This window comes from Platalea leucorodia (genome assembly GCF_965183815.1).
Source record: "Platalea leucorodia genome assembly, chromosome: 8".
Taxonomy (NCBI): domain Eukaryota; kingdom Metazoa; phylum Chordata; class Aves; order Pelecaniformes; family Threskiornithidae; genus Platalea; species Platalea leucorodia.
In genome coordinates, this window is record NC_138830.1 from 48,950,016 (window position 1) to 49,238,373 (window position 288,358).

General features: G+C 36.7%; 1 protein-coding gene across 1 annotated transcript; it reads left to right on the forward strand.

Moving 5' to 3' along the window:
* Positions 1-37,087: 37,087 nt before the first annotated feature.
* Positions 37,088-172,352, forward strand: CDH8 (cadherin 8; the record flags this gene model as incomplete). Its single annotated transcript, XM_082319601.1, has 12 exons — positions 37,088-37,169; positions 37,263-37,525; positions 75,817-76,111; positions 93,016-93,135; positions 106,749-106,916; positions 110,707-110,894; positions 113,632-113,885; positions 121,071-121,207; positions 138,819-138,940; positions 145,704-145,821; positions 170,466-170,717; positions 171,859-172,352. 12 exons carry the CDS (start codon positions 37,088-37,090, stop codon positions 172,350-172,352), a joined length of 2,493 nt encoding a protein of 830 aa, XP_082175727.1.
* Between the last annotated feature and the right edge of the window lie 116,006 nt (positions 172,353-288,358).

Here is a 288,358-nt window from a genome sequence, read left to right on the forward strand (position 1 = left end):
AAACATACTGAGTAGGGACCTATGACAGACTGCAATCTGCTTGTATGAAGCATCGACAAAGAGATTATTTACTGTGTTTCTGAATGAAACTGCAGGTTGACCCAACTGTGCCAGGTACAGATTTTTAGGAGGTCTGTGGAGTCCCCATAATTATTCAACGTAATGGCACAGAATTCTGCATGAAGCAGCTACCTGGCTCTTCCCTTCTGGTTGCTATTGTCCTTGAAAGTGGTGTTAAACCCCCCATTGATCTGTATGGGAACTCAGCTGGACTAGCTCCAAATGCTTTTGAAAGTCCTACTGGACTATTATTCTAGTCCTACTATTCTAAAGGGCAATTTCAGTCTCTAATAGAGGCCATTGGAATTTTCAAATGAGGCACCTTTTAAAATGTGGAAATAGCTTTGAGAATAATTCCTGGTAAAGTAAACACTGAGTGTTAGCTTTTTGTTGTTGCTGTGCAGAAAAATACAGTTTTGCTTGGGGTCGATAAGAGATTGAAAAGTGTGGTTAATAATAAAAACTGAAGTGGGAGTTACTTTAATAATGGGATGTCATGTGTAAGCCTATAAAATAAATAGTAATTATCACATTTGAGAAACTACTCTGTTAGAATTTGTATTGCTCTTGACAGCTTCATGTGTACATCAAGCCTTTCTGGATTATGCACTTTCTTGTTCTTAATGAGGAAAAAAAATGAAACAGAAATTCTTACCCTGATAGAAGGTGTTGATTTCAACAAAACCTAAACAAAAATAGATAAAAGACAGACAGTATAGCAGACTGCAGGATTATATCTTGCTAATGCATTTTGCTGTTACAAAACAAGAGGAAAAACATAGCTATAGTTTTATTATTTATGTTTTTCCTCCACCTTCTATATGGTACATGTTGAAGGAGGTGGATTTTACATATTACGTAGCCCAAATCAGAGAAGTTTTATGAGCAGTAGTGAATCCAGAATAAAACTCCACAGTTTTTGCAAATAAATGGTAATGTCTCATGTTTGTGAATCCATAAACTTTGGTGTATTGAATTTGGAAGAGATGGTGAGCATTCATGGTGGTTTTATTCTATTTCTCTCTCTATACCCCCCCACCTACTACTTAAGGAAAATTCCAGCAATATTTGTCCTTGGAGGAAAGGTTTTTTTAAATGTGATTTAGTATATTATTAAAACTATAGATTTTTTTTTTTTAATACTCACAGCAAATATATCTAAGAAAATAATCTACAGCTGTTTGCCATAGCTTTTTTATAATTTTTATTTAAATATTTGTATTTTTTTGTCAGCATTTATAATGGGATTTACATGTTCTTTGCATTCTTTAGGAAGATTGAAAGTGTAACACTCCTGCCAACAATGTAAAACACTCTCTGTCTCATCAAAAAGAAATTCATCAGTGCCTAACTCATAAGAACACACTCCAAAGTGTATTTACTTTGGTACTAAATAACATCCTTGGTTATAAAGATAAAACTAACTTCAATAGCTATTTAAAGATATGTAACTCATCTTCTACACATCAGTTCTGAATTTAGTCTTCTGAGCCTTAGAGAGTCAGAGTTGGAGTTGATGTGTGTCAAGAAGTAGGAAAATAAAAGTTAAATCAAGGGAAGTTAGGAGCAGAAAATAAGTTGCTAGAGTCTTGTTACTCTGTCCCTTGAAAGAGTTTTGTCATGTTTTTTCTTTTGTTCTCTTATATGGGGCAATAAGTTCCTCTAATCAGAACTAGTCTGTGAAATTGAGGTGTTATGTGTTAAAGAGGATGTGGGACACACACTATATGCGTGGATTAGCAAATCTGAATCACTACGTCAGGTGCGATTGAGGAAACATTTTCAGTAGAAGTTATTTCAGTGTGCTGACTTCATTCACAGTGATGTTAACGGCAAAGCTATTGATTTTGACATTAGCAGGATTACAGACTTCTTTACAGTTTTATCTGAATTTAGCCTTGTGTTCGTAGGCAAGCTCTAATGCCAAGGAAAAAAGGGAGACATACCTGTCGGACACAGCAAATAAAGTGCTCATTTTTAAAAAAGCCCTTGAGGGAGTAGCACCAAACAGCAGAAGCACTACTGATTGAGCTGTTCTGACTTTGTACAACGCTTCGGTCAGAGGGAGCCCCCTTTGCTCAGCAATAAACCAGGGACTCCTGGGTGGCAAACAGGGGTTCGGCGAGGCACATCCCTGGCTTGCACAGTTTTTGCAGACTCCCACCCACGAGAGGGCAGGACGATCTCAATTTCCTGCAGTCAGAATAACTGGTAAAGCGGAAGCAGCACAGTTTCATTCCAAAATCTGTTTGTCATCCTGCTTCAGCACAAATTTAAGTTAAATTAATCACAGCAACACCCTAGCAATTGTGAGGTTGGTACTGCCTGCAACTGTTGCTAAAATGCTGCATGTCACCTTCTAGTTGCAAGTGTGGTTGTGAGCCTCTGCCAAGGCCTGGAGTCACTTTGGCAGCACTTAGGTAATAGCAGTATTGCAAAAGACTGTTTGCAATTCCCTGACAATCTCATTACAGCCCGAGGCTTTGCTGCAGCAGAGATCCTTTTTGGATAAGGATAATGTTTGAGCTAAACTTCTAATGCAAACCTGGAAAGTGAGAGGCATTTTAAGTAGCCAGGGCATAAGTGCTGGTAGGCTGGGCTGTGGCACCATTGAGCTGTAGTCCAAGTGCAGCACCTCAGCTATTCGTTTTTCATCATGGCGCTGGCTGACGGCCCCCAGTTTGAGAGTGTGTGAGGTACAGTCAGATGTTCATACGCCTGGGAATATGGCACTGCATGTTGATCATGCTGAGCAGGGAGGGCATCAGGGCCAAGCAGTGCAGATGGCACAAGGGTCTGTAAAACCCCAGTTACATATTGCTCGTGCAGTATTTGAGCAATAGCTCTCTATAGAGAAGAGTCATATCTGAAATCTACAATCCACTAGATAGAAGCTAGGGAATTTATGTTCAGGTGCGCTTTGCTATTCAGCGAGCAATCAGGGAATTGTCTGTCTGTGGTGCCTGAGGACTACGGCAGGTGACTTGTTTGGTTTTCCTGCTGGCCCTGCTACAGCTGTCCTCTGCTGGAATGTGGTCTGCAACTTCCTAGGTGCGTTTCACGCAGTGAAGAGTTTTAGCCTATTCAATGGTGCCTTTATAAAGCATTCTTTTTGTTGTTATGGAGGTCCCCTTTGTGATGATGATGTAAAAGAAAAGCACAGTAAAGCTAGTGCAGGTTACACACAGGGAATAAATAGCTGTAGGAGACTGATGCACTGTGGAACTCTGGAAGGAGCAATAATGCAGGACAAACAACCCCCTTCCTAAATGTACCGAGTTAATGGATTTTTTGTGTGTGTTTTGTGTCATCCCCCCGCTCCTATTCCAAGCTTTTTAATGTTAGAGAGCTAAATACAAAGGCAGAAATGGGAAGAAAATAAAGGGGACAACTTGGCTGTGTTTTTGAAAGGATAAAATGAGACAACAGAATGAATGCTAGGCTACTGTTCCCAGTATGATGTCTGCTGTGCTGTCTTGCGTCCAAGTTCAACCCTATTAGCTTTAGAAAATCCTCATAAATGCAGAATTCTCACCTAATTGTCAGGTGGGAGGAGCCATACTTTGTGTTCATTTTGTGCTGGTTCATTGTTGCGCATGTCTTTGCATTTTAGTCATGGAACAAAATGGAACAAAATCACTGCAAAAGGTTCTACAAAAATAGTTCTGATAAATCAGTGGTGGCAGAAGACAGCATAGCACTAAACCCTAATAATGAGGAATATCTTGGCTAGTCTACACCATCATGTTATGCAGTCAAGCCTGGGCTCTAATGATGCATTCTTTTTCTATGTCGGCTTCTGTTCTGGCTTCAGTCTAGAGCCAACTGGATCACAAAACAGGGAAACTCTGATATTAGCAATAGCAAATATTACACTAAAGGTTAGGGTAGGCTTACACTTGAGCTATGCAACTACAGGTAGCATGGATGCATCTGAATTTGAATGCAAAAGATATACAGGTGCTATAAAAAGCAAACGCACACCCCTCCCCTTGCCTGAAAGTATGGATTTGTTCTAACAGAGAGAAACTGTTGTCCTTAACGTACTGGATGCTCAATGGTAATCTTCCTCCAAAACTCAAAACAACAAAAAAGAACAATTTTTTGTTCTCCCATGTTACAGTGCTGTTCAGTGTCTCCGAACAGCTGCCTTCTCTGCAGAGATCCACCTTCTGAGAGAGGCACAGTGGTAGCCCTAATTACAGTGAGAGACACTTGCTTTCCAAATGTCTTGTCTTTTTTTTTTTTTTTATTTCAACTGTTATCAGATAATGAAAACAACTTTCTACAGTGTTTGCATTTATTTTCAGTTAATGTAGTGACTACTCTTTGCTTCGCTCTTTATAAAAGCGAGGATCATCCCTTACATGGTGGTGCTATAATTCTGCACTAAATTTTACCAGAACTCAGAAACACATAGGAGTTAGTTTGCATTTGAAGTAGAGGAGCTAGTTTTTGCTTTTAAAAACTAACATTCATGGATGTAAGTCTTATTTACCAATATCCTGCTGTGATGAGAATAACATTAATATACTACATAGCTTCAACTAAGCTAGATTTCCATTTTGTAATTATATTTTTTCCACCTGAATTTTTCTGTCCCTCACTGAGAAAATGCTTTGTATTATACAATGGAGTTTAAAAAGCCACAAACTGATCTGGATTTGCGGTGCATAATTTCTAGTAATTTTTATGTATATTAATGTTAAATCATGTTCTTGATTTCCATAAATGACCCACATAACATGCCAAACTTCTTCCACATTTTAAACAGCCCTAGGTTTTGATGAACAAAATTGATAGGTATGAGATGAACAAAAGAATACCGATGACACATAATATAAGCCTTGATCAAAAGTTGTGAACTTGTCAGATGGTCTGCCAAAAATGGATTATTTTCTAAAAGTTTGAAATATGGCTGAGATGCATGCTGGCCATTATTCAAAACCTTTAATTTATAATATTGATGCTGTTAGGCAACTGATAATCATAGGTTTTAATTTCCTACAGAATTGTACATAAGTGTAAAATGCTTTCTATAATTTAATATGCAAAAAACCCCTCAGATCAGAGAATAGAATTTATATCCCCATCAGTATAGGTTGTCTAATCTGACATAGATTGATATCAATACATTACATAAAATTGAATTTTTCCTAGACCTGTGGTATTTTGTTGAATCCTTGATGTTCACGCTTTCAAAAGTGTCGAGATGCAATTTTATGTCCATCTTTAGTAATATACAATCTGTAGTATTTTGTTTAGTTAAACATTATCCTATAATTTTCTTTTGACTTCATAGTACTCTTGCTCTTTATTCACTTTGGATTGGTGAGATCTCTGTTGGGCTCTGCACAAATCATAGACTTGCTGATGCTGTTGTCTTTTTCTGCCAGTTAATAGTAAAACAGCACATATTACAAATGGGACAGTCATCTAATACAGATAGTTTCTTAGCTAAGCATGTTTTTGGTATAGCTTTTTAGGTTCTGTTTGTGTACTGTTTGTTTTCTTTTGCAAGGGATAGTAATAAAGTAGAAGTTGGTAAAAACACTCCTGCAAAAAAATTTTAGATGTCTTCCAATTGTATTCTCGTCCCAACAAAGCTGATTTCATCAGGAAAAAGCTTCCCAGCAACAAGACAATCTTGCAAAACCATACAGGGACTCATTGAACCACAGCAAGCATCCGATTTCCTAGCTGTCGGCTGAGTAACCTCCCCTTGATCTGTTGTGTTCTGCAGACAGCTAGCCATGAGGCAGCTTGGATCTGAGGTCAGGGGTCTTGCTCCGTGTTAGATTATTGCAGAGATGAAATCCTGATGAAATCATGAAGTCGCTGGCACAGGACCAGTTAGACATCATAAAAAGCCAACTGGCAAAGGGTCGTTCCTGGCCAAAGGAAGACTGAGGTCCCCAGGGCATGCCTCCACAGGCTCTTAGGAGTGCCTGAGCAGCTGAATGAAACTGATATTCTTCGGGATTTAACAATATGTTAATTTTACTCAGCTACATATAGGGTTCCAGAAACAATGAGTTTCTAAAGATTTTTTTTTGAGGTTTTTGCGAAAAATATTTTCTGCAAAATATTTTAAGCTTGACTCTGCCTTACCTCAAAGCAGCTTGTTCTCTCTGCAGGTTTACAGAACACTTTCTGTTTCCTTCCTGACGTGTTGGGGTTTTTTTGGTTTTTTTTTTTTTTTTTTTTTTTTTATATTAACCACTTTTAACAACATGGAAAACACGCTAAGTATACTCAACAAAAAGTGTCAATGATAATAGTTCCATGACCATTTATATTACTTGAGAATCTGACCCCGTATTCTAGCACGTAAAACTTTTTTCTATTTAATATGTTTTTTGGTTGTACTAACAGTATACAAGGATCTGACTAACTTCATGGTGTAGAAAAGAACAGGTTATGTCTATTTGTAAGTAAAAGCTAACATTTTGCATTTTAACAGGGAAGGAAATGAGCAGTGGCAGTAAAAACACATCTGCCAGAGCAGAGCCTAGTGGCAAAAGTTACCTCTTGTTAGTGTGATGACAGTAGCCAGATGTCACACAGTTAGGGGCATTTGCTAAAATCTTTTTGAAGTAGGAACACCTGTGACCGTCAAAAGTGATAAATATTAGATAATAAAATGCATTCCTGTTAGATGTACTGTGTAACCACCATAGTCACTGATAGAGCAATCAAATTCCTTACACTTTCCTTCAAAACACTTGCTTCTCTCTGTTTATTCCTATTTATATAGTGCTTCTCCCTTGGCTGAATCTTTGAGGGCCTCTTAATTTACTTGTTTTTTTGCAGCTGTTTTCATATGTAATGTGCACTATTGCATGGTTTCCCATTTACTTTCCTGTTTTTCTTATTTTTTAGGCTGATATTCTGCAGGTCTGAAGTTTAAATGTCTGGAACTGTAGATTTGGTTAACCACTGGGAATTGAGGGTGCATCTTTCTGTATAGTTGCACATTTGCTTGGTGTCAGCTGGGTGTTGCCCCATTGTAAGTAAGGAAATCATATGCACTGAACACATTGCCATGAGCTGTGTTTAAGCATGAACATTTGAAATATCATTCTGTGGTCTTTGCTTTCCTCAGTTTCAGTGAATCTGAGGAAGAGTTTTAGGCTTTTGAGAGAACAGAACATACAGCATGCTTGAGTTCTTTAGTCATTTGAACTTAGAATATTGCCTCACCTAAAGCAAAAAAAACCACCCCAGAATCCAAACTCATTTGTTTTGCAATGAATATGTTTTGCTTGAATATTGTTTTGCTTGAATATGGCTTGCTTCCTTTGTACAGCTTTGAAGCTGCTGGCAACTCCTTCTGTTCCCCAAAACAACAAGAGAGTAGCAAAACACTATCCTATTGCCATGGAGTAAGAATGTTGTCTTCCATAACTACACTGCTTTCAGACATGTCTTTGCACATTTTCAATTCCAAAAGGATATTAAGATACCCTCTGAGTATCTGTGTTTAAATGGAGACAGATGCAATTCTGCATTTCGGGGGAAAAAAATATGATTACGCTTTTAGTTTTTGAATAAAAATGAAATTACTAAATCCTTGCTATATGAAAATCCACTGTTTCCATTTGATGCATCAATAGTGACCTCTGGGGTTGCTGTTCTGCTTCTCAAGGGGATTCTGTCTCTACTATTTTGGCTGGACTCCAGGTTTGGATGACAATTTCAAGGTTACAGTTTGTTTATTTTCTTTATCCAGAAACAGGGGAGATCAATCCTAATCTATAGAGAGACTGAATCCCAAATGTCAGAGTGCCAAAGGCTTGACCCTTAGAAGCGCTGAGCACTCTGTGCTTATAGGCTACCATGTGGCATCCCATACCTTACAGGCTCAGACTTACCATTACTACCCTCTACTTTGCCTTGAGAACTGAATTAATCTCTTAGTTTGCTTTCATACCAGAGGATTTTCTTCCAATTTATATTGATGCCATTGAACTCTCTTTCCCAGTAAAGTGGATAGCAGCATTCACTAATTTCTCTTCATTCTCCAAGGTAATGTTTGAGACTTACTGGTTGTTTTTCTTTTTTCCTTAGATACTTTTCCACTAGCCTTTTCTGCTCTTGCAATCTGTGATCCTTTGTTTTCCATGTTAGCTCAGAAATATAAGAAACCAGGCTACCTGAATAACGGGTTCAGTCAGCAGCATCCTTTTTTAAGAACTAACCTTTGGTCTTTGATAGACTTGAGACAACGCTGAATAACGGAAGGCACTACTTGTTTTAGTGTTGTAAACAACAGCAAAGAGAAACATAAAAAAACTGTTTCAATTCTTTCTATTTTCTATCCTGAAGACATTTTCTTATGGCCATTTAAGTGGAGGTATCCCTCCACCTCTCTGATGCTCTGTGACCTTTAGCAGTACCAAAAGGAAGCTCAGTACTGGTGACAGTAGGGAGATGTCAGCAGACTGCAGAACCTGAGTGAAAATATCCAAGCACAGCACTTCTCTGGGATGACTGAAATCCTATTTTTGGAGAAGATAACATCATAACCTTTTAATTTTCCTTTCTATTTTTTTCTTGGTGACAGACTGAAAAGCCTAGAGAATGAAGTTGTCTATTCATAGAACAGGTTCAGCATGGGCAACAGCACCGATTGTTTCCCATGTTGCCCTGCTGGCGTTTCTCAAACCTGACCTCAAGAGGCTGCTCTGAGATGGAGGAGTTCAGCCACCAGTCCAGCGTCCTTTTCCTCTCTGAGACTGCCGAGATGACTGATGCTCAATGCTAGTGCAAAAATGGTTCTGCAGAGCAAACAGCTCTCTGCTAATTGCACTGATCACTAACCAGCTGAGTCGTTCATACCTTTCAGTTCCTAACAACCATCTGATTTCCTACCCCAGCCAAATTTTTTCTTCTGTCTCCAACCTTTTGTGCTCTTAACCACTGCTCACACTTTGGCATAATTAAAATCTTGTAGCAGAACATGAGTCTTCTCTTATGCAAAATTATTTTAAGTATTACTAGTATGGTAAAGGAAATAAACAGGAAAACGTGGAATCAGATTGCAAGCTGTTGTTTATTTAATGTATGTTTACTATAGACAGCAGGTTATAACACAGGTTAAGAAAAAGACGTGCCACAAATCAATCCTTTTCCCTTTGATAAATAATTCCCCTTTCCTAAATCTTTTTCAGTGTTGATGTTAGTATCACCTCCATTTGTTGTATGTAAAAGATACCGCTTTCTGATAATGAAGATATTAGTCATACAATTACCAGAACTGCTGCTTCTGAGCATTTATAACTGAATTTGGGGGCCCTTGCAGCAAGTATGCAAGAGAATGTGCACAAAGAGGATGATCTTGCTGTCCCTGCTCTTGCTTGTGTGGATTCTCGCCCACCGACTCTGAGAATGAATAGCAATAAAGACTATCCAGAACCAAGATAGGATAATATCTAATAATTTCCTGAATGGACAAAGAAAGTTTAGGGTGACTTTAGAGGGTATTACTATCTCAACTTTAATGATATGATACTATATATTAATTTAAAATCCTCAACTTGAAAATATTCTTGTGGCCTCCACTCTCAGTCCACACAAACCTGCTAAGACAAAGTACCTTTCTAGGCTAGAAAGAGCCATCAGTCAGCAGCGCACAATACATATCAAAGACATCACAGTTCCAAAGGTATCATTAATACCAATACAGAATAGAGTGCACTGCAGCTTTTAATACCTCATCTGGAAGAAAACCACATAGTAAATCGCACTTTGCCTAGCTGAGGAGGAAGGGAAGCATGCACTCTAAGATTTCTCAAGGATGAGCACAATTTATATCTGTTCAGACAGTATTACTTGAGTTTATATTTGCCTATGGATCACGCCAGTTATTCCTTTAGGAAATAAAGCACTATACTGTCAGTCTTCAAAAATATGTATTGTTAACATTAGCTTTACTTTGCATTAAACATTTAAATTATATATGAGACAACTCAGGGTAAGGGTGTGCAGTGAACTGTGGTGTGGAGACTAAAAGTCTGTCTGAAGGCACTTTAACAGAGAGCTTTGTGTGAAGACCATACACCCGTCCAAACATGTCTGGGCTGAACTATCAAGCAAATGATAAATCCTGTCTTGCTCTCAATGACAGCAGTCATTGACTTTTCAGAAGAGATCTTACAATGTGCTAAGCATTTGCACACCTCTATGGTATAAGGAGTCTATATAAGCATTTACCCCTTTATGTGCGTACATGTGTATTGGTTATGAGGCTAGCACCTGGGAGGAAAGAACGCTTGGGGTATGCTGCTGAGAATTGTCCACTTACACTGAAGTGCAAGGGAAAGGCAAAGTTACCGTGGGAAAGCATCTTCGGCTTGGTGGTTCCAGCATTCCTGTCTCTGCTGGCAGTATCTTCACGTTTTCTTTGTCAGCCTAACCAACATAGAAGGAAGATGTGGCAGTGGACCCTTTTAGACGACACAGGCTACTGTGTATCACTGAAACATGCACCCAGGTGAAATTTTAGTGGCCACACAGCGGATAAGCAGTTGCCAGGGAATTTTCAGCAATCATTTAACTGTGCTGGTTTGTACACGTGCCTAGGAAGACTCCTTTACCTTATGTTTCAATGGTGATCCATTTGACCCATAGTGTATATATTGTTCCTTACTTGTTCTGCAGATTAAGCTTTTTATCTGTAAGCGTAGTGCCACTTCTCACTGTTCTGAACCTTGTCAGTTAGAAACAGATGCTTTATTTGTGGAAACTTCAAGGCAAAGTAAAACATAACACTAGTGGAAGCTCACTTGTTATTTCTGCTGCCTTTTGAGCCTTAGTTAAATGAAGTGGCAGGATATGACACTGCGGAGAAACTTGCCTTTTTTTTTTTTTTTTTGTTTTTTGGTAACTATTCCAAATAATGTCATAACTTATTTCCAGGAGATTGTTCATTAGGCAGGTACCAAAGTGAAAGCTCAGTGCTTGTTTGCTTTGTAACGTTCTTTTACTTGTGCACTGAAAAGAAAAGAATACTGTAACAATGTGACTGACAGCTACACATAATGGAATATATGTTTATCCCTGTTTATATTTGCAGCATCATGCATGTTAATTAGAAGACTGTATCTCCAGTGCACTCTTAGCTGCCAAATGTAAATGTTACCTAGTTTTAGATGAGTTGTCCAATGTGTAAACAAGCAAACTAGACTTAGTTCAATCTTTTTGATAACTCTCAAGAAGACTCTTTCACTAAGATTTGATTCATATGATTCTTTAATATTCTGCACAGTATTTGCACTGCATAATGGTAGTACTCCTGCCAGCAACCCTATGCATCTGTCTACCAGGAAATAACATATCTGTAATTATAGCATGGGTGATGACGGATAGATGAGTGGGAAATGGTGAGGGATAGTGGGAAGACAATCATAGCAACAAACCACACAATCTGCAGAAGGCAAGTCAAAAGAATATTAGAAAGCTAAACAAGAATTTGTGGGGATTAAATCAGAAAAAGTATTACTGTGGTAAACAGAAAGAAGGGCTTAACTGGAACAAGCACAATAGCTAAACGGATAGGGCCTCATATTTGTGTGCTTGTAAATGAAGAGAATTTCCACTAAAGCATCATTAAATTGTAGCCTCTGATAAATCTGAAATGCTGATGAGTTAGATTTGATTTGTTGGTGTTTGCCATTTGATTTTAATCAGTGTTTCTGCAAGTGCGTGTAACGTATAGTTTTTCAGTGGAAAGCTGAGACGTACAAGCTACCTGGGTGTGTGGTTCATGTGTACAGCCAAGGCAGGAAGAACAACTGGAGTATACTGAAGAGGCAGAAATGTTACTTTGCAATGCCATAATTATAGGGAGACATTAAAAGCGTTGGAGGTGTGCTGGAGAAAGAAATTTCTATCTGGTAGGACTATAACGTTGTTGTAGGTCGAACTGTTGCCTGGCATTTGGTTTGATCCAGGAGCTTTTTGTTGTAACTCTTCCTTGGATTTCTCTTTGTAGAATAATAGTAAAAGTCTAGAGAGAATAAGCTGAGATAAATTAATGTAAGGAAAAGAATTTGTGATATTGACACAGGGATGATGGGTGGGTTGTATTCCTTGCAAAACTTATACCCTCCAATCCTTTGCAAGCAAACTGACCCTTTCTCTCGCTTGCAAGGTGCTGACCTTCCCTGAAGATTTCCTGATAGTTTCCAACTGTTGCTTTTACACCTGTGTTCTGTCAGCGATAGCAAGGGAGGACTCATCAGTGTGGGCTAGAAGCTGATCTTTGAACACACTGTCCTCTATACCCTTTTTAATAGGGTTAGATGTTAAATGGAATGCTAGAAACATGGATGGCGATAGGCTTTATTTGTGCTAGCTTAACCTAGTTCATTAGCACCGATAGAGCCAAGCTAGTCCTAGAAAAAGAAAAGAATAACTGAAGAAAAATGATTAGTGAAGATGCAACCCTCACCAGCCCATCCAGGCAGGGAGTTGAGGCATGTGGAAGTACAGATTGTTCTGTCCTGAAAGCTGACCTTGAATTGAAGAGGTAACATGTGGCTCCCTTCTCACTTTTTCTGTAATTGCATGGCTATCAAAAAAAAAAAAAAAAACTCTGCTGAGTTTTTGTTCATATCTTAAAGGCATTTTACTAAAGTAATAGATAAAAAAGAAATATGTTAAATAAAAACATTTATTAGAGGACATAATTTTAAATATTTAATGATATAATTAAGTCTTATTAATGTAATGGTCTATTCTTCAGCTTAAAAATTCACAAGGTTAATTTCCCTTTCATCTTTATTATGCAATGTTTGCCACAATTATTTGTTATATATTCTTATAAATATTTGATGAATATTAGAGATTTTAATTTAAATAAAAATATGCGTTGTCTTTTACCACGGTGTTACTCCAGTGTTAAGCTGGAATTAGTGAAATTAGCACAGTAGTGAATCAGGCCCTCCTATTCCTTCAGTTATGCTACAATTGGCTTATTTGACTTGAGTAATTCACGGAGAACGCTGCCTTTTGCTACTGTCTCTTTACTTCAAAGGGCTTGAAAAGAAGCTGAGGATCAACAAAGAACAGAACTATTAGCCACACCATTTTGATGTTGTTTCCCGTGGGGGACGTTATTTCCAGCACCTCAGTCTCAGATACTTGTTGACTTGATTTTACTACTATTTAACAACAAACACAACCTATGAAAGTTCTTAAATGAATGTGGAATACATATTTCTGGAGGTATTTACTTGATTCACTAAATTACTGGCATTAAAACTAGTTGTTTTCAGTAAAATGACTCTTCCTCTGTCTACTCTGCTTTTTTAACTACTTTCTGAAAAAGAAAAGTACTTCAGCATTAAGTCCTGGGGATTTAAATGATTTATATTCTCCTTCATTAGCAATATTCGTTACATATGCACCAGAAAATATTTTTTAGGGGAAATAGATGTCTTATTCTGCCACAGCATTACCTCTTTTGTTGTTGTTGTTTTTTGTTTTCCTTCAGATCAGTCTGCCAAACTATGTCAGCAGTTGCTGAAAAAAATCACTTTATGGGCAATCTGTTGACTTACCTTTGTAATTAAATAAGGAAACAAAACAGAAATCTCTGGAGAAAGTACTTTGAAATAAGCATATACTCCTAATATGTCACTGTGTTCAGAATGGAAAAACAAATATGATTTGGGCTAGCAGACAAATTTTCAGCTTGTGTTGCTATTAGATTTGGGTTATAGGCTATGCAGAACTACCTTTCTGGGAGTTTCTTCAGGTGGTATAAGCTGAAACCTGAGGCTCATGCTCCTTTTCCTTTTGCTTCTATTAGTAACCGCAGCTACCTTTAGTTTGTTTACCTGCTATCATTGTCACCATCACATGGACATCAGATATGCTGTTTCTACTCTAGTTAAGGAAGGCACCTTCAGGAAGAGCTGGTCTAAACTTAAAGACATTTCTTGTTCAGAACAGAGGTAACAGAATGCTGTCAATTTTAAGTTACCCATTCTATGGCAAGGAGATACCCTTGCCACTGAATGGCTTTTTCCTTTCATTATGTGTTATACTAGCAGGTACATTTTGCTACTGTTGTAATATCAGTTCACCCATATCACTGCACTGTGGTGAGCGCTGAACACAGTCTGGATAAGTTTACTCAAATATGATGGTAATAAATGCAGTTTATTTTCCCAAATCACCACCAAGACCCATCTAGCCCGCACTAACATGTACGTTAGGTCTGTACTTGCTTTAAAGTATGAGAGTCTCTTTTCTGGTATTGTTTCTGGAATAAATCTAGTTGTTGCATTACTGCCATCATGTTGCCTGGGTGCAGCATGGATATTAAGATACATTAAAATAGGCTGTTAAGTGTTAGAAAACTGTGTATTGGCGTACTGTGATATTTAGTTTTCTATTCCGTTAGCCTCACATGTATGCCAAAACTGTGTTAGAAAACTGTTCTCTACGGAATGCATGAGGAATAGTTAAGTTACAAAGAATAACATTCAAAAGAGCCAATGGGCTAAGCAGGGAAGAGTCTAAGCTAGCAAACAGGAAACAATCCTGTTGGCTTCTCTCAGCATCTCACTTGGAAAACACAGCCCTAGCTCAGATACAGGGACGATGACTCTTTCCACTTATAGGAAGTCCTACTGATTTTACAACTTACAGAAGATTCAGTTCTCTCACCTTGTGGCATATCCCAAGCATTTCATCTCTCCTGGGATCCACCCATCCCTCTTATATCAGCTCTCAATTAGAAGCCATTAAAAATCTGTTTTTAGAGTGTTCTTAAGCTTGCTATTATGGAATTTTACGGTAAATCCTACTTGAAAGTGAATACTTGGCTCTGAAGTCAGACCACAATGAAATGAGAAATGGGAAAAAGTCTTCAATGGTTCCCCCCCCAAATTAACTCATTTGTGCAGTGGAGAAAGTCAGGTGGGTACCTCAAGTGTTAAGCATGCTTTTTAAATGCAGGGGAGCCTCTTAGGAATATGATTAAATAAGTTAAACAAGTACCTCTTGCAGGTACATTTACTGATATTTTTCATTCTTTGTTCTCAGAGCTGCACGTACTTCTCCAAACTATTACCTCCCAACATACTTTTTCTTCCCGTCCTCCCTTTCTTCTTTACCTGTTGTCAGGCAGGCTCCTTCTGCCCTGCTGATGTAGCAGATAAACAGCTAAAACTGCTTGGCTGCATGCATTGCCTCCTGCAGCCAAAAAGCAGCATTGTACAGAACTTCCTATCACTGACAGACGTGCACAACTTGTCCAGCCAAGGAATGTCAGAATTTTGACCAAGCACATCAGTGTAACGGAAGGACAGATTAATCCTGCTGTTAAGGACAGATGAGAACACATAGAACTTGTTACATGTGTAATTTCTTAATTTATAGTCATTATATATTATATTAATTTATATTTATGTAGAAATACTTATTTTCTAAACTGGTGACAAAAAGTACTTTCATTACAGCCTTATTCAATCACTTGCTGATAAAGAATGGGATATATGTGTCTGTATAAGAGTACTTCAATTTTTCACAAATTAGTGTGCATTTTTAGAGGGTATTTGTGTTTGCCTGGAAGAGCTAAAAATAACTTTCAAAGCTAGGATTATCAGTGGTGTCCAGCACTTTAAAAAATATATTAAAAAAAAAAAAAACAAAACCAAAAACAACCACAAAAAAACCACAGGACCAAACAACAAAATTCTACAAGCATAATTAGGAGTTTTGTTGTTAAATCTTGTTCTAGGGTCATGTTTTGCTAAAGAATATGTTAATTTCCTTTAGCAGATAGAGAAGACTGTTGTTTTGATTCTGGTAACACTGAAAACCATTTGTATCTCAACAACATTTGCACAATGTCCGGAAGAATTATTTGGCTTTATATAACTAATACCTCTGAGAATAAAAACTTGACAGCAAAGGGGGTGATTTGATTTTACATAGAGGAAATAATTCATTTGTATCCACACAATTAATGCAGTGAACATTGAATTTCTCTTTCCTCTGGGAAGAAAAGCAGTGTTATACATTACCTTGGGATTTAGAAGAGTGGCTGTTAGGAAAAAGAAAAAAAAAATAAAAATTATTTTAACCTGCTTAGTTACTGCACACTAGAGGGCACTTGAGGTAGAGCAAAAAATATTTGCACAGCTACTGAAACCGATTCAGTTACCTATATTCACAAGGCATATTGAAAACTAAAAGCGAAAGATTAACTTTCCAAATTGTATTCAGAACATAATGTACAAAAAAACCTGTTCATTGCCTTGCTTGATATCATTTTCTTTTATCTTAGTGTTTGATGTACACAAGAAATACTTGTTTTTCTAATAGTCAACCTGACAGCAACTAATCAAAATTGCAAACGGTACCCAAGGAGTAATAAAACTTGATAATGTGGTTTTATTTTTATGCATTCCATAATATCATTGGTGCATATGGTACAGAAATTAGTAGTTGGTTTTGTTTTTTTTTTTTCTATTTTAATATCTCCGCAGTGAAGGGGGCTCAGAACTAGTTACGTTTTATTTTACTAAATGGAGTCATTTTGGGATGGGAAAAGGATTTGCTAAGGGCCCAAAAGCCCCAGTGCTGCTGTTGGGTTAAACCTTTGTTTCTGTTTGACAGTCCAGGGCTGGAAAAGGAATTTGCATGGTTATAAGAATGTGTGTGTCCAATCAAGGCAAAAGTAACTTAGTCAAAATCAATGCATTTATTTCTTCCCATGTATCGAGTAACAAGGGAATGGATTTTGATTAGATGCCTTTGACAGAAGGCCAGACTGGAAAGCAAGTATTTTTGGGTGCTTGAGAATCGGTTCTGTCACTTATGGATGCTGCTGCTTTATGGTCTGTTCTTTCTTCAGTGGGGCTTTTCAAGCTTTCTGTTCCAGTGTTGGATATTGAATTTTAACCATTTTTGATCTCTGTAAAGACCTAGCATTCCTTTACAAATTCCTCACATAAGTTTCTCATTGTTTCTAGTTTTCCCTGTTAAAATGAAACCATGAATTTCTGTCAGTACAAGAAAAAAAACCCAACACCAAAACAAACCAAACAAACAAACAAAACCCCACAAAACAAAACAAAAAAACCAACCTACTCCAAATCATATACCTTCATCTCATGGGCTATTTCTATAATTTCCTTTGTTTTAATCTATAGTTTCAGTTGTAAGCATTATATAATGGAACCTTTTCAAGTCGCAGATGTCTTCAGTGACTTCCCAAACACAGGGGATCATTATGTTTCATGATAACCAACTTGTGATAACTGTATACAAGCAGGTTTTAAAGGTTGCAAGACGGTGATAAGAACCTATGTTCTAAAGGTAATTATGTCTCTGTACTGTCATGGTGAACTGATAAAAGCGCATATTTTATTCAGAAACATTCTGGACTTATCTTGTTTCTTCTTACTTTATGGAATGTGAATTCTAGCCTTTCAAAGCGAATTAAATTTAGGAATAATCCCTCACATAACTTGAGCAAAAGGTACAAACTAGGTAGAGCATTTGGGTACTGCCTGAGAAAACAGCATTGAATTTATTTAAAGCTTTAATAGAATAATGGTAGGATACACCACTATTCTGTAAGCCTGCTTTAATAACTTTCAGATCAGTTATTAATTTTATATTATTAATATTACTTTTAGGTGGCATGCTAGTGGTAATCCCTGTAAGCAAAAATTGCTTGCATTAAAGTAATTTATCTTAATCAAGTAATTCACACTGGACTCATTAACCTCAGGTAATTTTGGATCAGGCCCTATAATGTGCATTAAAAACTGAAATGAGCTACTGATACTTTGAGGAAAATATCTCATTACTAGGTGATCTGATGGAATAAAATCTGAATATGAGGAATTAACACAGTTGTTTCTTTTTCAGGCATGCTTCCCTTCACTCTCCTCCCTACCCCTTTCAAGTTCCTGACTTCTGCATTGTTATTTAAATGAGATGATGCTGAACATTTACATCAGCAGCAGCCCTTGTAAGGCTGTGTTGTGATTGAGTTGTCCCCTAAGAGCTCATTTCAAGTCACTTCTCTTGAATATTTTTAAGCAGTAAGGTCTAAATTCTCTGTCTTCAGAAAACAGTTTATTGCACTGCTTTGCAATGCTGAGGAACAAAGAATTATATGATAATCAACAACTATTTTCACAAAAATATGAAAGGGTGAAAAGATGCTTGCATTCCGTTATGCCACACATTTTTAGATGACAGACAGATACTTCTTGTCTGTATATGAATGAAAAGTCACATTGGGGTTTTACTCCTCCTTACTCATAAAAGCAAAGTAATATGGAAGAAAATCTCCAAGTTCTCTTCCAAGCAGAGGTTCATTTCCCCCCCCATCAGTCACAATCAGTCAAACACACCCCACGCCCCCCAAAACAAACCACAAAAAAATCCCAACAAAAAAACCACAACAAAATGACACAAAAAAGGGACACCCCCCCTCCCAAACCACCCCACCCCCCAAACTAGAAACCAATGCATTTTTGTGAAGCTTCTGTATATTTCTTTTTTTTCTGGTACAAAGATTTAATATTAAAAATTGAATTCCAGTTTGATCTAGGATGCAGTCACATACATTTTGCAGATTTTTTTTTCTTCAATACAGTTATTAAACTAAAAATCTTGATCCCATTTCAATCAGTCAGAGCTGCTTTTTGCTTAAAAAATGAAATGACTATTTAGAAGATAGAGGAAGTATCTTCCTTGTAATATATATTTAAGAGGAAACAATTTTTAGCCAGCATACTCATCAGTGCTATGTGATACTCTGTGTGTATGTATATATATATATATATAAAACTATGATAAATATCATTAAATCATTTAATTTGGATAGGATGCAGAAAGTTGTAAATGTTCCTTTGCTATTCCAAGATTATTTTAAAATTACATATGAATCCATACACTTTTTCCTGTCAAGACTTACTCCATCGTCTGAAAGGCTTTCCAGCAGGGGAATCCATGGATGACATAATCCATTTTAACAAGACACTTACAACCCTCTCCTAGAACAACTTGAGGATGAAAGAGCATAGCATTTGCCCCAGTAATTTCCAACTGCAAGAAAGGTCACATAGAACAAATGGCAAAAGTCAAAGGTTGAAATCAAAACAAAAACTAAACTTTTAAGCTGTACTTGGAGGTATAACCTCTACCATTAGCTTTCTTCCCACACACAACTGTACTACCTGTTTAAAGCACAGACACAAGGGATCTAACCCATTCTTATTAGTGAGAATTTTTATTCTTGGTTGCTTCCATTAGGTATTTTTAATAGAAATGAAAACAAGGTATGCAACTACTCTTACTGAAACCTCAAAAAGTTTGAAAACTGTCATTAATTACCAGGAGTAAAGGCAGGTTAAACATCCTCATGTTTCCTTGTGCCAGCATCTATATTTTCCCTGTATTGTTCAGCTGGTGGAGGGATGGGGGAGAAAAATACTGTTTACCTCACTGGAACCCCAGATAAAGGGAAGCCACATTTCTGATGTTATCTATTGCACTGCAAAGTGTTTTGTATTTCCCTCAAGGCTCTCTGCCTGCTTCAAGTAAGTATCGTGTATTTTATATCCATCCTTCTCCAAGGAATCATCCCAGGTTCACAGCTTGGAAAGTAAACGTTTGGGCTGCGGGAAGCAAAGAAATAGTTAGATGTTTCTTCATTGCCCTTGAAAAACGTCATTCTGGGTACATTTTGCTACATTCTGATGAGTTTGAGACTTTTCAGAATGAGCATTTGTGCAAGAAGAAATGCACCTGTTACCTGCAGTAACTTGCATTTAGTTAAAATAAAGTGAAGCACATAAGAGCTCCAAATGCAGGTCTCTCCCTTTCTCTCGTTCACTATCTTGCATGCATGCACACATAGTATCAGCATGAAAAATAAGATTAACTGTCATGAAACTAAATTATATGGTATTCTTACTATATAGAGGAATATTAGGGTCCACTCTCTGTAATCCTTGATAGATCTTCAACAATATAGTCATCTTATTTTTTGCTTAAGCTTAAAAGGTTTTCAGATTTTGAGTGAGTTTAAGATGACCAGCCATTTAAAAATAAAGTTGAGCAACAAACCAGCTTTAATAATAGAGAACCACACTGAATGCTTATCTTAAACACAACACAATACTGCTCAAGGAAAGTTAGAGAAAGAGGATGAAACTGAATGCACTTAAGCTTTCACAACAGTACTAGTTAAGTGCTGAATCAGTCCTCCATTTTAAGAGTAGTCGTCTGCACCTGACCATGTCTATACCTTCTGCTCCTAGCACAATACTGACCCCTTCTCTATTGGTAAATGGTAAACTTGGGAAAAAATACAGGTTGTGGTAACATTTAGAGCTATGATGTATGTAATTATTAAATAGAATACATTTAATCTGCTAAGAGATAATACATGCAGCATACAAAGAAAGAAAGCTCAAACTCAACTGATAAAGAAGGTGGGGAAAGGGGTCACTTTGACCTCTCACATGGCGGTGGCCGTGGTGTTCCTTAGCCCTCGGCAGGGACACTGTGCTGTTGGCCCTGCCTGGACCCGTGCTGAGCCCTCAGAAGGGATGAGTGACCTTCAGCTCTTTAAAGTCAAAGGTAATGCTAAGGGTCCTCTAGCCTCTTTCCATCACTTCACAAGCTGGGGCTGTGCAGGTTACCAGCACTGTCAGTCACAAAGAGGACTTGGAAACTGGGTGATGGTCAACAACTTACTGTACTGCGGTTGCCCTTCAGCCATCTCTTGCTGTGTGGAGGTCTTGGCTCTGTTCTGCGTTTTAGGCTGGTTCAGGCTCCTGCTTATAATTTGATTGCCACCCTTGGCTTTAAAACAGTACAGGAGAAGATTTAAATGCCTGCAGTTCTTTAGGGTTTGTTTGGAAAAGGGTATTTAAGGGATGCCCTCCCTGTCCCCGGAGCGTCTGTCACGGAGATGAACACCTGCCTCCTGCCCCTACCGCCCGCTCCTTGCCCCTCCGCAGCCCTCTCCGGGGTCCTGCCTCCTCCCGCGGCCCGCCGCCCTCCCCGCGCCGCACCCCCGATCCCGACCCGCTGTGCCCGCGGCCCGGCCGCTGCCCGTCTCCCGGCGGCCCCGGCCTCCCCTTCGTGGCGGGCATCGCCTCAGAGGACGGGGGGCTCCTTCCCGCCCGCCGCCTCCCGCGCCCTCTGCCCCCGCGGCGCTTCGCCGCCGCTCTTCCTCCCTCCCGTCTCCCGGCGCTCCGGGCACGTCCCAGCCGCGCCGCGCTGCTCCGCCGCCCCGGCGGGCGCCTCCCCGGTGGCCCCGCGGCTCAGAGCCCAGCCTCTCCCCTCCCTCGGCGGCTGCCGCCTCGGCGCCCGCCCCCGCGCCCTTCCCGCCCGGCCTGAGGGAAATGCCCCGGCTGCGGAGTTGGCGGTGCGGGCGCCTGCCGCGGCTCCGGGGAACGAGGGGCTCCACGGTGTGTGGAAAAGTTGTGTGCTTACCGGGTTAAAGGCGGGGTGGGGGGGTGCGAAGGAGAGGGAGGGGGAAAAACCACCACCCAAAACTGCTTACATGAATTTCCAAGCGCTAGACCTGCCTCCGAGATCAGCCCAATAAGAGCTGTCAGGGGAGGCTCCCAGCTCACTTTTCCACATCACTTCACAGTTACATTTGGCAGGCAGGCACGTTGGAGCGCTCAGACCCGGAATTAGTGGATTTATTTGGAATATCCCTGCCTTCCTGGAGACGTGCTGCTGCTGCTGGCTTGTGCAAAGGGAGAAATTAGTAACTGCACTTTAGCATGCAGGCACAGAAACCCGAGAAGCTAAGTAACCAGCGTCTCCTCCAGCACCAGCAGCCTCAAAAAGCATGAAAAGAAAATCTGGAGAATCCTGCCTGTTCACAGGGACTGGCTAATGTTTTTTACCTCACCCTTTCAATCCGTGCGTGAAGTGGCTGTCAGCGAGCGGTTTCCTTGGTCCTTGAAAGAGTGAGTATTCATTTTATTAATATTATTTATGTCTTGCTGGCAGAGGGCTGTCTCTCCGTAGATTTCTTTTTGACTTAGTGTCTGTCTGTGTTCTTGTAAGGTGCACTGTGCGAGTGCCTTCATTGATAATAGGTATGGTATTAGGCTAAACTGTAGTGGCTCGTTAAGTCGGATGTTTTGAAATTCCTGATAATGAAAATGTCATGGGATGGTAGTCAGGATTTTTTTTTTATTCCCTTGGGAGGAGGAGTGGTGGTGGTGTGGCTATTTGTCCTCCTGATTTGTTTTTTAGGGTGGGTTTTTTTTTTTCTTCTTCTTCTCTTCCTCCCCCCCAGCCTTTAAAGGATCAGGAGGACTTTGGATCACAGAGGGTTGCGTCCAATGCTGGAGAACCCGTTTCTTCTCCTTGTTTTCTTATTTAGTACAATAAATGTCTGGGCTATTTCACTGCGTTGAATAGATGGAGGGCTGCATTCATGCATTGAAATAGATTGCAGTTTTCGTGCTGAGAATAAAAATCACCCACTAGCCAGATATGTAAATGAGGGAGGAGGAGGCTGGAAGAATGATGGGGGGGGAAATCCCCCTGAATTATCACCACCTTCCCTCCCCCCAAAGCTTTGCACCCCCTAGATAAATAAATAAATAGGAATGGTATGATAGCTTCCTTTCCTACTTTCAGAGAGGAAGGCATCCCAGAAATACTGCTCTTCCTCTTAAAAGCTGAGATGGGAATGAATCTTTAGCCGTAACTAGCCAGGAGTCATCCCTGTCCCACAAGTTGTTTTCCTTCCCTTTCTTTGGTTGACTAAACAGATAATGCACCCAGCTGAAACTTCGGAGAGGGAGAAAGCCCCTTAGCTCCTGTCACTCGTTAGTTGTATCACTGCCAAGGCTCCCAGAGAAGAAATGCAGGAGCCTGTCGACCCCTGAAGCTGGCTGTTCCACTAAACGCTTCATCTTCTCTTTGAGGAAGACGGAGGAGTAACACATCCTTACGTTCTGCTTGGCTACAGTATCTGCTGGGTAGCAGCATTCCAGTCGGGAGCCCCGAGCTGTCAGACAGCATCCCTGCTAGACAGTATCAGACCTGTATACGGTGCTTGGCTGGGGAGCCTGGGAGGCACTGCAAAGCTTCAGCACAGGAAGCCTATGGCAGTTTCTATGTGGATATTATAGAAGAGATTAATTCAAATCCTTAGTTAGACACTGCCTACCGCCATGAAGGTGACACCACTTAACATAGGCAGGAATTCCTTTGTGGTTTATTGCTGTTCAGTCATGTCTTGAATCTGTCTCAATGCAAACAGTTTGCATTTAGTACCACACTAAATAGAGTGGAATCAATCCAACCTGGCACATAACGGCGTTACACAAACCTGCTCGTGTTGCCAACAGGTATCAAACTCTATACCCTCACTTCTCCCTCCCTCTTCCTCTCTTTTAGACAGGCACAAACACACACGCTCAGTTTCATGTAAATGAATCTTTCTTCCCTCTGAAAGTAGGAATACATACAACTTTCATAAAGACTGACACTTCTAAACAGCCAACTTGATCACATAAACGGCTTGCCATTTGTGTCTCTGGGTATTACAGGCAGAGGTTTTTTGGGGGGGTGCTGATTGTAAGAAACCAAATAACACTAACTGTTTATTGTTTCAAATCTACCACGTTAGTGCTTAATAGAAGGGAAGCTAACAGCTGCTCACTTCAGCTTCAATAAAAGAATAGAGCTGATAACTACCAAAGCTATAGATAAAGAATCCTCTTAACTTCACTCATCCTCTTTTGGAAATTCTTCAAGAGTTTCTCTGCAATAAGGATAAAGCGAAATACGCTTTTGTATGAATTATATTCCTCCTCTACATTCAATACCAGACTGTTAAGAACAAGAAGAGACTTCATAATAGGCTTCTCAGTAAATATATGTAAATAACAAATACATTCAGAAGACTGAAAAATTACCTTAGCGTACATTTTACCTGTCTTAAATAAAATGATAAAGCAGCTAGAAGAAGTTAGTATTTTGCATACCTGTGAAATTACCAAATTTCACACCCATAAAATGTGATAACATCAAAAACCAAAAGCTCTCTGTAGTGTCACCTCCCAGCCTAACTGTATGAATGTTTGCGACAGAAAAACCCTAGGAAGGGAAGTGATTATTATGTGATATTCTAGTCTAAGGTTTTCATCTATTCAGCCTTATTGTTTTACCTTACTGAATACAGAATGAGCACAGCTTTCTGCTAGCTTCCTCCTAGGCTTGCTATTTATTAACTCTCCCTTCTTTTTTTTTTTTTTTAAACTTGGATCCTGGCTATAAAGAACTTTGATTTCTGTGCCTAGTTGTAAGCTGAGGGCCTTCAGTGTCCTCGGAGATTGAAGTAATTCATGAAAGTTGGTTCTGAAGTTATACAGGTGGGCAATTTGTTAACTGAGCAGGCTGCTAGCCAAGAAACTAACTTTGGACATTTTCTTCAATATTAAAAAAATCAATAAGAAGTACATGTGCCTACTTAACAAATGCAGCTGCTTTTAATAAGAAGTATCCCTGTATAGGACATCTACTCCTTTTACACTTTTCATTTAAAAAAAAAAAAAAAAAAAAAAAGTAGTTTTCATCTCTGTGAGATGTGGTAGAATCCTCCTTAGATGAAGTTGCTCAGTGCTTTTTCAATATACTTTAGTCATTCCCATCAGCTTCTGCTACTGAAGTCCAAAATAGAGTTGTAAAGGGGGAAGTAGTCTCACAATCAGATTTAAATTCACTTTCTTTGTCATTTGTAATATTTAGAATTTTTCCAATAATATTGTACATTTATCTAATAAATTAATTGATCCCTGGACACTCTATTTGTATCACTGTTAACATATGCTGCATCGTCTTCTCTAGAAAAAATATATTTGTACTCCCTTCTTCAAGATATAGAACTGTTACAAGTAAGAACACACCATCGGCCATGGATATAGATTTAGGTCTATTACCCCTTGAAGTACTTCCTGAATTTTCTTTCTATTTCTTCTCATGCGGTTGCAGATTTAATCTTTTAAAATCTTCATTTCAGAAGACCTAAGTGCCCTACAGACTTAGGGACTGCTGGGACTTTTTCAGCCACTTATTGAAATCAGGGGCCTGGAACCCACCTACTTGATCCTTGATACATACAGATAATTTAATTTCCAAAACTTGAGAGACTTTCAAGGGGAAAAAATACTGACCATTAAGTTTATGAACAAGAAGGAAATCTGAACACGTACTTTAAGCTCTTGGTGCTGCGTATCTCTAAGTCATGATTATGCATTCTCTAACAAAAAACAGCTGCTCATGCTACATAGTATAAACAGGTATTTTTATAGCATATTCAATAACCATAAGCTACTGTATATCTTAGCAGTATTCCTTTTCTATTCTGTTTTCCATTTTTATTTTATTAGAGCCTGACCTTTTGGATATACTGTTAATACTGACAATTCTATGCTTACAGTATACACTATAGTTGTATCATAAGAGTCTTTCAACTATGAGTTTAAAATTATACAAACTAAATTCTTTCAGTGGGAGGGAAATGCTAAGGCATTTTGAGCTTGGAACATTTTAAGCATCATCGCTACCATAAGATCGCATCAATAGAATTAAATTAGATGATGGAAACCTAACATTTTTCTTACTGTTGTTGCCATAGAAAAGGTGGCTCACTTCATAGCTTTCTGAACATAACTATTTGAGCAGTAGATAGGCATAGAGCAAAATAAAGTCCAATTTGAGATTTCAAGTGTGCGTGTGTGTATATATATATATGTATTTTATTTTTTTTCCCCTCAGATAGACCCCTTTGTTCTGGAATCTGTTCAGCACATTTCTTATTTTGTCAACCAAGTAAATAACATCAGCACAGTGACATTTCAACTATATTAGTAAAATTATGTTCCCAAAAAACATTGGGTACTGATGGTATCTGAAGTGGTAAGCGCAAGCTGAAAAGGAAAGATGATTTCTGAACTAGTTCAGTTACCAACAGATAGAGTTTAAAGCATCTGACTCCAGGAAAGAGACTGATTTCTACCTGCCTTAGTCGTGAGAGTAGCCTTTATCCATGAGTTGCAATGATAATACTCATAGAATTGATTTTCCAAGGAGTTGAGCATGATGTGTCTTGTGAAAATCATTTGAGATTGAGAATGATCAGCACCTTGTCTTGGATTTGAAATTAGTAATGTCAGCCAGTCCTAGATCTGAATAAGTGAAACCTTCGATGAGAAGTGTCTACTGTACCCTGCGGTGCCTAAGTCATAGACAAGCTTAGAAAGGTGTTTCTCAGTGTGTCTTGCTCAGGTCTTTGCAACTGGATGTGGGAGTTTAAAACATTATGAAAACAGTCAGTCTTGGCAGTCATTATTTCACAGTTTCAACTTTGTAATTTGGTATATATTCGGTCGAAGTAGCTTACTCCTGGGAAGCAATGCTCAGCCTAATTTGAGGAACTTGGATAACCATCTAAATCCATTTCCTTTGCAGTCACTGATTTTATATTTCTACGGGGTTTTAATATATATATAAAAATCACTATATCAAAGCCCCTAAATTCTAATGCAAATGGACTGTATGCATTCAGAGGTAGTGCAATTCATTAGTTGAGTTTTGCAGTTGAGCAACACTTTAGATGTGAACCTCTCTTATGGATTAAATGTAACAGCTATGATTGCCTTCTAACAGAGCATCAGAACTTAATTCTTAATGTCACTGAAGTTTAGATTGAATCCTGTATTCTAGTCTGTGGGCTTTATTTTTTGAGCATTTGTAAAAGTTAGGTTAAAACAAACAAACAAACAAATGAAAAAAAACACCAAAACAAAACCCTCAACCTGGCAACTGCAAAAGAAATAAATTTCGTGTTGGAGGACCCTAATTCTTTCCAAACAACTCATAGCAGTTGATGGTAAAACTGCCGTCAAATTCAATGATGAAAAATTAAAGACCTTCACTTCTAATTTCATGTTTCAGCAAAAAAGATTTGAGTAGGTTTACTGCAGCAGTACTGTATGTAGTTAGAAAAGTCCAGTTATGTTCACATTTTTCCTTTTTAAAGATTTTGTTTTTAATGTACACACACATTTATGCATATGGCTGGAAAGTTTGTATAGCTTTCACTAAATCATGATGACAAGTCATAATTTTATATTCTTAGTTTAATCAGAATACATGTCAGGAAAACTTGTGAGTTTTTCCTTAATTATTATGTTTTGTTTAATTATGTAGAGAATACCTAGTATTCTTTAATGAAAATGAAAGCTCTGTTGTATATCAAAAAAAAGACTGAAAAAGAAGCCCAGCAAGCAAGATGTTTAAGTCCTCCATTAATATTTAAACATTTTTCAGCAAGTACAGGATAAGCACATCCCAGCTGCTGAAACTCTCATGATAAACGATGCCCTAGGCAGAGCATGGTTAACACCTAATTCTCAGTCGCAGGCCAATCTGTTTGCCTTTTTATGAGCTCTCTTCATGTTGTGCACAATTTGCCTTTTTTCCCCTCTCTCCTTTAAAAGTGATATAGGTCTTCGAATTATGTAATACATCCTCGTAAAAATGAGTATCGGTTTGAGAGATGAGGTTGGCATGAGCTGAAGCTATTAAATCTGTCTGTAATGCAGTTCTATTTAGTCAAAGGAAAATCGCTTTAATCAGTGGACTGTAGAGAATAAAAATTACTTCAGTTCATTTCTTCCTCTTACTGTAGAACGAAAACAATGCAGATACAACTATTTTTGTCATGTTTAAGTTTCTGGACCACCTCAGTTGTTCAAACAGATTTTGACTTTCTTCCCTCTCCATTTTGAGCCTGCATCATGAGCTTCTCAGCACAACAGCATGAGGTGAAGTGATGTTTTGACACACATCAGTGGAGTATCTGACTCCCGTAAACCCAAAACCAATTTTTTTTTCCTTTTCTATGTATAAGAGGCTGAAAGGGAAGTTTGCAAATACCTTTTGTTCTACAGTAGATCTAAAATAGCTATATTGTCATTTTAATGCCTATTCTTTTGGTATCAGTGGTCGTGAAAAAGAAAAAAAAAACACCAAAAAAATCCACAATTGAAAAAAAAACAACAACCCAACCCTAGAATGTGGTAGATACTCATTTCATTGGAGAGGAAATCCAATCAAACAAGTCAAATTACTTCAATTGCAAACTGTGGAGCACATACTGATTCTTTGTCCTGTATCTGTACAACGTCTAGCGCAGTTGGATTCATGACTGGAATTCCTGAGCACTACATAATGCAAGTAATAAAAAAGTAGAAGAAATAGTTTGGAAGTGCTAATAACACACTTGGTGGTTTTTGTAAATGCATTCTGGTTCTGTAAGGTAGTGAAGACTTCTGGAAAGACTGACAGCTTTATATACAAAGTATCAGAGCCTTGGCAGCATTAAAGTTGGCCCATGTTGATTTTACTATCAAAGAGTAACAACAATATAAGCAATAAGAAATTCTATTGATTCCAGTAGAAGTTAAACAGTAAGCATGACATCACAGGGCCAGGAGAGTCTCTTTTTTTTTTTTTTTTCTTTTTTCTTTTTTTTCTTTTATTTTAAAAAAGAGGATTTCCTAAAAGTAAATATTTGCCAAAAAGTATAAAAAAGAGTTAGGTAGTCACTAACATAAAATAGACATAGATATGATAAAGTATCATGTTAAGCAATCACAGAATAATGGACAATTTGTTACAATATCGTACTTTGATTAAAGAAGATGTATTTCAATGTGACGTACATATCATTTTCTCTTTATCCCAAAGCATTAATCAAGTTGTGTAATGACCTATATCCTGTAGCAGTCTCATCTGTACTTCAGAACACCCGTCGTGGTTTTTCCTAGTTAAAGCAAAAAGAGTAAGGAAACTAAGGAAGAGGAATTTATCTTAGAAAAGCTTTTCTAACCCTTCCTTCCTTCTGCCTCTGAAACAGACCCCTAAAACTGAAGTAACCTGCTTTTGCTAATAGTAATCTTATAGATAGATGAATAAATCCCCCAATAAATATTAAAGGCCTAAATATGGAAGAAACTGTTGCATTTCTGTACCTGCATGTGTATTTCTTCATGTCCATATTTCCTCAGTGCGAGTGTATGGATTCCATCAGCTCTATGTCCGATGCAAAGACTGACGAACACTGTGCTTAGAACAGTCCCTTAGCATTTTGACACAAGCTTAAGAACTCAATAACCTGAAGAACTGTTCAGATGTCCTTACCTATAAAGAGTAGCAATGCATGACTAAGCTTAAAAAATAAAGTGGCATATCTTTGCACACTGAATTACTCTGTGTGTGTGTGTGTGTGTTGTGTGTGTAGGACACAACATCCAAGACCAAAAGAGAGAGGTAGTGTCTGTTACCATTATTGCTGAAATAAGTAATTTTTTAGGTAACTGTCTTTTATTCTCCAAGAAACCATAAGCAAATTGCCACATGTAATATATCAAAATAAACTTGGACGGTTGATTTGTACTTGTATTGGCAGGATCGTCTCCTGCACATCTCTGACAGCACAAAGTATACTTGAAGTGTATGTCACCCTGCTGCTATAGCAGAGTTAGCATAACATTTCCCATCTTATTTTCCTTCCTTTGAAATTTCAGGTGCTTGGCCAAAGGAAAGGACATGTGGATAATGCTTTTCTATGTTACAGTTAACTCCAGGTGACATAACAGTCCCTTAAAATCACTGTTAGTCAGTGAAATTTAGAGCAGCTATAAAGTATAATTATGATTTGGGGCAATGCCTAGAACGTGCATGGCCCAGAATCTGGCTGCTTGCTCGCTGCGGTTTTCAGCCCCTCTCCACTGTGCGGTGGTGTGTGCTGCTTGTGGTCAGGATCACTGGGAGTTCCCCGCCTGACAGAGACTGTTCTCAGAACAGCACATCTGACTGCTGCCTGGCTGCAGCTGAGACAGTGGGAGAGGTTTCCATTCCTAGAATCTGCCAGCATCAATGAACAGAGCTGCATCTGATTGCCATGGTTATATACTGGCAGTCCATCAGAGGGTTTTTTTTTAAGTAGTTTCACTGTCCCCAATTGCTTATTCTCTCCTCTTTTCCAGAAGTTATCCTCCACTCAGTTTTGTTGATTCAACTAGTTGTCTGACTGCTCTCTAAAAGCAGACAGTCAAACTTCATATGCTCTTTGGCAGCACAGCTGTTTTCAAAACTTTCTGTTGTTGTCCTCTATTTTACGGGCTCTTTAGTTGTGCTGATGCAACTGCTTGTGCAGCCATGCTGTAAACTAGATCAGTGCAATGATCTGGGTTATAAACTTGAAGGGAAAGACTTCTTGAAACAGGGTTTTGTTGCAGGTTTGTTTTTTTTTTTAAACCCACATTTCACTGATCTGGCTTACAGTGTTGCCTTGCAAGTAGCACAACTGCAGGGATGGTAAACTGCAGTGAAGAAAGGAATGGGAATGGAGAAGAATTATTGGAAACATGCAGCTGGCATGTTGCGGGGGTGAGGAGGGGCAAGAACCTCTTAAACTAAAATTGCTCTTGGGGGAAGAATAGCATGAGCAATGGCCTAATCCAGCTCTGTCAAAATGAATTGGTTTAAAAAACACCTTACTATTAAAAGCGTTTAAGTTAACAAGATCATTTTGACAGATCTGGGTTAGGGAGTGACTACACATACAGTTATGCTGGCAGATAAGAGAGGCAGTAAAGTCTAACCAGGGCATACAAGTGGCTCTTTGCAGTGGGCGCTGTAAGCATGAGCTACTGCCACACTAGCATGTCTGATTACAGCCTCAGTCCCTCTTCATCTCGAAGTAAGGTGGAGAATTGCTTTTTAATTTTAATTTTTTTGGGGTAATCTTTACACAAATGAGTAATCCACTGAAGAATAATAGTTATTATTTATGGCAAGAAGTACTCATTCCTTTGCAGAGGAAACATGAAAATGCTCCTTATCCAAGGTAATGTAAAATCAAGTTCAGGTACAATATAATGGATATGTTCTGGAAACAGAATGAATATATAGCAAAGTTATGCGGGCAAGGATGACGTGATTATTTGTTAGTTATAGTGTCTTGATAGTTCTATTCTGATGGACTTTGTTTTTGTTCTGCTTTAATGGCAAATTAAAATCCTTACCACAGTTCTTTTATAAGTACAAATTATTCCTACAAGTGAGACTGGAGTGCTAAGGACTGCTAAGGCCTTATATTTTTACTATTGAAAACTTAAGGCTCTATTGTACTGCCAAAAGAGGATCAATGAAGGAAAGATAATTGTGCTTCCCATGGTGGGAAGGCTTTGCATCATGTTGCTGCTATTGACCCTGTCTGAATCCTTGAGAAATGGGGCTAGGAAGCATAAATGGTAATGTAGCCGGTACCTGCAGTAGTAAAAGGAAACCTAAAGAGCTTTAGGAACAGGAAGAACAGTGTGAAGCCAAAAAATCCCCAAGAAGATACTCCAGCTACTGTGGGGACAAAAAAGCAGAAAGGAGAGAAATGGCCAGAGGTTAAAAAAATAGTAATTTGAACAATAACAAGGAATTTGCTTGGAGGTTAAGAAAGGAAACACTGAAAGGTGCGAAATACCTATACCTGTGTACAGGCTGTCAAAATGGATCCCACGTTTGCAGACCTATTGACAGGGGAAATACAATACCGGATCATGAGCTGCAGGAAACCTGTGATAGTGTAAAGAGAAACTCATTGTTGCTTAATGAAATTCAGATAAAGGAAGTCACAAAATGTAAATTTTTGTCAAGGACACCTGGTTAACCTTCCTATTTTATTCTCCTAACCTATCTTAAAACTATTACCCACAGCTCTGTTCTGCAGGAATAAGGATCCTTATTTCTGGCAGAAATTAAATTAAAATCATTCTTCTGGACATGAAAGCCCACATGGGTCAGATGGAATTTTGAGGCTCCAAAGAAGGCATGCAAAATGCACAGGCTATCTGCCTGCTGTCGCACAGTGCTAGTTGGAACTCTCTAGGTGATCAGTAAATGAACACCTCTCATCAATTATTTGAGGCTGCTTGTATTGTAATGCAGATTTGCTTATATTGAATTAGCATCAAAGGTAGAGATTATGCATAAAGATATCTAAAACATTTTTACTAGAACTCCATTGCCTTTACGTATCGTTTACTTCCTCGTGTTGTGGCAGTTTGATATCAGTCTTCTGAATGCATGCTGAAGAGGTCATTTAATGTATAAAATATAAAAGATCCTGAAAATTCTACCAAAAAAACCCTGCTTTAAGCAAAGATCGCCAACTTTTGTCTGGCATCTCTAGTGTAACTTATTTAAATAAACTAGTACTTCAAGGGTTTTTTTTACCTTAGTAACAGTTTAGGAATTAATAAAGTCCACCCTAATGAAACAGTGAGGTCAAAGGGCTTAGCTGTTGCATATCATCACTACGAATGATAAGGTAAATGCAGAATGAAATAAAGAAAAAAACTTTTTTGCAATTCTTAACCCTCCCTGTCTGTTACGTGAAGAAACAATGGAGTGGCTCTAAAATCTTTTAAACTAAGATCATGGTGTAAATCAATGCACTAGCATTGTAATACAGTGGTTTACTTGAGCAGATAGATATTCCGTCGTTTGAAACCTAAAAATAAATTGATTTTTTTTAAAAGCTTTTTATGATCTTTGCCTCTTTTTCAATTAGAAGTTTATATATTAAACTGTTTTTATTAACTTTATTAATCTTTTTAACAAATCTACTGCATTCCAGTGTTCACCTTTTAAAGCTACAAGATGATGCTAAAATAATTGTAGCGAAGTTAGTTACATCAGAGATGCTAGTCATCATAAAGCTTTCCACCACTCATATACAAAATGTGAACTGTCATCAGTTAGTATATCTACTATAACTACCTACTGTCATACCTGGCTCTAACTTTATGCAGGCAATTAACTCATACAAGTAACCTAAATAGATTTTAGTTCCAAAAGAGGTTGCAATGTATATTACATTAATTTCTGAAGTTGGTAAGCTAGTTCTGTTCTAGTGTTAGGTTATAAACTTCTACTTCATTGTAATCACTTTTTGTGTTGTATAAAAGATACGCACTCTGTGGCGTAGAGTTGTACAAGTAGTGCTTCAAGATGCATGTTCCTGTTAATAGAATAATATTTTTCTAAAACTATATCAGCATGTATAGTACATGGAAAATAAACCACTCAACTTTATCTGTATTTCTCTATAGATTTTGCATGGACAACCAAATTTATGAATACAGTCTTATGTTTTTGAAGCATAAGACAGTTATCTGAATCTTTGCTACCTGACATACTGTCGCATTTTCTTTCCTCTATTTGCTACATTAAAGAAATTCTTTATATTTTAAATATCACTTCCCCTCTCAGGGGTGAATAAAGAACCAAAGCTGTTTTGTAAACAGCTTTGCTGGATTAGAGTTGTGTCCCTAGTTGTATATATCATACACTATACAGAGAAACCACTTTAGAAGAACAGTGAAGTTTTGTTAAAGAAAACAGCCCAGGGCCATTTGAATACGTGGAAATTCAAAGCAAAAATTATGCTTTTATCAACACCAACAAAATCTTTATGGGGGTGGAAATACACTCTTTAAGGGCTATGTGCTTGTCCTCTCTTCTGGTTGCTTAGCAAAAGGTAGTTCTGGCTTCACTGGAATAATTTTGCTGTCATTCCATACTCACTACTTCCTTAGACCCTGGCATAACATAAGAAAGGAAAATGCTCCTGTGCCTCACCTGCTAGTCTTCCCTGATTGCCAGATCTCCCAGATGTGGCTTTTTAATACTGTTATAGTAGTCTGATTCAGTAGCCGTATCAGTTTCTCTCACATATCTGATCTAGAGGATTATAATTTAACTACCAGGCATTTCCTGATTTTCATATTAGCCAATATGAAAATTGCAGGGCCAAGTATTTAATAATGACTTCCATCAGCTCCTAACCACATACATGGTGTTCTTCTCCCAGGAATGGAGAAGAAAATTCATTTCCAAATTTGGTAAAGAAATTCAGGGACAGTGCAATCTCCATGCATTGCACAAAGTAAATGCCACAATTCACTGATAGAGCAGTGAATCCCAAATGAGAGTCTGTTTCTCAAATAAATCTCAGAAGGCTCCAGCAGTCTAGGTTGAACTGTAGAGAAATTTATCCAGCTCTACTGTTATACACATATCATGTTGCCCTGCAATACACCGATAAGTGCAAAAGCCCCATCAGATTTTTTTTCTTTACCCTGCACTGCCGAACACTTGCCTAACTTTCCTGTCGGTACTTGAGAATCTCTCAGTTTTGTGTTCATCAGGCTTGTGTAACTGTACTCTTCACGGGGTTATTTCATTGAGTTAGGTTTAATGACATGGTATGTGCATTACTAATATTTTTTGGTGTGCTTTTGACTCTTGTTTGCCTTAAGGTATTGCTGAATAGGGAGCTACTGTGAGGACAGTCCAGTCACAGTGAATCTTATGCATTACTGCTAGTGGATAGGACCTAAATTTGATTGGGGTAAGTGAAGAGTAACAGGCAGGAAGTCTGGGGGAGGATCTGAGGCGGGATGCACTGAAATGAACTTAATGCTTGCCAAGGATTCAGAGTGGTAGTCTGAAAAACAAATATCCTGTTCTTTCTTCAAACAAGAATGTTTCTGTGAGCATCGTATTGTTTTATCTCATTTATTTAATCTCTTTCAGGAGGCAGCCTGTGTAGATTAATTAGGAATTGTTTTCAAAAAGCTTCTTGAATATGAAAACAAGTGCTTTACTTTATTATTATTTGGTCCTGTGAGTAAAAAGAACTATACCAATTTGTATTGGACGAGTAAGAAAGCCAATCATGGCCCAGTTGGGTTCTTTTTTAAGGCTTTCGTGGACAAAGGTATAATGTGCTATTCCGTTTGTGGTGGGCTTCTATTTCTGGGTCAAAAATCACTTTGTATATAAAAATGGAAAACTCAGCTACAGAAAAGGACTCTCAAGTTGGGTTTTCAGTTAATGCCCCCAGTTTTGAATTTAATCCTGGATATTGTTTGAAGATATTACTATTACTCTGTTGTACAGTGGTTCTATTTGTCCTATGTTTCAATTCTTGCTTCACTGAAGAAATTGGAAAAATCTGTCCCCTGGCAGACACGTGCACCCACAAGTCCACTCACATATGCGCAAGGATCCCGTACAAACAAACTTAACGTCTTTCATTGAAAGTTTGGCTGTTTCTCTCTTTTGATACCTTCCATTACCAAACATGCCCCAGGAAATCTCTCTTTTTAACATACGCCAGAAAGCAGCACCAGTAACCTCCATTTAATTCCCTAGACCGAAGAGGGTTTTCAGAGGGTGACTTGACAGACCCTTCCCATCAAGCAGTTAGGCTGTTTGCTCCTCATTCTTTTCCCTTCTCTCGGATTGAGAGAATGCCAAGAGATTGAAGGCCTCTCTTGCTTCCCTCACATTTTTCCTCAAATTTCATTGCAAGAGCGTACTGTATTCTCTAATTTCTTTCTTTCCATCTCAGTCAGCAATGAGGCCTAAATGATGTTTCTAACCCACACAGTTACTTCTGTAATGGATATTCACCTCATTCTTGATGCATGATCAAAGCACTGTGCTATTAGCTTACCATTCTTCCATGCTACTTGAGATATTGAGTTTTAGTTTGATAACAGCTCTTCTCCCCTTTTAACAAGACAAGTTTCTCACAGTTTCAGATTTTCATGCAACAGATTTCACAGTTGCTTTGGCAGTTACTGAAGTTTAAAAAAAATTACTTTTTACATTGTTTGCTTTTAAGATAACAGCTGACTTTTACTGGTATTGTTCATGTTTTCAGATATTTTCTTCCATGAGTGTGTGTGAACCTAAGGAAAAACAAAAAAAAAACCAGCCCCCCCCCCCCCCCAACAACAAACCAAAACCCAACCCCCCAGGATTTTCATAGACATGCAACACTAGGAACTCATTTTAAAGTGGCAAAAAAACAGTCTAAGACACAGCGTAAGCTTAAGAGTAGACATTTCTACCTATCTTGTATATAGTGGATTCTCATGAGATGTTTGGATATGAATCAGTCAAAGAAAATGTATCAGGAATCTCTTTACATAACTCCAGCCTCAGTAGAATAGCTGTAATGCAGCCCCTCTCCCTGAGCCATGTCCCATCAATCTTTCCATGGCTGCATTTCAGGTTTCGCCAATTACTGTGGCATTAGCAAGCCCTACTATGTTAACTTGCTTGTCCATTTCAAGGAATATTTACACTGAGATGAAACCTGATGTGGCCTTCTAATACATGAAAGGGTGGGTGGGGAAAGAAAGACAAAATGCTCCCAAGTGTCCATCAAAGAAAATATCTCTGAAATAAAACCTGACTGTGTGTTTTCTCTGAAAGTGAGAGGAAGACACTGAGAGTCCTGTAGTGCAGATGTGCACAAATGAGCTGCTTAGGTTCGGGTAGTGGTCTGGTTTGGGGATCGTGGATTTCACAGGGGACTTACCAGTCCTGTTCCTCTGCTGGGCTGTGAAGGTTTTGCTGAGCTGTGTGCTGCTGCAGCTAGATGATTACTAAAATGAGAATGTACTGGTGGAGCCTTGTACACCTATGAGAAGTATTGAAGTATTGGGTTTTTTTTTCTTGTGAAGGAAAGGAGAGTAATTCTGTATGCAAGAACATTATTTTGTTTGACTTCTATTATTTGACATGCTAAGTGTTCATAGTTGACTACATAAAATGTACAGGCTAGCAAGAAGACCAGGAGCTTCTTCAGACCCTAAGACAAACTTCAAGTAAAATGTTTTCCTGAGTGTGTGTAATCATTCATCTGGGTCTTCTCTCACTATTTCAGGCAATGAACGAATTCACAGAATCACGTTATTTATTTTTTTAACCCATTTAATATGCACTAGTATTATGTACTACAAATTTAAAACCTAATATGGCTCGTTTATGATGTAAAAGTAAATATGATCTTTCAGAATGCTTTCCTAAGCTCTTTAGTCACTGATTTGACCTTTTTTTTTCCCCCCACCAGGAATCTTTAATGACTGGAAAACTCAATGGATCGTGTTTTTATAATCTAAGCTATTTTTACATTGACTGTGCTGTAAACACATGGAGGAGCTGTAAGTAAATGTTCTGTACTGCATGATGAATTGGATTGCTACAGTCTGGAGGAAAGCAAAATAATAATTTCATTTCTGTGGTGATTTGCGTAGCTTGTGGTACAATGCCAGAAAGACTAACGGAAATGCTTATGGATACGTGGACTCCATTAATAATATTATGGATTACTGTCCTTCCTTCCATTTATATGACTCCAATGAATCAACCTCAAGTACTACCAAGTGGATCCAGTACAGGACTAAAAAGGCTAACTGAAGAACAAAGAGTTTTGAATCGTTCCAAGAGAGGCTGGGTTTGGAATCAAATGTTTGTATTAGAAGAATTTTCTGGACCTGAACCAATACTAGTTGGCCGGGTAAGGCAAGATTTGTTTTTTTTTCCCTCTGAGTATGTAAATGTATAGCATGTGAAGGTCTTCAGTCATGTGGACTCTTGAAGAAATTCAAAGTTGAGGTGCTCTGTTATTCTGAAATTCTTCTCTCATATCCATACATTTGTGCTTTAAATGTACCTCATTCTAAGGATACGGTTTTCTGGTTAGCTAACCTGCTATTTACAACAAAATTATACATATTCCATTTGACAAAAATACACAGGCATGTACACATCCTTTCTTTAATATCATTAGTCACCACTCTTCACCTCTGTCAGCTGAAGATTTTCACTAAAGCAGCTTTTTGTAATATGTTCCTATTCATTCCAAATATGTTGCTATTCATGCATTCAAAAAGGTTGTTACACCTATAGGTCATTTTCTATGTCCAGCCTGATTACACAGAAGTTATTTATGCTCTGAGAATTTTTAAAAACAAAAAGGCAAGTGTGGTATATACAGCCAATTAAAAGGTACTAGTTTATAGGGAGGTCCTGGTATGCACATATATGAAATAACATTATTGCCACAGATTTTATAATTTACTTTCAAAGTTAGAAAGATAACACAAGGAAAATGATCATGTTTTTCCATGTGTCCTAGCTTGCCTGTTGCCTTAAACCTTTGATTGTTGCCATGTATTAGCTTATTCTGTAGCTCAGTGTATTACCCCCAGTCAGTGAATCAGCCTTGCACTTTTTCTAAAAAGAGGTCATGGGCCATCTGCATTCATCAGGAATGAATTCTCTTTAGAATTATTCTTAGCAAAGAATTATCTGTTCCTAAATGCTTGTTTGGCCTATAGTGAGCAGTTATAAATTTTTTTATTGTTTATTACTAAAGTTCAGTTGCCTTTGAATAACCAGGTATATTATTGTCATATTACCTGGCTACTGAAATTGGGTAAAAAAATCTAGAAAACAGAAATTACGGATATCAATTAATTTCATAATAATTTTGGAAATTCTCTGGGTAAATGAATAGCATATAGTATAATACAGGGGCTGTCAATAGCTATATCTATTATTGAAGAGAACACAGATCACACGTATTCCTAAATTTTCTCTAGTGTAGCTACTTTCTGGTCGAAACTTAGGGTCAGAAGGTGTAATGAGCTTTATATCCAGTGACTTTTGAGTGCTATGTTACTTTACATTTATATCAGGTATTATATATCTGTTCTCATTTGTTTTTCTGTGGTTAGTAACATAACTCAATTTCAGAGAGACAGCGGTATGCTTAATTTCGGATCTTAAAATATTTTATCCGACCCATTCTTTTTAGAATATTTTTGTCAAGCTTTTAAAATGATTTTGAGTTGCTTTTGAGTAGCGGGGGAGAATCCCAAGTTTGTACTTCATAGTACTTTGATTTTCAGGGTGTATCCAAGTCTTAATATTTCTACAATATTAGGTTTTTTTGGTGGATATAATATCCTGAATTGTTCGAGTCATTAGTGAATAGAAGTGGGTGAGTTAAACTAAGCCAAGCCAATAAAGGCATTATCCCATCTTCTGCTGGCATTTTGAATAGAATTAGCTACTCTAAAATGCTGTGACAATCTATTTGTTGAGACTGCTGCATAATTAAAACACTGCATGATATAGATGGAAATGAGCAAAAAGTGAAATTTGCTCCTATAGGGAGAAATCCTTGGTTTACTCATGAAAATGGCTTAAAATATTCTTGTAATTCTTGTCTGTATTTTTTCACTCTCTCCAGAAAAATCATCTGTATTTCTGACCTATTTTTCTTTCCTAAGGTTTACGAGTAATATGGGTGCTTTCAAACTCTGCTGTAGTCAGTGGGAACAGAGGTACTCCACACCTTTCAGAGTTGCTCTTAATCCTTCCGGACTATAAAGTAGCAACTCCCTCAATTATAGTTCTTGGCAATCCTTGTTCCCAAAACTTAAAGGTATACAGAATGTCACAAGCAAAATGCTCTCGTTCTCCATGAAGTTGGGCTATCATTTGTCCTCTGTCACCCTCACTGGTTTCTTATCCACTGCAATTTAAAAACAACCTCCTTTTCAGAACTCACGGTAGATTTGCACTTAGCTAGTTCCTCCTCATCTCTTTTCTACTTACACTCTTCCTCCAACCTTTCAATTTTGCCGCCTGCCAAAGGATTTGCCCACTTGGGGTATCTCCTTCATTCTGTGACTTTCTTTATCAACTATTTTTCTGCCCTATGACTTACCTTGATTTTCTTTTCTTTTTTTTTTTTTTTTTTTTCCTTTTGCACCAGACTTTGAATGAAGGGCACTCTGTAACATATGATATAGTGAATTAATGCAGAGAGGCTTAATACTGTGGAGAGAATGATACCAAACATGTATGCCGCTTATTTGCTGCATTTTCTGGACATAAATATGCTTTTGTGCCATTATAGAGGCAGTGTTGCTTGCATATGCTTTTTACATGTTCAAAGTATTAGTGTAATCTCCAAACAAATATATTATTTGATAGTTAATTGCTTCAAAGGGAACATTCTTGAAGCAAATCTAATTACGTAGGTTTTGGTTGCAGTTTTCGTCTCTTTCTACTGTATTGTCGAGTGTACATGGTACTTTTCATAGTCATGTATGATTTGTACAAACATGTAATTACGTGCTCTAGATAGTAAATACAAAAATAAGGTTTTGCACAAACAGGAATAATATACACACAAGCAGAATTTGGTGTATGTTCTCATATATACCTTTAAAGCCTACTGAAAATTCAGCTCCTAAGAACTGCTCAGAATAATATAGATACTTAAATAATGGTTTTCATGTTAGTGGGTGGAAAGGCACTGAGTAGCAGCATTTGATTATAATGGAATTGAAATATATATCAGCAAAATAAAACTGAAAATTGGATTAATTATAATAAACATAAACAGAATACCAATCACTTTCTAAATAAAAGCCTGAATATAGAGTCTATGCATTCATTCAGTTAGTTTAAAACATCTCATACCAAAGATTCTTGAAGTACAGAGAAAGTTTAGCAAGACAGATTTACAGATGCGTAACATCTTTTATTAGGCTGCTCAGTTTTTCCAGGAGAAACGACTTCTTGGCATAAAGAGCCTTTTTCAGAATTCTAAGTGTTGCAATACAACTGCACACTCTTCAAAGGTACTTATTCATTGCTGTTCTGCATGAATATATATTAATAAATGCATTCCCAATGTATTTGCTCTAATAAATGAAAGAATCTGGGTTGAGACTAATAGGAGGATTTCATGTGACTACCACTAAAGTGTGGTAGTTTTCTTCAATGACTCGAGTAAAAGACAGAAGAAAATCTTTTGCTTTCATTCTTAAACTTCTTACAATGAGTTTGAACAATATGCACTTTTAATGTCATGTTCAGTAAGATCGAGCTCAAACAAAATAAGCAGCTCTACTTGAGTTCACGCATCTGTAAAACGTATGAATACTTATCTCTTAGGGTGATTTCTGAATTTAGGAGATTATTCTATAAAATGCTGCAAACATCCTAGTTTTTCTTTTTTGTCTGTATTACCATTGCATTTATTTTGAAACATAGTATTGTAATAAATTCCATATTGTTTTGATCTGTACATGTAGAAATGTATATATGCATTTTGAGAAACCTACAAAGTAACCTTTTTCATGTTTGTGTGACATACTTCAATGCAGAAAGATAGATTTACAAATGCCCTTTCATACTTCATTTCTTTTTTTTTTTTTTCCCCTTCTTCATCCATAGAAAGAGGTACATACTTTACAAGCTACTGTGTCTACTTTAGAAGACTCCGTATACTGCATATTGCTGTCAGCAGTTTGCAGGCCTCCCAGTGGCTGACAACCTCATTCAAGTGTAGAGTGATATGTCTTGTGACACTGCATGCTGTCCCTGTGGACTTGATTAGTTAGATAGAACTTTTACTTGATATACACTGCTGCATTTTCTCGGTCTCCTCTGCATGCATTTACAGCACCATGGCAGATGTGCTGTGAAATCTGTGGTGTAGCAAATGCCACTGTTCTTTCACAGGAGACAGCCACTGAATTCACAATGAAATAGATAATAAAGTTAAAAAGCATTAGGAAAGTAGGTTTGGGGTATATAATTATAGCTCCTGTTTTATGGAACGTGTTATTTGTGATGTTTTAAATGGGATAGGACCCGGTTTAATAGATGTTTTTAAGCAAAACCCTGGGATAGTTAATGGGTTAACTTGTTGTTAAGTTGTCGTTTATAAGTACAATGCATAGAGAGAACAAAAGAGGGAATAAAGGTGACAAAAGTTGGGATTTTGAGGGGTTTTTTGTTCATTTGCTTGTTTCCACTAAATGAATCAGCAGTTAGGTCCAGACACAAAAACCCAGTAATGGTCAGTCAGATCACTGCTGTTTCTGTGGTATCACTCCTCTGACAGTACTCCCTGGTTTCTCCCAGAACCTTCCTCAGAATTTTTTTAATTTACCTGTTTCCAGTCCCAAGGTAATGATATACTGCATATTTTGCACACAGTATCTGTGATGAGAGATTTGTAAAATGAGCTGGGCAGGGCAGACCAGCACCTGTGTGACGTGCACGGCTGCTGTGCCATGCCTGTGGCACGTGGCCGGTAGAAGAGCTGTGCTGGCTCTTGAGAAGTTGCTCTGAAAAGCCTGGACAGGGAAGGAGACAAACCAGGCTGAGTTACAGAGGCTCAGAAAGAACATGGCCAGGTCAGTGGAGTCTCAGGTAGACATTTTTTATCTGTGACCGTGGCGTTTTTCTTCCTTGCTTCTGACTTACCTGGTATGTGTTTTTGCACTCTCTTAAATGCAGATTTTTTAAATTTTTTTTTTTTTTATAGCTTATAGAATGAGGGAGCTAGGCAACTTTTGCTTTTTAGAGCAATGGAGATTTTTCCCTTGATGTATGAGGCTTAGGTTCAGGCCTTTAGAGGAGAAATAATTTTCCTGTAGGAGGAGCAGTAGCGAGGCATCATGTTTTCACAGTTAAGTGCTTCAGGCCGTGCTACTGTAAAAACCGAACCTGGAAATGCAGAGAGCACTTATAAATAGCTTCAAGCTGTATGTTCTACATTATACATGCTTTATGCAATCTTTGATTTCATTGCCAACATACATTTTATCTCTTAACAAGGAAATGGTAAAATCGTACTTGTTTAAAATTATAAATAGTTCTGTTGAAGTACAAGTGATACATATATGCAAAGTAAACAAGGTTTTAATTAAACAAGTTCTTTCCATATGTTTTCCTTTTTATTCCTGCATTGAGCTTGTGATTATAATGGCTGAATATATAATACCAGAAATGTATATAACCAAGGCTCCCATTACTTTAGGGATGAATTACATGCTGTTTCCCTGAATGGAAGAAGTCATTGTGAAATGTAGGTGTAGTATAGCCCTAGCACAGGTTTCATAGGGTATGACATGGTCCTATATTAATGCATTGTTAAAGTTTTCACAGTTAGAACAGAAATCAGAACACCATATTATATAGATTGTCCTCTTTTCCTTCTAATATACACTTGTATGTTTTGCTATCTAAGATTTAAATGCATGCCATAAAATATTCAATATCTGAAATGTTGCAAATTCAACATCGCTTTCTGAGCCCTAGAATTTTGTTGTTGTTTTGCAACAATAATTATACACTAATTTTCCTACTTATGTTTAATAAACTCCCAGAAGCTGAAATGTATCATTTATTTTTCTGCTGTACTCTTTATAGAAAATAGTAATTCCCCCCTGCCTTTTGTGTGCTTCTGAAGGAGAAGAGATGACTCTCTACTTCAGAGAATGCTCCAGTTTACGTGGTCTAAATCAACTTAGTAAGCAGGAGTATAAGTAGCTCTGAGAAAAACTCTTCTTAATTAAATATTGCTTCAAAGACAATATATATAGTATGTAACATTTTATAGATGCCTGATAAAAGTAGTGGGTTTTAAACAAGTATTCCTAAGTCTGCACAGATTTTTTTTTTCCTTTTATCTAAGTACAAGGTCCAAGAAATTTCTTCTTGGAACATATAAATTTAAACAAAGATGGTTTGACTGAAGTGAGCCAACAGTGTCTACATTTTATAAGACAGTGTAAAAATCATTTTACTGATTTCTAAGTTAAGAAACAAGATATATCTTCAGACTCTAGCATCTCATTTCTGTATATTTCTGGGAGTATCACTGAGTAAGGCTGAACACTTTCATGTTCCCTCATCTCCAGTCTGGGGGCATAATATAAGCACAATTTAAGTAGAGTCACAACTTAAAACACTTGTGTGTCATTACAAATGGACTGGTAATAACTTCAAAGAGGCATTTCATCTATTTCTGCCTCACACTATTAAAGCAACAGAGTAAAAAAAGTGACGCATACCAGTATGGGCCACTAAAGTGGAAAGCACTTAAAGAAATGCATTATAGTGTCAAGAATCCTGCATAGCAAAGGGTCAGCCTGCAAAAGACGAGGCACCTTCTGAGCCATCTGTGTTTTCTTTAATAAAGTGGGAACACCTCTGTGATGTGATTTGCATCTTAAATTTTAGATTTCATAGACAATAAGTGTAGATAGCTTCAAAGAGTTGGGTTGGGGTTTTTGTTTGGGTTTTTTGGGGTTGTTTTGTTTTGTTTTTCCCCTTAAAGAATGGTATATATGGTGGGTACAATTACACTGTGTGTGCTTAGGCATTTGGATCCTCTGGTGTTACTTCAACATTATTCACTTAAATTTCCTTTTTGTAAAGCCACAAAGATTTATAATCTCCTGAAAAAAGTAGCTAACATTGAGAATTTTTTTTGTTTGTGAAGAATTAGAAGCTTGTGTACTTTGTTCAATATATTGATCTGAACACTTTATCTTTCTCTCAATGAATTGAAATGTTTTCCAAGTATGCATGCAAAATGCCAAAGTGACAGTATGAAAAATTAAGTAGAGCCTTCCACATGATATTCTGCAGATGCCCTATGATCGTTTAGTCTTTCCAACATTGCTTTAGTAAATGGTTTTCAGTTTCTACCTGTAGGGCCCACCTCTGGTGCTGTCAGGATGCTTCAGTTCCAGTTGTCAATTTAACCACCAATTAGTGCCAATTGTGATGGTGGTTTTTGCTAAAAGTTTGTCCTTCCTGAACTTGACAAACATATTTCCATAGGCCAATGAAAAGCTATCAGATAGTAGTGACTTCCCAAAAGTGACAGGAACATGTTGCCTTTCAACCAGTGAAAGGGTGTGTGTATTGTTTACAGGTCCTGATGTGATGTTCCTCAATTTGCCAAGGATTCATGTAATGAAAGCCTTAAAAATAATTTTGCATTAAAATGAGAACTGCTTTGGGACTAACTCCTTTAGTGTCTGCAGGCTTCCAGTAAGAGTTTTGGAGCTGAAATAGGTGATACCTCATGAACTGAATTACATCTGAGAAGGGTTGGGTTTTTAGCTGGTGGACAGCTCTGTAGTTTTAGGATGTAATAAATACACATTCACAGTAATTCCAAGCAAAAGTAGTTTGCATATGAAAATGATGGGAAAGAGTTTGCATAAATTTTGTTTCTGGAAAGTTCTGTTTTAAAAGTTGTTTTTTTTCATATTCTAGTAAAGTGAAAGAAGAAAAAGGAAGGCATAATATTGTGTTGTGTAACAGACCAAGGACTTCATTGAGGGTCTTTTGCTTGTTTTTTGGTGGGGTTTTTTTGACAAATCCAGGGATGTTGATGCTGTGCTTTTTAATCTGGATGTGAATCAGTCAGCTTCATTACAGAAATCATTTGCTGCAATAAGTATTTTAGGTAGTGTTTAAAAGTAACTATTATTTGAAAGCAATGTGTGGGGCATGTGGGATTGAAAATAAATGTAGATAATTTTCCTAAAGATATTTAAACAAATATTTATGTGTCTGAGTAGCCTCTTGGTGATCCCTGAGGAACACCTGTAGTAATATAGAGTAATATATAACTTTCCTGAGGACTCTCTATTAGTGTAAAGATTCCCCTTCCATAATTTCTTTCAAAGCCTTTATTTTACAGCAGTCATGCCAGCAGCTAAGAAAAAGTAAGTGTAGCTCTCCCTGGAGAGTATCAATGCCATTGCTGAATTAACCAGAGGAATCATTAGGAGCAACATAAGAAATCCCTTTTCTTGTTTCAGGGTCTGAGCTCAATAACTCTTATGCACCCAGCCCCTGGTGAATAAAAGTAAAGCTGAGGGTTTGTATTTCAACCTGATGTGCTGCGCGTTGCTGTTAGATTGCCTCAATGAGGGGGAACATAGTGAGATAAAAGACTGACTCACAGAGGATCACTGGAGGCAAGGAGCCCAGTTGTAGGCAGAACCAGCAAAAGATATTTCTTAGCAGTTCAGAGTGCCCTAGTCATCTGCTGGTTTAAATCCAGAAACCATATTATCCAATTTTCTTTTCCCTTGCTGAGAGAGAACTGCTTACATACAATAGGGGTATTGTTACCAAGTGAGAAAAGGTGAATTTTAGTATATGTAGAACTGGTGGTGGGCATCCAGACGTGAAGTACACAGAGGACAGAGGAATTGAACCAAACCATAGCTCTTCTATCACATTATTTTCTGAGGTCATCAAGCTGCAAGCATCATTAAGAGCTACTACATGTTATACACCCAAGCTAAGAAATCAGGATATTAAAGTGAATGGAAAAAAACACCTTATTTTTTAATTAATTTGGGATAATTTGCGACATAATTGATGCAACATGATCCTGTATGTTAAAGCATGATGCAAAAGGCTCAGAATCTGATATTACTCAACTCAAATAGCTTAGTGAAAATCTACCATAGTTTTACAGAATAAGTTTTCTAAATACTATTACTGACATACTTGCTATTCCCTTTTCACTTTTTTTTTTTTTTTGAATTGTCTGTTTTGCAGGCGACCTGTTCTCTAATTATTATGCAATCTAAAGCATTTAATGTAGACCACTGGCACACTTTGCAATTCCTGTTGTTGTCTTGTCATACAGACAAGAAAATACAATGTCCAGAGGCAACATGTTTGTGTTTCTTCCTGCATGCAAAATCATCTGAAACAAGACTTAATGCCAACACAATATTTCAAATTTGTTAGTTTATTTCTGCTAATGAATGGGACTTAATTGTTTTGTTGGATATCCCACATACTTGTTAGAATATTTGATTAACTGAGAACAGGTACTGATCTATATGTACAAGGATTTTTACTTTTTATTGAGTTTTCATATGAATAAACAGAAGTTACTTAAATCATTTAAAGCATATACCAGGACTTTCCTTGGCACGAAAAGATTTACAGACCAAATGAGATTTAAGCCATGGTTTCTCTAAGGGAATCTCAGTGTGGACGTCTGTCTTGTGCAAATTTTTGAAGCATTGTACATAACCTCAAAGCATACATGGAGAGCGTTTTTATAAACTGAACTACAGCAATGAGGAATGGTACACCAAGTAACAGTAAATGTGAAAGCTGTTAACGCTGCCATTTGTATTAAGAAACCTTTGCTAAAATTTTGATCTGTTTTGTTGAGTAGGAGACAATTCCTGCCTCAAAGCTATTACTGTCTAAATAGGATATGCAGACTGTAACTGAGGAAAAAAATACAAACACAGAAAGATGGTGTGGGCAGAGAGGTAGTTTTTAATGTCCACAATTATGTCTCAAGTCCATGGCATTGCCAGGGAACAAGCTTTCTGATCCTCTGCTAATTTCCGTAGACAGTGCAGTCTCCCACTAGCCAGTAGTGGTATTGCAAGGTGTAAAGACCGAATATTATCGGGAAGTGTAAGAAAGCAAGTGATTACTTTTCAAGTGCGTGGGACATTCTGTAAGAGATGTGTCCTATGCAATTTATTAATAACTTAAATGTGATATAATAACGAATATATGTATACTTAAATATATTGAACATAAGGCTTACTGACACGGTGGAGTTATCGTACCTCAAAAATAAGGAAAGAAAATGCCGAACACTCTAACTTGTTAGGCAGAATTAGGCTTCTTGTTCTATGTAGAAGGCAACTGCGCTGATCATCCCATTAAGTAATCATTTTGTAATGATCTAAATCTGTCCCTTCAGAAGACCACCTGCTAGTTACTGTAAATTACTGATAAGCAAAGGAATGCTAGGAATCGAGCAGTATATTTGCGTAAATAAATATTTGGATTTTAAGGGAACTTTTTGTGAGTAAATGTTTCTATCTAAATCAAATGTATTCTGCACAAATACTGTAATAGACAATCCTCTATGGGACAAAGTCTGATGGATAGTAGAGCAAAATTTTGCTCTACTAGTCAGGCTGGAGGCCCACTCTGAGACAATAGGTTCATTGCAGTGCTTTGAATGTGTTATGAAATGTACATGCTTCATACTTGTAAAGTGAAAAAACCCATAGTATTTCTGAGTCAGTATCTATTCCAACTGACATCTCCTACGCAGAATCAGGAATACATTTATGAATTCTGCAAATTGTAGAAAGACTGGAAAACATAACAGATACTTTCCTCACTTTAAAACAGGCAAACATGGCTCTGTTTTGTCTTAAGGCTCAGTTTCCAAGGGCAGTTTCTTTGTGAGGGGAAAGGTCTGATGTCACTTTAGGAAGGCAGGTTGTCGGCCTGGAAGAATACAAATACTGACTCATCTGATAGTCCACTTTGTATTTAGCTTTGAGAACCTCCATAGCACAGGAGGATCTAGGCTGGTGTAGGACAAAGTAGCCAACCCTCAGGAGTCTTTTCTTGGTGACCTTCCTGCTGTAATAACCATGATATAGTCTTCAGGCACTCATGTGTTTCATTGTCCCCATGAGACACTGTCAAAAGAAATCTCTCAGGATCATTTGTTTGAGAATTCTCAGGGAGACCAATAAGCCAGTAATAGTTAATCCTTAATTTATTATTTTCTCAGCCACTTGATTTATAAGTCGCTTGTCCTTATTATGCCCCATGATATGTTCTGTTACAGAGCCTGAATTTCTGCTTTGTGAAGCTCTATGCTTTGCAGTACTGCTTTTAGTTGATAAAAATAATTTTGAAGGGTCCAGCCTTCTAGATACTTTGAATTGCTTCAGATCCAATAGGTCAAATTCATTCTAAATTTGGTTAGTGAAGTCACTAGGCATTAAGTCTGTCTTAATGTACTTAACATAAAGCCTTATATACAGTTTACGCAGTGTCTTGTGGAGGCAGGGAGATGAAAGAAAAAGCAATGACTACACTGAGATGAAAACTGGTGTGAGTGTGTTGCGTATAAGCACAGGTTGGTATGTGTATCTAAGAGTATGTTAAAAGGATTCCTGTTAAGAAGAGGGGACCCCAATAATCGGTAGGGCATGCCTTTCATTAGCGAAACTGTTGCTCTTTCTGGAATGAAGTAAGCGTGGGAGCATAAGAAAGCCACAGCACTCACACAGCTTCCTCTCCATGTAGATTGACCCTTGTAATGTTCATGTCCTTTGTCATTCTTTTAGAAATACTGTTAACCTTTTCTGTACTGAGTGTACCTTCACAGTTAATGCAGCAGTATTGTGAGCCAAAATTGAAAAAAAGAATGCACCAAAGGTAATTTTGCATGGCGTACCAAGTTCTGCTCTGCAGCAGGAAAAGAGCTGCAGCTACTTTAAATCCTTTTTTTATAATCTTCCCTATTGATCACACCTGTATTGAAATACTGTGTATGGAAGCTCAAATATTCTTTGCTAGGGCTTCTCAGAAATAATTGAGTTATTTATTTAATTTGAGAATCAAAAAGTGATAATGAGACATACCTTAATTTCTAAAAGTCAGAGTCCTTTGTCACTCTGTGTCTTACCAACCTAACGTTAGTCTGGATTCTTTTGGAAGTGCAGCTTGCTCATTAGGAATGTGTGAAATTAAATCATTTATCCTATGTATTTCTAAATCTCTATTATTTTCAATTGACTCTTAATGTGAAAAATTTCTTATTAAGCTTGTTTTGAGAGGCATTAAGTGTTTTGGGTGTTAAATAAAAGCTGATATGGTTTCATTTATAGGAATTAATGATAGGCCATGTAAGTAGGAAAGGTATTCTTGTATATAATGTATTACAGCAAAACTGTGGAAAGGTTTGTCCTTGGTACTGTTCTGGCCTTTTATTACAAAGAGCAGGAAGAACAGTCAATAACCACTTATTAATGTTTTTCTCTCTCCTTTATTGTAGCTTTAGGTACATTAGGCTCTCAGTAATTATCTCATTCATAATCCTCTATCACAAGTAATATTTTCTGCATCTTGTGAAGCATAATTGGAAAATATTTTCTTTGGATGTACACTATTTCTATTCCCTCTTTAATATAACTTTACCCAAGAGTATCTTGCCTAGGAAAAATGAGCAAGCATAATTTTATACAGGTAATCAAATCTCTCAAATGTTGGCACATTTTTCTTTATCTCCATGGGACCAAAAGCTAACCTTCAAATAGACCTCAGCATTAAAAGAGAGAATTTCAGCACACAATTAGAACTCAAATAAGCTTGTACAGGCAACTTGAACAGAAGTGCTATTTTGAGTTATTAGTACTGTATTTCCACTTCAGAGTATTCCATTTGATTAATACAGAACTGCAGGGGAATATATATATTAGTCTAAGTGTATGCATATGTGTCTTGGTGTTTGTATATATAGATAGCCTAACATATTATTTAAACAATGGCTTATAGCAGGAGTTTTACTGCCTTTCTAAATAATTCTTTTTTTTTTTCACCACTCAGGACTCAAAACATCATCTTGATACAGGTTTTGTTATTCGGTTGAGCGAAATAAATGTAGGGGTGGGGGGGAAGAAATCAGCATGTCTTTAGAATCATCATGGTTGCAGTACACTGTAGAACAGTTAATTTATTCCAAACCTTCTGACATAAATCATGCTGAAGTGAGAGACAACGAAAGCCATATAGAATCACAGATACAAAGCTAAGGACTGCTAAGCAGAGCAGACACTTTCAAGGCTAGTGTATGGTAGACCTACAATGAAACCTTTCAGTCTCTATTTTTGTTGTGGAATTGAACATTCTCATTTCTATTTTCACTCATCTCAGTATCAAGGGCTCTCGTGAATGCAGAACCCAGAGAAAGATGATACTGAAAGATGATATGACTCTCCAGCTGTAAACAATTTACCAGGATTCTGGTAGTGTGTAACCCAGAAAGATAGCTGCCATTTTCACAATGCTTATTTTAAAGGAGATGCTAGATCACTCAGTGAAGATACTTTTTTTCCCCTGTTCTAGTCTAAAAGTTTGGCTTGACATTAGTTGTGTATTTAAATGCAATAGTAGGCTTATGTTGGTAATTAAGAATTTTGTGGTGTGAACGTGCTCATTCTCCAAGACCAAATTTTAGATTATTTTAAATTCCATTTCCAGTTGGTCAGATTATTCCATGGCTATCACATGTAAAGCCTGGTAATTGAGGTCTGAATTTGTTTTTTTATGTTCTTGGGCCAATATTTTTCTATTTTGCATTATCATTGAAATATCCACTGAGTTCTTCCAATTATAACACTTGAGTTCTAAGATAATTTGCTTAGTTAGATATTTGTTAATCATTGTCTTAATTTACTGTGAAAACGTTGTTAAAAATGGGATATTCAGTAATTGGCTTTTTAAATCAATTTAAAAAGGTGCAAGTATGATTTAAAAAAAAAAAAAAAAGAAAGAACAAAAGCTCTCAATAAAAAAGTTACATTTTAACCTGAGTTAAAACAGCAATGGAGACGAGGTAACTTGGCTAATAGTTTTGATAATCTATTGAGTTTATTTGCTGATAGAACGAACTTGGATCACCCGTCTCTGCTTGGAATTTTAGCCCAGGCAGAAAGTACCTCTAACATAGAGTCAATATGGATCCTTTCCTGTGTTAGGCTCATAGCTCAGGCCAGTATTCCTCCTCCAGAACAGAGAGGGCCTTCATTCAAGGGGTCCTGATAGTCTGAGGGGGGTCTGTTCTTAAAGTTCTTCCCTCTGCACAAAAAATTAAACATCAATAGGCAAAATAAAGAACAGGGATAAAGAGAAATGGTATAACCTAGGGGAAGGGAATAAAGAGAGGTGAAAGCCACCGTTCAGTGTTCTGGTCTTGAGGGAGAGGATTTTCAAATACCTGCTTAATTAGATGAATAAAATGTGGGATGGGAAATTGTCAACATGTTTCCTGTGTTGTCTGAAAGTTAGCTGCGTGATTCTATAAATCAAGCCCTCTGTGAGAAGGTGTGTCTATTTTTGAATTCAAGTGACGTGGAAGGCTAAAATATATGCAAACTGACAGCTGTCAGCTTTTGCGCAAACCTGGAAAAAGGCATTTAGTTGTTACAGGGCTAGAGAGAGAGAGTTTAGATATAGTTGCCTAAAGCTGTTGGTAGATTTCTGTCTCTTTATGAATCTAAGAAGCCATCTGCTAATGTCCATATTAATGCTAGATAATTGACCTGAAATGGGCCTGGTAGCTAATTGACCTGAGAGTTGCTTAGGAAGGAAAATTTTGTAATCCTGTGATGACACTTCTTCTTTGTAGGTGAGATGGCCTCTAACATTCCTTACTTTCCTCTCAATGTTCTTTGAACTATATTTCAGTCTATTTTGTATATAGTTGCTTTTAATATTATTCAGTGTTTCAGTTGCTCTTGTGAAGCTTACATATACTTTGAGCATGTCTGTAAATCAGGCCTTGCAGGTAAAGAAATGCATATTTGTACATTTTGTCAAGTCTTAGGGCTGGATAATGTATTCAGTTTTAAAAATACAATTTAAAAATAATGAAAAATCAGCCTTAGAGTACAGACGCTCTAAAGGCCACAGCAGTAAAGTCAGAGGTGTGGCACGCTCACTTACATGTGTCAGAACATATGCCATGCCATCTTTCTAAAGAGCTTCTACATGAACTTGTACAAGCATATTGTATTATTTGCTGATATAGAAATGGTACTATACATCTTTTCCAGTTGTATTGTGCTTCACTCCTACTAAAATGAACTTCCTCAAACTTCACTTCAATATATTTGACATTTTTATTGTGTTTGGATCTTTTTGTCCTGTAAACCAGTGTCCTTTGCGCATTTTGTTCATTATTCATGGGGTCATCTTCAAAAGGTTCAACAACTTACTGGCAGTACTTCTACTATAAGAATATGCAACCTTCTTTCCTCGTACTTATTTTTCTCCCTCTCTGAATTCCTTTATGTTGATAAGGAAACTGAAATTTGAGAGATGTAAAAAAAATAAAAAAAAATCCTTTACTATTTATTTTCAGTTTGCCCAAGTACAGCCTATCTGTGCTGACCCCATGTTCAATATTATTATCATTAGAACCTATTAGGGAGTGGGAAGAAAGGCTTGTGGGGTTAACAAAAAGGAAGATTTCAAAGAAATTAATTTTTATTTTTACTGAAATATATTTTCACAAAATTACCCAGCTGTTCATTGTTGTTTAAGATATTAGTCAATGTCACAAATTTATGAGACTTCTACTGTTGGAAATAGGAATTTCTGGAAAATTAGTTTCTTTCTAAACTTAAGAGAATAATATTTGAGATGAATAGAGGGTATGTGCTGTTTTATTTATTTTGCTTGAAAAAGTCCATTGTTCTTGAAATGCTATTTGAGTTCAGTGAAGCATTTGCATTACAAGACACATTTTATTACAAAGCACTTTTACATAGTCATGCAGGTTTGTAGCAGGGAACTTGCTGCTTCTCTGTTTCTCTTAGTATTCATCTTAATTCATTACATTGAGCTCATGTGGCATAAAAATGTGATGCACTTCACTGAAAAACTGTGAATATATACTCAGAAATACGCAGTTGTATGTAGCCTGAGATGAGAGAGTTGCTCTTAGGTTCTATATTGGCTTTTCAAGCAGCAATAAAGGACACTCTGTAATAATAACTGAACACTTGTGACTGGCAAACACCCTCCTACAGTTCAGAACTGGAATATGAATGGACACCATGGGAGGCTGGCCCATTTCTGATGAAAACAGTTTTTAACAGCATGAATTTATGAATCTACTCAGCTCAAATGAGAGTTTATTATGCTGAGAGTCTAAAAATGATGCTTCATTTATTAAATTAATACAAAAATTGTATTCAGATACTGCTGGAGAGTTTTGTTAGACCTTCCTGAATGTCAGAGCTGAGGCTGAAACCGTTGACTTAGGTTATGGGAGGTGATAGTGAAAACAGGACAAGCTGCCAAAAACTTCCCATTCTTTGCTTGATTAAAATGAATGTGTATTTGGAACAGCACCTGTCACAGTTTCCCAGTCTGTGCACTAGAGAAAATGATACTTGCCCATTTTGAAAATACTGAGATTGTTTAATAAAAGCTTTTCGTAATTATTTTTCCTTAGAAAAAAGCTTTTGCCCTTTTAAGACCATTCCTCCACAACATGGGTCAGCTACATCTAATTGCTGCAAGATTGGAAGCAATGGCATCTATTGTAGTAGAATCTGAAGTAACTTCAAAATTACGCTGATATGGTAGAAATAATAACATAAAATTCAGGCAAATTTGATACCTAGTCATACATAACTCTAAGGCTTATTGCCAGATTTTGATATCTAGTCTGCCAGCTGTACTGTGCACTGCCCAGCTCATTCAAACCATATGCCTTGAGCAAACAATCAGCAAAGTGTGTTAAAAGCTCTGAAAAGTACCACATTAGCCGTAAGTCAACCAGCTGCATGAGCTGCCCTATTAATTTGGATAAAAGCTTACCCCTTCAAAACTGATTTTTTTTTTTTTTTACTACTTTGTTCTAAAAATATAGTTTAAATATAATCTGTGCATCTGCAGTTAGGTTTATAGCAATAATTTCATACTACTTGCAAAATATTTTTGAAATTCTGTTTAGGGTTTAAAAGTTTCCCTAGAGACAGAAGAGTCCATTACAATCTTTTATGTAGCTCAAAAGGAAACAGTCATTCATGGAGCACCCTAAAGCCTTTGTAGCACATATTCTTCATAGTCCTGAAAGTGTCTTGGTCAGAGTACAGTGTTCATTCTTGTGCCATAAACAAAATGAAAAATGTGTGTGTTGTTTTTCCTCCTTTGGTTGGATTTGGCTGATGCTTACCCTGGTTGAGTCACTATCCTACAGCTATTTGCAAGAGCAATTCAAGAATTCACTGGCAATAATAAACATGTAAACTGTATATGTGTATGACTTCTTACTTCTGTGAAGTACTGCTTTGTCTCTACACTTCCATACTTGGTTTTTTTTCATGTGTCCTGATTAAAATGGATTCTCTGGTATTTACATTTATGTAGCTATGGATTGTTATTATCTGCATATTAAAATAATGGGTAAATATGAAAATAAGGAGATAGCATTGCCATTGTGACTGGTAGAAAATCATACTTTCTCACCTATAATCATATCTCAGAATCCAGAATGGTATTATTTTAGATTCAATTTTGTAAGATTTAAAAAGGAAGAACAATGCATATTAATAAAAATTTTAGCAGTATCTCTGAGCTAGAATGAAATATTTTACTCCAAGCAGTCTTAGCTAAATAAAAAAAGGGTAGCAAGCATATTGCGAATGAAACATTTTCATTGCTGCTTCTTACCTACATAGTCTTCTGCATTCAACCTCTGATATATATTATCAAGATAAACCAATGTTGCAACTGATAACCCAGAACAGCAGGGCAGTCTACTGGGTTAGTTGCCTGTTCTTCATAGTGCTTATGGTTAGGCCAAAGTGAGGCATAATTAGGCAAGTAAATTTGATCTACTTTCTATCAGTCAAACTGATATTGTACCGTTATTAATATCACTCTGCAATGTTAGGAAAAAAAAAAAATCTTTATATATTAGGGTAGTAGAAAACCTGACAGACTTCTACTGTTTTATTTATCTGTTGACTTGTGCAAGTTCTCACAGCAAATACAAACAAATTACAAGAACACAGTTCCACTCAGCAGTGCTTAGAGTGTATGCAACGGATGTAACATACCATTGTTTATCCTTTTTTGCTGTTCATCTCATCACATCACAGACCTGTAATGACTTTATTGTATAGTTTATTGACTCAACTTCAAATTTCCTTTTACCTTCTATTCTATGTCATTGCAGATGGAATATATCTTGAATTAGTGCAAGATATCTCACTGTTCTACATAGCTAAAAAGTACTAAAGTTCCTTCTCGTTCATGCATCGGTCTTGGGTAGTTGCTGTCCTCCAAATTATGGTCCCCAGTAGTAACAATGTCAGACGTGTCATTTAAGACAGTGGCGTAGTCTTAGAGCTTTACACTTTCCACTTCTGGTAGAGGTGGCTGAAAGTCGAAAGGTGTTTTCCCAGGTCCTGACTGTGGCTATGAAATTTTAGGACTTTGGCGTTGCAGAGACATCACTGATATGAATACGTGTTTACAAAGTTCACTTCAAAGTTGGGGATGTAGCTCCCTGCGGAAGTATTCCTCCAGTGTTAAACTGATACTACACTGGATGAGAGCCAACAGGCTCTTAACTTGCTTTTAAAAACCTGAATCTGGAAAGCTTTTCAGGGAATACATCTGTATTTCTAATTTGCACCTTGAAGGATGAAATTGACTGGAGAGTTGGTGAGAATGAATAAATTGATTCACAGTGGGTTGACAGCTCCCCGTGTCTCACTTTGTGAAACATCTGTGGGTGATGCCACCACAAAATTTGACTGCTGGCTTGCAAGCTGGTCTACTAGCAATACATGATTAAAAACCTGTTACTCAGATACATGCAACTGAATTCATGGCACTGTTTTCCAGATTACTTTGTGTAACTTTGAATGGGTGATAAGGGAACTGGAGCAGAGCAAGGAAAGACCTGTTTGTTCAAGAAATGTCATCTCTGCTCTGCTGACTCTCATAGATGTGCAAGTGGAATAATGCAGCGGAAAATCAAGACCAGAACTGAAAGTAATGATTTATTAAGAAAATATTTTTCTTTTTAAAAAGTAATTTTCTTATGAAATTTTTTTATGGCTTTAGAGAGAAAAATAATGAAGATGACTAAGTTTTAGCAAAACTACAGGATGAAATTTCTAGCAGCCAAATCATTAGATGCATTCATTTGTAAGTATTAGTGATGGAGATGACAAGTTATATACATCACAATTCTTCTCTTCTTGTCATGAGGAGTAGTAATTTATTATTTGAGTAATCACGCAGCACAGCACAGAATTTAGATTCCCCAAGAAAAAGATTCACAATGTTTATGAATGTGCTAGCATTTTATCATTATAAAATTATAAACTCAGAAGAAATCATTAATTTCTAAAATGCAATGCATGTACACTGAATACAGCTGTTGTATAAAACAGGCAGGTAGACCTGTGACTCAAATGCTCTTGCACATCATATGTTAACTAAAGATTTTCCTAATTTGTTTCTATGATAGACAAAGTATACTTACCTTCCTGCCACTTTAGCCTATGATGAAGGTGCAGAATCTACTCAGAAAGCATCCTTATGTTGAGCACACTTAATATGTAGAACTGTGCTATTTGGCTTTCTTTCATCCCGAGAATTGTCCAATTTCATGCAAAGATGAAATGAAACAAGAGACTCAGATGTCCTGGCAGTCTTGGTGCTGAAGAATTAATTAATTAAATATATGAAATTTTTTGCCACTATCTTTTTACAAAGGGAAACATAAAATTATGTAATTATCTGATATTGGCATTTAAATTTACTCAGCCCTTGTAGAATCTGCCTGTGGCTTTTTTTTTTTTTCCCCCCAAACAGACATTATTGTAGCTTTATTATAAGGAGCAATTTGCTGTATCACAGCTGGCCATCAGTGAGGCATTGTAGACTTAATTCCATAGATGGCCTTCAGTGAGGCATCGTCTGATTCATTCTTAGCTGAACAGTGCCAGGACACATACTTGCTTACTAAAACAAGGAGAATCGTTTTATGTGTATTTGTATTTGTGTGTGAGCGCATGCTGTAAGTTTATTTTTTCAGGCTAAAGGGAAGGACTATTAACCACAAACTCTAGAGCCTCTGATTTTATAATTAGAAATCAATTGGGCAAAGCTTAGTTTTGCATATGTGACCTCTTCCCATAACTGTGTCCCAGAACGGTTTTCTCCTGAAATCATTTGCTTAACAATTTTACGTTAACAGCTGATCTATTTGCAAAATCAGTTTGAAATACTAAATTACCTGTGTGCTTTTGGTGGCCACATAGAAAAAAGTTTAACCAACACGGAATTACCAGGATGGTGCTTTTGTAATTTACATTTTAATCTCATTGTTTATTTGTTTTAATTAAAAGCTGTCACAAAACTTGTTGGCACTGCAGAGTTGCATTGACTTTGGTAAGGGCATGGCAGGGCCAATTACATCTGGAGTTTATGTTGTTCATTTGTGTCCACAAGGAGGGTAAAATGTAGCTGGACTATGTTATGCCAGACAGATTGCTAAAAGACATTTACTCAACTGATTTGGCCACCATGGGCCAGTATGGTGGTGTGGATTCATTTCGGTCCTGATTGCCCTGGTATTTGGGAATCCTCAGGTGGCACAGATGTAGCATTTCCTATTTCACTTACTTTCTGATATTGCGCACAGAGAGCTTTTTAGCTCTCTAAAAGAAGGTATCTGACCAGTGTATTTCATTCCAATGATCTTCAAATTCAGGGGTGGGGGAACAGGACCCAACAATCTGGGTTTTTTTTCCTGGAAAGTAAACCATAATTTGTAGTAGCCCACATTCTGTATTTCATCTGAGTTCCTAGTATAGGGAGGATTGAATGCAGGGTAATGCTGCTGTTGCTCTTTCCTGTATGTACAGTGTGAGTCAGCCAAATTTCTTGATCTTAGCCAAATGTAAATGCAACAACAAGGTAATTTATAAATGTTATAAATGTATAAATGTTGCTCTTCTGTTCCGGTTAATTTTGTGTTAGGATGGAAAGCTCTTTCCGTGCTAAAGGGGAAATTTCTAATTAATAGCGCAGTAAAATTGTTTGGGATTTTTAATTCACAATAATGATTTATTGTGGTGGTAACAACTTATGTTCTGGGGGAGCAGGAACCGAGAAATAATCTTTTGGTTTTTTTCTCCTTTTCTCTGAGATCTCATTATCTGTGCAAGCTTATTATTTACTACCCCACAGTAATACTGTTTTAAAATGTGCAAGAATATCTGAGATTCATGGTACGATAGAGCTGAATTGAATTGCATATAAGTAACTGCAGATGTGGCTGGTTTCATCTTTATCAGCTTACCTAAGCTTTTGCACTTAAAGGCTTCTGTCAGTTCAAAGCCCAGACACTGCTTGGTTGAACAGAGCTAACCTATGGTTGCACTTCTTAGCCTTTCAAAAATAATGCTAACTTAATTCAAACTCACGTATTGCAGAACTTGAAGGAGTTTAGATATGCATCAAGTAAAAGTTCCTTTCAATTTTTATAATACAAGGAGGCGCCAAAAAAAAGAAATATATCAAAGCTCTTGAAGTTTAATTTTATTTTTCTCAAAAATGAGTTTTCTTTCCATGTGAACAAATACAATTTGAGTTCTTCCCCCATTCCTTTGCTTAAAATAAAGAAATCGCTAAAATATAAATCAAAATTTAGCATCAAAGAGCAACTTTGTCAATACAGGCATTTGGGGAGATTCTTAGAATGCTGAGATAATTATAACATTGGATTTCCGTTCAGCATAGGGATAGACAAAAATTCGCTACTACATAGCATAATGAGATACCTAGGTACATTTCTGTATTTGAAATGATGGGAGAGCCTACTAGTGCAGCATAGATAAAAATGGCGCTTTTTTACCTTGGGTTTTGTTTTGTTTGTATCTCCATTTTTGATAGTTTGTGCTTCAGCTAGACGTCATGGCACATTCAGAGGAGAGTTGGTATCCTTTCTTTTGATTGCCCTTTTTGAAAGGGCAAAATTATGGACAGCATCACAAATGTATAATTTCAAAAAGAGCCTCAAAAATTAGGACTGGAGATTTCCAAAAGCCAGACCAAACTCAGCCTAATTCATTTGCTAGTAAACAATAATCAAAGCAAGAACAGAAAGGGCTGCGCACAGGAATGATTGGGTTTGTGCATCAAAACTTGTATTCCAGAATCCTTTGGAGGCAGAATCCGTGAAAGATAAACTGGAAGAAATGATTAGGAAGAGACTGTTGAAGAACGAAGATGATAAGGGCTAATCATGTCTTTCCGAAAACTCAGTCTATCAGCTTTCAGGCATGCTTATGCATTGACCTTTCGCCTTAGGTTAAGTTTATCAGGCTTCTATATGATATTTGCTATTTATGAAAACTTGACTTTCCTCATAATGATATCCTATAGAAGATGAGAATATGTTTTGAAAATATAATTTTCTGATCCCTGGAAAAAATAAGCAGTTGGAACCCCTGCAGGACTCAGCCTGGGCTGATGAGAGCAGAGGAAAGAGACTAAGTCCAGGGGACTGCCTGTAGTGCCTTGTAGATCAATCAGATGGCACCAGGGGTGACCCTATCTAAGGGATCATTCATCTAGAATGGCCCCTGTCATCTTTTCCTTTGGTGCAGATGGTTTGCACACCCCAGTCAGCAGAGTACTCGACAAAAATTTTAGATGGGTATTAGATAAAGCAGCAGGATATTCCTTTATGCACAGTACCCCAAATAATGTAAAGAAAAGGCACACTAGGTAAAAAAAGGGGGGAAAGCAAAAATTGAGAGATTGGTTTGACTGAACATCTGAGGCTTTGACCCTGTGGGATGACCCTGCCACTTTCCAGTCTCCGAATACTGTCAGTTGTGCTAGTGGCAGGAGTCGATTGTGCCCATCCCTTTCAGAGGTAGACTTCTGCAGTGTCTTGTGCCTCCATGTTCTTTTGGACCATGACAACACGTGTATGTGATTAATAGAGATTGTTTACTGGGGGGAAACGACTGTCTTCAGGCGAGATTTCTCTGTGTTGATTGTGGATTTCTGAGTAACTGTAAGAGAATTCTGTCACTGGGAATGAGAGGAAACTAATTTAGGAGAACATAGTATGTGGATGTTTATCATCCTGTGATGTAGCTCAATGACTTTCATTGCAAACTACAAAAAAGTTTAAATAATTTAAAGGTCTTTCTAAATCCTACACAAGTTAAGAAGTGCTCTCAGCAGGTACAATAAATGTGGATTTTACTCCAGTCTTAACTTATCCCGCTGTGATTACTTATTCAAATTGTGCAGGCAGCTGCCAAGTCATAGATGTGATGTCCTTTATCGCAGAAGCACAATACTTAATTTTGTTTGTTAAGGTATGCTAATCAGAGATATCTTGATCTATGTAATTCTAGACCACAATCCAAGATCTGATTTTAGAGATATTAATATGTGCTAGATGAATGATTACAATGGTTGTTGAGCTTCTGTTAATTTGAAGTCTTTAAAGCATTCAATAAAATGAGTGCTGTCCACCCCTGAGTGGAATGCCAATTCTTGTTTATAACATTATAAAGTTAAAAAGAAAGTCCAGTAATTATCTCCAGCAGGCTCATTTGCATTATTTCTTCATAGTAATTACATGAACAATAGGGATTCCATACCTAAGAGCAAAATATATGTTGATCTGTATATGCTGAAGTATAATCACAGCAAATATGTTTTAATTATGTTTGTGATGCTGTGGAAGTAAAGACGTGGCAGAAAGCTGTTCTGGTATCTACAGAATGAGTCATAGCATAAAATACTAAAACATTAAAATAAAGCTGGTTCTAATAAAGAAAATAATTAAATTATGATAAACAAAGGGAATGCAATTGCTTTATTTTTGTTGGAAGTAAAGGTTTAATTGGAAGATTTGTGTAGGTAGCAGGAATGGTTTTGCTTTTAAAGCAAAGAAGAATTTAATTCTCCTAGAACTCGAGTGCTTCTTCTGAGATGAGTAATAGATTTTAATTTCATGAGCAGTTTTGAAAAGTTGGGAAGAAAAGATACTTTTGTGTCACTCTAAATGCAAGTTTTTGGAATATCAAAAGATATTTTGGGCTAGTCATAGTATTTTTATTATATGAAAAAGAAACTCCTAATATGATAACAAATAAAATTAATTTAAAAGGAAGCATTTTGTTTACATTTTGAACATATTAAAAAGTTAGATACTTTAAAAGAATGAAATTAATGCATATACAGGCATAAAAAGCTTTTGAATGTAAAATAACATTGAAGCATTCTGGTCAGGAAACGTTCAGAAAAAATACTGCATTGGTCTTTTCCCAAACCTGTATTTGTTTCCTAAATCAACTTTTCAGTAATATGCAGGTGAATGGTTGAAGTGAGTGTCACTGAATCATTATTCTTGTCCAAAAAAATACAAGTGAAAAAATATATGCAGCTACAAGGGTAAGGCTGCTCTTTTGGGTGTAGCTTCTTAGTGGTCTCAAGCAGCTGTCCTTAGGACCTTCAACTATTCAATTTGTTCTGAATATTGGGTCTCTTTATTTCTGTGACTCTGTTTCCCCATCAGCAGAATGGCAAGAAAAAATAATTTTTGCTTTGCAATGGTGTGGTGATGCTCATTCAATTGCTGTGGTGATACATTCAGATTGTGCAGTAATGTACATGATGTCCATGTACTAATATTTAGATGATGATAATGTTACCTTGATTGCAGGAAGGCAAATAAAAAGTTATTTCTGGTTTCTGCAAAGCTCTGAGTGAGTTGCTGGTATTCACGATGTGCGATCACTCTTGGCATTGCACCCTGGGGCTGAATGACACGGCCAGTTTGATGATGACTCTCTTTGCTTGGGCTATCAATATAAAATGTCACTTCTAGAAGAGAATCAGGCCGGAAGAGAGCTTTAGCCACAGGGAGTGAGAAGAAATGAGCTTGGCAGTAAGATTCCAGGCAGAATAAATAAGGTTTGGGAGTATTCTTAGCAAAGAAATGCACTCACTATTGAATATAATGAGATCCAAATCAGGTATTACTTCTGGAAAAAAAAGAAAAAAAACAAAAAACTCAGAGGCTTTCTGTTGATCTCATATTCTGTATCCATTCGTTTAGCTATCATCTGCAGTCAAAGAAGCTATTGAAATCTATGTTATCTTTGCAAACAACTTGTGGCCCACCTTTCAGGAATGTAATTCCTTGTATTGTCCTTGATTTCAACTAGCTGCTATTCTAATTTTTTCTCATGCAGATTTCTTGGAAGAGCTTCTTCCCATCGAGCAACTCCCCCACCCCTTTGATAGTGAGGGTCTGCTTCTCCAGTGTTTCTCCACACAGGCTTAAAAATTCAGTTATTGTCAAATCTCTTGTAGACAAGAGCAGGAAAAGGAAAGAAAACGTATTTATCAAATGTAAAACTCTCCAGGTAGCCCTTAAAGTGAATATTATCACAAACATACATAGATTGTTGGGGGCTTTTTCCTCTTTGCTTTTGGGTATTTGTAAGGCTGTGGTTTGTTTGTCTTTTGTAACAAACAAACAAACAAAAAAAATCCAACCATCTTGTAATCAATAAACTGGCATCTGGAAGTGAAATATTCTCAGCTTCATTTTCTGTGGCAAGATTTAAATTGCCTAACATTCATGTAACTTTTTTCTATGTGCTTTTTAGGAGCCATATGCTTGGTATTTACTTCCTTTTGTTTCTTCCTGCTTTCCCTTTTGTTTACTCTAGATAGTTCTATTTCTTGGTTGTTTTCATCATCCAAACTGGCTGCTGTTTGTTTTTTGACTTACACTACCGCCATCCCTTTGGAACTATATCTCAGCAGATAGAAGAAAGCTGAAATATGAGGATTTTTTTGTTGTTGTTGTGACAATATAGTATACTTTAGATGGAGGCTTTTTACGGTCTTTTCACATTTTCTCTATTATCCATCACCTAGTCTGCATAACCTCATTCCTTTTTATTGGTAAAGGACAGGTGCCAGACTTTTAACTATTTAAGTCTTACATTGAAGTTCTTTTTTAAGGTATAAAGAGTCAAACATTGTATATGATACAACTTCACTACTATCTTTCATTCTGTCTTATAAATATACATTCTGTTCAGGTTGGAATGTTTGGAACTAATGTAATATTCATTTAAACTGTTCAAACAGGACTGAGTAGAGACTGACCATACTGGCAAGCAGCACACAAAGGTTTAACGTTACAGGTCAGCTCTAAGAAATCCATGGTATTTGCAGATCAAGAAGTGGAATGAAATCTTTAAATGATGATTTCTAGCAATGCTTATGCATACTACAATCTCCATGAATGTCATTTTTAAGGGACTGTTCATGACCTATTTGTAACGATTGACAAACATAAGAATTTTTCAGTCTTTCTGGATTCTTTCACAGGCTTGGAACCGTTTGTTAAACCTACATATTAATAATATAGGAAACAAAAGCAGAATATATAGCTCGCTCAGGGACTCTGCTTTTCTTATGAATTTCTATCCTATTATAGGAAATGTAAGTGTTGCAGTCCCCCAAAATTGCTCTGTGTTTTCTCTTTGTCAGGTTGAGATTGCTTGGGTTTTGTGCTGATTAGAAGGGCAGGGTTATATTCAGGCTAATTATTTTTTCTTGAAAATAATGTTTGAGCCTGTTCTACCACTATGTCATACTTTCTCATACAACATATGGAAAAAGAAAGGAGACTGGAGAAGCCATGGGGTTTCCCTGTTTAGCCACCTTGCTGACATTGATGCTGTAAAATCAGAAGTAGTTATGCACCAGACTGGAGAAAGTTATGGCTCCAAGCATTCTTATCCTGTGGGTTTCTGTCTTTTTCTGAGATAAGCTACCTATTAGTGAAGTTGGCGTAGCTGAGACAGGGAACTATGGTCCAGCTGATAAACATATACAAACTCAGAAACCAATTGTGGTCAGTAGTGAGATATTTCATATGGCTTTGAATTTTCAGTATGGGTGGAAAAAAAGTTTGGTTTAATCATGCTATGACTATGATTTTTGACTGGCCAGGATCCCAATTTGTGTCAAAAAAGAGTTAACATTTGATAAGCCAAGATATGTTTGTTAACTCTATCAGTTTTTGTGTCAGAATACCCATAACAGAACTGAGCAACAGTGCATTTGTACTGCTAATATTTTGTTGAAGAACATACAGCAGATTATCTTTTCAGTTAACTTTGCCATCAATATCCATTTACATACCCAATGATCCCATCTCCATAGACAAACAAAATATTCCATCTCCTATACCCTGAGTAAATGTAAAAAGGCAGCTTTACTGACTTGATAAATAATCTCAAATATTCTAATTTACTTCAAGGTCTTGCTATTTTCAGCACTTTATTATCTCACAGTCAGATAATTGTTAATCTCATTATTTATCTAGTTTGTATGAAAGTCGGTTACACCTGATCTATTAGTTATCAGAAAAGTATAAAAAAAAAACCTTGTAGGCTAATGGTAAATTCTGAATTTAACTGGACTATAAATTATGGAGTCATAATATGAATTAATAACTAGATGTCAGTTGTGATTTTTTTTTTTTGTCTTTTTGGGGAAGTGTCTTTGGTTCTGTATTTTTCTTTATAACTCTATATATGTTTCAGATAAAGAGTTTTGTCTGGTGTCCCTTGAAATTTGAGACAGAGACTCCTACTGAGTTCCTGGGTCTTATATCAGACCCTAAACCCATTCACATTAAAAAAAAAATTAAAAAATAATCATCTTAGAACTAGAAATTTATGCAAGAATTCAGCCCCATTTTTTCCATAAGTTTGAGCCATACTGAAGCCATAGGTGGTAATTGTAGAAATTAACCAATGTCTTAGAAACTCATTTCTAAAATTATGTATTCTGGGTTCATTCTTCCTTGTCCCTTTTTCAGAAAAAGGGAAGGGGAAAAAAAGCCATTTGATATTTCACCATAAGCAGAGGACAGTGAAGTAAGCTCAGTGAAGGTTGCAGCACACAGTATAACAGAGCCCTTGTGTCAACAAGGACCTCTATGTGTTATTGTAATACAAGTAATTAATAATCATTATTTATAGATGAGTACTGACTCTGCAGTTGTCAGCTGCCCAGCTAACCAGCTGTCATTTGGTTCTCTCAGTAGAGTTCTTTCAGATAAATAGCAGGAATGTACATAAGATATTTGGATTTTGTGTCATTCTTGTATCTAGGGTATCATTTGGATCATTTAAAAACTTCAGTTCTCAACATTGTACCTCTTTCTCACCTTTTTAAAGGTTTTTTTTCTTCTCTTTTTTTCTGAGCCCCTCGAGTAGGTACCTGAACTCATTTTATTAGAGAAACCTCAGCAGAGTCCTTGGAGATCTTTAAGGATCTCCCTTATGCTGCTGTTTCTCTCCTTTGCTGTTCCTTTTACGGCCATTACGTGCTCTAGTGGGCCACCTGATAATCGGTTCTTTGAAGGAGGGGGAATACACGTATCATTTGCAAAGAGGTCCTGAGAAATCATGATAGGTTTCTTTGCCTCTTAACTTAAGTCTAGCGTGTATTGTGTATCTTGTCTGCTACTCACAACACCAAAAGATATTAGTGCAGGATAGCTGGTCACCTCTCCTTTCTAAGAAGGATGTCCCAGTAGAGAAATGCAAAGAACAGCTGAATGGGGAGAGGACCATATGGGGTTTTGGCTGTTCTGTGCTCGCAGAGTGATATGAGTGCTACCAAGCTTGTGTGGGTAGAGAAGACCAACAGTGATTCAACCATCATTAAATTAGTACAGATGTCTCCCGCAGTCTCCCACAGTAGTCTTCACCATGAGCTCAGACAATTTGGATAAAGGTCTAGACTAAATCATTGCTAACTCTGTATGCATTCTGGCTGTTTTGAGATTGACATATGTTACACACTTACAGCTTTTGTGATACTGATTTGTATACAATTTGTCCGTATTCATGCTGAGCCAGAGTTTCTTTTTTGATGGGACATTGACCCCAAATTTTGGATGTTTTGAATCACAGGTAGGTTAGGTGTTTACAGCAAATGACATAAATACTCCAAACAGTGCCCACACTTATAATCATAGCACTGCTATTTTTTCCTCCTTGGAAACAGGTCAGGTTATCTGATGTGCGAAAAAAAGTGGTAATTGTCACTGAGACTTTAGCCTCCGTATGTACTGAGAAGGGGACTGCAGGACTCACTACAAGTTGCTAGAGAATTGGAAGTAATATATTACTAAATATCAAACCCTGCTGGAGTGGGCACAGTAGTTTATTTCTGCATATTTAATATTGTCTGTGTGTAATGGTTTGTGTTCTCCTCTCCTCTGTCAGTTCTTCCAGAAAAGCATTAACAAAGGCAGAAGCTATGATCTCTTTCTAGTGGTTTAAAAAAAATATTTCAAATTTAATGGTATTGCAAATTAATCACATTATGAGAGACATAACCTTTGCAAGTCAGTTTGTAAGAAACTCACAAGAATGCATGACTTAGTGGAAATGTATGGGAAATTACATTAGGAAGCTTTGAAAGCCACACAAGTGATGTGGCAAATAATTTCTTGTGAAACTGCATGAAATCATAATAACTAGTTTCAACCAGGTTCTTCTGAATAACTTACAATTCTGCATGAGTTATCCCTCATAAACATCTAACTGCAAGAAAATGGGGAAAAATAATCAAATTATCCTCTTGTAATATCTATTTATTCTGATGTATGACACTGTGATGTTACTATGTAACTGCAAACATAGTAACTCTGAAGAACTGATGTTTTGTTTGACATCTCATAAGGAATTTGCTTTGTAGCATTTCCTAGCTGTGTTTATTTGCACATTCCAAGTAACTTGAAAAATATTTTTAGTAAGAAAAAATGTATACTGTACCTATGTGTACAGTTCCCAGGTTAGTGTAAGTACACTAAAAAGAAGTTATATTATCACACGTAAGCAGATAGTTTATAAGATAACCAATATGTAAGTACTCACAATTTAATTTTTCAGTTCTCTTTATTTCACTCAGTTACCTTCTCAACAGTTTTCAATTTTAGCTCAAAGCTGGCTGCATAGCTGATGTTTATATTTCTGCACTGTAGATGTGTTTGACAGCCAGTTGCTAGAAAAGAGCTTTCTATTTGCACTGCCAGCTTTACACATTATGTGGATTTAGACAGTACTTACTTCCTTATGTTCAGACACTGAAGTATGCTAAGCATTCATCTTAAGTTTGAAAAATTACCTTCAAAAAAAGGTATTTTAATGCTTTCAGGTTTGTTCCATTAAATATTATTAAATAACAGAACACATTAAGTAACAGAATGCATTCTGCATGGATTTGAAATTCTTTTATTAAGAAGGAAGACAGGTTAAATATATTATCACTGGGATCCTCCTAATCATTGTGAGCAAAGCATGATCAGAAGCCAGGGTGGTGAAAGCAGCTGAAAGCAGAGCCTTGAAGGATTGTAAAATCATGACAACTTAAATATGCTTAAATAAATAGAAATATCCTATCACCTTTGACCGCGCTGGCCTATTGTACTGTTTTCTGCCTTTGCTGATCTAGGCTATAGCTTGTCTAGTTTGGCAGATTTTGTAAGCAGCCTTCAAATTACTGCTGTGGGTATGTAGCGATTAACTTTTTTATTCCTCTTCTGCAATCCTAAGAGTATGTATTATAAGATATTGCTCTGACATTCACTTGAGAAAATAATTTGAAAAACACAAAGAGGTCTTAATGCTCACGTGCAATGTACTCTATGCCTGAGAATGAAGCCTAGCAAGTTATAATATGCTTCTAAAAAGGAAAGAAAAGATATGGCTCAAACAACATGGAAGAAAAGCTCAGAACAGTGTAAATAAGATGATGATGATTAAAGGAACAGAAGAGAAGGATGTGGTATATAGGAACTGCCGAACTTCTGGCTAGCACATTGATTGGGAAATTCTCATGGCTTATGGTTTTTTCCAGCCTTCCCCACCTTTTGTCTCTATTGAGGAAGGAGCGGCAAGACGGTATAGTTTGTGTCCAAGACTCACAAGATGGAGGAGGGAGTAAATGGCTTTACTGCCGTTTCACTGAGTTGGGAAAAGAGTGACAAGTGCACGAGGCACTGTTAATTATAATGCCTGAAGCACTGGAATTGTTAATTTAAGTGCTTGACCCCAACCAGTAGGGGATGACAGATACTTCCCCCCTCCTCCCCAAAGACACAGAAGAGGAATATGTTTTACAAGACTAAAAATGCGTGTGATTTTTGAGGCTCTCTATACCCAGCTTTCAGATCTCCTGTGGTGAACCACAGTACACTATGGATGAAATAATAGAGAAGTAAATGAGATGGGAAAGGATTCCTCTTTGGCAATATGACACAATTTCATTGCATGTTTCCAAGTATCAGAAACAGTTGGGTTAAAAAATCAAGACCTTTTTTCAGGAGCAGTGTCTGCTGGAACACGAGAAAGGAACAGCAGTCTGGTTTCAGAAATAGTTACATGAACTCCAAGCTAGGCAGAAAGCCAACTACAAAAAGGTGCCAGCCATCTGAGGCCACTTGACACAGGACACTTGGGCGTTAAATAGCTGCAGAAAGCAGTGACTAAAGGCGGCAGTCCAAGCTGCGGTGGGACACAGGTCATACGTGGTGGCGGTGTTCTCAGGACAGAAGGGAAGACAGATGGTATTCCCAAATGGAAATGGCCAAGGCCAGAACTAGGAAAACAGAAAGCTTTAGCTATCATCTGGTTTAACATAAGGATTCAGAAGAAGCAAGGTATATAAGAAATATATACAGAAAAATCAACCTGCTTTGGAATGAAGATAGCAAAGAGTAGAAACAAATTGCCTTGTCTTTGTTGCCATCACAACCACTGAAGATGAACATGTGATTTGAACATGGATTTGAGGAAGACTTTGCATCTGAAGGCATAGTTTCCTCCCTCTTAGGGAGTTCCCCTGGCAGGGGGAACAACTTCTGTGAAACAACACCGGCAACACATAACAATTTTAATTAAAAATTAATACTGTGATTAACTGGAGATAAATGCGTAGAGCTGTTTAGGAATGGCTTGGGTAGTCCTACGGTCTGGATGTTTTTTCCTAATACGGATCTTTGTGAGACCAAAAGTGAGTTTATCTCTTTCTCTGTTCCTCCCATGTGTAATAACAAGTATAGTTATCTTTGTTCTCCCAAGACACTGAGTGAAAATATATGTTAAAAATTATTAATTCAGCCTGGTGGGGAGGGTGACACATGACATACAGAAAGGACCAATGGTGCTCTAACCAGGAAGGCCTTAGATCAAGACTCAGTCACGTTCCTGAGCTCTTTTCTTGCATCAGTTGGTCATAATCAGTGAATTGGAACAAACAGATTGTTAGATCCCAATCTTGTCTCCAGTTTTTAAACAACAGTTCACTCTAGTGTATTATAAGATGATACCAAAAGGTAAGCAATGAAAAGCAGTTTGTGCACAGTTGCAGTATGACTATAAACAGAGACAAAATTAGCAAATCAAATAGAATAAAAAAGCAGTAGCAAAGAATAAACAGAAACATAAAAGAAGCCATCTGGAATCAAAGATACTCAAATGACATGGTAGGAAACTGAGGCAGATAAAAGCAGAGATTATACTCTTAAATGAAAGTGTTAGGGATATTATTGCTTTAATTCTCTTTGAATATGGTTATGAAACTGCAGCTGAGAAGTGTGAGCAGTAACGTCTTTTGACAGTTACTCTAGAGGCTTCAAGTTACATGATTCTCATATCTTAAATGAAACCTTTGTCATCCACGGACATGTCTGTTCTCTTTCAGAAAAGTGTTCCAAGTACTGACATTATGTCAGATACATCAAATCTGTGCCCCAGTTTGTCATTACCCTGAATAATAATGCAGAATATTTGGTTTTCCTCTTCCCCATTGTGCAGCTATAGTTCCCATTACTAGAGATGGAATGAGCCTATCCATGGAGAAAATGAGATATTCTACTAAATTGAAATTACATTCACTTTATTAATTCTCTGTTGTGTGCAAATGAATTGAATCTATCTATAATAGTTTAATTATGAATGATTTTTAATCTATGGGTCATCAATAAATGTGCTCATTGTCCATTATGTGTCAGAACACATCAACAACACACACAAAAGCCTTCGGTAACACCTAATGATGTTCATACTTTTAGGGAAAAAAACCCTGCAAAAGTCACACACAGAAAGAAAGACATGATGAGTAAAGTGCATTACAGTTTTTGAAAGCATTAATATATATATAAATGATTGGAAAAGTCACTAAAATCCTTCCATACTTCCACAGAAAAAGCTAGAGCTTCTTAGAACCCAGCAGTTTTGGAAAATAGTCATAAAAGCTGAACATTCTGTCTCTTAGTTCACTAAATGGGGTCTGCCTCATAAATGAGGAATGTTATTGCAAGGCATAGGTAAAAAATAGAAGAACCTGAAGCACTAGGATAGTGTTGGTGTGCTGTGTGTGTATCTATCTGTGTAACATCAGGTGAAAATCAGTGATGCACTAGTTAATCTCTTAAAAAAGATTCCAGAGTTAGGAAGGAGAAGAATGATGCAAATTTTAAAATGAAGTTTTAAGGGCAGATTATGCCTTTTCCCTTGAAACAAGTAAGGGGTAATTCCCTTGTAATTACACGAGGATGAATTAATTACTTTTTAACAAACTCAAATAAAAACTTGACTACATAATGCCTTCTTCTCTTTTCTTAATTAAAAATGTCCAGGAGCATTTTCATAATATGTAGATTTCCCCCCTCTTGTGAATTATTGACATATTTATGCTTTTTACTAATATGAGGAAACTGGGGTTACAAATCCGCCCTTTGATGATGCATCTCATTATGGGCCAGTCTGTATCAAGTTGTGCATCAACAGCACACCTGGAGAGGACTTGAAGTGCCCAGTCCTACTACAAAGGCCAGTCAACAGCTTTCTGCTAATTCTGGGTATGGACCAGACCCAAGTGCATTATGTACTTTCCTGATGGTGAACACATGGCTTGAACATGAAATTCATTGTGCTGATCAAGCTGCTGTTTTGACTACCATTGATTTGCCAGGTAGCTGACTGAGAGCAAGTGAGACAGTTGTCATCTGCAGAAGAGACTCATAAATCTCTCTGTGTACTCAGAATTGCAAAAGAACTTCACAAACCTAGCTCGGAGCTTCTGCAGCCTTCATCCATACATTAAGTCCTTGGCTGCATACATAGTTTTGAACCAAGTATTTGCTAAGAAAATGTGGTTAAAAATATGATGAACAAATATCTATGGAATAGGAGAATGTAATATCGGTAACATGCGCATGTATTTGTTTTTTACTGCAGAGTAGTACATTTACATCTACAGAATATAGAGGCTCTTTGAATAAGTTTCATCTCTGCAGTTTCTCTTGCATTGATTGTAATTATGCATGTTTGTAATGTATGTACGTGGGAGACTATAAATATATGTTATATATTTGAATAGTGTGTTGGCAATATTTTTAGATATGCATTCATTATTAGTGAAAATAACGTTAGTTTTGTGGAAGTACACTGTGTGTGCTGTTACCGTCAATACTGGCTGCATTGATTATCATCTGTATTATAATATAGAATAGTAAAGGAATTAATTAGAAACTGTGGTGTTCAGAGGGTTCATTTTGAATGAAGTTCATTATTTAGGAATGGATCTGTGCTGAGGCTACATGGGAGCCATTAGTAGGGTATTAATACAGGGCATCTGCATCACCATTAAAACTAAGAGAGGATCCAAAACCTCTCCTGTTGCCATAAATCCAGGCATGAATTGGGTAGTGGGGTTGCATCTGCTACTTTAAGGGAGAGAGGTATTTGGATTTATAGTCCCACAGGCAGGGCAGTGATGGAGGAAGAAGATTTCACTTCCTTTGAAGTCTAATTAACTGAATCTCCCATAAAAGAAGTGAGTTTGACTCACTCTGAACGTGATTTAAGTTTTCCAGTAAAAATGCTTTTCTGGTTTGGGATGCTGTCTAGTAGTGGAACATAGGGGCTAGCTATAGATATCTCCTGTTTTAAATAGAAATTCTTGTTACATTTCTCGATATTGCTCTGAAAAATAAGAGGTCAGCTTTCAAGCACAGGCGCAACAAATAAAGCTACAGGTGTGGAAAGCAGTTTCACATTTACAACATTTGTGAGGCTTTTTCAGCAGAAATCATTATTCATTTATCATATTCATTATGCCTCTCTATCATTCACCTAGACCCTATATAATTATGTGTTTAATGATCTTTAACCTTCACATGAATACAGCTTGCTGAAGCTTGATGATTGCTGTAAATTATCATTCACATCTCGTAGAAGAGAGGAAATATTACTTGAAAAAATACTATGCTTTCTGGCTTAGGATTTCGCTTCATTTCTATGATTTAACATTCTAAGTAGATGATGTTTTAATCCTAAATCCAAACAATGAAATGATTTTGGAAAAATGGCTCTTCCATAGGTCATTTATTATAATATTTTGATATTAGAGTGTAAGAATTTCAAAACCTAGAAAAGATATTTTAATCTGTCAGCCTGGATGCTCACCGTAAAAAGTACATGATTTCAGTATATAAACAGCCATATTTATGGCTTGTTTTTTATTAAAGAACTAAAAAAAAAAAACCAACCTACTGTCATTTTTGCCACTTTTAATATTTAGGTAAAAAACTGATTTTCTGCTAATCAGACTCAGTTTCAAATTTAAGATTATAAAATGCTTCTAGCTCTTGCACTTTTTGTTTAATGTTTAGCCCTTCATTTTATAGTGTTTCAAATAGCAGTATCTGTTTCTTTCTTTTGATACAAAGGACTTTAACCTATTAGAAGAAACAACTAATAGTGACCATAGACTTTTTTTCATTTCAACTGTTGGTATCTTACTAGCACTGTAAAGTGTTACCAGAACTGATTTGTGAACCATAACTTCTGTTGGATAATGTGGGTAAAAGTTACACCAGAGATTATACTGACAGCCTTTCCTACTTATTAGCAAATAGCAAACTGGAGAATCTTTGAGCATTCTCAAATATCTGTGTGGCATATCTAGTTTATCCAGCCAGTGCCGCCTTAGAAATTCAGATTATAGTTTTTCACTGTAAGGCTCTGTGTAGTTGGGTGAACTGAGATGTTCCCAATTGCTTGCTGAGTTGTGTGTGTCCAGACAATGTTGTGATGTGACAACACTGTAATTCAGCTATGAATATTCTGCCAAATCCTTCATATGCAATGTTAATAACATATAGATTTTATTTAGCGACCAAACAGATGCTTAAAGTGTAAACAATCTGTTTAAAACACAGACAGATTCTGGATTGATCTTGACAGGCTCTGGGACCCTGAAAATAATTCTTTGTGTTTCTGACACCTAAAGTGAGTATAATCCTGCTCATAAGGACAATAACATTTAAGACAAAAAAAAGTTGTATTAACATGTCTTACTGAGCAGACAAAACTGCAGTACCAAGCAACAGGAGAGTGCTGTTAACTAATTAACATAACGTAAATTATACTGATTGTTCTCAAGTAAAAGCTGATGGCAGCTACAAAAAGAAAAACAGATTGAGTTTTTGGAAAAAGGACTCAGCTGTCACTTGATGTCTATGTGTACGTTCACGTGGGTAGGGTAAGAAGAGTGAACTCGATTGAGTCATTCATATTCACAGACAGTTAAAGTGCTTTTAAAAAGTTGTTAAAACAATAGTGTGGTAATAGCTGGTGTGGTAATAATGTGTTGCCCAGTAAAACACAGAGGATGAAGTTATACCTCTTGTAGTCAGTGGGAGTTCTGCTATTATTGCAGAGCAGAGAATACACTGGTGGCCCAGGATTTTGTACGTATAATAAACCAGATCAACTGGAAAATCAGACCTGACTGCCGTTGTCTGCTGTGCTCATTGCAACAATTCAAGATTCCTTTTTTGTAAGGTGCTGTTAACGAGTTTTCTGAGCTCTTATTCCCAAACAGCTAATTTGCAGATGTAACTGTATGTGACCAATTATCTGCTGAAGAACCTGCAGAGCCTACTTGTGGTATGACATAAAAATCTACTTGTGGCTTGGCTGTAGCCAGTGTTACAAGGCTTTTTTCCCCACACCTATTTTAATATCCTAATACAGCTTCTTATATCAAATGATAATGCTGCTCGGCCCTAGCAACCACTGCTATCAATTGAAGAGCAAAATGCATAACCAGCAACAATTTCTGTTGAGCTGTCTGCACAAAAATGAGAAAACACGAACAAGTCTAGTAGTAGTTGTTGTAAGTCATGTTGCAGCTATCCTAAACAGGTTGTATGTATTTCCTTCAGACTATCTTTTGTGAGGGAGAGATAAATAATAAATGCAAGTTACATTTTTAATGACGTTATTCACTTCTTATTGTTCATATTGAGTGTGTTAGATTTAATAGTAAATAGAATTCAAAGCACTATTACTGTATATTTAAGTTATTATCCTGTATTTTTGAATGTGTTGACATTAATACATATGGTCCACCAATTGGGGCGGTCGCCCTCGCAAATTAAAAATTATTGGAGATAATCTGATATTTAGTACTTGGCTCTGAGCCTACAAAAAATCAATGGAAGTCCTTTGTTTGTCTCCAGTGTTCTTCAGTTCAGGCTTTTAATTAATTAAAAAAAAAAGTAAAGAAGAAAACATATTTTTCCCATGATGTTTCAGATTATCATAATCCTATCTTGTTTTTTGAAAAGCAAAGTACAACCTAGATATTATTTTTTATAATGGGGCATTGAGGAGAATGGGAAGATGTGTGTAAGGGTTCTTATATTTCTGGAAACTTGCTTTAACAAAGCTTTCTTTCAGGGGAAATACTTTTAGAATAAAGATCTTAGAACCTTTTAAGTTCTGCTAACAGCTGAGTTGTGATATGGTTCTAAATTTCTGTGAATGCTGTCCATTACATCATTTACATAGATGCCAGTGTTCAGCCATTTTCAGTCACCTGAAAATAAGCTGAAAGTAGTAACTAAAAATAAGAAACTACATTATATATTATTGTTAATCCTTCATTCGCCCTTTGATCGAATAGGTTAAGGACATTTTGTGCTTGTTCATTTTGGCTGATAATAGTTCTGCAGACATTTACATTTTAGAACAGGGATTTAAAATATATATAACAGCTGCTTTTTAAATAGAAAGTCTAATTATGCCTATGATTACATTCACTTTTGATTAGTATGCATACAAATCCCTACTCTCCTTGTGTATTCAATCTGAGATATGGATCATTGGTGCTAAGATTAAAGTACAAAGAATAGCTTGACAAAATATATGGTTAGACCAATGCAAAAAAAATTCTGGGTGTAATTTTTGTCTCTAAAATGCTTCTTTTTCCTTTTAGTTACACACAGACCTGGATCCTGGCAGCAGCAAAATCAAGTATATTCTGTCAGGAGATGGAGCTGGAACAATCTTTGTGATCAATGACAAGACTGGAGACATTCATGCAATGAAAAGGCTTGACCGTGAGGAAAAAGCTGAATACACTCTAACAGCTCAAGCAGTCGACAGGGACACAAACAAACCTCTGGAGCCTCCTTCAGAATTCATTATTAAGGTTCAAGACATCAATGACAATGCCCCAGAGTTTGTTGATGGTCCGTATCATGCCACAGTTCCAGAAATGTCTGTTGTAGGTATGTATGTCTAAACGTTGGCGAACTTTGATTACTCACGGTTTAAACTATGCTAGTATGCCATTGAGTTGTTGATGAATAATAAGATATTTATTATGTTGTTAGCATTAATTTGCATATTTTCACATCTCTTCTTGGCCAAAGGTTTCATCTGCAGCACAATACTAGAGTCCCTTAGTAGTAAGAAAATGACTAACAGATGTATTAATGTGTCTTTCTTTGTCCAACAACACTTTAATGGGCTAAATTTATATTCCCCTTATGACACAGTAGTTAGAGTATTGTTATTGAGAAGGATTTATCAAGATTTGTTCCAACATGACACTCTAATCCTATTGATATTTTGTTGATGTTTAATTATCTGTTTGTGTATTTTCATACACAGATGTAGCACTTGCTGTATGTTGATACATACTTACTTGTTTTCCTTTAAGTGCAACCCTAATCAGCCAAAAACATTGAAATGAAAGATGCTGTGTCTGGGAATTGATGGTTAGACTCTGGAGTGGACTTAACCAATTCGCCATAGGATTTACGTGGAAGATGGAAGGGGAAAACAAGAGAAAGCTGTGGAAAAAGATGGTGAAATGGGAAATTAACTGTGTGAAAGGGGGAAAAAAAGAAAGAAGTAGGAAATAATCTTCTTAATACCTTTTACTTATATTTATTCATTTTCTTAGATTAGTGTGCATCTATTTCCTCATGGATTAATATATTAGAGGTTTTTTGGCATAATTTGTCCCTTGTTCTGTGTTTGCGAATGTATACATATGCACTTACAGAGGTACATATTTACATACTCAGGTCCTCAGTCCCCACTGATACATACATATCGAGTGCAGGTGATCTTTAGCTGTCAGTAAAGCAAAAGGGAAGTAAACCCATCAAACCAAAAGAGTCAATTTCAGGGTAATATAAAAATTCACTATAAGCAAAGACATCAAAATCAGGTCACGAAATGCAGAGTAAATTCTAATGTTTTCTAGTATTAGGTTGAGGATAATGTGCTTTTCAGCAATTTGTCTACATCTGTCAAAGCAAGATAATTGAGGGAGTGCCAAGGCAATTTGTAAAATAAAGCAGCACCCTATCAAAAAGTTTCAAAACCACCATTCTGTCTTAGTTAAAAAGAGGAGGAATGTGAGGAGCCAGAACCATTCTCTGACTCGCATTCAGTAGAATGAGTTGTACCAGGTCATTTTCAAACGTAAGCTGACTAGACGATGATACCCGAGGCTTCATTTTTTTAATCAACACTTCTACAACAGATTTTCGTATCTTGGTTGTATTGAATTGCTTGTGCCAAAACTGATAAGTGAATTTTCAGGCCTACATGTTCGTTCTTTTGCCAAAACATAGGTTTAATTTGTTAAGTTACTTTTAATTTTACAGCAGCACAAACATAACATGGACCTGCTTTCAGAAGATATTTGTGCCAAGCTCTAGGCAAGAAAATGGCTTAATAAAATAAAATAAATTAAAAAAAAAAAAAGGAGGAGGAAGAAGGGAAATTGAAGGCAGTTAATCCTTATATGAATGGGACTTGTTTGGTATTGCAGGAAAAAAGAAAATGAAAATATATGCAGACAAGAAAAGATGGTTTCTGATCATAAAGGCTGCTATAAAAATAATTCATATCTGTGCATATAAGTACTATTTATAATCCTTGGTACAGACATGGCCTCTATCCAAGGAGTATTCACTGTAAAGAAGATGAGGAAAAAAAAAACAAAAACTTTGACAGGAACCTAGTCAGAAGATCAAATGAATAAAAATCTAGTGATTTGGTTAACGTGAGGTTTAAAAGATGGTAAAAGTGCAATGAGATTAAGAGAATAAAAGGTAAAATATTAACGAAAGAGAGGGAAAGTGAAACAATTGAGAAAAGTGTTAGGGTGAAAGAGGAGGGGAAAAAGGTAAAGGAAGGTCACGACAGATTAATTAAAAGATAAAAACTTTATCTGGGAAAACTTTATAGTGGAAGATTGTAGAAGAAATGACCAATGCCTGGACATAGATGTCAGTTTAGGGAATAGTGAAAGGGGCTGGCTTTTCGAGGGTATTATTTCACCTGTTTCCCCCTAGCGTGGTGGAGGAAAGAGAAACAGTTCTTCACTGAACTGCCTCTGAAATCATGTAGTTCCACATTTTTACGTATTCTGGCTGCATGGGAGAGTTTGGTCCAAAACAAGTTTATTCTAACATTACAAATATAGGTAGAAATTTTTTACAGGTTATCTTAGAGGTCTGCTATTTATTACCTTTAATTACCGAAACTATGCAAGTTTTGCACTTTTATCGCTTATGATCCCTGATCCTTGTGTGTCTTTTGTGACGTTCCTAGGAGTGCATGTTTACAAGATATGTCTGTAAAGAAGCACAAACATACACTCCTGCTCTTTTGTTGATAAACAAAACCTAATTCTCAGCTGCCACTTCAAAACTCAGGGTATGTTTGCCATTGCATTACATGGGTCATGAATGACTGTAAAATCCATGCAACAGACACAGTCAAGTCTGCGTCTTAATCTCTGATGGGACCAAATTTCAAGGCTGGAAAGTCGAAGATGAGAATGTTACCGCTTCACCAATGTTGCTGTTACTGTTTCCTTCTGCGTTCCTCTTTTAACCCACAAGTAGCAACATCAAGAGCTGTACTAAATGATGATCCGTAAATTGTTTTAACTTTCTTTAGGTTTTGTTAGTCCTCTTAAAATTACTTCAACTCCTCTATAATATTAATAAGAAAACTGTCTCCTTTCAGAGTTCAAGGATTTTTTTTTTTGCCATGCTAAGAGTATTTCACTTCCATTATCCACTTACTTAATTCCCCTTAAAGAGATCTCCACCCACTGCTAATTTCAGCCTTGACATTTCTACAACACAGTCATTACGAGGCAGTGTTCTTATTCAGGATAAAACAAAGTTCTACTAAACCTCTTCTTTCCTCAAAATACTTGTACCAATTCTGACTGCTCTGAAACAGAAGAGGAATTCATAAGCTATACGTATAGTACTTACGTAATGAGGATGCAGTACGAGGCATTTTATTTTTGGACCTCTGTGGAAAGCAATGAATAAATACAGATGAACACATTAACCTTTCATTATTCTGTAACATAACATTGAGGTGCTAACACAATGCAGTTTTTCTAATAGGTCCATTAGATACTGGTCTTATGTTCCTTGCTAGAAGAGAGGTATTATATGAATGTCAGTGGTATTTTTGCATGACTATCTAGAACATAAATGATACACTATGGGGATGTGAAAACTGTAACGTATGTGGAAATTCTCTGTATGTGATATATATGAATATGTGTGTATGCCAATATACAACATTATCACACATATATGGCCACAATCCAGCCTGTTTGATTTTTATGTTATGTATCAGTGATATCTGGAAAATCCTGCTTCCCTACTAAAACAAAAGAAAAGGATTTGCATGGCTTTCCTCCCACTACTTGGTGCAAAGACGATTAGTATTACACTGTGTTATCTCCACTAGGAATGATGCTCACTTTTCAGCTGTCTTCCCAGAACGCACACCCACACACGTACTGAGTGGTGTATATCGGCACTGTGTTCAGAGTTATTTTGAAATAATTTATTTCTCTCTTTGAGGAAAGAGAGGAGCATATTCCAGAAAAAGTTTTGAGAACTAAATTGAATTTTCCCTTATTCCATCCTTGTGTTCCTTTCTTTTTTTTATGTAATTCCTATACAATCTACCATAGTAAGCCCGGTTCCCCAACTCCAAAATGATGAATTTGCTTGTGAAAGCTAATAGTGTATATGGAGAAGATGTTCTTTGCTGAAACTGAGCACTTTAATCTTTTAATTCTTATATTAATTTTCCTAAGGAATTAAAGATCAAAAAGTGAAATCTGTGGAATCACTTCATTGTAACAGTATTGCATTTCACAAATAGGAAATAATTTAATTTGTCTGTAAATCTTGTTTAATCACTTTTAGATGTAAAGGGACACACTGGGAATGAAACCCAGTTAAAACCTTTTTAAAAGAGATTCAGCTAAGCTTCTGGGAGGAAGAACCCCATGACTTTTTTTTTTTTTTTTCCCCCATTTGTCTGTGAGCTCTGTATATATGCCTGCAGTGAAGATTGCTCATTCATTTACATAATATGCTATCTTAGAAGATCCACAAGGGTAATTGGAACTGGTCCTGTAGCTTATTTAAAGAAAAGAAAAGGAAGAAAAAAAAAAAACCACCCCCACCCGCCCCGAGTATGTTCTGTTTCTGTGTTGCCTTCTCAACTATGCACAGATTCATGAATTCCCGAAAGCACGCTGCAGAGGTTATAACGGGAGCAAAAGTGTATATTGTCTCCCAACAGTATAGTTTCAGGATCTTTTTTTCAGGAGAGGAATGAGGAGTGAAATTTCTTGATTTCGTTCTTAGTGAAGCCAAGAGTGTTTAGACAGCTAGTGTCATGTTGAAAGACAGAAGACAACAGAAGTAGAGTGACAAATGTGTTGGTGAAATAAAAAAGGATACAGATGGAAAAAGAACAAAAGCCATAAGGGAAGAGAATTCTCTCATAGTTTGCCTGAATTAAGGTAAACAGACAAACTTTAATAATCTCCAAATATTAAGAATTTCCCTGACAGTCATAAAAACCCCCATCTTAAAAAACATACAGTGGAATTCAGTCTGCCATTGCTCTAGAAGTGTTTTTGCCTTTAACACTTGAAAATATTAACAATGTGAAAAAGCTTAGAATAATATTTTTTTCCTTAAATGCTTCCATGAAAACTATTTACTGGGGGGAAAAAGGTCTTTATTGGAAAGGGTTTAGGCTTCCAGATGAGTCAGAATATCAGTTTCCAATTTTGGCACAAGCACATCTACTTCGCAATGTTTTCCTTTGGATCAAAGTTTGCCCTTGATTATACCACTGTAAACAAGAAATCATTCAATCTTTTTTTTTTTTTTTTTCCAAAAGCAGAACAGAGTTATTTAATATACCCATGTATAGTAGAAGCGTACTGTACACAGTGTAACTTTTCTTTCCAGTTCTCACAAAGATATTAGTTCTCTTCCAGTTACAAGTTATGTGCAAAAGGACAAAATCTGCTGAATATGAAATCAACATGCAATGTCTGATATGAATAGTGATAAAATAACTTGATAAATTAGAAAATTGTGATAAAAACCTGAACTGAAACGTTATCAAGATCAACCACACTTACTGTTTTTTCTCCTATGTATTCATTGATTTTTTAAGGCACTGAGCATGACTGTTAAATCAATGATAGTTTGTCACAAAATTGTAGAGTAAAAGGACTATATTACTGGGGTCAACTACAAATTAGCCCAAAGGGTAAATGCAAAGGGAGTGCAAAAGCTAAGGAAAAAAACAGCAGATGTTGTAAAATATGGCCATAATGTAACAGCTGTTAGAAAACGTATATCTTCATGTTGTCTTGTTCCTCTACTAGTTCACATTGTGCATTATCAAATTCACTTGCTGTGGTACTGAAAAGCATTTTACGTGAGAGATTTATTTAGTGAGTGTGCATGTGTTTAAAATCTTCTGTACATTCTGTGTGACCGAAACACAGTTCCGAAAGCAAAGTCATAAGTAATCTTAAGTAATTGGTTAGGATATATTCAAAACCAAGGCAGTCTTCTCCTTAATTTGACTTGTTATTGAGCCTTGAAAAAACATATTTCTGAGTGTGTGCTATTATTTTTATACTTCCCATTTCTCATGAGGCCTGATTGAAAATGTCATTATCTTTTCATATTGTTCTTAAATGACCATTATGAGCTCGAGGACCAGAGATGAAGTTACAATATTGCTCTTTAGGGGTCTATAATCTGACCCTTTTGTTGCACTGACTTATATTGTCCTGAGTGTACTAAGCTAGTTCATTGACTTTATACAAAATTGCTAAAATCAGTGGGATTGCTCAAAATACTTCGTGCCAATGGCAGCAAGTACTTGAATGTTCAGGTTCTGAAGACACTGTCTGGTTCTTAGAAATAATCCCTAAATTACCTGTGCAAAGTATGGAGCTATTAATGTGCAGTGGATTCTTAGACAAAAGCTGCCTTTTTTCCTCTCCAATAACTATCAGCAATTGGTCACAAATTTTCCATTTTTTGCACACACGCATTCCCTTTGCACGAAGGAACGTTGTGCAGGTGACACATAGTGAAGATAAACTCCTCAGGAAAAAGCCGTTTGGATCAGAACTGAAGTCATAGTTCCTTATGGAGTTCCATGTAGAGGAATATATCTTCCTTTGATGGTCCTGTTTCACAGGGTGAGGACAGACAGACAGAGATAGCTGTATGTTGATCATATGATCATCATCATTTTGGCAGTCTTAGGTGCATGCTTCTCTAGTCCTATGTAATCTACAAGAATCTTTCCTTCTGTTGTTTTTCCAGATGATTCTTGTCTCATAGTCACAAACATCTTGTTCTTGTTGCAGATACTCTGCTTCTGAAATTCTTTGTGGTCGCTTTCATTTGTACATATCAAACACATCATCATATTTCTGTTCTGTGACTATATGAAAATAAGTCTTTGACTCGGGTTTCTGGTGCATTCTCTTTTGGTTACAAGTTTAAATTGACTCTTAGCAAGGATTTTTCACAGTTTTCTCAAATTTCAGCTTTTGGGGAAACAAATGTTTAAAGCAGTGGTAGGGTTTTTGTTTTGTTGGCTTTGAGAGCATGGCACTTCATTTTTCCAAACAGCTATGCTTGTGACATGAGCCCATTTGCTGGCTGGTGGATGATGCCTAAGTGGAAAACAGACAGATGAGAGGAAGTAGACCAGTACAGATTTCTGCCAGACTGAGGCTCTGTGAAATGCCACAGAACTGGACTGGAACATATTCTCTCTTTTTTCAATTGTGGGAAATGTAGACAAGTTCTAACCATGAGGTAGACAGTTCTAGGTCAGAAAATCAAATTCAGTGTGGTATTATTTTCACAGAAACTTTTATTAATATCACTTATATCACTCTGCTAACACAAAAGATTTAGCTTTAGAATGCTGGGGGACTAATGCTCCTCAAACTCTGTTAATTCAGATGGCTTGCGTTAGACGTCTCTTTGATGGACACACTTGACATTTGGGAAAATGAGATTCAGATGCAATTCAGAATCCATTTTTTTTCTGGCACTGGTCATTCCCCACCCTGCCCTGAATTGGTACCTCTGTTTAGTTGCTGAATCTGCAGCACTTAATGTTTCTTCATGAATACAGATAAGCAATTGCCTGTGGAGCTGATGTCAATACAGCTTTCTCATGAATCAGCCGGTAGAGTACTGCTGGGCAGCTGATTCAACTGTACCCTTTCCCTGGGGCCCAAATGGTCTCTGCTGCCATATGCTTGCTCCGCAGTGGCCTGAGGGGGCAATATTTCAGAGTCTGCTTTTGCAACCTGGAATACAGTTGCTGGCATTATAGGCTTCACTCTACCAAACAAAGCAAGCAGAGCATCAAAGCTGCAAGATTATACCAGCCGTTTTCTGTTTTCACAACAGAAAGTTATAAATGAAAGAATTTCTGCAGTAAACAGCCAGGGCTACTTTATTATTTATATTTTTATACAATACACCTGAGCATAACCTGAAACTTCCACCGAAATCAACAAGCCTTACGGTACTTTTTTTTCCTGCTTGGAAATATAGTGTACAGTGATCATCCAATTTTACTGTCTTTGCCTGGGGACCTCGCAGAGTGAATGCTGATGAAATAGTCAATTGATTAGAGACAAGCAGTCTTTCAAAAAGTCCTGAACAAAAGAATAGCTATTTCCCACATGCCTCACAAATATCAATTAATATTCCATAGTGAGGGTGATATCTAAAGGGAGAATAAAAAAAATAACATGAAAAGAAAACATAATTCTTTAAGCCAAACATAAAATATATTTTACCTTTCCACTGTTGCCTGTGATGTTACAGACTGTATTCTAATTCTAACAAACAGCCACCCAGGGGAATTTACAAAGGAGTACCTGCAGGCTCTCTAATGGCACCATCTTATAAGTTGTAGCAAGAAAGAACTGCCAACCTTAAAACTGAAAAGGCAGTGTCTTTTCGTATTAGATTCACACAAGCCAAATCCAAGCAGTAGGTAGCATAAGTAAGGATAATTGCCAAAGAGTTATCTATATCACTAGATCTAAATATCTATTTCTGATGTAAAACATTTTGTTTCCAAAAGATCACGTTAAAAAGGCAGCATAAGAGTTTTAAAACAATTAGTTTATGCACAAAAAATTGTAAAATATGCAGCTTATCATATTTCACAGCCATGCTTTCTACAGTCCTCATTACACAGCTGTGAAATGCTGAAGGCTGCCAGCTTGCTCCATTGTCTGTGGGCTGTACAGAACGCATTTTTCTCCTATGCATAGCAAGCACCTTTCATACTTCTGCAGTTACACATTTGCATACAATATATTTTTCCCATTTCCCTTACATTGTAAAAAGTCCTTAAAATGACACATGAGCAATCTAAAAACATTGTTATGTTACATGTGGTAGGATATTCAGTTGTTCAGAGATTTTGACTCATACACATACTGCATGGTATTAACATTTTTTAGTTTTCATTAACTTTCTAAACTATCTACTCTAAAAATTGCATTGAGAAATATGTAATGTGGAAGAAACAACCAGATTCCCCTTCTGCTTATGGAGCTAAACCTGACTTAGTATCCCAGAGGTATATGAAAAGATTATTTTCCTAGTGGAAACAGGAAACAGTTTCTTGCATTTTCCTGCATGGTATTTCATAATTTATTGTAGTGGGTATTTCCTACTGTTGACTGAGCTGCTCCTGTTTGATTCTTTCACATCCCTTTATTAAGCCAGATTTTTCAGGTGTTAAAACTTTTAGTTTAGACTGTCAATTCTTTGGGGCAGCATCTGCCATTTCCTGTAGGTCTGTAGAGTACTGGGTTCTCAAATCTTTTTCTTTGCATTTCAGTGACATTACATATGGCTGCTTATATAAAGCAAACTAGCAAAACAAACAAGTAATGCTTTGTTACTCTATTCTTTTAGATTAGATATAAAAAAAGAATATAAAGTATATCAGTTGCAGTTTATTTCGGAAAGTGTATACAATGTCTATATGAGTTTATAAGTGCACATAGCTGTGTATATATATGGAAAATAATGTAAATGAAAACAAAAGTCTTGTAAGATTTGTACTTGTCCTATACGTTGGTGTGTCAGCTTACACGCTTGAAGTTCCTGGAGGGTTCGTATTGTAGACTGATATGGCCTATTTTGAGTAGACACACATAAGAGAGTAGTCATATGATTGAAATTTAGGCATTCGCATTAGCTGGCTAATTTAATTTGGATTCCTCTCTGGTCAACCAAGAAAGGAGGATCCCATGAGAGGGCAAGTCTGTTTTCCTCTCTTGGATAGAGTAGAAAGCTAGTGCAACTAGGTATCTAATTTAGCCAGTTGAGCCTAAAACTGAGTTGTATGAATAACCCTCTTCTCCCTCTTCCTTACCTTAATCATCATAAACAAGATCATGACAGCATCACAGTATTTCACTACTTAGAGTCAAATAAATTACAGCTGGGAAAGACAAATTACCCGATTAGTTAATCTTCCTGTCTTTCTAGGGTTTTCCCTTAGAATACATTATCTAGCAACCTGTGCAACAGAGCGAACTCTTCAGTGAGGAGGATTCTGTTATTTCCCTTGGGGAACTATTCCTCCTTGTACAATTTCTCACTGTAAGGAAGCTTTTGTTGTTGTTTTTTCTCTTTGCAGAAGATTAAGTGAAGTCTTGTATCTATCTATGTGTTTATATGGGTCTCATCACCCACATATCAGTATTACATCTGTAAAGTACACAAATTTCTTTCTCATTTCTCCCTCTAGGAGTGGCTGTATACAGGATTCTACTATAGATACAGTAGAATACATTCTGGCCTTCCTGTCTCTCTAGTATGTCAAGCATAAGTTGCCCAGTTTTCCTTTAGTGGACCGTTCTGGCCCATATCTCTACCCCTTACCCTGCTTAGGATGTCATCTTCTGCCTCCATTAATTTTTCAGCACTGAAAGGGGTCCACTGGACACTTAAAAAGCAAACACCTTTCTATTTTTGACATGCTTTCCTTTAAGTGTGGGAAGATCTCCCAAAAAACCCACACAAGACCTCTGTCGTCTGTTCTCAAAGCAGTCCTTAAAACTCTTCCATGATGCCTACGTTCTGTAGGCACTGTGGGGTAGTTGTGCTAACCTGACAGCAGGTAGGTCAGGCAGCAGCACTGCTGTGTGCTGACAGCATTGCTTCCCAGGATGATTTACATCCTCTTGTCATCTCCTTGTCTCTCTTCAGTTGTCTGTCTGCATTTGTCTTTCCTGGTACTTGGCTCTTGGAGTCTTTGGGGAGAGGACTTTCTCGCATTGTGAGACCTGATCCACATATTGGGCTTTTAGAGCTTTGGCACTAAAGTAACTATTAATAATAGTACATTCAAGTACTGATGTAGAAGGTAGGAGTGAAATAATGTACAATCTGCAAAAGAACCCTAAAACACTCATACAACATACCCACATACATATGTGTGTATATCTGCATACACACCAAACTATGCAATTTAAAATACCAATGATAACATTTTATGTGTGTATTTTGCATGTGTTAACAAATTTTGAAGTGCATTTCACAAATTTCTGTTTCAGATATGTTTTCTTTATTTGGCTAGTGAAATCTGTAATCCATAGATTTTGTGTTTAGAAATGGTCTCATATAGAATAATACAGGATGATAAGGCTTAAATCTATGTTTTAGTATTTAAAAAAATGAGCAACAATGACAAACAAATAAGAATAAGTTTCTTCAGCTTTGAGGCAGTAATAATTTACATGTCAAGAAGTTATACAGGTTTTTATGAGATTATTGCAGTTTTATTCAATAAAAAATAGTTACCATGACAACAACTGTCATGCTACCTGTGAGATTATAGCAAAGAAGGACAGTGAAGAAAAGGCTTCATTTTGGAATGAATGCTTATCTGACCTGCTGAATACAGACAATGCTTTGCTTTGACCACTACTGACTGCACGGCTACTATCAGCCAAACTCAAAATCTAGCTAGAGATTTTGAAGCACAGTGATCCTCTTGGAAAAACAAAACAGTTGGTAAATAATGGTAGGTCTTTTTCATGCAAATATACTCTTAATGCCCTGTCAGATTGGTAATCAGATCTTCTGAATGAAATGGAGATTTCAGCCTGTCAAGATTTGGGAAGAGCAGGAGAGAAAGAGTGAGGGAGACCAAAACGGGTATCGGAAAAGGAAAAAAACAGAAGTCCCTGCGAAAATTAGAAAACACGGTCCCACTAGGTCGCATTTTTTATTTTTACCAGCCATTGCAATCTTTCAACAAAATGGTTGCTTCATTGAATATGGATTCATGTAAATTTGTGGCACTGACTGTGTGTTACTTCCTTTAGAACATACAAGTTTGATTTTTTTTTTCCAGTACGCACATTTCACTGCCACACCAAAAAATTTGCTTTCCTACTCCCCGTGGCAGCATATGCATTTTTCTTTCTGACTAATGTGCAGAATCTGTACCCTGACTTGCACATAAAAACACAGCCAAAACAAGTGAAGAGCACTAGCTGAGCACGCACATCGTATTTTTATGATGGCTTTTAATCTTAGTTTGCCAGCAAACACAGGCTTTCTTACCGAGCCATATAAAAATACTTTTATTGTTAATTGTGTCTCTGATTGCTAGCCTGTTGCAAAGAGAAACTATGAAACCTGACACTAATAGAGTAAAACAATCAGCAATGGTTAATGGCTAAATCACATTAGAAGTGTTCATTAATTAAAATCTGTTGAATCTCTTTGCAGTCCATATTTAATCACAGGGCCATTAGCATTGCGAAAGTGTACCTCAGAAAAAAATGAAGAAAGTTTTTAAACTGAATATCTTAAAATTTGCCTCATCTATCGAAAAAATGGTTTTGTTTTTACATAAGGCAATATTAGGTACATAAAGAAAAACAGAAACAGTGATTATGTTGTTGGGCCAGATTATATAAAACTGCTATATTATTGTAATTAGGACAACAGTGACTTGGACTATAATAGTGGCTTTCTTGTAAAAATCGCACCATTTCAAATTTATAGTCTCCAGCTAAATGAGTTTGTTGTAGCATTGACAAAGAAACAAACACAAGACAAATGCAGTCAAAATTAAACACAAACAGAAACCGTAGCTGTTTATTTCCTGGGTAGAACCCAGAATGTTGTTTTTCAAAGAGCATTTACTTAATAAATGCTCTTCCCTGCATTCTTACTGCTTTTTCAATGCAAAATTTTTATCTTTAAAACTTTAAGCACATTATGCATGTAAAAAATATTTATGTACATGTAGTTTATAACTGCAGTGTCTGTAGTGGAGTAAAATCCTACTTAAATATTGATAATCAGGCTCTAGACGAAAGAACGGAGAGTTCTGCTGTGTTCGGGAGATTGCCTAAATAACAGCCATGGTGGCGTGGGTTCCTTTTTTCTGCATTACTTTTCACCCTCAGGAATCTCTCAGTTCTCCAAATCTTTTGTTCATGCTTAGTTGAAAAGGGTTCTGTCACTTACGGGAGTGGGATAGGTTGCTACTTTTTCGGGACCCTTAGCATCTTGCAGTGGAACCAGAGCTGCACTGATGTAGCAACATTCTCTGCAGCTGCGGAGGGGACAGAGTTTGCTCCTTTATGTACTTATTGCCAGTGTGAACATATTAATGTGGCATGTTTCACACCTGCATAAGATTTGATTCGAGGCATAAAACGAAAAAATTCAAATTAAAGGTGATAAAATTTAAACTATGTAAAAGCTTAACTAATTTCAGTAGTGGAAGTAATTTCTTTAATTTCTGTTTCATGATTGCTTACATCTTTCATAAACAATTTTCATCAATAAGATGTTGGGAGCAAATTACTGAATTTGAGAGACCTTCTCAGAACTGTGTATGACAGTCGGAAATGAAGTGCTGAGTGGCAGAGACTGGCAGTATAAGAAATTGATTTCTAGGAGCTGGGAGAGTATTTTATTTTTCCGTTCCCTTCATTAGTTTTATTAGGTGAGATTATAGTCACACTTCAAGTGACCTGTAAGGGAAAGAAAAAGAAGGGTATGCCATTTTTTCCCACCTTTGTATGTATAAACAGTGAACAAGAATACTGACTATTATGTATGTATTTTTAATGTATGTATAAATTTCAGATAAACATGGGGCCTCAATAAGTGATTAAATTATTTTATATCACAAGAATAAAATCTTGAGAGCTGAGCATCAGAATTGGAAGCAATGTTAGACACTGATTGCCTCTTTTTATTAAGGCGTATTCAACTTTAATGTCTAATGAACACTTGGGATAAAGGATGTGTTTATCAAAGAATCAGCATACCCATTTAAGACGAAATCTTGAAATAAATATCTATAAAAGTCTTCAGGAATTCTCAAGTGAAATAAGAAAAGAATAGACATTATATATCAAACCTTTCTAAACAAGCAATGTAATTATTTCTGAAGTCCTTTGAAATAAAAGCCAGCTAGGCAAATCAAACACAATCTCAAAGAAGTCAACAGTTTCACTTTATTTTCCTTTGTGTATAAAGTATATCATGGAAACAAAATGGAACAGCCTAGATAAAAAACTCTTACAAAAATTTTCACTGTTCTGTGATGAGCCTTATCTTATTCCAGCTCTGTCCCATGTATGATGTTATGCACAAACCTCTTCTGTCTTAGAAGGTTACAAAACAAAAGTTTTATGATAGCAGCCACAGAAACCTAGTACATCACCTGCTATTTCAGTTTCAATCCAGTTGAAGAAAGCACTGACGTCTACATTTGTATTTGGTATCACACATGGAACAGCAGCTGTGAACTGCAGGGAATGTCCTGCTGGGATGGTGGGACTATAGCCTGAATTCTGCGAGAGGGGAGGTGCAGCTTGGCTCAGAGATTACTTTCTATAGGACCAACAAAATAGAGAACTTGTAACTCGTGTATGATTTACAGAAGGTGAGCCAACAAAACTTAAATATGTGAGACAATTCTAATAGCTACATCTTTTCACGCTTTGTAACTACTGTGGGCAAGCCACAAAGGGTCCTTTTGTTCCTCTGTTCCTGCAACATCCAAACTCAAGCTTCCTGCATGCTTCCTTGTCATTGTTCCCAATTTCATTTATTTTCTGTAGCCTATGCCATGGCCTCTGAGTGTGCCCCATGGTTGCTTCCCTGTTACTGTTTTTATTCTCCTGTACGTGAAGGAGGTCATTCAAGATATAATCTATACGCTGAGGCTGCTGTACTTGCTACAAGGCTGTGGACCGCATTTGTGTCATCTGTTCCCTTTATCATTTTCACTCAAAGCTACCAGGCATTGTCTGTTAGCATCTGGGTATACAGCAAAATTTGTAATTGGTCGAGCAACATATTTCTGATGTTAATTCCTTATAAACCAACCATCAAGTTAAGGATAAAGCCCATTTCTCATGCCCAGTGGCAGGTTAAAGATTATTATATTAAAGGTTAGGTATAAGATCACCTTTCAACATCAGAAACAGTTATGCTTCAACACATAAACAGTTTACATGTTTATAAGAACAGGTTCAGCTAGCATCTGTTAAAGACAGATACAACGTAATATTCATCAGCATTATGTTCCTCTTCCGCATGGTGCGCATCAGCTGCAGGCCACGTGGGTTCCTCTGGACTCTGCTGAGCAGCAGGAGAGATGCTGGTGGAGCACTTTCCTGCCAGATGGGGCCATGACAACCAGCTGATCTGCTTCCCTTCATTGATGTTCTCCCCCCGTAAGAATGGATAAATTTACACCAGCGGCCGAAATAAATGACCAGTATAAGCCGTAGGGATTTTTTTTCTCTATTGAGATGTATTTCTGCAACCCGCATTCCTGTCCCTGGGAATTATCCCATTATTCCCATGCAGTAAACCTGCCACAACTTCAGGCACTGCAGAACTTCCACTCCATAAGTGAGGTGTTATCCATCCCTCTAGGCACTCCCAAATCCTGCTAGCCCCATATCTTGCCCTGATGTTTGAAGTGGCCAGGTGGGAAAGCACGAAATGGAAGCTATTGGGTGATATGCAAATTCTCTCTAAATATGCAAACATTCCTCTAAATAATTTGCATGTACTCTAACGCACAAAACTGCCCAAAGCCGTAGCGGTGATGTGCCATACAGAGAAAGAAAAAAGAGCACAATGCAAGGACATGCCAAAGGGATCTCCTCCCCTTTTAGTTTGCTGTTCCTGTCCTGCAGTGACATGTAATTTGGATTCAGCAGCGCACAAAGCGTGAGAAGCAAGAGGAGGCTATTTTTATTGGCATATACAGAAAGGGGGGTATTTTGGTGGATGCTATAATTCTTTTCCTTTCTGAACATAAGAAACGTAATTCAGCCCTGTTGTGGTTTAACCCCAGCCAGCAACTCAGCACCGCACAGCCGCTCACTCATTCCCCCTCAGTGGGATGGGGGAAGAGAATTGGATGAGTAAAAGTGAGAAAAACTCGTGGGCTGAGGTAAAGACAGCTTAATAGGTAAAGAAAAAGCCACGCACGCAAGCAAAGTGAAACAAGGAATTCATTCACTACTTCCCATCGGCAAGCAGGTGTTCAGCCATCTCCAGGAAAGCAGGGCTCCATCACGCCTAATGGTTACTTGGGAAGACAAACGTCATCACTCCAAATGTCCCCCCCTTCCTTCTTCTTCTTCCCCCAGCTTTCTATGCTGAGCATGACATCATATGGTCTGGGATATCCCTTTGGTCAGTTGGGGTCAGCTGTCCAGGCTGTGTCCCCTCCCAGCTTCTTGTGCACCCCCAGCCTCCTCGCTGGTGGGGTGGGGTGAGAAGGAGAAAAGGCCCTGACCCTGTGTAAGCACTGCTCAGCAGTAAGGAAAACATCCCTGTATTATCAACACTGTTTCCAGCACAAATCCAAAACACAGCTCCATACTAGGTACTGTGAAGAAAATTAACTTTATTCCAGCCAAAACCAGGACAAGCCCTTAGCCTTTCTCGTACTCTTGCTTTCTCTCCCTCTGTAGATATTGTCTTATTGTTAGCCTAATTAGCATCATCATTATATTTTTAAGTAATCCAAAAAAAAGTCTCTGCAGCAAGCTTAATGTAACCGACTGAAATTTCTTATGGAAATGGTAAGTGCTATGTTGCCTAAAAAATAAAAAGGGAAATTTCCTTAATTTTTTTCTTCTATTTTTTTTTGGTCAGAGTATGGAATTTATAACTCTGGCCAGACAATGCCCCCCTCAGTGGCAGAGACTCATTTCAGAGACAATAGGTGTTGTCCTAACTCTGTCACTGTGGCCACATCAAACCATTATTATGGCTGCAAGCCAAGAGAAGAAAAAAGAATCCTTTTTATTATTGCTTTTCTATGCGGTCTCTGTAACTTGGCAAGGTTCTTTCAAACGTGATTTTGCAAATCTGTAATGCAACATATTGTATTGTATTATTAACCTTGTATTTCATATCCCTTTGATATGGTTCCTTTGCAAATGCTTGAAGTCTACACAGATCTATCAGGTAGCTTTAAATGCATTCTACAAAGAAACCTTAAATAACACAGCTACTAAAAAGGTTTTTCTTTTACCCAGAAATTCAGTCTGCTGGAGTATATCATCTTGAACGAAAATGTTTTGTTTGTGTTCCACAAGTAATGTTTTGTTACTGATGTTTTTTCTCCTTTTCTTATTGTCATACAACTCACAAAGAAATTAATTTTTGTTTCAAATTATTTTTTGAATAAGTTACGCAAATTTCTAGTAAGAGTGTAAACATTAATTGTGTATATTCTTTTTATTTAGGCACCTTTGTTACTAAAGTAACAGCTACAGATGCAGATGATCCAGTTTATGGAAATAGTGCCAAGCTGGTTTATAGCATTCTGGAAGGACAGCCTTACTTTTCTATTGAGCCACATACAGGTAGGTGACTCTGAATATGAATCCCTGGGTTGTATTTACACAAGTGACTGTGCCTCTTACGTATTTTGTATAATATACTCAAACAGGGAGCATAAGTAGATGTCTGTCAGTATTACCGAGTTGTAACATGTGTCTCACTCGTATTCCATCAGAGCCTGATTGTGTGAAAAGACAAAGAAAAATCTGTATAAATGATGGTGTAAGTAATGATGATGCTAACATTACAGAAGTTACTGAAGCAAAACCAAAGGTAGCGCAAGTGCCGTGTGACTTATAACTGATTAGGGGTTGAAAGACTTGGCCTGAGGAATTTAATGAGCATAATGTAATTTTCAGTGTGAGACTATAGTATTTCCAGTTAAAGAAAGTACAGTTTAGCTTGGGAATTTTAGTGAATATGTTGTGTGTTTTCATTAAATTTTTTTTTTTTTTCTTGATTGGATGAATCGGGGGAAAGAAAGAACCTGGTACTGAGTGTTGGTATGAAGTTTTATTAGCGTGCATTTAGGACGGCTTTATTTCTCTGTGGTTTTAAAGTCTTGAAAGTCATCTGAAAGAAGTGCCAATAAATCCATTCCCTCTTGTTCTCTGTACATATGTCGTACTTACAGCAAATTCATTTAGTTATGTCTGAGAAGTGTTTTTTGAAGTGATTTGATATTATTTCTTATATTGTTTTACCTGTTAACTAGAAGCCGGTTTTAATCACTGTGAGTCAAGCAGCTGTGGTCTCCTAAGGAGAAGAAAACTATAATTCATTTTAAAATATACAAAAAGCTATCTGAATTTATATGGCCATAAAGGAGTAAAGCAGGAGTAAAAATTCTCGTCTTCATGCAGATTAACAAAATTATGAAGTAAATGCTAGGAGAAATTATTAAAAGATACTTTTGATAGCTCAAGCGTGCTAAGTTTTCTCACCTACATTAAACAGAGTACTCTTCCACTCTTTAAAATCTGGAAGTTCTTTAACTCTTTGTGGTGAGATTGCATGGGAAAGAATATTTCCCTTTCCTAAAAATGCCCTGACTTGCAGACACTTTAGGTAAATAGTATAGGTCAATAATTATTAATAGATTAATGGATTAATCCACTAAAGTATTTTCTTCTGGTTGAAGGACAGGTATCCTAGATGTGAAAACAATCTCTGGAATGTGATTCAATATTTTATTTTCAGCTGCATGTAAAAGAGAGTTTTACAAAGAGTAACTCTAGCACAGCACAATGGAAAAACAGTAACTTGTTTCAAAAATAAGTGTGTCAAGAGACTGTTATTAGTGAAGCCCCTTAGTTCATGCTGGCTGATTTGTGACAAGTCATGTGGAAATACAACTCTGAACAGGCCCCTGACCATCAAGTATCAAAATATATGATTTGGGTTTTTTTTAATATTACAGATTATTGCATGCAGTAATGACTTGAGTGAGCTGTCTTAATTAGAGGGGGATTAGCTGTAGGCTCTTTGTGAGTTTCTACTAGGGAAAGTTAGTGCTTTAGCATGGGAACACATCAGCTTTCACAGAGGAGCTGAAAAGTGTATTCTCCACCTACACAGGAGGTTTTTCACTTCTTTCATATAAAACAGCCTGAAAGAAAATATTCTAAATGTAAAAAATTGTTTAATTTTACTCAGGTTTATTATTTGTGTTGCATTAAAACCTTATGCTTAATCCAATGAAGTAAGTATTCATCACCTAGGAAAGTGATTTCCACTATCATGAAAGTCAGAGAAAACTCCAAAGCTTTTTGGTGAACCTGAAATCATGATTTTTCTCCTGTTTCACTAGCATTAACTTCCCCTTCCTACCTTCATTTCCAGTTATAAATATTTCTTTGAGTAGCAGTTCAGTTACCATGAAAATGACATGTTAGTTTCTGAAGGGAATTTAATCCTAAAGAATTCAGCTGTAGCTTTGCCACAGCCCCTGAGTAAGTGGCTTCGTATTATGGAGCTGCTTCTGAATGAATAAGTGCTTTCAGATTCCTCATTTTTCTAGATCTATGGAGGATATCAATTATGTTCTTCTCTAAACCATTACAACTGAATGAGTTTATGTACTGAGGCCGTCCTCTGTTTCTTTGCCATCTTTGTGTAATGGCCTTCATCTGTAGCGTAACTACCATACTACTCTTACAGCTACCCACCAAATCATCTGTTAAATCCGGAAAGTATGCAGTTGTTTCTATGATGTTAGATGGACCTTCCCATTGCTTGTAATGTTTTAAAATGTGCAGAATTTGTTCTTCTGTCCAAGATGTGTCTTCATTCACTTAGAGAAATCTTAGCCATACTAAATGTCAAATTGTGTAGAGCCCTCCAGCAGACATTTCTTCAGAATATGTAGACAATAAATATACATAAAAGCCTAGTCGGACTAGATGCAGGTAGTCATGTAAAAACTGCAGCCACATATTATACAAGGTGAAAAAGATTGCTCTAAAACCCAGCAGCCTTATAGTTGTGGTTCTTCTGAAAAGAAGCATTGATTTCAGAAAACATAAGGAACTATGCAGCAGATTTTCTTGGTAATACCAGAATTTTGGAGCAAGGGTATGATAATATGTATTCCATACCAGAGAGAGTTTTATGGGTTGTTACTTGCAGTCTCAAAATGCCAATAGTATTATGGTAAGATAGCTACAATTTTGCAGTAGCTTGTGGCACTGTATATTTCACCTTTTAGAGGCAGTGGTGAATAAAACATGCACACTAGTTTAGCAGCTATATAATTTGGACAGTAGTGCTGTTTCCATGGACAGATAGAGCAGAAGGTGCATTTTAACAAAAAGAAAATGTCCAAAGCAAATAGAAAGTATGTAGATGTTTGATTGTTTCTTTATATTTTATATATATATATATATATATATCTATATATATATCTCTTAGCAATGTGAACCATCACAACTAATATTTGTTTCTTCTTAGTAACTAGGCCAGGAAGACACATTTATGTTACACATTTGTATGTAGTACTCAGGAACCTCAGTGAAAGTTTTCATGTGGGAAGAGGTTTGGATACTGTTGTGACAGTCTACAAATTAAAGCAGAACAGCCCGGTATAGTAGCGCCTTATCCAAAACAAATCAAACCTAAAGGTGATCCTCCAAGCGTGGTGGATATTTTAGGGCTTGGGGTTTGTTTGTTTGTTTTTGGCGGGGATGGGGGGTATGAAGATGTGTGTATAGCTACATTTTCTCTGTGGTTACATTTCATTAGCGCCCCTGCTAAGTTGAAAGCCTTTCTAATTCATTTGAAACAGAATTTTGTCTGAACGCAGATATCGCATCTAGAATTGTGTCTTTCCCAAAATGGAGTTGCTGTTTTAAGAAATTGACTGTGTTGAAGTGATCTACATCAGAATGTAAATATTTTCTGTCATTTATGGGAGTGTATCAAAACTTATCGAAAGTATAGCTGCTTAGAGCTGATATACTTACCATTTTTCTATATGACTGGCCTTTTTATTAGCTTTGTTTGTTAGAAATTAAGACTAGATTTAGATCTGCGCAGCTACCAGCACCAGGGCAGCCATAGATGGGCTGTACTGCCTATAATTTTTTTCATTTCCTGGCTCAGACTAAAGATTGTCTGACCTTGTTGCTTTATTTTAATGGTACGCTGAGAGCTGACCATCAGGAATAATCCCAATCCTGCCTCCTAATTCCTCTCTCTTCTGTAGTACTCTCAATAAAAAGAGGGAGCAAAGGTGTGGGATATGGCTGCATGCCTACATTAGAAAGGGTTGCTGCACCTGAGGGTAAACCTGAAGAAAGTAGTTGCTTACTCTTCTGCTTTTTTGTTCTTACCAACTTGACATTAACTAGGTGTGGTCCTTGTTTGAATCACACTCTTGGTTGAAACTCTGACAGTACACTCAACCTTCTTGCTGAAACAATTCTTTAATGCTGGGTGCACAGAAATAAGTACTGGTAAGTGACCTATAAAACAATAATTTTCCATTACCTTAGATGAAAAATGCATATACCTCTGCTGTTCTAGTTTGCAAATTCTTCTATGAGTTATAGACACATGACAGAAGGTAATTCAGAAGTTATTTTTCATTCAGTGTTCTGAATATGGCTTAGGGTAAATGCTTTTTTGATGGCTTATTCTGAATATTTTTCATTTTTCATAGGTGAATTTTAATAGGACCATTGGTTTATTGGATAGAGAGTAAACATAAATAATACATTACAAACATACAGATTCAGATTTTCTACGAGAGGCTAAACCTACAATGTGATGACATCAGATGAGTAACGAAACTCACGGTGGACTAAAATATATTCCATAAATCATTATCACTGCATCTGACTAACTGATGTCAGGTTTCCTGACTAATGTGTATTATTTATAAAGGTTTACAAATTGTATGTATTCTCTCATAATGCAAATAATGACAATCAAAATGCTGGGGAAGGCGGTTCCTTAAGACTGCTAAAAGTAGCTAAAGTACACTTCTCACTTTTAAGCCTTTTCAAGGATATTAAATCGTGACTGTCAGCTTTAAAATAAGATTATCATAATGGAATATAATATGAAGTGGCACTGTGTTCTACAATATAGGAATGGCAGAGAAAATACATTTTCATGTCATCTGTGTCTGACTTATTTACATTTCACATGAACTTAAATAATGTCACTCCTACACATACCTGAAATACAGTTACATGAACAAGGCAAATTACACCAAACGCCCTACTGCACTGGAAAACACACGCTATTATTCAAGCGTAAACTCTTACTATATATGAAAAAGAATAGATTTTAAACACTGCCATCATGGATATGGTCATTTGGTGCAAAGCCAAAGTTCAAGTTAGTAAAACGGGGATGAATAGAAGAGTCAGGAGACCTAGAAAACTAAAGACTCTCCTAATAGAATGTGGATATTTTTTTGGAGAGTGAATAATTGATTTTTTTCTATACCTACCTTTAGATTCCAGGTGAAATTGCACATGCTTCAATCAACAGAGCTTTTAATGATTTAGTATATGGCCCTCTCTGGACCACAGTGTTGAACCCTGTGGTTCTGAAATCAGAACATAAATGAGTAGGCCTAGGAGGAATGAAAATGGCATTCAGCAGAAGTCAGTTTTGAATCTTTTGTTTTAATTTGCAGTCTTTATTATCTTCCTTCATCTAGACCTTGAAATACAGTCCAGCAGAATAAAAACAAGTAAGGTAGCGAGAGGATAAATGACAGCAACTTTTGAGTTACAGACATTTTTGTGATGTTACAGACTATTTCTTCTATCTGGTTGTTAATGTCCAGTTTATTAGTAATGGTGCATATCAGCGATAGTACAAGCTGCCCTCAGAATATTGCATGTGGTGCTGATAAGACCCATCATCATAAAAAAGACTACTGAAATACTGAAGAAAGTTCAAAGCAGGGTAGCTAAGGTGAGAAGAATATTACTTATAATGAAAGACTGATTGAACTTAGTTTGTATAAACTGGATAAGAGGTGATTAAAGGAGGATATGAAATCACTACACAAATATTTGAGAGGTGTTAATAAGAGAGAGGCACGGGGACTGTTTCTGTAATTACTCATGATAAAATGACAAGGTAGTATTTTCAAACTCGAGAGAGATGGGGAAACAGCTTTAATACAGGAAGTGGTCTGCAACTGTAAGGGGAAAGTAATGAGCTGCTAGGAACAGAACTAACTCGTGTTCAACAGAGCCTTTCTAAATAGTTCAGTTTCTAAATAGTTTAGTTTTAAACCCACATAGGATTAGTGTAGAGAAAGAACTTGTTCGACCTTAGTCAGAGCCTGGATTGAACTGCTGCTTTCTAGCTCATTTTGTTAACTAGTGCTGCTGTGATATCCTTGCAAATTATTATAATTTAGTAAAATTTAACTAATTTTTTAACTGAAATAATTTTAAGAGGCATGAACTGGGATGTGTTGATGTTGTTCTGTTTTAGCAAGTGAGGTGTAGGATCTCATTTCCTAAAGGAGAAGGCAGGTGTGTGCAGCAGCATACAGAAAGTAGGTCCGTGCAGCCCAGATAGCAACATTCCCAGGGTAGCAGAATCCGCTTCAGGACATGCAAGGATTTCTGGAGTTGATACTTGGTCGCTTCCGTTACAGCACCTTCAGCTCTGTCTTGACAACAGTTGATGCACTTAGGCGCAATGCTGAAAATAGAGTATATTTTCAAACTGGTATAAGTCTTTTCTTGTCATTGTGTACTAAGTATACTGTGCAACCTTAGGAGTTGCGTTAAAGTGTTTGTACAGAGATTCTTTGGTGATTCTGAGAGTTGTCCTGGTGACAGCCCATTAGAAAAGAGAGTTGTACTGACAAACCACTAGTGCAGCAGACCCGAGGGTCAGTCCTACAGTTCTTGCTTTTTACTTAGAAGTATAAAGTGCAACTATTATGGTTAAGGTATGTAGGATTGGGTCCTTCAGTAGCAGCAAGAGCTGTCTTTTCTGATTAATAACGGAAGTATAAAATCGCTGCAGAGATGTTTGAAAACAGTTATGATGGTCTGTAGTTGGTAAAGATGTGCAGCTTAAGACCAAGAGAGATTGGTATTTGAAAAAAGGAGGTTTCTGCTTCTAGAGTTTATCCAATAACAGTAGTAACAAAAAAGCTGATACGACACATATTTCTTGCATTTCAGAACAATACCCCTATCATTTTAGAAAGCTAGTGAGGTAGTTAGCACTTAACCATTTTCCTCATGCTGAGTAGGAAAATGGGGGCTACATATCTAAATAATGTTGTTCTTCAAGAAACTGAATTAGAAAGAGGAATTTGAATTACACAGCTAGCTTTGGAAAGCATCTGAAAAAGAATCCAAAGCTACTTTCTGTAAAGTGTCTAGTATAATTACAGGTATTAGAGGATCATTACAAATAAAATCCTAAGGAAGCAAGGTCATAAATGCAGTGCAGAATATTTATTGCATTCACTCTCAGTTGGCGAGAGGGTGATCACTATGCCAGTGAAACTTGGTCCCAGGGAAAAGGGAATGGCTGGCAAGTAGAGCTGAACGCTTTTTACCCATACTATAAAACCCAGATACAAGTTAATCTGAATTAAAAAGGTAGTATTATACTAGGTGTTATCCAGTCGTATCCTATATGATATTCTTGAAGCAGAATACATGTAGTGAAAGGTAGGTAGTGTTAATTTACACACAATAGCAAACTTGCAAGGTCGACTTCAGTATGAAAGTAATATCAGAAAACACAAAAATGGTAATAATATGGGCTGAAAAAGAAAATACAATAGATTGTAGGTTACACAAGCAACAAGAGAGTTAATGAAATGATGTTCAACCTTCATCTCACTGTTTAATAGAAAGGCAGGCAGTGCCATCTTCCCCATACAATTTTAAAAAATAAACATTGTAATAAGATATGTACAATGTTAACCTTTCCCTTAAAAATACAAAAATGGCACAGAATCACTCCACATAAAATGGCATAACATAGTATTCAATTCCTCACCTAGTGATTATTTTTACTGTGGCTAACGTCTTTGATTTGAAATATGTCTACAGCTGAATGTAGTTCAGACAACTCCTGTAATTGATAATTTTTCTAGAAAGTTAGCCAATTTTGCTAGAGGCTACAGAAATTTTTCTTGTCTTGCTAAAATAAAAATCCTAAGGCATTAGAACTAAGTAAGAAATGAGAATATTTGATGGTAATTTTTATTAAAACTATTATGATTTTTATGAAGGATAAATTAAATTAAAAATAGTGGATTGGTATGCCTGTATCACATCATCAAAGCACTAGAATTTTTTTAATTTTCAAGAAAGTTAGTTGTGATCTGTTCATTTTTTAGGAATTATGGTACGGGTTTTCCACAGATCTCCAAGTGAACCTTTTTTATGGACTGCTAAAACATCACTGAAGTCAGTGTGCTTCATGGGAATACAAAGAATGCATCTCATGGCTCTCTGAAGAAATTACAAGATTGATTTTTTAGGAGTTTGGGTCCTAAATGACTGTTATATTTAATAAGAATCTCCACCAAGAATTTAGCACGGAAGGAAGATCAAAGCAATTACTTAGCTCTTCCAAAATGAAGAAAGGGAAGTTCCAAAATATGCAAGATGAAATAGCAGGAAGTCTTCATCAAAATGTGTGAGATGAATGCGATGCTTAAGGCTTTTCATGGCCAGATTCCAATTTTGCATAGTGCTTGCTTGGTTTTGTTCCATGTTCTCAATTATTATTATGTGTAGTTTTGTAGCGTTACCATAAAGAGATCCTTAAAAAAAATTGAGAGGAAAATGAAAAGTGAACAACAGATCCTTATTTCTATTGTTCCTTTTGCGTCTCTTCTTTCTATCAGCTATAGCCTCTGACACATTGCTTCTTTTCCCTGGTCTTTTTCAGTCTGAGACAGTGTATATTCTTCCAAATAGGTTTTTGAAAGTAGTCCACAGGGGTGCATTTTAACTGATTCAAGTTGTGAGGCAAATTGTGCAAATTGCTCAGTGTGTGCATTTAGGACCACTGTAAAAGTAAATCCCATTCTGCAGCTGTTTTATTTGCTATTGAGCAGTGTGACACCAATAGCTGTTTAGGAAAAGCAACTCAGCCAAAAAAAAAAAGATACTTCCAATATTGGGGGTGTTTTCATTCTTTGAAGAAAGAGATTACTTCTTGATTTGTTTACCTTCCAACCCACTTCCTGATGTTTCCAGCTTTAGTCAGAGGATCCATAGCCAAATTATGATGCAGGTGTCTGTTCCATGGTTGTACTATATGTCCATTGAATGTTTTCACAGGACTACGGTTTGTGAAATATTTTAGAGTACACAGAGCTAAAGCTTTATCTTAGACAATATGGAGGGAAGGGACCTCAAGCGAGAATGCAACGAGCACCTTTGCCCCAAAAAAGGACCAGGTTTATCCCTTCTCCTTCTTAATAGACATTTGTCTGATAGGTTCTTAAAAACTTTCGGTAATGAAAACACTAAAAATTCTACAGGCGGCCTTCTCTGTACTCTACCTTCTCCATTAGAAAGTGTTCCCCTGATGTTTAACTGAAATCTCTCTTGCTGCAATTTAAACCCATTTTGTGGTTTATGTTTTAGGCCCATCGTTTCTTCTGTTATCCCCAGTGGAAAAGGAGAGTAGCTCCCAGTAATTTTTACATATTTGGCTGTAAAGTCTTCCCTCATACTTTCCTAACTATATCAATCAATTTTTTTCAAGACTGGACACACCATTCCAGCTGCAGTCTTGCCAGTATGAGTGAACTGGAAGGATAATTCCACAGTTCTTCCATATAACATACTAGCTAATATACCAGGAAATGTTTGAGCGTTTTTATCAGCAAAACGCTGCTGACTCATATTCAGCTCGTTTTGACTCCACATTCTTTTCTGTCTTGTGAGTCATCTGCTCTATTGTAATTGTGAAGTTAATTGTTTCATCCACACAAAATACTTTTTACTTGCCAAATTGAGTTGCATCCTGCTTTTTTAGACTATCCGATTTCTCAAAATTGTTTTGAACTCTAATCCTGTTCTTCCAGTACTTCCAGTGGCTCCCAACTTTGTGTCATCTGAAAGGCTTCATAAGTTCTTCCTGTTTTCCATCATTCAGGAAATATTGAATGATGCTATAAGCAGAACAAACCCTATGAACCACTTCATCCATCTATCCACTTTGACAGTAAGCCATTGATAACTGTTCTGAATACAGTCTTCCAACAAGCGTCTACCGGCCTTACATTAGTTTACAGTAATTGTTGTCCCTCGCTTTTAAACTACTCTCCTGTTTGGCATATATCATTTTCATCCATCATAGCATGCTGAAAGTGATTATGTTTTTATTTTCGATTTGTTTCTGGGTTGAATTGAAGTAGAGCAGGTTGAATGCTCAATGAGTTAATGTTCTGTGTGCTGTATGCGTATTAGTATTTTGTGAGACTGAATTATTTTCTAAAAATAGATTGAAAGTTTCAGTACTTCCTGTGAGCCCAGCCTGAGAACTGGTGAATAAAGCAAAAGAACAAATAAATATCCTTGAAATTCTCTATGCATAACTCTCCTAGTCTGTCTTTGTCTCGATCACATCCTCGCTAGGTGAGAATGGAGCCTTTTTGTGTTTATTAATTTGTCTCATAAGATACTGACACTTCTCTTTTGCTGACCTCCATTCTATAGATTCTGAATATAGAAATACTGGTGGTAACAATCAGCCTGTGTAATTTGGATATATTTGATGTTTAAAAACCTTCAGCTCCTCTTGTAGTAATTAGAACAGTAAATTTCTTTTTAGCTTTTTATTGTGTTTGAAATTGAAACTTGACTTTGACTCTCAGCTTCTGGCAAATGGTTTATGGGCTGAGACAGCAGATAGAAATATGTATAAAACTATTGAAATAACAGGTTTTGCTAGTATGTTTATACAGAATAAAACCCCAATTTTTATGTCTTAAAAGTCAGAAACTGTAGTTCTGATTTAGGCACTTTTTAAGGTATTTAATCTTTCTGATATCTTTCAAACCATAGGCAAGGACTAGACTGTTCCATACACTAAGAGACAAATCAAAATGCATGTCTAGGAAAAATCACTTTATTGAACTAATTAACTTGTCTCAAAGGAAACTGCAGAATACAAAATGTGGCATCTTATACAAGTCATCTGTAGGCTAGACTTAACTATGTAACTTAGGATAAAAAAAACCCAAACAAACAAGGGAAACACTGCCTAAAAAATAACAATACAGGAAAAGTTATAGTAGGCTTAATAGAAAACCTATTGAAGTAAGGTTTCACTGATTAGTGAAAAAAATTAATATGGACCAAATTCTGATACCCTAAGTTTGCCTTAGCATCCTTTTTATGAGTCATCTCATAACAGTAGAATTTTTCACAGAATACATCATTATTATTCCTAAATAGTAGGCCAATCAGTCCAAACCAGTCGCAACTGTCAAATGCTTTTAGAAATTAATATCATTTACTCTCCTTACCCAGGCTACTATGGAGGAAATGGCCCTACTCTTTTACTGGATGTATTTTGCACCTATCACATCTGATAAATGTTTATTATTGTCTTCTGGGTTTTACTGTTCCCCGTTTTCATTCAAAAAATTTAACAGAAGCATGTTCTTCAATGTTTTGCAGAACAACTTATGTCCCCTCCTATAGATGGTATAGAATAGTTAAATTACACAAATGTTGTACTTCAGGGCTGCTTCATTGGCTTTACAAGCCCTGGATTACATTGTATTTGTCAGGGGCCTGAGCATAACCTCCTTCAAGGAGTTAGTTGGTTAAGTTTAGAAGCGTAACTGGCTGCATCCAAGGTCAGCTCCTTTGCTGATACGAGCTGTTGTGAAGAAAGCTGCATGCAGGGGCTGCCCCTCCTTTTCCTTGGGAGCTGCTTTTAGGCTGAGGCTCTACTGCTGGCCCCCAGCTGTGCTACATCTGCGCCTGGGCTCCTATTTTCTGCTTCTGACCCAGATCCAGACCCTCCAGCTGGGTTTCCTGGCCTGGCCTCAGACCAGCCTTGTTCCTGTGGACTCGCTGGGTGATCATCAGACTCTGGCTCAGCCTGGCCACTGTCTCTGGATCTGAGTGGGACCCTGACTTGCCACCCTGCAGGCTGGCTCCTTGTTGGTGAGGTCACTGCTCCTGCCTGCCATGTTTCCACACTCGGCTCCCAACTCACCTGTAACTGCAATGCAGCTGGCCTTGCTACTCCTAACCCCACTTACCACATGTTGGAATGAAAAATCACTGATTACATATTGAGTTCCTTGGGAACAAGAGATTACTCTGGCTTGGCAGTTGCAGATATAAGATAAAGGTTTCATTTTCATCCAGAATTATATTTATAAAATATGTAGGACAACCACCCAAAATATTTTATGGAAAACATTTATAAAAGTGTAGGTTACAAGACTGATACTATGTTATGTTTTATGTAGCAAGCATATTGCTTTATTCTAAATGCCTTACACCCCCTTGCTCTTAGCTTGGTCCTGTACTCAGCCAAGAAAAGAAGGTCTGATCAGATTCTTAGTATTAAAACATTAAAGATAAATGGATTCTAAAATTTACTAAAATGCATCTCAATTAATGATAAAGACTAGGAACATTTATTTAGTCACCATAAATGCACAAATAGATAATCTCAGCATTTCAGCCAGAGTATAATTTCTAAGAAGCTTATTTAATTGAAACTCTCTCATGTGAAAGAAAAAGAGCTATTTGAAGTCTCCACAGCTATGCTAGTCCCAATAGAGAAATCAAGACTAATAGATTCATATTAAGTATTGATTGACATCTAAAAAATTCTGACAATACTTAACAAAGAACAGGTAAAAAAAAATTCAGCGTGAGCTAATGAAATATATGATCAGGCCCAGCAACAGGTATGTATGATCCAGGGTGTGAACTTGGCCACTCTATTCAACATGCAAATCTTAACAAATATACAGCACAATATAGAATTCTTACCTTCTTTTTTTTAATTATTTCTGAAGACTTGGTGAGTTACTGTCAATGTCTGCCTATAAACTGCGTCCTTCAGCTCTGAGTACAGGCCCATGAAAAGAGACACTCTTTATGCCTCATAAGAACCCTCAAGCACCATGGTTTAAAGGAACCACTGCAATGGTGGATTCAATTCCCCTCGGCACTCTTACACTCCACTTAACCACTAAGAAAATTCAGTAACTTGAACTTTGTGCTCTCTTTCCATGGATAATTTTTTTTTTTTTTTTTTAAATAGAATTCAAAAACAGGATTAAAAGAAAAAAATGCCATATTTCAATTTAACAGAAGTTTTGGAAAGAGAAAAAGATTTTATTATTTCTTCTGTTAGATGTCCATGAAATCTATAGGAGTTTGCAGTGGATCTGGCCCCATATTTAATTTGACTGTCCCTTGCAGGTGTCTTCCTGCTAGCCCACTGACATTTTATATTTCGATATACTACAGATCATTTTAGTTCTCTTATCTTTAAAAACTTCTAATAAAGTAGATGATAGCAGCTTACTGAGATCATTGTCCAACCAGTGGCCCTCCTAGAGTAGGGACAACGGAGTGACTTTATGATTTTGCAGTACTGGTGACTATGCTGAAAGACATGCTGTCATTCTCCAGTAGAAGTTTGGGCACTCGATTTAGGACTTAAGGGTACAACTGTAGCCTGCGTTATATACAAGAGCAGATTAAGTAATGGTTTTGGTTTTAAAATATTTGAAACAATCTGACAGATATGGTTAACAGTGTTTACAGATTAAGTTTACCATGTGGTTGTCTTCCGTTTGTGAATTCTGTGGGGAAACGATGGATTTCTGTGGAAGGTAGGACAGAAATCAAAAAGTTTAACAGGAAAAAAATGTAATAAGTAATATGTATCGCAGGTATGATTAATTCTTGGGTTTTGGACCACAATGTCATTGCACTTTCAATTCATTCAAGGTAGGTGACCTGTAATATATTTTTTTGAAAATCTCAAATTCTTCTTTATCCTTGGTACTAATAGGCAACTTAACTGGACCTTTAGCAGTTCAATTTTTATACCAATATTTACATATATCCATGAAAGTAGCTGCAAAACTGAGTTTGGGTCTGTACCTGACTTTTTTTCCCCCCGATTATTGTAGCTATAATTAAAACAGCTCTTCCCAACATGGACAGAGAAGCCAAAGAAGAATACTTTGTGGTCATCCAAGCAAAGGACATGGGAGGACATATGGGTGGACTCTCTGGAACTACAACAGTGACAATTACACTCACTGATGTTAATGACAATCCTCCTAAGTTTGCACAGAGTAAGTGCCTTTATGTGTATGTGTTCTCCTATATAAAAGAGTAATATAGTGCTGCTTTTTTTTTTTTTTTATCGAGCTCTTTTTTTTATCATCATATTGCCTGGGTTTGTAATGTAATTTAAAAATATGTAGCTGCTACTAGAGAAAGATTAATAGTCCTCTGCCTGATTAAGAGCTTAGGAAAGAGGGAGTTACATCCATACCAGTGTACACAGCTGTCTGTCTTCCTTGTTACCCCTCTTATATCCACACAAAAGGGCTTGGGGACTTTTTTTCATATACTTATTTGCTTCCAGTGCAATTGTTTCTAAGTGCTAGTTAAGTTGCTGTTACATGTGCTTCCATCTCATGCAGACAAGTGACACCACCAGTAAAAGACATATATAACTGATAAAAGAAATAAAGGTTTGACTAATTGGGTAATAGTGAAGAAAACAAAGAAAATAAGTCTGAGTCTAGATGATTGTTGATCTTTAATTCAAAATCCATATTTACTACTGTGGTTCCAATGGATATCTTGCTGGGCTAGGTTAAAATGATTTGGCATCCTGCTGAGATTCTCTACAAGCTTTGTAGTCTATTTCAAAGATGAAGGCGAAAAAAAGAAGAGGGAAGAGCATAATGACTGGATCAATTTTGTTTGGAACAGGTGCAATCTAATGCACTATTAGAAACTTATCTTTCTATCCAGCTTGTTCTGAAAAACTAAAGTTGTAAGGTATTAAGAGTCTGCTTTGAGGTTGGAGAATGTTCACATCTAGACTTTGGATCATTTTTACTTTATTAGAAGCATGTTTTTCTAACAAGCTACTTATGCACCCAATGTAAAATTAATTCTTTTCCACATATGTATGACTTGAAGTCCACTTTTGCCCTGTTCTGAAGATGCAAAGAGTGAAATGGGTTTGTCCTAGTAATCAGCATGCGATAAATACTCTCCTATAGTCTAGAAAATGCACATACAGATATAGAGAGAGAAAAAATATAAAATAAATAAGCAGAGGTAAAAGCTTATTTGCAAAATATGTATTTTATTTCCTCATCTTAGTGATTTTTAACCGATAAACACTCTGTGCACAGTAAAATGTTTTCTCTCATTATAAAATAAGAAATGCATAAATTTTTTACTTCATATCACATTGCATTGCTTGCACTTGTGTAGTAGTGCTTTCCAACATAAGATGACAGTTTCCCTAATAATGTAAACATCTGTAGATGAGACTCCTGGCTGAACTGTATCACCAGAATGCAGAGGGACATTTCTTTTAGACCTGCAATGTGCTGTAGCTCTAACTCTGTGACTACAGATCTACTTTTGCCAGCTTACCTGGCTTTTATATTTGTATCAGCACTTTCTGTCTCAAAAAGCCTTTGGCTGCCAGTATGAAAAAAGCAGATCAGAAAATCAGCAACACAACTGGTGCTAATTGGTACATTTGCTGGAGGTCTCAGCAGGAAGCACAGGAGTGAATGCACACAGAGATGAAGCTGTACTTTCCCCGTGCAGTTTACTCATATCTGTTCTCCTGTAGTTTGGATACAGTGATGCATCGACTGGGTAGCATGAGGAAGACTGCACCACAGATCCCTGAAATATATTTTCTATATGGAAAATGTAGATTAGTTTTCCTTCAACAAAGAGTGAGTTGCTGTCTTTGAAGCTGTTATGGCTGGTGCATTCCAGTGCAGAATTCAAGCTACCATCCAGGAATCACCACCCTGTTATAACACTGATGATTACACAACGTCATTAGAAGAAAACTGCGTGTACTGTAACTTCGTATTATGTATATATTGCATTTAATGAGGATGAGCCATAGTAAATATTGTAACTGGATGTTATTACAAATTCTGCCTTTCAGAACTAAGTATTCATAGCATGCTGCCTAGCATTACAGATTAGTCATGACTCTGGCCTTGTACAAGAGCTGCTCAAGTCTTTAACATTTCTTTACACTGTTGAAGCACAGTTTGCATTTGCCTGGAAAGGAAAATAAGAAAGAATCAAACTTACAATAGAGCCTAACCAGAATGAAATAGAAATTCATAAGATGTAATACATGCTGCTTTCACAATAAATTGTAATGAACTCAGAAAGCAGGGTGTTTTATCGGTTTATTGTTTCCAGGCAGGACAGAAATGTATATTTATGGTTTGATTTCAAAGAGTGTTAGCCTCCTGGGTTTTAGAAATGAAAAAGATGAACTTTCACTATTTCTGTGATCTCTTTGAGATAATTTTAGAGGCATTTTATGAGTCACAGAAGTTTTTAACCTGGCAGTTTACCATAGGATTGTACTGAGAACTGTGCACTGCTGTTGAAAACCAAGGCTTTTCAAAGATGCATAATGTGGATTTTTGGTCAGCTCTGCACTATGACATCTTGACAGGACAATTTATAATTCTTGAGAGAATTTGTGTAAAAGAGTTGGCTGCATCCCAATAATTTTTTTTTGCAATATTTTATAAACTATCTTAATAAATCTGAGAGAAAAATACCAATTTAAAAATGCAATCAACTGTGTCTGGAGAGTCAAACCACAAGGTATGGACAGCAGTATAAATTATGAACACATAATTTAGTCTCCTGAGGCGCTTGATTGCTTTGGCTGCTCATTGTTTGTGAGCCGTTATGAATATTCTTGAGGAATCTTCATGATCTCCAAATTATCTCTAATAATTGAGCCTAGAAACATTAAAGGGAAAAAATATGTCACTTTGGGATAGACTATATGTATAGCTATGTCCTGATTTCAGGAAAAGAACAAGTCCAGAACCCTTTGTCAAAAACTATTTGAATGGTCTCATCTGCTAACCTTGAATTCCTTTTGGCTATTTTAACTACTAAGTAACACTGCAGTTGATTAGATCAGATATTAACCGTAGCTTCAGTAAGTGTAAATTACCAAGAGGTAAAAAAAAAAAGGCACTCCATAAAGAATTTTTGATGTAAAGCATGCATGTGTCTTCTGTTTTTCAGAGCACTGTTAAAAAGTGGGATATATAATAGTAAAATGGGTATTTTGAGTTTTCTCTTAATAAAATGCTTACCTAAAATAATATATTAAAAGTCCTAAATAGATTTTTGACACTTCTTAGGTCAGAAGGTTTGAAGAAAGTATTATAAAAAATAAAAATGCTGACAATTTGAATAGCACTTTCTAGTGGATTTTAGTCTAACCCTGCAACCAAATAGTGAATACGGTAATGATTGCTATGAAAAGCAGTTGTTTCCTTTAAAACATAAATTTTGGGAGTTTTCTTAAATGTTTCTTAATTAGTTTCTTACCACAAAAGGGAGGTGGAAGGGGTTAAACAAACAAAACCAAATCAAATTAAAAGGGCCAAAACAGTAGTAAAGATCTGAAATTGTATAAGGTATCTTTAAAGTATTAGACCAGTTTTCTGCAGAGTAAAAGCCAAAGTTTCATAGTTGAATTCTAACTACACGTCTGCAAATAAAACGGTAAGTTCAACAGTGTCTGCAGTAGAGAATGTTGCATACTTTCAGTGTTAAAAGTAGCTTAATATTTATGTTTGCCAACATTAAGCATCCCTGCAAGGGAGAAGCAGGATGCTACTGTAATGAAAAGAACATTCACGCACAGTAAACTGAGTATTCCTGTATAAGGAACACATTTTGCTGCTTTCAGTAAATAACTTGTGTAAATGTGGTTTGTATCAGTTGCACATCTCAAGAGTTTGCATTGGGGAAGTATAAACAAATGAAGAGCACACAAGAGATACTGGAATCAGGTGTAATGTTTAGTCTTTTCCTCTTATTTGTAAGGTCTGTATCACTTCTCAGTAATGGAAGATGTTGCTCTTGGTGAACCAATAGGAAGGGTGAAAGCAAATGACCTGGATATTGGAGAAAATGCTAAATCATCCTATGATATTATTGAAGGAGATGGAATGGATATATTTGAAATTACTACAGATGCCCAAACTCAGGACGGCATTATTAGAGTGAGAAAGGTAAATGGTATCTCTGTTAAAAAAAAAATGTTTATTGTACACACAACGACCCAGCCAGACTGTACTCTGTGCGAAGATGCTGGATTTCCAAGGATTCTTTTGTCTATGGGTGAGGTGTCAAGCCAGTGAAGTGATAAAAGAGGGATGTATTAGCCATGTCCCTCAAAATTGCCATTTAGGTGACAACTGGGGAGACAACCACGGAAGTATTTTCGGTGCTGGGAATGTGTTAATCTTGCCTGGGCTTCCACGTGGTTAAATCATACAGGTTTTGCTTCCTTGGTTCCAAAGGAGAAGAGTAGATTAGAATCTGCTTTGGTGGTGGTGTAAACTTCCATAAAATGTTGCCTGAGTATTCATCAAATACATTTTCTCTATTCTTTGATTTGCTGTATAGCTGGTCAAATACCATTCAGAGACAAAAAAATATAGTGTATTATTTAAATTACCTGATCTGTGAGAGGCTTAGTCTTCCATGCTTTCTCATGCTGAACTCTCTTTGCTCAATGAATAGTGATTTCCGTGAACCTTATCAAGGAGATCAGTACTGTTTCACATGAGAAGTGCCAAATTCAGGCCCTAAAGAAGGTTAAACTCTGTTACCTTTTCTATGCTTGTACAGTCTTGATGTATGCAAGGTGAGGTATTTGCATGTACACAACAGAGGGACAACCCAATTATATACAGAAATATGGGGAGAGACAGCATATCTTGAGCAAAACATGGCTAGTAAAGTCAATGAAACATAAACTGCAGATTTAATTTTCATTATTTTCTGGGGAAGGAGAAGAGAGCTGCTTCTCATGCTGTGTTCCAAAAAAGGATATTAATGTAATTTATAACACTGGCATAGAGGGTTTTAAATATGAAGCATAGAGCACTCTAAATGAATCTTTCTTTAAAAAAAAAAAAACACAAAACCAAAACAAAGACATTCCAGTGAAAAAAGAACAATCCAATGAGTACAGGTAATTAATATTCAACTTGTACCTGTAATTAAAGAGGTCAGGCAGAGAACCTGTCAAAAGTTTATATTTTCTGTTTCTCAGTGAGTAGGTCAGCACTGTAGATTTATAATAAAATTATGTATATTTATCTAAATGTAGATCTGTTTTCCTAAAGAGAAAATTATGATATACATCCCCCGATCTTCCTTACTGTTATTTATTGTATGCAGTGGCCTCTTCTGTAAACTAAGGCAATTAGCCTTTTGCCCCAGTTCTCTTGGCTTTATTTCGTAACTGAGTCTCTAACATAATGTTGTTTCATATATTCCTTTTGACAGCAATAATCATTTTGGTTCTACTACAGCAGATGATGTATGGAGGGTACTGTTCACCAACAGATTTTCTCCAGCATAAATTCATGGGTTTTAGACAATGCAGAGTAAATTTTCAATATGATATTCTGATTAAGCATGACTAAATGTATTGGGGTGCTGTCATTTCTGTAAAGCATATGAAAAGCAATTGAAGAAATTATATAGGAGCTATGATTGGCAAATTGTGAATATGCTGATTTATAAATCACCATTCATAATTACAAAAGCTTACTAATTTAAGAGCTGCTAAGGAAGCAAAGTTTTCTCATGTTTACTAGAATTTGTGAAAAAGAGCAAATCCCATTAGAGCTTGATTCATACCTGAAAAAAATCAACAAAATTTGAAAGTATACATATTGAAGGCTTTGACAGACTTCCTGAAGGTCCCTATTTGTGCTCTTGCTGGTATTTGCATTGCAGATTCAGAGTTTCTATGTCCTTTTCTTTTTATCCCTGGGACATTGTAATGCAAATCTTAATATCTTTCCAATGCTTGGCAATTTGCATCTTTGAAATTTGAATCATTGTGAGACACAAGAGAATTATATAGTGAATATACTGATGTGCTTCAAGACACAAACTTGAATCTCCTATAATGAAAAATTCTAATATTCAAAAGTGTCACAGATTTGGTTTTTATTTGGTATTTCATTCCTTTAAATCCCCTGTGTTTTCATCTTTTATGTTTTAATATGGAACTCTAAAATAGTAAAAACAATGGTGACATGGCAGGTATATTGATAGAATAAAGTAATCGGTTTCGTGTTTCTCTCTCTGAAAAAAAAATAAGATACAGAAATAGGAATTGCTACAGTTTTAAGAAATTCCTGAGAGATGTCTACCTCATTTACCCCTATAAACAGAAATGCAGAGTTACCTGAAGTGCAATAATACCGAAGTACTTTCTTATATGATTAGCTCTACATTTTTCCACATATTGCCTGTCATGTCCAACAAATAATAATTGCTAGTTCTTTGCATTTCTCACATTGTTCTGGAAGTAATAAAATATTTATTCTTTGTGCAGCTAGTATAATTTTTTTTTCTTATCTCCAGCTAACAAAGCACTGATTAAGTGCATGATTAGTATGCAAGTCATGCCATCACCAACAAATTTGTAGTATTTATCTGATATGTAATTGTAATGGTATAATTCATGAGAGAGAATATTTTGGTAAATTTCTTGTGAAAAGCAAGAAAACAAAGAGTCTTGTTTTCTCTGAGGCTGGTTAATAAACAGATATCAATATATGCCTAGAAAATTTGGAGGTTGGATTTCTGGGAGTGGGAAGCGATTGCATTAAAACTCATTGAATGTGCTTAAATGCACATAACTTTCATCCATCAGCATTATATTAATTTGTTCTTTCTCTGTGGCCATTAGTAAAAGACATTTATCTTTGTCATTCTTAACAGCCACTGGACTTTGAGACCAAAAAATCCTATACTCTGAGGGTAGAAGCAGCCAACATTCATATTGATCCTCGCTTCATCAGTGGAGGACCATTCAAGGATACAGCAACAGTAAAAATTGTAGTAGAGGATGCTGATGAGCCACCAGTCTTTTCATCACCTACTTACCTACTGGAAGTGCATGAAAATGCTGCTATTAACTCTGTGATTGGTCAGGTGACTGCCCATGACCCCGATGCGTCTTCCAGTCCTATAAGGTAGTGCTGCTTTAAAGTTCTCTTTGAAAAAACTGCTGGCAGAATACTAAGTGTATTTTCCCCTACATTGTATGACACTGTTCTCATGCTGTTTTATTTCTATGAAAATGCTTGTATAGGATTTGTTTTATGATGTTAGATTTATCAGTGCAGATCATTTTCAAAATCACAAAAATGCTCCTTGCCACATGAGTAGTCTTATGAAACAGTAGGAATGCAATGAAAATAAGACATAGGGTGTATATGGTCAGATGGGGTTGAATCATCAGTGTGTGTCTCTGCAGTTATTTTAAATAATCCACTAGTGTCTGCACTAACAATACTGAGTTTGTTCCATGTAGCGGTAAGGTTGTCAAAACATATTTTGTATTCTTTTGGGTAAAGCCATTCCTGGTTTAAAGATATAAAGTCAGAGATGATTATGCCCATATGACTTTTGCATCTTCGATTTACAATATTTTCACTTTTTGATCTAACTTGAACAAAATCTGTTATTCCAGTTTCATCAGATCAGAGTTTTCTATCTCATTTTGATGAGCACACATCTTCCCCTTCCCTTTGTAACAGTTAGTATGGTATGATGCGAGTGTTCCCAAAACACGTTTTGCTATGTATAGTACTGCCCGCTAAAAGCATTATGAAAACAAACACCAAAATGTCAAATTCATAGTAAAGGTATATTTGGAGAGAGTCTATTTAATAATAATCGTCATTGTACATTACTGCCTTAGGGTATTTAAGCTTCGCAAACAGTCTTTAGTATTGTGAGGTTGATACTAATTGTTCTAATGTATCACTTAAGACCGCTTTCTAATCATTGTTTACATCAGATTTGTTGGAGAGCCAAACATTAAACCTTTATTTATGCATGTTGCTATCATATTTTAGTATTTTCAGAATTAGAAATTCAGAATTTCCAGCATGGTTGGATGTATTAGAACTTATGTATGAAGATGTTGGAGAGTATGTTGGAGTCTCTCATTTCTAAATCATCCTTTCATATCTAGCTAAACATAGCATTATCTATCACAGATTTCTATACAAATTAATCGATTAATATATTTTCTACTGCAGCACACAACCCAGACAGTGTTAATAGGCACCGAATTTATTTTCTTATCAGAGAAGCTCTCAGGGTGATCAAAGATGGTAATCTGATCATAGAAATGGGAAATAAATGAGGGTAGTTACCCAGGTTAGAAAAATGTTATGTAAACAAAGAAAAAAAGTAATATAAAATGCACAGAGTTTGATCTATCACAATTTAAGCAGTGGCTCCACCTCTAATTGTATTACTGCTGTCCACTGGTATCTGTGAAACAGGGCTTGCACTGCCGCTACAAAGACGGGGTCTTCTGAAAGATGTGTGAGACAGCCAGGGTGGCAGCAAGTTGGCTTTCTTCCCTCTATTGCAACTCGATAGTAATTTCTCTTTCAATTTAACCTTAGTTCCTTCCCTCTACCCTGTTCTGCTTTGCTCTTGGCTCGGTCCTGTGCTCCTCTGCCTCTTGATTGTGTCCCCTTTCTTCCTCATCTCAGCCTGACCTCGACTCTGCTTCAGTTTTACCTTCGCTATTTTTCCAGTCTTGTTCTGTTTCCCTGAATTCTTTTCTAGTCCTGCCCCAAACTCCTAATCATTTAGATCAGCTGCAAACCTACCTATGTTCTAAAATTGAGCCTCTCTATTCTATCTTTATATATCCAAGTGCAAAAAGTTGAACTGAGTAAAATATTTACTTCATTTCCATTTTTTCATCATTTTATAGATCAAGATATTTTCAAACTTTTAGAAGCAAAGAATATTTTATATGTGCAAACTGAGTTAGAATGTTATTACTTATCAAGTCATGTAGAAACAATTGATACACATGAAAGAGAATGGCCAAAATTCATTACATTTAAACAAAAAGGTAATTACTTAGTGTGATTTATATCTTCATTAAAAATATATGCAATACTTTATAAAATTTAATTTTTCTACGGTAATGGCTTGACAGCTAATTTAGGAATATACAGAGCTCAATTTTCTATGCAACTTTTTGTTTGCTCACCTGATTAACTTGGCTTTATCTGGGATATCTCTGGAAAGTGCATATTCCTTTTTTTCATTTTTTGCATGAAAAATATTTTAAGACAAAAAAAAGAGATTTCAAGTTAGTAATTCTACTATTATGTGTGCAAAAATATTCATCAGAGACAAGTAGGGAGCAGAAATGCAGTTACTTTCTTTCCAATTCAGAATAAAACTGGAACGTGGCAGGTTCTAACAAAAATATGTGGAAGCATTGTTTTGTTGGATTAGAATGTTTCATTTTGATTGTATATTTCATTGTGCATTTCCAGTGTTTACTCTGTTATTGTATCACATATATGATGTAAATTTTATGTATATGTTCTATGATGCACTTTCAAAAATACTAAACGTAAGTTAAAAATTTGAAAAACAGAATTAAAACATTCTGTTCTAAAAATAGTGGACTGTTTTAATACTGCCTGGCCATTTTCAAGTGTATTTTTTTCTTTAAAACAGAATTTTAGGAGACAACAACCAATTGCATTTGAAGGAAATTATATTTTTCAATAGATATCTGTTCTATCAATATTTTGGTTAGACAGAGCTTTTGTGTACATTTGTTATAAAAACCCTAGCAACATGAACAAAAATATGAATCACCTTAAGTGCTACCAATACCACATCTGCTGCACGTTAGTCTTGTACACAAAGGCTCAGTAAACTCAGAGTGCTGCAGTACCATAAATGAAATAAAACTTGGATATCTCTGAACGTGGAAATAGTCTGATAATTGAGTCATGAGACAAAACACTAAAGAATTTAGAAAAGTTATTATAGGAAACAGCCTGGAAAGAAACTTCTCCTGTGTTTTTTTTTGTTTTTTTTTTTTAAAGTTTAACCTCCTTTCTGTCCAATACAACGGTACTTTGGTTTTTATGCTTGCTTAGAAGAGATGAAACATATTCTCTGATCTTTTCATCACTTGATCTCAAAGGTATGAAGGCTATCATAGATTTACAAGCAGGTGTGTAGATGGGTTACCCGTCTGGTTCTGAATGTGCCCCCCTTATGGAAATACCTGAAGAGGGTTATTTAGCAATGTCTTGTGTCAAATATGGAATTTTGGCAGTGGTTATTAGTCTGAAATCTATGTATTGGCCAAAGAAATTTAGACACCTTTAGATGGATGGGACTAAAGGATGCATATGTTGTATGGGACTTTTCTCATTGCTGTTGAGCCCTAATTGTGGATAAGCAAAGGCATCTTTGAATGGCTAAGTGATAATATGATACTTGGCTGAATTATGCTTTCATCATGCATTTCTCCAATGAATATGAACTATCTCTTCTTATCGGTTGTTAGCTTAGTCTAACTATATCGTATCTTTCATAACCCAGTATTTTTAAAATGAGCAGCAGAATTTCTCTTTTATCTTTATTTGCTATTCTGCTGTGCATGTTGCTTAAGGGCCTGTCTCACTTTTAAGCCTGATGGTGAAAAGGGTTTATGAATTTGGCTAATAATTGTAAACATGGTCAGTAGTTCGTCTTATTCTAGCCTAGTCATTTCAGAAGCATGTGTCAGTGGCTCACATCTTACCATATCTAGACCGCATGCACCTCTCTTGGGAAAGGGACCCAGTGAATTCAGGTAAGCTAGTTGTAAGGCTTTACTGTTGTTATTTAGTAAGGGTGGCACATTCTGGCTTATAGTATAATTAGGCTTGAAAGATCATTATCTATTAGCATACATCTCTATTGATTCCAGTAGTACTTATTTGGTGTTTCTGTTGTTATTTTATAACCGTGGTCTATTTATCTGCAGTAAATTATCTTGGATAAAGCATGATACAAGTGCATAGAAAAAAGCATGGGTAATAACCTTTCTTCCTATACTGTATCTGCCCTCCTATAAATCACTGCCCTTCAGTGGCTTTCTCCGTGGAGAGATAAGCTTCACTGTGGCAGGTTTTCCCCGTTCATATCGACAGAGATTTCATCTTTGGCAGCAGTTGATCATTTTCTTAATTCACAGGAGGCCTTAAAAACCTAGATACTATTATTTTCTGCCTCCCTTATGGTGCAGCTGTTTATCTGTCACTAAGTAGCATGTCCGATCTGCCTGGCATTAATAAACAATGGTGATTTACCACTGATGAGGTATCAGTACTGTGATTCAAATCTCAGCAGGTGCAGCAAAAAAGGATTTCTGCTCTTGTTTACATTGGTGCAAATAAAGAATAGATCGAATTAAGTCATAACAGCAATAACAGTAGTGCAGGGGCAGGCCTGAGAATCATTTTAAGTCTTCTGTTAAACCGCTATGGGGTTGTTCCTATAATTGCCATAGCAGACCCAAAACTTTCCAATAACCTGTGCTGGGTTTATGGCAATTTCAAAAGATATTATTTCCCAAGATATTCTTTTCTCATTTTTAGAAAAATGTATGTTTTATGTATAGCTTATGGATCTGACAACTCATTCCCATTGAAAAGAGTTACAATACCATTATCATGAAAAGGAAACTGCAAATGTACTATTAGTTTTCCTCGGTTTACGACCCTGCAGATTTTATTTTTTATTTTTGTACCAAATATTCATCAAATTAAAATCAGGAGAGGGTTTTACCTCTTTGTAGAGCCATGTAACTTATGTTAAAAATGTTTCATTTTGAATGCTGGTTTTGCATTGTGAATAAATACTGTTGGGATGAGGTGAAATGCAATATAATAAACTCACAGATGTTACGCTCCCAGTTTTATAACTTCAAAAAATGTACTGCAGGAAGACTGTGAATGGAAGTTTAAAAAAGGATTGATCCTTAGAGAAAAACTGTGTCTTATCTCAGTGGAATTTATGTCAAGCCCAGGTCAACTAAACATTAAACAGCATATAAGCATTTCATATTTTATTTCTGTTGTGGACTGTAAAAATTTCATAAATGTTTGATATCAGCAGAGTTCTTTCTGCATCATTACATAAACATCAAGAATTAAAAGCTAGTTTTAAGTGATGACATCTTAAAAAAAGTTATCTTGATTGCTCTCTTTCTTGTATTTTCTTGAGTGAAATCTTAAACTCGTGAAAGTCTGCAAGATGTTTTTACTAACCTCACTAGTACCAGAATTTTACTTCTAATACTTTAATTGGAACTAGGGAGACATCAAAATAAGGTTAAGATACATTTTCAGAAATGATTGCCTGAAGTTAGGCACCTACAGCTTTATTCTTCCACACAAGTGACCTGATTTTCAGAGTTGCTGAGGATAGTACAATTCCCATTAAACCATTGAGAACTGAGTATGTGGAGCTCACTAGAAAATCAGTTTACTTGAATGTCCAAATATAGATGCACGTGCCTAGCTTTAGGTACATATATTTTGAATTTTACTTCATATTTTTTCTGGTACTCTTCTGAACTACTCATTTTTATGTGAGTAAAACTAGTTCTTCTCAGAGTTTAAAAACAGAAAACTTAAATGTCTAACAAATCCCATTTCTTAGTTAAACAGGGGTTTTCACTCTTAAGTCCATTAGTTGTTAAGTACCTTCCCAGTGTGATCATGCCAGCCTTGATCTTCAGTAACACAGTCGTTAAACATTTAAACATTAAGATTTTGATAAATCTTTGTAATTTACAATGAGTTTTTTGAAAGTGAATTGTATCTTACCGAGTGCATTGCACAGGCAATCTAATTGCAATGTATCTTTCATTCTAAATGCGAAAATATCTGACACTAAAATAAAAAATGGTGAACACCATAATCCTAAGCTTTGAAATCAGATCCTAATGCTATGTCTATCAAAATCAGTTGTGTTACGCTGGAATGAGCTTGAGTTCATCAGAATATGTTTATTGTAGCGTATAAAGGAACCTCTGAATCAGAACTTTTTTTGGAAATTGCTTATGATAAAGCATAAACCAGAATGGAATAACTGATTTTCAGATAACTGTGCCATTGTCACTGTAGCAAAATATGCTCTTGTTCTTTTATCAGTGAATTTAACAGCATATTTGCAAAAAGTAGAAACGTAATGAGAAACGAACAGGCTGAGTCACTTTTCTGACCACTATATAGTGTAATCCAGTCTGATACTGTATCCTAAGTCACCCTATTATGCCTAGATATAATGCAGAACAGATGTAAAAATTGTCAGTGCATGCTGTTAGGTTCTGTAATACATAGGCACAAAGGCTTAAAAGGCTTTTATATAAATCCACAATTAGGATTCAGTAAAACCCCTTGAAGTCAATTTTTGTTGAACCATATCAATAGTTTATCACTAAACGCTCTCATTTCGTACCTTTCCTGTCAAAGAATTGGAAGGCTTAATTTTGTGATATAGTTTCTTTTTGCGAATAATACATTAATAAAACAACTCTGAGAAAATGGACAAACATAACATCTTTCCTGGAGATCCTGTTCTGAGCTTTAAATCGTCATCCTGCTTAATGCACTGTTGGAGCAATCTACTGCAGCTCGCTCCCGTTGTCCGACTGGCTCTGGCTGGGCTGCATAATTTACCTGGGCATTCACATTTGCAAACTCTGACTACTTGTCAGATGAAACTTGTTTTGTTAAAAATCAGGGATGTCAATCCATGAAACAATCAGTCCTTCAGTGTTTGACGTGTTTTATAGGAAACTGGTGATTCACTAGTTACGTTCTGCCCACGGAGCTGCTTGAACCATAACCAAATAATATGCTTGGTGAACAGTTCATGCTTCATTAATCTGAAATTTATTGGTAAAATAATATTATTCAGCCCTTTTAAAAATAACCATGAAGCCCACCATTTTTGTGTGCTTAATACATTACTGTTGAAATTATCATCGGTTACTGTGAAATACCATAGAAACCGTCTAATAAATGTGATGGATTGTGTAATTAACTCTTGATCAGCACCGTTTTTCAAAGATGTTACCCAGTGAACCTGAGGGCATTTTATGACCTTCACACTGGGTATACAGCTAATTACTCCTTGGGCAATAATTATTAAGTTTTTGTAGTCTCAGTTTGTCATTTTGTCTTATAAATTATTATGCTATTGAGCTTCTCGATCCATTTGGCTATAAAACTGCAGCTCTCAGAGGGCTCCCTAAATTGTCTTGTGATTGTATGGATTACACCAGCTTCATTAAGTAGATTACAGGGATGTCTGTTTTGTAGGTTTTCCATTGATCGGCATACTGACCTTGAGAGACAGTTCAACATTAACGCAGAAGATGGGAAAATAACTTTGGCAACACCACTGGACAGAGAAACAAATATGTGGCACAACATAACTATTGTAGCTACTGAAACTAGTAAGTATTTGGGTTTAGAATGAATTTTAACAGCGTGTGCAGTGGAAACTGTATATAATTCAGTAAAAAGTAAAACACGTTGGATTTTTAAAGTACAGAATTTTTGAAAGAAAACGTCATTTCTGCTGAAGTTCCATTTCTTAGTTTTCAAAACTGCATTTTTTCAGTGAATACAGTAGTATAGATTTTGAAGAGATACATGAGTGCATTTGTATAGAGCATATAGAGTGTATGTAAAAAAATGTTTAAAAAAACCCAAAACCAAAGCCTTATATTTAGTTAGTTATATTAAGACAGGAAAAATAAAGCTTTGCTATTATAGAAGTAAATTGCAGACTCAACCCAGAAGTTCTTAACGCTGAGTGATATTATGTTTCAGTACCATAAATGATTAAGCACATGGGTAATGTTGCATGAAGGTAGTCCTATTTGATACATATGAATAAATTTACTCATATACAGCTATAGATCAGAACATGGATTGTTCAGATCCACAAAACTATGGTGACTGATCTGTACACCAAAGTCATTGGGAGCCAGGAGTGTCACCCTGTCTGGGAATATGGGTCCTAGATTTTAATCAAGAAGAATTCTTGATTAGTTTGGAATTGTAAGTGCTGCTGACAGGATCACATATGACAATATAATTTATTATTCATATTAGCACTGTATTTTAGGCTATACATTTGACATAAACATGTTGCAGCAAAAGAACAGATTCAGAACGTAGGTCTGTCCCCCCATATCGTTGTCTTAACTAAAACACAAACTATGGAAATGTTTCTGCTGATGTGTCTATTCTGCAGCCAGTGGTATGCATAATTCCCATACGCGCATACACACTTGACACATTGTTGTAAGAATATTTGTTGTCAGAGCCTGATGATCAGTGCTGCTAATTCTTGCGTGTAGAAAGTAGGGTGATGTTAATGCTTGCTTTTCCCCCAGAGTATCTTTTCTAAAGGATATAGTATTATGATACAGAACTTTTAATGCTCAGTTTCATAATACTGTAGCTATGAACATAATGAATGGGAGGATAAAATACACTTATTTGGCCCATTTTTGTTGTGGTACTTGTTTTCAAAACCGAACATGTTAGGAGTCTGTGACAGGGAAGTGAAACGGCATACATAAATGAGAAAGATAGGTCTGAGTATAAACTAAGCTCTCAGCTTACAACCCCTGTAAACTGTATTCCTGTGACCTCCCTTAATAATTTGTGTGTGTCATTACCAGAAGTGCAGTAGTGCCAACTGTGCCCTGTTAATTCCTGTTACATCTTGCAAGCAAACACTACTGATAAGTTAGCAAGAATACTTTCTGCTTGCAGGAAAGCCAAGCCGACACAGGGAATCAAACTACATAAGGAAAGAAAGTAAGCTCTGGTTTCATAGGGCGTATTTTGCCCAAGTTAATATCAAACCAGTTACTAATTTTGATGTTTTTAAAGGAGAAAGATATAAAATTTCCATACCAATTTTCTCAAGACATGAGGAATGTCAGATCATGAGATTTACCAGTGGCATGGAAAGCAGAATTATTAGTTTGTGATCCATAGTTTTCAGATATTGGAATAGTAAGATGTAAAGTGAAGTAATTCTACATTTTCTTTCCTCCAAAAAGTCAAAAAAGAACAAAATAAAAAGAATAATTTTTCAAGAAACTCCTCCAATTAATTTTTTGATCTCCCTTATATGTGTGTGTCAGAGCAAAATTACCAGAAGTGCACTTTACTAAGCCACATCAGAATCAAGTCTGCCTTTTGCATCTTCAGATTTTTGAAACATAATTATACTCAAAAATTTTGTAAGAAATCAGCCTTGTCATTAGACTTCATGGGAGCCTCAGCATCTATCGCTATTGTAAAATTGCCTCTTATCAGACTGGCTATGAAAATAATAATGCCAATCTTGTTCTAAGCATTTGTGTTCCTGCTGATGGCTTATTTTCGCATTCCTAATAAAATTATTTGACATTTACAAAAAACAAGAGCTTAATTTCATAGACTACTATCTTTGCTTATTTAAGAGAAATTATTTTTAAACTCCTCATGCAGAAACTAAATGTGTTCATAGAACTGTCATGCAGGGTAAAATGGGCATTTTTAGATTCTTTTCCAACACAGTAATAAGCAAAATCTCTGTTACAAAATAACAGAAATCTGGTAGAGGCAGGCACAAGCAGCAAATGAAAACACAAAGTGTGTCATTACGATGCTTTCACTGACAGTAATATTAATGGACTGCTGATCTCTCCCATAAAAATAAATATGTCAGCATCATTTGCACAGGAGCGTTTTCTCTTCCTTGGCTAGCTGCTTTCCAGATTCAGTTCAAGGCTCACCTCTTCCTGTGGGGCAATGATCAGACCATTGCATTGCCATTACACTTGCTTACTAATTATAAGCCACGATATTGTTTTTTTCTTCTTGATTCCCAGCATGGTAGATCCTAAATATACCTTGATTTATCAACGCTTTCATAGATAAGCACCAAGTTTTGCCAAAACATAAATCACTATTTCAGAACTTCGTGCTGGTAAGTTACCTGCAGCTAAATTTGTGCTTTAAGCACAGGTAATTTTTGGCATTTTTCTGCTGTCACTGTGACAAAGTTATTCTTTTGTATCACCCCTCAGCCACTCTCTCAGGCGGGAATCTCCCAAGACAAGATTGGTCTGGCTGAATTGAGCATAACTACTTCTGCATTTTCACCTGGCTTGAGGATGAAGATTTTTAGATTCAGACTGGCTGAGCTCTTTGAAAGCAATCAGATTTAGAATGTGTGTGGATAATTTTAAACATGCTACTTCTTCTTAACCTGAGTGCCCCAAAATGTGAACTTAACCCTTTCATGTCTAGCAAAACTAGGAGTAGAAACACAAAAGCATGAGCCAGTGAGGACTGTGGCTCTTTTCTGTAAGTACTTAACAGGCAAAAGACTAGTTTGGTGTTTTTTTAGGAGGAGGACATTTTCTTTTCCTATTCATAGACAAGTGTCTGCCTGGTTCTAATTCAGAACAAATTCATGCTATTGGTGACAAATAGTATTACCATCATATTCTGAGACTGACGCAAAGTGAAACATTTTGGAGAGTGACATTGCCCTCCTTTCACTTTTCCATCACCAGCAGACTCCTTCCAGCCTCTGTGAAGGAGTCTCTAGTTGTCTGCAGCCTTTCTTCTCACGTGGTTAAACTGGCCAGACAGACTAAGGAAAAATTGCCTTGAGTGGCTCTCCCTCAGACAGTTGCCCAAACTTTTGTATTGCCTTTATGTTCTGGTTCTTAAAATATGTAGACAAGTTGCATATAGTTTTATGCCTCTTGTTTAAATCACAGTAACTATGTAGCATACTGGTTGCATGCCCCCTAGAGATAATTCTTCAAATATCTCATCCATCTGAATCTTTTTTTGGTTTCTAAAGATGAAACAATGCAAAGAGCGATCAGTCAAAAAGACTGGACTGAAAGTGATTAACATGGTATAGGTGATATTTAGGTGACAGTTTCAGTATTTCAGATTTATTTACACATTTTCCGTGAATTTAGTGAAAAACCAGTAGATAAATTCCTTCTGCAGCTTTGATGCTCTCAACTGCTACCTTTAAATCTGTCTACTCTTAAATGTTCCATTCCTTTTGCACATTTTTTTTCTGTTGTATGATTTCTTATACTTCTTTCTTATATTGTCAAATTAAATTTTGCTCCTTTGTTGTTCAACTTTTTTCATCTCTGGTCATGTATTGACTCCTCTATGTTGATGAATTCTGTCGCATGGATTTTTAAGAGAAGAGAGTATTGCAAAGCACTTTGACCTCTTTGAAAGATCACTCTGAAATACAGGCTGAGGGTTTGCAGCAGAAATATATGTGTTAACACTCACGGCAAGAGGGATATTGAAAGTTATTGCACCTATGAATTGATTTTTAAATTTTCTTTCTACATTGCCATACCTCCAAGTTTACTCTGCTGAATGAGTCCGGAGCAGGAACATCTAGATGATACAGGCTAGAGGAAGCAGGCTCAGTATCAAAATGACCTTTCCCTGAGAACGTGCCTTGTGGTCTGTGGATGTAAAAGGTGAACTTTGTTTTCTGTCACTGACTCTGGACTTCAAATACTGGACTAATGACATTTCTCATTGTTTTGTTGTGTGGTTGAGACTTACGTGAGCTTAAAGTTGTATTCCAAGGTTGGGAGGTTTATTTGAGCAAGATGCTTGAGAGATGGATAGAGCCTTGCTTTGTAAGGCAGGGCTGATTATGCTGCTCGTATGTTTGGGCTCTCTGGAGCTGTGCCCTGAACAGGAAAGGAATCTGGGGGCGTATGCAAGTATTGTCTGAGAGCCTGAATTGCAGTGCAGTAAGAGTGAATGATTAACTTACAGGCGTTTCTTTTGGTGCATCTTTTTTAGTATGTACAAAGGCTCATCACATCTTTGGTTCTTTGGTACTTTTTTGAAATGGAATTTTCTGCCATTCAGTAAAATCTAGTAAAGTCAGGATCCTAATAGTCATACGTGATCCCATTCATCTGAGCACACAAATACATTTTTTAGTTTGTATAAGTTACAATATATAACTATACGTAGAGATAACCACTGTTCACATCGGCATGCTTGTGTTGTTTCCATTCACTGGCTAGCTGGGCAGTGAAGCAGAGCAGAGTGCAGCCTGGGCTAACGTCCTCAGTATTCTCTCAGTTTCTTGTACAGGTTTTGCAGTACTTACCGAGTTATGTGCTGTCAGTGCTACTCAGCTACTAAAAGAAAATCAAATAGCCATGATTTATTTATTAGAACAATTTTGCTACAGTTTGCACAGATTCTGAGTGGAGTTCAGAATCACTGATCATTCAAGCTATCAGATTGTCATACATGTATAAGGCATATAATAATTAAAAACTATCTTCTTTCTGCCTCCAGCTCCATGGATTTCCATTTCCATCTTCTAATGGCAGTAACAGCCACATTGCAGATATTTCCCTAGCATCCTCACTGTGTGTCTCGTTAATACCAAGGAAATGCCCTGTACTTCAGTCATTGCTGATTAATTGATATAACAAAAGCAGTAATAAATGGAGAAGTAACGTAGTTTGAAACCAAAGCGAAGACTTATCTCAGAGAAGCTGTTTTAACTTAGGCAAGAAAGAAGTGTATTAGTAACGTAATTTAACTGCACAACATTCTTCCAATTTAAATATGAATATCCTGATATTTGCATACTGATCTCTCCTAAACTGTAGCTGAGATCTGCTTGAGATACAGGATTCTAGTGAATTCTTTGAAAACAAAAAGTATACTATAATGCATTCACTATTAGCAATGCTTATCTGGAATTCGCTTTCAAAAAAGTGAGGTAATCCTTTTCTCAAGAATATGTGTATTACATAGCAGAAATTCATTGAATGATACCGTAGATTTCAACAAGAAAAAACTTCTGAACATGTTCCAGTTGGCAGCCTCGGAGATTTGTGAAAAACACACCAACAAATAACAGAAGCCATGGCTCATAAACTTTAAAGACAACTAAATGATGATCCCTTTAAAGTTCCCAAGCTTTCGTTCACATCGAGTGGGCTACTCAAGATTTAGATTTTCTTCCTAGCCTTCTTATGAGCACGTGGAGCACTGGATTTCTCAGACTGCATTCAGGTCAAATCTCAGTTACCATTTGTGAGGTACTACTGTGAGCATATTCAAGCATAGACAGGTTCTTTTATAATTAGTATAGGCTCAAGCCTTTCCAGACATGGTGGGAAACACAGAGATGAAGCGTGCATCCATTTGCTCTGTTGCATCAGATTACAAGAAGGCTTTTCTAAAACCTCTCGCTCTTCTCGCACTCTGTGCATCACATGCACAGACATGCAACAAATCAGTCCGCTGGGGAATTCCAAAGCCAGTGCTGGACTGCCTGGGAGAGGGTGTTTCTTAGCCTAGGGCAATGCTTTTAGCCAAGTTTTAAATCTCTGAATGATGGGGTTTAATGGAATTTCTGTTTTCCTTGTTCTCCAGGCACTGCAGTCACGGAGCTATTATTTTCATTTTGATTGACTGCTTTATCAAATGATTCTTGGTATTCAGCTTCACTTGCCAAACAAAAAGCATACCAGTGGCTAGCTAAGCCCCCCGCCCAAGTACTTGGCAAAGTACCAGAACTGCCACAACCAGTAGAAACTCTTGTGAATTATTAGTCACAGCAATAGATGAAAATATAGACAAGATCTTGAAATGTAAATGGTGATGGGACCACAATAAATATTTTCCAGGCATAGAGCATAGGAATCTCAAGGACAAAGCTGTGGGCTCTGTCTGACAAAGGTAATTACCCATACCAACTACGTTCTTTAGAAATGAAGAAGCATGAGGCAATTTTATCACCTAATGGGAAAGGGCATAAAGCCAGAAAGACTCTTTATGGTTTACCAAGAATATAAATACAATAATTGAATCATCACCTGGCACATGCTCTACTAAAGTTATCTATATTGTATATTCCTTTAAAAAATACAAGGACACTAATTAAAAAGGAAGAGAGATATAATTACTCTTCGGAATAAGCCTTCGACTACAATGTACTTTTTAATGCCATGAATACCTTTCCTCATGCTTTCATTTGTTTAATTTTATTTAGCCTTTTATTGTAAAAATGACTATAGGCATTATTAGCAATAATTCTCAAATTTTAGGGAGTTACTTTGGTGCATCATATAATTACCTCTAATTTAGGACTGAGTACATTTCAGTAAGTTGTAGAAAGAGAAGGAAATAAGCCTTTATGGAGGTTTAAACAGGAGAAGCTCAGGAATATTAACCTTTTTCGCTTGACCCTTTTTGCTCTGGCTTAGTGGAACTCAGACTAGATAATCCATCATTTTTGCACAGAAACAAGGAATTTACTAAGGTAGTTTTTACTCATTTGCACATAAATACAGGGTTAGACAGAACTCTATAGATTCCAGTGGGTCGCAGAGCATTTACTGTTGGTCAGTGGAGGGCTGGTATATCACGTATAGCTGGTTTGCAGTTCTCAGCTATGAAAGTGCCTTCAGACATATCACAGGCTCTCCCATTAGTGTTTTTCACAGCTCAAGAATAGCAGGAGAGGTGATCCACATGGATAATGGCATGGGAGTGGCCATATTGTGAGGAAATATGAATGGGAATGGAGTATACTTATGAAACAATCCCTGTATAAAATGGTCTCAGTAGTTCAGGAGCAAGCATTGAAATTCAGGTATGGGATGCTGAATAGAAGTTAGCAAACTCTGATTTCAGAGGAAAGCATGTAAGGCAGCTGTGAATAAAGAATCGGAGTAATTCAGTGCAAAAAAAAAAAAGTCAGAGGAGGTAATAAATACAATTATGGCAAAGAAAAGGAGAGAGATTTGCATCAACAGCCTAACTTCTTTTATTTCTGGTTTCAGGGCATTATAAAGCCAGGCTAGACATCTTAGTTCTAGACTTGCAAATGTTGATTTCACAAAAACATACTGGAATTGAGAACACTGTTCAAAGCTTAAAACACAAAAGGTTAGGATACTAGGTGGTGTTTTCGAAGGGCATAAGGCTTTCTGGGGCACAAAACTGGTAAGGATTCAAGGAAGGAATACAAGGGTCATTAGTGAAAGCGTGCTTGACTAATTCATGTGAAGTATGTTTGTTGATTACTTTGAGAAAACTGGAGGCATGGTTAAACTGACAATATACATACTAGGTTAGCAAAATGAGTGCATTGTTCAACTGAACAACTAACAATTGGCCATCTGCACTTCGAACATTTGAATTACAATTTCTGAAGAAAATATGATTAATCTTAAAAATACTGTATAGCATTCATCTAGTTTGATAAGCTGAATTCATCTACTTCTAAGCAGAATATGACCATCTAAAATCTCCGCTGTTTTTTCTGTAAGGCCGAAGCATGAGAGTAGGTCAGAGTAGAGGTTTGTAACTGAATATCGTTTTAGTCAATCGTCTTTAAGCACATTCCTTTCTAGAATAAAGACTCTACTCAGAGTAGCATGCTTTGAGCTTCTAGTAAAGTTGCTGGATAGCAAAGGATGACAGTATTTTCTGGCTGAAAACGAGAGGAGAGGATTTTTTAAAGGTACATACTGATACGTTAGGGAGATCTTTTTGCTTATTGCTGAAGGTATGCAAGTAAGAATGGTTTGATGCTAGAATCCTAGAACCTGATTCAAATCCAGCATATCTAGCAATATTTTATCTGTGAAGCAAGCATAAGAGTAATTAAATTGCACTGTTAAGAAAATCAGTCCCAGAAAGGAATATGAGCTCTAAAAATAATGACGCTGAAATACTTCTATAATAAATTCTTGTTTAATAACAATTTTTATTGAAACATTTTGATGTTTTGTCTATCAGTACAGGAGGGATTTCATTTGAGCTATTAATTGTTTTACTTCAATCATGAAATCATCTAAAATAAAAAAATCAAAATATTCCAGACATCTTATCCTCAATCAGTCTGCTTATTGTTATTATTATTGCTGCTAGTCATTATAAAATTTCGTAGCTAATTATAATTGACAATAAGACCTTGCATATCTAAGTCAATATTTTATAACATTTTAATATGCATGCTGTATTAGCATATTAACCATATAATTGCTCTAAAGCGTGGGCCAGATTCCGACTGTTTTATGCTAGCACAACTCCCTTGATTAAGCTGGCATTGAGCAACACGGCAGCAAATCATGCCCCGGTACATGTCTTGTGTCTTAAAACTTTTCTTCAATCAGTTTTCTTCCTGCCTGTTCACTGGTGTATTTTCTAAGGCAAATCCTTTTCTGTCACTTAATGGCACCATATTATTTTCTGGAAATTTTTTCTCATTGTTATATTTAGAAATTAAAACCTATAAATTCCTCACAATGATGAAGGCATTACGCTGCCTCAGAAAATCTGGAATCGTAATTAGGTTTGTGGTGCTGTGATCCACAAGAAGTAAAGATCCAGTAGCTGTTGTTATTGCTAGTGTGTATAATAAAGGTAATGGAAAGATGTGGTTCCCTATCCTCTTCGGTGGTTCCCTCTTTTCCTAACTCTTTTTTCCTTCTTATTGGTAGCTGCCACAAGGAAGTGGAAGAAACTTTTTTCAAAAGCTTTTAGTACACTCTGACTTCTGCTACAATGATGGGTCTGTAGAGTAGCGCTTCCTAGTTGCAGATGCTTTCAGAGATTACAAATGCTCTTTTGCTATTGCTTATTCTTGAAGTTAGGTATAATTTTTTCCTTTTTTTTTAATTTGCATTGATTTTTTTCAAAAAATGTAACTGTATATCTTCAAACATTTCTAGCTGGCCTTTCTTTATAGTTTATATGTCCACTGCTAATAGTTGCTAAAACTTAAACCATATTTTTAATTTTTGCGCTCGTAACAATTCACCCCAGAAATACGTACCACAGCTCATTTATGAAAGTGATATAACTGCAAACTACATCCTGACTTGCGTCCTTGTTAGAGATAAATAAGGCTCAATAACACAGTACTGTATCAGAACTACAGGTTGTTTTCTGCCTGCGTTTGTTTCAGTTTGGTCTCTGGATAGATGTGTGGGTGGAAGGATGTTGGCAGTGTACTTTATTTTTTTTTCCTTAAGGATTTACTTAGGATCTGTGAATAAAACAGAATTGTTTTCATTGTCATAAACCTGACATGACTGTAGCAGCTTCCAATACAACCCGCTCAAGCAGCGATACTAATAATTTATTTTGAATTATGTATTTGTTTACTCATATTGATGTGTCGCATATATCTTGATTATGTGTCACAAAGAATATAAAGCTCACTGTGGTCAAAATTAGATATGCAGAAGAACAGTCTCTGAGGACATGCTGTTTGCATGCAGAGCTTCTGACAAGAGACAAGTACCTGTAATTGCTACTCAAATATTGAAAAGGTGCTACAGTTTCTGATTACGATGCCCCTTCTAACTCTTTTCAAGCCTCATCCCATCCCTTTGTTCCCCCTACTTTAATACCCCCCCTTCCGTCTCCTAGTGCATGTCCCATGCAGTCTAATCACTCTCTTATGCAATAGGTAGGTTACCTGTAATGAGCACTCGTGTTACCTAGTACATCTAGTGTCTACTATATCTTCTAGGATTTTCTTTCTGGAGTCCATGAAAATGAATAGGAAGTGGTGGAACTAAGGTGGATTTTTCAAAACACAAACCTCATGATTAAAGGGAGACTGCCATTCAAAGTGATTCATAATAACCAGAAACCCTTGAGTTTCTGGGTTGTTTGGTTTTCGGGAGGGTGGCACGAGGGGTGGGGGTTGCCTATGCTTCCCATGCCTCTCCAGCTCTAAGGTGGATATGAATTAGTTTCAGCATCCTCTGCTCCCTCAAGGACAAAATCACGGCTCGCTACCTTGGCCCTTGGTTCTCAATCACATTGCAGCAGCGGATAACTTTTCCTCTCTTATTGTGCATGGCTAAATTTAAACAGAGCAGTGTCTTTTGATTTTCACTTACAACCAGGGTTATGGTAGAAGAGAGCCTCTTCACATCTGTAAACTACATTTTAGGGGATGTTTTGCTTTTCCAATCTAGTTTTGCCTTTCCAAGCCCTTTTGATCTATCTGTGCATTCAGACAAGACAATATCATGCATATAAACCAAACCAAATATGATACTTCTGCAAAAAATTACAAACATTTCCCCGTTTTGCAAATGGATCTTTCAATTCACAGAGGATCAGAGGTAATTACAGAGTAACTATTTGTTAGGTTGCTGAATAACTGTACAGCTTAATGGTATGAAAAATAACAAAGAGGTTGCATTTGAATGTCAAATTATAGCCTGCCCTCAGATAAGCAAAACGGGGGCTGATTCCATCAGTATGTATTGTATCTGTATGAAAAGAATATACTTTTTTAGACTATAGTTTGATTATCAAGTTTTAGAAATCAGTGCTGATGCAGTGATAGGTTAACGGTTGGACTCGATGATCTTAAGGGTCTTTTCCAACCTTAATGATTCTATGATTCTATGATTGATACTTCGAAGTTAACAAAGTACCTAGTTTAAGTCCCTGTTTTAATTTAAATTATATTTACATTTTAAGTCTTAAATTATTTTAAATGTAGGAAATAGATAATGTAATATTAAGGACAGGGACTAGATTAAACTTCCAGAATAGAAGAGATCTGACTAACTTCAGCAGAAGCTGAATCAGGCCTTGAAGTGAAAGGGAGAAGTGCATACCAGCATGGTCTGTTTACGTTACTTTGCTACTGCAATGGCAAGCAAAGAACTCAGTGCAGGGTTAGGTGCAATCTCACTGATTGTCACTGAGTCGGTTGGACTCAATGGTCTTAAGGGTCTTTTCCAACCTAAATGATTCTATGATTAAAACAAATCATCCATTTGGTCTTTTTGCAGGCATGTTTCATTTTTCTGCAAATTGTAGGTAATTGATTCAAAATTCATATCGGTTCTGAGCTATATTAAACGATTTTTATGTCTCGCATGCACTAATGTGAACAAAAAAAAACCCTCACAGAAAATGAAAGTGAGTGAAAACTTTGTCTGAAGAGGACCCGAAGAGTATGGCTTTATTTAATTAACGTTTTCTGGCATGGCTTGTGCATCTGTCACAGCGATTTTACTATTTCTTTTTTCTTTTGGTATTATCAGCAACGTGAAAGTATGATCTGTCCTTTAGTCCCAAGCTATGCATCTTATATATCGATTACAGGTAGGTATGTGGCCTATCTTAGTCACCTCTTTACAGATGGAGTTGCTGAACTTTGGAAACCTCTTAACTACAAATACAGCTTTGAAGTCAAGGCCTTGAAAATGTAGTCTGTCCTCAGTTTCCCCTCCTCCTTGTCCTCCTTTCCAGGATACGCAGTCGAAATACACTCCTCGCGCTCCACCTGGTTAGCGGGTATGTATGGTTCTTCTGCATTTATCCCTGCCTGTGGAAGCATGCATTTTGCAAGAGTCTGACATCTTTTTCATGGCAATGAGAGGTAGAAAAGTGGACAAAAATGAAGGAGGTGGAAGATGTTGAGCAAGTCCTTGGTTAAACTTGTGACAGTCTATCAGTGAGGAAATAAAAATAGAACGTAACATAGTTTTGCTCTTGACTTGTTCATCTTTCTTCTGGAGACCATAATAAAATAAACCAAGTGATCTACTGAAAGGAGACAAAACTTTTCAACTCTATTATTATTTTTCTCTCAAAGAATGACTTAAGGAACAAACCCGAGAAATATGTTTCACATCTTTTTCTTTCTGCCTCCCTCCCACACACGTGTACACGCAGAGACTCGCCACAATCTGTACTCCTCTAACATGTTCCAGTGTGCTGAAATAAATATAAATGGAACATTAATTTTGAAGCAGTGTTTGTTTCTTGTTTAGCAACTTATACAGAAGCTTTTCTGCTATGCACCGATATGTTTATATTATTTTCTAGATATTCCACAACTCTTAGTATTTTCTTGTCCTTTAAAAATACAATTTCAGGGGGATCTAAATCTTCATGATGACCAATCCTGTTTGGGTTTTTTTTGGTTGGTTGCTTGAATTTTATCCTAATTCAGAAATAGCTTATGTTCTGTTATTTTTAACAGAAATATTGCCAATGACTGATGTCTTTCCTGACAGTTTCAGAGTCAGTCTCAGGCACTCAGACTCTCTTGAATCAGGTCATTACATAACGTTTCAGACAAATGAACACAGTATTTGCTGCAGTATGTGATTTCTATAGTTAAACTGCAACACAAATAAAATTTCAGTTTCGCAATAGCATCTCTGTTTCTGAGGATTCTTGAAGTTAGATTTGCCCAGTTTTATATGGCAAAAAAATTGTTATAAGCTGTGATGTTATATAGGTAAAGGATTGCACAAAGAAACAACAACATAAACCCTAAGAGGAGAAATAAACTTCTCCTGCATGTAGATTATCTTAGTAAAGTCATCAGATAAAACCTTGATAAAGTCATGGGGAATGGAACTGTTAAAATACAACTTAATAAGTTTGAAATATAAAGGATGTAAAACAAGTGCTGTTGTTTTTATTCAGTCAGTGCTTCAGACTTTATTTTGATTTCTCTGTTAGAACTAAGACTTCCTCTACTTCTAATTTAAAATATTATTATAGTAAAAATTTCACTGAATCAGAGGAGCATGAAATAGCCATTTCCAAGCCATGTGGTGACAATAATAATAAAAGATGTGTTATTTTCTAGGAGTCTACTTTCTCTTCAGGTACTTAATTTTAGTTAAAATGCAAGACAGCTTATGAGTTTTTAAAGAGAACCTTGAAGTGATTTTGGATGATTTAATTAAATAAAGCAAAACTAGATTAAACTGGATTTCTTTGGGTTAAACAAATGATGAACTTCATTTTGTGCAGCCAATAATTCTCTTTCTTAAAGCCCGGTGCTCTTTAAGACCACTTGTATGTGTATCTGTCAAGGAAAGACAGTGGAGAAGTGTTTTAAGCATGTTTATGAAGTGTTTCAGTGTTTATGGGAGTTGAATAGCTGCATTATGTTCTGTTAGTTATGGCACAAGACCAAAAATTTCATTCATAAGCTCCAGTTACTCCTAGTATTACTTGCTGCATGCAGTAACAATGTTAGCAATGCTTAGTGCTTTGCATTACAAATTGCCAGTGATACACAGACATCTCAGATATGTAGGGCTTTTCCAGGAAGGAAGAAATGTGTTGATCGCAATAAGAACTAGCGTGGGTCTGTAGCCTCCAATAGTTCAGGTTGGGAGACAGTAAATGGCTTGATAATGGGATTTTTTACATTGGACTTTGATTACCTCATCTACCTCTTCATTTTTGTATGAAACTCTGCAGCCTTTTTTAATCCCGAGTAAGTTTCCGTGGGTACGTTACTCAAAGATGAGCACCAGCAAGGTGTGTATTTCAAGCATCTAATGTTCCAATAGAATCTTGAGAACGGAGGAGAAAAGCAGAAGAGCTTTTTAGGTGCTTATAATTCTTGTAAACCTTTCAATGTGCATTTCTAAACTCATCTGGACCTTCCATTATTTTTGGAAATTTATTCGTTATCACTAGTAAGTTCCACTAGTTATTTTTACATTGAGTCATCTTTTCCTTCTATCTGTCTAGATGTTCCTTTCTCTGTGTGTGTGCTGTGCTCATCTACAGCAGACTGCTGGATCCGAGAACTGTGGGCAGTAATTGAGACTTCAGCAGAGACAGAGCTGTACTTCTAGGAAATTATGTACACAATTTGCATATGTGTTTCTTACAGATACATGCTGTGCTGTGGCAGCAGTGTCCACAGATGACCAATTGAATGTATTTGAAATTAAAAACTAAGTCCTTCTGTGCAGCCTTACTCTGAAAAGAGTTTCGGTAAACTAGACTAGAAGAAATTTTCTCAATATTTTTTAATCTTGCACCTTAGTGTGCTAAATTTTCAAACCAAGCCGTTGCTTCTCAATTGACAGTCCTAATGATATACTTGTATTGCAAAATTCAAGGTAGGTCTTTTTAAACTGTGCATCACAATAAATACAGGTGATGAAGCTTTTACAAATTCGGTTAGTTTCTTAGAGAGAGAGTCTCTAACTTTACACTCTTGTATGATTTTGCATAAAATAATGCACTGGAACTTAATAATCAGTCTTACTATCTACCTGGTACATGCAAAAAGACTCAGTCTCCCTTAATTCTGTTGACTGTGTGATTCATTGGGGAAAAAAACCAAACCAAAACAAAACAAACCAGATTTAAAAAGTCCAAGTAATTAACACTCAGTTTTGTCACTAGTTTAGAAAGAACTGACTCTCCATTCATATAAACGAGGAAAAGTTCTGAACATCGAATGCTAATCAGTATGAAGGCCAACTGTACGAAGGACCATTGCCCATGCAAACGTGACGGCTTGGGCACTCTGGATCAGAGTGGATCCACTTCAGTCACTTGCTACATTTAGTTCAAGGATATTGGGCATCGCTAACAGCAATGGATTTAAACTTGAGAGGGACATCCTCTGTGTACATGTTTCACCACTGAGAAGTTTGCAGACATTAAAAGTATGAAAATGGGCAGATGAAACTATTTTATCTCGACAGTGTTTTCATCCACAAGTGAAATCTGGATTTTCTTAGTGAGAATTCATTAATTTGTTTGAATAGGTATACTTAGGGTGATTTTTTATTTACAGGGAAAACACTTAGCATAAAAAGAAATTTCATTGAAAAGTTTGCAATGACAAAAGAACGCAATGTATTCAGTGTGGTGGGCAGTACAAGCAGTAGATAAAATTCCCTCTCCCTCTCTCTTTCTCAACAACAAACTTCATCATAGTCACAAGAACCCTAATAGGCAGTGGATATCCCCTTGCCTGGAGATTTCCAAACCAGTTGGGTCTCTCTTGTGTTTAGTAAATTAATTTTTTAAATGAATTCTCATCAAGTTTCTGATTATAATTTCTTTAAATTTAATGTTTGTATTTCTGATGAAAGACAAACATTTTGGGGGCAGTCACAAGGGACGTGAATAATTTCTTTAGAAGCTTATCTAATTAATTACATTTCTCTGTAATGTCTTTAAAATTTGAACTGCCATCATTTCATTAATTTAGATAAAAGTAAATCTTTAGTGTTTAAATATGACACTAGTGCTGAGAATTCTGATAACCTCAAGATTCATTGTCTGTATTTTTATCAAGTTAAAAAAATGTTTTTAAATTGTTTGGAATTCATGATTTGCATATTAACTTTTCTTTGATTTCAAATACATTATTATTTCATGGCATAAGTGTTCACCTCACCTGTTAATAAGTAAGATCATAGGATGCAAAATGGACATAAATATTACTCTTGCAGTGTTTTGGTGGGGATTTCTTTTTCTTCTGTAACATGTTTCTTTCTGAGCAAAACCTTTTGACTCCTTCAAATGGGAAGCATTTGAGTCTGATGTCTTGTAATCTTCCATATCCTATACAGGTGGAATTTTAATATTTCAGACTATCCAGAAAGCATAAAGCCTTTGTTTATAGCACTTATACATTTGGTTTTGTGTCTTTCAAAATAGCTATTTTAATGCTATTTCAAAGTAATGTTAGTAGAGCAATGGAAATTTACACATTTATGTTCATAGGTGGAGCCTCAAAATTATGGCTGTCTTTAGCATACAAGGAAAAAAAAAAGGATGCAAGAGGTAGGGTTTGATTAGGTCGCAACACAATTAAATTTGATGGAAGCCACAAAAAATACAGTGTATATAGTGATTCTTCCTTTAATCATCTCTACCACTTGTAGGGCTGCCACCAGTTGCTACCTGCCCACTGGTGGAGCCTGACGTCCTTCTACTTTGTAGCCATTTGTTATGAGAGGTACCCTGAATACCAGGCAATAGGAACTTCTGTCCTGCCTTCCCCTAAGCCCATTCTGTGTTGCCAGAGAACAGAACCCACGTGGACCGATGGCAGCTTTGGACAGCTGCTAAGCTGTCACAACAACTGTGAGTAAGTTGATACCCTGACTTACGGTAGCAGCTTTCTTGCCTGCAGTAATAATTTAGGCAAAAGCATGTAGTTTAATTACAAGTCAGACCCAGAGTTTAATTCACACAGTGTGCAGTTCTTCAAACTGTTGATGATACAAGCAAGATAAAATACTATGGTTGTAAAATAATACTCACTAACAGATGGATTTTGAAACTAGGATTGAGTTACTTGTAGAGGTATGCATGTGCTATAGAACAGTGTTTTAAACTCTTCAGATCAGCTGGTCACCTCATTTTAAAGTGAATTCATGTTTTTTCTCTTTGGGAAAAAAATCTAAAATATCTATAAATAGTCTCTTAAAATAAATTAACTATACTGAATTGAAGGAAGGACACTAGAAACCGACTGTGAAATTGATTCAAAGTAGAAGGCAAGCTGTTGGTTTAGCTTTTCTTTCCTTACAGCTTAACAAGGTTATTCTACTTCTTTACAGTGATAAACACGTTTATGCAAAATAGCTTTATATTATAAATAATGAGGCTTTATTTTGGTGAAGAAAGAAGTTCACAGGTCATATTTTTGGTCAGTGGCAGATGAATCAAAGTACTTTAATAGTCCAAAGTACTATCTAGTTTTGCCTATGTCAATCTACCATCTATCTTTCTCACAATGCGGGTCTCCCCATTAATCGTATTTGTAATGAAGAAATAATAGATGTGCAGTCAGAACAACTAATAGAGTAAAATGCTCTGTGCTCTACTAAAGATAAACAAAGAAATAAATCTATGTTGTTTACAGCCTTCCCTTTTCCATGTATAATGGACTTTATCAATAAAACAATACAAACTTCATCAAAGAAAAATCTTACCAATTTAGTCCAAGAAAGGTCTTCATTGAGCTAATCGCCAACAAATGCTGTTTGCAATAGGGATCTATTTATTCTTTTCAACCATAAAATACTGGCCATCCTTCTTTATCTCATGCTCCAACTCTACGATCCATTACAGATAAGACAAACCAATTAAGCAAGAACAGAAGACAGGAAGAGTATGGTTACTATGTAAGCATTTATGTATCAGTCCCAAATATAATATGCTCACCTTCTATGCTTTGATTTCTTTTCTTAGGGAACCACAGTCAAGTGTCCCGGGTGCCTGTTGCTATCAAAGTTCTTGATGTAAATGACAACGCTCCTGAGTTTGCGTCAGAGCATGAAGCCTTTTTATGTGAGAATGGGAAGCCTGGACAAGTAAGTACCTCCATGTTTTTATGTTGTGTACTTTAGTGTGTGAGAACGGGGTGCGGTTTCTCCCTGTCATCTTATCTTTATTCCCAAAATATGTGCCTATGTATTCATGCTAAGAACTCTTAACATTCATTTAAGATAAACCTATGATTGTATTCTGTGGTACATCTCTCTATATGTGGAAATACATACTATTTGAAGTGTAGGTTTTAAATTAAAGGTAGGTATCTTGAGACAATATCCAGAAAAAACGCTGAGTGTCTTTAAGCTCCCGCTGTTTCCACTCTGATGGAGCTCATCACTTCATAGGTTCATGTGTGTTAATAGGTAAAAGTATAATCCAACCTGAATTCCAGTTCAGTTATAGAACTATATTGCAGCTGGTCCCAGGTATAATTTAGAAGAAACACTTAAAACAATAAAACCATTCCCCCTGACCCATATCTCGGTTATAATCTCTATCTGTTTAGTTCTTACTCCCCTTTCTATAACTATTGGGAAAAAACAAGAAAGCAAACCAGAACTTGATGGAAAGTCAAGTAAACTGTAACTGCATGTAAACTACCTAAAGAGGGATAGGATGTTGGAGAAGTGGAGTTCAAGTTTTCATTATACTTCACAGAAAAAAAAAAAAAAAAAAAAAAAAAAAAAAGACTTAACAGGTTATTTGTCTCTTGATTTAATGAAATAAGAGGGTTGGCAAAGGAATTTACACAACACTCTGCAAGGTGAAATAATCATAGCAAGATATCAGAAGCAAGATTTAACCTGTATAGCCTTTTTCAAAGAAAATGTAACCAATTTCTTAAAATGTATCCATTTTGAAGGACAAATGTACAGAAATAGGGAAGAATATCTCATATGCCACATAAATGACAGATAAAGACTCAAGAAAACTTACAGATTTTTAGAAAGTAATGCAGTGTAAATGAGATTTAACTTTTGTCCAGCTTGAGAAACACTGTATGTTACAACAATTCACTGTTTTTAAACTTTCTAATTTATTTCTAGATTGTGACATTTTATTTAAATAAACAGCAGCTGACAGCATGACACTAGTCTTGTTAATCCAACTATTCCTGTGTCTCATGTGGGTGTTAGGCATTAAATTCACTGTTCTCCAAAGAAGGTTACCTGACAATAGAGTTAGAAATTATTTTCTTTTAGTAGTATTAAGTGACAACCTATATAGTAGTATATGACAACCTACCTCTGCCAAGACTGGATTGTTACAGAAGATGATTTGACTTCTAGCACCCCTTTTTGTTTATTGAAAAGGTGTCAAAAATATGTCATTTAAGAAATGAGAATTCTCTCTAACCACTGAAAAGCAGACTATTGAAATGTGCCCTTATGGGCAGACAGTTATGTTACTGTTGGTATTTAAATTGTTGCAGCTCAGAGTGGATTTCTGTTTAGCTCAGGGTGGATTTCGGATGCTGAGTAGTTACATTTTCTAGGATATATTCAATTCAAATCAGTATACCTTTATCCAGGGCTCAGTAAGCTTCCCTGAAATTAGAAAGCTGTGTTGCACAGTGTTTCCTGAATATATTTATCTAGCTATTCCTATCAAATTCCAGGTGGTTTAAGAGATGGTGAAAAATGTTCGCATTTCATTTTGGAATAAAGCAATAAATGAGATGATTAAGAGTCAGCTGGTAAAATAGGCTTTCGTTTAAGCACTTACGGAAAACTTTCACTAAACCATGACATTCTTCATCTTAGCATCACCTTTTACACTCTTGATCTGATGGCAGATGTCACTCTTCCGCATGAATCCTTGTGTGAACTTTACAGATGGTTATTAAATATTTGGCTGCCAGCATGGATGAGGTGGCACTGATCCTGCAATTTATTCTGTGTTTTAAACAAATAACATTATTGGAACAGTAACCAGTCCAGAATAATCACCAAGGTTAGGTTCTAAATTTAAGTCGTCATCCAAAAATTATCCTCTCCTGTAAAGATTTTGGTATCTACACTACCTGCTTGGTTTTTCTTATGCTTATTATTCTGTTTTCAACTTTTGTAAGAAATCATACTAATCAGTCAAGATGTAGAATTCAAAAAAATAAATATGTCTCAGCTATGAAATAGCTAATATGAGAAAGACACTACTCTTTTACATAGTAGCAAAAGCCTAATTTGGATAGTTCTCCAAAGTTTGAACTTGAATGGTACATGTGGAGGAAAGGCACAATTGTTTTATGGTATTCCAATCCATTTACATTTGCAGTTCAACCTAAATCTAAGTTTAAATCAAATTTGAATTACCGTAAGGGAGATTACATTGGAACCTTTTACGAAACCTTATTTGCAGCCCCTGAATATATTGAACCATCTATTCCAGTTCAGTTTCTAAGTGTTCTATTTTGGGTTCTGATATAATTGCAAGTGGCAAGTGCAGCTGCCGGTGATGTGACAGAATGTGTTAAAAACTGTTGATGTATAACATTGCCAGATGCATTTTCTTTGCTTTAACCTACCTCTAACGGTAGAGGTACTACAGCTAGTAGGAGAGGAAAGGGAGAGGAGGAGAAAATGTATTTGTCCATGCACATATTAATATGCTCCTTGCACATTTTTACACACAACAGAAAGATGCCAAAAATGTTTTTTGTCAGTTTATGGAGGGGGTGGGGAATTGAACGTACTCTTACAGTACCTCTAAGCTAACCATAAACCAGCTCATGGCCTTCTCTATTATTCCTTTTTTTGCATAATTCCACTTACTAAAGCCACAACATTCATGGTTTTGCTGGCTATATCTGTACAGTTGATTGTTCTCCAGCCCAGCTAAACTATTCTCCTATACTCCCGGAACAGAACAGCTGTATCGTTGAGTAAGAAAAGTGCCTCACTCACTGTTCCCCTACCCATACCCGGACTTCTCCAGTAAAGTGCTGTTTGCTCAAAACAAAGCTACAAAATTTTCACTTAAGTAGTGCAGACAATGATGTATCAGTGCTCAAGCCAGTGTTCAAACTAGAGCAATATAAAAGTGAGTACAATGTTCCTCCAGTCTCTCACAATTTGTCTCTATTTTATTCAGTTCTCCTAATAGAATTGGCTTTTTCTAATGGAAGAAGTCTTCAGGTAGATCTTTGTCCCTCTGAAGAGTCAAAGCTCATTCAAATGGCAAAACGCAGGTTGTAGCAGTAAAGGACTGCCTCTATCTGAAAAGACAAAGTTAAAATTGTACTGTGATGAGTCTACTGCTTATAGTATTATGAGTCTGCAAAGTAATTCAGAAATAACCATAACACCAATGTAACTGCAAAAGTTTTTTCAGAGTTGGAAGAACAGTTTTAACAAAAGTAGGGAAAAGTTTACTAATGATAAGGACCCATTCTAAGTTAGGTTAACAAGTTGCATTGCAGGGAAAGACTTTTAAACAGTATCATATATTAAAATTGCACATAGATAGTTATGATACATTGATAAGAACTCTGTTTTGCTGTTTGTCCTTCTACATGATTCACTATGGTTATACCGGTAGTCTTTTATAAATATTACTCCAGGCATATGTGGCTTTGTAGAAATGCAATACAGACCTGCAGACTATAATGCCGAGTTGTCCTAGGAGATCATTTAACTATTAATTTCAATCCAGAGCTGCCTGTTAAGCAAAATATGCTAATTTACTATGTTTCTACTAAATGTATGTACAGAATCAAATATATGCATGAATTTTTAATACAACATCAAAGTTGAAATTTTACATGGAAGAATTTCAGAAATTTCAAGATTGAACAGCGAAAGGATTATTTACTTTCACTGTAGTGCTTATGAATACATAGTGAAAAAAATAGTTCTTGTTTCTTTATTATTAGTATTGACCAGTTTTGTTATATGGAAAACCTTTGTTATGCATGGTATTACTAGGAAAGAAAAAACATCTGTAGTGATAAGTGAGGCAGGTTGGCCCTGGAAGATTCTTTACCATGTTATGAACCACAAATTAAGAGTTGGAGAATTACTTCAATAGTGTTCCATTGCATGATCACACAACACTGAGCAATAAAGTATGCTCATCAACATACTAATAAAAATGTGGTAATGAGAATTACTGGACTTTTCTCACCCCTATGGAGTAAAAGATACAGCAGCATTGTATCACTGTACATATGTTATCCTTTTTTTTTTTTTAAGAGCTTATTTTAATGCAAACGCACAAAGAAATAAGGTTGCTATGGGAACACTAACTCTTAATTCCTTGATGTGTGCATGTAACACAACAAATGTAGTGTTCCACTAAGCCTGTGTTTTGCATATAATTTTCAGTGCATTTTCAGAGAAAGAATTATTTGGTAAACAATGAAGGGAATGGATGGAAAGAAATGAAATATAAGAAAGAATTCTGTAGGACATTAAGAGGTATCTACAGTTCCGGGGCGGGGGGGGAGGGGGAAGGACAAAGAATATGCCCAGTTTCTATTTCTTGAAAATTTCCAATCTAGATGATATTCTAAGATTATTTCATAAAACTTCTGTGAGCTGAAAACCCATATTACTAATGCTCCTGGCTACTGGCTTTCAGGTATATTAATTGAAAACCTGCAGACAGTGAAGTGAATTTTTACAGTCAACTCTCTTACATAATGCTGGAAAGAATTAACAGTTATGTAGCCAGTAGAGTTAAAATTGCATAGCCATCTGATAAACTGCACCTATTATGTGCAGTTGACCTTCCAGACGTCACTGTGCCATTATCGTTTTTCCCTATTGCTTTCCCATTCTAGCAGTGTTTCAAAAATGGAACACTCATAAAATATATCTGTCTAAAGATACTCGTTCAGGATTCCATTCTAATTTGCACTTACCTGTGATGCAGAATTACTAGTACCTACTCCAGCCCTGGGCCCAACACACGTGGATAGTTTAGTACCTTAGACCTGTGCAAAGAGAAAGCTGAAAATGTTCCACATCTATAAATGGGTCCATCTCTGCAGTGGGACAGACAACATCTGCTTATATATTTTTCAGCTGTTTATTTTTTCACACTGCATAGCTCTCTAGGATCCATTATGCAGCTATTAAATTGGAGACCTACTTCTTTAAGTAAAAGTTATGTTAGGCCTTTTATTGTCCATCTCTTCTAATACATGTATTTGAAGTCCTATCAATCAAGGTTTTTACCTTGGCAGATGCAGTTATCAAAAAAAAGAATCTATTTATGTGGTATTTAAACAATCTAAAACTTTTTCCAGTAGGCAAGGAATTAATTGTCTCAAATTCCTTCCTAGGTTGTCTAACAAATTCTGTAAGCCTATATCAATACCTGATCAAACATCTTTTTACATACATAATTTCAAATATTTATGTTTTGATGTTGCTCCTTGTGGTTATCTAGTAAGGTTTTATTCTTTCTTTGACTCTTGAAGAACATAGAAGAAAGAATGGGATATTGACTATTATCGTATATGTAACATATACAGATTGATAGTCCTTTCTTTTGTGATAAAACCAGTATAAAATATTAGTTATAAGAATTTTGTTAGTGAAGCTTTGAAAATTTAAAGTATAATTCTATGAATTTGAATAGCATCAGACCCTGTTTCCATTTTTTTACTCTACTCTTTAAAAATGAAATTTGTAGTGATTGCTAATTTGAATTTAATTGTCCGAGAAATTATTGGTCAGTTGCTTTAGGCATTACAAAAATAACTACATAAGACAAAAATGTTATTGAATTTAATGGACATGGGAAAGGTCAATAATTCTCATTAAATTTCTTATAAACCTCATCTAGCATGAGCTAACTACCACAGAAATTCAACTCTGAGTGCAGGATCTGGATCCATAGTTGTCTTTGTTTCTACTTCTCTGGAAAATACTTGGAATCAAAAGTAATTGCACCAAATATTAAAAAAAAATTTCAAACCTCCTGATTATTTTGAAATAATGTTTCCTCCTTTCATATTCCTGTGCAGCACTGTATGATTTGAAGATGATCAACTGCAGTATCTTTCTGAGTAATGTTGGAGGTAAAAGAACTAAATGGAGGTAAATACCCTGCAGATACTGTAGTTGGTCATATAAATCATATGAGGTGCTTCATACAAAGTTATTCGACTATTCAAAGTTATTCAGACTATCCAAACACTCTCCTTTTCTAACCTTAGAATCCTGTATTATTCTGGGAATCATTTGTTAATAATGATATTTTAAAACAAATCTATGTTCCTACTACAGGAATAACTGAGGTTTTATTAAAATTAGGAAAAAATCCAAATACAGACTTGGATATTTTCTTTTTTTTTTAGATTAGATTATTTATTGTATAAAACTTCACACCAGAAGTTAATTTTAAAAAAATATATTTAGTCAATGAAGTAAAAAATGGTGGTGAGGGAAAGGAGAAAGGATTAAAGATAGATTATACATTTTGGTCCAGTGAGAAGCGTGGCTATATGAAGGAAAGACTACCACAGGCATCATGAGTGTTTCTGAAACACAGTTTTCCTCCTTCTTTATTGCTGAATAATAATTTATTACTTGTCTAAATCAGAAGCAGTTTTCACTGGCCTCTCTTATGTACCTGTCTCTCCTTGTTCTGGAAACAGTTTAAATGGGCCAGATACAGTCCCTGTTCCCCAGACTTTCAGTCTAAGATCTGTAAAAGCCTTGCAAGATTATAAATTAGCATTTTTAATCTGGCATGTAGACAAATGAGAATGTGTCCAGTAGAATGGAATGTTTTTTTCAATACTGTATGTTTATCAGGAGTGTGAATACTTAATGAAAGCATTTTCTGTTGTAGGTAATTCAGATTGTCAGTGCCATTGACAAAGATGATCCTAAAAATGGGCATTATTTCCTGTACAGTCTTCTTCCTGAAATGGTCAACAATCCAAATTTCACCATCAAGAAAAATGAAGGTAAATATGAAACATATATAATGTGTATCTGAACAACATAGTTTTGAATTCCTTTGTTGACTTCCAGTTACTTTACCAGTTTGTCCCTTGGGCAATTACAATGTAGATAATCTGTTTAATGGTACCTTCGTTATATCTCTTAAGCTATTTCCAGTATCTTTACAGTAGATAAGAAGAAATTAAAATGAATACTGAATTTAGACCCAGAAGACAGCTCACTGGCTTAAATAAAATGAAAGGATGGATTTACTGCCTGTTTCATTTCTATTAATTTGAAATTCCAGAGGTATGCTGTAAGATGAAAATTTGAAACTATGTTGATGAATAAATGTTGATCCTATGTTGACTGGATATAGATGGGAGCATAAAATTAAGTATCCACTAAATCCCCCAAAGGAAACACGTTTTAAACCTGTTTGTTGTGTGTATAAAGGTTCCAAAGTATTTCAGTTAGGATCTTTTACTAGAAAGAGAAATCTGCTAGGTCAGCAAAGCCCAGAAGAGCACTTTGTATCACTAAGCTTTAGAGCACTTCTGGAAGGGCATAATGTCATTTTGTAGTACTATAGAAGTGGAATTTCATGCGTGATGGAAAAAGAGACCCATTTAATATTGTTGAGCAATAAATTTACACTGATCCTTTTCTTTGGCACACAGATATATTTCAAGGTCATGTGAGAAAGAGCTGGGAACGATCACAAGAATGCTATAAATAGTGCTTTATGTATTTGTACTTACTTGAATATTCAGCAAAATTTTTCCATCTTGGTCTTTTTTTGTAATAAAGCACTACCCTGTCAGGAATTTTAGTCAAATTCAGTCTCTTATTTCTCTTATTTGAAATGGTAATGAAGGAAATCCCTATTTAGTCCATTACTAATAGGAAGATGTATGTGTGAGGCGTATGTGCATGAGTGTAAAAGTAATGCATGAAATGTCAAAGAAAGAGAAAATGCTGTTTTCATTTTTTATTCTAGCTGTTCCAACCAAGAAGAATGATGGCACCATTTTGTTAAACAATACTATAAGAACCTAAATTCTTAAATCTGCTTAAATATATCCTGAATTTTTCTTTACATTACATATGTGTTTCTTTTGTAGAATTCACGAAATGTGTCTCTACTTATATTTGTACTTTCATGTAGGAAATAAGTCTCTCTGTTTTCTGCACTTAGACGAGAAGATAAAACAAATCTCTTCAAAATGCATTTCATAATCACCAGTAGTGTAACACAAATTGAATTAAGCATCCTAAATGTGAGGTGGTTTGCTTTGCACAGCATGACAAAGTAAAAAAGGTCTTAGCATTCCTCTTTATGTTTAAATACTTAGCTCACATCACTAATTAGCCTTGTCCTTCCAATCTGTTACCCATTTAAGACCCATTCTTACTCCTAGTCACAGCCAATGGCAAAATGACTCCTGATCTGAGTGGGAGTGAGGAACCTTTCTAGGTAACATGGTTTAGAAAAGTAAGTCCTATTTTGTTACAACATTGCCACTCAGTTTTACAGTTTTTAATGCATTTGAATCAGTTAAATGTGTAAATCCTCTTAAAACAATGAACTGAAATCTTTTAACATTAAAAATCCACTTGAAGAAACTTTTTCTGATTGAGTCTTTCAGTATCCAAGAATAAAATTCCAACTATGCACACCATCTTTTTCTATCGAGATTGCTTAGCCAGGGATGCAGTCCATGGTTGATGCCAGAAAATGATCTCCCACAGGAAGCAGATATTCATGTCAAAGCCAAAATCAGGGTCTGATTTGGTTGAGGTGAGGTTTCCTGTCATTTAAACATCATAAATCTTTAGTAAGTCTTTATTTAGTTATGCCACTTAAGCAATGAACTTGACCATGACTTTGTCTTGCATAGATCTGCTAGATAAGCATGAGTGATTATTCTTGTTGAAGAAACTCCACTATTCCTAAAAAAACCTGAACTCACAAGTCAAATTTCTCCTTAGTTGCACTAATGAGTGTCTGGGCTGTCCAAAAGCCAGTTTGGTGTGGTTTGTAAGTGTCGTGGTTTAATCCCAGCCGGCAACTAAGCACCACACAGCCGCTCGCTCACCCTCCCCATCCCGGTGAGATGGGGGAGAGAATTGGAAGGGTAAAAGTGAGGAAACTCACGGGCTGAGAAAAGAACAGTTTAATAAAGGAAAAATAATAATAATAATAATAATAATAATAATAATAATAATAATAATAATAATAATGAAAAGGAAAACAGCACGAAAAGAACAAAACCCAGGAAAAACAAGTGATGTAACTGCTCCCCACCTGCTGACTGACACCCAGCCCATCTCTGAGCAGTGATTGCTGCCCCCCGGCCAACTCCCCCAGTTTCTATACTGAGCATGACGCCATGCGGTATGGCATAGCCCTTTGGCCATGCTGGGTCAGCTGTCCTGGCTGTGCCCCCTCCCAGCTTCTTGTGCCCCTGGCAGAGCACGGGAAGCTGAAAAGTGTAAGCACTACTTAGCAACAACTAAAACATCAGTGTGTTATCAATATTGTTCTCATCCTAAATCCAAACCACAGCACTGTACCAGCTACTAGGAAGAAAATGAACTCTATCTCAGTGGAAACCAGGACAATTAAAAGCAGTGTGAGAGAATGCCTGTAACAAACACTACTCTCATTTCTGGAGAATTGTGTTTCTGAGGATCAGGTCAGTGCACGACCCACTTAGGCTTCGAACGGAATAACATTTCCTCATACCGGTGGGCAAAATCCTTGATATCTTCCTGGCTGTGGCCTCAGCCTCATCTTCCTCCCATATTCTTGGCCCTGCCAAATTCTTCAAGGCAGCAGAGACTGCCTTGATGGCTGCTGAAGAAATGCCATCCTATTATGGATATTATAAATGGATTGCATTTTCTCAGGAAACCTTATATAGAAACTCAATCTTTTATTTGCTAGAATTAGTAATTTTTTTTCTCTCTTTAAATGATTTTTCATATCTTGCCTTTCTGTAAAATTCTGTCAAGTGCAGAGATAAACAAAAGTAGCCCTCCTCAAGAGCGTTTGTGAAATTACATTACCCTTTGGGATTCCTCTTTGGTGCTTTAGGTAACATTGTGGCATTTGGCAATTGCTTCCCTGCTTCGCAAAGTAATGGTGTTATCTGATCTGGTGGCACTAGTATGCAAACAATGCAGTTTGGCATCTCCCATAGGAAGAAAGCTGGGATGTTTCTGTCCCTCATACTAAAGAATATATGATGCATGTATTTTGGAATTTTCTCTTGCTATATGGGACGTAAGCATAACTATTAATTAATTTAGTTTGTTGCCTACAGGCTAATTCTATTGTTTAAACTTTCCAGATTGCCCTAAGGCAAGTTCACATGATACTTCAGTAATTAACTGTGCTGCCCAAATATACTACAAATATTATGATCGGCTACGTGTTATTGTCCAATATATTTAACTGAGTGACACAACGGTATATCTTCATCAGAAACCACAAAAAAAACCCACTTCTCCTAAGATTATATTATGTATTATAGAAATTATCCTGCGATCATAGCAGAATCTGTTCCTTGAAATGATATACCGGTATCCTTTATTTGTTTGGTCTGTTAAATTTGCCTATCTACAATCCCTTCTGTAGACAAGATGCCCAAAACTGTAGAGGCTGTAGTGCCTTTCTGATGTAAGTAAAAATGTAAATTTAAATGTCTTCATACATCTCACTGAATGTCTTCAGATCATCTCTTAGAAATCTTTATTTTTCATATCTCCTGATCTGTTCTTTCTATTCTTTTCCGAGCTCAAATGTCTGTTACCAAGTAGTTTTTCTTAGGCTTTGGGCCTTGGCTAAATGGGCAGCTATTGATAATCTGAAGTACAGCAATCCTACTCTCTCGAACTGTAATGCAAGGAACACTGATTATGTAGGTTGCCAGATGCATAAACCTTTATCCCTTCACAAGAGAAATAATCAAATTATTTCATAAAAGTATAACAAGTTAATGCAACATGAAAATCATGTAATGTTTTCTGTGTTATTCCTGGTGACTCAGCCTGTGACTCCATGACATAACAAATCCTTGACTGCATAAACTCATATAGACTGACAGTCTGGTCACTTCTTTCTCACATGGCTTTGTGCTGGGTTTCAGCATAGGAGCAGAAATGTGAAAAATGAAAATAAATGTTTTGTGTAGAGTTTCTGATAAACTTCAAACCAGAAAAAAACTAAAACCCCAGATGAAAATATCTGATGTTTAGGCAGGTGTCGATACACTCTAGCAATGCGTTGTAGATTCCTTAGCTGAATGGAATTAACCCTTGCAAAAAGCTGTAGGATCACAATAAATGACAAAAAACTGACAGGAATTTAGACAACTGATAAGGATTTTGTACTGTCATGGCATCAGGAAACTGAAATGAGACCTCTGGAAATGGAATTAGCATTTGTTGACAGTCTTTTTTCAGGTGAGTGGTCTTCACAAAGCGTTACCTAGAATCTAATGCCAGTACAGGGATCGTCTCCTGCATCCCAAACAACACGCTCACAGCAGTACCTGTTTTCAGCATTGAATTCCTAATGTTCTTATGGTTTCCTTAGGTGTTCAAGTGAGAACAGAATTTTGTGATAAAAGTGTTTTCACAGATGTAAACATTTTGATATGCTGCCAATGCAATTTTTACTTTCAAAAACTAGCAAATACATCTTTGCCATAAAGAGACTTAAAGTTTTTCCCAAAAGATGTTTCCATTACTATCCCATTTTTCTTATGCCAAATTCTGCTTCCTAATGGAATAAACCCCAAATCAAATGTTCTACAGTGCATTTGGATGCAGTAACTCTTCTGACAGAAGAAATAGTGCATCTCTACTGTAAAAATGTGATATTACATGCCTCTTCCTAGGGCTTATGTAGTAGAAGCAATCACAGGGTTGCTTGGAACATGGGCAGGCCTTATCTTTGGGTTAAGAGAACCATCTTAATGGCCTGCGTTCGTATTCCTGCAGAAGTCCAATAGCCTTACAAGTAATCAGTCTCCCCTCTCCCCAAAATATTCAATGTCCATCCAGTGATTTGAGCTATGAATTTGGGCCAAATTGACTTTAGTGAGTGTATAGTAAAGATGTTTTTTTTCTTTTTAAATTGAAGTATTATACGTACTTCAGTGATGAACTCTTCTGTTGGTTCTCTATAATGAACTTAATATTTATTCTCAGCCATGCTTAGTCTATTATACCTATGATACCTATAATAGCTCCAAGAATGTTCATGTCTAAATGTCCATTTCTTTTGTTCTTTCCATCTAGCAAGTTTAATCTGTCACTTATGCCTTCATTGTGCTGCCTTGAAAGTATAGGCAATGTGTCGTGTACCTCAAAGGAAATAGCCTGCTATGATCACTTCAATCACTAACTGGCTTGCATGCCTTTGTATACTATTGCACATCTTATTTTAAAAATATTTGCTATTTCTCATCACCTCTTTACCATTAATAAACAAAAACTATTTAGAAATAGCCAGAGAAGACAATTACATGCAGCCTCTCCTTTAGATATCCCAAATAATAAAAACAAATGACCAGCACTACTTCATTTTTGAAAGTGCTTGTGTCACTGTGTTTTTAATGTAACAAAACCTAGATTTTTTTTCCACATCTTTTTCCTGAAAATATTTTTAGCAGCATCTGTCAAATGCCTACCTGGAGGGTGAGTCTTTTGTTCCCACAAGAGTAACTCTCATGTGTTAAAATGAGTTTCTTTCCCTGAATCGGTTTCTTTTGGCATTTCTCGATAAGTCTCTCTGCCATTGTCTCAGCTGCCAGCTAGAGCTCCTTCTGTGTTTTTGATTGACTTTTCTTTCCAAATATATACCTCAGAGAGCTAAGAGGCGGCACTGCTATTTCATTCCCCTCCTTCCAGTTTGCCCAATTTCAAAGTTAACCCACTGACCTCAGGTACAAATTGCCTTAGCAAGGACATCATTAAACCCATGATTTCTTGATGGATGTACGATGAACATCTAGAATAACAGCACCCATATGGTTCCTTGGATATGAGCAGTAAATCCTCATACATTTTTGCAGTTTCATGCAATTTTTCAAGAGCCTTGGGAAACGTTGTGGCCCAGCTGCTATCTACGCCAGAGGGTGTTTCACAATGGCAGTTCTCAAGGGAAAGCGCATGCTTATATACTTCTAATGTGTTTAATTACCATCCTCATTTCTTTTATATATCAATAATTAGACTTCCAAAGTACAATTCTAAAACATACCAAATCACATCCTTGTTAGTGGTTTTCTTGAAAAGTAAAATTAAGTGATGTGATCAGAGATGTGTCTTGCATCCTATAAGTAAATATTTTTCTACCATGTCTGTCAATATTAGTGGTATGGAATAACACCTAGAAGACTGCATCTAAAATTGTAAAAGAATATGCTGCATAATCTAGGAAACAGCATTGATCAGCATCTCTCTTAATAGGCATAGTTTTGTCACCAGAAATCACAGGGAATACTTGCATAGCAAGGTGCATTCAGTGTGAAAGCTGCAGAGTCAGAAATAAATTATTCAAATATATTAAAAAAACAACAAACACAAACTAACCTATAATCTGGCACTTCTGTGCCAGAATCTGCCATCCACAGGCACACGTCATGTTTCTCCAGGAATGTTCATAGTGTGAAAAATCGTATTATAAATATCATACTATCAATCTTTTTCTCAGCATGGCATTAAAACTGGAGCTGTTTAAATAGCAAAGTTCAACATTTTTATAAACTGAGAATACTGGAACAACCCCAGATTATTGGTTTTTTTTATGAATGATATAGTTAATAATGAAATTGTTAATACAAAATTATTGAAATATTTCCTTTTTAGTGTGGTTGAAAGATTTTGTTCAATAAGTTCTTTTTTGCTTATAAGTTGTGAGTTATAGAAGTTAAAACAAGAAAGCGTAAAGATGTTGATATTTTGCTGAGTAGAAAGATCTGTTTTATCAAAATAAATCATGTGATAGTTAAGGTAGATAAACTCCATGAAACATTTTAGGTCTGTGGATTTAGACTATTCTGACATGAAATTGTATTTCAGAAAACTCTTAATTATATTTTGGATGCATACTTACCTTTCTCAGTAAAAAACAAAATGTGATTTACAGGCCTGAACTACCACATTCTACTTATGATCTACAAGTAATACTACACTGATGGATCCGAGTCCCTTTCTAGGAATGTCTCAAGTATGTCTTGGTCTGTGTGCTGGAAAGCATGTAAGAATTACGATCCGACTGTGTGGTGATAAGAGAACACTGTGCTACCTTACCTCCCTCACTATTGAAGCATGCAGGCAGGGATATCATGGCGTGAAAAAGGAAAGGACAGATTCTAGCTTCCACTCGATTAATATGCAAACAATGGAATTCAGCCAGTGCAAATGCTTTTCCTGGGGAGAGTGGTTGTGCATTAGGGGGTAAGTGTCGAGTCCCTGAAATAATTTGTTTTTATAACAGAGGAAGTGCAGTTCCTTATTTATTATACTCGGGTTCCTTCATCCTTAGTCCTTAGACAGTTGACCTGATTGAAACTGCTTTGGATCAGAAACTACGTTAGATCATTCTTTGTAGGAAAAGCAATCAATTTTCATATTTACATATCTGACAGAATTCTGAGATGTAATGTCATCCTGTGAAGTAATAGACTGTGTCTAAAGACTCAAGAAGATGAGCCCTTTCTGCTACTGATAAAGTGATAAGCAACGTGAGGTGGAAATTGGTACTATAGATCTTTAGACTATTCTCAAATTCCAGGAGACTGGTAGAATTTCAAGTTAATGATAATATTACCAAGGGACCCCAATACATTCCAGTAATGCTCAGATGTTCTGTCTTGCCAGGCACTGAATGCATTTCCATTTCCATTGTATGATTTCACATTGCAATTGAAGTAATATATTCAACTCCTTTCTACTATACCATTTTGTGGTCCTAGCAAGGTTACAGTTTTCCATGGTACAGTAGTGTTAGTCCCATCTAGTCTGAGAATGTCAGTGAAAATATTCTCAGTATATATCTTTCATACCTGATAGCTTTCTGCTTCCTTTCCCTCTTCTTGCTTTACTATCATCACTATTGACTATGTTCTGTTATTCCCTGATGTTCTGTTTTTCCTTGATGTTGAATATCAGTTGAGTGTGATTTGAAACAACTTCTCTGGCATAGAAGGATGTGATGTTATTTTCTGAAGTGAAGATTACATTAATGTAGATGGGAAACCAGCATTTTCCACTCCAATCCTTTGTGTGCCACTTCCTTCACTGACACCTGCTTCTGCTGTCTTTCCCATCTTTCTTCTTGCATGCAGATCACTGCTCTTTCTGGACTCCCTTCTAATTAGAACCACAGAACAGGTGAAGACTAAGTGCAGTTCCTCTGCAAACATACTTTTTGTCCCTATCTGGATGATTTACACCTTCTTACAATGGTTACATGCTTTTCACCACTTCGATAGGCTAAAGAGATGAACCCTTCTTGGTGCACATAGCTGCTGTAGCTGAAACTGAATGTCAGAAAAATAGAATCAACTCTTCAAAGGCTAACTCAGCTACCAAGCTCCTCCACACTTTGACCATTCTGTCTATTCTGTCCATCTGAAACCTTATTCACTCCTCTCCTGTATTCAGGATGCAGGGCTCCAGACAGATTCCCTCTCTCCTCCGCCCTAAGCCAGATGTGATCCATCAAGTCTTCATTCGACTGGACAGGCCAACCTGATGAATGAACCAGCAAGGAGGGGGCCATCTGGTAAGCCGATTGTCCTCTTCTAGGCATCTTTAGGCTCTTCTTCAGCTCTGCTGTGTTCCCCAGCACGTCTGTACTTTTTATAGTTTTGTAGCTGGCAAAGTGTTTCGCTGAGAGCACTTCTGTTCCAAATGCTGTTTAACCTTTCAGTCCTGTTTTAGTTTAGCTCTGTGACGACAACTTCTTTCCAAGCCTCACAAATACAAACTTTCAGACAACTACACAAGAGTTGTATATGCACACTGGAAAATAAGACTAATTTCCACAGCATCACATGCTTGCAGAGAGTGCCTTTTTTTATCATATGAATCAATCACAATTACATAGCTATTTCAGGACATTTATGTAAACATGACCCAGCCCAAAACAACATAAAATGTCAGTGATGAAATACAGAATAATACTGTATATATGCAACATGCCATTATGCATACATGACCAAAGAGACTTTTACTTCACTTCATTCTTAATTTATTATTTGTGCTGCTAGCAACATAATGTTGCCAAGGCGTCAATTATGTTTCATTTTATAAATCAAACTAATTAAGAACCAGATGCAATCTGAGTGAAAAAGATCTGAGGTCAGTGTTGTGCACCATATGTACGACAGTGCTTACTCATGATGAGGAGATGGATTGGACAGCTGTGAATTTTCCTGCTGTAGGAGTTCCATCACACTCAGATAGTGTAACATACTTATCTCTCTTTTTCCAGTTTATTTCTTTAATTTCATAATAGAACTAAAGAAAAGTAAGCAACACTGCCATGACTTTAAAAGACTAAGTAAGGGATAAAAGGTTATGAAAACAAAACAAAAGAGGAAAAGAATTTGGTCAGCAAATTAGCATGAAAATGAATCTATTTTAGTAATATTATGGAATATGGATGAGAGAAATTAACAGAGATAAGAACAAATTGAATCTTCAGCATGACTTAATTTCAGCCACATGATGGGGAAAATAAACTTTAAATCAGGGTCTCAAAACTTAATTGCTTAGCAGACAGAGAGGCGTTGTTCTTAATGATTACAAAACTTCTCAACTAAGTGCTATCAGGACAACAGTAAGATCTGCAGTACCATCTCTCTGGAACTTGTCTTCCAATGAAACATTGATCCAATAGCCCTTTAATTTTCAAAGGTTCCCTAAGTGCTTTTAAAACATAAGGCCTTGAAAGCTAACAGCACCCATGATAATTATATTCTAGGACTTTACAAGTATTTCATAGTAGTATTTATAACTTAGTGAATATAGAATATTTGGAGGTAAGTTTCCAGATTTTTAATCAACTATCTTCTGAAAATATGTTAAGAGATTTCTGCCAAAGTACCACTTCTGGTTGCATGGGTGGATCTAATTCCTCCAGGTTTTCTGCAAGAAACAACTCCTGTAGTGGAAGTGTTCATGGACAGTGCATGGACTATGCTTGGTTGGGTTTCATTCACTGAGTAGGAGGAATGATGTCCTAGAGCTGAAGGTTCTGGTAGGGCCTCTACCCCTTCACCACCTCAGTATATTACCTGATAGAGACATACTGCATCTTAAGAAGTCCCTCTCTGTTTTCACCTCATTGTTAGGTTTTGTTTTGTTTTGAATATTTGAATTTTCTCTCTAAGTACCTAATCGGTAATTATGGCACAAGACCATTTTTTTGTACCTTGTAAATTTATTGGTTGCTCTCATTATGGAATGTTTCTTTGTTTTATCATGTTCAAAATACAGGCTGTTGACGGGGAATAACAATTAATTTATTAGTTGCTCTAATTGTAGTTTTCTTTTGTCAATTAATGAGAAACTAGATAGGAGTCCCATTTTAAAGTTTCAGTTGTAGTAAACATTAAAAGAACCCCAACACTCTTCTACTAGAGGAAGAATCTAAATAGGCTAAAAATGAAAACAATATAAGCAGGAATCATCACATATTAGCTGTTAAATTTTCCTTTGATTAGTAAAAATCTCCTTTTGTCATTATAACAGGTATAATGTATACAGATGATTTGCACATGGTTCCTCCATTAAAATAGAAGGTATTAATTTTTCACACTTAGCCTCAAGGCTTGTCTGATAACTATTGCACACCTAACGTTATAATGTGAATTAAAAAGACAAAGACCGTGTTCCAATTTGCATCTTGTTTTGAACCAATTACACAAGTGATGTACAGGAAGGAAGTAATTATTATTGGAATCACAGTTATTATTCCTATGAGGTGACCGTTATATTAATTATTATGTGAACTCTATGTCTATACATTCTCCTGAACCTGTCTGGTGTGGTCACGTTTATTCCATACCCTTTCATTTCCTTCTTACTCCTTTTTGAAGGAGATGACTGTTCAAGAATGGGCTGTATTTCTCTGGCAAGAGCAAATATAGCAGTGACAAACTGAAGGAAATCTGCAATTTTAATCATTTTGACCAGAGCTTCTCATGTCAAGCTTTAAAGAATAAGGGAGACAAAGCTTTTATTCTGTTGGTTGGGGGTTTTTTCTACCACCTATGATATTTTCCCATCAACTTCTGATTTTGTAATTTGTATGGGTGGCCTTGTTGTAAAATGAGTCACTTTGTTGGTCTTCATTTAATTCTCTCTAATTAGGATGTATTCTATTTGGCAAGCATCCAGTAATTAGTGATATATTTATGTAATTATTAGTATTTAATATTTATATAATAAATATGCCTAGAAGGCAATCCATTCAAAGGCCAGAAAAGAGGTAGAGTACATGATTTTACTGAATGCAAAGATCTTACATCCTGAGCCAAATGCAGAAAATAAATTAAACGCATAAGTTGACCTGTCTAGTCTGGGGAGAGAGTTTGCATATCCTAAAATGATAGGATGTGCATACTTGGTAATCAGTGCTGATTATAGAGGGAGTGAAGATGGGCCCCTATCTGAAGTGAGATAATAAGACAGCTTGTTAGGGAGAGATAAATAGAAGAACTTCAAGAAAAGGACCAGATGTCTGCTTGATGGTGTTGAAGAGGGAGAGCTAGTGGGGTCCTTCGAAGGTAACATGGATGGATGCGTAGTCAGATTACAGTGAATCAGCAACGCAGTGATAGCTGTCTGCCCATATTAAGATAGCAAAGTCAAATCACCCCAGCTTGGCCTAAACTAATTGTGGGCTCAAGTAAGTAAACTTCACTTTTGCTGTAGACTAAGGGCTGTGTACACTCTTGAGCAGTAACTGTAACACTGTCGTAATTGTTTTTCATACATATGATTCTATAATAAGAGATAAGTCAGCAATAAAGTCTTAACTATGGAGTTTTGAGTGGAGTTAAGTATTGCAGTTATAAACCTTAAAAGGAGCATCAATAATAATCACTGAATGTTGATGAAAGTACTCTGCTGTATTCTATAGAATGTTGGACTGTCTTGAACATGAACACTGGCTTTTTTCTTCTCTTTAGTTTTTAGAATGTAATAAATGACATAACGGTTTCATATTGCTTTCATAAAAACACAGAGCTACTTGGCTTTGTTTGTGTTTTGTTAGGAAGCTTTCATTCAGTCTAACCTAAAATTGAAGCTAAACTCTAGGTTATAGGAAATAATAAGAAATAAGATAAAAATGTTTCATGTAGCCTTTTTGAACTTGTCACTCTCTAACTTTGCTTCACTCTGTCATGTCACTTTCTATAACATTTTCATCCATTATATATGACCCGTCTGTAAATTATACAGTGTTCACCCCAATAAAGATTAAGACCTTGTGATCTAAGATTACTCTACAGGAGTGATTTTTTGGTTAAGGAACTGTTCTGGAGTTCAGAATAGTTTCGTATAGCTTGGTTACAGGTTTCCTGTATGATTTTGGACAAGTAATTTAATCACTGTGCCTGTCATCGTGCCATGCATACACTGCAGACGTTCTTTTAAAACATTCCTCTGATACTCGCATATGACATTAATGGCACCTATTAGCAGCTCCCTATGGATTGGTAAAGACTGAGATTTTCAAGAGTGCATTACGGTTTTTCTTTGGATTCTTCTGAAACTCCCAGTTGGAAAACACGTAGAAGTTATTCTGCAGCTCAGGGAAGGAAATGGTGGAACCCAATCTAATGACAGGTGTAGCTAAAGCATTGTTGTATCTGTGGTACAAGCTGGAATACTAAATATAGAAGAAGGTAGTTTAGACTTGATTCTACACCGTACATCTCCTTCTATATCATCTTTATGTATCCCACAACATTACAACTTCTCTCTTTGTACTACTATTTTCTATTTTTAAATGAGAAAAATAATAGTCTTATAACAAATCAACTTTCTCTTATTCTGTGTGTGTCTTCTGCTAACATGCAAGACAAAAAGATGTATTTGCTAAAAATTTTATAGAGTTCTAATGCAGTCTGTCTAGCAGAACCACTTGCTTCAAAACTTTGTATAAAGAACTTAGCTTTTTCTGGACTAAAATTGTTTTTCTTAATCTTTTTTCGTTTCTTTTTCCCAGTAAGGAAATATGTATCTTTCTCAAAGTATCTGTCATTTTTTTCTGCTCTTCTTTTTGACTATTTAAGTTTTCTTTCATGATCATGGAGGATTTTTTGGCCTATTAAAATGTTCTCTTTGCCAGTAGAATTGCCTCGTCTCTTATAATAGTTCTACTTGGTCCTGCTTCATATTTTTATTGCAGCTTCTGCCTATACACTTCATTTGTACTTTGTCAGACTCTTCATCATGAATTAACAGGCAACAGGGAACAATTTCACTGTGATAGGCAAGTTGTTCTCTCAGCATAGAGATGCATTGTATATTTGTACCTTGTAGCTTCTCCGCTTGATACGAAGAGAATGAATGAATAAGATGTCTTCTGTTTTGTCGCAAACATATTTCAATTGTGACTAACAAATGTTTTACTATTTGTAGAGTCTCCATCCTTGGAGATATTCAAAAGCTGTCTGGACATGGTCCTGGGCTCTAGGTGGCTGTGCTTGAGCAGGGGGGTAGACCAGATTGACCTCCAGAGGTCCCATCCAACCTCAACCATTCTGTGATTCTATGAAAACTGTAGAACATCTTATGAACTGATGCTATAGTTTGCAGATATTTACCAATATAAGCATTGACTTTGTAATATCTCTACAGTGGTGAGGCAGAATTCAAATGTTGACATCTTGCCCCAGCTCCTTCTTCTTTCCAAGTTAAGTGTTGTGTCATGCAACGTACAGGTCTTGCAGCATGTCCCAGTCTTGAAATTTAAATGCATATGCACGTGTGTTCCTGTAGACCTGCTTTGATTCTCAGTAATCTGACTGTGTATGCTAGTTTGGAACTTCTGGCTATGCCAGGTTTTCTCTATGTAATGTTTACATGGTGTGCAGAAATGTTCCCGAGTATCTGAAATGTTTCATTTGAAAACTTTATACAAACTATTCCACTCTATAGACAGGTAATTGCATTTTTTCACTTACTGAAATTCCTTCTCTGGATGCATTTTGCTGTTTCCTGCATTTCAAATGGCCGTTAGTCTTCACCATAGGAGACATGTCCTCATTGAGAGGTGTGCATATAATAAGACATTATGTGTACACTTTGGGTGTAAGACAGAGGTATAAATTACTGCCATTAATGGCCTGATGATAACAAATTGTTATTGTTATATGTAATCTGCATATGAGAATGTCTTCAAACAGTCATTATCATGCTGCCTGTGTGCCCAGGGGCAATCTTATACCATAGCATTTCAGTCTTTCAAATTACAAAAAGCTAATATAACTCTTGATGACATTTACAAAAATGTATAATGGCACTCCTTTCAGTTCTCTCACAGAAATTATTCTCAGTGAAGTTAGAGGGAGTTCTGCACATATAAGAAGTGCAGGATCTGGCACTTTTTAAAATCAAACCCACGTTTTTTTCTTAAGTGGCACCAGCTCAAGAAAATGTTAAGTCAAAATTTTTTTAATTTATTTTCTGACTTAAAATGCCTCAGCCAATGTAAGTCGTATTTAACTTTCAATGCTGTTTGGCAGAGAGTACACATTCTAAATTTCTTGTCATAGTAAGTTGTTATGTCAGAGTTATAAACCCCTGAAAATTGGCATTTTGTAATGGAAGTGCTGACAAGACCTTTATTACACCAGTACAAATAGGTGACATTCCAATAAATGCTGGTTGTTTTCTTTATAGTCTGGTGGTTGTTTTCTGCCACTGTATTTCAAAGTGAACATTATAAAAAAAGTAATAGCATAATAGAAATACACCGGTATGGCTTGAATTTGGCTCTCTAACTGTTGTAACAAAACTTCAATATGGTTGATACATCCAATTCCAGATTCAGTTTTAAAGGACTGTTACATGATCTACTGGTAAATTGTTTTAAATTCTTACCATGTGCATGTATATGTTCCATACAGTATTGGAATGGAAAAGACATTTATCATGGCATGGAGAAGTGGATGTTCAGTTGCTTAGTGTGAAACTCAATGAAATGCCAAGAACACATCACATTTAAAAACCAAAATATTCCTGCTTAAGTTTTACTATGGTATTCATAGTTTACATTCCAGAAAGAAAGATTCACTTGAAACATCTGTGATTGTCTTCATAGTCGTGAAGACTCTGAACTTTTCCAGACCCTAGAAGTGAGTCGCTAAAGTATGAATTGAAGGATGTGCGTGAATTGAGGAAAGCGAAGAACATAGGATGGAATTCTTGGAACTCTTCCATCACCTACCAAAAGTACTATAAATTTCATTGAATGTGCTTGAGATTTAGCTTTACACATAAGAGAACCCCAAAACAATGTAATGTGTAAAACTGTAAATCTCACAGTGACCTAACGGGTTTAGACACCTATCTTTTCATTGGTTTCACCTCCTAGACTGCCCTGGTAAGTACGCATTCATAGAAAGAGTAAGAATCCATTATCCCTAAAGAGAAATACAGATCGCAAAGCCTTGGGATATTTTGGCTTTTTTATTTATTTTTGAAGCATTTTGTTGGAATCTGGTAACTCAGTAATGGAGAGTTCTTGGTTCAAATGCAAAATATAGCCATTCTTTTATCAAAGCATTATAAACCACAGTACTACTTCCTGAAACTTTTTTGGTTAAAATAACAAGATAATAGAATTAACTAGAATATGTAGATTTCAAAAATGATCCATCAGTCTATGCAAATTGCTGTGTTAATAATGTATTTTTAATGCTAAGCACATTTGACAGCCATTTCATCTCTCTTTCTAAACTAGAGCTTGGCAACCTGCATTAATTCTTACACTTTACAGATGTAACATTCAATGCACATGCCATGTAGTGATGCGATCCGAATAAAGTAAAGCATGTCAAAGCAATGTGATTATTAGTAAACAAGTTTGTGGCTGGCTTGTTGAATACAGAAGAGAAAAATGAGAGGCAAAAGCCAGTGCTGTTTTAGCATATCTTACATCTTCACTGGCCTGAATTTGCTTCAGATTACGGGAGTGTCAATCATAACTGGCACCAGGGGATTCAGAAGAGATAAATGGGCATAACATCAGGGTGGGTGAGATTAAAATCAGGTATGTTGGGTACAGTTCAGACAACTGTGGTAACTGTGTAGCTTAGACTCAGAGCCCAAAGTTCCCTGGTTTGACTTGCCATAAGTATCTGCAAATTAAAAAGAGAGAGAGGTACTGTGTCCTAATTATTTCTCTACCCCATTAACAATAAAACTAGTATTGTTTCAGACTCAGTGCGTGCTTCTACATCATTACTTCTTCAGCAGGGATTTTCTGTCCTTCCTTCAATGGGTTAAAAAAACAAGGTACAAAATATAAGAGCTGCTGCTAGAGTGCAAGTGACCATATAGATATGTTTGATTATAGCTTCGCTGGACTAAAGGTCAAAGGAAAGTTTTAGAATACTTAAGAGACAATTATCTAAAGTTCAGACTTTTCCAAAGGAATAGAACTAGAAATTATACAGACTATTATCTAAAGTTCACATTTTTCAAAGGAAAAAGGTAGGAGGAAGTGCTTATTCCATCACTTTGCTGTTAATTTCTCTGTTATTTTTAATTCTGTCAAGAATTTATTTACTACAAGTTCTGCATCACAGTAATGTTAACATGATTATTCCTCTTTCCAAGGAATTTTAACATATGAGAATGATGTATTCTTACACATGATTAAATATTACTTTGCTCATGATTCAGAATTCCCAGCAGCACTTTGTATTTCTACAAAGGAATACATGACCTGGAAATGTGTCTAGGTTTTTTTATTCATTTGTTGATTCAACAGTTCAATTCTGGTATAAGCTATTATTATTTAGGTCAATCGGTAAAGAAGAAGAAAAAATCAAAGGTACAAAACATGTGACATTTTCCAGTTGTTCTCCTCATCAGTACATTTTCTCCCATGAAATACTTTTTTTCCTCTTTTTTTTTTTTTTAATTGGTGTTTTAAGGGATTCCAGAAAGTCCAGGTCTCTAGAAAAATAAAAATTCATTCAGGTGTTTGCTAATGTGTCATAGGAATGTTTTGTGAATTGCCATTATATATTTCAGTATGGCATGTGACCTACTATGGTGCAGGAGAGACAGGTTGATCAGTCAGCTGAATTTTTATAACACAAAAACTTTTTTCTTTTGAACCTGATGTCTGCTATCGAATTTGATAGCAGTCATCAATCTGCTTTTTTGAAGACATCACAAATTTTTGACATTCATGAAAAGCAGGTCAGTTTGAAATACCTGTGAATGCTTCAGTGCCCATATGGTTTGGCTCTCATAAATCAGACAAAATATACTATAAAAATGTCCTCTTTTTATTTTCAAATTATTTTATAAGCCTTCTACCTGAATAGAACATTTATGCTTTTACCATTCAGATTAGGCAAAGTGTCATCTTTCTTGTAAACTGTTGTTCAACAGGATTTTGTTTGAGACAATCATCAAGGAAGATCTTGTACATGTGTAAAATATTACACATGATACAGTTGTATATATATTAATGTATATACATATATGCGTTCTCATAAACATGTATTTGGTGTGCATAAATACATCCATGTTGAAAATGCCAAGTTTAACCATGAAACAAAATTGTTATTCTAATACTAATGAACAAATAGATTGTTTTTTCATCTACTAACAATTGGCAAATTTATAACATGCAAACTCAAAATTGTTCCCTTTTAATCAGGTATTCCTTTAAAAAGTGTTACAGCCTAAAGCAGAAACAAAAAAGACCTGTCTTACCTAAACACGGGTGTGTCTCTCAAAGCATTTTAATGGCATTCTTTTGGAAGCAAGAAACAGATGCTTCTAACTTGTACTTAAGCATAGTCTGAAACATACAAATCAGTTTTTCAGCTCAGGGCCCGTCTACAAATAGTGTTCTTTTACAAGGTGGACGTTGATGAGGGTATGCTTTGAGTTGCCACTTCTGGGTTTTGTGTTAGATCAGAAAGCAGGTCATGAATATTCTTTCCCACTGCTTTTGTAATTACAAGAATAAAAAAAGATTTCAAAACAGTTGAGTTGACAGAGAGATATCACATGTGGGACTATGAATTGTGAATTGTTGGGGCTGCATTCATTGGTCTTGTTTCTGCAGTGTGATATCACCAATCTAAATATGTGTTATTTGTAAATCCTTTCATAGAAAGGTATGCACTACTGAGAAAATATGCAAAAGACTAATGATTAGGTATGGTTTATAGCTCATAGACTTATAGACTTTTTGAGACACCTCTGTGTCTTTGGACAACTTTATTATTTCCCAATCTCTAAAATGGGTATTGGAATCTTCCCTATATTCCACTATTTCTCTGTCGTTGGGTTTGAATTTTGAAGAAAAACAGAAATACCAGTATTAGTAGAGATCCTTTGAAAATCTGTTCTACGTTGTAAGGTCTCCAGTACTGAATAGTAAGTATTACAGGAGGAACACACATGAATGAATAGTTATGCAGAGAGCTGAAATGCTATCTTAGCATGCTCTTGAATGTTCTCTTCTAGTGCATTTTCAAATGACTGCTAAATATTCTATAGCTAACAGTTCTTAGAATGTCATACATTTTGGTTTTTCTGCCTGCACTTTGGTAGCTTCCACTGAAACCTTGATGATAATAACTTAATTACTCCATTATTTCAAGTTTTTATGTGAGAATAGATGTCATTTATGAACTGAGAAAGGAAATGAATGAGCTGTCCTTGTCTTTTCATTATCAAAAAAAGCAGGGAGTATCACAGTAAGGATATTCTTGCTGCTCTTCTACTTGTGCCAAAGGACTCTGTATAACAGAGAATCTGTTTTAGACTAAAAGTGTACACAAAAAGATAGCTTTAATAAACAGAAGGAAACATGTATTTCTGTCATTCTAGTGTTTCCAGCTGTAAAGTTTCCAGTTAAAATTCTTTCTTCACATAAGTAACATATCCAGCATAGATAACAATTTCTACCACAAAGTCCTGAATACCATTAATGATTTGATCTTTCTGAGAACATTATAAAAGGGATAGAAAAAGAAAGACAGAAAAAGAGCTATGTAGGTGTAAGGTTACACAGCAGGGAAGTCCACTGATCTCAAAATATTAGAGACCATGAGGGAATTAAAGAATTGCAATAATGTGTGCAGAGAAAATGACTCTTGGATGTAAACGGACTGCTTCTGTTTTTACTTCCATTCTGTCATTTTATTGTCTGATTTAAAATTGCAACATGCATTCTAGTACAAAGTGGAAGATGAAGAAGTTGACTCCTGCCTGTGTGTTTCACATCCAGATTGATGTTGATGCCATTAAAGTCACTCATGTCCAGCAAATCCAAAAGTAGCTTTGTATTAAAATTATTACATTTACTTTTTCTCAAAATCTTTCATCCAAGAACCTCAAAAGAGATCAGGAGGTCTTGAGAACAGTTGGGACTCTGCAGGAAGCACTTGGCCCTGTGGTGAGCATGTCCTCGGTTGTGGTTATTCAAACTACTTTTGTCTAGAAATCACACTGGACATCTTGTAAAGACCTTCTGCATTGTCATTCTTTGTTCCAGCTGTGAGGGAGATATTCCCTTAACAGTTGCTTTCATGGTTGTTTCACAAATCTGCTTGTAAACTTCAGAAACTGAGAGTCATCCGGTGATCTAAATGACTGATTTGGTTTCATGTTTAAAAGAAAGTAAAAATGAGCTCCAGATCTAAATTGTAGTTATGTATTCCTGGAGCTGTGTTACTCTGACCTTACACTGATGCACTGATGCAAAAATTTGGATGAGTTAAGACTATTACTAAGATCACTTATCTTACACTATTCCTTAAGCCTGCAGGACAGAATATAGCTCCTAGTCCATCCCATGTAGTTGGTACATCATCAGTGACATGGCATTTAATAGGACTCTGGCATTTCAATTAACTTCTTCAATCCCTTCCCCACATAGAAGGATACAGAATTCAGGGAGAGTCATTTTGATTGAGAATGCCAAAGGACCTCCTGAATATACCTCACTGACTGGAGGTAAAGACTTGGTGTCTCTCTTTGCCTGTGGCAGGTTACCGCAGAGTTTTATAAACAGAGAGGGGTTCTTTTTTTCTGCATGTAATTTTCCTTGTTTTGCTAAAAGTAACATGAATAAATAAATAACCTGAACAGCGCTATAATGAAGGATCAGTGGGTTAATTGGAAAGATGAGTGGAAAGTGATTGTCCCCTCTCCTGCTGAGCACCTGCTGCCAAGTTAATTCATGCAGCAGCGCTGGAGGTTGTTCCTGGAGGAGATTCCTGCTGTTTTGTCAGCTATGGGTAAGGGGAATATCCACAGAGAGGAGAAAGCAAATCAGATAAATTGAGTTTATTGCTAATCAGCTGCTAGGATTTATTTTCAAGTTCTAGGAACCAACTAAAATGTCAACTGGAGAGTCACTGTTCTTCACTCAAGAGTCGCATCTCCAGCAACACCAAGTTATATTTATTTTAGGACATAGCAAAGAAGGGCAAGGACTTTGTTGCTAAACAAAATTCCCAAGGCAAAATTGAGTACTTGCCATCCATTGGCAAAACAATTCAGTCATTTCATTTTGTTTTTCCTATCGACTGCTTCTGATTGCCAGTTTCTTTCTGGGCACAGCAAATTCAACTTTAGTCTAACATAGCAGTTTTTAACAACAACAAAAAAACCTCTGTAAAAGAAGAAATGTTATTCTCTTCTCTCCTTGTCTTGCATCTCTTCTTACATAGTACTAACTATTCAGCCATTACTTCTTTTACAGTTAAATAGTTCAGCTAAATGTCCCAAATATCTTGTGTATCTTTCACTTTATCTCATTTCTTTTGAACTTGAATTGATAGCCATTACTGGTACCAGGTAGTTTCTTATACTCAGCATAGCTTCACTGATAGGCAGAAATGGGCACTTTATTTTCTCCATCCTTCCTCCTTACTCTCGTTTTTTTCTGCCGTCTTCTATTTGTCCCTTTATAGTACTCTTCCTTTTTTCCTTTGTTTTACTCTCTCATTCTGACTTACTAGAATTTTCTGAACCAGGCAGAGTAGCAGTGAGTGTGTCAGAAAGATGGAAGGGAACTGAAGCTGTCACCAACAAGAGCAGCTTCATTTTTTTCATTTCTTCCTAAAGTTGGTGCCTTACCTCTTTTGCATATCTGTAAAGGGCAGGGATGCTAGGGCTCAGCGTATCAATCCTTTCCTCCAGCTTGGACAAAGAAGGACTGTAGCAGGCTTATAGGAAGGAACAGGTTGCATCAGTACAGATTTCTAGAGCAAAAGAAGTCACTGTATAATATAACTGTAAAAGTCTCTGGAGTTCTGAATAAATGACTACAGATGTGATGCTTCTGAGTGGGATTTGTCTCAAAGACAGAAAGAGATAGAAATTGAGCCCCACATTGTTTTTTTCTCCCTTGAAAGGTTAAAGCAAAAAGATTAAGGATGCAACTTATGCTGAGATATTTTTAATTTTGCAGGAGAAAGTCAAATGGACAGATATATTTATTTTTCAGTATTTGAAAAAGAGGGGTGTGGAGGAGGAAAAGAATGCTTTTAGGTAAAAATGTACCTTTTACACATTACAATAGGTGTGGTAGTTACTCTTACTTTGGTAAAGCTAAACATACCAATATTCAGGAAAACTTAGTTACAATATTATTTTACTAACATAACATTTCCCTTTGTTCCTTGCAGTTCAGCTAGAGAGCAAGTATGATCCTGGAAGTGGTTTAACTTGCACACATGTGTGTTTAAATCTCTGACGTATTCAACCAAGAAGGACAAGTGCAGTTTTTGCTTAACTCTAAATGTGTGCTAATTGTTGACTTAAAACATACTTGACTTTTCCACTGCATCAGAGTGGCACGTATAACACTGGGTATCATCAAGGAGTTTGGTCCTATTTGAGTTGTCAGAATTCTTAAGAGCTTATACCTGAAATTTATCTTCAGTAAACACATATGCTTCCTTTAATTTTAAAAAGGGCACAAGGAACGACTAGACTATTTATTTAGCTCCAGGGTGCCATCAGTTTTGATGTGACTGTTTCCAATTTGAATAGATAAAAACTCAGGTTTCCTGGAAAGAAAAATCATTAGGAATCCTTTTTATTCTGCAAAGGTATTATGAAGTGACCATATTTATACTGCTTTATAAAGCAGTTAATTTTTAGGTTCATCTTCAGGTGTTTCATATACACTAAATGCTATGAAAAATGCTGAAATTATTACATAACCTGCAATATAAATTATAGTAAGAACCTCTCTAGGCTGCGTAAGTGTGATTGGTAGGTGATTCCACCATGGAAGGGATACAGGAATACTGCAAAATCAAAGACCCTGAACTTCAGAAGAAGCCTACTCGAAGTTCAGTTTGTTAGTCACTGAATGGGAAAACAAGCCTTCTTTGTTCTCTTGTATGAGACAATTACCCCATGTGCTTAAATATCAAATAATCTTTCTTTGTGTTTTGTTTTATGAAAGTAATGAATTAACTATAGGAGTTATATACTGATTGATATCTTGATATAGATTCAGCACATGATAAAGTTTAGTAATGTTTCATTCTTATTAATATGCCTTCTTATTAAGAAGGGCTTCAAGAACAAAACACTGCATTTTTAATTTATATTTTTGGATGTGAAAAATGTCTTTACAGTATTTGCTTCATGAATGTTTTGCCCTGCTTCCTTCTCTGTATCTTTCTTTGGCTTTTGTACTTCATGGACTGCCAGCTATTTCGAGCATGCATGAGTCTTTTATGTTGGGGCAGAGATACATGCTGCACAAATACCATGGGCTGTCAGAAATGTACCTGGTGATCACTGTTAGTACAAATTAAACATTTCTAAACTATTTAATGTTTTCAAGTGAGTACCTGACCAGTACCAAGATCAAAGTAGATATAAAGCTTTCTTACAGTCACTATATGTATGTGCATACACATGTTGTCGTGCACTTTGGGTACCTTTTTTTGGTTTAAACTCAAGAATTGGGTCTTTGTTGTACCTGTCATATGAACGTTGGCTGCCTTCCAAGTCTTCTCTTCCTTATGCCTGCCACATACCTCTCTAATTTCCTTCCTTCCATGGAATGGCATTTAGTGATTGCATGTGCCCATTTTATAGCATAAAATATCAGGAGGCTTACTTTTGTTCACGATACTTCAGGAAAATTAACTTTGGTAGCACAGGGGAAGAGAGTTCAATGAAAGGAGCTACAATCTCCTTCTCCCAAATATGTTGTGCAGCTTTATTTTTAAATTGTCATTGGATTCCTCAGTAACACACACATGCATTTCTATTCTGTGTGTGTCGAAGTCTTTTTATTAATTTATGGTCTTATTCTTGATGAACACAAAAAACAAACTAGTACAAGACAACATGCACTCCATTAGTATATAACTCATAATACTGAATCGATTTTTTTTTAATTCCACAGAATAGGGCAGTTAAAAGCTAAAGTGAATATTTAAGTATGTAAATAAATCAAAGTGTTTTGCCTATTTGACATGCTTACTAATCATGGTTTACACCTGAGCATTCTGCACATACAAAATCATTGATATTTGATAGTAGTTAAATGGCTAGAATCTATAATTCTTACAACTATATACAATAGAATCTATATGATTAGCCTAAGTAAAATCAACTTGTAATCATTTTGATGGTGAACTGAGAACTGAGTGACATGAGAGGTTTAACTGTGTAACTTCATGTCTGGGTAGGATGCCATGCAGTCAGATGCCTCTATATGTTTCTAGAATTAAGTATCTGCATATGTGTGCCGAGGTAAGAATGTCCTAGACTCATTTCCTCTGGCTGCCTTCATAGGAGACACATTCTGTTTTGATTTGTTCTGTTTTCATCATTGAGGCCCAATAAATGTTTAAATCGCCAAAAATTAAGCCTACAACTTTTAATACATTCAGCTTTTCCTTTGTTTGTCTTTATATTGCTCATTAATAAAAAAGAAGACTCTTCAGAGCAGGGCAAAATATTGTGTAATTTGTGCTTATAATGCATGGAACATTTGTTTTAATTGATGAATGTGCTTTATTAAGTTTGGGTTACTTTAACATTTCACTTCTCTCTTTGTTGTACTGGTTGAATTTTTATGACTGTGTGACTTGAAAACCAGTGATGAGTCATGATGGGAAAACATCTGTAGGGATGCACGCAGAGAAGAAAGTGAGGGGTTGCCATTATGATCATACCACAGGACACAAGAAAATGCGTATGTTGCACTCGCTCATTCGGGGCATGGGCAGCCAGACAGAAAGGGGAAGGATTTCTGTGTCACATGCTGCTGGTATAATGAGTATAATAATGTGCATATGTGTTTGTATAGTGGTTTTCTGAATGCGTTAAGAAAAAGCTGTGGTTTTAGCAGTTATTCTATGTGGTGAAACAATGCAAATTTTCACTTTTTCAGATAATACTCTCAGCATATTGGCAAAGCATAGTGGATTCAGCCGGCAGAAGCAAGAAGTATATCTACTGCCAATCATAATAAGCGATAGTGGGAATCCTCCCATGAGCAGCACTAGCACTCTCACTATTCGAGTCTGTGGTTGCAGCAGTGATGGTATTGTCCAGTCCTGTAACGTTGAAGCATACGTACTTCCTATTGGACTCAGTATGGGAGCCTTAATTGCAATATTAGCATGCATCATTTTGCTGCTAGGTATGTATTCATTTCACAGCCTGCTGTTCAAAATTTTTCTGATTCCTGGGTGGCTGTAAGTAAGCAAAGGAGTCCCGTAGAAGGACATACAATCTAATAGAATGTAATGCGCAGCAATACTGAGAGACTTGCCACGACTGCATCCCTACTGTACTAAGAACTGAACAAAAGCCTATAAAGCAAAGTCCCAATCTGAAGTAGTCTTACACACAAGTTACATAATAAACAGGTATGGAATACAAAACTGAAAATCAAATCAGGTATGTTAAGTAGCAAGGTGGGCACAGTATATAGTGCACATGATGGAAAATGGATTTGTTGTATCTTCTAAGACTTGTAAGAGTTTATTCTGGATTGTAATGGCACAAGAGACATTACAGTTTTACACGTTAAGAAGCACTGTATATTTTAATAAAACATACAAAATTTGTATACGACATCAAGCAACTGAGGGAGAGAACAGTGAAGGAAGAGGCCTATTTCTGCGCTTTGCAGCTTCACTTTTTAACTGAGATTTACATCGGTAACTGAGATTTCAGCATTAAGCTGCAAAAACAACAGTGTAACCAATTCAGAGCTTTTTATGCGTCTGTCCATGATTCTGAAACGGATGTGTCTAAGCTCTTTCTTTCTCCCTTACTGTCTCATTCTCTTTTCAGTTATATAGTATGAGTCTGTTGCAACACGTCAAAACAAGACACCGATTTCCTTCTGTCATCAGGGCTATATTTTCAGAAAAACACCCTTTAATTTTGGAAAACTCCATCCATAATGTAGATTGTTATAGACTATGCTCAGTGAATGATGATAGCTTGACTTCATCTAGGTTTGTAACCTTTCCAAAGGGAAAAGTTGTTGTCTAAATTCAAGGCTCAAAAATGGAAGTACGTGAATGTTATTGCTTATATAAAATTGAGCTGCAGATGTTACTATGAGTTGATAATAGAAAACTAGAGGACTAACCAGAGCTTCTGATCAAATTTCCATCACTTGAATGGGGTTGAAGTTACAGGTCTTTCAGCTTTTCACCACCCTTATTACTCTTATTTTCACAAAAAGCAACCCTCCACAACTGCACTTAACATGTAGTGCTTTGATTGGAAATTTTTTACCTAATCAGCCTGTGATGCTTTCTTTGCAGTCATTGTGGTGCTGTTTGTAACACTAAGAAGACATAAGAATGAGCCTCTAATCATCAAAGATGATGAAGATGTGAGGGAAAATATTATTCGTTATGATGATGAAGGAGGTGGAGAAGAGGATACAGAAGCTTTTGACATTGCAACTTTGCAAAATCCGGATGGAATTAACGGATTTTTGCCTCGTAAGGATATTAAGCCTGATCTTCAATTTATGCCCAGGCAGGGTCTTGCACCTGTCCCTAATGGTGTTGATGTTGATGAATTTATTAATGTAAGGCTTCATGAAGCCGATAATGATCCCACGGCTCCACCATATGACTCTATCCAGATTTATGGCTATGAAGGAAGAGGGTCAGCGGCTGGTTCCCTTAGCTCTTTGGAGTCCTCTACATCAGACTCAGATCAGAATTTTGACTACCTCAGTGAATGGGGTCCTCGCTTTAAAAGACTTGGAGAACTTTACTCAGTTGGAGAGAGTGACAAAGAAACTTGACAGTGGATTACAAACTTTTTCACTGTTGACTTAATGATCATGTAATATTCTAGGGCCACTGCTGTTAGTTAACACTAATGTGGCTTTTTGTTTTAGAGGCAAGTTTAGCGCCAGTCATCTATAAAATCAACTACATTGTAATGTTGAACCAAAAAAAAAAAAAAAAAGTGTATGTTAGGAGGTTAAGTCTTGTGGAGTGTGAAGTAAAGTATGTGGAGTGTCTAGAAGTCTTTGGATATTTGATATTCACTTGACCACTCTGAAGATGGAGATTTGGATCTTTGATTATCTTCAGTGAATTGAAAAGAACAAAAAGAAATTGGTGCTTTCTTAGGAAATGGACTTGCAGGGATTTTGCTGTTGAACAGTAGCTCCTGCCAGTACGTGTAAAGCTAATGGTTTGTTTTTGCATTGCCAACAAAGATCCCGCCACAGAAATGTTAAAAGCAATATCTTGGTCTTCTTAGCAATGCTGAATAGAAATAGCATTGTAAATTCCTACTGGCTTCTACTGTGCAGTGACCATACATTGTACATACAGTAATTGTTGGCCACATAACCACAGACTGAATATCATCTTTAAACATTGTGTCAAGCCTTAAAATATTCACATGTTCTTAATCCATTCCAGTGATGGGTAATAAATCCTACTAATGTGCAGAGATTCAGAGGCAGGGCTACAAAACCTTGCTTTACAAAAGGATCTTTTTCTAGAAGAAGGATCAATCCTGTGCTTCATCTTCTGAAAGGAAATAAAAAACTGTGAAAGGGGATGGACTTACAATATGAAAGAATTGCTGATTTTATTGATAAAGATCGAATTTATTTGTTTAATCTTTGAAATAAATATTTTATTGATGTCCATTACTGCTTTTATTTATTAAGACTGATAATCTATAGAGTAAGATTATGAAGAAAACTAAATTATATCTGTTAGATTTTTTTTCTATATATAATGAATGTTTAATACATGTACATTTTGAAAAGAAAAATGACAAATTGTTGCAGGTTAAAGCAGTAACCTATCCATTTGCAGTAGCTGAATTTTAAGAGAATGCTGGCAGGAATAAAACTTTCCCAGAGAAAACTTTTGACAGTTTTATATCTTCTTCATAAATCTAGTACCTGGTGTTTTTAATACAAGCACAAACAGCTGGAAGTAAACTGGTTCATGTGAATATTTAAACTATAGACTTTTAGAAATCCACACATAACACAGTACAGTAAAAAACATGCTTATAGTTCTCCACTGTATTAGAGCAGGAACCAGTGTGTACATAATTTTACTGCTTATGTTATTAGCATTTCTTTTCTATAATATTCATAGTGATGCACCAGGGCTCTTGCACACAGAGAAAGAACAACACTAGAAGCTGCAAGCATACTCAATTTGTAATGCAAACTTGCCATTTAGAAGTAGCAATTGTATAATAAAACTACGTATTACATGCAAATCATTTTAATTTTCTACTTTGTTTTGAAGCTATATTATTGTTTGTTTATTTACTCCATGTATTGTATTCAGAGAAACTCCTGTATTGTTTCCTACTTTGTGAAATATATTTTTATAAATACTTTTCTTGTTATTGCTTTTCTTTCAGTTTTACCTGTACACTGCAGAAAGCAATCTGCCTGAATAACTTCATAGTTTGTTGAGGAATGTACTTCCTTCAGAATCATTTATTTATTAGTTGAATACAGTCAAAATAAGAAAGGATAATAGTTGAAGCAATTTTTGACAGTGTTTGCAGAATTAGATATGCAGCGGCCTGTGACCACAGGAGTTATGTGTGTCTAATTCACTGTGCCATGCTGAAAAATAACCTCACATTTTTTTGTGAAGTATTGCTAGTAAAAACGATCCCCTCTCTTTAAGCTCCTTAGTAATGTTTGTTCTGCAAACAAAATGTCTTAATGCATCACCCCCAATTTTGCCTGTATATCAAAATGGAAACATTTACTTTGCTTTAGCTGTGGCATGGCTGGTTTTAATGACTGTAGTTTGCAGACAACTAATACGCTAACACCACCTCTATATGTATTATAAAAAATTTATTGAAATTAATGAAGTATCCAATTCATTTAAGTTACACTGCATTAAAAAAAATGCTTCTGAAGAACTTTATCTAGCAATTTTGGTAATACTATAAACTAAACAGTGAAGTCATCTAAAGACAGGAAAGAAGCAGTCATCAAGATTTCAATGAAATCAAACATATTTATGTAACAGGCTGTAATAACAGCAAAACACATCCTTACTAATCACTTGCACCAAGTGCCAGGGTGTTCTGAATTGCCATGCCAAATCTAATAGTAGTGTAAATGCAAAAGTCTGATTTGAAACTTAGACTGAGCCAATTTTTAGTCTACATCCCACTCGTGGGAGCACAGGAAGGTGCTGTGAGATATGGATCACGTTATTGTCTATAGTCACTTAAGCGTTTAGGGCAAGTAGCTCTGACTATGAGTTATAGTATATACTGTAGAGTTTTGCAAAGCTCTTTTGTAGGAAAACTCACAAATGGATAACCTTCTGATTGCGGTTTTGATTGAAAGTTCCATCTGAGACCACGACAGCGCATTCAGTAATAAGATTTCCAGGAAAAAAAATCCCATCACTGGCACTGTAGGAGAGGCAAAGCATGACAGAAATCTCATCATTGTCAGTCAAAAAGAGATGGTAGCTACTACTGGTGGGCATAGCTGTAAACTGTGCATTTATACAGGTTTAAACCTGAATATCTACAATGCAAAGGGGAGAAAAAAATTAATGGTTTTGTGGTCTGTCAATAGCGATGTGCTATTTCCATTGCTACCCCACCAAAGGGAAATGATTCATTCTGCAAACTAATTCCATGTAATTTCAATATAAAATTTATACCCACACATATTAGAGGGTTAAATGTTGATCATTCAGTTTTCCAGTACTTGCTCCTTTTTTGACAATGAAATTAATTCAGTATAAAATTGTTTTGGATAACCACAGTGTTTAGGGGGATTAGAATCATATTGTTCTACATTTCACATCTAGATTTAGACATATTAGTGACATTCTTTTTAAGCATGTAAAATGGTAATTCATCTTTTTCAACAACATTTAATTAGCAATTGACTCATTGTAAGTGACAAGGAAAATGCATTAAATTAGAATTATTAATACTGATAAATTTGAGAATTAAATTCTCAAAATCTTTTACAAGTGCCAAGCGCCTTAGAGTCCCATTGATTCTGGCTTGCCTTCACCTACCTATGTCTCATACTCATTTGTCAGAACTGCTTAAGTAAATCATCCCACATATAAAAGCTGAAATTCTAAGTTTTTGGCCTGGACATTGTCCAGGCACAAAATTCAGCTCAGACATTTCAATATGCAACTACTGTGAAGTGAATGTGTCTACAGGTTTACTAATTATAACTCAGATGACTAAAGGTCTTGAACATGTTCTGTCCTTTACAGTAACTGAAAGCATATTCTATTTGTGTGCTCTGACCTTGAAATCAAATCATGGAAAGCTCATTTAGACACAATGCATTTTTCACCTGGTATCATTTATACCTTTTTGTCTATGATGAATTTGAAATGACTGTGAAATATACAGGAGAGAAAATGGCTGAAGATTTTCATTTAAATCAGCAGTTGCTGATCACAGGAGAAACATTTAACACTATGGCAACTCCAAATACCATCAACTATGCCGCAGCACAGCAGTAACAATTCTCAATCTGGAGAACAGACAGAATGTCTGCAAAATAGTATGTTCGAAATAACTTTATTTGTACAGCTCTGCTAGAGATGGAGCTGCTGATTTTAATATTCAGAGAAAAATAAATCAACTATACTATATCCATCCAGTTGCATGTACCTACATACGCTACGTATGTGTGTGGCAATTTTTTTTAACAGCCTGCATGGTCATTGAATTCTGGAAATGGATAAATGGGCTTAGAAAGCTTCTCCAAGGTCTGTCCAGCTGGAGGAAACCTTGGAAGGTAGTCTGGTTTTGTATGAGATTTTCTTCAGATACAATTTCAGTCTTAATTGAGCTATTTGACTGTTTCTCCTTTTCCCTGCCCCTCTCTCCACCAGTTCACCTATCCTGAGCTATAACACCGTGAACACATAATGTTAGGAAGCAACTTCATTAAGACCACATAGCTCTTTTTCAGCTGGTTTCAGCTGGTGTGTTCAGTGACTGAACAAACAAGCAGGTAGGCCAGGATAGTTAAGCTCACCAAGCTCTCTTCCCTCTCTCTCATTATCCTATCTGTGTTTAAAAAGAAAACAAACCAAAAAATGACAAACAACTGTATGCAAGTGGCTTACTTTTCAGATGTAGTCAGAGGACTGTATTGTTACTTGAATGAGTTCAAGTGTTGCACAAAAAAAATAAAAAGCATGACCAGAAGCAATACAAAAACCTATCATAGGAAGACTTAGAGTGAAGAGTCTGGGCTACTTACACCAAAGGACTGTTTCTGTATTTTAAATTACACTGAAAAATCTGAAGCCAATGATGGTGCTTTTTAGTTAATAGGAAGAATGTTCAGTAGCAACACACACTCACAAGTATTTCTGATCAAGAAAAGTGAAAGAGGTTACTCAAAAAATTATTTTTCAGATTTGGAATGTTTTTAGCAGTGGAAGGATGTCCTAGTAAATTAAAGCTTAGTAAAAGGAAAGAAAAAGTGGGAGTATTCACCATTATTAGCGTTTGCTTTCAGAATGTATCAGGTGTCATTAGCAGCAGACAGAGTGAGCAGTGGAAGCTTTCTGTAGTCTATCATTCAGACAAGTTGGACTTGTATTATTTCTACATTTGTACACTATTTGTGCAAGATAATATTCTGGCTTTGCAGAAGGTGGAAACCAATTTAACTTGCTGTATAATTCACAGTGATGGGTTTTGTAATCACATTGCAAAATGAGTCTAGCTGCTGTATTATACAATACTGATACTGGCTTATGTGCTGCAGAACTAGTCCCTCTCCAAATAATGTCATAGTATTCTAAATGAGAAAATATAAAAGCCCTGACAATGCCTTTTTTGCAACTGCAACTAAGACATCTTCCAAAACGGCTAATAAAAGCAAGCTGAAGCACAGAGTTTCTGGCAGAGCCTTGTAAATGTGCTCATTAGCATTGCAACACAACTATTCCTTTTTTTTTCTCCTCCTACCAGCTCTCCCTCCCCTTGCAAAAATTAAACCAGTGAAATGAACAAAATGAAAATTTCAGCCTTTGCTTCAGAGGGGATATGTAATAATTTACAAAATTCCCTTTCTTCTCCTTCCACTATTTCAGATGCTTGCTTGAATGAAGTCTGTGTGATGATGACAGGCAGATAAAAGGGATGAGTAGAGGTTACCTGTTTCATTACATGAATGGAGAAGCATTTATGGTATGAGGGCAGTAGTACCCTCTCCTCAAAGTCCTGTCAAAATAAAAATCTTGCAGATGGTCCTCTAGGGAGTTCTCATCATGCCACATATATCCAGGGAAAGATCCTCCTCAATGTATACGAAATAGAATTGTTCTTCTTCTGTGCACTCCCAACGAACTACTTGAAGTCCGACACTGGCGTCTCAAATTCCTATTCATCAAATGAACGTGGGCCAGCTATTCTGTGGTAGATACCCATATACAGGCTCACTCCATCGTGCTTATGAACACAGAGATTTGTTTCTTTACTGATGTGGAAAGGTTCTGATTTGTGGAGTTTGGAATAAACAGCCAGTGAGGCAGAAGGCAGGGAGCACAGATAACGGATGGTAAAAGGATGGATGATTCTGGAATGGGTCCTCATTTTGTATCTTACTTTGGTCTTTGTGTTGTCTAAGTCTAGCCTTGATTTTTTTACCTTCAAAATATTTTTTTTTTAACAGCAAACCAGTCAATTCCCTGCTCTTCATAACAGCTTGGTTTTTGAATTAAAAAACAGGTCTTATGTTTGGGGTAGGGAGTGGGGGGTCTTTTTGTCATTTCTTTCTTTGTTAATGGAACTTTCACTGATGGCAACATTGACACAGTTCATTCTGCCAAATTTCACAATCTGGCCGTTTTAACAATTAATATGAAAATAAAAGATGTGCATTTTTTTACCTGAAATATGATTTATATAACTGGAAGTAAGGCAAAACCAGTTGAATCACCTTTAAAATAAACTCCAACAGTCCCACATTTCCAGCCACAGGTGTGATCACTTCTGGACTCATTTTCACATACACTGGTATACCTGTATTCACATGCAGTTGGTATGAGATTTACATGCAAGGGAATGCCTCAGTCTCTTCATAGAGATTGTTGAGGAATAAGTTTCCTATATTTTATCAAAACAGTATGTCATGACTTAAACCTATGGACAAGGAAAGAATAGGTTTTTATATCCAAAAACACATGCACAAATAGAATCCAGAGCTGAATTCACAGTCCTGGTTCAGCATCTCAGCTGTGAGATACAGGCAAGTGGATAGCTGATTAGAGGTAAGTAACAGATTATTTCGGCAATATGTATGACCTCCCTCCTTCACACAACCAAGGGGTCTTGTTGCAACTATCAAGCACATGGTTCTTTTGTAGGTTACCCGAGGCAGAGGGTTATCCCAGCTTCCTGCCAGGTAAGCTCCATGGCAAAGTGGTGAAGGTGACCAAGAGCCTGTCATCCCACAGAGGGGTAGATGTAGCTTTATAGTCTTTCTATTAAGACAGCTTTTACAGTCTTCTAGACAGTACTGACTTCCTTTCAATTTCTGCAGTTTCAGGTGTTAACTGTTGCAAGCTGTAGCAACCCAGTATAACCTGTTATACCAAATAAAGGCAGGGTATTGTTAGGTAAAATGTCACTGCGACACAGAGCGGGAGATACAATTAATCCTTGCAGAAAAAGGTCAAGTATGAATCATCAAATGCTGTAGGTTTTTAATGGATATTTTCCAACCCTCTCATTTCACATGAAATAGCAGCCATTTATTTTATTGTATATAATATTTCTTCTTTAAATAAAAGTAACAGTTCATGATAAAGGGGCTTTATTTAGACTGTCATAATGTCTGCTGGTTCTTTTTTATAATTTACAAAACAAATGGGAAATTTTCAGCCCACGATTGTATAGACCCAACCTAACGTCTGACCAGAGCAGAAGACTACATTACTCTCTTTCTATCCCATCCTCACGAATGCTTTTGGCTTGTTTAATTAATTAATTAATTAAATTTAGCATTGTGTCTGGTCTTGTCCATGTGGCAGCTGGTTTGAGAGCCTTTTGACTGAGGCTCTAGTAACAAGCCTTTCCTTTCAGGCAGTGTGTTAAAATCAGACAGGGAAGAAAAGTATTATCTTACGAACCTGTGATTGCCTTAATAACTGCTCCACAGTTTCTGTTTCTGAATATATTTTATCACTTAAAGATGCACAAAAGAATTAGGTGAGTGGGGTTTTTTGCAACCCTAATATGACACAAAGGGAATCTATTAATTTTGAGAATTTACTTCCCCTTATGTTATCATGATGGTCAAATGAGCACATAATGATGTTAAGAGTTTTGTTATCACAAACCAACTTCTAGTTAAGAATAGAAAGAAAAAAGACAGACATTTAAAATAAAAAAAAATCTCTTATATTTTCAGAATTATTCAGTCTAGTTTTAATTTTCATTTTCATTTCCAACATATGGATCCTAATAATCCCAAAAGGTACTTGCACCGAAATCAGTGTCTGCTAGCTAGCTTTGCATGACAAAGGGGGCTGGATTTTGCCCCAAGAAATGCTACACCAAATGTTTGCATTGTGGAACAGAGTACACAGCTAAAAACCTTATTCTCCACTCAGGAGATGATATAATGAGAGTTCAGGTAAGTTTTTTTGATAGAAAGTTACATTTTACATTGAAAACCATGTCTCCACTGCTGAACATTCTTGGGTTCCTCCTACATCATTCAAGCCTGATTATAAGTACCAATATACATACAACCCTGTTGCAAACTAAAATCTATTATTTCTCCTTATGAAAAATTGAGCAGTGGCTACAGCATTTTATTTCAGTGATATTTTTAGTGTGCCTTTGGAATATTTTGTGGAAACAACTACATATGCTGACTGTCGTAGGAAAATTATTAAGAGAACACACATTATTGCTGCAAGTGGTCCTTTCATGTGGATCATGAAACTTGATGGCTCGATAGCAATTTAGTTTTCAACAAGGAATTATGGGAGCTGTAGTCCTCAGGGAGAGCTTGGATACATTCAATTATTGGAAGTCATGACAGGTAAAAAATGTGAGAACTTCAGAGTGAACAGCAGGTTTACAGGGTGTAAGAAAAGTTGTTGGGAAGACACAGATTGTGCTCCAGGTTTCAATGTTACACTGTTAAATCTGTCCTCATCCTAATTTGTTGTTTCCATATGAGACTAGAAAACAGCAGGCTGAATAAGCATTTCAGAGAGTGGACCTAGCCATTCAAACTCTGGGTGGGAAGTAAGCAACCCTTTTGTTTTATAGTAGCCTTAAGGTAGAGGAGCAAGTGTGTAGGGCTCCATCCAGTGTGATACATTATTGTAGAGATTTCTCTAAGTAAGGAATGCACTACTGAGTAAAGAGGTAACAAACTGCTTAGTCCTAGCAAGTGCCTGCTGCACCAGGTGTGAATGCTGTAGACTGAGAAGGGCTAATTTGCCTATTTCTGTTTTGGCATTTGTTTCTGATTGCTTTTAGGTGGAAGGTGAAGCACACAAAAATCAGTGAGAAACAAACTGAGGCACTAAGTCAGATGTAATACAACACATTCTGATCTAAGCTAATACCTGATCAGGTAAGTGCATAGCAGCCATTTTTATACTTGTCTTAGGAACTCAAACATTTTTCTTTGAAAGCTGAAATTCAAATTATGAATACTTGGAAGTGCTTATAGAATGTTGTTTGTATTCATAGCTCTTGATGCTTTATGTAAACATTCGAACAAGTTTCTAGAAGTTGTGAAGGGCTAGTGATGAAAAAGGGGTACAGCTGAAAAAAGAAAAAAAAAAAATTACTGCCGTGAATAGTTCACCTAGCTCAAAGGGTAAAAGCTTCCCCTGTGCAGGGAACCAGAGTGAGACCTATACACCACTTAATTAACACTTAAACCCACAAAATATGGCCCTCAGCACCGCAGTGATTTTCTCTAAGGACACAAACATAGAGAATAAGCTTCAAACTTGCAGGCTATTGCCATTATGTTGGCAGTCTCATACATCATTGTAACTTTCATGCCTGTACCCAATGGCTTTACAATTCTGTAGTGCAGTGTAAGCTGAAAATGTTCAAAATTGTACCAGTCAGCTGGTGAGAATTCAAATAATGTACAAGAGTTGAAAGTGAATGAGCAGCTAAAACATAAGGTGTCACTTATAATCAAATCACTGTGTTGCAATCCAAGTCTGAGCATAATTGTTTTTAGTGTGTATACAGTAAACCCCAAATCAGATTGGGAATGTAGTGATTTCTGGGATGAGTAGCAAAGCAGAAAGCAGTATAAATGAGAATAAAACCCCAGAATTTCTTTCTCCCAAATACATTATGAATATGAGACAGAGTATGTGTGTGGAGTATGGGAGAGAATGACAAAGAAAATATCAAAATTTTGGAAAAGATTCTGCAAACATGGACATTTAACACCCTAACATTCAATCTTTATAAACAGGATTAATGGTCCAGCTTATACAGTTCTCAAGCATTTCTATTCTAGTGAGTTATCTATTAGAAAACTTATACATCTACTCAGGTTATTTTCTTCACTGCTTTTATCTGCAACACAAGCAACTTTTTATTTTTTCCTGTTATAAAAGGAATCATCATCAGAGTCACATGATCTGAGCAATAATATATGTCTGATCATCTCAGTATGTCTTAAATAGAATTTCGTATTTCAGATTGCCTTTCACCCAAAGGTGAAAGACAATCAGACATCTTACAGTATTTCTTTCTGATGTTGCAGTATTTCATCTCCTTGATTTTATGATATTTATACAGCTCCTTTGCCTATTGCAAACTGAAGGAAAGATATGTGAGGTTGTCATCTTTTTAAAGAAAGGAACCATCCTTACCGGTCAATTTCAGAGAAACAGCATTCGGTAAAGAAATTATTTTCTTCTAATTCAGTAGAATTTCCCAGTAACAAAGGAACGTAGTAACGTTTTTTTTTCTTTAGTAACCATTTTCCAGAACAGATGGATTTCCCCATCACCACTAATTTGTACATGCATTAGGGAGAGAACTACAATGATCCTGATTTTGTTAGTATTGATGCTAAAAAAGAGCTAGATATCTCAAAGTTTTTCTTGAAGTCACAGGTTTAAGCCTGAATTTGATTGCCAATGAATCCTTCAGTGTGATCCACACACTGTGGACGATACTGAGCCAGGAATGAGCATCCACACTGCACAGCTGTCTAGCAGGCAGGGAATATCACAGAAGCATGATGCCAGAGAGCATTATCATATTTTCCATAGAATCACAGAAAAAATTAGTTTGGAGGAGACCTCCTGAGGCCTCTAGTCCAACCTCTTTCTCAAAGCCCTGACTTCAAAAGTAGACAATGTTTCTCAGGTCTTTGTATAACTAAATTTTGAAAGTATCCAAGGATGGAAATTCCATAGCCTCTCTGTGCATCTAACCATCTACGTATCCTTTTTAGTTGCATGTATCTGAAAAATTGTTATGTTTGTCTGTGAACAGTAACAAGCCTAAACCATGCTGGGGAATGAAAAGGATGGTTTGTTTAGCCTGGAAAAGAGAAGGGTAATGGGGAACCTAGTGGCAGCCTTCAAATACCTAAAGGAGGACAATAAAAAGGCAGAGTCAGACTCTTCCCGAAAGCACCCAGGGAAAGGGCAAGAGTGAATGACCACAACTTGCAACAAAGGCAGTTCTGAGTGGACAGAAGGAAAGAACCTTCACAACAGAAGTGGTTAAGACCCTGGGGTGGATGCTGGCTTAAACCAATATGCTAAGTTGAAGTCCAGGAGAGCTTCAGTGGTTTAAGCCATAGGATGACTTCAGCATTTAGCATATTTTTTTCTTTAAGCTGGATGTGGAAGAAAAAAAAAAAAAAAAAAAAAAGAACTACCACAAAACCCCCAACACAACAAACCACCAAAAAAACCCCAACATTTCTGGATCAGCTGGCTGTATCTGACTGTTATTATCCAGGTATTTAAAAAGCAAAGTAAGACTCAATTAACTAAGAAATCTAAGACTGCATCTCAAATGAACGTGGGGAGAGGTACTGAAAGATTCTGAGAAATATCTAGAGATCTGCTCCCCTGGTGGTACAAGTTCTAAATAAGTCCAAAATGTGTAGTGGCTTCCTTCTCCCTCTGAGTCTGGAGTGCCTTTCCATGAAAACCAGTGTATGAGGAAGGACTGTATATGGAGGTAGGATACTGAGCCTTGGATGCATTCCTGGGACTATCTATTTAGATGTAGCCTAAATGAGTTCAAGTTTATCAGAAAGTGTTATTCTGTCTCATCAGGGGACCAAAGTATGACTTTTTTGCTCTTTCACAGTAATACTGAACATAGTACTAAGTGTGAGTAAAGAAAGGCATTAGAATCGAAACCAAAAAAGGCAAAGATTAGAAATAAAATATCTAGGCCCCTGCAAGATTAATTCCTCTTGAGGGTTAAGAAAAAAGGACTTTCAGATCTTGCTTTGTAAAAATATGCAATAAGCTTAAAGAAGTTATATGATACTATAAATAACTTGAAATTTTGAGTAGGAATTGTCATTGTAATACATGGATCAATAAAGAGGATTTATATAGTTCCCAAGCAGATACTTCAGAACAATGGTCAATTTCTCATTACCCTTTACTCTGTGCCTGTCTTATTTTATGTGCTATTCTCTCAAAAAATATTCCTGACTTACATCTGTGTGCTTTGCTGATGATGTTCCTGTGGAATGTGTTGCGTGCCAAATTTTTTATTTAATGTGGGGTGGCCAGAAACAAAAAAATCAACCTTCCTGCCAATTCTCCTCTCCTCTCCCACCCCTACCCTGTTTTCTGACAAGAAGGTAGATGTATTTTACTAAGGTGAATACCTTTAGTCAGTTATTTTTTTAATTATAACCCCCTTTGGTATGGTATAGATGAATTGTATGGTCATCACATGTTTTGAGGTATGTTTGAGTTCTGGGTAATAAGTGATTTTTAATCATAAATTCATTCATTCACATGGGCATGTTATGTATGTGCCAAAATAGTGTTCTTTTCAGGAATTGGTACTGTGTTTATGGATATCTGTGTGAAAAGAATGGAAGACAAACTTGTTTTAAATGATAGAGTCTCAAAAAAAAATTAAAATGTGACATTCAAGTTAGATAATTTCTGAAGTCTATCTCACCAATAAAGAAAGAACATGAACAATTGGCCTTATATTGCCTGAGGTTAGTGGAAAGGTAGAAAAGAAGGAAAAAAGGAACGAATTATACTGGATTGGTGAGAGACAAAATTATAACGGAGGTTTAAAAAAAAAAAATGCTGTTATTCACAGGAGGTTCCTAAAGCATTAGCCTGGTTATTTGCCTCCATAGCGGAACAGAGACAGAACACATTAATAGTTTAATTAATAGCCAGACTTTAGAGACTCTAGGATTTCAAGACACTGTAAGATTTTTTTCTTGAGAGATTGATTCCATCAAGAGTCAAAGAATTGAAGGGGAGGTATATACTTCTGTCTCTTTAATGTACATTGTTAGTTTCCATTACTGTAGTAGCTGAATGCCTCGCTTTTTTGAAGTTACCCACACAACACCTCTACGTTGTAACAACGTGCTATTAACCACCTTGCACAAATTAAGGAACTGAAACTGAGATGCTAAAGGACTTGCATAGGACCACACAGAAAATATAATAAAATAGAAACCTTAACCTAAAACCTATGCATGTCCTGCAAGACCAGGATCGCCGCCTTTCCTATTTATATTAAAGGAGACTATACAGTAGCTTGACCACGTTAACAGAACACACTGTAACTGAAGAAAGTGTAATAGAAAATACTAGATTTCATGTTTCTGTCACTTGATTACAATCTCTTCTTTTAACATAGTTGTGATGTTGTTCAGCTGCTACTGAAGTGAACAAGAACCTTCCATTTAGTCTAATGTCAGTGTGACCAGTGATTTCTCAGCATTCTGATGAGCGAGCTGCCTCATTCCTTAGTAATATTTTTAAATGAACTAATCTAGAATTTCTCACTTCGTTCAAAATCCTGATCTTTTTTGGTCTGTAAATTAATAATTTGCATGTCTCTGCACTCCTGTGTGGTACCTGTGAATGGAATGGAAGTACTATGTGGGAAAGGCATTTCTGAGTAGTCCAAATGGGGACGATAGTCCCAAGAGATGAAAAAATTTCTGCAGCCTGCTTTTTATACCAAAGGGATGCTTTGGATAATCATTCAAAAAGCTTTTGAAATGAACCTTCAAAAAATCTGGAATCATCCCTCCCTCATAAAAGGCCTTTTCTGCATCACATCAGTGAGATGAAATGAAGATGAAGGTTGCTCTGTTTAAAATTATTTCTTTCTGACATTAGTTTGAATTTGGCTTTTATTCACTCCACAGCAATCTCAGTGGAGATCACGTGGCATGGGCTGCTGTTCCCATGCTCAGAAATTTTACATTTCAATTACATGTTTGTATTTCTAGATCTAAGCAGATAGAGATAAGTAGTGATTTGAGCATGCCCTGAATCCAGAATGTGCTGTCCGTAAGCTAGGGAATAAATGTACTTATTATGGGTTAGTTGTTCATGTTCTTGAGGGAGCTGGGACTAGAGAAGAGGATTCTAAATGTCAGTGATGTTTAGCTTAGCCCTGCGATGCACACACTGTGAGTGTGGTCTGTCCTGCGGTAGTTTGGCCCTGCTGACCATATGCTCTGAAGCTGATTGGCATACACAGTGAGGTGCTACTCTTCTGAAAGAGCGGCTTTGACGTGGAGATCATGGACAAATGGCTATTATCATCTGTTCTCAGGTGGGCTGCAAGAAGGAAATACAGGGGGCCCTATCTTGGTAAAAAATGGGAGGGTACATCTTGCAAAAGGAAATAACACATTCTCTGTAAAACTGGAAGAAAGTTTGCAGATATCTCATTCAAATCCTTGAAATGCAATACGCTTGACAACCCTCTTACTCTTCCTTTGTATTACAACACAACGTATCAGGCTGTCAACTAAATAAAGGGGGTGGCTTTCTAGACAGACGAGCTTTTTTTTTTGTACCAGTTATGATCCAGAAGGCTCTAGGTAATGACATTCCATAAACTATCCATCCAGATTCCTAACCATTTCTTACACCAGTGTGAATCTGCAGTAATTTCAGTGAAGTGAAGTTGTAATCCAGAGTCAGCTGAAGCCAGTGAAAAGAACTGACATCACTGGGTTTGCCTAATACACTGCTTCTCAATTTCTACTAGAGTAATCATGACCACATATGGACATTGATCCCTGGTAACATCTGTGTAACAATCCCTGTTAGCAATTTTGCTTTCATCTTGTTCACTATTTTATTTGTCCCATATGATAAGAGGTCCTAGGCATTTTTTCTTTCAGTGTTTTAAGGAAAAGCAGTAGCCCCAAAGAGAATGTCTGCAAATGACTTTTGTTTTGCTTTTTATGATGATTATGGATAAAAGGATGAGATAATACTAGCTCCATAAAAGAGCAACATACTTTAAAGGCATGACATTTCCCCTCACATTTATGCATTATTTGTTATCTAAATATTTCCTTATCCCTGTTCTCTTTGTTTTGGAAAGAACAAAAGTTATCAATCACCTGGAACTGTGCTGATGTTTCCATGGCAGTTTAGTAATTAGGTCTGTTCACCAGGGGCTCCGATTAGTCCAATAAAATCCTTTGTGCAATTCTTTCAGACAGAGTATTACTCCACATTGCCAGCCTATGAATAAAGTAAAATTATTCTAGCTGCAGACACTTATTTTCTCATTGATACACAATACTCAAGACTTAAATGCCTTTATTGTGTTCTTTTAGGTTTCTCAGTATTCAATTCTGATCTGGAAATCCAAGCTCTGACCTGAGAATGATCACGCATTCCCCAGCAGAGAACAAGCAGTTAACAGTTTGTACTCTAAAAAGTTTTAGCAGCTGGGCAACTTTTGCCCCCAAATGACCATGGCCAGTATGATGTAACTGGCAGACACTTATCCTTCAGAAGAAAACTAAGAACAACTCTGTGAACAGGTCACAGTATTTGCACAGCTATTTTGCACGTCAGCGTCTAAAATTGCCTCTTCTACTGAGTTCTTATAAGCCAAAGCAGCACCTCCAACTGGTAGGAATGAAGTGACTAAAATAAGCTCAGCCTCTTAGATGGGTTTTTCTAGCTACTGTCAATGTGCCTACAAAGGTGGCATACGACCCCCATCTTGATCTGACTTGCACTTAGACAGGGAAAATCATATTCCTACAGTTGCAATACGAGTGAAATTTCTATTGTGCCTCTGTTTATATACTGCTGTACTGCCATATGAAACTGCTGAGGTGCAATGTTTGCTATGAAGGGGCTGGTATGATTAAGACATGGGAGCATCTTCAGATACACATTGGACAAAACTTAAAGGTGAGTTAGTTTCCATTTTGGAGGATAAAGGGAAATGCTGGTGACTTGGAATTTCATGTAAATTTTTGGTACTGCAAAGAATCATAAGGCCAATAGGTCATACTAACCCAGTGTTCAATTCTTTCTTGTTGCACCTTGCCATTTCTCATATCTATTAAACAATTAGTTCTACACAGTAAGTTGCTAATTCTTCTGGGTTCTCTAGTAACATTAAAAAAATTAATTCTTGTCATGTAAAGACTTCAATTGCTCTTTATTGAAGATATTTAAGTATTGTTTGCAGGCACTTTGTTGAATCATAAGTCTCTGCCATAAATATAATGCATAGAAGTTTGTGGTTTCCTAGATTGGAAACAAACAAACAAACATACTATATATTGTTTCCTATACTAGCATAAATGCAATCATCCATGTTCATCGCTCCAAACACATATGCAGATACTTAATTATGTCACTAGCAAATGAAAAATGGCTCATATATGGTATATTCACAATAGCAGAGGAATGGAAACTACTATCAGTGTTTCATTAAAATTCACAAGTGAAGTTTCAGAAACTTGTTCAAAGTTGAAGCTTTTTAGCCTTTTGATAGAAAACCCAAAGCTTTTTGGAAGTCAAATGGCAGTGAGGAAGAAGTGACAGATTTTACCCTTTTGTGAAAACCTGTATGTTTGCCTGTGATAATTTCACTTGCTGCTCTTCACTTCTCCCCAAACCAAAAGTCCACAAAACCTTGTTTCCACGTTTCTGCAGCAGTGAAAGTGTCAACTCTGACAAATTCTATGAAATTAAAAAAAAAAAATTAATTCCTTTTTCAGCAGTTTTATGCTGCGAAATACAAGTTTCATGCCACTTAACCTCAACTCCTTGTCATCTTCTCTTTTTTTTTTTTTTTTTTTAAGGATTAAATAAAAAAGTTTTTAATTTATTAAGGAGCAAGAAAAAGAGGATGGAGCAACACTATTTTACCTCTTGTATGAGCTAAGTAATTATACATAAAGGGTGGATGTATCAAGTGGTAATGTGAAATGTTGCTTGGATGATGGGGCCTGTCATTTAGCTTCAGCTTTGTTGCATAGACAGCATGACATGTTTCTTGTACCAGTGTTGGCTTTTGAAAACATTGCAGTGAAGCCTTTGTTTGTGCAAAGACCAAGATGTAGTTTCTGGATTGTGGCTTTTTTTGTGATTGAGAAGGGGAATAAAAATTTAGCCTTTTTAGTAGACAACACCAATGGATGCTCCAGTGCTAGCTAGCTAATCATAAGCAGCAGTCTTCAGAGAGGGAACTGTTAATGCCCTAAACAGAAGGACAACAATGAGTGATCTTGGCTGTGCATGACACCAGGAAGCTAAGAAGCAAATTCATAACAGGGTCTGGGAATTACATTAAATATAATAGCCTTATGACTATTCAAGGCATCTCTACAGACTTTCTAAACAAAATGCCAATGTGGAGAACACACCAGTGGAAATCAGCAGCCCTGCTGCTGATCAATAGGCAAAAAAATTGAGTGATTCTAGATGGGTAAACTCTAAATACTGTATTTGTATACAGGAATCTGGCAAATCCTGAAGCATCGGTAACTGGAATTACCATTGTGATGCTTTAATCACTTTTTGTAGGGCTGGGTGTTTGATGCTTAACATTTAGCTGCTTCTTTGGGGATTTTTTTAAATCACAAAACTTACCTTTTCTTTGATTTCTTTGAAAAAGTCCCCATTTCATTAAACTGACAAATAGTAGGGTCTATAGTGGGTAAATTATGTTTACTTCATTATTGCTTGACAGCTTCCCTATACTAGAAAATTGCGGTGTTTGACTCTCTGTTAACTAAGATTGTACAAGCCTGTGCTGTAGGCTAAAAAGAACATGGATATTATGGGAGAGTACAACCAGGTGATGCTATAGTAAATGCTCTGATACACTGAAAACTAAATTCTTGAATATTACATTGATGTCTGTGAAGTAGCATAACTGGCTTTTATTTAAAATAAAAAAAAAAAAAAAGGAGATAAAATCACTTAAGAATGGGACATTAAGCAGATGATGACTCATTCTTGCTGATGCTGCTTGTCTGTCAGTGCAGGATTCCAAAGTAAAAAGAAACTTAAAGATATTTGAATATTTCATTATTTTTTAATTAGAAACTCAAGGGTATAAACAGATCTTTTCTGAAAACTGTTGTAATCCTCACTCTTTTTTCTGTCCAGCAAGCAACCTTTGTTTTTTATTCCTATCAAGCAACTAATATGACCTCTCAACTTCTCTAAGAATAGGGGGAAATATGATGGAATGTGGAGATCTCATAAAGAGCTGAGCTGTGACTATACTCAAAGATAACCAATGCCAAGTAGAATAAAAATATGGTCATCACTTTTTATTCAGATGGAACAGATGCTCAACCCACATCATTGCCATGGAGACCTTGGAATTCCTGAATACCCTGTTGTTGAACCTTTGGAGATGTAAATGGGACATGCAGAGCACATAGCTCTTATTAAGTTTTGAATATGCATAAATATAAAAATGAGGTATCATCTACCTACATACAGCCTATAATTTTCTTCAGATTGATTTGTGAGTATTAGTGCTAATTTTAGTCTTTTTGTTAGTATACATTATGTTTGCTATGAACTAAATGGCAGAGATTGCCCTTTTAAAGTACCTTGATTTTTCAAATGTGTACCCAGAAGCTGGAGTAATGCACAGTTATCTTGTGTACAATCAGTAGACTTTTGCCAAGTGGTCTATTATTTTGAGCTTTTTATATAACTAATGTTTTGATAAGAACAATATATGAATACTAATAGTATTTCTTGTGGAGATGGTAGATATCAGAGGTTTACAAAGGTACTGAGATATCTGTCAATATATTTGATGTATCTGAGGTATTATTACAGATCTGTTCGTGTGTGTCTTGATCAGATAGCTGGTTATGTAATCACCATGATTATCCCAAATTAATGTGTTGAAAATTATAATGTATTGCACACTTCATTTACATTATTTATCTTACTGGATTAAGTCAGATAAGTAACGCATGTTCTCTCCTGCATTTGTTAAATATTTCACTTTTGGGTATACTGTTGGACATTAACCAAGTAATTCATGATTCAAGATGCACACTGACAAAAAAGCCCAAAATATTTCCTATATGTAAACGGTAACTATAAGAATTAATGACAGCTCTGAGCAAATAAGTTTAATTCCGGACTTCTCCAAGTAGTTACTTTGTAATGACACATTATTATACGTCTAGAATTTTTGACAACTCCTATTGCTAATCTGAGTCAAAGAGGGATCTTGATCTTGCCCCAAGAGCTAACTTTATAAGTATTCTTGTTTGATTCTTCACAACTCCAGTTGTTGAGTTGTGTGTAGTTGAAATCACACAAGCAATGCTGGAGATGACACACAGCTGGCAGAAGCTAAACAACGTTAGACTAATTTGGAGTTATTTTGCATGAGTTTCACTTGGAGTGCAGAAGAAAGAAGGAAATATGAGTACATCTACTATGGTAGATACTGAGAAATATAGCAGCCATGTATTTAATTCTGTGCTTTTCCCAGACTACTGGGTGCATAGAATGGGTTAAGCAAGTCTAAAATTTTTTACTGTATTAACTGTTTTTAAGTCGGGACCGTTGTCCATGTTATTTGTCCTCTAGTGCATTAAGTTTAAATATTCCCTAAGATTCTTCTATCCGTTCAATGTTAAAAATGCAGACAGTAACAAAAATTTCTAATATAAACCAAGCAAAACCTTAATAAAACCGCCTCCTTACCCCACTCACCTCACTTTGAGATGAGTTTTGGATTAGAACTTGATTTTACTGAAAAACAAAATCGAATGTTCAAGTTCAGAACATGCTCACTTTTGATACTGTACTTGTTCACTAGATCGGTGTATTCATTTCAGTTCATGTATTCATTCATGTTCAGTGTATTCATTTCTTCCTACAGTCCATTTGAGAACCACATATTCATCAGCTGACTGCCTTAGTAGCATTTCAGTCCAAGCTAACAATTTTTTTTCTCAAAGATAAAACAATAGCATAGTTCTTCCAGTAATGCAATATTTTTGTTTAATTTTGCATTGCATTATGCTTGAATGTCAGTTTTGAGTTAGATGAAAGGAAAATTATATCCTTAAGCAAACAATGGGGGATTCTGCCAGTATGACCTTTAGGGTCAATCATCTCATTAGCAGTCAGCTTTTACAACTGCACGTTATTTATAGGAGAGGGATTTACAAGCTGTTAAACTAAACAACAAATTAAATTGTCCGTGAGCCATCGTCATCCAATATAGAAATTCCCCTTGGGTAACAAGCTGCTGCTTTTTCAATGGGAAGTTTTGGAAAAATTTAATACACTTTATTTTTTGCCAGCATAACCTTTATAGGGAACAGTCCCTTTTTTATTATGATGGAAAACTGTGCCATCAGTGTAAACAGCTCCAGATGCACAGTGAAATTCAGCAGTCACAATCCACCAGCCTCATTTTAATGAATGCTCACAGGCATCTCTCTCATCTGCTAATTGTTTTCAATCAAATTTAAAATACCACAAATAGAGAGTAGCACAGTAGTGCATTTACAGTCTCCATTAACTAACGGTTTTTATTAAATATATTTAAAAAGCAATAATCTGAGAAGATAGCTTTAAGAAAGGTTTCCATCTCTGCATTGTGAAAATAGTAGTATTCTTACAAATAACCTGTCAGCCTGACTGTGATGTGATGTAATAAAGAAATACACTGTGACATCATATGTCCAATGTTCTTAAAGAATAGGTAGACCAGATTTGTAGCATGCCTAATGATGCTGTTTTGCACTGACTAACTTAAGTGTGCAAGCACTTTAGTTACTATCACAGGGACTCTTCATTTTACATGTTTTGCTGTTTTTGCCTTAACCTTTTCAGGTATTTCAGTCTTAAGGATTAGTCTTCTCATACAAAGTCTATTAATTCTTCTGTTTTGAATCAAATTGCTTATTGCTTTCAGAAGTCTAAGTCATTGCTTCATTGTGTGTTTCAGCTTACCTCACTTTTGTGCATTCATTTCTAATACTGTCCTTACGAAGGAAACATAGTCCAGGCCTCATTTATAATTTTCCCTTGTTTCAATACCTCATTTTTGCCTGAGAAACGTTTGTATCAAGACAACTCCAAAGAAAATCTTCTGTTACTCACTGTGCTTTGTGCTTGTTCTGGCCTCTCTTTATACTTCATATGGATAGGCAGAGAAATAGAAAGCTGCTTTCAAGACTTCTGAACTCCTTATAGTCAACTGTTTCTCGAAAGGAAACAGAAAGAAACAGAATACAGAGTCAGGTACTTGCTTACTTAAAAACAAAACAAAAAGCCCACAAAACCCCCCACGCTTTTCCACACTTTAACATTTAGTTTATATTGCTAGACATTGGTGGGTAGGGTAGGGGAGAGCCAACCCTGATACTGTAAGTTCAAATGAAACAATGCTCACTTTTCATAAGAACTAAATGTAATTTGTGAAATCTGTATTAAACTATCTGTGCCATAGTCCAATCAAGTCAGCAAACCTTTGATAACTTACTTCCTCTATGACCTTAATCAATGCCAGACTAACTTCACAAATCTAATCAAAGCCAACGATTTTTGAGAAGTCTGGTGACTCTGTAACAAATAACACTACCAACATCAGGCCTACATGCTGACCTTATGCTTAAATTCATGGTAAACATACAAAAAAATGCCCTGCAGGATATACGTTACATAAAACTGTTCTAATTAATCACACAGCATGAATGTAAGCCCACTTATTTGAAGAGAGAGCTTTTGTCAGGATAGTGGCTCTACAAAGATTATGACTTTTTTTATGGACTTCCATGAAAAGGTGAATGTAAGTTTAGACTGACAAGAAGTCAAGGAGGACATGGAGTTTTCACCGCAAGAAGGGTATGGTCTGTACACACCTTCTGATATATTTAGCATGGACTAGACAATCACACAAATTACCATGTTCCCAATTGTGTGTTCAGGACAGTTTCTCACAGAATGGTTAGGAGGTCTAGTTCTTTAATACATTGACATGCAAGGGGAAACTTGGGAGCTAACATAAGGCCCCTAAGACCTACAGAAGAGAAATACCATTTTGCCATGGGCTGAACACTAGCTGTGTATGGCTGCTGGCAACTTTCACTCTGGTAGAAAGATTATGCAAGGACCTGTGTCCTATACCGTGGGATTTAATTCTGGATAGCTCTCAAACGGATTAAATTAAACAAGCTGTTACTCAGTTAAAATTCACAATTACCTTTTCATTTTCTTTTTTTCCCTCACATGTCAGAAGAACATTGTCTAAATCCCACACTGAGAGTTCACATTAAAGAAGGAAATACATTTAATGACAGTTTAGGACTTTTGGAAAACAACTCAATAGAAAAAGAGCAAAATATGAATCGCTACTTTAAACCTGTGAGAATGTTTTAAGATTATGTACTCCTGTGCAGGTTTTGGCTGGGACAGAGTTAATTTTCTTCATAGAAGCTAGTATGAAGCTGTGTTTTGGATTTCTGCTGGAAACAGTGTTGATAATACAGGGATGATTTCATTACTGCTGAGCAGTGCTTACAAAGGGTCAAAGCCTTTTCTGCTTCTATGATTCCCACCCCACCCCACCAGCGAGTGGGCTGGGGGTGCACAAGAAGCTGGGAGGGGACAGAGCTGGGACAGCTGACCCCAACTGACCAAAGGGATATCCCAGACCATATGATGTCATGCTCAGCATAGAAAGCTGGGGGAAGAAGAAAGAAGAGGGGGACATTTGGAGTGATGGCGTTTGTGTTCCCAAGTAACCGTTAGGCGTGATGGAGCCCTGCTTTCCTGGAGATGGCTGAACACCTGCCTGCCGGTGGGAAGCAGTGAAGGAATTCCTTGTTTTGCTTTGCTTGCATGCGTGGCTTATCCTTTACCTATTAAACTGTCTTTATCTCAACCCAGGAGCTTTCTCACTTTTATCCTTCCGATTCTCTCTCCCATCCCACTGGGGAGGAGTGAGTGAGCAGCTGTCTGGCGCTTAGTCGCCAGCTGGGGTTAAACCACAACAACTCCACATTCTAGAATGATAATATTTTGTACACAATCCTAAGCTCCAGAAATTACATCTAAATGAAAGACTTCTGGTAGATACTGGGCATAAGCTACTGACATCACTCTCTCCCAGGTGATTAATTCAAGTCACTCACAATCACTTGAGTGGCATCTAGTTTTTACTTCTGTTATGACTGCCGAGCCAATGGCACTATGAGCTGGTATATATTTTGTTGCATGCGACATCAGCAGAATTGCAGCTGGGTCTCACTGTAGAACTTTTATTAGAAAGATGATGTATGAAGCAGAAGGAACACAGCTTGACTTTCAGATCCCAGACTGAGTTTGCTGCTCTAGCAGTTGGAGAAGTGGGAGAAAGGCTTTTGACATGCAAATCTTGTATCATTTTGGTACAAAGGCAAATGATGGATGATAAATACCATATCCCATTATATACACTTTACACTTTGCAGACAGAACCACGCTTCGATATGCACAACCAGGAGAAAAGGAGTCAAGGGGGGACTATGATAGGGACATAAATGTCTACAAATAATTGAGCAGCAAGAATCCTGTTGTGTTATTGACAGTGGCTGAAAATGGCATAATAAGGAGCAACAGCGTGAAATTACTGCATAAAAGGAAACATTTAAATCAGACATTAGGGGAAAAAAATTCTTAATGATGAGAAAAATTAGGCGATGGCAGTACCGATTTGTAGAGATATTTAAAACATCACTATGAGGTGTTCCAAAGTGTGATTTCACTTGACACGTTGTTATACAAACTGCAGTTTCTTTACCCATTGTATCAGTTTGTTTAGTCACATTTACTGATTTTTAGTGACAACAAGTTGTTTTTATACCATGCAGTTCTTGTCATGGGCACTGACAAGCAACAAAGTGAGAAAATAAGGTGAACTGTACCGGGCTTCAGTTATAATCAAGAAAATTGGTGTTTAGAGTAAGTTGACAGTGTCTTTTGGATTCCTGAAAGAAGATCTTGATTTTAGGACTGATTTTGAAGTAATAGAAATAAGCATGTCACTTTACTTAAAATGCAAAATTCAGCCATATGGCTTTTCTAAGCAGAAGCATAACTTTTTAAAAATGTGCAGTAGTCGTACTGAGAGTTGGTGTAAGAATGTGAGAGAATCAAGGTCTGCTGGGAGAAATTATATCTTTAATTAAACTGCTGATAGTGCTTTTGAGCCTCTTTTTATAATCCAGCATGGTAGTAGCTTTCAGGTCTCAGTTTCATTTTGCAGGTCACAATGAAAAACGGAATGAATTCCGAAGTTTGAAGTAGTATGAACATGCCGATTTGTACGAAAAATGGTGAAAGTTAACACCAGTTCACTTCTGCAAGAAACAATGAAGTTTGTATTCAGAGTTTCTTTTGTGTGATGAAGTGTGCTAGTACTTTTTTTTTAATGAAAACATCCTGTGGCATGGGGACAACTCAGTTGTACTGCTAAGTTTTCATATGAGTAAGTACGGGATGTTTGCTTTTTGTTTTGAGTGTTATTTTGGTTTTGTGTTTTAGTCTTTGGTTGCTGTAGAAACAGTTTGTTTCACATTTAGGGTGTGTAAGGACCATTTATGGATAGATGGCAGCTCTCTTACTTTTGGCTATAGGACAGAAGCCATCTGTAAGGCCTTCTCCTGGTAAATGTGCATCTCAAAATGCAAACATTAAGCAAGTCCTTATACCAGGCATATTTTGCAAAGGATTACATGTGACTTTCTGCAGTAATAAGTGTGGCAGCACGAGGGAAAAATAATTTAGGCTGCATTCCTGTTTCCTGGGTATTTGCTAGAAACAGTATTCCTATACAAAGTGGGAAGATACCTTCCAGAATTGGGTGGTTCACTCTTCTGCTTATTAATGAGGATGTATTAGTCATTATATCAAAATCTACCAGAAAGCACTACCTAATTTATTCTCTTTATTTCTCCCTCTTTTTTATTTCATTCTTTTGCAAGGAAGCTTCCTCTTTACTTTTTGGAAATTCACAGTATTTTAGCGTTTGGAGTCTCCTGAGACTCCTGTCCATCTCTAATTTGTGCTAGGTTCTATTATGAGCAGTCGATACTTGACGCTTACTCATGAACCACAAGGAATCCATTATATGTGGTATGCTGTGGCCTTTAATGTTGTAGTATATTGTATGTGTTTAGCTTAGACTATTTTATTATTTAGCTTAGTTTATTTTAAGATAGATCAATACCACCTGCTGAATTTGGTACTGTTTCCAAGACATTCACTAGCATTGTGGTTAAGAAAATGAGTGCCCAATCACAATGCATATTCTTTTTTATCACTTAAGATAATTCCAGTTAAAGTAGCTTATGTACACTTCAAGAAATTGAATGTTAAAAACATTTTAAGAGTATTCAAGAGTAGAATTACTGAAATTCTGAAATGATGCTTAAAGGCCAATTTTATCTAATATATATATTAAACTTGTCAAGGTTTTTTAACTTTCCTTTTAGGTCATCATTTTGCATTTGTTCATTAGCCCTGGGGCTGAACTCCTATAGCTTGCCAATTTTAAATCACTGTGCTGGTTTTGGCTGGGATAGAGTTAATTTTCTTCATAGTAGCTAGTATGAAGCTGTGTTTTGGATTTCTGCTGGAAACAGTGTTGATAATACAGGGATGTTTTCCTTACACAGGGTCAAGGCCTTTTCTGCTTCTACGATTCCCACTCCACCCCACCAGCGAGTAGGCTGGGGGTGCACAAGAAGCTGGGAGAGAACACAGCTGGGACAGCTGACCCCAACTGACCAAAGGGATATCCCAGACCATATGATGTCATGCTCAGCATAGAAAGCTGGGGCAAGAAGAAGAAGGAAGGGGGAACCTTTGGAGTGATGGCATTTGTGTTCCCAAGTAACCGTTAGGCGTGATGGAGGCCTGCTTTCCTGGGGATGGCTGAACACCTGCCTGCCGATGGGAAGCAGTGAATGAATTCCTTGTTTTGCTTTGCTTGCATGCGTGACTTTTGCTTTACCTATTAAAATGTCTTTATCTCAACCCATGAGTTTTCTCACTTTTACTCTTCCAATTCTCTCCTCCATCCCACCGGGGGGGTGACGACTGAGTGAGCACTGTGTGGTGCTTAGTTGCCAGCTGGGGTTAAACCACGACAATCACAAACAAGCTTGCTATTTCAGTTCAGTGTGAGATTTCTTGGTAAATGTAGTATTACGGGGATCCATGGCTGTTCCACCTTGATGAGTCTTAACTGAATGTACTTGTCGCTCAAGAAGAGTGTTCTGGCTGCCGGTCTGGAAAACTCCACCTGTGTTCAGAGAGTCAGATGGGTGTTGGTTTGGGGTTTTTTCGCATTTCAAGCATTACTACCAGTAATAAAGAGTCTGTTTGCTGAATTAAGCCCCTAGTGGCACCTCTGTAACTGCTATTGTACAGCTATAACTGACTGGAACTACCAAACTATTTCAATGATGTACTGGCAGCAATACCCTTCTGTTAACTCTAAACTATTTTGGCTCTGCAGGAGTAATAGGAATAAACTTTTGTCACTAATGAGATACGACTGGATACATATATAGATCAGACTTGTTGAGAAAGAAGGTGCCATTTTATCTTGTCACTTTCCAGAGCAGAGCAATACTTTAAATAAGACCTGACAGAACACTGCTCTTTCTGGTGTCTGAGCGGACAACTTGATACATTACTGTGTAACATCACCATTTGTTTGCAGTTCTTCAGCCAGCTTCCAGTCCAGCTGGCTTGTTTCCAAGTCATTTTGAATTGCTTTTGGAAGATTGTGTAAGACATTCTGTCCAATAGTTTATTACTATAGAGACCTTGAGCCAGATCATCCTTTTAGAAGCTTTTTTTTCCTTGTATTTTTCTCTATTTCTGTAAGGGGGAGCAGCCCTGTAGCCACTTTACAAAATCTTTAGAGGAGTTCTTCCAACAGAGGGAATACTCTTGTGGCAGATGGGGGCTGTAGAGTTCCCATCCCCTTGTCATGTTTGTTGCCTTCTTCCTCTCTTACACCTTCTAGAAATATCAGTTTACTTACTTATTTGTTACAGTCTTGTTTTATAGTACTATCAAAAAGGATTAAAAATAATGAGGACAGTGAAATGCATTGTGGAGAACCTGTTCTCTTTTTAAATCTGTCCAGTTTCTAGAAGGTAGTGAGAGCTGGTGTGTAGGCTTTTGGGGTTCAGACCTCAATTCTGTTCTTTGCCTGGAACTCTTTGCCAAGACTTTTCTCCTTGTGCCCCAGTCTTCTCTTCCCTAAAATAAGGATAATGAATCTGACCTTTGTAAATTACTTGGAGATCTCTGATAAAAAGCATAAAAGAAACTGGCTGCTCATGGCTTGGATGGGTGAATGCTTTGCTGGGTAAAAAAACTGGCTGGATGGCTGGGCCCAAAGAGTTGTGGTGAACAGAATTAAATCCAGTTGGCGGCCAGTCACAAGTGGTGTTACCCAGGGCTCGGTATTGGGGCCAATTCTGTTTAATATCTTTATCAATGATCTGGACGAGGGGATCGAGTGTACCCTCAGTAAGTTTGCGATGACACCAAGTTGGGTGGGAGTGTTGATCTGCTGGAGGGTAGGAAGGCCCTACAGAGGGACCTGGCCAGGCTGGATCAATGGCCGAGGCCAACTGTATGAGATTCAACAAGGCTCAGTGCCAGGTCCTGCACTTGGGTCACAACAACCCCATGCAACGCTACAGGCTTGGGGAGGAGTGGCTGGAGAGCTGCCTGGCTGAAAAGGACCTGGGGGTGTTGGCTGACAGCTGGCTGAACATGAGCCAGCAGTGTGCCCAGGTGGCCAAGAAGGCCAATAGCACCCTGGCTTGTATCAGAAACCAGGGAGGTGATCGTCCCCCTATCCTTGGGACTGGTGAGGCCGCACCTCAAATACTGTGTTCAGTTTTGGGCCCCTCACTCCAAGAAGGACATTGAGGTGCTGGAGCGTGGCCAGAGGAGGGCAACGAAGCTGGTGAAGGGTCTGGAGCACAAGTCTTATGAGGAGCGGCTGAGGGAGCTGGGGTTGTTTAGTTTGGAGAAGAGGAGGCTGAGGGGAGAGCTTATCGCTCTCTACAACTACCTGAAAGGAGGTTGTAGTGAGGTGGGTGTTGGTCTCTTCTGCCAAGTAACAAGCAATAGGATGAGAGGAAATGGCCTCAGGTTGCACCAGGGCAGGTTTAGGTTGGATATTAGGAAAAACTTCTTCACCGAAAGGGTAGTCAGGCATTGGAACAGGCTGCCCAGGGAAGTGGTTGAGTCTCCATCCCTGGAGGTGTTTAAAAGATGTGTGGATGTGGTGCTTGGGGACATGGTTTAGTGATGAACTTGGCAGCACTAGGTTAACAGTTGGACTCAATGAACTTAAAGGTCTTTTCCAACCTAAACAATTCGATGATTCTATGATTCTATAAACTGAAATGATTATCCTTTTTTTGATAACTTTTTTTTTTTAAGCAGAAAGTAGTACTGAAGTATTTGGGGAGGGCAGGAGGGGTGTGACCTTTAACAGCATTTTTCCTGTGCAAGATTCACTAGAAGGTGCCTACCAAGATATTGAAATAAAATAAAAAAAGTCTTGTTTTGTTTCCTAGATAAGCTTCGTCTTTACTTGTTTCCTTTTTCCTGTAAAAGAGCAGCAGAAAAGAACCTACGGATCTGTCCAGCATTGAGCAAGTTCTTGTGTTGGTTTTTTTTTTTGTGTTTCAGTGGGTCATTGTTCTGTAAGATGACAATGTTTCTTGCATTGCTGAGAAAAGAAATAATAGATTGGATAATTTTTAGCTTTCTGTTTTTCTAAAAATGTAATGTCATAACTCTTCCATTTCCATGTTTTCTACTTCCTGTTATTTCTAAAAAGAATGAGTCAGAGAAATGGAAACATAGCTGCTGTGAATAATTTAAAAGTGGTCTGAGAATAGCTAACCATCACTTCTGGTGATGCTGCTTGTGATGGTTACACAATGATAAGATTATCAAAAGAATTGTGGGAGACAGAAAAATGGAAAGGATGCATTAAGTCATGTAGTCATTTTTGCTATTGTAGGATTATGCCTTACATTAGTTTTACTAATGGCTTGTCTGGCTACCTTTAAAAAGTTTGAGAAAATGGATTTGCAGTATTTCTTCAACATTATCCCTATACCTTCTGCTTCCACTAAAAGATTTTTTTTTTTTTTAATTTCATCCTATTATTTCCAGAGACTGTTCTTGCAGCTAAAAACTCTACAGGTTAAAACAGACAGTGATCACTCCCTTTTGCCATCATACAAGTGATGAAAAAATCATACTTCAGATTTGTTGCATTACAAAAATGCAGGACAACACGTTTTCATAAAAACCCCAGTATTTCATAAAATGAGTGAACCTATTGTATATATTTCTGTACTTTTTTGCTTTCTCATCTATTCTGTCTTTGCTCCACCTTTCACACCAGTGGGGGTGAGCGGGATGCTGAGCCCAGACATTGGAGCTGTTTTCTAGCCAAACCATTTTTGTCTTTCTTTGAAAGTAGGATGGCACCATGCTTGTCCCAAATATTCTCTAAGTAGCAAAAGGATAGAATAAATTTACTTTTTCTTTTTGCATCTTTAGTAATCTGCAACAAATTGTGTAGCCCTGATTCAGTAAATGTTTGATACTGAGTCTGAAGATGGGACAGAATCCCAATTACTCCTTCATACTTGTTTTAGGAGGCTAACACCACAAAAAGCAATTACATATTAATTTATTCTAATTTGTTTTCCGATTTCACTGTTTGGTGAAACTTTGGCTTTGCCATAAATAAGCATGTGCTGAAGAACTGTATAGATTAAATTTGATCAGGATTGCAGGATACCACTTTCCAGACTGTAATTTCAGAATGTAACTACCATCTTAAAACTAAGCTTTCCTGTTTGCTTTTCTCCTGTTAACACTGTTTTCATAAGAGATTTTAATCCCTAACTCAGACAGAGAAAAGGTCTGGAATTAGAGATATAAATGGCTCACGGATAAATACAAGCAGTGAGTAATTTTTTCTGTGTTGCCTGCCAAAACAGAACAGTGGATATTTCCCATTTGGCATCACTTTAATTAGCTGACTCCATTGTAACTACACAATTACCTATCTATTAGTATTGCTTAAGCCCTGTTAATTTTCAGGAAAACTCTACCTGTGAAACTGAGCCCCTTCTTATGGCTCTACACTGAGCCCTTTTCTATGGCTCTAAACTATTCAACTACAGGGATATAAATATGAAAGGACAGGCCAGAGTGAACCCCCAGAGCTGTATGTTTGCAGAATGATGGAAAACGGATTTCATGTTTGTCTGAAGGCTGACTTGGAGCAGCTGTCTAACTTCTGGTCCTCTGAGTACTGAGTAGCAGCCAAGAAGTGGCCTGGCCATTTCCTCATTCTTGAGCTGCATATGGCCTGATCAAGCCTTACCTTATAATATCTTCCGCACCAGCATATTTCACAAAAATAATTCACTTCACTTGAGGTTTGAAATTCCTCTGGTTTCATAAATTCCATGTTTCCACCCAAAGTTGTACTGATCTTTTATCACCACTGTCGCTGTTCCAAAAGAAAAAGCAGTTGGGCAGCCTCTCTGCTTCCTTTCTTTGGAGTCTATTGAGTTTACGTCTAATGGGCAGATATAAAACTGGGACCAATGCCTTGGAAATCTCTTTAAGTTTCATTTAAGAGGCCAAAGAGTTACAATCCCCTCAAGCGATCTGTACTTTAACCCTAACAACTGCCGATTTTCCTCTAGCTTCTCTATTTGTCCTTCTCTCAACTCTTTTCCTCACAGATTCAAGTAATAGTTTTAAGTCTTTAAGAGAATTGGTCGCTTGTCATTGCTGCCAGATCTTTCAGCAGGATGAAATCTACTTCAGGGAAAGACGTAGTCACCTATCATTAAAGTTTTCTGACATTGTTCTCTACAAGAAACTACTTCTATTTGGTTTTGACTTCAGCAAGTTTCAATTACGTCAGTTAAAAGGTTTCCAGCTTGGATGTTTCTCTCCGATTTTGGGGATGAGAGAAGAATGGGAGATGAGACAGGACAAAAGGTTTATCGAGCAGCTCCTAAAGTGGGCTCTTGCTTCTGCCTGTGTTGAGGGACAAAAGGACACTTTTTCCTTTGAAAGTACTCTTTCTTATACGTGGAATGGATATATTCTCCTTTCTTGCTTAGGAAATACCACTGGAATCTTAATATTTGTATCAATTTTGTTAAATTAAAAATTCTTTGCCCTGGAAATGCCATAGAGAAAAGCCAGAGGAGAAAAACCAAGAGCAATCCATGGCAGCTGGGCATGTGCACATTCTTCTAGCATGGTGCTCCCACACAACAGGATGACATGAAGGAAAACAGCTGAGTGACGAAGGCTGTCCCTGCTCCATACTCTGCTTTTCCTGCACAACAGCATTGCCAGGGGGCTTACATCCCTCCACCCCCCCAAATGCCTACAGCCTCTTCCTTCCTTCCTCTGTCTCACCTTCGGGGATGTGGAGGAGCGGAGGGGGAGCAGCCGGGGCACATTCATTTAGCGGCACTCCCCGCTGCCTCTCCCCTCACAAGCCGTCGCCGCGAAGGCGGGAACAGCCTCGCGCTGCCTCAAGCGACGGAGGCTGAGCGCGGGGGGGAGGGGCGGTGAGGGCAGCCGTCGCGAGGCATGAGAAAGCAGGGGTCCGAATGCACCAATCGAAAAAAACGCGCCCCCCAACCCGAGCGGGATTGGATGAACACTGCGGGCGCCGGGCGTGGTGGGCGTCTCTGAGATGAAGTCTGCCTGGCAACCCAGAACGTTCTGGAAACTCTGAGAGGAAGCAGCCCGTGGTGGTTCTTGCTGTGCGGGCGGTGAAGGCTTTAGTTTCTTAGGGTCCTTGGCAGGCTGCTCATCCAGCGCGGGTGTCCTCATGCGTTTTGTTTGCCTTTGTTTTCTCTGCCTTGTGAATCCTGCACGGTTTCTCTCCCTCAGTAACTGCGGAATTGACTGTGGCTTACCCCTTTGGGTAACTGGTGCTGTGGGGAGATGGCTGCTATGAAGCTTACCTGAAAAAAAAGGTGAGAATTGCTGTTCCCACAGTTTTAGTTTCCTTGGTGTGACAGTACTCTGCTGTCCTGTCTATTACCTCCTTTTCTAAAATCAATCACACACTGGTGGCAACCTCCAGCTCCTGTTGGTTAGTGCAAAGGGTAGGTGCCTATGCTGCAGCTTCACCCATGCCAGCTTGGCTGCCAGTCCCTGTGGATGTCAGGCACTGGTGAAACTGTCATGAAACTGGTGGGGTTTGGTCTCTTTCTAAGGGGGAAAAATGCAAAGTTTGTTAATTCCTTCTTAGGATTACAAAATAAAGTGCGTAACAATGAAGAGTGTTAGTGTTTAACTTCCAAGTGCCTAACTGCATGGTCACCAACCAATTGGAGGTTGGTTTCCTGAAGAAATGCGGTTTAGCCGTTTGCTCTAACAGTGTCGTTGAGTGCATGAGAGAGATGTTTTCTCAAAGTGATTTTTGCATTTTACCAGACTAAAAGAAATGAGAGATGTTTTCTCAAAGTGACATTTTACCAGACTAAATGAAGTTCAACTGAGACACATAAATGCAGGCACTATTTGTTTCCATGCATGCAAGTTCACTAAATTAAGGTGCATGGGCTGCCTTAATTTCTGTGTTTTTTCTGACTGGTGTTTGACCTTTAATTTTTAAGAGTATTTAAGAAAACTTTTTTGTATAAGCTCCAAGATATGCAAAGTGTATGGATTTGTACAAAACTATAAGCCATGTTCAGAAGGTGCAATCCCTATTGCACAGCATATTGGATAGCATGGGGCTATTCGGCAGCTCTGTACTGGACTTAAAGTCTGCCTCTACTGAATTCGAGTTTATAGATGGATTTAATGTAGGATGGAGTAGAGCTCTCTGTTTGAATGACTTACAGAGGCATCTGTGCTCCTTGTTGTGGGTTGGACTGGTCTCTGTTATCTTCAGCTACCAGAACATGTGGATGGCCCATGGTTCTGATAAATTCTTTAAAGTTTAAACAAGCTTTTACACATTGAGATGCTCTGTCCAGACAATAATTTTGTAATTAAAATTCTGCCCATACCAGAATTTCCATAGCTGATTGTACCAAGCATGTAGCCTGTCATCCTCTTTTGAAATTTATGAGGTCAAAGTTTTACCACTTTCAATGACTCATTTTCAGTGCTGTGCTGTCAGTTTAATTTAAAGCAGGGTAAACTGATAAAACCACAGATTGAGGGGTCACAGCAAAAAATAAATCAATAGCTTCAATATTCAAATAGATTTTCCTAACTCCCTACAGCCTCTGTTTACTGCTTTCTGCTTCCTCCTGTCTTCTAAAGGATAACAAATTGTTTCCTATTTTAGTTAGTGTTACAGCTGGCAATTAAGGAATGTAGAGTTTGGCCAAAACTGACCACCTTGGAGTTCACATCATTCACTAATGGAGAAAAAGGGTTCATGGCTGTTCATAAAAGTAGCCTATTTATTTGCTCCATTGGGGATGTTAATTTAAGTAACTACTGAGTGGTGGGACCAAGAGAATTTGCTACTCTTTAACCTCTTTTTGAAAAAGTTATTGAAACATAGACTCTTTGTTTTCTATTAAAATATTTTCTTCTTACTAAAACATTGAAGTAGCTCTTTTTAAAATAGAGTAAAAAGAAAAATTATTCTAGAAGATGAAATACTTTAAGGCAGTATCTTTCTCATTTCAATTCAACAGCATTAAATATTTCAATGCTGTGTAACTCCCAGTATATTTATTTTTTATGCTAGGGAAGTGAGGCCTATCCCTTTTTAGAGATCCAGTTGTGAATTTTGGTTCATTTGTAACTTCTGATAAAATTCTGCTTTTTTTTTTTTTTTTTTTTTCCCTGAGATACATGTCCCAGATATTAACTGCTTATATAGTGGCTCAGCCCTAGCATTTATGGAAGGAAAGGAATGCTTCATTACCTCTTTTTTTTTTTTTTTTTGGGGGGGGGGGGGGAAGGATTATTATGTATTAGAAAATAAGTAGATGACAGGCGATGTTATATATGAGTGCCAAAACAAGGTTCTTTTTCATGTAGGCTCAAGAAAACAAAATACTGAATTAAACATAGTAATGCTTTTCAAGTAAGATTAGATTTTAATAAAATTTAGAAAGAACAGTCAATGGAATGGACAATCTTAGCTGTAGTTTATTTTATTACTAGGAATCACTTGCAGTGGTATGTATGTGAATTAGAAACAACCTGGGGCTACATTAAGGTATGCACTTCAGCAGTGTCCTCAGGCTAACAAAGCTGTTCTAAGCTTGCAAGTTTTACTGGTAAGCAGTCTTCAGATTGGCCTCAGAGGTTTAATTTTCATCAGCATTCCCACATTTTCCATGACAAGTAAATCTAAAGGCATTGTTCATGCTTGTGCTGCTCCATCTGTGGAAAAATGAAAATGACGTCAGCTTAGGATCTGCTGAAGTGAATGACTACTCTAGAGTAACCTTTTATGTGCTACACTGTATTTTTTCTGAAGGGAAGGGATGGATGTGGGGTCAAACAGATGAAGCAGAATGTGTGCATTGAGAAAAGAAAAAAACCTAAATACTTCTGTTAAATATCTTCCCCCCTTCTATCAGACGGGGAGTTGCTGGGGTGAGCTCATACATGTTAGAGGTCTCACTCTTACACAGGATTCTTTCATATGTTCAGTAATGTTCCCAGCTTCCATGAATCTGAGAAGGAATCCAAGTGATATGCTACAAAGCCTTACCACTTGAGTAATCTTAAATGTTTGAGCTGGATGAAAATTTTTTTATATATTCTGAAGAAATATTATTGGAACAGATTTCTTCTTTTTTTTTTTTTTTTTTTTTTTAACTGGGGGCAGGGCGGGGAGCTCATTCCTTGCTTTTACTTTGTATTTTCCTATTTCTTTTGTGTTCTTCCCAACAAAATTTTTATAAGATGTGGTAAGCAACTGAACAATTTTGTTTTGTCAAAGCTATAAGAAAAAGTACTTAAAAGTGAAAGATTGTGACAGAAATATTTGAGCTTGTTTAATTTTTCTTTTGCTCTGTATTAGACTACGTTCTCTTGAAGTGACTGCAGACAGGAACCTCCTGGAGGAAAGGAGAGATTGTCTGCCAAGGGGGCTGCTAAGCAGGCACTCTCAAGGAATGGAAGCTTCATGAGGCTGCAGGGCGTGGTAGGAACAGTGCCACTGGAGCTTGCCATGCAGAGAGGGAGACCCAGCCAGCCAGGCCAAAGACAGTTAAAGAGGAATTGCCTGTGGAGCCAGAGGGTAATGGGCAAAGCTTGCTACAGTTGAGGAAGTTGTTGGATCAGCATCACCAACCCAGGAAGTGGCGACCTGCCTGGAGGGAAGCAGTAGGTAAGGAAATATTAATAGTATTCATTTACTAGCTAGAATAGGGTACAGTCACAGTTGCTTTACAATTTTATGAAACTGGTCTTTAAGCTTCACTGTCCTTTCTATTGAGTCAGTGGTTTTGGTATCCAAATTACTATTTTTGGTTTCTAGGCTCATCTTTGAAAGGTATTTGAGAGAGAGACTCCAGAGTCAAGAGTGACTTTTTCTGGTAGGTCCGCTGGCAAATGCAATTCCCCCTTCCTCTACCGCCCCTTAATGAATTATGTAGTGTAGTAGCTGTTTATTTTCACCTGAGGGCATTTGGTAGGCCAAATGAAGTATATTCAGCTCTAGAATGAAGGAACTGAAAATCTTTATCTTTCTTATGCCAATTAATTTGATGATAGATGTGTTAGAATGTTTTACGTTTCTACAGTGTGGGCTCTCTGGTATGTTCTAACAAAAAGTTTGCTTTTGATTATGAGTTTAGTAAAAAGGGGAGGAGGTGGCATTTGAATTTTAGAGAGTGGTGATGGAAGAAATACTGTACTGAAAAAATTCTCCTGTGTTGATTGTTGAGTTTTTAAAAAATGTGTTCTGGTTGTGGAGGAGAATGTCCTTGTTGGCAGAAGTAATCCTTTTAGGTTATTGAGGTAGGAGTGATGAAATTTCCTCTCAGTAAATGCAGTGGAATTTGAGGACTTGACTGTTATCATTGGAATTTTTGAGAAGTGTTTTCATTGTTTCTGAATTAGTAAGGTAGATGTGCTGGTACATATAAGAGAGTCTAGTATTAGCTACAAGATACTGCCTAGTTTGACCTAATCCTAGTTTCAAAATGGATTTTAGTACTTAAAACTGTGAATTCCATGTTGCATGAACACATTGTAGAGTTCACATTCCTAGCAATGAAAAAAACATAATATGCAAGCTTGGTTTAACAGTCATGTACATGTTTGTATGCTTTGTGCCTACCTTCGCCATTGAGAAAGTCAATGGAAGAAGAGAGTTGATGGCTATCCATGGGTTGAAAATGATTTATAAGAAAATGTCGGTTACCATCATGTTGTTTTGGAAGTGTCTTAACCTGAGAAACAAAGGTTTGGTTTGCTGTCTGCAGTATGGCTGTTTTTCAGAATTCAGTCAAGCAACCTGATCTTAGTGTATCAGTTGTGAATGAAGTTTACTTTAATTTTGCTTAGTAACTTTGTGACTGTCATAGTTTGGGAAAGTGGAATGACACTGACGAGATGATATGTTATGGCAAGAGAATTTGATTTAGTAACTACACAATTTACATATCATTACTTTTTTTTTAATTTTTTTTTTTTTAGTGCTCTCTTGAGACTGTACTTCACTGCAGTACTACCCGGTTTAAAGTGCAGGGAAGGTGTGTTGTGTTGTGTGACGTTCACTGGGTTTTTTTGGTCCCTTCTTGTCTAGTTTATGGACCTGTTGTGACTCATTCTGGCCTGTGTGTGCAATCTTCTACCTCAGGGGATCTAGGTTATAAAGCAAATAAAGTCAGCCAGCTGTGCACATTCACTGAAGAACTGGGAAGTGCTGTCAGACTTGTGGGTTAGAGGTAGCTGAAAGTAGTGTAGGATCTACTGGGTACATAATTATTTTTTAGACTGAGAAATAATGAGTTACAGAGTATGTCAAGTTGTTCAGGAGCAGCAGGGAATTTCTAAACATTTTCATGTATTACTTTGGGTTTGGTTTGATAATGTATAGTAGCAGTTATTTGCCACAAACAACTTTCAGTATTATTAACAGTCTAAAATAGCATAAGTAGGCAAAAGACATCTTAGTGAAAAAGCAGATAATGGCTTCTATAATCGCTAGTGATAGGCACTAAAATGTGTTTCTGAGTTTACCTTTCTATTCAATGAAAATGTCTTCTGTTTATTGAGATACAAAGATTTTCTGAATTGGCTAAGAAAATTAAAGCTTCTACCCAAATTGAGCAAGGTGATGGAATTAAAAAAAGTAGCAGAGCCAGATGCCCGAATTGTGCACATTTCAGCATCAGATCTAGAATTTGCAGTGTGAACTACGTTCTCTTTCCAAATTCATCTTACTATTGTGATGCTTTTAGATTGAGGTCTGGATTTCTGTTTTGTGAATTACACCCCTTGTTGGAAGAAAATCAGTTTGGTAAAAGATGATGTTTCTCAGGAAAAAGGTCTAGAATGCAGAGACTTCAAACATGGAGGCAGATCTGTCTCAATGATGTGTTTTGTTATCAGTAGCGAGGGTGCTGACTTCTATTGTTCTGTAAATTTAAAAAAAAAACCACTAATTCTCTGGTGTCTTAAAATTAAAATGGGACTTTTCTATAATAATGTCTATCACCACAGCACCACTTAAAGAAGTTTCTTTCACAATATGAAACCTGAGCTGGCTAAAATATCTACTAGTGACTCTTCATAGTGTGATATCCGATGTGTGCCATTGATGAATAGTAGCTGTGTTGAAACCAATGTGTTGGTAGAAAAGATACTGTTAAGAATTCAGAAGGAAAAATCCCACCCAAAACTTCAGGTCATTGCTTTCTTGCTCTTTATTGAAGGCCTCTTCTGCACATTATGTGTCCGTTTCCCTCTTTTTGGGTATTTAGTACAAAATCCATTGTTGTGCAAGTGCAGAAATTTAAGAGTGGTATAATGCATTACAAACATTCTTTTTATTTTTTTTTAAATTTTCATTTCATGAGTGAAAGATATTTTTTAGGTGGATATACATATTCTCATTTATAAAAGGGTGGGGGAAATCACACTTTTAAGAATGAATTACTTTCAAAGAATTCCTGTAAAATCAGTATACAGTATGTTTCTTACAGCAGTGAACAACTTGCTTAAAGAAACAGGGAAACCATTTAAATAAAACAGCTTTGAGCAACAGTTACTTCCAGCTTGGGCTTTTTGCTATAGTTTTTGTGGACCAGATTCATTAGAAAAAAATCTGGTTTATTTAGGGAACACTAATCATGACTGTTAAGATGTGAGTAATTCAAAGATTAAAAAAGTGCCCACACCATGTAGTATTTTAAAAATTCTTGTCCCCATCGGTACTGTGAATGAATTCTGCAATCTGTTGATCTTTTCCTTCCAGATCTGTTGTTCAAGGAGTATCTAGACTTTTCAGGTATTTGTATAGTGAGCAGTGTTTCCAGCTAAACTGATAGACATTCAGGAATCCAGCTCACATCTTTAGACTGAGCACAAGAACTCTATGCTTTCTGAATTAGCGAGATCTATTGTGTGCATGTTGCAAAACGAAATGCATGGGACATGTTGGACTTAATACTGATGTACAGATAATTTTTGTAGCAAATCATTTTCATCAGGCAAAGCGCATATGCGTGTGTTTCCATCCAGCAGATGTTCTCCTGCAGAAGTATGGGAGTCTGTGCGAAGAGAGAAATCTTGTGTTTAATTAAAAAGTTTTCCTGTTTTTTACTGGAATTCCAACTAAACCTGGTTGGACTATGAGGTATCAAGGGTGGTAACATAAACGTTTATACACTTGTTCAATTTTTGACACCTGAGAACAGTAGACTAGAATTTACACACAGTTTAAATTAAATTTTACAGCAGATCTACCCATATTAAATTCTGTTTACATATTACACAAGGAGAGTCTGTGTGATCTATACTTTATATCTGTAATTGGTTGTGTGATGCATTTGAATCATTAGGATTCGAAGAGCCAATCTTAAATATTCTTCACAAATATCTGTATTGGGTGTAGGGGGAGGAAAACTCTTTGTTTTCAAAACCTCTGAAGTTCTTGAAGTGCAAAATGTTTCTTGAGGTCAATTGATTATTGACATCAGATATTCCCATTTCTCAGATGGTGAACTGAAACAAGGCCTGCTTGGTGAGCACAAAGGCTGTTCTATTACAGTGGATGATTAGACTTGCAAACCTAATTATCCCCTTTGGGACTCAGCACAGACCTAATGCAGCTTGGATTATGGAGGCAGGTTCTTACTTTCAACTTTGTTCAATAGATTTCTGACAAGTCTGGTCTTAGAGATGATTAAATTTCAGTACAACGATTAGAGATATTTCTGCAAAAATCACTGTTTTTTGGGGGAATTGGAATGGAACAACTCTTCTGTTTCAGGTTTGTTTTTTTCCCCATTAGTTTTATTCAGGGGAAAAAAGTAGGGGCTTTTTTCAAGTAGAGCTATCCTTCAGGTCTGATGTATGAGAAGTGATTCATGCACTGGGTATCTACCATCCATATAAAGTTTATGTCTGCAAAATGAAATTGTCATAAATAAGTGGTAACTGTGGTCACTGGGCAATTTTATTGCCACATCTGGTTTTAGCTTGATGAGCTGATGAATGGCAGAGGAGGTAAGGTAATTTGGGTCGTCACTTAGAGTCCCTGTGGTGCATAGACAGGCTGCCTGACCTTCAGACAAAGTCATGCCTACTTAGTGTCTCCCCAAGGCTATCAGTGAAGATGTAACAGGTTGTAAGTAGGCTCTGGAGCTTCCGTGATAAAGTCAGTTGATCCAACTTTAGGTGTTTGCATTAGCTGATTGTTACTGAAGCTTCTAAAGCATGAAAGCGTATTTAATTTCCCAGAGGAGGACAATAAAAAGAGAATTTTATTGAAATCTAAATCCTAAGCCTGAAAAACTTACTCCTGGAGTATTACTAGTGTAAACATCAGTCCTTTTTCCAGGCTGTACTTACCACTAAATTTGTATTTTTATAAAGTCATAAGTCAAGACATATCGCATATCAAAACACATCTATCCATCTCTTTTAATATACTCAGCGCTTATGTTACTGCATTCTTGTAATGAAGGTAAGAATACTTGCAAATAATTCTGCAAACGCTAATACTAGAGAAGTTGTAAGGGTTTGTCTTGCAGAATTGCCAGATACTTAATTATGAGCACCCTTGTACAGAAGCTTTTCTTGTGGGCTCTCTTAGGTAGATTTTCTTGTATCCTTTTGTCCCTCAAGAAGGGTTTTAATAATCTGTCAGCCTATCCTACTTTCTGTGAAACTTAAATGACTTTTATTTATTTGAGACTGCCATCTTAAAAAAAAAAAAAAAAAAAAAAAATTGGCCTGTAGATTAAGAAGTGATTGGGAGGAAGAGGGAAGCGAGGTGTTTGCCTTTTTTTAAGCCTTCTTTCTGTATGAGGCTAGGCTAAAATATCTTCCCCTAAATATGTGATGTTCTCAATCTAATTAGCTACATATTTTCTACACTGAAAGATGAAGAAAGCCCTACAGTCTTACAAGCAGCTCTTAGACAGACAGGCAGACACAAATTTTTGTTGCCTGTAAATAAATTATTCAGGTAATAATTTACTGAGCAGTAAGAATGCACTGTACATCAAACTGATTTAAAAAAAAATTACTGTAATTTGGCACAGTCAAGCATCTCATGAATAGTACAGTAATTCTGAAAGTTATAAATACGTGGTCTGGACAAAAATACTGGCAGTCAAGTATATTGTACTCTGTATTGTATTGTATATTGAAAAATATGTGCTGATAGGGAAAGAAATGCACTACCAAAACAACATATAGTTCTTATTACACTGTTCTTGATATCTTATTAGTAGGTATGGATTATTGGCATGATGGGGTTGTCAGAAGTGAGTGACTTGGGAAAGGGCTTTATGCACAGAAGCATGTAAAGGAAGGGATGTTGGGATCCTTAGGAGTTATCTGGCTTCTGAAAAAAAAGCAAACGTACAAGCAATGCAAAAACTCCAACCCAGCCAACCATTATTTTTCTTCCATGAAAAGTCCTGGAGGACCTCTTGTGTATGTCCTCGATACCTGTTTGGTGTTCATCCACAGCAGAAGATGTCTTGAGAATTCTTACCTTTCCATAGCAGTTTCGTGTAACTCTGGACTGCAGGACTAAAGTATCACCCACATTTATGTATTTGACATTGTTTGTGTTTAACTATCCTGTATGCTGCATACCTCCTAACCAAGTCATGGTTCTTTTTCCAGCTCTAGGTAACATAAAGTGTTACAGAAAAACAGACTTTGCTCAGTTTTATATATTTTACAATGTTACTGTGGAAGGAAAGGAAAGAGAGTTCTAATGGGTGTGTGGAGGAACCTTTTATATGGTCCATGCTTCCTTCATTGGCTGTTTTTTTTTGGTATGTTTTTTTTCTAGCTTACTAGTGTGTACTAATATTTTTGTCTATTTAATATAAGAATCACAGTTGTAAACCATTATCTTAATTTCTCTGAATCCCTCCACAATTTACCTTGCCACACATGTTCATGTGGGGGTAAAATGTGGCAGGTAAGTTTCTTGTGGAAACAACCAATGATTTCTTCTCAGGCATTTCTAAAAGTACTATGCCGTTGTCTTTATTGATAGGAAAAAGAAAACCCTGCTGAAATAGAAAATGAACAAAAATTTACCTGTATTTATAAAATGTGTACTTTTTTCTTGGACTCTTCACAGCTTTGTTAGTCCCTTAGAAGATCTTAATAGTACAGGAAGCTATGGAAAACTGCAATTACCACAATTCAAATGTTGAAATGTAAAGGACTCTATTTTATGGGTTCTTCTGTGATATTTGGATGTGTTTGGATGAATTTCATGTTACTATGTCCATTTTTGTAGGGATGCATAACAATATTTAAAGTGATATGTAACAAATGTCATGTAAGAGTTTCTAAAGTTTGGATGCCTTTGTAAAATATGGATAAATTGCTGGCAATAAGATTCTTAGGACTGATAGTTGAGATTACAAATGAGAACAGAACTCTCAAATTCCTGGTCTGTTCAGATTCACACTGGTAAGCAAGAGAAACTTCTCAGCGGTACTATCAAAGACTTTCATGAAACTTGGCTTAAGATTAGGGTTCGCAGTTCAGGAGTTTCTACCTGGGAAAGATTCTTCCTGCCATATGCATAACCACTCAGTATGCATTTAGTGGGTTTATGTTCTGTAGTAACATAAGTAGGGATTAAAAAACTGATTGTTTTAAAATAAATAGTTCATTAAAACATTATTTGTTGGTTAGTTTGTCATTTGCTTTCTGTTACTAAGGCAACTGTCTTTTTCTTGAAGGGCAAAAAATTGATTTTCAATGCTATCTAAGATTAAAAAAAAAAATTCTTGACTATCTTGCTTTGCAAATTGCCTCTATCTACTTTCTTGGGAATTTTTAAGCAAGCACTAGAAAAACAGAAAACCTGCTAGTTTTTTAAAACAATGTATGAAACAACCTCAGCTATAGCAAGCATCTTGGAAGAGTATAAGATGTAAATTGAGTAGTTGACAGTAGGAAATCAAAGTAGGAAGTAGTAGCTTGATAATACTATGGTAATTATCACCTTGGCTATAGGGTTCAATTTTTATTTTAAAATGTTTTAAATATGAGGGTTGTCATATCCTTGTGTGCCATGTTGCACTGTAGTACACTGACAGACAACATAGTTAGACAACTTGCCTTTTTTATATATTTGAAACTTCAAATTATAACACCAGTTTGTTTGTGTTTATCCAAACAATCCATTTCTCCAGTGCTGGGAGAGTTTGGCTGAGTATCTCATAGCAACAGTCCTTTAAGAATCTGCATTCAGTCATCCTCTGTGATTTGGATCAGGCTTGTTACTGAAAGCAGAAAATAAAGTTAAATAAAACAATAGCAAGTTGTTTAAAGCTTCGACAGTATTTAGTATATGTAGCACAGAAATAGTTTGAATTCTGAATGTATTTGTAGCATTTTTTCAATACCAGTTCAGCTGTTTCCTAGCATACTTTTTAGGCTCCAAGAACGCTTTTACAAATAAAAAAAAAAAAAAAAAAAAAAAAGGCTGGAGGTGGGGAAACCTTGACATCTAAAACATTTGCAGCCCTGTTGTGAATAAGGGTACACCTACTCTTACATTTTGAAAGCAGCATGCAGAATTTTTCTTGTACACTTCCACTCTTAGTTGGAAGTTAATGGGAGGCCAACAGTTAAATTACCCTGCCAGTCTTTTGAAGTATGTTTTGTTTCCTGTGTTTGTTTGGAGAGTTGCTTTCTGTAGCCTCTCTGTGACTTTCTTATCATAGAACTTTGTTTTATGAACAAGAAAAGATGAAAACAGATTAAAACTTGCCAAAGTTTTGGCAGATTTAGAGTTCTGTAGCTTGTTGAGTTATAAGCATTTGCTATGTTTTAGCAGTCTAAAAACTGTTTATGGTGATTAGTTCATCTGAGAATTAGAGCCTTGGTTGCTTAATATTTAGATACAGTCCTCCTATATAAAAAAAAATTAAATTGAATAGGGACCTCTCCAGGTGAGCATTGTGAGAAACATTTGTTTCATATGTTTTCATATATGATCAGAATATAATAAAGTGCTGCCCAAATATATTAAATCCAGGGACATTTCTGTGCAGATGTTTTAGTACTCTGTGTAAGAGAATGCGTTAATTGCAATAGTGTCTAGTTAGTCAAGCCTGGGGATAAAGGTTTGGAACTCTTAAATTTTGTTCCTTGAAATAAATGCTGAAGTTTTGGAAGATGCTTTTTTGGGAATAAAACAAAACAAGGTATACCTGCTTACATCCATAGTACAGATGCTAGATGTGATAAATACAGCAGGCATCTTATTTGTGGCTCACTCACACTTTTTAAAAGAACAAATATATAAATATCTCTATATGATATATAAAGATGATGTATAAATAAAATAATAAATATCATAAATATTATGTATATATGATATATAAATATCATGTATATTCAATGATCAATAAATAAAAGTCCCACCCATCCCGTTGTTATTCAGTTTTTCAAATCTGATAACATCAAATACACAGGTAAATTACCTCAGTGTTTGGCAATTACCAATATTAGATGTTATCACTGGTCTGAGATGAGAATAGAGCTGATGATTGCAGTATGAATCCCTTTCAATAGAGTTGAGGGAAACAAAACAATTAAAAAAAAAAAAACATGGTAAAATACACAGCAAACTATTATTTCTCTCCTATGAGCATGGAAAGACCATGCGGCATGTGCACCTCAGGTATCTTATTTCAGATGAGTATGTCACTTGGGAGTGGGGGAAAGGTAGCCAAATTAATACAGATTTCAATATTAGTGAGAAAATTGCCCTGTCTCTGTACCAGGGAAAGAAGAGTACAAAGTAGTTTGCCTTCCACTTGCTGGTAATGATCTGATGAGTGAAATTTAAAGTCGATTCTTTGAGAGAATTAACATTTTCAAATACTTTTTGAAGGCCTGTATAGGATGGAACTTTGCTATTGGCGGAATGGTCTAAGGAAGCAGAGGAGACAAAGGCTTGTAATAACTTTTATTGGACCAGGTGTTAGAGTTGGAAAAGCTAGATGAGTTTTAAAGCACATAAGCTCTTCTCACAGTCTGAAATAGGAATAGTGGGTTTCAAAGCTAAACACAAGTAGAGAACTATTTCTGAGTTTGCCTTAGCTTTACAGGAAATTTTTCATATGTAGGATGAAGTTAAATAAGATCCCTGTTGTAGCCTTGATACTCAAATACACAGTAAGAGACTTGACTTCAGAGCTTATATGGGCTGCACTTGTTTCATCAGAAGAAACAAAAAAGGTTTAATTTTTGTTTCGATATGGAGCAAGAAAAGTGTGTGCAGGGATGTTTTTCAGGCTCTTCCAGTTAATAGTCATGTTATACAAATTCTCAGGAGGAAAAATAGCATAACCAAAACTAAAATATTGTGCATTGAATTTGCTGCTGTAAAACTGTTTAATGTTTGGAATTCATCTTGTGTTTTTGTTACTGATAAGGTATCAGACTAGTTTCCTTGTTTGAGGTCAGAATGAATACATTTATACTGTGGAAAGTTTTTTTTTTTTTTTTTTGAAAATATACATGGATTTGGTGAAGTACCTTTCAAACCAGTTCTTAATTATAATTTTATGTTCCTTAATCTATCAACTTAGTGCTCCTTAAGAAATGAGAGGACTTAAAAACAAATTACTTATAAAATCAAGGACTCAGTTGTTTAGTCATAGGATACTTCCTCTGAAATACAAAGGTAGTGGAAATCTGCCATAAAAATAGGGATCCAAGGGAAAATACAAAACCAATAGTGATTTACTTTCTAGGTACATAACAGTATGGTCTTGCCCTTCAGCGTGTCAGGTTCTCATTGTGTTGAACATACAGTACTGTGAGGTCAAACTCATGCTTGGTAAGTGTTTAAATCGTGGTTTAAGAGAACATTGAGAAGACTTCCTGGACTATTTCATTCAAGCAAGGACAGCATTGCAGTATTCATCTTTACTGTGCTGTGACTCACTTAAAAATTTTGCACTTTGTCCCTGCATAGAATCATGTTGATGCCAGTGGACTTTCCTGTGGTAAGCCGTGCAGATTTCAGACTGGATTAAAGAACAGGTATCTGGCTCCGATTCAAACGGCCTGACTTAGGTCAAAGTCCTGTGTCTCCTGCTACTGCTGTCTGAAGTTTGGCCTCAGAAACACCTAGTCAGTTTTAATAGTAGCCTAACTTCCAGCGTATCTGGTAAGAATCAGCTTTTCTGTCAGTCAGGTGAAGATGTGGAGACTGGGCAAAACGTGCAGCAGCATGCCTTTTGATGGGTCTGCTTTTCTATGCCAGCTGATGTTTTCTATATTCTCTTCAGTGAAGAGAATTTGATGGAATTCTCAAAAATCGTTAGTGTGGCAGCTGAAGCCTTGATCCTGGGATTTTACTAATTTAGGTTGATATCCATTCCCATATAGGAAACAGTTCTACTGTTCAATTTAGTAAATTGCCATGTAGGTAGACTTGCCAGAGTCTTGCCAGTTTATAATCTTTGTAGTTATTTGGTCATTTTGCCAGAGGTGTTCAAAAGCTGAGAATGTTCAGCTTCTGTTGGAGGTACTTTATCCCCAGTTACAGGCTCTCTGTGTCTTTGAAAATTGCTTGGTTGCTTCCTCCCTTAGTTGCATGTAAAACATTCCACAGATGATGTACTGCCTAATTTCAGTGTTTGTGAGCCAGACTGGAACCCACATGTTTAAAAGGTGGCCCTCTCTTAGGATGTTAGCAATATTTTCTAAATAATTGTAGTAGTTAAACTGCAAGTACAATGTAATTAAGTAGAAATGTCATTTTATAGCATGGAATCTAACACACAAGCAAAGCTCACTTTCTGAGGGGAGCAGAGAGCATGAAATGCAGAGCTATTTAATTCAGTAGGAAAGGTTTACAGCCCTCCCATTTTGAAATACGGAACAAAACTGTATTGTTGGAATGGTAATACACAATACTTCTTAAAGCCGGAGGTGTCTAACCTTCTTTAAATGTTCTTCAGAAGCAATCAGATGGCAAATACACATTTTCACAAAAGCAGTTTCTTCCACAAAGCAAGCAAGCTTTATAAAGCTGCTAAGCCTTATAAAATCTGTTATTACTTGTGTCCTTTATACTCTAGGTGTTTTAGCTTTTGAAATGATATTATCAGTTTAATTAAAAACTTATCAAAGTCTACCTCTCACACAGAAGCAATTCAGAAATTCAAAACACAAACATCTTACCGTGTAAATTAGATGCTAGAAATCATATCAAACTTCAGGTATGTTAATTACTAAAAAAAAAAAAAAAAAAAAAAAGCCCCTATGCATTTAATGAACTAGATAATCGGAGTACCTTCTTGTTAAAGCTGAAAATGTCTTTGACCTCTGAGAGAGTGGAAGGAAGTAATCCCTTTGGTGCAAGTGAGCTTTGATTTTTATACTTAAGCATGTCTAGTAACCTAAGTCTTTTTCATAGAAGGTGATATTAATTATGGGCTAACATGATGGAAAAGTCATTGAAGCCTACAGAAGCATTCATCAACAGTTAGAAGACTTTGGATCAGGTTCTCTCTAAGGCCTGAGCTCCTATAACTCTTGATCTTCTGAAAGAACATACTTTTTCTCTGAGGATTTTCCTTCTGTTTAGAGTAATCACCAGAAATAGCAGGTATTCCTGTGAAGATAATGGATGAAAACTAAGAGCTTGTATCTACACTCCTTCTGTTCCTTTAATAAGGAACTCAGTTATGACTGAATTTTAAAAATAACAGTTCTTACTGTTTTTGTTTTTTTGTTTTTTTGTTTTTTGTTTTTTTTTTTAATCTCTTTGAGGAACTTGTATTGCTTGGATGCATGCTGCAGTATGGACTGATGCATTAGACTGGAGGATCTTTCCCAGGTGTCATATGCTGTACCTTCAGCAGAGCAGAGTAAGGCAGGCATTTTATTAATAGGTGATTAGTAACTCTCTTGTTTTCTAGAACCGTCTATTTAGGATAAGATTGTCACTGTTACATGGTGCTGCCAAGTCTCAGTGGATGTTAGGGTGAAAAGTGCACCTGTGCTGTGAATTCTGGCATTCCAAACAAGATAGCAGTCCCACAGCAAGTACCTGAAAATGTCTTCTAGTGTCATTATGGCACTAGACAGAATCTTACAGCATGCTGAAATCTAATGGGAAAAATAGTTCTGTATGTTACTTGTTATACATGTGAAATCAGTTTTTAAAATTTGCACCTTTTAAAGAGGTTATTAATAATGGTTTCATGTGCATACATGTTTATTTCTATAAGTGCATTTTTAAGGGATAAAGTTTTCTAAAGTCTTGCTTCAGCTGACTGTATATAAGTATCTTGATCATTATTATTGTTATTTATCATGATGAAGTACCTAGGCAATGTCAACAAGTACATATTAAAATCTCTTTCCCTCTTTCTTACATGGCTTCAAAGTTTAGAATAAATAGGGCTAGTATGTGATTTTTCATAATTAAAGTTTACTTCTCAAGCTGTATTTTTTAGATTCAATTGGAGTATTTGTTAAAAACACTGTGTAAATAATGTGTATGTTTTAGTGCTTAGAGATCACACAACCGTAGATAGCATGTAGCCATTATAGGCATGCAGTTGTTCAGAGACAAATCTTATATTGGCATAAGTTTCCATAGGTTCAGTGCCTTAAATGGAATAAGATTTGCCCCAGCTATAATTGTCTCTGTGGTTTTTTTTTCATTTGTATGTTTTTGTTTTTTATAGTTTTTTTTCACTTGGAAAGTTTATAGATGAAATTGTATGCTTGAAATCTATACGCAGAATGTATGGAATCACTGATCTGTTTTAAAATTTGAATTATTGTGAAAGATTATGGATATTGTGTTTTCTCTTGACATTTAAAAATTTACTGATTTTTCAGCACCCTGTTATCAACAATTAAATTAGTAGATGGAAACAATGTAGTGGGTTCATTTAGTATTAATGCACTAATGGATACTGCATGCTATATACCTATTTGCTTTCAAGATATTTCAGTTTTTAGTGGATTAGGGTGTATTCTATCCCAGAGTAGCTTAAAAGTTTACTGCTGCAATTTTGAGGTGTGTTACTTTTACTATAGTGACAGAAATTTGTAGCCTATTTAAAATTGGTTTTTGCCTTTGAAGAATAACAGATTACAAATTCGCTTTCAAAATCATCTTCTGTATTTGGGCAAATCCTATGTAACTCTTTAATTAAATATTTCTTTTAATACCAGCTTTTGATAAGGGGCTTGAACTGAGTATGTCCAAAATCCTCTGAGGTCCATAGTTAATGCTAGAGATGTTTTATGAACCCAGAAACATGTTGTTTCACAGTTGAATTGTTTGGGTTTCAGCTGTATACCCAGACAAACCAATAGTGAGGCTGAATTTCTTGGGGGTTTTGAAATCTTTAGGAAACTACATGCACAGCTCAGACTTCAGTAGCAAGCTGGTAGGGTGGAACAAGGCTGTTCTTGAAGAATGGGTAGGCAGGGCACAAAATTCTGTGGTATAAGAAAGCAATGCTGACTGTCCCCAAATTACGTCTGGCCTAACCATCTTCTAGTTTTGTCTGGGAACAAAGGTAGATGTGCTTTTCTTCTGTCATTCCTAGGAAATCCTAAGAATTCAGAGGAAAAACATTGACGCTGGGGGTGCAGCAGTGCCTCTAAAATTATTTTTTTTTTTTTACATGTGCATTCTCAGTACTTTTACACCCACCCAGTCCCCTTGCTAGCCTAATTATAACCTTTCACAGGATACGTTATTCTGAACAATTTTGATATTGCTGATGAAAATCCCAGTGCTTTCAAATACGTAACACAGGATCGTCCCTAGCTGGCATCCTCATATTGACTTCCATTATTGTTTGTTGTTCTGAAAATGTGCTTTCTTTTGCTGTATGTTGTTTTAAAATAAGCACATAGTGTTCTCTTGAGTTGAATGGATGGTGAAGGAAGAAGAAAGAATTTCCCTAACGGTTCAACAAGAGCACTTAGTAAATAATTTATCATCATCAAGTGCCAACTTTATCTGAAACTTGACAGGTCTTTCTTTTATGATTCAGTAGTGTCTGTGATGACCTGCTGTACACACTGGCCGTCAATGTTGTAAATCCATTCTGGTGTCATCCAGCCACTGTTACTTCATAAAGTATAAAAAGTAGTGGATTAGTGTATCTACTGATATTCATGAAGTATATGTTATTAAATGTATGAGTAAGTATTTTAAGGCTCATTAATATTTTGAATACAGAAATACACCTTTTGTATTTGAATTTGTAACAGACATCTTGTTTTATTATAACAGTAAGAAAGCGATTTTGCTTATTGATTGACATTATCAAGCAGTCAGGCAGACACTCTACCAGGTAGCATTACCTTTTTGTGTTGATGTCTGCGAGAAGTTAACAGCAAAAGTGATGTCCTTTCTGCTAGTGAGAGCTAATGTGCAGGAAGGTAATGGGTTTTAAAAATGCTGCAAACCTTAATGGTGTGAGATCAATATTACTGCTACTACAGGTAAAATGCTCCTACATATATTATTAAGACCTTCTTCAAAATTGAATTACTTGAAGCACTTTTGGACTGTTAGAGGATTCACTATTTATCTTCACAATAAACTACTAATGGACCTGAATTTGGGGGAAATAATATTCATATTTTTCTTCTAGTTTAGGAATGTGAAAACTTATTTTAGGAATGTAGAGATGAACACAACAATGCCAGACAAATGTATTGGTTTCCTTGCTACTAGGTAATGTTTGAGATTTAGGGAAAGTTAAATTAGCTGATACAGGAGCTAGACAATTTTGCAAGGATTACATGTATGCCTGTGTGCATATTTGTCTGATGGGAAGAGAATAAGCAAGATAATCCTGTTTTGTTCTATTAGCAGTATGTTCATAACCTTGATACCAAGAGTATATGTCCCTAGTGAGCCTCAGAAACACTGCAGGATGTTTAAGGCCTCAGATATTTTGCAAGCCCCATTGTTTGAATATTAATGTGTGTGTGATTCTAAGGTTACATGTGTTAAGTGCAAAGCGTACAACAGTTACTTGCAGTGAATCTTTTTTTTAATTTCTTATCTCAATAATGTTCTCATGTGCTCTGCAAATTATCCTGTCAAGTTTTAACCTAGCTCATAGTATCTCATATCATTTAATCATTTGTTTGGAATTGGGGTTCAAACAGGTTGTGGGAGAACAGTTTTGCCTTTCTGATGGTTTCCCAAGGCAGCTAGGGCAAAGTCCATAACTTGTGTCAGTTAAAGTAAAAATTGAATTTTTTGACTTATTAGATTCTCATAGGTTAAACAGGCTGAGTAAAAAAAAAAAAAAAAAAAAGAGGTTACCTCAAATCTTCTAACTGGAAATAAAGAGAATATTCATAAACAGAACTGTCGTCAACTTGGGTTGAGCTGAGTTTCAACTGAAATGTATTACAAATTTGTAAATATTAATTGCAATAAAAAAGCTACTTCTTTTTTTGTTTTCAGAACAGTAAAACAATTATATTTACATTGAAATTTATTATTCGGTATCCTTGTTGAGTCTTTTCACTTACAGTATACAGTATGCTGAACAACTTTGGCAGTAAATTGTAACAAGAGTTGTGTGTCATGATTGTAGCTATATTGCATGTTTTCCTTATCTGTAACTTTGAAATTCTTTGAACAGCATGCAGTTTTTTTTTTTCTCTGTGGCATGTGATAGATATTCAGCTTTAGCATGCTCAGGCTAACACATGGAAAATGAAATATTGTGGCATAAGCATACAGTCTAGTTTCTAGTCCTGGACAGATGGGCAAAATCATCATTCCCTAGAGATTTAGCTTTGTGACTAGATCACTTGTCACAGTAAATATATTCAGTGTTCCATAACATTGGCACAGTCTAACATGAACAAGTGTCAATGCAGAATAGTAATCCTACTTAGAATTTTTCAAACACTTTCTCTATTGCAGTGGTATGTTCAAACACATGAACAAATGTGAATTTTACATGGAATGGCAGGGGCAAAAACAAGGCTTATGAAAAAATTATGTATAAATATTGTCATAAGGTGAGAAGCACATGGAGTTCATCCTGCTCAAACCCATGTTTGGCATAGATCTACCAGATCGTCTGCCAGTGATTTTTTTTTTTTTTTTTTTTTTCTATGCTTCTCTGTTCAGTGCCAGTTGGAAAACATAAAAACTCTACTCATTTTCTCAAGAGAAAAGGAAATAATTTTTCCCATGTTTGTGTATATGCATGCACCCACATACATATGTGTGTGTGAGAATATATATATATGAAAACCTGTGTGCATATCTCTATGTATATGAAAAATACTTTTTACATGTATCACATGGCAGCAATCTGAAAAAGTTATAGTAAAATAGGAGACAAAATCCATGGCAGAAGAAGAAAATACAGACTTGGGAAATTGAGACACGGTGTGCAAAATACGATGTTTTTATTATTTTTTACTTTCATGGTAATGTCTATGCGCATAAAGTATCATGTAAATAATTTGCTAGTTTAAAGCGTGATGTTTATAAGATAATTCGTAGATAAGTTAATTCCTGGAGTATTAAGGCAGGAGAAGAGACGAGTCATGTTGGAAAAGCTTGTTGAATCTAATCCAGTATCCCTGTTTGTCTATTCTGTAAATATATGCGCTTGTAAATGCATAAAAATGCAATTAATATTGAACTATAATGTGTACCTATGGTTTAGTGCTAATAAGTTCAAATCATTGTACTGCAGTAGGAACTCATTCACTTTCATTCCCTGTTGTGTTTTTTTTTTTCTTTTTTTCTTTTTGGTGACGTTACGTTAAATCTGTGTTGGCTGTCAGTGACTGCCTAATAGCACATGAAGGAAGACTGGCAGCTCAAGCTGACTTGACGTCATTTTTAGGGTAGCTGTTTTGGATGTTTAAGTGGAACTTGCTTTGTTATAGTGATCTTTATTTACTTTGGGATTTGTTTTACCATGGAGCAGTAAGACTGTTAGAAAACCAAAACATTGTAAGCAGTTCTTTAGATGCAGGAGCCTTTGGTCTCCAGTGAAGAATCAGAAGCTGCAAACAACATTACTAGCTTGCATACAGTCACCCACTTTTGGTCACCCTCTTGCAGAGTCACTGTCTTTTTTTAAAAGAAGTTGAGGAACTGCAAATAAAGATGAGCTTTCAGAAAGTACCAGTCATCTGATGGGCATGTGAATATACTTGCAATTATGATGTTCCTAAATCTATGGCTTAAGTCTGAGAGGCATGTGATAGAGTTTCTGATAAAGAGGACTTAATGGTGAATGCAGGATACATGATGCTGTGATGTAAATGGAAGAGAGTGCTACAGAGCAGTGCATTTTCTGAATTAAAAAATATTTCAGGGCATCATTAACAAGTATATCCAAGTAGGTTCCACTGGAGTTGCATCCAAGCGAGTTTAACAGATGTGAGTGTCTGTGTTGATAATAAGCAAACCTGGATTACAACGCAAAAAAACGTCAAAACTGTATCTTCAATCAGCACTTTGTAGGATGGCTTCTTTTCATATTTCGGGTGTAAAAAGCAGGGGGTTACTTCAAGGTGATAATTCACTACGCTCTATGTAGTTTTACATTGGGTCCTTATAGCTAAGATAAGTAAGAGCAGTGAATCTCTCCACCTAAGGACCAGTTTGACTCTGCTTCAAGCTGCATTTGTCTTAAGCTCTTGAAAATCTCAAAGGTTCTACGGGGAGGTTAGGGTAAAAGTCCTGAACAATGCCACGTATTCATCAGTCTGGCTCCATTTACAGCAACTATTATTATATACGCATACACACAAACACATAATAGCACTGTATTTTTTAATGTTCAGTTATTTAAAATCTTACCCAAAATATTTTTGCCCTCTCTGCTATCAGAGTGAGTACCATACATACAGACATACTATTGTTTCTATTTTATAAATAACAGAATTGGGAACAGACATAATAAACATTAGAATCTTACTGACAATTAGGTATCTAACAAGTTTAGGTAGGCATGATATGTGATTTGCTGGTGAGAGATCCCACTGAATCCTGTTAATTTCAGTGGAAGCTGTGTGCTTCAGGTGCAGCTTTGCAATACAGCTGACTTGATTGGTGCCCTATTTCCTGTCTAAAAGATGCTGGCTGCCTATCTCCAGTGTTTCCTTTGGGCCACCCTCTGTGCTCAGCTGACGTTGGGGTGAGCCACATGAAAGAGTTAAGATGATAGAGACTAAACTCAGTAGAAATGTAATTAGGTATTTTGCTAACTTATCTCGTGAACTGCTACACCGCTAAGTCAGAGGAGCGTTGGTCCTGAGGCACAGGATATGATGGTAGAATGCAGGTAGTGATGGAGAATAGGTTTGCGTCATTTGGAATTGAGTCATCATTGGCTTGGCTGTTGCCTGAAGCTATATCCTGAGGTATGTTATCCATATTTTAAAGCATAAAAAGCCTTAAAGCAACGACAACCTAAAAAACATGGAGCCAGGTTATTTCTGGAAAATTACAGGGGAAGCTTGTGCCATGCCAGGAGAACTGAATGTGATATTCTGAACCCTAGCCTGATCACGTGTATCTTTCAATATAGCAGTTTTATTATAGTTCTTAATAATGCTGTTCTTTATATGTTTTCACTGCTTTTTTGTATTAACTATCATCTGCCTGGTTTTGAGTGGATACTCTGCTTCGTATGGCTATAAAGCTATTTGTGAATGAAAAAATTGCATTCTGATAAAAATTTTTCCAATGAAATGTGTGTTTTGCAGGTTATTTTTCTTTGACTTTCTTGCAAAGTTAGCACTGTATTTAACAAGTATTTGACTACTTCTCTGTTTATTTTGTTGGAAGCTAGATGCCTTTTTTCTTTTTTTAACATCTACACTTTAAACACATCTTGATATGAACATGTGAATAATATAAACCAGTATTTCACTTCTCTGGTGGCACTTTATCTTTTATTTGGAGAAAGGTGTTTAGTTTTCCTTGAATTTCTAACCCTGCAACAAAGGCAAATAGTGTTTGCCTTTGTTACGAGTCTGTTTAAGTTGCAAATTCCTGAACTCGGAAAATTGCTACCATTGCCTAGTTTTTGTATAGCTACAACTTTCTTTCTGGAAGTGTTTTTCTGCAAGTAAGCTGTAAAGGCATATTTGTGAAGTGGTAAGTATATGGGGAGAACTTCTACGCTCTGGTAGGTGTTGTTATTTCCGTCTTTTAGGGTCCCTGGTGATGATAGCCTTACGCTTATTTTTTCCATGCACTTAAAGATATTTTGCGTACACTTAAAATTTAAGTTGTGACCGAAGTTTTCTTTTACTACAAAGAATAAGATTGCTTATAGTTCACCTCTCTCTGCTGATCCTAATGCAGCTGTGCGTAACAGGGTCCTGTCTCCTTGTGTTGTTTTGGAAGAGAATTTACATCATGTGAGTCCATCATACATAAAGGACGCTTCAAAAAAAAAAAAAAAAAAAAGTGGTTACAAAGCCACAGCTACTTTTTACTGGTGTTTCAGCAGCAAAAGGTTTGAGAGAGAGAAAGAAACATTTGTGTCAGTTATCTGAGGCATTTATTTATCCTCCTAAGTGCTGTCTTTGATTGTCATAGACACAAGTGGCTGGGATGCAGGGAAGGATCTTGTCTAGAATTTCAAGATGATAGTTGCAAATCACATGCTATTCCTTAGAAGTAGATTTAGTGTCATACATCTTAATTGCCTTACAGGACAGAGGGCAACCATTGATTCTTAAGGTAAGTTCTCATCGAGCCTATGGCTCTGATGTTCTCAGACATGCAGCGTCAAAAGTTGCATTCAAGTTTAGCTTAAAACCTGTTTGTTAGAATTGCTTATGGGTTTTGTCGTAAGTGTTTCACTGCTCTAAAACAGTGAGATGACTGTGCTGACTTAAAATTAAAGAAAAAAATGGATGCATCTCTATGTAAACAGGAGGTGGAAAACAAGTGATTTCACCTTCACAGAATGAGTTATAAATTTTGTAGTAGTCGACACAGAGCAATTCTGCTGTAACTTATTACTCTTCAGGCATCTCACAAAGGTGCTCAGGATCTGATTATTCAAAAAATTGCTTGTTGCCAGAATAACATGTCAGTTTTAGTCTTTGAATTTTATGTGCAATGCCCAAGAAAATACAACACTGATTTTGAAAATATACTTGATATTCTCCTCAGAAGTTGCATTAGAATGATCTTGATTTCAATCATATGTACTAGATATGTATTTTATGGGTGTAATAGCTGATATTTGGACATTCTTAGGGATGTTATGACTGGTTTCATTGTGGGATCCCTTTGAAAAATATAATGCTCAAGAATTCATAGAGTCAGTAAACCTATTGGGGTAAATACAAAACATCTAATTAGTGTGTATTGCTAAATTCATATAGTTAATTGATTTAGTAAAATTTCTGGTGAGATGTGCAAAAATAAGATTCTTCTCTGCAATAGGAGTTTTGAAACTTATATTAAAAATCAGTGATTGAATATTTGGTATTAAAACACTTTTATGCAGATAACTTCATTGTATGAAATTCATAACGATAAAATTTTGTTGAAGTTTTAGTAGAGAACCTGATCTTTAGAGGCTTTCATATATAGATTTCCCTTAAATTTCTTGCAAGTGTGAAGTCTTTAAATACATTGGTGGAACACAGTATATAAAATGGTAATTAAGCATATAGCGTTGGGACAGAGGAATACCTCTGAATGCTGCTACTCAACTGAGTTCACTGGAACTTGTATATCAGGTACTAGTCAAGATACACAGTTGATTTCTTGAGGCCCTGGTGTACAGAGGTATAGGTTTTATTTATATCTGTACGTGAAGAGTCATATCAAAGAAGTATGAACAGCCTGAACCTCCAGGCTACCGCATCTCAGTCCCATAATTTTCTCCTGTTTTTAACATTTGAAAAGGAAGAGGTAATAAGCAAATGAACAAACAGTACTGTAGCCCCAAAGTAAAAGTTTGGCAAGTTCTGTTTTTAATAACAAAATTGAATTTAATTTGATTTTTGCACACTTAGAATTATAGAATCGTCAAGGTTGGAAAAGACCCTTAAGATCATTGAGTCCAACTGTCAACCTATCACTGCCACTTAATGCAGTATGTCCTTATAATTCCAGAATTCTCTATGGATACAATTACTATGTAAAAAATTAATTTATTTTAGTATTTTTACTTTAATTTTTCTCTTCATGAAAGGTGGAACTGGTTTCAGTATTCATCTAAATGCATTTCCAATCCTTCTAGAATCTTTCAGTAAAAAGCAGTCCCAAAGAAGCTATTTGTTGTCAGGAATTAATATGCATGTTATAAAATCTGTCAGCTAGAATAACAGGGCAGCCTAAAGCAATCTTTTCCATTATTTAAAACAATAGTCCTTTATATTAAGCAACCAAGTAGATGAACAGAGTGTTCCTGGAAATTAAGCGGATTACACATACAAAGCCATTACACTTAATATTTCAAATGAGAAAGTGGAGGGGGGGTGGGAGGGAAGAAATGGAAGAAAAAAAGGGGGGGGGGGGGGGGGGGAAGCGTGTGAGAATACTGTGGCAGTAGTACCAGTCATTCAGATGCGTTCTTGGTAACTCCAATTATGTAATTGTAATGACTGTCTAGAAATACAAGAACTTAATGTTGGCAAACATATATCAGCAATTCCCATTGTATTTTTCGTTTTTAGCAGAAGTTGGATAGAGGTTGATACTGGTTTCTGTGCTATTAATAGTAATAATCAGCATTGTATCCCTTGGCTTTTATATAGCAATATTCCCCCATAGATCTTAAAGTGCTGTGATTATCCTTGTTTCACAAAGAATAGTAAGAAACAGAAGTGGAGTGACTTGTCAAAGTCATTGAGGTGATCTGTAGAGCCTGAAATGGAACTTTGGAGTCCAAAGTCCTGTGTCTGTTAGATTATTCTGATGTCGGTGGTATTTTAATCTTGGAAGAGTAGAAATGTTTATATTTTCAGGTTTTGGTTTCCACTGTATCTGTCAGTAGTCTGTCTTCTGTGTATACAATTATTGTCATAACTGCAATATGCTCTAGTACAATGTGAAAAGCTCCCAAAATATGAAGGAATGCAGACTATGGAAAGTTAGAAAGATTTGTAGTATATCCAGTGTTATTACTATTTCACTTAAGGATCACAGAAAACTCAGTGAGCTTAATCATCAGACTAAGGGATTGTAGTTTGATGGACACAGTCTTGGAATCCGATGTATTACAAGAGAAGAGGAAAACATAGGAAGAGGAAAGTAGATCGAAATACTAGAAGATTAAGAGGATTAAACATGAAGATCAGGAGTGTCCAGAGTGAAGACATTTGGTGTGCCTGAAAAGCTAGGACCAAACTAAGCATTATCATTACATCCCTGAGATAGGGTAAGACAGAGTTTGGTCTGTGACGAATGTTTCTATATAGTGTTTTTGTTGTTGTCTGTTTATTTATTTGTTGTTTGTTTGCTTTTTAAAACTGGTTCTCAGTACAGGATTATGTATTTTGGGGACACTGTGTTTATGATGTGCTTCTAAACAAGGGCAGACTTTTCCCTGTGGTTAGAGAATGAGCATACATAACCCCTGCAATTCTCACAGCCAGCTGCTGAGCTCCTCGGAGGCGGAGAGGCTGGTGGAAGTAATATCTTTGGTAGGTCTAGTTAGCTGTATGATGAGATTGAGTATTTAGTTAGATATTTTATTGTGCATCGCAAAGTGATATCTTATAAAGGCTTTTTTTTTTTTTTTTTTCTTGTTTTTATTATGTTTTCGTAGCATGCAGTTAGTTTCTGATGGTTTGCCAGGATTAGGATAGAATGATGCAGTATAGTTAGAGGCCAGCCTGTAATTGCATAACAATATACAGAACCCCAGTTCTAGCTGCAGTGTGTATGGTAGCTCAAAGGGTGTATGTAACAGTTTTTGTTTGTAACGTGCACTGGTGATCTAGGCTGTAATTCTGAAATCAAGTCCCTGTGAATAGATTCTAGTGCTGGTGTGAAACTCTTAAAACCAGTGGGGCTGATGCAAGGATCCTTACACATAAATCTGATCGCAGGCTAAATCTGAAACAGTGGTTGTGTCCAGGCTTGTCCTTTTGTCATATAATCCTTAAACTTTCCTCTTTCTCAAAATACATAAGCAAGACAAAAAATACTCAGAAATTTAAAAAATGTTTCTAATTTTTTTTACAGAAATGGTATTATTGGGAAAAATAGATATGAGAATTTATGTATGTATGACTTAATATAGTGTTAATATAATTGAATAACACTTATGACTTACTCTGGATGCAATGAGAAAATCCTTTGTTCAAAGAAAGTAGCATTACTGGAAACCCCAGAGAATGCATTTTGTTTTGCTGATTGAAAAGGTGGCATTGTGATTTAGGAATTACGAGCCTTCTGATACCAATTTAATTTTTTTTGTTAAACGTTCAATACAAGCATTGTAGTCCCATGCTCTGTAAATTTTCCAGGACTCAGTGGTGACCATTCACTGATACACTTGCACAGGAATCCTACTTCAGTCAAGACTAGATAGTGATAATATGCTGCAGCTGCTTCTAGCTATGTGTTGCTTTCACTACAGCTGGGAACAACTGAATTTCTCAGCAAGCAATGATTAGCATTTTGATCTTCACAAGCACTTTACTGTCTGAATACCAATGTCTGAATGATTGTTTTCACCAAGCAAGGCATAAACAGCTATTGCATATATAGCTTGTAGTTAGCTTTTGCTTACTAGAAACATGTGATCAAATACTTGCACACTTGATTTTTTTAAACTGTATTAGAGTTTATCTCCTCTGGTTTATAGTTGTATAAAAAGTGTAGTTTTATGAGTCTAAGTGTGCTACGTCAACTAATTCTAGTATGAAATGCTAGATGTCTGAAAGAGCATTTAGTGTCAGGTGTCATGATCTAATATGTTAGTGGTTCATGCCAGTGCTCCCAGCTACATGCAAATTAACAGTATTCAAGTGTAACCAGACAGCATTTATAGTCTACAGATTAGCATAGCCTGAGAAAAATCCAATTATGCTTTCCTTGGTTGTTTGCCTTCATTATATTTTTGTTTCAGGGTACCTTTTTTGTTAAAACTTTAGAATTATTTATAGAACTAAAATCAAATTTATAAATAGCAAATGATAATATGAATCACCATGCAGAAGTATGAGAGACTGTACTTTGTCCATCTTTTCAGTAAAGGAAACATCTCACCAATGAAGCTCAAGTACCAGGGACAGGGGAATAGAAGTTAAGCTTTGCAATGTGTTTATGTTTTGCTGCAAAACAAGCTTAAATCAAGACCAACTTAGGCTCCTGGCCCCATTTTAGCTGTTAGAGAAAAGCCTCCTGTCCTCCAGTCAGGGACAGAACAACTATAGAAAGCTATCTTGTGGAGACCTGAAAAGAATAGAGGGGTGATAGCTACAGGTGCTTCTGCTCATGCCCTAATGTTCCCTTTTATGTTCAGGAATGCTGCTGAAATGAATATACTGCAGCACATGACTACAATGCACTATCAAAGCATGCATTATACTCAATTGTTCACAAGAAAATACTGTGCAAATGATCATACCTATTTATGGAATATGGGGTATACCTATATTTGTTTAGGTAATACTAGAACTGTGTTCAATAGGTTGACTAAACCTAAAGACACAGCCAGATATAACTGTGTCATGTCTAGTTAGGGTGTCCAATCTATATAGGAGGCTAACGGCTGCTTCTCAGAAACAGATTTGGTAGAAGCTGGAGACAGTTTGAATTGTAGCTCAGATCCAGTTTATGCAAAAAGTAATAGTTTGGGCTGGTAGGCCTTCAGCTTTTGAGCAGGGGCTGCAGGTTGCCCGATGCTGATGAGCCAAGCTGCCTCTCAAACCAATTTCTACTGTCCTGAAGGATTTGGAATTTTCCAAATACAGTAGGAGTAGTGTGTTTAAGGATGGGAAATCATACCACTTCATAAAAGTCTCTCTCTATATAGCTGTAAACAAAATGTAACCTTCTGTTCAGGCACTTTGTTGTTTATGTGATTTTCGTCTGTATCTGAGTCAATAGGAAAGAAGAATGTTAGGAAATAACTTAACAGGGAATGATATTAATAGCAATCATATGAAATGCATTAGTTTGCCAGTTGTTCAAGATACACCCCTGAACAGTGCCATCCAGCTTTATCGGATGATCAGAGAGAGCTGATGGTGACTGAGCCCCCCATCCTGTGAGACTGGGGGTGAGGAGGAGCCATGTCACAATAAAGAATCAGCTGAAAAATAATCAATTACAGATATCTGTGAGGAATTTAAAATACAGGTAGGAGTATCCATTAACAAAGAAGAGGTCTTAGGCTTTAGAAAACTATGTAAAGGTTAGAGATCGTGTTGATACCTGGTGGGAGAACATTCAGAGATATGGTAGTGGGAATCACAGAGGGACTATGAGAATATCTTGAAATATAAAGAACAAAAGATGGTTTGAAGATTGTATGCAGAAATTGAAGACTGATGTGGAGTGCAGATAATGCACATTAACAGTTATCCATAGGTTGATTAATACTGTCAAGATAAAATACAATACAAGAAATTATATTTGTGTGGTTTAATAGAGAAGATGAAGCAGATCAGAAGTACAACTGAAGGGGTTTTTAGGGGACCATCAAGAGCAGGTATTTTCCTCTTTACATTTGCATACGCTTGAGTTTTTTTCCTGAAGCAGGAGGATATTTACAAAGTCTTAGACAGCATTAATGCTACCCTGTGGATACTTTGTAGAAATGCATTGGAGCATAAATGTTTTTGGAGTCCTTGTGAAATGGTGCATTTTCACGCGAGTAGAATCAGGTATGGTGAAGAAATCTTTCACTGAAGTCAGACTAAGGTAAACAGGGGAGAAGTACTTAGCAGGAAAATTCAAAATTAACAGAGTGTTAAATTACTGTCAAAGGCCCTTGTGACATAAGTGGACAGGGAATGCATAATTTCCGTGCAAAAAAAATGAAGTTCAGATGTTTTTCACTCTTTTGCAACAACTGTTCTAAAGATATAAAATGCATGTAGCCAGGAACTCTTTGCACATCTTAGGTGCTTGGACTGTACAACAGCATTGTAGCTTGTGGGCAAGCTATGTTCTCTTCTTTCACATTCTTCCTATTTGAAAAGATTATGTATCCATAATTTGTTTCTAGAATGGAATTTTACATGCTACCGTACAGATTATTGGCCCACTTAAAAAAAGGAAAAAAAAAAAAAAGACAACACCCACACAACTCCACCCCGAAAAAAATATAAAACCAACCAAAAAACTCCGCCCCCAATCCATTTTTTATTTCTCCCCCAAAGTGGTAAGGGTTTCCTTAGGTGATAATTCTGTTGTTTTACTAGACTGCTAATAAATTGCTGCTGTATGGTGTATGAGGGTCAGATGAATAAAAAGAGAATTTTTCTCAGCTGGTAATTTCATGCACAAATCTAAGTCCCTTTACTGCATTGAACCTTCTGTTTATTTTCTATGCATTACTTAATAACTATACATAATGCAAATGTAAATCCAGCATCTCTTTCTTTGAGAGGAGTATAAAACACTGGGATGATAATTGATCGTAGGATTGAATCCTTGAGGAACAGATGAGGCATAGGTATGAATGTGTGAAAAAGTAAATGAGCTGAGAATTCAAAATTGTTACCAAGAATGTAATTATAGAGAGTTTGAGGTACTAGTGTAGTGAGAGTCTTAATGGTGAAATGAGTAGACAACTAGTTTCTAGACAGCTGAATTGTTTGTGAGGAACTAGAACGTGATGAAATTCAGAAGGCAGTCATAACCTTCAGGGATAACAAAGCACCAGGTGTTGATAAGGTTCCAGTTGGGACTCAAAGAATTTTCAGTGTGATTTTTGTTAGTTTTGGGCAAGAAAGTCAAGGAATAGTAAGTAATGGTCATAACGAATAGAAGATAAGATTTTGATTGTATAGAGAAGAGCTATTTATTTGCTAATACAGAAAGCAAGTGGCTGGAACTAAAACAGGCTAAGCATTATGTTCACCATCCCTGATGGAGTCAGTGCTGGCCAGGAAGCCATCAGGCAGATGGGAAGGTGTCAGCCTTTGCTGCTTATTGGAATGTGGCGATCCTTGATCTTTCTGAACTACTACCTTCCAACTCATTTTGTTTTCCCTCTCAAGGTTTTATGCTTCTTCATGTCTGTGTTTTCCTCTTACTTGAGTTATAAACTACTACCAACTCAAAAGTTTTTGTTGCTTGTTTGTACTTACTAAAACAACCTTTCAAGTCTTTAGCTTATATGCTTTCTTTTTGTCAATTCAGCAGTAGTCTTTTGCTTTGAAACTGAGCCAGGGTCATACAGGTGTGCTTTGCAGAATTTGGCCTTATATGAGAGACCGTTGATCTTCATTAGAATGGATCCTGGATTACAGTCCATCTACCAGCAAAACAAACACAACGATACATTCATTATTTTGCCCCCCTCCTCTCCTCCAAGGATTTTGAGAATAATAGAGGAGCTTTGAGATGTTTTGATGAAACATGATGGTTATATTAAAAAATACAAAAGTAGGCTAAATACAAGTAATATTAATTGCTCAAATCTATGCAAAATTCTGTACAAGTACATCTAAGTAGCACAGAGTTAATTTAATTATTTATAAAAATTATAAAGGTTCAGTAAATCATGCATCAAGTTAAGATCCTACTTGCTATTACATTTTCAGATATCATGAGTCAGCAGCTTTATAACTGTAACCATCTGAATTTCAAATGTTAAATGTATTTTTAACACTACTCTAGAATGCATAAGAAATTATAGAAGGTCACTCTTTTACCTGTGCATGTGTAATTCGATATATGTAACATAATCTATTATGCACATCAGGTTTGTATTGTGCAATTTTTTATGTAAAACATAGCACAAGCTTCATTTTTTTTTTTTTTTTTTTTCCTTCACCTTTTTGCCAGCAAAGTCACTGACTGATAGTTGCGTTTCAAAGGCAAAGATCTGGCTTTTTGAGAAACTTCGAATGTAAAAATGCAATTTTTCCTAGATCTGTTCAAGGCCAGGCCTCACTTCAGGCACAGTTTTACTTGGAACCATGCATCACCTTTAACTGATAGCCTTATGTGGTATCGGTTAAAGCCTGGCCTCTCAGCAGAAAGGCCAGTTATTAGAAGGAAGCAGTCTGCTTATAAAATCTGATTTTTTTTTTTTTTCCTTGTCAAATGACCTGTCAATACTGATAGTCACAATATATTTATACACATTATCATTAAGGTGTTTGTATTTACATATGCAGTAGTATGTTTATAAAGACTTTTGAATCCTGTTTAAGGAATAGGAAATTTAAACCAATAATCCTCTCTTAATAGAAAGGTCCAGTTTAAGTGTTTACTAAAGATGTTAAACCTAAAGGCAGATAATATAATATTGTCTTTATATATGATCATTTCAGTTTTGAAATAAAGAATAATCTTAAGTTCCTTTCACATTATTTCTTTAAGCAACCATCTACATTTTGAACCTTGTAATATTTGTGTATGATAGGTTTGGAGTTAAAATCTATTTTGAAACATCAAATACGACCAAAGAAGATGACCCAGAAGATTAATTTAATAACAGGAGGAGACTTGATTTGAGATGCTTGAATAAATAAAGTGCTTGGTATTAAAAAAAAAAAAAAAAAAATAGAAGCTGCTCTGACAGTGGCTTTGTTATGAAGACTTCCTCTGATGCGTCTGTAAATAAAACAGAACAGGGACCAAGTGCTGTGCGTGTAGCTTGTATTTACAAAGTATAAAAAGTTTCATAAGTGCTTCAAAACTGGATACTGATTCAGAGCTGGGAAAGTTAACAAAATTAATTGTGTATTGAAAAGGATGCCAGGAGGCCCATTTCTTCAGAAATAAATTATTTGGGAATATTTATAGTGACCAAGTGAGCAGGTGAAAGGTACAGTCATTAAAATGTATTTAGATATTGCGCTTTTGAATGTGTGGTTTGAAATAGGGCAACACGATCAATTTTCCCAGGGACAATGCAGAGGGAAGATGTCACATTTACTGTTGAAAAGCATCACTGTGCACTAAGAAACCTGTATGGCATTAAAAGCACTGCTTGTATCGAGCCAGGTAAATGCTTCTGCTGGTGATGAAGAACGGTCAGTTATGCTACCTATAGTAACAAACAACTTGGTCTCCACAGGCAAAAATTGGCTTTATAAATCCATACGAAGTAGCATGGTGTTTCTCATGTTGTCAAAGAGTATTGTCATAAGACTGGGCAGGGAAAGGCAAACAGCAAGACTCTCCAAATGAGGAAAGCTTTGTGACCAATAGTAAATGGTAACACTGGGATACAGCCAGCTGTTAAAAAAGACATGCTCTCAAAAGCTAAACTGCGTTATTTATGTTGACACTAACTGCCAATGACAGCTTCAGAAACTGAAGATACTAAGGCAAAACTACAGAGCTGATTTTCTGTTCGAAGGGTTTCAAGCAACAGTGAATAAGAGTGATGCAGTGTAGAAGATAATTAGGAGAGCTAAACAGTCTTGCTACAGCAAAGAGAAAACTCAGGTTTTTTCAAGTGCTGAGATGATTTGGGGAGTACTACGAGGGAAAAGTTTGGGCAAAAAATCTAATTTAAAAAAAAGGGAAATCCAATAAAGAAAATGTGTAGTAAAAGCTGTGAAATTCAACAATCTTATTGTACAGAGCATATACTTAGGTTTATAGACCAGATAAGTATCTCCTGGGAGGCCATTCAACCTCTTTGTTGGTCTGAAAAAGATGAAGGGATAAGAGGGACCAAGTCTTAAATTTTACTGGGAATTGCTTGCAGCAGGGAAAATACGCGCTTATCGGGAAGGAACTGGGGAAATTTGGAGTGGTAGGGTGTGAAAGAGTTCATAAGGATATTAATAGTATTAGAAACAGCATAGAGCCAGGAACTATGACTAAAGTAGGTTAATAAATACTTACATACTGTCCAGTTGTCACTAGAATGTTCTGTTGCATGAATTAGAAGACTGGAAGAATCCACATAAATTTTAATTGTAATCGCAATATAAGCAGTTAATAATGAATGATCATGGGGGGTAGGAATCCCCCTTCCCCACTATGGTAGCATGTCTGACTTCTTCTGAAAAGAATCTCAACAACTTTTTCAGTAATTCAAGCATACTCCAGGTGCCTGTGAGTACCTCACTGTAACTAAATATTCACTGAGGATAGTGTTGACCTATGGTATTTGCCTGTCATTTTTCAGTCTGATGGATACTTAAGGGTTGATTTATGATTTCATTTGTAATCAACCAAATTAGGTATAAAATCAAAGAATGGAAGGTTTTCTTTAACCCTCGTGTATGCAGTGTGGTGATTCTCTTCACAAGGTGTATGCATAAACTTTTGTTTTGTTGGTACAGTATGGCATTTACAAACTGATTTGTGATCAGTGTTTAGAACGGGGGATGGGCTACTTGGGAACAGAGCTAAGGGCCTCTTTAGAAGCAGGTGAAAGTGATGTGGAGTTTACCTAACTTCAGAGCATTTCAAAGCTTTGATCATTTTTAGTTTTCTAGTATTACTGTTGCTGTTTTTAGAGGTGTGTGGTTTAGGTTTCTTTTTCTTTAGATGATGTAGTTATATAAATTACTGAGCTCAAGGTATGGTGATAATGCTTTTATAAGTACAAATAGCAATATTTAGGTAGCAGGTTTATATTATAACAGTCATTGCTGATTCTATCACTATTATTGCTGACTCACTATGTTCTCAGGTTTGATGTTAGAATGACCAGCTTATCTTACTTTGGTCTGAATGGATAGCTCTACTTGTTCACTTTTGCTGTCTTGCATCGGTGTCCATGATGAAGCAGCTAGAGGCAAGCTTTACCTGGATCACAACACTGAGAGTGCCTGATGCCAAAGACATTTTTAATATTTCATTGAATAGATGAGATAAAGGCATATGAGGAAATTTCTTAAGTTTAAATATGGCCACAGCTGACAGATGTAGTTCAGAACTATGTCATATTTGTAGAGCTCTTTAAGCGTATAAAAGGTTCTGTAAGTGCTACCTATTAACTGCTCATTTCTCCTGTTCTATTTTTAGATTGCAGAATAGCCTTCCAAAGGAAATACTACAAGATTTGTCACTTGAGACTGTAAAACCACACTCACACAATACTAGAAAACATAGCTTTGAGTTTTTATAAAGTCTTGGAAAGCCTTTCTGAAGGATGAAATCAAAAACTGACAGCCGAGAGGCTGCTTCTGTCTGTTACTTCTGTAATGGCTGGCTGAGAAAGATGCCCAGAAAGCTGTAGATCTTTTCATGTTTTTGTTCTCTTATGATTATTTCTTTCACCTGTCCACTTTAAAATGTTATAGCTATAGATTGATTTAGTAAATGCAGGGAGTTCAAAGTTGAATGCATTGTGTTAATTTTAGTACTGATTTGTTTTGTTCGGCATTTAGCTGTGTATAAAAATAGGCTGGACATAGCAATATTTAAGTAATGATTTTAGATATAGAAGCTTCTCTACTTGTTTCTCATTTTTACAGGAAAATAATGTGTTGATCGTGTGTCTTGCTTTTTTTGTTAAGAGTTTCAAGAGAGACTCTAGAGGCACAAGGAGATTTAAGACACTTCTGAATGAGATTTAAGGTACTTCTCGATCTGATTGTTGTGACCCTTCAGATCACACACACACACACACACACACACACACGTGTGTGTGTGTGTCCCAACCACCAGCTAGATGCTAACTTACAGAGATATATTTTTAAAACTGATATTTAGTTGCAAGAGGAACAGTCTTGCAATACACAGATAAACATCTGTTAGTGAAAGCGCATTTAAGTGGACTATATCTCCACTGAGCAGTCAAACACAATGCACTGAATTGATGTCCAGCTTGCTAAATCTTGTTGTGTGCCTGTTAAAACGTACATATTACTTACAAAATGAACAGACTATGCAGAATGCTATTGTTGCTAAAACAATGATGGATTAATCACATAGGAACTCAATTATCTCCTGTATTTCATAGATTTCTGCCTTGTATCATCAGTTCATGAATATTTGATATGCTGAGCATGCTTCATTGAAATAACTAATTACAAATGCTGTGATTTATTGAACGTACTTTACTGGAGTTTTAATAGAAATATCTATTCCAAAGTAATTTGAACACAGATTGTGTGTTTGCTTTTTAAAACTTCCATCCAATATAATAAATTTTCTACTTTAATTGCATGTTAACCTTTGAGAAATTATACCTCTGGGAAAGCCTCCCACTGGAACATACAGTTTCTGAATTCAGTGATGGCACAGTTGCAGGTAACTGTTATGGCAAAAAAAGCATAACCTACATTTATGATCATGCTAGATACAGAGACTTTTTGGTCTGTGGCCATTTGCATACAGCCTCAACTCCTAATAAAGGTCCTTCTAGACTAAGTTATGTGACATGTATTTATGAGCAGGGGGGAGAAGGCCTTAACCTATGCCTGGAGACTAAAGAAGCCTGTAAATTTTCTTTGCTAGGAAGCTCTTTTTTCTTCAGACTTCTTGGCTAAGATTTTTACATACAGCCTCTGTTTCAAGAGGGGAAAAGAAAAAGATTACATTCTAAATGGAAAGCACATTAACGTTCCTGAGCCTTGCATATAGTCTAACAAGAAAATCTCTAAAACATTGTGACCAACACGTAGGACTCTGCTGCTGTCTGGTAGCTGCTTTTCTTAATAAGGTAAAAGGTATGAACCAGCAGCAGGAAATCAAAAAGGGTGTGTGTTTAGAGACCAGTGGGTCTAGCTATGACTTTGAACTGAAGAGAGAGCTCATATCTTTTTGGCCTACATAAAAAGTAGTGTCCGTTTAAATTTGATGCTTCTGTTATTCTGTACTTGCCCTTGAAGGTCTAAAAGGTCTCTGGCTTCTGTAATCCTGTTCAATTCAGGATTTAAGGTGCTGGAAGATCATTCCTTTAAGTCTGGACTTTGGGTTTGAGGGAAGTCCTCTTTTTTCCAGCTGGATACAGAGATGCTCAAATACTGCTTTGTTTTGTTTTTTTCAGAACTATTACTGTAATTCTTAATAATATGAAATAATTTTTAAGAGAGTCCTCCAGATAAGCTGGCATACTTGTTTCCGGTTGCAGGTAGTAATGTGTGCACAGGTTAATTTTGTAAGTTTTAAAATGCTCATTTAACCTGCCACTGAAAGTTTCTCTGTTTTTCCTCTGCTATACTCATCTTCCTTTTTTTTTGACTGTCGTGACAAAATGGACAACGAATTTACTGGTGAAATAATCAGCCAAGGGGCTGTGGGGAAGTGATGTTGACATTAATGTATTTTGTTCCTTCAGTCTTTTTTTTTGATCAGTGAAAGGCACTTGCTAGGGCCTGCGGGGTAAGACATGCAAGATCCAGCTAGAAACATCGATACTGGAAGGGTATGTAGATGTGAATACTCAATTCTTTACTTTCTGGATGTCTATTAAAAAAACAAAAAACAAAAAACAAACAAACAAACAAACAAACAAAAAACAAAAACAAAAAAAACCCTGAGAGACATAATCTAAAGACACATCAAAAATTATTTTAAAATATTAGAAGAAAGGGGACAAAAATTCAAAATGTCAAACATCTGTATTCATTGATACTGCTTATCCTGTGAGGACACAAAGTGAGAGATCAGCCCTGTATAATTTCTAGGGAAGGTACCTAGACATATTTAGACATAGTAACTACGGACACGTTTCAGGAGTTACAGATCCTGAAGTTCTGGCATAAGATCAGACTATTCAGTCTTACTAAGTAAAGTCTAAGCAGAGTTCCCAAACCTCATGGCTGCAAAGAGACATTTAAAAATGCATGAAGCATTAGTGATGTTTGTCCCCAGTTTGGTGACAGGTAAAAGTGAGATGAGCTGTTGCCATTTGTCTTCCCTGTGAAATGAATTGCAATTGAACAAGGCAGACAGGTGTATGGGGCTCGGCTGAAAGGTGGTTGCTAAAAGAGGATGGGACGCTGAAAGATCTAGTCTGAGGTTCTCACGGTTAGTGGATTTTCTGAAGTATATGCTTGAGCATCAGTATTTTTTTGTATATGGAAATTAAATCTTTTGCGTGATTATTTAGTGCTAATCTCAATCCCTTCTCAATGTAAAAACTGGATTAAAATTTCAGAAATAAGTAATATACTGACTAAAAAATCTGCAAGCATGTAGTTCTACTGTTACTAAATATATTTAATTAAGAGTAATTATAAAGAAATCCCATTTGATTGTTGGTGGAAAGTGCACCTATTGAGGTAGAGTATATAAAGATAAATCTACTTGCCATGTAATTAATTCAAATTAGCAGAGCCAGTAGGTATGTGACCATACTTCTATTGTTATATTAGGCTTCTGAGGAAAGTTTCATAATTTAATTAGCATTTAACCACATAACTAAAAAAATATGAGATACTAAACATGCTATCTAATTAATTTGCTACAAATTATTTGTTAAATAAGGATTATATACCTAAACACTTTGTATCCGTTTTAAATTCAAGTGTTACACAGGTTTAGTGTTACATAATGTCATATACTTCTAAATAATTTACATGGAATCAAAGAATACGATTTGCTATTAAACAAATTTGCAGAATTCTGATCATCTAAATTTTAATGTGCTTTCAAAGTTTTCTGAAAATTCCAGGGCTACTTGTTGAGTAAAACCAGTCTGAAATAGCATTTTGTTCAGCAGTTCCTACCAGTGCATATCTGGAAGTCTACTGATACAAACTCTGTAACCCTCTAGCAGTGGAATCACAAGATTTTGTTGTTAATTTAACATTATGTGCCTTTAACATTATGAACTGTCAGATTTTTCAAAGATGCTCCTTAAGAATTTTGCATGTGAGAAGAATGTCTTTGAGGTGGTGCTATCTTCTTAAATGTTTCAAAACTTCACTTTTCTCATCTCCAGGCAAAATTTGTCTCTACAGTCTTCACTACACTTTATCACCTGTAAAAGTCCAAGTGTTTCTCCTGTGGGACAAGTTCATGCTAGGTATCTGCTATGCTTTGCAGTGTGAGTTAGAAAGAAAAACATAATAGGTTAAGAGTAGGTGAGTTGTTTAATATGCCTTTCAGAGCTGGAAATAATATCCTTGCATTTTTTTTAATGTAGCTATTACTTTGTTACCCAAACATGAGAGGCATTGCTTTCAGAAACCTTTTAAATTTGTCCCGTAACCAACTCAATACAGTTTTGAACTGTGCTTTGTCCCACAAAGTCATTATGCTTCTGGTTCTTTAGAACATGTTTTTGGTAGCAATATTTTGTCTCATAAAGAATTCCCCTTGAGAAAAATTTAATATCAAAGTTTTTAGAGGTAAATCTATTTGAGGAGGACCCTAAATTACAATTCCTGACTGTAAATAAAGGAACAAGTTCAAGGAATGTTTCCTGTAGTTTAGACAATCATGTTCTGAGACTTTCAGTGGTATTTCAATATATGAATTTACTACTTAATACTATAGCACTTTATTTTTTATTTAAATGATCAGTCTGTACTTTTAGCAGCTTAATTTTGAAGTAGTTATGGCAAGTGTCTGCTCAATATTTATTATCTGTGTGTAATAATTTTGTCCCATAGTTAAGCTGTGATATTTATAATGTATTTTGCTCCTTGTTATGATCCTGGATGTTATTGCTCAGAAGTACCATGAGTTATATTTCTCTGCATCAGTTCAATAGCCTGTGACCATCTGAACTAATTGGCATTGAGAAAGAGAACGCATCAATGATAATAAAGAAGTCATAGTTGGACTTGCTCTTTCTTGGGGGGAAAAAAGATAAAAATAAATTCAGTGGATGTAACCAAATAGAGTGACAGATCTAAGTGCCATGTTCGTTAAAGTGCAGTGACTGATTAATACATGTGGATATGAGATTAAATGGAGATTTGAACACTTTACTGTTAATAAAATAACCTAAAGATAAACCAAATGGTCTTGAAAAAATATTGAATGCATTTTAAAGTACAGGTTTAAATAGGTTAAATGATGTAAACCCTGAGCAGAATAAGTTATAGGACTTAGTTGTATGAGCAAGTTACTATTAGATAATGAATAACTGTCTGTCCACTGACCTGTAGTAACTGTTCAGGTACTTATTGTTTCTCCATAGCAAATACAAGATAATTTATCTGTATAGCAGATTCTCAATATTTAATTATAATGAGGTGACTTGACTTTGAGAAATAGGAATGAGAAAGATAAGGAGAAGACACAAACCTGAGTTCAAGTTAGGGATTAGAGATATTAGCATAAAGTAAAATACAGATTTGGGATTGGAACCAAGTTTCTTCATCTTTTGTATTGGATCATGAATAAGAGTCATACTTTATTTTGCTCAGTAGCTATTGGTACATTTTTGTGACAGTGTAATCATGGGTGTTGTAATCATTGTGGCATGTTCCTAGTGGGATATTAAACTGGTATGTATACTGTCGGTGTGGTCCATTTAAGTTCTCACGCTGGTTGTGGATTTACTGTATAACAAACCTTGAAGAGTCCCAATTGGCCTTCCCCTACTCTTTTCTTTGAACTAACGGGTTTTTAAATGATCCATTAAAAAATAGGAAAAGCCATTTCCAGTGAGAGGTGGTGTACTTTTCTTCTCATTGTAGCCTAGAGTAACCTGCATCTTGGCAGTTAAAGCATGCCATTACGAACTAAGAAACATGGGAGGTTTTTCTTCCCCTTTTGAAGGAGACTTTCATGAATGTCACACATCCAAAGCTATCAAAGACATAAGGGAGTTACCCTTTTTGCCACTGTGATTGAATTAGCTCTGTAAGAGCAGAACATTTGAAATATGAAGGTGCTTCTGGGTTGGAAAGTTCGGATTTGGCAAAATGAATCAGTTGATCGTGCCCGTTATGGCATGGTCGTTGCTGACTGCAGGAAACCTCTGATGATGTCAGTTTACCATCTCTAAAATGAAATCTCTTGATGTACTGAAATGGGGAGTTCATCAAGAAAGTTTATCAATAGTCAAGTAATTCCAGTATTTTGTAGAGCATGTAACACAAAACTGAAACTGACGTGGGCTAAAGGGGGAGGAAAGAGGGGGGGAGGAGAAGGTTGAACCATTGTTTTTACAATAAAAGAGAAGGGGTCTCTTGCCAAATCATTGTATTGTTCCTAGGAGAGACATAAAGTTGTTCACAAATATTTGCAGATCAAAAACTGTGACTGGATTATTTCTGTCAGAAGTAGATTAGCTGTGTGCCCGGTCCCCTGGGAAAAGGTAATTTCCATTGGCCTGAAATGCTTTATACCTTCACCATAAAGTTTTATCAGGAAAAAATGACTGTTGTAGCCTGGTGAGGTTTATTAAACAACCTTGTCACTCAAATGCTGGAACTACATGTTCTGTTCTGTGTTGGTCTTCTGGGGGAGGATGGAAGAAAGCTTGTCTAATCACCATGCTTTAGGCTCACCTGGAAAGTGAGGTGAATGGATCTTAGACTTTGTTTTCATGAGTATTCTATCAGTTATGTTCAAAGTGGAATTGCTTGAGTGAAAGAGATCAGTGCATGCCATGTAGTACAGCCTAACTGGCACACTTGCCCAAGAATTGGAAACCTAAATTGAAGACTTAGCTCTGAATTAGACAGAGAGAAGGCTTCAACTTGAAATGTTTTGGTTCAAAGCTGAAGTAAACCCACTCATCCTTCCTCATAACTTGTTGCAAACATTATATCCCGTGACATTCATTATATCCTATCCAGCAAGATATTAAATTTATAGATCCTGTATTGACTTCTGCAGAAGTCAAGAAGTTCAATTATTTAGCTAATTGAAACATCTCTGTTTTGCCATTCTGTGGTAGTGTCAGAACAACAAAGTTCATTAAAGCAACAAAGAAAGACTTTTGAAAAGGGAACATAAGAATAAATAAAAAAGTTGTGGCAGACTGTGCGTGATTGGGTTTAAATCATAGAATGCTTTGGGATGGAAGGGACCTTTAAAGGTCATCTAGTCCACCCCCCCTGCAATTGGCAGGGACATCTTCAACTAGATCAGGTTGCTCAGAGCCCCATCCAGCCTGGCCTTGAATGTTTCCAGGGATGGGGCATCTACCACCTCTCTGGGCAACCTGTTCCAGTGTTTCACCACCCTCATTGTGAAACTTTTTTTTTTTCCTTATGTTTAGTCTAAATCTACCCTCCTTTAGTTTAAAACCATTACTCTTTGTCCTGTCCCAGCAGGCCTTGCTAAAATGACTATCCCCATCTTTCCTGTAGGCCCCCTGCAATAAGGTCTCCCCGCAGCCTTCTCTTCTCCAGGCTGAACAACCCCAGCTCTTTCAGCCTTTCCTTGTAGCAGAGGTGCTCCATCCCTCTGATCATTTTGGGGGTCCTCCTCTGGACTCGCTCCAATAGGTCAATGTCCTTCCTTTGCTGAGGGCTCCAGAGTCGGACGCAGCACTCCAGGTGGGGTCTCACCAGAGCAGAGGAGGGGGGCAGAATCGCCTCCCTTGGCCTGCTGGTCATGCTTCTTTTGATGCAGCCCAGGATACAGTTGGCTTTCTGGGCTGCGAGAGCACATGGCCAGCTCATGTCCAGCTTTTCATCTGTCAGTACCCTTAACCCCCAGTCCTTCTCCTCGGGGCTGCTCTCAATCCCTTCATCCCCCAGCCTGTACTGATATTGGGGGTTGCCCCACCCCAGGTGCAGGACCCTGCACTTGTCCTTGTTGAACCTCATGAGGTTCACACAGGCCCACCTCTCAAGCCTGTCCAGGTCCCTCTGGATGGCATCCCATCCCTCAGCCGTGTCAACTGCATGACTCAGCTTGGTGTTGTCTGCAAACTTGCTGAGGGTGCATGCAATCCCACTTTCTATTTCATTGATGAAGATATTACACAGCACTGGCACCAGTACAGACCCCTGAGGGACACCACTTGTCACTAAAGGCCGGATTCTTTTGATAATATTTTTTTTTAAAAGCACTGGATTGTGTTTTCCCTGTTTGCCATTTCCCACTTTTTTGCTTGATAGTTGGCAATAGCACCTTCCTTACATGCTTTTGCAGCTTCATGGGTATTAATTTCCAAGTCTTGGGATCTACAATTTTTTTTGTTTTCTGTTATCTCAAAAATTGAGTGCATGATTCCCGTTTGAGTTGCCGCTGTGAAGGTTTTTAGCTGTCAGCCACTGGAGTAAATGCTAGACAAGTTTAAAGTGGAAACAGTGATGTTATTTTAACCAAAGCAAAGTTAATTTTTAATTAGAAAATTGCATAAAACAACCAGATGAGCAACAGAGTGCAGATGTAGAGTATCTGTCATTACTCCTGTGTTAGAGTCATTGCTTACAGGTTTTCTTGAGATACTTCTGTTCTACAGGTCACTAGAGATCCTGGTCAGGAGAACTCCGTCAATGTCTTCCAGAGCAGGATTCTATTCCGGAACTATTTTCTTCTTTTAATGCCTGGAGATTAGCTAGTTGCAATTCAATGTTTGCAGAGATTCAAGGCATAATGCCACAAGAAATCCCTTATTTTTCCAATATGTGGCACAGCTTTGTGTTTTGGCTTTGGCTTTTGCAGCCTTTTTTTGTATGAGACTGGTGATGGAACACTCCTAAAATTTGAGAAGAAATTTCTTTGACTAGAGAAGGATGTTGGTGCGTGAAATGCCTTTATCAGTAGTATTTTTATTTACTGCCTCAGGCAGTAAGTAGCATTGCAGTTATACGTTTATTTCTCTAATGGTTTTCATGCAACATACTGGAAAAGCTCTCTTAATAGAGAGAAATGGGAAGGGGGAGTTGGCATCCTAGAGCAGTTTCTTTCCTTTTACTGGTATTTAAAGAAACTTCTGGTTGTGCAGTAGTGCATGTGCTGGGCCCCTGTGTCACCACAAAATTTCAACTGTAACGTTACATATTTGTTCTGTGCTTTGTTTTTTACCCTGTAGATATGGTTGTTGGTTTATCTTTGGGTGTACCTGATGAGTGGACTCACCCCTGCTGCTTAAGATACGTATTATTGCAGCGAGAAGCACACAGACAGTTGTGCTTTGCCAGTGGCTTGTTGTGCTATGTGCAGTTTTATTTCTGGTGGTAGAAGAAATCAGTGTATTGACAGCTTATTATTAAGAGCTTTTTTTGTGTGTGTACAATAACTTTTGTTTTGTTTTCCTCATTTTAGAGAAATATGTCCTGAAAATGAAAATCTTCCTAACTTTAATGAAAAGACTGAGAACGTGTTATAATTAAATACCAGTGCTTCATCCCTTTATTTGCAGGATCCTGGGTTGTTGCAAAATTACTGTTCTCATTTTTTGGGGGGGAGTGTGTTTCAAAATGGCAGTACTGTGTACTCACTATACAAAGACAATGTCTTTGAGTCAAGTGGGCTGTAGAAATTAGATCATATCACCTGAAATAGTTTAATTTTCAGTAGTTTTCTTGGTATTGATTTTTTTTTTCTTTTTTTCTTCCCCCTTTATATTTCCTCAGCCAAAAAAAAGGCTGACAGGACAGAAAACAAACTTCTGACAAATCATTAAAGGATGTCTTTGCTAATACAATAACATATATGCTTCATTTAAAAACCAAAAAGTGAAAAAAATCAGAATTAATCAAAGCATCATTAAAATTCTTTCACAATTGTTTTGAAAATAACACCATTGTAATAATATTTTTTTCCTTCCATTTCTGTTGTCTTTTTGGAGTTGTTAGGTGCAGTAGTAGTAGAAAGGAAGAAATGTAATCTTACTTATAATTAAATGAAGTTATGCTTAACTACATAGAGTGCAAGGAGAGGAACTTTTTCTGTAAGTTAGAAGGAGTACACTGAGGATTTTTATGTGGAAACTAAATTCTCAGTAGCAAAAATCACTACTGTGTTCTGTAGACTTCAGTAGAGAGCTAATTAATGTTCTCACTCATACATATTTTAAACCACTGAGAATAGTTTTTCTGTAATACTTTTCTTTTACCTCACTTTTTTCCTTTCTTTAGGGTTGCCATTTTTTTACCCTTCCTCCTATTTCTCATGTTGTGTCTTTCCCAGTTTTCTTCTGCCCTATTTTCTGCTTAGGTTTCCACATCTCTCTGTTAGCTGTATTCCTCTTTGTCTACCTCCCAAACTACTGTAATGCCTCTGTATTCTTAATACCGGGTGAACTCTTAAATAGACTGTTACATAGCGGTGTGAAGCAATATAGAGGTCATGATGGAATAAAAGACATTAGTAATATTTAGTGTTTCCCAGATAACGGCTGATGAAATTGCAACAATGAAAGTTGCAAAAATGGAGAATAGTTCCTGTTTGAATTGGTGTGATGTCACTTACTGTTGATGGTAAAATAAGTACTGGTGTCAAGACTTTGAATCAGAGAAGACTTTTAACTAGTTGTATTACGGCTACGTTGGACTGCTCTTCCTGGCTCCAGTAGGTCGTATTGTAAACAGTTCTAGTGAAATCTGTAGAGCAGAAGGAGGTGGTACTCATTGTAAATAATAGACTTGATGATGTATATGGTAAAAATCAGATTATACCTTTATATGTGTATTTGTCAATTCTCACATAGGTTGTAACCTAATCTTGCACTCCAAAAACAGTAAGCTTTTGTCCATATGTGAGAGTACTGTACTTCATAATGAGTTCTGCATATTGGGCTGTGATTTTGGAGGAATATTAGCCAGCTCCAAAAAGGAATTTGGCAATCTTCTGGGGATTTTGCCTCTAAAGCACACAGGAGTCAGAATCATGAGGTAAGGCTAATAGCCATGCACATAATATATGCATTCCTACCTTGGATATGTGATCCTAAGATCAACTCCAGAGTTTTCCTGAGCACGGCTGATTCTTTTTTCTTATTTCAGTTTCTATAAATCATATTGACAATTCATTTCTTCTTTGTTTATTTTAGTAAGCCTTAAAAATGCAAAGGTTAACATTGTCTAAAAATCTTTTTCTAGATGGAAGTGATAAGGATTCTGACTAAAAATCAGTTCTTTTTTGTTCTTAAGTCAGTGGCATGTAAATTGAAGGTAACCAGGGAAACCAAGAGCTTGCTATCCTTATATACTTTGCAGAGCGCTTTCTGTAAATAGAGTATTCTCCAATCTGTCGTGATCAGTATTCTCTGAGAATAATAAATATGTGACAAGATATGAAAATAATCTTAACACATGTAAGAAGCAGGAAGACAGGATCCTCTTAATGTGAAAGTAATCGTACAGTCCTCAAAACTTATCATTTTGTTACGAATTTACTGGTGGCACTAGGAAATTACTAGATTGCAAAAAAAAAAAGCTAAATGCATGGTAAACTATTGTGTGTCACAAATTCAGCCTTCTTGAGCAGTATCACAGGTGCCTGTATATGGAGACGCAATTAAGAATACTTTTCATTAGGAATTAGTTGTATCTCTAGGTTTAGATGCACTGAGGAACATGCACTGTGTGTTTCCTCACCCATGTGTAGTCGTAGACTTCACACGTGATCCAAGATGTGCAGGTACTTTTTTCCTGGTACATGGAGCTGTAGAGCAGAATCTCCTTCCATTCTCTCCTGAATTTAGCCAGGAAGAGACTAGGTGTTCCTGACTTGACATCCCTGGGATATTTTGTGGTTACAGTGGGCATCAGGTCCTCCTGGGGGAAGTGTAAGTGTGTTTTCTCAATGGAGGCAGGTGTTGTCAAAGGGATAATTGTAGTAAAAAGTAGTAGTTCTTCAACATAATAAGTTTAAATATTTACTGTATGGGAATCATAGCCATAAAGGCAGTGGACTCATGCTTACATATTGGTCTCTGATATTTTAGCTCTAAACTTAGATTCTGAGAAATGGGTAATGCCAAACTGGTGGTAACTTTGATTTTTTTTATTTTTTTTTTTTTTTTTGGGCGGCGGTGGTGGTGTGGTCTGTGGTTTATAAGTAGAAGACTAAATCTTTAACTGCTTTTAGAAGTAAGCTCTTTTATATGTGGTTCCTGAAGGGCCAGAGGGCTTTCTTCATGGTGGACTTAAGAAACATCCTTCATTGCCACTGTACTGAAAGCAATACTACCTATACAAGCTACCTTTTAGGATTTGACATTTAGAATGACTTTTCCATCACTGTGCTACTAACAGATATGTGCTGTACAGTCTCTAACATTAATTACGAATTCTATTAAGATATTTGGAAAATGTTTCAAAGCGAATTAAAAATTAATGACAAAGTTAGTTATATTACTTTTGTGGCTTGTATTTTCACCTGCAGATAACTAAAAACCATCAAAGAAAGCAAGCATTAGATTCTACTTTGGGGTGTCTTATTGAAGGACAATAATCACTAAACCTCTAATGATATTTTTTGCAACTCCCTTATTCTTTCAAGCTGTTGGTAAGAGCTGCGTCAAGCTTGCTGAGAGCCCTGGCTCTCACTTGAGTAATTCAGAGAAATGTGTGGCCTGTGGTCATTTAGAAGAAATTATAACTTTAAGAGCACATCTAGAGATATTTGGGTTTCTTTTCTTGCAGCAAGTGGTAGAATCAGAGCTGCTGATTCTGCCGTTCATATTCTGTTGCATCAGTTGCCCAACAGCCATAAAGAATAAGCAGGCAAAAATAGCAATGGGTCTTACACTTACTGTATTTGAAAAAACCAGACGCAATACGACCCAGTGATTCAGTTCATTGTTTATGTTCTGTATGTGGTGATCAATGTCATAAATAAACCAAACATGAGGTTTTTAATCTTTCCCTTTAAAATATTTTTGCTTCATTTGGAAATAAAAAATAAGAGTTTGAAAAGGGTCTATGAAGTTAATTTTCCATGTGGAATTTCTATTAATTATGACAGCAGTAAGTAGGAAACACTTTTTTTCATGTATCTAATATTACTGAAACACCACCTTCTCTCACCTTCCAGAGTCTTGCTAGCATTGTCCACGTTTAATGGGTATGTTTGCACTATTTGAAGTCTTCCTTTGCATCGGAACATGCAAAGGGGGAACACGCTTCAATAGTATGTAATGATAATTTTTTTGACCAACAAACCAGGGACTAAAGAAAGAATTTGAGGACTAAAATCACAGCTATCTGGTCAGAAGGAGACAAGTTGCTTAACTAACTACTCAAAGGATTCCTGTTCTCTGTGGTTCATGCAGAGATCCAGTCAGAACCAGTCAGTTTCACTGAGCTAAATTGGGTAGGACGGCATAGCCCACAACATATTGCACAACCACGCAGGACTTAAAAGTGAACTTAAGACTGTATTCAGAGTGGGAAGTGTGTGGGATGTGGCTGCACATTTGAATCTATTTGATTACCTACAAGCGAGGTACAGTGTTATATATGGAATAGAAAAAGCAACAGTTTTATTTACTGGATAGTGAAAGGGTAGAATAGTCAACTTATTAGCACTCTTCCGTAGGAGCATCTATTACTTTTTTTTCCCTGTACGTATCGGAAGCAATTACAAAGGAGGTCTGAGATCTACATTGATACTTCTAAAGCACAGGAACTGAAAAAAGATGGCTTCTTGAAATCCTTTCCTGTCCAGTTTTTGTGATTCTGTTGTCATAGTTGATATCCACACAGTATTCTGTTGCAGTTAGCATAACTATGGTTTATTAGCATTGCAACATTATGTAGAGCCCAATTAATGCCTCATAGCATATGTAGGGTAGTTTAGATGTCAGTAGTTTTTCTTGATGTTCTTTTTATCAATTTGCTTATGGTCTGTTTCTGCACATGTTCGAAATGACCTGTTGGTGAGAAGTGGATACCTTTATGTATTGTGGTTTTAGACTTGTCACATGAGTCTTTGAACATGAGTCATAGAAATGTGACAGAATATATCCCATTGGATACTGAAGTTAGAGCAATAGATACTATTCATTTTGGGAAGGCAGTCCACATTTATTTCAAAACTGCAGGCAGTAATTCTGTTTTATCTTTGTGGAGTGACTCGTCCCATCATAAGTGGTGTCTTCATTCTTAAGCTGTTGACAGAATATAAAATCTTGACCTTTTCAACCAGTCTGCTTAGTCAGCTTAGTAAATTTATTTTCACAGTTTAGTGTATCAGAAATAAGTGTTGGCAATCTTTTTTGAAATAACAAACAAAACTAGAACTATGGAACTCTCTCCCGTATTTTTCCAAGGTATAGTGACTTGACACAAACCAGCCCCCACGCATACTTGTCACGTAGGAAAATGCCACATCATTACTGCATATTTAGTCCTCAAGATGTGTACTGCTCCAGTATTTCAATCTGAATTTTTAAAAAAAAAAAAAAAGTATAAATACATATGTCAAAGTAATGAGTATTTCTTCTGTAAGTTTCTGTTAAGAGTATGAATTATTAGATAGGTTTGGGACTTCCTGCACCTGTTTGCCATTGGATTTTGTCGATTAAGAGTGCTAATTTTCAGATAACTTTTCTTACACGATACAGCATGTGTTATCTAAACTATAACATACTTCAACAGAAAAGTAATGCTAAAGACAAGCCTGTTGGTTGATTAGTAAATCACATTTGTAGCAATATTACTTGAAATCATCATTCATGTAGAGAACTCATCAGGTATGTACATTTTAGATGATACGTTAAAATGTGTCTACCCTCTTAGCAAAAACTACATTTTTTGCAAACACTTGGATCATTGTTTGGAGAGAAAAAAAAGATATGTTACCAGGAATGCAGTAAAAACTTCTGAAATATATATGCACGTACTTTCAGCAAGTAGCACTGTGTTTCTCAAATAGCAGGACTACATTCACAGAGGACAGTTGTGGATTGACTGGCTATTCAGAACAAAATAATGTCTAGGGATCATTAAGTGTATAAGGCAAAAACTACTGTGTTTACTCTTTGTGCATTACTACTCTAATTTCTAAGTAAACTTGTCCCTAGGTGGGCTTGATATGGAACCAAGTGGAGATAAACTGTCTAACCTTTTACTTAGTATAGTGATATTTAGTCCAAGTCACATATCTCGGCACTGCTGAATCTGTTTGCACTCGGCTGAATTAGCTGAATTGTTTTGCGTGTGATCTGCATACCTTTTGTCTTTCATTCCTCAGATGCTGGTGATTGACTTATTTAAAAAATAATATAAGGAAAAAGAACATTTTAAATTACTATCAGCAAATAAATATTAGTTTGTTTTGCATAGAGAAATGTGAATTTTAGGCTATAAACTTTGATTTTATAGTTACACTTATCCATTCATAGAGTGAGTACGACCTGACAGTATGATGGGCAATGAACAGAGCCACATAGTGCTGCGTCTATTCATTGTAGTTGTTAATGTTTTTCAATATAAGCATACAAAATTTCATGATTTCTTAACAAAGTTTATAGCGTGGGCTTTAAAAATAAGAGAGTGCGATTATACAAACCTAGGAGCATGCATTGAATTTAGCACAACCTCAGCTACTCATTCTACTTCTAACAAATTGTAAAAAGATGATGACTTGCTTGTAAGAGGATATTGATTCAGATGTTCCATGCATTCTCTTGAAACCAGGAGTGTTACGTTTCTCTGAAGTTCCAGACCCATATCAAACTTCTGTATCTGGAGTTATGTTTTTACATGAATACGTGCTGCTGCTAAGACTCTAAAGAGAGAATACCTTTTGCAGTAAACATGTTCATTAGTTCTCAAACTGGCAAAACTGTAGTTTATGCAGTATGGGTAGTCTGAATTCAGATTTCTCTGAATGTTTAACTCCTGCATATAACTTATTTGGTTGGGGTTGTTTTTTTTAGCTTGCTTCTCATCTTGTCATAAGAGTCAGATTACAGGTTGCACTTAACGGACTTTTTTGTTTGTTTGTTTAGAAAGATGGCTGGGAAATGAATTAGTTTTACCAAGATGTCCTAAGGACAGAAGTCAGAAAACTGGAATGATAATACCATATTGAACAGAAGCATTTAATGAAATTTGTGTATTTATAAATATGGCCGTTGTGCAAATCTGGTGTAACTCCATGCACAGTTCCCAAAAGCTAAAAATACTTTATAGTATTTTTTTCTGCTACAATGTATTAACTTTTAAGGGCACTTTGTATATTGTCCTGTATAATTGAGGCTTCATATTAAAACTTCCAATGAAAATTTTGATGAGTGTAGAATTTATTGACTTGTATTCCATCAAGATATTTATGGTTTTATTGTAGCTTTTTAAATCTGATTTAAAGCATACAAACCTTTGAAATTTGTTATGCCAATGTGGCAGAGAGAATTTGACAACTGATTTGCTATAAAGAAGTTGAGATTAAATTATAGATCACATGCTATTACTTTTTAATTCAAAATCAGACACAAAAATAATATTTGATAGTGTATGACCTGATAGTCATAGAGTAGACTACATAACACTTCAGATTTTTTAATGTAAATAGTACATTATGGTAAAATGCAAAGGACATAATTTCATGGTTAATGAACAGTCATTTTAAATACTAAGTGTATTTAACGTCTGTACGGTAGAAGAAGTGAGAGAAAAAATGTAAGTTATTGTTGGGATATCAACGTTACAGGGCACAGTCTCACCCTGTGTCTTTCCCTTGTGTAAGAGAAATTGGTATGTACTGGGGATCTTTCTCCCCTTGGCTCCATACATCTTTGTCCTATTCATGGAAATCTTATGAATCCATTATTAGAACTGCATATAAATAGTGGACAAAGAAGCTGAGTATTTCAGCAATATCTGAACTGGAGCATTCTAATTGCTCAACATTTTTAGCATTTTGAGCAATATTCTGATGTCTTATATGTGACCTGGGCTTGGTTAGACATACCTGGACAAAATTCTGGAGTGTTTGTAGATAATGCTTAGGAAATGATAGTGATCAGTGTTACCTGGGTTCGTGGCTTTTATTTCAGAAGTATGAGGGAACTTTTAGATTCTGCTGATAATGATGACTGAAAATGAATACAAATAACTTGCCAGTGCTCTACATAATACCAGATTAAGTGTCCATATCTTAGCGCTATGTCAAAGAAGGAGCAGAAGAATTCATAGCATGTTAGGGTTTTGCTTTATTTGGTTTAAAAGACAAACCACAGTTGCATCTTGCTTTGTTTTGTGTTACCTGTCTCTCTCAAGTGGTGAGGAAGATGCCTCACCTCTCAGGTATTTAAGTGCCTGTAGTTTTAAATTCCCAACATATTAGAAAAAAGGCTGCTGAATGTTCGAGGAAAAGTTTAGTATGGGCAGGCATCTGCGACCCTCCAGAATGCCACTATGTTAAGTATCGTATTTTATGTGTCATTCAACCTTTTAAATGGCAATTTTAAGTTCACATGTAGGAGAGCTGTACTAAACAAAAACACCATCAGTGATAAAGCTCCTGCCATTTTTTAGTTTTGTTTCTTTTCTCCTACTGGAGAAGCTACAACACAAAATTGGCACTAGGCATCATTTTTGTCTTGTTAAGGAACTTAATCACTATTATGTGAAGCATCCTTCTCTACCTGTAGCAAATCAGAATAGGTTCCAGTACCATAAACCACCTGTAAAATCACCCCATCCCCATACCAGCATCTGGAGTATTACCAGTGAGGACGTCCCTGAGATAATTAGTAATGGTCTATGTCGTATGAAGAACATGAAAATTCTCACCATCACTTTGATGGATCTGAGACTCGGAAGTTAATAGCTGTGTTACAGCTTGCCTATATGCACTGTCTTCACCACATACTGTTTTATTTTGCAGTATATTAATTATGGATGATCAGGTTTTTTAATGAGCATGAATTTTTACTGAAGAGTATATATGCCTCAAAGAAAGTGTTATTTTACCATCATAGAAATCTTGTAAGCAATAACTTTACCATTTATTAAAGCAACTGTGACTCTGATGTAGACTGAAATTTTATACTTTTTCTCAAATACTAAATTATTTGTATAGGGAGTTTGTATATCCAGAAGATACTAGTGCTTAAAAACCAAATGTGGATCAACCGGAAACCTGAAGGAAAGAATAGCAAGTATTGGTTGTAAGCTGGTTTGTTTTTTTTTTCATTTACTGTTGGTGGGTTCATTGTATCAAGAGCATAGCTCATACTGGAAAGTTCAGTTTCTTGCACAGGTTAGATATCAACAGGTCTAGTTTCATTTGAAAGATTCAGGTGGGCTTTGCTGATTTGTAAATAAGATACTGGTTTCTTTTCACCCATCTTGAATGGTTATTTCTTTGACTGGGTGTCTACAGAACTAAAAGAATTCACTGAATGAATTACCCTATACAAGGAGCGCTGAACACACCTTGGATACATAACCACTTATAGTATTCACTATAAGAATGCCTCTCCATGGAGTAGTCTTTTGGTTTTGATTAGTGATTCTCAACATATATTGCTATTTTGCAGGAGAAAAAATAGGTGATGAAGTTGTTTGCCAAAGATTTTTTTCAGCATCCAAGTCAGGTTATAGATCTTGTCTGTCTCAGTCCAGTAATCTGCCATCCAGATTATCCTACTATAAATTCACAAAATGTGGAACGTTGTATATCTGTTTGCGTGCTCAGTTGTTTGGGGTTTTTGTTTTTAAATTAGAGTAAGTTTTGAAAAAGTCTTTATATTTTCTGAGCTGTGTGGAATGCAGAAATCTGCCTGACCTCCATTGTCCATTTTTGTTTGCCTTTTCAAAATATGTCCAATATGCCTCCTGAGCACACAGTGTTAATATTGTGTTGTCAGTCAGCTGTTTTTGTAGAATAGCATCAGTGGAATAATTTGAGCAATGTTAAGAGGCATTTCTAACTAAAGAAAAATATGAAACTTTCAGCCAGGGCTGGACATCTAAAATGTAAGTTAGATGTTCATAGACATCAATGTAAAGGTGTTGTGATTTACATATAGGAATTCTATGTGTTATATGAAAACGTCTACCCCCTATTCCAGAATCTTCTTAAAATACATTGTGAATGTAGGTTATTGATAATTCATTTATAACTAACAAATAAAAAGGCATATTAGATCCCACCACTCCAGATTCATATTCCTAGGGCAAGCTGAAGTATGAAGAACACCATTTTACAGTCTGGATGGAGGAAAAGTGATGCAGTGCCATCAGGAAGAGTTTCCTGAGAGTTGGCCTAGCTTTTCCTTTTATTGAAAGAATTTTAACCCTTATGCCTGTGTTGTCTTGAGCTTTGGTGGCATATGGCGTGCTTAGAAATTGTGTTCCAAATAAACAGCTGTTGCAAAGAAACAAGTTTGTACTTTCAACATAACAGTGGCAGCACTAATGCTTTGTAGCTGGTAGAGATCTCAGCAAAGGTTTTGTAGGAGCATTGTGTGTGTTCACGTCCATATATATAAATAAAAATGTTCCTTAGCTGTCTCCCAAGATGTGAACCAGAAGAGCAACCACCTCAAGTGTATGTATACAAATGCCCACAGTCTGGGAAACAAACAGGAGGAACTGGAGCTCTGTGCCCAGTCAGAAGGTTATGATATCATAGGAGTAACTGAAACTTGGTGGGACAACTCACATGACTGGGGGATTGCGATGGACGGTTATAGGCAGGGAAGAAGAGGTGAAGGGTCACACTCTGTATTAAGGAAAACCTCGAATGTATAGAAGTCAACTGTGGTGATTGTGAATGCTCTATCAAATGCCTCTGGGTTAAAATCAGAGGGGTTGTCTCCAAGCAGGACCTTACAGTGGGCATCTGCTACCGACCTCCAAACCACAATAAGGCCAATGAAGCAATATTTGGGACACTAAAGCAAGCTTCTGGTCAACAGAGCCTGGTTCTCATGGGTGACTTCAACTACCCAGACATTTGCTGGAAGAACAATAGAGCAGCTCGCACGTCATCCATCAAGTTCCTGGAATGCGTAGAGGACTGTTTCCTCTTACAAATGATGTGCCAACCAGGAATGAGGCACTGCTGGACTTGCTATTCACAAACCAAGAAAACCTGCTTTGTAATATCTCGGTTAGTAACAACCTTGGCTGCAGTGATCACAATATTGCGGAGTTCGGGATCTGGCTGAGCATGCTGAAGGTTAGCACAAAGACAAGGGTTCTAGATTTTAGAAGAGCAAACTTCAGCTCGCTCAGCGCTCAGCTGGGAGGGATTCTGTGGGAAGCTTCCATGGAGGATAAAGGAGCTAGCGAGTGCTGGGAGTTCTTCAAGAATGTTCTCTTGGAAGCGCAAAACCAGTTTATCCCCTATAAAAGAAAGGGAAGGAAGTGGAGCAAGAGGCCCCCTTGGCTCAACCACGAGCTCCTGGGTCTGCTTAAAACCACGAGAGATGTGTACCAGAGATGGAGAAGTGGAAGATTATCCATTGAGAACTACAAGGGCATTGCCAGAGTGTGCACAGATGCAGTTAGAAAAGCAAAAGCTCAACTTGAATTGGAACTGGCCAGAGATGTCAAAAATCACAAGAAAGGGTTCTTCAGGTGCGTAAATTGCAAGCAGAAACAAAAGGAAAACATAAGCCCACTGTTAAACAGTAGAGGTGAATCAGTCACCAACAATGCTGAAAAGGCAGAGGTTCTCAACACTTTCTTCACCTCTGTCTTTACCAACACTGTTGGGTCCCTGGCATTGGGAACGAAAATCCAGGTTGATCCAAACATAGATCCACCATCAGTGAAGGAGGAGTTAATATGTGAATTATTGAAGGAGCTTGACCCCTACAAATCGATGGGCCCTGATGCCATCCACCCAAGGGTGTTGAGTGAGCTGGCTGATGTCATTGCAGGGCCACTCTCTATAGTCTTTGAGAAGTCACGGAGATTGGGGGATGTCCCAGCGGACTGGAGGAAGGCAAATGTTACCCCTATCTACAAGAAGGGCTCAAGGGAGGATCTGGGTAATTATAGGCCCATCAGTCTTACTTCAATCCTTGGGAAAGTTATGGAACGAATCCTCCTGGGGGCCATGACAAATCAAATGAAGCACGTGATAGGGAAAAGCCAACACGGCTTCACTAAGGGCAGATTGTGCCTGACAAATCTGGTGGCCTTCTATGATAAAGTGACCTGCTCAGTTGACATGGGGTGAGTGGTGGACGTTGTCTACCTGGACTTCTCCAAGGCTTTCGATACGGTTCCCCACGGCCTCTTCCTGGAGAACTTGATGCAGTATGGCCTAGACAAGTGGTCTGTGCAGTGGGTGAGGAATTGGCTGGCAGGCTGCACCCAGAGGGTGGTGGTAAATAGCTCTTTTTCAAACTGGCAAACCGTCACAAGTGGGGTCCCCCAGGGATTGATATTGGGCCTGACGTTATTTAATATCTTCATAAGTGGTCTGGATAATGGGATCAAGTGTAGCCTGATGAAGTTTGGAGATTATACCAAACTGAGAGGGGAAGTAGACACTCTGGAAGGGAGAGCCACCCTGCAGGAAGATCTGGATAGGCTGGAGGAGTGGGCTAACATGAACCTTATGAAGTTTAACAAGGACAAGTATAAGGTCTTGCACCTGGGGAAACACAATCCAGGAGTACAGCACAGGCTGGGATCCACCTGGCTGGAGAGCAGCTCTGTGGAGAGGGACCTGGGGGTCCTGGTGGACAGGAAGCTCAATATGAGTGAGCAGCGTGCTGCTGCGGCCAAGAAGGCCAATAGGATGCTGGGTTGCATCAAAAAGGGCATCACCAGCAGAGATAAAGAAGTTGTCATCCCACTCTACTTGACACTTGTCAGGCCACATCTGGAATACTGTGTACAGTTCTGGTCCCTGCTATACAAAAAAAGATGTGCACAGGCTGGAGGGGGTCCAGAGAAGGGCCGCCAAGATGATCAAGGGTCTGGGAAGCCTGCCGTATGAGGATAGGCTGAGAGAGCTGGGCTTGTTCAGCCTTGAGAAAAGGAGGCTTAGAGGTGATCTCATCACCATGTACCAGTACTTAAAGGGTACTTACAAAGCAGATGGAGACTGCCTTTTTACAAGGAGTCACACGGTGAGGACAAGGGTAACGGGTACAAGTTACTCCCAGGGAGATTCCGATTGGACACGAGAGGAAAATTTTTCACAATGAGAACAGTCAGCCATTGGAATAATCTCCCCAGGGAAGTGGTTGACTCCGCTACGCTGAACACTTATAAGACTCAGCTGGACATGGTGCTGGGCCATCTTGTCTAGACTGTGCTCTTGCCTAGAAAGGTTGGACCAGATGATCCTTGAGGTCCCTTCCAACCTGATATTCTGTGATTGATTCTATGATATAATGTAGTGGAGATTTAAGAAAAATATTGTACAAAACAACAACAGCAGAGATTATTAAAATAATGCTGGTAAGATGAAATTATTTAGTTACATGTCCCAAAAACACAGAACATGAACAACCACCTTGTGAAGGACCTTGTATCTATTTCCTGTGTAACCTCTTTTGTTTGGCCTGAGTTGCCAGATGCCTGTCTCTGCAAGCATGGGGGAGATAGTAAAATCCCCTTCTTGTGCATGACAGATCTGATTCTTTTACTGGATTTATTTTTTAACATAAAATTTTATGTTGCTCACTTCATCATAAAAAGGAGAGTTGAAGCACACAGGTATGCAATAAATCCTTGTGCTCCCTTGTGAATGCAGTCACAGGTCTCAACATCCCAGATATCCTAACATTCATTCTTATACTCTGCTTTTTGTGTCCAGCCTGAATTTTTGTGTGCCTTACCTCCATGAGCTGGCAGTAGCCAAGGAAAATTCCAATGACGACTACTGCACAGCTGCAATGTATTTTCTATTCTAACATTTTGCTGCCAGGCTTGGTGCTTGCATGTGTGCTTACTATGCTTAGGACAGGAAGGTAAAAAGCTGGGAAAGATTTCTACCAAGTACTAAAAAGTTCAAGCACAGAGAGACCTGGCCATCCCAAAGATAAGAGATGCCTCATATGAGTAAAAAAAAAAAAAGTTCTAAAGCATGTAAAGAAAAAAAAAGAACACCTTCAAGTTGAAAACTGTTTTCAGTGATTAGAAAGCTGGGTTATGGTTGCTATGTATTGAGAATTAAAGTTAATGTAGAGGGAGTTAGAGAGGAGGTGCTGCATTGTACACTGGGACTGACATGTAGAGATGCATTGGAAGCCATAATGAGGTACTGGAGCTCTGATAACAGGGGATAACTGCAAAGTAGAATACTAACTTCAAGGGATTTGGATAGAATCCGACTGAGTGAATAACAAGGCATATAAGTAACAAGTGAATGGTTCATGTTCAAGCCAAGTTCTCACATATTCTGTGAGGTTATGTTCAATAAAATGTCTATTTAAATTTAATCTCTCCCTATTTCAAAATGGGGGAGTAGGGGGGAAAGGAAAAAAACCAAAAAACACCCAACACCAGACAAGCAAAACAGCAAAAGTACTTTCTGTAGGTGTGAGGGAAAATAACCATTTTCATAGGATTCGATATCTGTAACATCCTACTTAGAAGAGGAAACAAAATTGCAGCTGGATCTCATGGTTTTTATGCAGGAGCTAAAGATACTCATATTAATTTGAAGATTTAAAAAAAAAAAAAAAAAAAAAAAAAGCTTTGGTTAGTTGTGCATTCCATAAAGTTATCCTTAGGTTAACTCTTTTTAGATGGTTAATTTGCACGGTGTTAAACTCTCCTGTGGATTTTCTTGAACTGTGGTTTGTCACAGTAGACCACAGGTCTTCCTTTGGAGCCACTTCACCATCTTAATTAAATCTGTGGTTAGGTTTATTTAGCTATTATTCGCTTCATAGAATAAAACATTTGAGAGTTTGGTGTCTTCTCTTGAGGGTACTAAAAGTAACTGCCTTAATTAAACAAAAAATGCAGTCAGTTCTGTGTTTTGAAGTGCTAACATTATTACCAACTTCACCAGTAACTTTTTTTTTTTTTTTTTAAATAGAGAGTTATAACTGCTACAGTAAATGCTGAGCTCTAAATTGTAAAGTTTTATAAAGGAGACCTATTCAGTGGGCGTTCTTTATGGTTTAGGGTACAGGCTGCAAAGTTTTTAAAAAATGTAAAAGTAAAGTAAATTTTGTGATTTTTTTTTTTTTTTTTTAAATTGAAGTTGATTTTTGCTTTTGAAGAAAATGGGTCTCATCTGTTTCCTTACGTGTTTTTCATTTTTTTTCCACCCCTTGGAGTTTTCATTTCAGGAAAATAAGTTTTTTACTATAGTAACACTGTATGCTGTTTTCATCTCTATCTACAGTTTTCTGAAGAAATATTTCAAAAAACCTTCTTCTCTTAAAACTCTTATAAACTGATTATTTGAGAGATGTTTCACAGATATGTCTAGAGGCTCAGCTGTATGCACACTAGGTGATAGTCTGCGCTGCAAACAGCTTGCAGTTGGAATAATGTTTTCTTACGAAAACAACAAAGTCCATATTATTAAAGAGGAGAAAAACATACTAATGTTCATTCGGCTTAAGGGATAAGAAACATGCTGTTCAGTTACTGAAAATAGCTGCTTATTCATGAAGTTATGATCCTAGAAGATCACTGAAAGATTATATAGTATCTGTGCATGACTAGTGTGCGATTTATCTGTTTCTTGTACTTCTCTTAATTTTTAAGTGATAACACGCTTTTGTGTTTGTGTAGAGAACTGGAATTTGAATTTATGGTGAGCATAGTGCTTAACCAGAATTGTAGACTGAAGCAAAGCTGTGAAAACCTGAAAGAATGACTCTAATGATAAAGGCAATAAAGGAAGCTGGGTAAAATGATTGACAAAATGTTAGATGGCGAACTAAGGGCAAGATGTCTATAACGTATCAAAGACTAATAAGGTCTACAGTAGCCACTTCAAGAGACAGAGCAGAACATACACATTAAGAAATGTTTAAACACAGCATTTAAAGATGCAAATCACATATGGAACATAAGCTGCTGTTGCTATCTATGTGTATGCTTGTTTAGCTTGAAAACACATGGTAGACTATGATTAACTAGTGGGGTCAAGAGTAGAGTAATACACTGTATTCCTGGAAGATGAGGGTTTCACATTCAATAGGAGATATTTTAGCAATAGAAATAAATAGTGGTAACTATTCTAATTTTCATAAATTGTCATTTTCTGAAGAATAATTCTGCTGCCAAAATTTTGCTGGTACCCTAAGTACATGCATAGGTAGGAGACCTCTACATCACTTGAGTTTCCTTGAAGAGGGCACTCTCTCTCCTTCTCATGAAAACGGCACCTTGAGAGGACTTAAAAGGGTGCTTGGCCCTCAAAAAGGGCTTCTACAAAGGACTCCCTTTCACTTTACGGTGCATTGAGACTTGATTTGCATAAGCAACAAGAGTAAATAAGTTCTAGAAATTGAAGCAGCACTGCAGGTAAATATTTTTAGCCAATAAGAACAAAATACAGAAATAAAACCAAATACTTCTTTGTACACTTCGTACTGTTTATAAATCCAGAGTTTTCCATGAGTTGCCAGCTGTTTAATTCATCGTGTTAGCTCTTGATGTTTTTCTGATAAGTATGAAAGATAAATAAATCTATCACATTTTTGCTTTCTAACTGCAATAGCATTTTCAGCATAGGATGCACTGAAATAAGAGATTGCTTAGCAAAGTAAATATATGAAAATGGTGTTTAGGATTTCAGTGTAAGCAGTAATTAGAGTATCGCTTGTCAGTTTTAGAGCACTGTGAAATATTATGGCATATTGTGACTTTATTTTTACAGAATCTGTTACATACCTGTCACGTTAATTCAACTAGAAAGCATTCCTTATGACAATTCATATAATATCATAAAGGCAACCAGTCATGTTTGTTACTGAATCATTGTATGTCTCAATGTTGAAATTAAATTGGAAAAGAAAAAGACGGTGCAGGAAGATTAAGCTCAGTATAAAATGCATTTTGAAGGAAGCAGATCTTATTTTGCCATTCCTCTTGTAGTCATAAAATTCTTAAGATGTGAACCTGCTTAAATTAGATATATCTGTAGAAATTAATATTTTGTCTAGTGTTGACAGTAGTGATCACACGAACTGCAACAAAATGCCCAAGGTTGATGAAGAGAATGTAAAACTTTTATTATTGTTCAGTTCTTACAGGGCAAGATGGATTTTTACTTTTATTCAGTGACTCTGACATTCTAATATCTTTTTTCTTTATTGGTCCACGTTTACTGTTGACCAAAGTGGACTCTTAGGTGTTCTCTTACAACTAATCCTAAGCTTTTTATATAAGTAGCTTTAACCTTATTCCTAAGCAAATGGATGGACCCCTGCAACTTCTGTTTTATTGAAAATGATCTGAAACAGTTTTAAACATTAACTTTACTTACTGTCCTTGTGAACTGCAGGATACATGTATGAAAAGGAATGATCCTTTATTTCTTGGTTTGGTCAACCTTGGCATCTTGAAAGCATGGATTTTGGTGATTAGTTGGTGGGGTGGGGGTTTTTTTGATGATAGCTTTCTTAGACACTGCTTGGAAGGAATGCAATTTGTGTGATTGGTGTCTCAAGTCTCTCTCTTGATACTAAATATGATTGGGTCTGTTCTGTGCATCTTATTTGTTTTCTGTTTTCATAATTTACTCTACAGTTATTGTTAGTAGTCCTGTACATTTCTCAGATAGCACCAGATGTCAGCTCAAGCTTTTTTACTGGGGCATATCTATGTAGTCTTATCTGCTAGGGCAGGTACAATAAAAGGTTTTCCAACATTTCTGTAAACTGAATGTTTTTAAAAGTGGGTTTGCAATCTCTTATGCTGCTTTAAATAAGTTTGAACTATGTTTCACTTTGTTGCTTCCTAACAACATACTGGAGTTGAATTACCTGGAGTTACATACAGCTGGTGCTGCTGGGCAAGATTATCACAGTTACTAGATGACTATTTCACTGCAATATATAGTAGATATAATTAATACTGTTTAGTGAAGCATCCCTCTACTGATTTGTTTTATTAACATGGCGTAGAACAGTGATAGTAAATATCATTAAATATTTTTATCCTTCTTGGGTAAAAGTAACAGAGTAGTTATTAACTGAACAAATAAAAAGGTTTTATGAAACATTTTTATATAGATATCTATATACTTGTCTAGCTTTATTCGTCTCTAAAATGGTGAAGATTTTTTCCAACAATGTTTACCACTAGTTGAAGTGTTCTATATGCCAATTCAAAACAAAACTTGTTAATAACCATGATAGGATCTACTAAGAGGAGCTATATCTCACCTATAAATAGTTTAGTATTCAAGATTGCTTTCTTTGATTTCCATCTCGGAAAGTGTTGAGCATGTTGCTGATTCTCAGTTTTGCTTCAAACTTTTCTATTTCAATCTTGAAAAGTCAGGCCAATATTGTCAAATACAGCTGAACTTAGACTTTTGGTCCTTAGTCTGTTCCCATTGTCAAGGGATGTGAGCTTATTTAAAGGATGTATTAAGTAACAAGAGAAGCATTTGGGAAATGGGGGGGGAGGTGTTATTCCTTTCTAAATTAAAAATGTGTAGGTACTTATATTTTATTTCAGTGTTCTTGTTACTGTGCTCTGTGATGGTAAACATATGCACTGGTCTTCAACTGGACAGAATACAGTGTAATTAAAAAAACTTTTAGAAAAGGACTGAAAAACTGGTAGCTGTATTTTTGGGTTCCAGTATTTGTTTTATTCTGACTTTTCTGTCTGATTTATATATTTAAGAGACATTTTTCTGTTGGCCAATGTGAAATTGCATGAGGTAGCGACTACTGACTTTGAATATCACAGTTCTGTAGCAACTGATTTTGATGGCTCCTCAATACTAATCTTAATACTTAAGCATTTGCTGTCATTTGTTAATGATTAAATAAGAAGATGATTAACAGTAGTGTGGCACTAAATGTGCAAGTACTATGTTTTTCAGTTTTAGCTGAATATACTCTCACATTTGGGTCAGTTGTATGGAGATTTTTTTGGGGGTTTTTTTTTTTGTTTTTTTTTTTGTTCTGGTACTGAGGCGATGAACATCAAATATGCACTAGTCATACAAAATATGATGCTATCAGTACCACTTATTGGCAGCAATTGTTAATACTTTTGATATATTAATCATTCAGCTATGCATCGACCCGTAAATTAGCATGTTAACTGTATAAGTGATATCATCTTCTCACAAATGCAGATAACTTTTTTCCTTTTGCTGTGTAATCTTTTCCACTAAACCATACATACATGTATAAATAGATATATGTATGTATGTGATAGTTGTGAGAGGACCAGTGCATTTGGTGAGTTTTGGTTAATCTCGACAAAGATGAAATTTAAAGTGCACTCCTAGGGCTGAAAGATCAGTTGCTCTAATTTAGGATATTTTTAAAATTTAAAAAGAATGTTGGAAATTCTCTTTCTTTCTATATGAATGGGGGGAAAAAAAGAATGAATAAACGCTCCACCCCCCAGATGAAAAGATCGGTGTCAAATGTTTAGCAAAAAAAATATGAACCTTTAAACTTAATCCTTTCTGATTACTGGAAGAGCATTGATATTTTTCATGAACTCCCTCTGATTTCATATAAAATGAGAAACTGAAGCCAATGAGCTTTTGCTCTGACAAAATGAAAAAATTGCCTGTCATACCTCTACCAGATCTCTTTCAAAGTTTGGGCTGAAGTGCACTGTCGTATGGTGTGAATAAAATGAAAAATTTCATTTATTAAGGCATTTTTGCAGGGAACCTGAAAGCACTTTTGTTCTTAGGATTCAATTCCTTGGCTTTTCATACGCTTAATTCTGAATTCAGGAAATACGGATTCATACCCGAATGTATACAAACAAACACACATGTAATCATCCAGCCACTTATGAGCAGTTTATCATTTAATGGATTCCCATTTTTAGAGACTATTTTGAATAGTATTCCACTTGCAATAAAACCAGATAAATTTTAAATAATGTATTAATAGTATATTAATATGAGAGCTTATACTTTTGAGGTTTCATGACTAAAAAATGTCAGTGGAATGCCTGTAACATCAGTGAACTTGTTTACTCCTCCAAGAACTGGATTGAATGGCTGCTGCAGATCAGATATACAAATACTAGAGAGGCCAACCGTCAGCAAAGTTGTAGAGAAAACCAGTGATACTATTGCATACAACTAAGAAATAGTATTTTAGTATACTTAATCTTGAATCTTCTGATGCTTAATTGTTTTGCAACAATTAAGATTTAATGTTTTTGTAAGATTAGGGGGGTTGGGGCATTGTTTTAGATTTGTATTTACAGAGAAATGTTATAGTAGCGTTTTGCAGCATTTCATAAAATAAATAGAACAACTAACAAATCACAGTAGGAAGGGGAAATGGCTTAATTTGAAACAAAGGGCATGTAGTTTATTGTGGGTGGGAGGAAAAGCATGTAAAAATCTTTTCTTTAACCCTTTTCTCATTGCTGGGGAGATTATCACAATTATTTCTCTGTCACTGGAGGTTTTAAAGGCTAAAGCATGTGTGAGGACTTTTGTCTTGTCTTAACCCACCAGGACAGGCAAGATGACTTCTCAGACTTTCACCCTTATTTTTTAGCATCTTTAACTAAATGAGTATTAATAACAGCTGTATATCAAAGAATTTCCCCAACAAATTAGAAAAATGTTGGAACTCTATGGAGTTCCTGAAATTAATTTCTTGGTCAGGGATGTGACCTGAGGCTTACTTCCTGCCAAGTCTGCCAAAATAATCAGCTTGTGTGATAATTTAAGACACTTAAATTTAAGAAACTAGGTCACCTTTCGGAAATCCTGTGACATCATTGTCCAATGATATTTGTCATTGCCATAGACTTGAGGAATGATGGGAGACTGCAAATGTCTGGTTGAAATTATTAGTCTACACCAGGAATTCTTGTCGAAATTTCCATTTTCGCTTTTGATAGTTGTTGAAGGAAAAGATGTGTTAATAAGGTGAAACATGGGTCTTCTGGCAATGTAGAAATTATCACTGAAGTCTTCTGTCTGTTCAGTTTTATCTTTTGAGAAGGATGCTTTGGGCTGAGTTCATATGTATCTCATGGCGCTGCAGTGTGCAGTGCAGACAACTCCTTTTCAGTCTGTGAGAGGTGAAAAGAAACACTGGGAGTGAGCTGTTTGATGGTGTCTGTTGATGAGGAAGGGGAAGAAACTGGATGGCACAGATCTTGCTTGGTCTTCATTCATATGATACTGTGTATCCAAATTTTACTTTATGTTAACTTCATGTTACAATGTTACAATCCCTTTTTGTAATAAAGAGCCGAGAGAGCTACCCCAAGTATACAAGGATGAAGTCTTTGAAGCAGAGTGGGCTAAAAAGGATTAGCATGCATTTTTGGTAGTTTGGGGGTCCTTTATACCACTAAACTCCCTCTCTAAAGTGACAATGCAGCCTAAGCTTTCCTAGAGAAGAAATGCCCACACTGTGGTGGTGTAGAAATAAGTAAGGTTTTTTGTATGCTTGTTTTCCAACCTCCCAACCCCCCCCCCCCCTTTGGTATTAGAGTTCCTAGAGTTTGTTTACTATCACTGCTAATTGGTGGAGAGGAACATAGCTGGTGATGTGACTTGGCATGCTATGTGACTAGAAATAATAGCATTGTAAGTCATTCTTTGGAAGGAAAAAAAATAACTCTACATTATAGGTGATACTTCTTCCCCAGTTCTGAAATACAGGATTTAAGCTTGATGGAAAAAAATTGCATTGCAATACTCACTATTTGCAGTACTTGACAGTTCTCATTGTTACCAGGGGTCCCATTTCATGTATTTTATAAATATTTCAAATCAAGGTTCTTTAGATGAAGATATTAAGAAGCCATCATTTCACAGCTGAATGTCATTGGTGACAGGTAATTTTCCAATGTTCCAAACAGATTTTCTTTTTCTTTGTAACTTTTCTTATTTTTCAGTATTCCTAAATCCTCTCTGATTCCTTTCACACTTCTGTCTTCTCAGTCGGGTTTCATAAAGAATGTGGCAATAGAAAGGTGTATTAAAAAGCTCCTGAAGTTTGAGTATAAAATGAAATAAAGTGCTTGAATACTTTACTGTTATTTTTTGCCTGTAATCTACTACTTTTCTGTAGTTTATTATGGCTTTTTTTCAGTTGAGGATAAATTCTTAGTATATTAGGTGAAGACAGAAAATAAATTCCCTAGTCATAAGAATGTTAAGGCAAAGTATTTTAATTTAAGGTAAGGTCTCACGGGGTGAAAATCTTGTAGTGAAATGTAAACAGGTTCAAAGTAAGATGCTTTAATTTATCTTTTAATTTTCTAGGAGATTTGAATTGGGACGAATGGAATAGTCTCATTTTTCATAAGTTAAGTATGTAATTAGAACAATTTCACGCATCTTTATTTTTGGTTTTCAAGAAGCTCTGATTTTATTGTGTAACTAATGGCAGAATGTAGAAGGATTATGGTGGATTAATTTGCAACAGCTGTTGTAACAACTTCCTAATAGTTTCCTAAGTATAAAGGTAGGACCTGTTTATCTCTTTTTAATTGTGTAAAGTCCATATGAACTGCTAATAGATCTATGATGACTAGCTATGCATGCAAGATCATTTAGATATAAATTATCTTTTATAATTGACTAGGTATGGGATGCAGATAATTTTGACCCACCTTCTACAGGAAATATAATGATTGTATGTTTGATACTTCGTTCTTCTTTCACATTAGAATATGAATTTTGGTAAAAGTTTGATGCTATGATTTTCCAGTGTACCTCCTGAGTATGTATGTTTAGTTAAGAGAATGAAGAACAATGTGTTCAAGTTCTGTATTGATGTAAGTAAACAAACAGTTATTGGAGTTGAGAGGTGGGATTATCGGACTTCAAGCAATCATCTGAAAAGATCATTGGGTCTAGTCCCATCAGTCACTTACCACATGAAATGTCCCTTTCTTAAATTTACAAAGATGCATTTAAAAAAGTTAAATGATTTTGTCCCTACTATTTCTCATCTGAAACTCTGTTCCAAAAGGTGTTCCAGATTTTGATAGCCCTAATGGCAAAAAACTGTTCTAATTTCCAACTTAAATCTGTGAAGTGGCCATGAACCCTAAATTGCATTGGTCTTTAAGGAAAATAGTTCTTTTAATCTTTTCATTTCCTCCTTCCCTTTCTTTCTCTCTCCCGTACCACATGTCAGCATTATGCTTGTATCTGTTGCATATGAGAGCTTTAACAGCATCCTCTGCAGTTGCACCCATAGAGCCTTTGGGATCCGACATCTTTACCTGGTGTTCTAGCCACGGAGGGTCTCTTTGAGCTCGGTGTCCGGGCTGGCCCAAGGCAAGAGACAAGAACAAGAGATGTGAGGGTTCTAACAGGCAACAGCTCAGATAGGCTGAGCTCTGCCTGCTAGCCAGTTTTATTCGCTGTTGTGGCAATAACGATAACAACAACAGGGGCTACCAAACACAGAACGTTTACAGAACATCACCTCCTTTGAATGGCATAACCCTGACACAATGTGTATATACATCTCAGTCATTCATTTCCATTTGACATCCATGTTGATGCATGAACGAATCAAGGTCATATTCTATGTGAAATGATGTTTCACTAGTACACTTATACATAGGATTGATACTAATATCTCTAGTGAACATGCATTGCTTTTTTGCATTATGACATTGTGTTTGATTTCTGCAAATTCAGTCTGTAGCAATAAGGGCGTATTGCAGTGGTGGCTTCTAATGGGTCCATATCCCTGTTCTCTGCACTCATTTCTGATTGATGAGATGTTTGGTGTAGCGTTGGGTTTTTCTTCTTCATTACTAGCTGAATCATCTTGACTTTTATACTTAGGCTTTCATTCCCTTTCTGTAACTCCAGTCATTGAGATAATCCAGTTCATTTGGTATATCTCCTTTCTACTCCTTATTGACAGTGGTCCTAACTTGGTTTTAGCAGTGCTTGTCTGTTTCTTGTGCGACAGTAATACAAAGAAAATACTGAAAAGATTAGTTCCAAGAATAATCTTTGTCATTGCTAACCTCCTTGCAGCTGATGCTTTCCTTTCAGAGGATGGTTAAGACTTAATTTGACATTTCTCATCCTAAATAACATTAAAAACTCTGATTTTTCTCATGATGTCTGAGTATTTTTAGTTAAGTGTAAAATAATGCAATATGTAAAGCATGTAACTCTCACGTCATAAGTCAGAAAGTCTGAATAACAGAAACATTATTTTTCTATGTTACTACCCTGTACTGTGGTATACGGTATATGGTACTGTGTGAATGTAGATGTTCGCACTTAGAAAAGTTTCTCCTCCTTCCTTTCTGGTAGAAACGTCTCTTGAAAAATATTAACACTACAATTCAACTAAGAATGAGGAAAAACTCAATTGGCTATCTAAACAACATCATACCCTGAAAGCACTAAAAATAAAGTTCAAAGAACATTGCAACCAGTTAATTCACACTGGGCTTGTGCATCCTGAATATGCATTTTTCTTATTTAATTGTCATCATGGTGAATATACTATTCACTAAAATATTAACAGTGTCAGAATTACATACTCAGACGGGGATGATGAAAAAGAGAAGACCAAGGGGAAATTGAAAATAATGAAAAAAGATTACTGGCTACAGGGCTGTCTTTCATGACAGCTTTATCTGTCTTCTCAGTCTTTCCTCTGTCTGAAAGGCTATAATATAGACTTTTGTTTCTGATAGTAGTCCATGCAATTGTTGTCAGCACATACGAAACCTCGCAGTGGTAACTATATGATCTCATTTCCTGCATGAGGCAAAGAGTTATTGTGTTACTCGTGTGGGTTCAGGTCTTCTAGGAAATATTGGCTATGCAGTGTGGTGGTTGTGTGTTGGGGGGGTGGGGTGGGGTTATTTTTTAGGGTTTTTTTGTTTGTTTTAAAGCTCTGTATCAGGTTTGTCATTATTTCATCTCCCCAAAACAAATTTATTGTGTCTTTCCAAAAATGCAACTTCAGCATGTACACAAACTTAATTCTTTTAACATAATATATATTGTAATGTTGAGATCTGTAATTGTGGAAAACTTTCAGAATGGCTGTTTAAATGCACAAACTTTGTGCAAACTTCCCGTTGCTAGAAACTATTGTCTAGTACCTAGGAAAGCTATGTTTGTCTGCCTGTTCTCTGTAATTGATTGAAGTGTAGGTTATAAAGTAAATTTTAACAAGCGATCCCAGTTGGTATAGTGTGATTACAAATTCGGTAGCAATGGCAAGTAGCTTTTCCTCATCTTGAGTAGGCTGTTTGGTAACCTCAACATGTGGCTTTTGATTTGGCTTTTAGGAGAACACTGTTAAAACACTCTTAATGCAACAAAGAGGCAAGAGGTTCTGCAACCAGTTTTCCTTCAGTTGCTTTTTGTGAGGGTTAGGTTTCTAAATCAACTAACTGTAGAATTGACAACTGCTCAATCAATTTGTTCATTGACTTCTAAAAACATTTTTTTTTTTTCTATTGCCTGATAACTCTAGTGGTTTATGATGTAAATGTAATTAGCTTTTTACTAAATGAACAAAGCTAGCATTGACCCTTGATACATCATTGTAATTTCAGATTATATTTTCAAGTTCATGGCAACCTCTGTTCATCACCATTGCAACCTACAGCTAAATGATTTCCCCTTTAGTCATATTATTAATGTGGTTTTCTTCTTAAATGTCCCACAATAACCTTCTACTAATGAACAGATGCACATAAAATTTTATTCTGCGTTTTCAGGACTTGGACCTCTTGCTGTATCTCTGATATCTTTATGAAAATCCCTTAAAGCTAGTAGAGGACGTGTGTGTGTGGTGGGTGTGTTTGGGGTTGCTTTGTTTTAATCTTACTCTGACAGTACCTAAACTTCAATATATACTTTTGGCTTTGCAATGCAGATCATGATATAAGTATGAAGCTGTTTAAATGTATGTACCCAATGCTGATCCTCTCCCTGAAAATTTTCAGTTATTTCAGAATTAAAGATTATAGATTTGCTGACTGTAATCCAGTTAATTTTGTCAATACTGAAGTGGCTAATGTAATTACTTATTTTCTGTGTGCACTCTCACAAGATGTAAAAAGAGACCTATGCTTAAGCACTAAAATAAGTAAGATGTAACAATGAAGAATTACCTTATTTAAAGCTTCAAGAAGTGATGCAGCATCTGCATCATGGGGGTTATGAGAATATGACGAATGGACTATACAGTGACTGAATTGTTTCCTCATGTCATCAAGTACAGAATCTACACCAACCAGTCCTACTGTGAGATGGAAAATCTGTAGCCTGACATCTTCTTAGTAATTCTGTTCTGTAATTAATAACAAACTTGATTCAAAAGGCAAGTTCGATCTTGATAAACAAAATGAAAAATGTTTAAATGGAAGTTAAATCAGACAAAATCCAGCCAATTTTCCCTTCTTCATACCTGAAAAAAAACCCCCACGTATCTTTCTTGAGATACTCTTTATCATTTTATAGGAGTTCTGATGACGATTGTAGATAATATATTGATAGTTATGTCTGTCTGCTCATAAGCAACATTGTCACTGACTTCGGAGAAATTTAGAGAATTAATGGGAGAAAGAAGGAAGATCATTTAAACCAATGACAAAATGGAGACCCACCTTTTAAAAAAATGTCTGTGATTTTAGGTCTTGAGGACTGGATCCCCAGGCTTTAATTCACTCACAGTTTCTAAGAGTTTCTGAGGACCTGTGACTTTCATTGACTTCATATGGTGATGTGGATCTTTAAAATGTCTGAATTTTGGAGATTTATGCATGTAATAAGCTCATAAGGTGTGGTAGAAGATTTGATTGTGTAGTTATACAAGCAGAGCTAACTTTAAAAAAAAAAAAGTGGACACATTCACAGAATAAAAATTCCTTGCTGGATGTAAATCTTTTGAAAGGTTTTAAAATCAGGGAAGTTACTCAGATGCATTCGGTATTACTAGTTATGGGGAGAGTCTGCTGGCTCAGTGTTACACGTTTTACTGTGGAAATGTACTATTTCTTGATTTGAGGAAATGATGCAGAATCACATCAGTTGTTGTAAAAGTACTGCGTTCATGCAGTTTATAAAACATTTAACAGACTTTTTATTCCAAAGCAGAGATTTGAAATTTTTGCCTCTGACAGAGAAGAAACAGTTGCTTTGTTTCAATAGACTTTTATATCAATCTAGAGAAATAGTGCCAAACACAACTGTATCTAGTGTATCTGTTGTTCCTTACCCCCACACCCTCACCCTGTTCACATACAGCATTTCAGCAACAAACGCAGGCTGATAAATGGGAAGTTCTAAAGGTGCTGATGTCTAACAAGTCTTCATACATGATTCAAAATATGAAGAACTAGTCATGAAGAAGCTCAATCACCCAGTAATCCTGGGATGAGTGCTACAAAATGGTTCATCTAGCTTAGAGGTTAAGTCGGCCTATGCCCTGTGTCAAAACAGCTTCCATAAAGAAAAAAAGATGGGTCATTGTCATAGGAGACTCTCTCCTGAGGGGAACAGAAGGCCCGATATGCAGACCGGACCCACTTTTTAGGGAAGTCTGCTGCCTCCCTGGGGCCCGGGTTAAAGATGTGAAGAGAAAGCTTCCTACCCTGGTACAGCCCTCAGATTACTATCCATTATTGGTTTTTCGGTAGGCAGTGAGGAAGTTGCAACAAGAAGTCCGATGGCAATCAAGAGAGACTTCAGGGCCTCGGGACGACTGGTTAAGGGATCAGGAGCACAAGCAGTGTTCTCCTCTATCCTTCCAGTTGCAGGGAATGATGAGGAGAGACGCAGGAAGAGCCAGCAGATCAATACCTGGCTCCGAGCCTGGTGTCACTGGCAGAATTTTGGGTTTTTCGATCATGGGTTGGTCTACATGGCACCAGGCCTGCTGGTGACAGATGGGGTACACCTGTCTCAAAGGTGGAGAAGGATCTTTGCACAGGAGTTAGCAGGGCTCCTTGAGAGAGCTTTAAACTAGATTGGAAGGGGGAAAGCCAGGCTCGCTAGAGATAAGCCTAGGGGTGGCATGCCTGTGTTTGAGGGACGGTGTGCTAGCGAAGTCCTTTGGTCTGCCATCTCAGTGGAGGCACGGGATGGAGAGCCATGCAGCAGCAAAGACACAAGGGTTATGGATGTGTTAGAAACCATGGAAGTGCCTGAGAATGGTCACGGAGGAACTAGGGCTTCTCCCCCCAAAAAGGTGGCGGGATCAGTAGCCCAACTGAAGTGCATCTACGCCAATGCACGCAGCATGGGCAACGAACAGGAGGAGCTGGAAGCCCTTGTGCAGCAGGAAAGGTATGATATAGTTGCCGTTACAGAAACACGGTGGGGTGACTTGCAGAATGGGAGTGCTGCAATGGGCGGCTACAAGCTCTTCAGAAGGGACAGGCAAGGCAGGAGAGGCGGTGGAGTAGCCCTGTATGTTAGGGACAGTTTTGATTGTCTAGAGCTTAATGACGGTGATGACAGGCTTGAGTGTTTATGGGTAAGAATCAGGGGGAAGGCCAAGAAGGCAGATATCATGGTGGGAGTCTGTTATAGACCACTCAACCAGGACAAAGAGGCAGATGAAATACTGTATGTGCAGCTGGGAGAAGTCTCACAATCGCTAGCCCTTGTTCGTGTGGGGGACTTCACTTTACCAGAGGTGTGCTGGAATTACAATACAGCAGAGAGGAAACAGTCTCGGAGGTTCCCGGAGTGTGTGGAAGAGAACTTCCTGGCACAGCTGGTGAGGGAGCCAACTAGGGAAGGTGCCTGCTGGACCTCTTGTTTGTGAAGAGAGAAGGCCTGGTGAGTGATGTGCTGGTTGGAGGCCATCTTGGGCATAGCTGTCATGAAATGGCAGCGTTTTCGATTCATGGAGAAGTAGGGAGGGGGGGCCAGCAGAACTGCTGCCTTGGACTTTCGGAGGGCAGGCTTTGCCCTGTTCAGTAGCCTGGGTGGCAGAGTCCCTTGGGAGGCAGTCCTGAAGGGCAAAGGAGCCCAGGAAGGCTGGACATTCTTCCAGAAGGAAATCTTACAGGCGCAGGCGCAGGTCGTCCCCACGTGCCAAAAGAGGAGCCGGTGGGGGAGAAGACCGGCCTGGCTGAACAGAGAGCTTTGGCTGGAACTCAGGAGTAAAAGGAAAGTTTGTGACCTTTGGAAGAAGGGGCAGGCAACTCAGGAGGACGACAAGGATGTCGTGTGGTTATGCAGGGAGAAGATTAGAAGGGCCAAAGCCCAGCTGGAACTTAAACTGGCTTCTGCTGTAAAAGACAATAAAAAATGTTTCTACAAATACATTAGCAACAAAAGGAGGGCTAAGGAGAATCTCCATCCTTTATTGGATGTGGGGGGAAACACAGTGACAGAGGGCAAGGAAAAGGCTGAGGTACTTAATGCCTTCTTTGCCGCAGTCTTCAGTAGTCAGACCAGTTGTTCTCTGGGTACCCAGCCCCCTGAGCTAGAAGACAGGGACAGGGAGTGTAATGAAGCCCCCATAATGCAAGGGGGAAATGGTTGGTGACCTGCTACACCACTTAGACACACACAAGTCTCTGGGGCCGGATGGGATCCACCCAAGAGTACTGAGGGAGCTGGTGGAGGTGCTCACCAAGCCACTTTCCATCATCTGTCAGCAGTCCTGGCTAACCAGGGAGGTCCCAGTTGACTGGAGATTAGCAAATGTGACGCCCATCTACAAGAAGGGCTGGAAGGAGGATCTGGGGAACTACAGGCCTGTCAGCCTGACCTCGGTGCCAGGGAAGGTTATGGAGCAGATCATCCTGAGTGCCATCATGTGGCACGTACGGGACAAGCAGGGGATCAGGCCCTGTCAGCATGGGTTTATGAAAGGCAGGTCCTGCTTGACTAACCTGATCTCCTTCTGTGACAAGGTGACCTGCTTAGTGGATGAGGGAGAGGCTGTGGATGTTGTCTACCTGGACTTTAGTAAAGCCTTTGACACTGTTTCCCACAGCATTCTCCTGGAGAAACTGGCTGCTCATGGCTTGGATGGTCACGGTCTTTGCTGGGTAAAAAACTGGGCCCAAAGAGTTGTGGTGAATGGAGTTAAGTCCACCTGGCGGCCGGTCACAAGTGGTGTTCTCCAGGGCTCAGTACTGGGGCCGGTTCTGTTTAATATCTTCATCGATGATCTGGATGAGGGGATTGAGTGCACCCTCAGTAAGTTTGCAGACGACACCAAGTGGGGTGGGAGTGTTGATCTGCTGGAGGGTAGGAAGGCTGTACGGAGGGACCTGGACAGGCTGGATCGATGGGCTGAGGCCGATCGTATGAGGTTCAACAAGGCTCAGTGCCAGGTCCTGCACTTGGGTCACAACAGCCCCATGCAATGCTTGGGGAAGAGTGGCTGGAGAGCTGCCCAGTGGAAAAGGCCCTGGGGGTCCTGGTTGACAGCCGGCTGAACATGAGCCAGCAGTGTGCTCAGGTGGCCAAGAACGCCAACAGCATCCTGGCTTGTGTCAGAAATAGTGTGGCCAGCAGGACCAGGAAGGTGACAGTGCCCCTGTACTCAGCACTGGTGAGGCCGCACCTCGAGTACTGTGTTCAGTGTTGGGCCCCTCACTCCAAGAAGGACATTGAGGTGCTGGAGTGTGTCCAGAGAAGGGCAACGAAGCTGGTGAAGGGTCTGGAGCACAAGTCTGGTGAGGAGGGGCTGAGGGAGCTGGGGTTGTTTAATTTGGAGAAGAGGAGGCTGAGGGGAGACCTTATTGCTCTCTACAACTGCCTGACAGGAGGCCGTAGTGACGTGGGTGTTGGTCTCTTCTGCCAAGTAACAAGTGATAGGACGAGAGGAAACAGCCTCAAGCTGTGCCAGGGGAAGTTTAGGTTGGATATTAGGAAAAACTTCTTCACGGAAAGGGCAGTCAGTCACTGGAACAGGCTGCCCAGGGAAGTGGTTGAGTCCCCATCCGTGGAGGTATTTAAAAGACATGTGGATTTGGTGCTTAGGGACATGGTTTAGTGGTGGGGTTGGCGGTGCTAGGTTAACGGTTGGGCTTGATGATCTTAAAGGTCTTTTCCAACCTAAATGATTCTATGATTCTTTGAAAATTAATGTTGGATTTTTGAGGGAATCCTATTGACTTTGAAAGAAAGCTTCTTTTTTCTAGATTTCAATCTTACAGAAGTTTGTCATTGTAAAAGCCCAAGATTTTGTGTCTGATTGTCCTTGAGACATTATTTTTCAGGCAGAAGAACCTTTTCCTTGGAAGATTCCAAAGCACCTGATTGTTTATCCAGAGTCATTTTATGTGACCAGGCTGAAAGGCATTGTACTCATAAAGAGTTTCTTTGGAAACTGAGCATCTAGAAGCTTCTGATAGCTTATCTGTGGGAAAATAGGATAGCGTCCTCATTAGCTGCATATGTATGCCAACCAAAACATTTAATTCTTTTGAATCTTTAAAAGTTTTTATCAGCACATGTTTGGTAGATGTCAGAATGGAGAAGAATGCTGTGGAAGAGGGGGAAGAACAAAAAAGGGGGAGTTGAGCAATAAACAGTTAAAAAAATTGTAATAAATTATAGGAATTTCTAGAGCCATGTAATTTCTTTCAACAAGAAGAACTTTAAAGTCGGGCTTTTTTTTTTGCATTTTTGCTTCAATTAATGTAATAAAGCCTTACAGTTTAATTTACAACAGCTAGCTTAACTCCCTGGGAGGTAATCTAGTGGTAATTAGTCATCTGAGAAAATTCAGCAAAGTCCAAGTAACTGGCAGATTCATAAACACATCACACATACACTGTTGTTAAATTTTTAGGTTTTTTCTTAGAGAAATATGTGCATTATGCCATGTGAAATGATGCACATGAACACATACTTAAGGGGGGGGGGGGAATAATTTAGCTCACATGTTTTCTCTTAATACCCTTCTTTACTAAGGAATATTTTACCTGTGAGTGGAAGTGCGGGGTGTTATCTCATCACTCATGTGTGAAATATCATCTGAAACTTTGGCTAGAAAACTTGAGTTTTGCTTCTATCCCATTTTTAAAAGGCAACAAACCTGCAACTCTGTGGCTGAGCTGACATCTAGGCAGGCAGAGCTCAGTTTCTGTTTTGCAGTGCTACACGTAAATAAGGGAATCCATCCTGCATTTGGACTGTCAGACCAGGAATGGGGCCTTTCTGCAAGGTGTGAGGAAGAAGCAATGTTTAATGAAAGAAGTGCCAGGGTTAGGGGAGAGTGGGGAAATGAATCTGTTTTCCAAAATTTAATAAATTATTACAGGTTTATATTGTGAGAAGTATAGCCTTTAGGCCTTTGCTCTTTGAATGTCAGCCTTTTCACCACATAAACGTATATTTGAGCCTGTTTTTCCTGCCTTACTATATAGTTCATTGCAATATACTATAACTGCATATTATTCTTATTATACAAAGTCGTATAAAACTCAATGGTGCATGTATCTTTCACTTCAATGTGACTTTGTGTAGTAAAATTGTATACAGTGAGAGGAATTCTTAATGAAGTAGCTGCCAAGACTTCTCAAAGAACAACTGAGGGACAGAGAAAATGAAAAATGGTGTTGTCACGTAATTCACCATACAGTCACAGCTACAGAATTTTTGTTATGAAGCATCCACAATTATACAACATACCTCTTACCCTTTTTTTTTTTTTTTTTTTTTTTTTAATAAAATCTCATTATTTTCATAAAGAGTTTAGGCCTGGGCGTGATGTTAGTGACAAACTCTACAAAGGAGAGAACTGAGACAGGAACAGATGCTTTTCTTCTAGGATTAAGTTAAGAAAAGAAACAGGGCTTGCAGGTAAAGGAGTCCAAAAAGAAAGCAAGAAAATGCACTTCAATGGTAATACTTAATAAAGGTTATCTTTAAAAAGAAAAACAGATAAATTTGAATTAAATTCAGTACTCTAAATCATCTCAACTTACATTGGCTGTGTATTAATTCTCAGGTGAAATTTTAAGATGTTATTTTTCACATTTCAAAGCTCTAAACATAAAAGAACTTAGGATAAAGAGAGAGGATCTCTTTCACTCTTCTTGTTTTGGTGAAGAGCTGAGACCATGAGGTGTCGTACTGATGTATGCAGCAGTAGGTGCTTCTGTCTCTACAGAATATTTCCAAGTTCCATTCATCTTGGTTTGAAAAGGCCTAAATCTGATTATTTGCTTCAGGCCACATTACATTGCTCAACATTGAGAAATCATAATTAAATAGTAAGTTTGAAGGAAGAGACTGGCTGTTTAAAATGACTATAGTTTGGGTGTGTTTTAAAGATTAACTGTAACTCTTGAATTTTCTATGAATTCAAAATAGGTAGACTAATCCCATGAAATAAATGTGTTATTTTCAATGTCTGGCCTTCAGAAACATATTCTGCACAAACCACAACAAGGATTATAGTTCGTATCTCTCACTTGATCTTGAAACTTGAGACCTGAAGCTATAAATACTGTTTTACAGAAGCCAGATCCTCAGTTACATCCATTCCCTCAGTCCCCTTTTGTGTGGAATCTATTTTCCATCCAAAGAGCCTGTACAGTGAATGAAATTCAATGGGCTCATTTTCAAACTTAAACTAATTTGAGACTTCTGTGGAGAAAAATATAAGGAACTTCTTGTGCCTCTCTGCAGTGATAGATCTATGAAGTTAAGGAAAGGGATGTGATTCTAGGCTAATGTAAAAACGGAAAAAACAGTTTGGTTTTGGATCATACCATAGAATATATAAAGAGCTTTACATTCATGGGTAATGGCTTTTGTTACAAGGTTTTTTTTATATTGAGATAAGTTACTAGATTTTTAGCACACTACATATCATTTAATAGACAAAGGCAACTTATCATAGTTGGTTGAGGCACAATTCTGACATTTCAATATTTATTCATTACAGGAAGGTTACAATGAATGAGGTATCAATTCTGTTCAAGAGCAAAAGAAACACCCTGAATATGCTTCTTTCAATTTTTCGAGGAAAAAATATTTTTTTGCTCAAACAAAACGGGCAACTACATACTGTTCCTCCCTTTTTGACCGGTGTGTTTTAAAATAAAACGTTTTATTTTAAAACATTAAATTAAATGTTTTAAAAACATGAAATGAAATGTCATTAATTTTGCAGTATGCAAGTTTATGATGTCTTATTAAAAAGAAAGGACAAAGGAGTTGCTTAAGTATTTAAAAAGGATGAGTAATTCAGTTACGTTCACTGTCTCAATGGAAAAAGTCATATCATAAATCCTTGATGTAACACATACTAAAGTTTTTTGGATAGAGAGAATGCAGAGATATGCAAGTAAGTCTAGAGATTGGAAACTTTCAAACCAAAATTCTCTCTTATTCAGTACGAAATAGTGAGGAAAGAGAGAGGAAGTGGAGAGAACAAGAGATAAGCAGTGTAAAGCCTTCTTTATGTAGTGTTTATTAAATCCTTATGTATCTGCACAGTGGGCTGAGTGCTCTATCTTTGCAGGCAGGTTCTTTTGATTAGAGTTGTTTCTAGGCCAACAGTTCAATGGCTTTCCAAGACCTATGAATTACTCTTTTTCAAAGATGTCCATGTGATCATTCTAACTTTATGTTGTCAGTTGGATCATGTAAGCCTTGGAAGGTACTGGAACGGCAAATATTTATTCCTTTGAAAAATCAGGAATTAGCATGCGCTGGACTGAGACTTATAGGAATGTGAAGAAGGTGCAAGATTATGTTGAGGTTTTAAAGATGTGGGAAGAACTAAAAGGGAAAATCAGTCTAGTACTTTCTTGACTTGATCCCGGTGTTTATAGTTTTAATGGCTTCGGGAGTGAAAACAGCATTGGAAAAGAGTGCTCTCACTTGGCTGGCATAAAAGTGAATAGGCCACTACACACAGCCTAGACAAACTGGTCATGAGTTTGTCTCCACCATCTTTTTTTTTTTTTTTTTTTTTTTAATCAGTGATACCCAAGTCATATGGAAGTCTCGCGTGGTATGCCATCCATTGCAAAATGCTTAACATCACTTTTTCTGATTGTGGCTGCTACGTGAGAGAAGGCATGCTTGATAGCCATGTTTTTCATAAGGCTGAGTGACCGCGTGTCTAACCTTCAGTTTGCTCCCTCCTAAACAGTGTGGTAAACGTAAGACGTGCTAAAACATGTGCTGTATTATTCATAGTCATGTTAAATTCTGTAAACCCATATGAAGCCAATGTGAGAGGTTTTCGGGATCGAGACTTGAAGAAATTATGTGATAATGGAGTGACCGTGCAAATGGTGTTACTAAGTAAACAAAAAAAATCAGTAAGAAATGAATCTGTACTATGACTAAGTGCATTCTCTCATTTTCCACCATTGTTTTCCAATATCTAATTTGGTTCAGTTATTCCATTGTGAACTTGAAATAACAGAATTATTGTTAATGGTGGTATTCACGTATAACTAGAGAAGAATTTGGATTAGGATTTTGAAGAGCCAGTCTTAATGGTACCCATATAGTAGATTAACTGCTAATAAAAGTAGGTCTTGCTAAAAAGCTTTTGTAAGGAAAATTTCATCTCAGCACTTTTTCAATATTAATGAGTAATGAAATTACTTCTATCAATTCAGTGTGCTAAACAGAATTGATTACCACACTGCCCATGTTAGCACACACAGAGCATAATATGGATCAGATTTTGAAAGCTAAGTGAATGCAACATTAAAAATGAGAATTTTTCTTTCCACTGAAATCAGAACATTTCAGGCTCAGAATAAAACCTTAATTTTGGGCATTCTAGTTAAAAGTATTTAATAGAATAGAACTGCACTTTATAAAATGAGTAGTCCAAAGATGTTTCACCCTTAATTGTATTGTTCTTTCTCTCCCAAATCATATGTGTGAAGTTGCCTTAGCTATTCTCTGTTTTGAACACAGTTTGGTGAGATTAATGAAAATAAATATGTAAGCTAATACCACCATTCAGTTGTCATCTTCCCACATAATTTCATAGCATGCAAACCTTTTCAAAATCCCATCAGCAGCACTGACATTCAGTTCTAGCCTGTAACCAGTTGTAATTTGTGTCCTGTTACTTACAATGTCGGTTAGATAACTATTCTGGAGGTGAGACAACATTTGAAATCCAATAAAAGAAAAATCACTCCTGTCCTAACTACAGGAAGAATAATTTTACTCAACCCTTTCTGCCCATGCTTGACCAGCCATACTTCAGGGAGTCTTACCAGTTTGCAAGAAAGAAGCTTCAAGAACTTGAGAGAGGCTTGCGTATAGGCAGCGGCATCCCGTTCGTTTTTCTGCTTTCAGGACAAGTATAACTGTCAGTGTTCTTTATAGCTTGTGCATTCTCTGGATGGTTTCATCTCGCCTCCCAAATCCTGTCCTAGTTTGCTTTGTTGCCACTTTTATTTTATATATATGTATGTATGCACATAGTTATTCCAATACACTAGGTTGTACAGTTCAATACCTTCCATCTCTTTGAAGAGTGTTTTCCCAGTTGTCTTCCCATATATCTCACTTGTCCAGACCTTTTTTCTAATTTCGGATCTCATTGTCTTGCTTGTTGACTGAATGTACTCTGTTCAGATGCTACCAGTACTCTAAGCTACATAACTTCATGAAACTGTGTTTCAGTGCTCCTGATACCACCAATACATATGTTACCCTCTATCTTTTCTGCATCTCCAATTCGTTGTATTTTTCTTTCCTTCTGCTTATTGAACTCTTGCGGTCCATACTACCAGTTTCCATCTGCTTGGCTTCCTGGGCTCTTTCAGAACTATTTTAACACCTACTGTTTTGGGGAACCGTATGGATATTAAACTTTCAGTTCTGTTTGGAAGTCTTGATCATGTTCACAGTATGCTGAGCCGATAGTTTTCCCCTCCTCTTCACCTTCATTGCTAGTCTCTTATGATAAACAGAGCAGGAATACTCCTTAGTTTTTAAATGCTGTTATAATTATACGTAAAACAAAATTGAGGCAGAAAATAATGATCATAATTTTATAAAACAAACTGTACTACACATGAATTAAACATGACATTACCATGCTACTGTTTGACTTCAGTGAGTTGAACTTAGTCTTTTCACATAGGAATCAGTGCTCTGTGTTCTGACATAGGAAGTTAATTGTAAAATCTACAGTACAATCTTGGTAGGAAATTTGAAATATCTTACTGAATTCAAACTACAGGAGAGACTGAGGCAGGTAGGATGTGATTATCTACATTGAAATTTTGCCAGGGCACTTGTTCTAACATTGGAGAGCCATAAAACTTAGATATGAACTTGCTGAGTATTTCAACAGTTTGGGATTTTCTTTGGAAGTCGAGCACTCAAAATTGAGCATGCCTTATGGGACAGACACATTGTGAGAACTCAGCATGAAGAGTGTCTGTAGCAGGAAGTTTTTATATGAAACATTGCATATTCTGATGTTTAAAGGATATTGATATAGAACATTATTAGACAGGAGCTGGTAAATGTAGTCAGAACAAAGAAAGAATTTGGTTGGAGGTCTGGGTTTGCAGGATGTTTGACAGAGGAGGATAATACAGTGATCTGTCAAGCCACTGCATTCAGTATTTTTTTCAATATTTTTTGTGTGTCAAACTGGTGTCTAGTTTGACCCTTGACGTCCTCTGTGAATTATTAAATGCCTTAATATTCTGAATCTGTACAATCACATACATACTTTGGCAATTTATATTTATATGGAACTGTCATTTACTGAATGATAAACTGATACTTATGTATCTACTGTTCTTTAAGTATTTACGTAAGCTATATTAAGAAAATTGCTATCCAAAATATCTACATGGAGCACCTGGCATTAGTGCGTAAATTACTTAATGTGACTTAACATCTGACTTTAAATAGTCTCCTCTCTAGCAATCTGCACATCACGAACTTAATCCACATAGCAAGTGCAAAACTGACAAGATAATGCACTTGCCCTAAGTTTAGCAAAACTATGATAGGGAATCTGTATAAAACACTCTGAAATGTTGATAGGCCTATTTCTTGGAAGGACAGTAGATGACCAAATCTCACTGTTCTCAAGCAACAGCATTCACTGTAGTATCTTCTTATTTGTATGACCAGTGTACTGTGAGATTTTTGGCCATCAGTAGGTTTTCCAGATATTACTACTGCAGTATTACTAATATCAGTAGTAACTAATGTATTGACTACTTGGTTAAATAGCACTGTCTTTGAGAAAATTGAATATTTATGAATTATTCATGTAAATCATTGAGGATATTTAGAATACCATCTATATTCAGTATACTTTTAAAGATTTAATGCAATTGTACTTATTACAAAGTAGGAAAATCACAGCAACGTTTTCTGTATAGAAATAATTTTGTATTTTCTGAATAGTTTTTTTTTTTAAGTAGTTTGGAATATGAGAATGAGACTAGAACAAAAATTGAACCAAATGCTTTAAGTTTAAAAAAGAAAAAAAATCACCTGCAAATAGGGGACATTTACGCTGTTTTAATTGCATACTCAGCCAATATACATATTCAGCTTTTGACTTAAGAATCATTCTTTTTAGTAAGATCACCAGCTGTAGCGCACCACCACTCACAACCCCAAGCCAGTGCTGTCATTTCTAGAGATATAAGAAGTCATCTTGTTTTCAGAATGGGAGGATAGTACATGAATTAGTATAATTGCATGCAATATATGCAAATTATAGTTAAAATAAAATGACAGCTCATATACATATAATCATGATACATATATTTAGATGTGATATATATAAAGTGAAGTATTCCATCTATTTTGTTTAGATGATGTCTGAGTCACAGTACAGTTAGGCAGTTAGAGTTATCCAGTGGTTCCTTGGAAGCAAAATCTATGCACAGTTTATTATCTTCTGCAACTTGAAATTCATTATAGGGGTAAATAATTTAGGCTGGTTCTCCCATGTAGTGCATCCATGTTATACCAGAAACAGAAGATTTGTTCTCGTACTTTTCCACGCTCACTGCCCAGGAAGGCCCTTCTGCTTGGTTGCTAAGTCAACACAAATCAAACATAATCATACAACTTTGTCCTTTATGTTCCATTGCACATGCTTCACCCTATTACCCAATGTCCTTTTGTTGGTGCTGGGAGCTCTTTATCTTGGCAACTAAGGTATTTTTTGGTTCTGCACTTGATATTAAAGTCCAAACTAATCACAATGATGCACAGATTTAAGGTCATTCTAGCTTTTAAATGTGAATTGTTCTGCCAGCAGTTCTCATTTACAAGGATTTTTAAAGGCCACACACACATTCTATAGGACTCAATAGTTGGACATTTCCTGAAACCAATTAAGAAATAAAACTGGTCTTAAAAAAGAAGCCATATGCTTATTGTCCTAGGCTGCTTCTTTCACTGTAAGCAGATTTATTTACAAGCCATTTTAATGAAGTTGTGAAGGTTTGGAATCTATTTAAGCCTATACTTTTTTTGCCTAAGTTAATGGTTTTATTTACCAGAAGAAGCCACGGAAACTGTGATTTCCTTTTTTTTTTTCTTTTTCCCCCTCCCCACCTTTTCCTCTTGCTGAAGGAGGTACAGAATAATGAAATCTGTCTTAAGTGATTTATTTCTTCTTTTTTGTTTTTACTTGATCTGTTTATTAGACATCTAAAAATGGAGTTTATAAAGTTGTTTGCTTTTTTTTTTTTAAAGTAGATTTCAAAGTACCTTCAAGCTTTCAGAAACAGAGTATGTCCATGAATGTTTTTCTGACTGCGAACATGCAGGATGTGATTATATGTCCTTGGAGAAAAAATGTGGTACCTGTTTGGGTGACGTTCAGTCAAGACTCCTTGGAGTTTTGTGGAAGTCCACAAATGGCTGTCAGGACCATAATTTTCAGTTGAGATTTTCTAGATGTGCTTTTTTTGTTGTTCTGAAAGGCATAAACAGAGCTTTAAACTAGTATATTAGGGATATACTCATAAAAATAATACCATAAAAACAGGGAGTAGAAAAGGACCACCTTAGCGAGTCTATTCCTCCAGGAAAAAGCAATTGGATTACCACTAAATTATTTATAAATACATTTTCATTTATTGAATGTCAACAGCATACTCCCTTTGTTAATGCTAAGCAGAACTATAAGTACGGTGGTGGTATTTTCATAGGAAAACAATTAAGGCAAAGAACAAATCTGGAGTCAGAAATGAAAGGACAGAGGACAGTCTTCTCAACTTGTGAGAGTAAATCTTGTACTTAACACTTCCATACATTTGCAAGAAGTGGATAAGCAGTTGACTAGCTGGACACTGTGACCAAGATTGTATAGTGATGATTTAGTTGAGTTTATCTGAACTGGATGCCAAAATTATGCTGGTTCTTGAACTGCTAATAATTGCCTCCAGGGTACTGTGCCTCCCCTTCTACTTAAGTCACAAACCTTGAGGTCAGATCCAGTGTCAAAAATCATAGAATCATAGAATCATTTAGGTTGAAGAGACTTTTAAGATCATCAAGTCCACCACTAAAACGTGCCCCTGAGCACCACATCTACAGGTCTTTTAAATACCTCCAGGGATGGGGACTCAACCACTTCCCTGGGCAGCCTGCTCCAGTGCCTGA